Genomic DNA, 288,358 nt, shown 5'->3' with positions numbered 1-288,358 from the left:
TTTTGGTGTCAGTTACACTGAGCTCAGGTTTTGGAGAGAAAAGGGGATGAAAAAATTCGTTTACCATATTCACTTCGTCTTCAGTGTTCTTCGATTTTTTGCTGTCATAGAACAGTAGTTTGGTTAAACTTTGAGACTTTTTTAAGGTTTTCAGCTCTTTGAAGATTACATCCGTGTTTCTTGAGCCCAGCAGTTTTTCTTATTGTTGTAGACGGTCTTTATTGAGGAATCTCTTACCAGAGTTTGTAGTTAGGCTGCAATTTTTTCCGGTAACTGGTGTGCCTGTCAGTCAGCTTTTTCTTTGCAAATTTTAGTGAGACTATAAAGCTTAACATAAAGTTAGGCTGCAATTTTTTCCGGTAACTGGTGTGCCTGTCAGTCAGCTTTTTCTTCGCAAATTTTAGTGCGACTATAAAGCTTAATATTGAGCTCTTGATCCAAAATGGAGGACAATGGCGATGCCAGGTTCGTTGTGGGACATAGACGTTGATCATATTTTCAATGTACTAGTAAAATTCGTCTACCTTATTGCTGATATCAGCGAAACAAGTTGTTTCAAAAAAGTTTATTTATCAGGCATTCATTCATGCCACCGAAATCGGCACCCCCATAGCCTCTGGAATTTTCTATTAGTATCTTGCGTTCTCGGGTTTGGCAGTCAAGCGTTAGAAGGCTTTCCTCATGATCAGAACAACTGTACATCTCGGACAAGATTTTTCTTTTAAAATTCTATCGCCTCTCCGAAAATTTTTCTTCTAAATTTCTATCGCCTCTCCGAAAGTTTCGTCTGAAACTCGTTGGTGTCTTCTAGCTCGTCTCGAGAAAATTAGGGTCGGTAGATTAAAGTCGGTAGATTTTTGGGGAATTTTTTAGGAGCAGGTTGAAGTTGAGTATGTTGTTACGGTATGAGTTGCTCTTTGGGGGTTTTTAGTTTGGACAATAATTTCCCAGTTATCAAGTTTTATTTTACAAGCAACACTAGAGTCAGACAGTGGAGAAGTCAATTATTCAGAAAAAAAGTGTTTTCGACAGCTATTAGGCTGTCACCGTCTCTTCTTGGTTTTTGTCATTAACAGTATCTCTAACGCGATGAATTCCAACGTTATGATAATTTGATTTCGTCAGATGTCCCAGAGATAAATTATTGAGTAGCTAGACAATAGGACCGCATTTGCAAACCTCAGTCTTCTCTCTACAATAACAAGGCTTCTCTGGCTCTTTTAAAGATGTTTAGGAATCTTTCTCCCTGACCCTGGTCAGTGAGATAGGACATCTCCATCTTTCCGTCTTTGAAGAATTCCAAGTTCCTAAACTTTGGTTTTTCTGCCGGCACTCCTTGATTTAGCAGCTCTCATCTCCTCTTTAGAATGGTAAATTTTTGCTCTGCATCTTTTTTTGAGAGAGATCTGGAAGTATGTAAACGTTTCTATCTTTGAGTTCAATTCTCCATTGATGACTCTTCGCAATGGTCAGTCTTTTTTCCTTTTATACCTTACAGTAGTGTTCTATGTTTCCTCTGCTCAGGGTTGAATTTTCCAAGTCTTTTGGATTCGTTGATTTCTGTTCTTGCTCCTATCTGGTGAATTATTCCATTCAGCTCTTCGTGGGTTGGGAAAAGGTTTTCGGCTTTGCTTTTGTTTGAATCCTTCTTGATCCCTTGTACTCGAAAAAAATTTCTCGATGTTGTAATTTTTTTTCTCTTTGCTTGACTTTTGGTCATGTTGATGGTTGTCGAAAAGTTATCCATGGAGACGACAGAAGCATATGTTTGTTCAATTTTTTCAAATATCAATTTCTGAGCTTTTTCCTTTTTTTTCTGCTCCACTAATTTGGTTATTCGTTCTTCAGTTATAATTAACTTTTTGTTGATATCAAGTTTCTCTATCTTTTCAATCGAGTTATCCAATCTACAACATCGGATGGAAATGTCTCGTTCGTTGTCTCCAAACTCCTTTATTTCATTTACAGCTACTCTTGACAAGGCCGTACAGTCCGGCGTGAGGTGCACGCTGGTGTGCTGGTGTTGTAGGACTAACAAAAGTTAGATCTCAGGCTCGGAAGAATGGTTTTCTTACAGGTTTTTTCTTTTTGTCCATGGCGTTGGATTTCTTTTCGGCTTGAGGATGTTCAAAATTTGACATACTTTTAGTCAGTTACCAAGAAAAATAATCTCTATGTACTTCAAAAAACTACTGTTCTTGATTCGTTGATTTCCTGCTACCGTTTTTGCCTTTCAGGTTCAATTTCAAATCGTGTCATTATTTGAGGTTACCACCGTCATTCTGCACAGTAGACAGTGTACTGATTTCCAGGAAAGAATCAAAGTGCAACTTTCTGTACTAATTCAGGATCTCTGGGTCTTTTCTGTTTCCTCCTTTTCTGTAGTTGTTTACCGATGTAAAGTTCTGGGACGCCTATCCCTTTCAGCTCTATAAAGACGTCGGGTGCACCGCTTCTGACACAGTAAAGAATTCCAACTACCTTCTCCTCCTCGATGAGTTCACAAACTTAGAAAACAGTTGCGCTGCAGTAACCGTAGTTCGGGGGTCACGTTTTGGGGTTGGTTAAGTAGTTATTTATGACGTCTTGCCAGAGACTGATTTTTTGACGCGGGATTTTTTGCGATTGTAGGTTTTGGCGTTGGGGTGAAGGTTGAAACCAGATTTTGTAATCACTTGCAACGACAGGTGGAATCGTTTCCTAATGATCCTCACTTGTTCTTTGCAAGTGAGTGATGTAGTGAACTTGCACCAATAACAATTACCACTAGGAAAAGGCCGTTTTGGCTGTCCTGGATTTTATTTGCTAGTGGATTTCTTCTGGTTGTAGAGCTTTTGGTAGTGAAGAAGATTTTGATAATGCAGAAAAGAAATTTGTAGAAGGATCATTAAAACAGCAGAACTCGCTGTTAAAAAGGCTGGCCGTTTTTGCAAATGTTTTATAATATTCGTGCACTTTATGCAGATAGGGTTCTGTCTTGGGGGTTTCTAAAGCACTTTACCTCTCGGCTGTAAGCTGAAAAAAACAATCAAAGTCAAAGACTTTGCTTAAATGGTGCACATGGAATATTCGGCGGAAGTTACTGAGCTGAGTAAAATTAGATTTTGAAGAGTAAATTTATTAGATCAGTTGTTACAGAGGTGAATATGTGGTTTTTTTGCTTAAGAGAAAAACAGCGTATTTGACAACTTGAGGTCCTAAATGTGGTCGTTGGTTGTGGTCATATCAAAGGTTAATTCATCTTTGTTCATTTTTAACATTTTCTCTAATCGGTATTGTTATTTTCTCACCCTCATGGGTCCTTGTTAGTCAAACTAACAGATAACAGGTTAACCTGCTTGACGAATACGCTCAAGAACCAACATTCCTTAACGTATTCGGTCATGGTAAAAATTCATGTTGATTCCTATCATGATTTATGAGGCTATTCTTTGTGTTCTGTTAAAATCCGGTTTAATATTGATTACAGTCTGTTTCTCCTGCTATCAATAATTGTAATTTTTTGAAAGGAGTCTGTTATTTGTTTTTTACAGGCATGTTGTACGTTCTCTTCTCAGGGGTTACTACATTGCCTCCCTCTGAAAATGGGAGCTCCACTCACTCAGAACAGTTTTATGGGTTCATATTTAAGTTCAAAAAGTCTTCTTTTTTTCTATTCCGGATTTATAATAAACACTCGGGGCTTTCCCGTCCGCAATATTTTTATTCGCCTGCGGAACTTTCTTGCAACTTTCGTCCCGACCACGCTTGTCCGGATGACACAGAAAAATTAATGTTTTTGAAGAATTTCTGAATTTTGGTGGTTGGGCCCCCTGAGGTAAGAGCAGGAGCTCATATAGATTTGGCAGACGACTGTGAGGGCTCTGTGCATTTATTGCTCCAGCCTCCTCTGGTAGACCTTTTTCTCTGGCTTGCGAGGATAACACTCTCGCTCATCTACCAGAGTAACATTTTCCCTTGTTTCAATTTCTGCTTGGTTTTTAGCCTCTTCCTACTCCCTGTCTACTTTTCAACCTGCCTCCTGCACAACTCTCGCTGATTTCAAGCGTTTAAAAGTAACATTTTTTGTTTCGAGAAGTTGCTCATAAAACTTTTGACCTTCTATCTATTACCGCCGATAGCTACTCTTGGAGCAGAGCCCCAGCAGTTGCCGCATTTCATGGTTGTATATTTTTCTCCGCTGCTCTTCATTTTTCCCAATGAGCGCAATCAGTTTCATCACATTGATTGGAGCTCTGTTCATGATATTAGGGGGCTGGAGCTATAAGGCTGGATAAACCTAGTGCCTGACGATTGACTTCACTTCGTAGAGCTCCAGTAAATAATAGCAGTAGTCGGTACTGCCATTTTTACGTATCACAAAAAAAATTATTGCAGTGCATCAATTTCAAGTTCGGTTTTTTCGGGAACACATTGAGGTTTTTTTTACTTTTACAACAGTTTCGTTTGTGTCATCATCACACATTTCATCTGTGGTATTTTTCTTGTGAAATTTTGTTCCTTAGAACGTTGCTTGAAATGATGAACATACCCTAACTCTCCCATTGTAAAAATGGGTTACAGTACAGCTACAGAATTGGCGCCACTGCGTAAGATATGGAATGACAAGAACACAGGCATGCCACAAATAACAATTTTTAAGGCAATAAAAATGATCAGCAAACTTATGATAACTTCCTGTCCACATGCAAGATTTGTTTCACTTTACTACCAAAGCAATTAAAAAGTAGGAGTTCATGCCACTGGTGCCGTATCTGAGGTCCATGTTGAAATATTTTAGGGACCCATGTTCATAAAAATCCCCTTGTCCCAGCAAACCTCTCTTCCTGTTTTTATAATTCTCGTTTGCCTTAAGCTATGGGCTGCCTTGCTACGTTTGAGGTCATCCTCATTGAGAAGCCACTCCATTGGTGCAGTACCGGACCAATTGACGCTACCTCTGTGATGGGCCATGTCAAAAGGCTTATCAATTAGTTCTAGTTGTCCGCCATATGTAATCCATGACCCATTCTGCAACTCAAGTTCGTTCGGGTACAAGGGGTTGCAATTCGTTTTGGAAAAATTTTGATCGCTTTAGAAATAACGTCCAGTTGAACTGTTGTCAGAAGACAACATAAGTGGTACATCCTCTGTACAAAACGAATTTTCTATGACACGGACGACAACTTATGCGCACTTATGGACATAAAGAACTCCTCCCGCTCCTTTAGCGTGCAATCTCAGAGCGTTTTGTTGTTTTAAGAAAATCTGGTGTGAGTGTCCATTTCCTTGTGTAGTTAGAGTCTTAGCGCTCTGCAATTTTTCTATGTGACAATTTAATAGTTCTCTGTTTCAAATGTTCAAACATGCCTCTAGAATCCAATACAAAGAGTTGAACTAGCTTTGTATCCCTGAGATCTGTCTCAGATATATCTGTTTGTAAAAAATTACGTTCCTTGATCCTCAAGGTTTCATTTGTATAACAAATGTTACTGTGGCTCGTTTTAAAAAGTTGAAAATCGTCTACCTGTTTGGTCTTGTTTCTAACCTGAACTACAGAAATTCTTTTTCCGTCTACTTTTCTGGTCAAATACCTATTGTTTCCAGCGTTGACTATCTTTGCTTTTGTCGAGTTCGAAAAATTAACTATCGTAAACATATTCGGTTTTGTATCTTGGTCAAATATATATTTTACTAATTCTATTTCAAAAGTATCCCCCTGACATAAAAAAATTTTGCTCTTGTTTCATAGGTTCTTCAAAAAACCAAATTCCTTCAGTAGTTTTTCTACATCGAATGAACAATGTTACAACCAATTTTTTCAGCATTTATCATGATGTTACATTTTTAGTTTTCACATTTTGGGTTGATCCAATCCACGCGGAAGACATATTTCACTCCTTTCTCATCTCCGCTACCGCTATTCATAAAGGTTTTTGATATTTTCTGAAAAATCTCTGAGTCGTTTCCGCCATCAACCATCCCATAAACAATTTCCTTAGGTGTTCTGAAATCTAAGTCATCGAGTCTGGGTTGCAACACTCTGGGTCCCTGCCGTGGTTTTTGGCAGATTGATTTTTTTAAAGTGTAAAACTTTTTAACTGTTTGTTTTCTTTTTGTAGTATGTTGCATTGTCATGCCGATCACTTTTTTTAGTGCAGTTACTGTATATGCGGCTCTGTAAATTAGTATTTATATTTATTAATGCTCGTCTCAGAGTAGATGAGTCCTCCTTTGTTTACCTTCTCCTCCTTGATATGTTACGTTTCGCATTTGGTCCCTTCAAGCGTGGCAAATTTTTGCGTCTGCGGAATTTTCTCAAAGTCACACCACAAAGAATTGTGAAAAACCTAATACGCTAACCAATTGAAGAGGTTTAGCTGGACGTTCCATTGCATTTTATCGTATCACCTTTTTAAAATAATACCTCATCGTCAATTTCTTCCTCTTAATTGTTACCTTAGAAAAAAAAGTAGTCTTCCAATTTCCGTGGTCTTGTTTTTCTCGACGCACTTCTTGTTTAGTCTCGTTCTTCGCTAACAATCTCCGAAGTAGGACCGTTTCTTCTATTTGGAAATTCTGCGTCTTCACTTCTTTCGGTTGATTTCATCAGACTAACCGTTTTTGCTGTGTGGCTACTTTGGGCGCAGGAATTTTTGTGCTTCTGCTCTTGTTATTTGTGTTAGTAGTAATTGACTCCCACCACTTGGTATTCCAAAAACTTCCTCTTTGACTGTCTCATTGCGAGTTTCAGTACTAGGGTTAATATGACTCTTAATTCCCTCAGTAGCAACTTCACTTTTTTCTATATAATTCAAGTTTGGAGTTACTACTTCAATTTCCACAAAGTCGTTGACCTCCGTAAAGTCAATTTGGGGTAGTCTTGGTTCAGTTGTTGCCTTGTTGTTTTTTTATCGATGGTAGTTTCATCTACTGTTAAAGTCGATTGTACTGGACTTATTGTTGTTTTTTTTTGTTTTCACATTTTTTATAACTTAGTTAAGATCGTTGACTATTTCACGTATTATTTGTGGTCATCTGTAAAATGATTTTTGTGTTTGGCCAGTTTTTATGGCGCAGTTGAACACCATTGCTAAATCACCTATTTCATATTGTGGTCCAAATGTGCTACGGTCATACTAAATCTTTTGTCTTTCTTGCTCCACGCCCATGTTTTCCCCTAGCAATCCATGGCACGTTTGTAGTTCGTCTTACAAGCAACCAACATAATCACTCAGGATCGGATAAAATATAGTTCCTTTTGGTAGATACTTGCAATCAATTGGCTGATCGCATGATTGTCCAAGAGGAAGTAAGAAAGACTGTATTAGGTCGCAGACTGAATTGATAATCTTTACGCCATCATTAGTAGCGGAAGGTAGTTGCTCCAGGTGTTGTGATGTATTTTGCTAGCCTCTCTTCAATTGTGCAATTAGTATGCTCTGTAATTGCGTTTTCTTGAGGATGATAAGTTGTTGCTGATGTCCTGTTAATTCCCAGCCCTTTATATACATGCTCTAGAAAACATTGGACATAAAGATACTGCCCTTGTCAATATGGAGATTTGCCGGACAACCATATCTTGAGACACATACGGTTAAAAAAACATTAGTTACTGTTGAAGCTCCTTGGTTGCTCATGGGAATTGTTTCATACCATTTTGTAAACTGATCTCAAATTAACAGAATGTGTTTGTTTCCACTTAACTTGGGTAAAGGTCCCAAAATGTCCAAAGAAGTTTTCCAAAAAAGGATGACTTGGTTCCCAAGTTGGAAGGTTGTGTGTGTGTGTGTTTCTGGTGTCTCAGTTCCTTTTGGCAGCATATTTTGCAAGAACTTACCTACTCGTGAACATATTCTCTCGACCCTGTCTAATAGAATTGTTTATTATTTAACAGAATGTGTTTGTTTCCACTTAACTTGGGTAAAGGTCCCAAAATGTCCAAAGAAATTTTCCAAAAAAGGATGACTTGGTTCCCAAGTTGGAAGGTTGTGTGCATGTGTGTGTGTGTGTGTGTGTGTGTGTTTGTGGTGTCGCAGTTTCTTTTGGCAGCATAATTTGCAAGAACTTACCTACTCGTGAACATATTCTCTCGACCCTGGCTATTAGAATTGCTCTCGAGCCCGATCAAATATCTTACTCATGCCAAAATGTCCGGAACGTTTGTAAAAAGTAGAATTTCATTTAAAAGTCATCTTTGAAAAACTATTCGTGTAAAGTTGTTAAATTGATCAATACGTTTGGTTCTCTGAAATAAACCATTGTCTTTTCCTAGGTTTCTGAAATTGGTCCAAAGTTTCCACAATGCCCTTGAGGCTTCTGCTATAATTTTCTTTTGAGGACGTTTCCTGCTCTTAATCCAGTTTCTCAGTATAATAGAATCTGTTTTATTTTCTGATGTTCAACTAATTGTTTCACAGGTTTCCTAGTCCCTTGACCAGACATTACCATCTTTCGTGTTTACTTGATTCCTTTGATCGCAATCTTTGTCTTCTTCTTCAGTCTGTAGGACTCCCGACAGACAGTCTGCGTGCGGAATCTTCTTTCCAGCTTCGTGTTTTATCTCAAGGTTAAACTGCCCAAGATTTGCTATTCCATCTGGCAAGGCAAAAATTCCTTCTAGATCCTTTAAAATATATAAAAACCTGAGGGCCCTATGGTTGGTAAAAAAAAAGCTTTCGTCCGAAGATAGTTTCTGAAGTGTTGAGTGAAACAAACAATCAAACAAAGTTCTCGTTTTGTCGCAGAGTATTCTTGTTGAATTTTGCTGTGCGTTTTGTTTGCATATGCAATAAATTTTTCACCCCATTGTTGTCTTCGGAAAAAAATTGAGCCAATGATATACAGAGAAACGTTAATGGTTAGAGAGAGTGCTGTGTCATTCGGTTAACCCAAATTTCGCGCTTTCTCTTGTGCTTCTTTTAGTTGTTTAACTACTGAGTCACACTGTTTGCTCCAAGAAAAACGTTCTTTCTTGTTTAATAGCTTATGAAGCGGCTCTGCTATTTTTCCAAAGTCTTTTCGGACTGTTCTGTAAAAACCCACTATTCCTAATGTAGCTCTCAATTCTTTTATTGTTCGTGGGTTTTTTTATTCTACCGCTGCCGCTGCCCTCTCTATATCCCACTCTACACTATTAATCGATACAATGTGTCCCAGAAAGTTATTTTTTTTCTGAAAAACTTATATTTTGATCCCTTTATTTTCACACCAGCGTCTTTAAGTCAACTAAGAACAAGATCTAGACGATTGAGATGCTCCTCAAAGTTCTACCAAAGATGATTATGTTGTCCAGGTATACTAAACTCACTTCATAGGAGAGTCGCGCCATGATCAGCTCTATTATATTTTAGAAATCTCCTAGCGCTGACGCCAAGCCCATGGGCTGTCTCTTCAACTTGTAGAGTCCCATTGATTTTACAAGAGCTGACACGTTGTACGACTCTTCATCCAGCGCCATTTGAAAACATCCCGGTGTCAAATCGATATTGGGAAATTAACAGTTTCCGTCTAGAGAGTCAACTAGTTTTCTCGATTTGTTTGTTTAAACCTCTGTAATCTAAAATTAGTCTGTAGATTCCGTCTTTTTTTTCACCAAGACTGATGGTGCTACTCAAATCGAATGGGGTGGTTCTATTGGGTTTGCATCCTTCAGATCTTCGACACTTTTTTCATGGCTTTTCTTTTATCAAAGCTTATACTGAACTAAATTCATCCGAACGGCTGTGCATTTTTGTTGAAAATATTTTTGTGTTCAAATTTGTCACAGTATCCTACGTTATTCGAGTTTCGAGAGAATACTTGTTGATATGTCATGAACAGTTTCTGTACTTTTTCTTTCAGCTGGTTATTTGGATTAGATCCCTCCAAATCTGCTGGTTTTCTCATTTGAAGTGTTTTTAATGTTTTTGCTTCATTTTGATTTTTGTTCACAATTCCGTTCACAACTTTTTATTTGATTTTGAGATATTTTCCCACTTTTGTGCTCCTATACACGGTCGCTGCGGTGTCCGTTAGATTTATGATTTTTATCAAGTTAAAATAATTCTTCATTGATATCATACAGGCTGCTAAAAGCAAGCTAAAATCATCAATTCAAATACTTAAGTTGCTTCCAATAGTCCTTCCACTCCCAAATTTTCCTTTCCGTTTTCATCAGCTAATTTTTTTTCATCGGACATTCGCCTTACTTTGTTTGTAAGTGTTTTTTCCCGCAGTTGCAAAAAACCAGAACACCTTACTTGCGTTTTCTTTGTAGGAAGCGCTATTGAAATTATAAACTGAATGTTATATGATATCTCTTTGAGTTCACTACCCTTTTATTGGTTTTCAGGAATTTAATTAACAGCAGACACTCTATACCTTAGTCTGTCGTCATCCTAAACTCTTTTTCAACCTCCAGTAGTCTTGGCTGTAACTGTACCAACAGCATTATTTTTCTATTGCTTCCACAGCTGCGTTAATGGCTAATAACACTCGTTTATTTTATGTTTGCACAATTCAAGGTTTTTCCAATTTTTCTTTATATAACTCGAAAACGATATACTACTTCCACTGTCTATTAATCCATTGTCATCGCATCTGTTCCCATGATGTCTGATATCTGCGTATAGACATTTAATCGAATTTGTTTACTTGATTCCTTTGATCGCAGTCTTTGTCTTCTTCTTCAGTCTGTAGGACTCCCGACAGACAGTCTGCGTGCGGAATCTTCTTTCCAGCTTCGTGTTTTATCTCAAAGTTAAACTGCCCAAGATTTGCTATTCCATCTGGCAAGGCCAAATTCCTTCTAGATCCTTTAAAATATATAAAAACCTGAGGGCCCTATGGTTGGTAACAAAAAAAAAGCTTTCGTCCGAAGATAGTTTCTGAAGTGTTGAGTGAAACAAACAATCAAACAAAGTTCTCGTTTTGTCGCAGAGTATTCTTGTTGAATTTTGCTGTGCGTTTTGCTAGCATATGCAATAAATTTTTCACCCCATTGTTGTCTTCGGAAAAAAATTGAGCCAATGATATACAGAGAAACGTTAATGGTTAGAGAGAGTGCTCTGTGTCATTCGGTTAACCCAAATTTTGCGCTTTCTCTTGTGCTTCTTTTAGTTGTTTAACTACTGAGTCACACTCTTTGCTCCAAGAAAAACGTTCTTTCTTGTTTAATAGCTTATGAAGCGGCTCTGCTATTTTTCCAAAGTCTTTTCGGACTGTTCTGTAAAAACCCACTATTCCTAATGTAGCTCTCAATTCTTTTATTGTTCGTGGGATTTTTATTCTACCGCTGCCGCTGCCCTCTCTAGATCCCACTCTACACTATTAATCGATACAATGTGTCCCAGAAAGTTAATTTCTTTCTGAAAAACTTATATATTTTGATCCTTTTATTTTCACACCAGCGTCTTTAAGTCGTCTAAGAACAAGATCTAGACAATTGAGATGCTCCTCAAAGATCTACCAAAGATGATTATGTTGTCCAGGTATACTAAACTCACTTCATAGGAGAGTCGCGCCATGATCAGCTCTATTATATTTTAGAAATCTCCTAGCGCTGACGCCAAGCCCATGGGCTGTCTCTTCAACTTGTAGAGTCCCATTGATTTTACAAGAGCTGAGACGTTGTACGATTCTTCATCCAGCGCCATTTGAAAACATCCCGGTGTCAAATCGTTATTGGGAAATTAACAGTTTCCGTCTAGAGAGTCAACTAGTTTTCTCGATTTGTTTGTTTAAACCTCTGTAATCTAAAATTAGTCTGTAGATTCCGTCTTTTTTTTCACCAAGACTGATGGTGCTACTCAAATCGAATGGGGTGGTTCTATTGGGTTTGCATCCTTCAGATCTTCGACACTTTTTTCATGGCTTTTCTTTTATCAAAGCTTATACTGAACTAAATTCATCCGAACGGCTGTGCATTTTTGTTGAAAATATTTTTGTGTTCAAATTTGTCACAGTATCCTACGTTATTCGAGTTTCGAGAGAATACTTGTTGATATGTCATGAACAGTTTCTGTACTTTTTCTTTCAGCTGGTTATTTGGATTAGATCCCTCCAAATCTGCTGGTTTTCTCATTTGAAGTGTTTTTAATGTTTTTGCTTCATTTTGATTTTTGTTCACAATTCCGTTCACAACTTTTTATTTGATTTTGAGATATTTTCCCACTTTTGTGCTCCTATACACGGTCGCTGCGGTGTCCGTTAGATTTATGATTTTTATCAAGTTAAAATAATTCTTCATTGATATCATACAGGCTGCTAAAAGCAAGCTAAAATCATCAATTCAAATACTTAAGTTGCTTCCAATAGTCCTTCCACTCCCAAATTTTCCTTTCCGTTTTCATCAGCTAATTTTTTTTTCATCGTACATTCGCCTTACTCTGTTTATAAGTGTTTTTTCCCGCAGTTGCAAAAAACCAGAACACCTTACTTGCGTTTTCTTTGTAGGAAGCGCTATTGAAATTATAAACTGAATGCTATATGATATCTCTTTGAGTTCACTACCCTTTTATTGGTTTTCAGGAATTTAATTAACAGCAGACACTCTATACCTTTGTCTGTCGTCATCCTAAACTCTTTTTCAACCTCCAGTAGTCTTGGCTGTAACTGTACCAACAGCATTATTTTTCTATTGCTTCCACAGCTGCGTTAATGGCTAATAACACTCGTTTATTTTATGTTTGCACAATTCAAGGTTTTTCCAATTTTTCTTTATATAACTCGAAAACGATATACTACTTCCACTGTCTATTAATCCATTGTCAACGCATCTGTTCCCATGATGTCTGATATCTGCGTATAGACATTTAATCGTATTTGTTGAACAAACTCTAATGACATTACCGTTTTCAGAGGTTTTCCTTTTGAAAAGGCAGTTTCATTTCAAGTATTGGGAACTTGGACATAGGAAACAATTTCAACCTTTCCTCGATAAGTGTCAATCTTGTCCACAGGCTCTGCACTTTAACCCCCTGTCTGTCGTTTCTCCTAGACGGTTCATATCTTCCGAAAGATCGGTCTCTGTCACTAGGTCTTGGCGTTGGTCAACGCCGCCTATCACTTAGCCCTGGATGTGGTTGTTGTCCTCTATCAACTTTGTTGTCTTTCTACAATCCCCGACAACTACTTTAATCCGTCAATTGATTCCGACGGTTGCTAAGCTGTTTTTGATCTACTGACAGTCGGCTCTTTAACTTGGTGACAACCTCCATTCAATCTTTTGTTTTATCCCGTCTAATAACCGCAATTTTTGGTGTTTGTTTTTGCTCTTCTCTTCTTGTAACAGCTTCCAGATGCAACGCTTGTTCCAAAATTGTTTTTGATTTTCATATCTTTGATGCCGATTCGCTTCCCGGTATCTAACCTCACCTGACTATGGCTAATTCTCTCTAAGAATCCCTTCAGAACCAGATGATCTCTGATATCTTGCGCGTCCGTGGTATAAGTCTTCAAAGCCCACTGCTTTGAATCTCCAAAAAAAATCTGTCAGTTTTTCTCCTGGCTGCTGTACGTTTTTCTCTGTCAGTGTTTCTGTCAGTTTTTCTCCTGGTTGCTGTACGCAACGAGCTAGACGCCCCCGGAAAACGACCAGTTTTTTGCGATGGTGGTCTCAAAAGGTTTTAACGCACTTATCATATATTTCTTTTTTGGCTTGCGGTAGAGTGCGATAGAACTCCAGGGCACATTTTTGTAGCTTAAGTGCAAACTAATGTGGCTGTTCATCAATTTTGTGGGTTGGATCTCCTTGTTTTCCACTTTTGTAATTTTGCTAGTAGCTCAGGGTGGGTCGCGTTGCCCTTCAAGTCATTTGAACTGGTTAACGCTTCTGGTAGTAGCATTCTTGAAGTCGAGTCAGTTGCCATTTTAACGTTCCCTGAATTGAACCTTACTCCCTTTACGACCTTTCTGTGTTATTTAAAAGTCTCTTTTCTCTATGATATTTAAGAATTGATAGACACAAAAATCTGTACTCTCCTTTTACTTTTTAAACTTTTACATTAACTGATTTTACTCACTGTTTCAAAAATTTAATAATTCATTTTTTTTTCAAGTTTCAGGGATTTTCGAATTACAGACTTATTATTGATAACCGTCCCAGCTAAATAGTTACAACTTTTGAACTACTTTCATTTAAACTCCAATTTCTCTTTCATTTAGAATTGTGTTTTATGTTTGTTGCTATAATTAGGTTCAGAACAAAACTAGTTGTATTAATTTTCTATTATTATCGCCCATCATTGACGTTTGACCGAGTTTTCGTTTACATCAAAATTATTCTGCGAAATTATGCTTTCTTGTTGTTTTCGTTTCGCCGTGTGTACTCAACAACTCAAAAAAACCACTACGATCGCAATAAAGTTTTAGGCCAAAACTAACAAAAGCACCGTAGTGGTGCGCACTATAAGTTATCAACAACAAATATATTGTGCTATTGTATACTGCAATTCTGCTTTCCACATAGGAGAAATACATAGCTCCCATAAGAGCAAATTCTTACAAGGGAAACTGATATTCGTAGAATTTGGTACTAGTAACGTATGCGAGAACAATGAAAAGCTGACTTGAATTCTATTCTTTTATCAAAAACCTTGTTTTTTTTTCAAAATGTTTTTTTCTAATCCCATTTATTTTTTTTTTCAGTTGAAATGTTTTTTGTTGTCTTCCTACCGAAAATTTGTCGGAAGTTTTGAAATATTTAGTTGATTTTAAATTTCTGTCGCCAGTATAATATCCGTGCACTTTATTATGACACGGTCTTTGTTTGGGGGTTTCTACAGCACTCTACTTTTCGGGTTTACGCTGAAGAAAATGGTCAAAGTCAGAATTTTTTGATATTGTGCACTAGGAATAATCAGCGAAATTTAATTAGTTATTTGAAAGTAAGTTAGAAGAAAAAAGTTATGAGATGTGAATATGAAAAAGTTTTATTGCTTAAGGGAATGCAGCTGAATTTATGAGTTAATGTTTTATTCATGGCCGTTGGTTGTGGTTATATCAATGATTATTTTGGAATTTCCAAGGTTATTCTTACCCGAATGGGTCCCTCTTAGTTGATCAAACCGATAACAGTTTAACCTGCTTGACGAATCCCATCAAGAAAAAAAATTTTGACGTATCCCGTCAAGATCAATGTCCGTGATGATTCCATCATAGTTAATGGTGTTTTTCCTATTGTTCTGTTAAAATCCTGTTTACTCTTGATTGCAATGTGTTTTTGATGCTATTATTAGTTGTGAAATTTTTGTATGGTATCTGTATTTTGTAATCTTTCAACATGCCAAACGTTGTTCTTAGGGGAGACTACATTTAGATTGTAACAACCAATTATGCTAAATATCCAATTGTAACAGCCCAACTGTGATATCAGCTAACTCCATATGTTGTTAAGGAACAGGAAATGAGAGGACTCGAACCTAGTGTCTTCAGAACCGCGGCCAGGCATGCTATCGTTGCATCAAAGCTCTGCTGAAGTAACCACATTGTTTAGCTTGATATACCACAAACTGTGTAATGACACTACTTCCTTCTCAAACGAGTTGGTACCACACAACTCAAACTACAACTCAATTAAGGGTGCACACAACACAAATTCAGAGCCTCTTATCTAAGCTCTACCAATTGTAACAACCCAAATGTGGTATTAGCTAATTCAATATACTGCTAAGGAATTCGAGCCCACAGAACTCGAACGTACTATCTCCAAAACCGCGGCCAGGTTTGCTACCGCAGCACCAAAGCTCTGCTGAAGTGGCAAATTTTTTGTTTTGACATAACACAATTTGGGTTATTACAGTTTAACCTCAAACTAAGTCCCCTCATAAAATGGTCACTTGAAATGTTCAATGTAAATTGGCCTTCCAAGCTCATACAACGCTTAATATTGAAAGTTTTCAAAAGAATGTTTGAACTCAATCAAATGTGAGCTATAAACCTATCCATCAAGAAGTTTTTTTCTTTCTATAGAAAAAGGACCGTGTACGCCATCCGGCAACGATGGCTGTTGGTTAGGTCGGAACATAACGGATGATGAGTAATGCTTCACTCCAAGGTATTCCCCTCCAGACAGTGTCAAGACGGTCCAGTCACAAAAACAACTAACAAGTGGAGAGGAAAGCGTATATATAAATATGACACACATGAAAATGGTAAGGAAGGATTAAAACAAAAATAGGATATCAAGGAATGAGCAAAGGAATAAAGTTAAGCAGCCAAACACTCAGTGCAGCCTTCCATCTTCCACGACGGCGCTAATCGAAGTCTCACTGAGATCACGAGGCTTGAAGGCGCGACATCCCCTCAAGCAGAGAACACAGCTCCTCAGAAGTGCGAAGCTGATTTCCGTTCGGATGTAACTTATAGTGTCGACGTACGGCTATCCGCGTTTTTCGCTGATATTGGTTGTAAATTCATTCATAACGCTTGATGCTGATGGCCCAGCACCGCCCGAGCTAGTCAAAACCAGTCCGTTGAAACTGCTGTGTATGTGTTCGGTTTCGCGGATTCGCTTTTCGTACTTATTTTGCTTGATGCCCTCATGATATTTGTATGCATCTTTTATGGTCTTAGGGCAGCTCTTCGCGTGAGTGTTGAAAATCTTCACATCGAAGAAACTGCGATTAAAGCGAGAGCCCCACAGACCGTTTGCCTTGATGTCCAGTCGAGCGTCATCATCAGTAGTAGTGGAATTACTGGAGAAAATTTCTCCATCAAGCGACTGAAGTTTTGGCTCTATCTGGACATCGTGGCAAACTTCATCCATCAGGTTTGCAAACACGGCTCTGATTTCGTTGTGTTGTAGGTGCGTATACCCGCCTTCGGCGCAATGAAGGGAAAGGGTGAGGCTAAATTCTTTCCCGCATGGTCATATAGCTGGCGTGTTCTTCGCTTCCCATGTGTAGCGAAGTGCTATTCCATCACGGAACTCAATCTTCGTGAGGACGAAACCATGTTTTGATAACTGAAGCGCGTTAAGCCAGCTAGATGCTCCTTTCTCCGAGGCCAGCTGGATGGTATTCTTCATTTCTGGTAGATTGTTTTTGTTTCTGGATTTTTTTGCGATGAGTTCAAGTTGCATGTCTGCTTTCTGTCTGAGAGTGATCTTGGTTTGTTCTAATTCACATTGTTGAATTTCGAATAAATCATTTTTTAATGACGCCAATGGAGTTGAGAGTTCAAATGATTTCTCAAGATTTTTTTGAAGATCTTGTGGGAGGGCGATGTTAAGCCCACCCATTCTGAGAGGGAGAGAAAAAATTCTCTTTCCTCTTGGATTATTTCTTGATGGTCTTATTGTTCGATCCATCGTGCGTGTTCTTTGTTCGATTGAGAGTTAAGTGCGGAATTATCATACAGAGGGTCAGAGATATATCGGATCTATCCGTGTTTACGGCAATCGGGGAGAGGACACTACGAAGGGCTTCGGCGAACTGTTCCCCTGTGTTGTTCTTACTGAGCGTGAAGAACAAGGGCTTCCATGTGCAGACCCCCTTGTATAATTCGCGCACTGTTCCCACTCTATTCCTGAAATTGCTGCTGTTTTTGTTACAATTGCATTGAAACTTGATGTTTTCTTTTTTGTCAGCATCTTTATGTTCAATTCATGTTTTTTGAAATATAAGTCGACGTTTTTCGGGAAGATCGTTTTGGCTTTGATAAACAGCAGCATAGAAGAGTATTCTAGGCAGGCTACCAGATATTTTATGATTTTGCTGGAGCCTTGTATAAAGTTTTCGTGGGTTACGAACTAATGAAAGCATCAAATTCTCGTGCTCCATATCTATTGGTTAAAATTTTTTCACTCAATTTGTGCAGTGTCGTGTCGGGAACGGTCAAATCAATGTGTGGTGCCGGCGTTGCGATTGCTGTTGCGGTGGCTGCGGTGACCTCAGCGCAGCTTTTGCAGCTGAAGTTTTCAGTTCACTCTTTCGCTGCAGCTTGGCCACTGCATTTCATTTGAAAATATTTTTAACACGCATGACACCAGACGCCTCCCCTACATAGCGGACCCTTGCATAGTGGACAATGGGTTTGATCAGCTGTCAGGCTACGGGCTAGGAGTCGGGAAGGCTGCGCTGAGGGGGACTAGGTTAAGTTAATTACAGGAGAGTAATAGCAGCAACGATATTTAAAGTATTGAATGATCTTAAACAGAATAATAGTGAAAACATGCCCGGTGCATCGTTTCCCGGAAATCCCAGTGGGATTCCTGGAAATCTTGCTTATACTTACTAATCCCACAATTCCCAGCGGGAAACTTGCCTATGCGTACGTTTCCCGCTTTTTCCCGCTGGGAAACTTGCGTTCACTTCTGATCCCGGTCATTCCCGGAAAATTAGCTAAGATCTCAGTGGGAAAAAAATCAAGAAAAACGGGAAAAATTCCGGGAAAAAAATGGGAAACGTGGGAAAATAAAAAAAACAAAACTTAGCAGTTTTTTTCATAGTAGTAGTAGTAGTAGTAGTAGTAGTAGTAGTAGTAGTAGTAGTAGTAGTAGTAGTAGTAGTATTAGCAGTAGTAGTAGTAGTAGTAGTAGTAGTAGTAGTAGTAGTAGTAGTAGTAGTAGTAGTAGTAGTAGTAGTAGTAGTAGTAGTAGTAGTAGTAGTAGTAGTAGTAGTAGTAGTAGTAGTAGTAGTAGTAGGTCTGCTGTCTTTAATTGGTGTCTAAATTGGCCTGCTCAGAAAAAAAATTAAAAACAATGATATATCAATTTTTTTCAGTACTGATGTAGTTTTTCTACCAAATATGGTTATTGTTACTTGCAAATTGTATTATTTAGGCTTTGTTTGGATCCTTGAAGATTTTCGAATCCTTAGTTTTTGGAAATTCCTTAAATTTTCTTTTTTACGAAGACATTTAATTCTCGTTCGAGTTACTTTTTTGTCAAAACACACACAAAACATCCTGGCATTTATGGCGAGGTCGGATTTTTTGGCACTTCGCAAAAGAGCTTTTGTGTATTCAGTAGCTAAAGGGTGGACCTGAATTGTGCTCAAAATGGTCTAAGTGGCGCCGCTTTTAGTCGTTTTGCGCGATTTTGCGAAAAATTGGGCTCTCACAATAGCCCAAAAATCGGGGTACGGTTCATGTCATCGAAGATTTCTCCATAATTACAGTACCAAAACACTCGGGAATTGCCGCCAATTTACTGACACTGAATTTTTATTGCTTGCAATGTTTTGTTGGTTTCTCAAATTGGCCTAATCAAAAACTTATTAATGTTTAGATTTGAAAAATTTTATGTAAAAATTATATTTTCGGGGGCAAGCTTATGGTTTCTGACAATTTTTGCAGAACTACTTAGCCAGTTCGGACGGTCATAGTCGCGTTTTTGCAACTGTGAGTTTTTTAAAGGTGTGGAGTCTTTTTTGTCGTCTAATTTGGCCGGTTAAGAATGTTTTTAAACTGTAATTTTAAAAGTTTAAAAAATAATGATGTTTTAAATGTTTTCCAGTACTGATGCAATTTTTCTTCTAATTTGGGTTATTGTAGCTTGGTTTAGGCTTGGTTTGGGTCCCTGAAGTTTTTATGATACTTTATTTTTGTCAATTCAACAATTTTTTTTAATTTTTGCGAAATCATGAAATTCTTGTTTGAGTTCTTTTTTTATCAAAACACACAAAACATCCTGGCCTCTAGCCTTCTTCCCACTTCGCATCCTTCTTCCCACTTCGCAGTAGAAATCTTGGGCGTTCCGTAACTACTGAGTGGACTTGAATTGCGTTCAGATTTGTCTACGTGGCACCGTTTTTAGCCGTTTTGCTAGTGTTTGCGAGAAATCGGGCTCCCAATAGCCCAACAATCGGAGTACGCTTCATGTCATCGATGATTTCTCCAAAACTACTGTACCAAATTAAACGGACATAGGCTCGTTTTGTTGCTTATGAACCCCTTGTGATTGATCTAATCAGTTGTTATTCCGAATCATTAACCAAAGAAAAAGTTTTTCATGTCCAAACTTTGAGAAAATTTGCTATTTTTTTTGGGTAACCAAAATTTGGGTACCACAAAACACCTGATTTAAGTAATAAGTAATAGTTCTTTAGCCTCTTCAGAATGGGGGAAATGCCCCCATATATATTTCGCATACCATTTTAGCAAGTGCAGATGCCGATTTTTGACTCTGCAGCTGGAGTACTTCGTGGTACGGTTTTTTTGGTCATTTGGTACGGTACATTTACTTTGCAATAACTCGTTGTAGAGTGAACCGATTTTGATAAAATTTTTTTGTTAAACCCAGCTTAAACTTAGCTTTGTTTTGATATAGGAGTCGCTGCGTTTCGATCAGCCGTTTTTGAGAAAATGACCAGGACAGGTGCCCCAATTTTCACCCTGTGAAGCAGGGTACCTGTACAAGGTACACCTTGAAGCTTTGAATTTTGGTACTTCGGGTGATAAAATTAGTGTTTTGAAATGCCCGTCTAATGTAGATTTCGAATATGTATACTTTATATAGCCTTTTCTGATGTTTTGGTGTTCAATGGACATTTTGCAATGCTTCTTTTTAAATTTTTGTCTTTTCAGATACCGAAATTCAGGTTACAGTTTATTGTTTTATCGATATCTCCTAAAGTAGTGAATCAAATTCAATAAACGAGGTGGCATTTTGTTTCTATTGATCTGTTCCTGCTAGCGTTTTGCAGTCTTTTTCTTGTATCAGCCTGTGCAAATAACAATTAGGGTGTGAACTTAAAAAAAAATATCATTTTAAGCGTTATTATGAATTTATGTGATTTTTATTGTAATGAGGGTTGTTGTTACTTGCAAATTGTGTTATTTACGCTAGTGTCGGGTCCATGAAGCTACTTGAATCAATAGTTTTTAGCAATTCGACAATTTTTCTGTTTTCACGATTTCATCAAATTTCTGTTGATGTTGTTTTATGACAAAACACACAAAACACCATAACCTTCATGGTGAGGTGGGAAATTTTTTCCCACCTCACCATGAAGGTTTGCCGTGACCTAGAACGTGGAAGTGGACCAGAATTACACCCACAATTACGCCGGGAACGCTGTTTCACGTTGTTTTACGTCGGTTCCGGAGATTTTGGGCTTCGATTTTAGCCCAAAAAATGGGGTACAGAACAGTACTTTGTTAATATCTTCTAAAGTACTGGACCAAATCAAACGGGAGTAGTCGCATTTTGTTGGCACTGAACCCTTCTTGCTTGCAGTGTTTGATTGGTTTCCCAAATCGGCCTAATCAAAAAGTTATTAATGTTCAAAGTTGAAATAGGTCGAAAATTTGGGCTATTCGGGATGACCCAAATTTCGGTACAAGAAAACAGCTGATTTGCGGAATAAATGTTAGTGTTTTAGAATCCTCAGTTAGTGGGGAGTATCCCCATATATATTTTCCATAGCATTTTACGGAATTGAGATGGTCAAATTTGGCTCTGAAGTCAGGTCACCTCGCTTTTTTGGTCATTTGGTACGGTACATTATAATTGCTATAACTCCTCGAAGAATGTACCGATTGTGCTCATTTTTTAATATGATGCGTATCTCAAGCAGTGCTACAAACTGTATTAAGGGGGTTTATTGTTGTTCCGCCGTTTCAGAGAAATTGGCCAGTAAATTTGCCCTTGATTTTACCCCTAGAAGCGGTTGACAGCATCCGGTCACTTCTTGAAGCTTTGAATTTTATCAGTTCGGGTATGAAAATTACTGTCTTAAATTGCCTGTCTAATGTAGTTTCCGAATACGTATACTTTATATAGCGTTTTCTGAAGTTTAGGTGTTCAATTTTAGCTCTGAAGGTGGTGTATCTCTCCTCTAGTTCGATTTGGTACGGTGCCTTATTTTTGCTATAACTCCTTGAAGAATGTACCGATTGTGCTCATTTTTTAATATGATGCGTATCTCAAGCAGTGCTACAAACTGTATTAAGGGCGTTTATTTTGGTTCAGCCGTTTTAGAGAAATTGGCCAGTAAACTTGCCCTCGATTTTAGCCCCAGAAGCGGTTGACACCAGCGGGTGACCCCTTTGACACCAGTGAAACCTTGAAGCTTTGAACTATATTATGAAAGTTGGGTGTTTTGAAATCCTCAGTTAGTGGGGAGTCTCCCCATATATATATTGTATGTAGTTTTACGTAGTCCAGGTGGTCAATTTTAGCGAAACCTGCGCCGTACTTGTCCTATTTAGTCATTTGGTACGGTACATTTATGTTGGAATATCTCCTCGTAGAGTGAACCGATTTTTGATCTATTTGTTGATTTGAACTCAGCGTGAGCCGTACTTGAATCTCTGTAAATGGCGTTTTGTTTCTTTCAGCCGTTTTTGAGAAATTGGCCAGGACACATACCTCCATTTCGACCTATTCGTGTCCGGGTACATTTCAGGTATGTACATGTTTGACCAACAAAAAAGACGAATTTAGCCCCGCGAATTGGTTCTTTGGACTCCACTGATGGTGAGGATTCTCCTCATATATGTTTTATAGGGCGTTTTCCGTAGTTCAGAAGGACAATTTTAGCTCTGAATGTGGCGTATCTCTCTTCTGGGGTCAGTTGGTACGGTACCTTATTTTTGCTATAACTCCTCGAAGAATGCACCGATTGGGTTCATTTTTTAATATGATGCGTATCTCAAGCAGTGCTACAAACTGTACTAAGCGGGTTTATTTTTGTTCAGCCGTTTTAGAGAAATTGGCCAGTAAACTTGCCCTCGTTTTAGCACCAGAAGAGGGGTACACCAGCGGGTGACACCGTTTGGGCCCCCACAGTACGTTATGCGCCCCCAGTTAAACTCGGTATGGAGTATCCCATGGAGTATACCCTGTATGAATAGAGTCTAAAACAAAAGGAATTTTCGCTATAGCTTGCCTAGGAAAAAAGTTCGTAATTCATACGGAAATTTGCGTATTTCTCGAATAACGAATTTTAAAAATAGGTCTTTTTCATCGGGTCAAGGAGTTGTTCAAATTGGACCAAACTCGGTATGGAGTATCTTATGTGTACCTAGATTGTAAAACAAAAAGAATTTTTGCTATAGCTTGACTAGGAAAAAAGTTAGGTTTGGATACGGAAATTGCCGATTATTTCGAATATGTAATTTTCAAATATAGTTTTTTTCATCGGGTCAAGGAGTTGTTCAAATCGAACCAAACTCGGTATGTATCATCCCCTGTATATATAGAGTCTAAAACAACAGGAATTTCTGCTATAGCTTGCCTAGGAAAAAAGTTTGTTTTCCATACGGAATTTTGCTATTATTTCAAATAAATAATTTTAAAAATAGGTCTTTTTGACCGGGTCAAGGAGTTGTTCAAATCGGACCAAACTAGGTATGGATTATCCCATGGGTACCCAGATTGTAAAACAAATAGAATTTTTGCTATAGCTTGTCTAGGAAAAAAGTTAGTTATTCATACGGAAATTTGCAAATATTTCAAATAAATTGCAATTATTGAATTTTAAAAATAGGTCTTTTTCATCGGGTCAAGAAGTTGTTCAAATCAGACCAAACTGGGTATGGAGTATCCCATGGGTACCTAGATTGTAAAACAAAAAGAATTTTTGCTATAGCTTTCCTAGGAAAAAAGTTAGTATTTCATACGGAAATATGCGTATTTCTCAAAAAAAGAATTTTAAAAATAGGTCTTTTTCATCGGGTCAAGGAGTTGTTCAAATCGGACCAAACTGGGTATGGATTATACCATGGGTACGTAGATTGTAAAACAAGAAGAATTTTTGGTCTAGCATGCCTAGGAAAAAAGTTAGTCTGCCATACGCAAATATGCGATCATTTCGAATAGTTCATTTTAAATAATTTTGAAAAATAGGTCTGTTTTATTAGGTCTTAAAGTTGTCCAAATTGAACCAAACTTGGCATGGAGTATTCCCTGTATAAATAGAGTCTAAAACAAAAGGAATTTTTGCTATAGCTTGCCTAGGAAAAAAGTTTGTATTTCATACGGAAATTTGCGTATTTCTCGAATAACGAATTTTAAAAATAGGTCTTTTTCATCGGGTCAAGGAGTTGTTCAAATCGGACCAAACTGGGTATGGATTATACCATGGGTACGTAGAGTGTAAAACAAAAAGAATTTTTTGTCTAGCTTACCTAGGAAAAAAGTTAGTCTGCCATACGCAAATTTGCAATTATTTCGAATAGTTCATTTTAATTAATTTTGAAAAATAGGTCTGTTTTATTAGATCTTAATGTTGTCCAAATTGAACCAAACTTGGCATGGAGTATACCCTGTATGAATAGAGTCTAAAACAAAAGGAATTTTTGCTATAGCTTGCCTAGGAAAAAAGTTCGTAATTCATACGGAAATTTGCGTATTTCTCGAATAACGAATTTTAAAAATAGGTCTTTTTCATCGGGTCAAGGAGTTGTTCAAATTGGACCAAACTCGGTATGGAGTATCTTATGTGTACCTAGAGCGTAAAACAAAAAGAATTTTTGCTATAGCTTGCCTAGGAAAAAAGTTAGTATTTCATACGGAAATTTCCGATTATTTCGAATAATTTTGAATAAGCTATATTTAAAAATAGGTCTTTTTCATCGGGTCAAGGAGTTGTTCAAATCGAACCAAACTCGGCATGGAGTATCCCCTGTGTAATTAGAGCATAAAACAAAAAGAATTTATGGTATAGCTTGCCTAGGAAAAAAGTTAGTGTTTCATACGGAAATTTGCGAATTTCGCAAATAACGAATTTTAAAAATAGGTCTATTTCGTCGGATCAAGGAGTTGTTCAAATCGAACCAAACTCGGTATGGAGTATCCCATGTGTACCTAGAGCGTAAAACAAAAAGAATTTTTGCTATAGCTTGCCTAGGAAAAAAGTTTGTATTTCATACGGAAATTTGCGTATTTCTCGAATAACGAATTTTAAAAATAGGTCTTTTTCATCGGGTCAAGGAGTTGTTCAAATCGGACCAAACTGGGTATGGATTATACCATGGGTACGTAGAGTGTAAAACGAAAAGAATTTTTTGTCTAGCTTACCTAGGAAAAAAGTTAGTCTGCCATACGCAAATTTGCAATTATTTCGAATAGTTCATTTTAATTAATTTTGAAAAATAGGTCTGTTTTATTAGGTCTTAATGTTGTCCAAATTGAACCAAACTTGGCATGGAGTATACCCTGTATGAATAGAGTCTAAAACAAAAGGAATTTTTGCTATAGCTTGCCTAGGAAAAAAGTTCGTAATTCATACGGAAATTTGCGTATTTCTCGAATAACGAATTTTAAAAATAGGTCTTTTTCATCGGGTCAAGGAGTTGTTCAAATTGGACCAAACTCGGTATGGAGTATCTTATGTGTACCTAGAGCGTAAAACAAAAAGAATTTTTGCTATAGCTTGCCTAGGAAAAAAGTTAGTATTTCATACGGAAATTTCCGATTATTTCGAATAATTTTGAATAAGCTATATTTAAAAATAGGTCTTTTTCATCGGGTCAAGGAGTTGTTCAAATCGAACCAAACTCGGCATGGAGTATCCCCTGTGTAATTAGAGCATAAAACAAAAAGAATTTATGGTATAGCTTGCCTAGGAAAAAAGTTAGTGTTTCATACGGAAATTTGCGAATTTCGCAAATAACGAATTTTAAAAATAGGTCTATTTCGTCGGATCAAGGAGTTGTTCAAATCGAACCAAACTCGGTATGGAGTATCCCATGTGTACCTAGAGCGTAAAACAAAAAGAATTTTTGCTATAGCTTGCCTAGGAAAAAAGTTATTATTTCATACGGAAATTTCCGATTATTTCGAATAATTTTGAATAAGCTATATTTAAAAATAGGTCTATTTCGTCGGATCAAGGAGTTGTTCAAATCGAACCAAACTCGGTATGGAGTATCCCATGTGTACCTAGAGCGTAAAACAAAAAGAATTTTTGCTATAGCTTGCCTAGGAAAAAAGTTTGTATTTCATACGGAAATTTGCGTATTTCTCGAATAACGAATTTTAAAAATAGGTCTTTTTCATCGGGTCAAGGAGTTGTTCAAATCGGACCAAACTGGGTATGGATTATACCATGGGTACGTAGAGTGTAAAACAAAAAGAATTTTTTGTCTAGCTTACCTAGGAAAAAAGTTAGTCTGCCATACGCAAATTTGCAATTATTTCGAATAGTTCATTTTAATTAATTTTGAAAAATAGGTCTGTTTTATTAGGTCTTAATGTTGTCCAAATTGAACCAAACTTGGCATGGAGTATACCCTGTATGAATAGAGTCTAAAACAAAAGGAATTTTTGCTATAGCTTGCCTAGGAAAAAAGTTCGTAATTCATACGGAAATTTGCGTATTTCTCGAATAACGAATTTTAAAAATAGGTCTTTTTCATCGGGTCAAGGAGTTGTTCAAATTGGACCAAACTCGGTATGGAGTATCTTATGTGTACCTAGAGCGTAAAACAAAAAGAATTTTTGCTATAGCTTGCCTAGGAAAAAAGTTAGTATTTCATACGGAAATTTCCGATTATTTCGAATAATTTTGAATAAGCTATATTTAAAAATAGGTCTTTTTCATCGGGTCAAGGAGTTGTTCAAATCGAACCAAACTCGGCATGGAGTATCCCCTGTGTAATTAGAGCATAAAACAAAAAGAATTTATGGTATAGCTTGCCTAGGAAAAAAGTTAGTGTTTCATACGGAAATTTGCGAATTTCGCAAATAACGAATTTTAAAAATAGGTCTATTTCGTCGGATCAAGGAGTTGTTCAAATCGAACCAAACTCGGTATGGAGTATCCCATGTGTACCTAGAGCGTATAACAAAAAGAATTTTTGCTATAGCTTGCCTAGGAAAAAAGTTAGTATTTCATACGGAAATTTCCGATTATTTCGAATAATTTTGAATAAGCTATATTTAAAAATAGGTCTATTTCGTCGGATCAAGGAGTTGTTCAAATCGAACCAAACTCGGCATGGAGTATCCCCTGTGTAATTAGAGCATAAAACAAAAAGAATTTATGGTATAGCTTGCCTAGGAAAAAAGTTAGTGTTTCATACGGAAATTGGCGAATTTCGCAAATAACGAATTTTAAAAATAGGTCTATTTCGTCGGATCAAGGAGTTGTTCAAATCGAACCAAACTCGGTATGGAGTATCCCATGTGTACCTAGAGCGTAAAACAAAAAGAATCTTTGCTATAGCTTGCCTAGGAAAAAAGTTATTATTTCATACGGAAATTTCCGATTATTTCGAATAATTTTGAATAAGCTATATTTAAAAATAGGTCTATTTCGTCGGATCAAGGAGTTGTTCAAATCGAACCAAACTCGGCATGGAGTATCCCCTGTGTAATTAGAGCATAAAACAAAAAGAATTTATGGTATAGCTTGCCTAGGAAAAAAGTTAGTGTTTCATACGGAAATTGGCGAATTTCGCAAATAACGAATTTTAAAAATAGGTCTATTTCGTCGGATCAAGGAGTTGTTCAAATGGAACCAAACTTGGTATGGAGTATCCCCAGTGTATGTAGAGTCTAAAACAAAAAGAATTTTTGCTATAGCTTGCCTAGGAAAAAAGTTAGTTTTCCATACGGAATTTTGCTATTATTTCAAATAAATAATTTTAAAAATAGGTCTTGTTGATCGGGTCAAGGAGTTGTTCAAATCGGACCATACTCGGTATCGAGTGTCCCATGGGTAACTGGATTGTAGAACAATAAGAATTTTTGGTATAGCTTGCCCAGGAAAAAAGTTAGTATGTCATACGGAAATTTGCGAATTTCGCAAATAACGAATTTTAAAAATAGGTCTTTTTCATCGGGTCAGGGAGTTGTTCAAAGCAAACCAAATTGATATCCCAGACTACCAGTAGTATGTAGGTTGTAGTGCAAAAAGATTTTTTGCTATAGCTTGCCTGAGAAAAAAGTTAGTATTTCATCCGGAAATTTGCTAATAATTCAAATAAGTAATTTAAAAAATTGGTCTTTTTGATTAGGTCAAGGAGTTGTCCAAATCGAACTAAACTCGGTATGGAGTATTACCAGTGTATCTAGATTGTAAAACAAAAAGTATTTTTTTAAAATCTTGCCTAGGAAAAAAGTCTATTTCTGTCTTACTATTATTTCAAGGTAAGGGCGTCGGGCCCGCATGAGGTGCACCCCCCCCCTGCCCCGTTGAGACGCCGGTTAGTCGGTTCCCCCCCCCGCTGGGATTTTGTGCACCTCTTGTTGGGGACGTAGTTGGCGTGCGGTCGATTTTTCGGGCTCTCGTAGGTCTGTTCAGGGTCTGTCCGGTCTGGCCCTAGGTCTGGACAACGGTCTGGCCATGGCTCTGTTCGGTCTGGCCAATGGTCTCGAGAAAGTCTGTTCAGTCTGGCCAATGATGGTCAAAGGCTGTTTGGTCTGGCCAAGGGTGGCCAATGTCCGTTCGGTCTGGCCAATATCTTTGGGTATGTAATAGGAAATACCCAAAAACGGAAATGTGAAACAAAAACGGAATTTCGCAATTAACGAATTTTAAAAATAGGTCTTTTTCATCGGATCAAGGAGTTGTTCAAAGTGAACCAAATTAATATCTCAGACTACTAGTACTTTTTAGGTTGTAATTCAAAAAGAACGGTCCGCCAAACTTTCCTAGTAAAAAAGTTTGTATTTCATACGAAAATTTGCGATTAATTCAAATAATTAATTTTGAAATATAGTATTTTTGATCGGATCAAGGAGTTGTTCAAATCAAACCAAACTCGGTATCGAGTATCACCATTGTAATTAGAGTGTAAAACAACAACATTTTTTGGTATAGCTTGCCTAGCAAAAAAGTTAGGTTTTCATTCGGAAATTTGCGAATTTCGCAGGTAACGAATTTTAAAAATAGGTCTTTTTCATCGGGTCAAGGAGTTGTTAAAATCAAACCAAACTCGGTATCGAGTATCACCAATATAATTAGAGGGTAAAACAACAAGATTTTTTGCTATAGCTTGACTAGGAAAAAAGTTGGGTTTTCATACGGAAATTTCCGATTAATTCAAATAATTAATTTTGATTAATTTTTAAAAATAGGTCTGTTTCATCGGGTCAAGGAGCTGTCCAAATCAAACCAAACTCGGTATCGAGTATCACCAATGTAATTAGAGGGTAAAACAACAAGATTTTTTGCTATAGCTTGACTAGAAAAAAAGTTAGGTTTTCATTCGGAAATTTGCGAATTTCGCAAGTAACGAATTTTAAAAATAGGTCTTTTTCATCTGGTCGAGGAGTTGTTAAAATCGAACCAAACTCTGTATCGACTATCACCATAATCAAAGAGCTCGTTATACATGCTTTCATTTGACCTATTGAAACCTGAAAAAATATTCCCCAGAAGTTGTTAATTTGTGTACGATCATGGGAAACGTCCCAATTTTCGATCGGACTCGGTCGGTTTTTGCTAATAACTCTGTGTAGAGAATGAGTATCCCCTATGTAGTTAGAGTGTATAATGAAAGGAGTTTTTGCTATAACTTGGCTAGAAAAAAGTTAGTATCGCATACGTAATTTTGAGAATTTTGAGAATAACAAATTTTCAAGAAAGGTCTTTTTCATCGGGTCAAAAAGTTGTTGAAATTGAAGAGGAAGTTGTTGAATTGGAGATAGAGAGCGGATAAAGGAAGCCTGTGTTTAATTGAAGAGTTTGTCAATCCCAGCTGCGCGGGTCGTCGCACGAAGCGGAGCGACGAGGTCCGAAACCCGATTTTAGTCAGTTAAATCTGACACCACCAAATTGACAGCTAATGCTATTTTGTGTTACTTTGTTTTTTAAAATGTTACAATTACTGCTTCAATTTTACAAAAATGTTCTGCTCAGAAACTGTTCACGGGGTGTATAATGACTAGCTTCTCTGTTGCTGCTCATCCTTTTTCAGTTTGAATGGATTTGTTTCAAGGACAAAACATCGCGATCTTTGGCGATAGCCACGTTTGCCGTTTACAATTCGATATTCCAGTGAACGTGATTGGTAAGCCTGGTGAAAAGGCCTACAACTGGAGACAATATCAGGAGCAACTAGTTGGATACGATATCTTAGTTTTGATGATCGGCGGCAATGATATCTGCTCCAAAGATTCCAGCGTACCAATAGAATCTGAGTTGTCTGACCTGATGAAAGATTTACGAGATCTGTTTGATTTCTGTAGAAACGGAAACAATCTTGTATTGATAGCGGATCTGGTACCACGATTGTCCAATTGGTCTGGAATATACAAAGCAAACAGCAGGTTGCTTAAACGGTTCAAAAAGAAGAACATTAAGTTTGGCAAAAGTATTACAAGCGATGACTTGTGCGATGGCGTGCACCTTAAAGACTACAAATGGCTGAGTGAGTTGCTAGTGAGAAACATGGCCGCCCAGTTGAATCCTTCAAATAGTTCTTAGCCTTCCGAGAAATCGGATTGAATTTTGCAGCTTTCATAATTTGCAGTTGTTTATGATCTGCAGCTTTCATATTTTGAAGCTTTCAGTTTTATCTTTATACAATTTTGATTTGCCTTTGGTTCATTGGCGATTAAATTTTAGTATTTGTTTTATCTAGTGATTTTCATTCGAATGTTGTTTCTCAGGTCTTCGAAAGATCTGATTGAATTTTGCTACTTTCTTAATTTGAGTGAATTTAACTAATCCTTCGAAATTTTGTTCTTGAAATAAGCAGCGTGAAAACTTAACCTGTTCACAGTAAGTTATAGGAACATTGGGAGCTTTTGAATATGACGCAGTACGTGTTGGTAGAGATTATTCAAGTGAGGTTTTAATCAAAGCCGACTGTGTGGCTTTGATCTAAGTGATTCTTTAGCCAATTGGGTGGCTGGAGGTTGAAGCTTAGTTAATTGATGCAGCCGATTGTGTGGCTGCCTAATTTACGATCAGATCCAAGAGCCGATTGTGTGGCTCTGAGATTGTTGATTTCTTGTGTTTCTAAGCAAAGCCTGATCAGAATTTTGTTCTCTAGCCGATTGGGTGGCTGGAGAACAATTGAACTGAGATGGCTCTAAATAAAATATTGTCTATCAAGTCCTACTTGTTGGCTGTCAATTTCGATTCATTGCATTCCGATTTTAGTCTGACAGTAATCAGAAATTGTTTGACTGCAGTTGAGTTTTGATCATCGATTCACATTGGTAGAGATTTTTCAAGTGAGGTTTTAATCAAAGCCGACTGTGTGGCTTTGATCTAAGCAATTCTCTAGCCGATTGAGTGGCTGGAAGATGAAGCTTAAAGTTAGTTGGGGCAGCCGATTGTGTGGCTGTCTAATCTACGATCAGATCCATGAGCCGATTGTGTGGCTCTGAGATTGTTGATTCCTTGTGTTCCTAAGCAAAGCCTTATCAGAATTTTGTTCTCTAGCCGATTGGGTGGCTGGAGAACAATTGAACTGAGATGGCTCTAAATAAAATTTTGTCTATCAAGTCCTACTTGTTGGCTGTCAATTTCGATTCATTGCATTCCGATTTTAGTCTGAGAGTAATCAGAAATTGTTTGACTGCAGTTGAGTTTTGATCATCGATTCACATTGGTAGAGATTATTCAAGTGAGGTTTTAATCAAAGCCGACTGTGTGGCTTTGATCTAAGTGATTCTTTAGCCGATTGGGTGGCTGGAGGATGAAGCTTAGTTTATTGATGCAGCCGATTGTGTGGCTGCCTAATTTACGATCAGATCCAAGAGCCGATTGTGTGGCTCTGAGATTGTTGATTCCTTGTGTTCCTAAGCAAAGCCTAATCAGAATTTTGTTCTCTAGCCGATTGGATGGCTGGAGAACAATTGATCTGAGATGGCTCAAAATAAAATATTGTCTATCAAGTCCTACTAGTTGGCTGTCAATTTCGATTCATTGCATTCCGATTGTAGTCTGACAGTAATCAAAATTTGTTTGACTGCAGTTGAGTTTTGATCATCGATTCACATTGGTAGAGATTATTCAAGTGAGGTTTTAATCAAAGCCGACTGTGTGGCTTTGATCTAAGTGATTCTCTAGCCGGTTGGGTGGCTGGAGGATGAAGCTTAGTTAATTGATGCAGCCGATTGTATGGCTGCCTAATTTACGATCAGATCCAAGAGCCGATTGTGTGGCTCTGAGATTGTTGATTCCTTGTTTTCCTAAGCAAAGCCTAATCAGAATTTTGTTCTCTAGCCGATTGGGTGGCTGGAGAACAATTGAACTGAGATGGCTCTAAATAAAAAATTGTCTATCAAGTCCTACTAGTTGGCTGTCAATTTCGATTCATTGCATTCCGATTGTAGTCTGACAGTAATCAGAATTTGTTTGACTGCAGTTGAGTTTTAATCATCGATTCACATTGGTAGAGATTATTCAAGTGAGGTTTTAATCAAAGCCGACTGTGTGGCTTTGATCTAAGTGATTCTCTAGCCGATTGGGTGGCTGGAGGATGAAGCTTAGTTAATTGATGCAGCCGATTGTATGGCTGCCTAATTTACGATCAGATCCAAGAGCCGATTGTGTGGCTCTGAGATTGTTGATTCCTTGTTTTCCTAAGCAAAGCCTAATCAGAATTTTGTTCTCTAGCCGATTGGGTGGCTGGAGAACAATTGAACTGAGATGGCTCTAAATAAAAAATTGTCTATCAAGTCCTACTTGTTGGCTGTCAATTTCGATTCATTGCATTCCGATTTTAGTCTGACAGTAATCAGAAATTGTTTGACTGCAGTTGAGTTTTGATCATCGATTCACACTGGTAGAGATAATTCAAGTGAGGTTTTAATCAAAGCCGACTGTGTGGCATTGATCTAAGTGATTCTCTAGCCGATTGGGTGGCTGGAGGATGAAGCTTAGTTAATTGATGCAGCCGATTGTATGGCTGTCTAATTTACGATCAGATCCAAGAGCTGATTGTGTGGCTCTGAGATTGTTGGTCCCTTGTGTTCCTAAGCAAAGCCTAATCAGAATTTTGTTCTCTAGCCGATTGGGTGGCTGGAGAACAATTGAACTGAGATGGCTCTAAATTAAATATTGTCTATCAAATCCTACTTGTTGGCTGTCAATTTTGATTCATTGCATTCCGTTCATAGTCTGACAGTAATCAGAAATTGTTTGACTGCAGTTCAGTTTTGATCATCAATTCACATTGGTAGAGGTTATTCAAGTGAGGTTTTAATCAAAGCCGTCTGTGTGGCTTCGATCTAAGTGATTCTCTAGCCGATTGGGTGGCTGGAGGATGAAGCTTATTTAATTCATGCAGCCGATTGTGTGGCTGCCTAATTTACGATCAGATCCAAGAGCCGATTGTGTGGCTCTGAGATTGTTGATCCCTTGTGTTCCTAAGCAAAGCCTAATCAGAATTTTGTTCTCTAGCCGATTGGGTGGCTGGAGAACAATTGAACTGAGATGGCTCTAAATTAAATATTGTCTATCAAGTCCTACTTGTTGGCTGTCAATTTCGATTCATTGCATTCCGTTTATAGTCTGACAGTAATCAGAAACTGTTTGACTGCAGTTCAGTTTTGATCATCAATTCACATTGGTAGAGGTTATTCAAGTGAGGTTTTAATCAAAGCCGACTGTGTGGCTTCGATCTAAGTGATTCTCTAGCCGATTGGTTGGCTGGAGGATGAAGCTTATTTAATTGATGCAGCCGATTGTGTGGCTGCCTAATTTACGATCAGATCCAAGAGCCGATTGTGTGGCTCTGAGATTGTTGATTCCTTGTGTTTCTAAGCAAAGCCTGATCAGAATTTTGTTCTCTAGCCGATTGGGTGGCTGGAGAACAATTGGACTGAGATGGCTCTAATTAAAATATTGTCTATCAAGTCCTGCTACTTGTTGGCTGTCAATTTCGATTCATTGCATTCTAAATTTTCTTCATCAGTAAATGACAATTGTTTTACACCGTTCTCAAATATTTATCATATGCTTCTCAGATAATGACCGGGATAAATGATTTCAGTTTACGATGACTAAGTCTGTAAAAAATCTAATAGAGAATATTGGAAAAGTTTGTCAGGAGCTGAAAAAGTCGAAAAGGAAATCAGAGTTGGAGTGCAGAAGACTTCAATTGTGCCTAAGTCGAGCAAAATTTAGGCAGGAAGTATCCAATAGCGTTATCCCGGTTGCTGAAAACGCTCAGCAATCAATCGAAACGCCCGATAATGCAAATCGATCTGAAACTGTAGATGACTCATTAAAGCTGAAGGGGGGAAGCACACCGGGGGCGTTTGCTTTAAACGTAGCAGCTGAATTATTTACACCGGACGAATTGAGGAGCGGAATAATAAGTCCGAAGAGGTCATCGAGCCGAGAGATTTTACCAGCGGACAAAGTTGAGCGTGTGAAGAAATTAGTTGATTGGAAGTTTTCTGGAAGATGGGAAGAGGGAAGGAGAGCCATTAACCAGAAAGGACGTGACCTGAAAAACAAACTCGAAAATGCATGGAGCGATCTGCTATGTGAAATAACATATATCTGACAAACTTCTTTCTCTTTGTTCAGGTTCTGCATGTATAACTGAGTTCCTACTTGTCAGAGTTAATCTCATTTTGTGGAAAATCATAGTTCTTTTCATGATGCATGGTTTTTAAAAAGAAGTTGACCATCTGTCCGTTTTTTAGTTTTCCTTTAATTGATTTCTGTTCTTTTTAAATTAAACTTAAAGGTTGACGCACTACCTGTTTTCAGTTGCAAAATGTTTACCAGTGTTGTCACTAAACTGCCTGAGTCGCAATCAACAAAATCGAAACGGTTAAATGAACAAAGACTACTATCTAGAAATCAAAATGCCAATTTTCATTTCTATTTCCCTGAGCATGCTGAGTTTCATGTTATCAAACTGAATGACCCCTGTTGGCCTGAAATGGAGTTGGACGAGAAACTCAAATTCGTGGACCCCGATAACTTCGGAAAACTTATTCCCCTCACTTTCAAAGGGAAGGATGCTACTGCTAGATATATTGCAGTTACTGGAGATCCCGACAAGTCTGTAAACGTGCAAAGCCAGATGGAACATAGAATTAATCAAGCTCCGCCGGACAAAAGGAGTGAGATAAGTTTTTCCGAGGTCTATAGCCAAGCGAATCAAGAAAGGAACACAAAAACTATTCCCCTCTCGACTTATTTTAAAGCAAATGTTGGACAGAAAGGACCTACAAAAGATTTTGCACATGGTTTGAAAAAGTGTCCGCGCAAGAAGGCTAGGATCGACGATGGGAGAGCTGGTAAAGAGAACGAGTTCTATGATCCCGAAATTGAAGTAGTACATTCCCAAGTTGTCCCATCTTCAACATCTGAACCACTGGTAAAGGGCCCTACCACCTCATCGCAACCAATTGTAGCTTGTGCTACTTCAAGCCAAATAGCGCCGTCTACCACTGAGCAAGTTGATGTTCATGATGAAAGTAACTCTGATGAGTCCGTCCTTTTATCTGGGGACGACGAAGATGTTCATGAGCTGTCCCCTGGAAACACTGAGCTTGTTTCGTTGCTAACGAATATACACAGTGTGCTAAAGGACTGCGTGGAAGTAATGAATATACAACGCAGGGAGTCACGAGCTATTCGAAAGTACCTTGAGCAGCCGCAGATGGCATCTAATGCTCACGTTGTTGATTCGACCCCGGTTAGTTGCGAGAAAGTTGTATTGAACGGAAAAGTGCTCAATGATCTGCCCGGGAGAACGCCAGGAAAATATGGACTTAATTTGTTCAAGGAGTTCTTCCAGCTAAGTGAGAGAGTGAAAGGTATTGCGCAACCTGTGGCGAGCAATAAAACGGAGCTGGACCCTATTAGAATGGAGAAAATTCAAAAATTGGTGGAAGCTCGTTTTCATGGGCAATGGATGGAGGCGAGAAAGTCTATTAACGAATGTGTTCGGGATTCCAAGAAGAAGTTGAATAGAATGCAAAGTGGTGAAGCTGATAGCAACAATGGAGCGATATCGTCAGCTGCTGTCACCGATAGCTCAACCTGAACTTTGTGCTGTCATTGCTTACAATTCGCTTACATTCGTTTGTTGAGTACATTGCTTGCATGTTTGTTGAGTACATATTGCTTACATTCGTTTGTTGAGTAATATCTTAGTTGATGTTTTGATAGTGATGTGTTTGACACTATGCTTACAATCTTATCTTTAATTGTCAAGTAAGAAACTGCTCTTTTTTGGAAGCGATAAATGAGTGAAACTGCTATTGGTTTTCTTGTTTTTTAGTCAAACATTTTTTAGTCAACCCTTTTTTAGTCAAACCTTTTTTAGTCAAACCTGCGACGTCACGCTAATTTCAAATCAGTTTTCGTTCATAGAATCCTTCACTTTTTGATAATGTTGTATAGTACCCGACCTGACCTTTCATGCTAACAACTGATAAACAAGGATAAGCTAACGTGGCGTTAGGTGTCTGTTCATTGCTCTTAGAGGTCTTTTGTGAAATATGGTTGGGTGTTCTTCCACCAACCCCTCTTCATTTCACCCGTCACCCCGCACACACCCTAAAACACCTTGAACCGCCCACTTTTCCGCTACCCCCTCCCCCTCGCTCCTCTGAACACAAACATCAGAGTCTACTTTTTAACTCATCCCTCTCTATTACAAATTGATCTAGTTTTAAACTGTATATATTAGTTTGAAGCTGCACGGGTTAACTTCATGATAACCGATTATCTTCAGGGTCAACATGAAATTTTTATCGTGGAGAGAGTTAGCACGAATTGATGCAGAACTGACAGCTTCACTGGTTGATACGCCTACAGCTGTATCTCACAAAATTCAGGTGTCAGGCTCGGAAATGGACAGTGAAATTGCCTCAACACTCCGACAAGAGATGAAGAGTTCATACGAGGAAACATTAAAATTTTTCGATAGACGCCCTCTCCCAGTAAATTTTTCTAAGGATGCAAATCATGTCAGCTTTGGTGTCTTTTCCAAGTTCAGTTTCTCAAAAAATGACATTCTACCGGGCTTAACGGGTTTTCTAGCATCAGTCAAGCCAGGTGAAATTGTCACCGGATACAACGATGTATCGGTTTTCGATCACCATACTGGCCCCAAGATAATGTTGGGAGCTGTGGCTTTTATAAACTCTTCATGCAGAGAAAATTGTGCGTACTTGAGCAATTCTAAACGTACCCGGGTACAAATTCGTGTAACAAGTAGTTCTGGTCTAAAAAGGGGAGACGAAGTAACCGTTCTGTATGGGGGTGAATTCTTCGGACCGAATCGCTTGAACTGTGAATGTCCTCACAAAGAAATGCACAGTGATGGCCAACATTTGCTTGCCTGGACTCGATCGGGTAGAGTGAGAGTCGTACCTGAATTGCAACCCCGTGTTCCAATTTCTACGAGTGATGTTGCAGTTCCGAAAGAAAGAGTCCGTAGACGCGATATTGGACCTACTTACCAGTCACGCATCAAGATGAAGGCACGATACAGAGTCAATTATGCAGAAAGCTCCTCGTCGAGCCGTATTTCTTCCTCCGACGAAGCACCACCAGAGGATGTGTGTCTGCCTTTACACTTTTCCCAAGACAAAGTATTTGAGATTTATCAAGCTGATCCGATCGAGATGGCACCGTTGCAGCTTGAGGCGAATCCCCTATTTTGTTCCTCCCCAAATAACTGCCTTTCAGATTTCGAAGAAACCGTGCCCCGCATTGACTCAGAATCAAGTATTCTTCCTCCCTCCGATAGCGAAAATGACGATAGAATATGCCGTGGGTCCCCATGCTCGGTCGAAAATTTTTCAATTCAACTATTGGATATTGCTGATGTCCATGCTTTCTCGGAAAGAGCTCTCAAGTCAGTTCTCGATCTTTTCAAGACCACTTTGCCGCCAGATAATAATCTTCCCACTTCTTATGCAATGAAATTAATGGAACAGCGCTGCTCCAGTGTGGTCAATTCGGAAGTGTCGGTTAGTGGAACTTTGATCAATCTTTGTGTAAAATCACAACTCAATCACTTGCTATTGATGAATAAAGACTTGATTGACCATCCCTATTGGCAAATGCAAGACGATGTCGCCTTGCCTCGATTAAAAGATCAGATAGTTCTCTATTTCGTGTTAAGTGTTGATGGCGTATCCCCCTTCAACTCTGCAAAGTTCTCTTTATATCCCGTTTGGCTTATGCTTCTTAATCTACCAGCTCGACGAAGGGTATGCTATCGAAATCTTCTGCTGGTAACATTATTTGGTGGACGGACAAAACCAGATTGTGGCGATCTTATGCACAATTTGATATCATTTTTTGAAAATTTCGACGGAAAAATGTCCATGGATGGCATCGATTTTTGTGTACAGCTGAAGCTGAAGTACGTTGTTGTCGATGCTGTTATGCGAGCTCCCTTGGTCAACCAAACGCAATTTAATGGTCGCTATGGCTGCACTCATTGTGTAATTGTTGGCGAACAGGCCAAAACAAAAGCAGTTTGGATTTACCCTTTCCAAAAACAAGGATGGCCTGTAAGAACTCTCGAAGGGCGGAAACATACTCTAGATCTGAAGCCGAGCCCGCTTCATCCAATTTTGGGTCTAAAAGGTTTGTATTTCCTGTGTTCAAATGCTGCGATAGCTTGGAATTTTTGGTCATGTGAATTTTTGGTCAAGCTGCGGTAGCTATGCATTTTTTGTCATAGATGTATTTCCCTATTCTCAAAAAAGTATCTTGCTCGCTTTTTTTAAAGTGTTAAGGCCAATTGACGAGATATCAAACTCTAATTGAGAACTTTCTGAGTGCAGCTAATAGGAACAAAACCAGTTATACATTACAAGTGAAATCTGATCAATTAAGGTTCTTTTTGCAGTTTTTGTCTTCATTTTTGCACATTCAATTTCTGCATGTCTATGGCAGCAATTCTTGGCAATTTGTTAGCTAGTTATAGTGGCGTTATGTTTTCTTTTTTTCGGCATCTAGGTCCGTCTCCAATTGAAAAGTTGGTGGAACTACCGAACGACATGCTGATCGACTATATGCATCAAGTGCTATTAGGGGTTGTTAAATCGACAGTACATAACATTATACAATCATCTAAGCTTTCACCCGAAGCAAGAACTCGTGTTTCTGATATGCTGGTAACTTGTAAGCTACCAAGTCAGGATTACAAAAGACAATTACGAGCGTTGGACACTCTAAAATCGTGGAAGGCCACCGAATTAAAGCTTTTTCTTTTGTATGGTTTTATGTGTTTTCTTAACACCCTGTCAGTTGAAATGTTTGCGCACTTCTGTCTTCTGAGTTCATCTATGAGAATGCTCATGAATCCGAAGTCTGATGAAGAGATATGCTTATCCGATGAACTCGTTATGGTCTTCCGTGAGTTGGCACCTTTCTTCTACGGTGAGACCTCACAGACGTTCAACATGCACACTTTGGTGCACCTTGCGGACCAAGTTAAATCTGCTGGACCTCTGTCGTCTCTTTCAACTATGGCGTTTGAGTCTGCTCACTATCAGCTGAAACGAGCTGTGGGACCTAACACGACAGCAAATTTAGCAACGTCTTTAGCTGTGAAAAGACATCAAAGGAGATTCTTCCGAAAACAATCTAAAAAACGGGAACAAACGGTTACTATTGGAAGTTTAAAACTTAGGCACCCTACAAACTGTTTCGTTGAGATCGGCGGCGTTGGAGAAGTTTTTTCAACTTGTCAATCTTTTCAGTACAATTCGCAAAGTTTTTATTGTCACAACAATTCTAAATGCCAGTGGCTGTCTAATGGGTCATGTACTGATATCGTTCAGTTCTCAGATGATAATCAACTACGAATTGGTCAGCTTTGCGCTATATTTGCTGACGTTCCTTCAAGATGTGCGTCTGTTGAAGTAAAAATCTTTGAAAAAACATTATCGCTGGAAGAAAACTCATCGAGAAGTTAGCTCATAAACAAACTGTGAATGCTGAGGTTGCGCAGATGCACCCAATATTGTCAGATACGCTAGAGCGAATGGTTGATAAGTCGGCGCACTTTTTCGTGGAGGAAATTAGCGATGAAACTACTGTTGTAGATTTAAGAAACTTAGTAGCACCGTGTATCTTCCGTAAGGTAGATGATTTTTATGTTGTAAGTGTGATTTCTACTACTTTCGAAAGAGATTAATTTAATGATTTTTGTTTGGTCCAAAGCAACCTTTATTCATGTATTCATAATTTAGACACTGAAAGTTTTGCTGGTGGTTCTTAATTTCAGAACTTTTCTAGATAGACTATGCCTCGAAGTTATCAAAAGAAGAAAGTTGAAACTTATAGCAAGAAAGATCTTGAGGAGGCAATCAAGCTGATCAGAGAAGAAGGCCATACGGTGGCAACTATCACGGAAAGATTTGGGATACCTGATCAGACAGTGAGGGACACACTGATTCGAACGAACAAGAGACCAAATCAAGTTTTCGGTGATGAGCTAGAGGCGAAACTGAAGCGACTGCTTGAGAAGCTTGTAGAGGCAGGCCATCTCCGATCCTGGGGAGAAGTCCTCTCAAAAGTTGTAGAATTTGGACGAGTTGTAGAACCCACTGTTGAAATGCCGTCAAAATGGAAAGTTTTCAGCAAGGCTTCATGGGACTGGCTTTATCTGTTTCGAAAGAGGCAAAAATTCAATCCACAGTTCTGCAAAAAAAGTGTCGTAGACGATATTGCAATGTGTCCAGCTATGTTGTGCGGTTGTGGTACCCTGCTTACTGATGAAGAGCTCCTTCTATGCAGCAACTGCTTCATCTGGACCTGTAGCACTTGTTTTGAGGGTGTCCATTGCATATGCTGCTCCGCAAAAGCAGAATAGTTTGATGTTGTTGACTCTTTCTCAGAACCTATTTTACTGCCTTCGTACTTGGCTTAATCTCATGTTTTATTCTTACGAATACAGTTTTGTATTGATAGAAATGACTGTTACAAGTTGAGTTAAAAAACAACTGGTTCTTGAATTGAACTTTCTTTAAAGCTTTTTTTGCTAAGTGTTTGATGCAGATGTGTGAATATGTTGTGCCCAGGCATTGCGTGTTTAGATGACAAACTATGTAGTATTAACCAGGCATGTACAGAATTTTTTTGGTACTTTTATTAGAAAAAGAATTAGGTTATCTGTCAAAACGAAAGTTCCTAACAGATTACTCTTGGTTCTGGGAGTAATATCTCACAGAACCAAGAGCCCTTTTGTTTTGTTTTTGTCTTTTCTGTTTTTTACTCCTCAGGTGCGTCATTTTAGCTGTTTTCACGTTTCAAAGTTTCCTCTGGGAGGGATTTTTCTTTGTTTTTGGGGGAATTTCGGGATAATTTTCTTTTTTATAAAATTCTTTTGCTAAGTGCTTGATGCAGAAGTGTGAATGTGTTGTACCTGAGAAATGCATGTTTCAGTGACATACTATGCAGGAATAGCCAGCCGTTTTCAGAAGGTTTTTTTTTGCAGTTTTACTTGAAAAAAAAGTTTGAATATCTGTTAGAAACGAAAGTTTCTAACGGATTACTCTTGGTTCTGGGAGTAATATCTCCCAGAGCCAAGAGGCCTTTATTTTTTTGACATTTGGTTTTTACTCCTCACGTGCGTCATTTTAAGCAAGTTTTCGGGTTTCGAAGTTTCCCGGGGGAGGATTTTTTGTTTGATTTTGGGGGAATTTCGGGATAATTTTCTTTTTTTTAAATTCTTTTGCTAAGTGTTTGATGCAGAAGTGTGAATGTGTTGTACCTGAGCAATGCATGTTTCAGTGACATACTATGTGATAATAACCAGGCATGTGGGCAAGTGTAGAAGTTTTTTTTAACACTTTTATTTCAAAAAAAAATTTTAATATCTGTTAGAAACGAAAGTTTCTAACAGATTACTCTTGGTTCTGAGAGTAATATCTCCCAGAGCCAAGAGCCCTTTTATTTTTTTGACATTTCTGTTTTTTACTCCTCACGTGCGTCATTTTAAGCATGTTTTCGGGTTTCGAAGTTTGCAGGAGAGGATTTTTTGTTTGTTTTTGGGGGAATTTCGGGATAATTTGCTTTTTTAAAGCTTTCTTGGCTAAGTGTTTGATGCAGAAGTGTGAATGTGTTGTACCTGAACAATGCATGTTTACATGACATACTATGTGGTAATAACCAGACATGTGGGCAAGTGTAGAGATTTTTTAACACTTTTATTTCACAAAAAAAATTTAATATCTGTTAGAAACGAAAGTTTCTAACAGATTACTCTTGGTTCTGGGAGTAATATCTCCCGGAACCAAGAGTCCTTTTTTGAACTTTGTTTTTTACTCCTCACGTGCGTCATTTTAAGCATGTTTTCAGGTTTCGAAGTTTCCAGGGGAGGTTTTTTTGTTTGTTTTTGGGGGAATTTCGGGATAATTTTCTTTTTTTAAATTCTTTTGCTAAGTGTTTGATGCAGAAGTGTGAATATGTTGTACCTGAGCAATGCATGTTTCATTGACATACTATTCAGGAATAACCAGCCGTGTTCAGAAGGTTTTTTTTGCAGTCTTACTTGAAAAAAAATTGAATATCTGTTAGAAACGAAAGTTTCTAACAGATTACTCTTGGTTCTGGGAGTAATATCTCCCAGAGCCAAGAGCCCTTTTATTTTATTTGACATTTCTGTTTTCTTACTCCTCACGTGGGTCATTTTAAGCATGTTTTCAGGTTTCAAAGTTTCCAGGGGAGGTTTTTTTGTTTGTTTTTGGGGGAATTTCGGGATAATTTTCTTTTTTTTTAATTCTTTTTTATAAGTGTTTGAGGCAGAAGTGTGAATACGTTGTGCCTGAGCAATGCATGTTTCAGTGACATACTATGCAGGAATAGCCAGCCGTGTTCAAAAGTTTTTTTGCAGTTTTACTTGAAAAAAAAATTGAATATCTGTTAGAAACGAAAGTTTCTAACAGATTACTCTTGGTTCTGGGAGTAATATCTCCCAGAGCCAAGAGCCCTTTTATTTTTTTTTGACATTTTTGTTTTTTACTCCTCACGTGCGTCATTTTAGGCATGTTTTCAGGTTTCAAAGTTTCCAGGGGAGGTTTTTTTGTTTGTTTTTGGGGGAATTTCGGGATAATTTTCTTTTTTTTTAATCCTTTTTTATAAGTGTTTGAGGCAGAAGTGTGAATACGTTGTGCCTGAGCAATGCATGTTTACATGTCATACTATGTGGTAATAACCAGACATGTGGGCAAGTGTAGAAGTTTTTTTTAACACTTTTATTTCAAAAAAAAATTTTAATATCTGTTAGAAACGAAAGTTTCTAACAGATTACTCTTGGTTCTGGGAGCAATATCTCCCAGAGACAAGAGCCCTTTTATTTTTTTTTGACATTTCTGTTTTCTACTCCTCACGTGCGTCATTTTAAGCATGTTTTGGGGTTTCGAAGTTTCCAGGGGAGGATTTTTCGTTTGTTTTTGGGGGAATTTCGGGATAATTTTCTTTTTTTTTTAATTCTTTTTTATAAGTGTTTGAGGCAGAAGTGTGAATACGTTGTGCCTGAGCAATGCATGTTTACATGTCATACTATGTGGTAATAACCAGACATGTGGGCAAGTGTAGAAGTTTTTTTTAACACTTTTATTTCAAAAAAAAATTTTAATATCTGTTAGAAACGAAAGTTTCTAACAGATTACTCTTGGTTCTGGGAGTAATATCTCCCAGAGCCAAGAGCCCTTTTATTTTTTTTGACATTTTTGTTTTTTACTCTTCACGTGCGTCAATTTAAGCATGTTTTCAGGTTTCGAAGTTTCCAGGGGAGGTTTTTTTGTTTGTTTTTGGGGGAATTTCGGGATAATTTTCTTTTTTTTAATTCTTTTTTATAGATGTTTGATGCAGAAGTGTAAATGTGTTGTACCTGAGCAATGCATGTTTCAGTGACATACTATGCAGGAATAGCCAGCCGTGTTCAAAAGGTTTTTTTGCAGTTTTACTTGAAAAAAAATTTGAATGTCTGTTAGAAACGAAAGTTTCTAACAGACTACTCTTGGTTCTGGGAGTAATATCTCCCAGAGCCAAGAGCCCTTTTATTTTTTTGACATTTCTGTTTTTTAACTCCTCACGTGCGTCAATTTAAGCATGTTTACAGGTTTCGAAGTTTCCAGGGGAGGTTTTTTGTTTGTTTTTGGGGAAATTTCGGGATAATTTGCTTTTTTTTAATTCTTTTTTATAAGTGTTTGATGCAGAAGTGTAAATGTGTTGTACCTGAGCAATGCATGTTTCAGTGACATACTATGCAGGAATAGCCAGCCGTGTTCAAAAGGTTTTTTTGCAGTTTTACTTGAAAAAAAAATTAAATATCTGTTAGAAACGAAAGTTTCTAACAGATTACTCTTGGTTCTGGGAGTAATATCTCCCAGAGCCAAGAGCCCTTTTATTTTTTTTTGACATTTTTGTTTTTTACTCCTCACGTGCGTCAATTTAAGCATGTTTTCAGGTTTCAAAGTTTCCAGGGGAGGTTTTTTTGTTTGTTTTTAGGGGAATTTCGGGATAATTTTCTTTTTTTTTAATTCTTTTTTATAAGTGTTTGAGGCAGAAGTGTGAATACGTTGTGCCTGAGCAATGCATGTTTCAGTGACATACTATGCAGGAATAGCCAGCCGTGTTCAAAAGGTTTTTTTGCAGTTTTACTTGAAAAAAAATTGAATATCTGTTAGAAACGAAAGGTTCTAACAGATTACTCTTGGTTCTGGGAGTAATATCTCCCAGAGCCAAGAGCCCTTTTATTTTTTTTTTTGACATTTTTGTTTTATACTCCTCACGTGCGTCAATTTAAGCATGTTTTCAGGTTTCAAAGTTTCCAGGGGAGGTTTTTTTGTTTGTTTTTGGGGGAATTTCGGGATAATTTTCTTTTTTTTTAATTCTATTTTATAAGTGTTTGAGGCAGAAGTGTGAATACGTTGTGCCTGAGCAATGCATGTTTACATGTCATACTATGTGGTAATAACCAGACATGTGGGCAAGTGTAGAAGTTTTTTTTAACACTTTTATTTCAAAAAAATTTTTAATATCTGTTAGAAACGAAAGTTTCTAACAGATTACTCTTGGTTCTGGGAGTAATATCTCCCAGAGCCAAGAGCCCTTTTATTTTTTTTTTGACATTTTTGTTTTTTACTCCTCACGTGCGTCAATTTAAGCATGTTTTCAGGTTTCAAAGTTTCCAGGGGAGGTTTTTTTGTTTGTTTTTGGGGGAATTTCGGGATAATTTTTTTTTAATTCTTTTTTATAAGTGTTTGAGGCAGAAGTGTGAATACGTTGTACCTGAGCAATGCATGTTTCAGTGACATACTATGCAGGAATAGCCAGCCGTGTTCAAAAGGTTTTTTTGGCAGTTTTACTTGAAAAAAAAATTAATTATCTGTTAGAAACGAAAGTTTCTAACAGATTACTCTTGGTTCTGGGAGTAATATCTCCCAGAGCCAAGAGCCCTTTTATTTTTTTTTGACATTTTTGTTTTTTACTCCTCACGTGCGTCAATTTAAGCATGTTTTCAGGTTTCAAAGTTTCCAGGGGAGGTTTTTTTGTTTGTTTTTGGGGGAATTTCGGGATAATTTTCTTTTTTTTTTAATTCTTTTTTATAAGTGTTTGAGGCAGAAGTGTGAATACGTTGTGCCTGAGCAATGCATGTTTCAGTGACATACTATGCAGGAATAGCCAGCCGTGTTCAAAAGGTTTTTTGCAGTTTTACTTGAAAAAAATTGAATATCTGTTAGAAACGAAAGTTTCTAACAGATTACTCTTGGTTCTGGGAGTAATATCTCCCAGAGCCAAGAGCCCTTTTATTTTTTTTGACATTTTTGTTTTATACTCCTCACGTGCGTCAATTTAAGCATGTTTTCAGGTTTCAAAGTTTCCAGGGGAGGTTTTTTTGTTTGTTTTTGGGGGAATTTCGGGATAATTTTCTTTTTTTTTAATTCTTTTTTATAAGTGTTTGAGGCAGAAGTGTGAATACGTTGTGCCTGAGCAATGCATGTTTCAGTGACATACTATGCAGGAATAGCCAGCCGTGTTCAAAAGGTTTTTTTGCAGTTTTACTTGAAAAAAATTGAATATCTGTTAGAAACGAAAGTTTCTAACAGATTACTCTTGGTTCTGGGAGTAATATCTCCCAGAGCCAAGAGCCCTTTTATTTTTTTTTGACATTTTTGTTTTATACTCCTCACGTGCGTCAATTTAAGCATGTTTTCAGGTTTCAAAGTTTCCAGGGGAGGTTTTTTTGTTTGTTTTTGGGGGAATTTCGGGATAATTTTCTTTTTTTTTTAATTCTTTGTTATAAGTGTTTGAGGCAGAAGTGTGAATACGTTGTACCTGAGCAATGCATGTTTCAGTGACATACTATGCAGGAATAGCCAGCCGTGTTCAAAAGGTTTTTTTGGCAGTTTTACTTGAAAAAAAAATTAATTATCTGTTAGAAACGAAAGTTTCTAACAGATTACTCTTGGTTCTGGGAGTAATATCTCCCAGAGCCAAGAGCCCTTTTATTTTTTTTTGACATTTTTGTTTTTTACTCCTCACGTGCGTCAATTTAAGCATGTTTTCAGGTTTCAAAGTTTCCAGGGGAGGTTTTTTTGTTTGTTTTTGGGGGAATTTCGGGATAATTTTCTTTTTTTTTAATTCTTTTTTATAAGTGTTTGAGGCAGAAGTGTGAATACGTTGTGCCTGAGCAATGCATGTTTCAGTGACATACTATGCAAGAATAGCCAGCCGTGTTCAAAAGGTTTTTTTGCAGTTTTACTTGAAAAAAATTGAATATCTGTTAGAAACGAAAGTTTCTAACAGATTACTCTTGGTTCTGGGAGTAATATCTCCCAGAGCCAAGAGCCCTTTTATTTTTTTTGACATTTTTGTTTTATACTCCTCACGTGCGTCAATTTAAGCATGTTTTCAGGTTTCAAAGTTTCCAGGGGAGGTTTTTTTGTTTGTTTTTGGGGGAATTTCGGGATAATTTTCTTTTTTTTTAATTCTATTTTATAAGTGTTTGAGGCAGAAGTGTGAATACGTTGTGCCTGAGCAATGCATGTTTACATGTCATACTATGTGGTAATAACCAGACATGTGGGCAAGTGTAGAAGTTTTTTTTAACACTTTTATTTCAAAAAAATTTTTAATATCTGTTAGAAACGAAAGTTTCTAACAGATTACTCTTGGTTCTGGGAGTAATATCTCCCAGAGCCAAGAGCCCTTTTATTTTTTTTGACATTTTTGTTTTTTACTCCTCACGTGCGTCAATTTAAGCATGTTTTCAGGTTTCAAAGTTTCCAGGGGAGGTTTTTTTGTTTGTTTTTGGGGGAATTTCGGGATAATTTTCTTTTTTTTTAATTCTTTTTTATAAGTGTTTGAGGCAGAAGTGTGAATACGTTGTACCTGAGCAATGCATGTTTCAGTGACATACTATGCAGGAATAGCCAGCCGTGTTCAAAAGGTTTTTTTGCAGTTTTACTTGAAAAAAAAATTAAATATCTGTTAGAAACGAAAGTTTCTAACAGATTACTCTTGGTTCTGGGAGTAATATCTCCCAGAGCCAAGAGCCCTTTTATTTTTTTTTGACATTTTTGTTTTTTACTCCTCACGTGCGTCAATTTAAGCATGTTTTCAGGTTTCAAAGTTTCCAGGGGAGGTTTTTTTGTTTGTTTTTGGGGGAATTTCGGGATAATTTTCTTTTTTTTTTAATTCTTTTTTATAAGTGTTTGAGGCAGAAGTGTGAATACGTTGTGCCTGAGCAATGCATGTTTACATGTCATACTATGTGGTAATAACCAGACATGTGGGCAAGTGTAGAAGTTTTTTTTAACACTTTTATTTCAAAAAAATTTTTAATATCTGTTAGAAACGAAAGTTTCTAACAGATTACTCTTGGTTCTGGGTGTAATATCTCCCAGAGCCAAGAGCCCTTTTATTTTTTTTGACATTTTTGTTTTTTACTCCTCACGTGCGTCAATTTAAGCATGTTTTCAGGTTTCAAAGTTTCCAGGGGAGGTTTTTTTGTTTGTTTTTGGGGGAATTTCCGGATAATTTTCATTTTTTTAATTTTTTTTTATAAGTGTTTGAGGCAGAAGTGTGAATACGTTGTGCCTGAGCAATGCATGTTTACATGTCATACTATGTGGTAATAACCAGACATGTGGGCAAGTGTAGAAGTTTTTTTTAACACTTTTATTTCAAAAAAAAAATTTTAATATCTGTTAGAAACGAAAGTTTCTAACAGATTACTCTTGGTTCTGGGAGCAATATCTCCCAGAGCCAAGAGCCCTTTTATTTTTTTTTGACATTTTTGTTTTTTACTCCTCACGTGCGTCAATTTAAGCATGTTTTCAGGTTTCAAAGTTTCCAGGGGAGGTTTTTTTGTTTGTTTTTGGGGGAATTTCGGGATAATTTTCTTTTTTTTTTTAATTCTTTGTTATAAGTGTTTGAGGCAGAAGTGTGAATATGTTGTGCCTGAGCAATGCATGGTTCAGTGACATACTATGCAGGAATAGCCAGCCGTGTTCAAAAGGTTTTTTTGCAGTTTTACTTGAAAAAAAAATTGAATATCTGTTAGAAACGAAAGTTTCTAACAGATTACTCTTGGTTCTGGGAGTAATATCTCCCAGAGCCAAGAGCCCTTTTATTTTTTTTTTGACATTTTTGTTTTATACTCCTCACGTGCGTCAATTTAAGCATGTTTTCAGGTTTCAAAGTTTCCAGGGGAGGTTTTTTTGTTTGTTTTTGGGGGAATTTCGGGATAATTTTTTTTTTAATTCTTTTTTATAAGTGTTTGAGGCAGAAGTGTGAATACGTTGTACCTGAGCAATGCATGTTTCAGTGACATACTATGCAGGAATAGCCAGCCGTCTTCAAAAGGTTTTTTTGGCAGTTTTACTTGAAAAAAAAATTAATTATCTGTTAGAAACGAAAGTTTCTAACAGATTACTCTTGGTTCTGGGAGTAATATCTCCCAGAGCCAAGAGCCCTTTTATTTTTTTTTGACATTTTTGTTTTTTACTCCTCACGTGCGTCAATTTAAGCATGTTTTCAGGTTTCAAAGTTTCCAGGGGAGGTTTTTTTGTTTGTTTTTGTGGGAATTTCGGGATAATTTTCTTTTTTTTAATTCTTTTTTATAAGTGTTTGAGGCAGAAGTGTGAATACGTTGTGCCTGAGCAATGCATGTTTACATGTCATACTATGTGGTAATAACCAGACATGTGGGCAAGTGTAGAAGTTTTTTTAACACTTTTATTTCAAAAAAATTTTTAATATCTGTTAGAAACGAAAGTTTCTAACAGATTACTTTTGGTTCTGGGAGTAATATCTCCCAGAGCCAAGAGCCCTTTTATTTTTTTTTTGACATTTTTGTTTTTTACTCCTCACGTGCGTCAATTTAAGCATGTTTTCAGGTTTCAAAGTTTCCAGGGGAGGTTTTTTTGTTTGTTTTTGTGGGAATTTCGGGATAATTTTCTTTTTTTTTTAAATTTTTTTAATAAGTGTTTGAGGCAGAAGTGTGAATACGTTGTGCCTGAGCAATGCATGTTTACATGTCATACTATGTGGTAATAACCAGACATGTGGGCAAGTGTAGAAGTTTTTTTTAACACTTTTATTTCAAAAAAAAATTTTAATATCTGTTAGAAACGAAAGTTTCTAACAGATTACTCTTGGTTCTGGGAGCAATATCTCCCAGAGCCAAGAGCCCTTTTATTTTTTTTGACATTTTTGTTTTTTACTCCTCACGTGCGTCAATTTAAGCATGTTTTCAGGTTTCAAAGTTTCCAGGGGAGGTTTTTTTGTTTGTTTTTGGGGGAATTTCGGGATAATTTTCTTTTTTTTAACTCTTTTTTATAAGTGTTTGATGCAGAAGTGTAAATGTGTTGTACCTGAGCAATGCATGTTTCAGTGACATACTATGCAGGAATAGCCAGCCGTGTTCAAAAAGTTTTTTTGCAGTTTTACTTGAAAAAAAAATTGAATATCTGTTAGAAACGAAAGTTTCTAACAGATTACTCTTGGTTCTGGGAGTAATATCTCCCAGAGCCAAGAGCCCTTTTATTTTTTTTTGACATTTTTGTTTTTTACTCCTCACGTGCGTCAATTTAAGCATGTTTTCAGGTTTCAAAGTTTCCAGGGGAGGTTTTTTTGTTTGTTTTTGGGGGAATTTCGGGATAATTTTCTTTTTTTTTTTAATTCTTTTTTATAAGTGTTTGAGGCAGAAGTGTGAATACGTTGTGCCTGAGCAATGCATGTTTACATGTCATACTATGTGGTAATAACCAGACATGTGGGCAAGTGTAGAAGTTTTTTTTAACATTTTTATTTCAAAAAAATTTTTAATATCTGTTAGAAACGAAAGTTTCTAACAGATTACTCTTGGTTCTGGGTGTAATATCTCCCAGAGCCAAGAGCCCTTTTATTTTTTTGACATTTTTGTTTTTTACTCCTCACGTGCGTCAATTTAAGCATGTTTTCAGGTTTCAAAGTTTCCAGGGGAGGTTTTTTTGTTTGTTTTTGGGGGAATTTCCGGATAATTTTCATTTTTTTTAATTTTTTTTTATAAGTGTTTGAGGCAGAAGTGTGAATACGTTGTGCCTGAGCAATGCATGTTTACATGTCATACTATGTGGTAATAACCAGACATGTGGGCAAGTGTAGAAGTTTTTTTTAACACTTTTATTTCAAAAAAAAAATTTTAATATCTGTTAGAAACGAAAGTTTCTAACAGATTACTCTTGGTTCTGGGAGCAATATCTCCCAGAGCCAAGAGCCCTTTTATTTTTTTTTTTGACATTTCTGTTTTTTACTCCTCACGTGCGTCAATTTAAGCATGTTTTCAGGTTTCAAAGTTTCCAGGGGAGGTTTTTTTGTTTGTTTTTGGGGGAATTTCGGGATAATTTTCTTTTTTTTTAATTCTTTTTTATAAGTGTTTGAGGCAGAAGTGTGAATACGTTGTGCCTGAGCAATGCATGGTTCAGTGACATACTATGCAGGAATAGCCAGCCGTGTTCAAAAGGTTTTTTTGCAGTTTTACTTGAAAAAAAAATTGAATATCTGTTAGAAACGAAAGTTTCTAACAGATTACTCTTGGTTCTGGGAGTAATATCTCCCAGAGCCAAGAGCCCTTTTATTTTTTTTGACATTTTTGTTTTATACTCCTCACGTGCGTCAATTTAAGCATGTTTTCAGGTTTCAAAGTTTCCAGGGGAGGTTTTTTTGTTTGTTTTTGGGGGAATTTCGGGATAATTTTCTTTTTTTTTAATTCTTTTTTATAAGTGTTTGAGGCAGAAGTGTGAATACGTTGTGCCTGAGCAATGCATGTTTACATGTCATACTATGTGGTAATAACCAGACATGTGGGCAAGTGTAGAAGTTTTTTTAACACTTTTATTTCAAAAAAATTTTTAATATCTGTTAGAAACGAAAGTTTCTAACAGATTACTTTTGGTTCTGGGAGTAATATCTCCCAGAGCCAAGAGCCCTTTTATTTTTTTTTGACATTTTTGTTTTTTACTCCTCACGTGCGTCAATTTAAGCATGTTTTCAGGTTTCAAAGTTTCCAGGGGAGGTTTTTTTGTTTGTTTTTGGGGGAATTTCGGGATAATTTTCTTTTTTTTAAATTTTTTTAATAAGTGTTTGAGGCAGAAGTGTGAATACGTTGTGCCTGAGCAATGCATGTTTACATGTCATACTATGTGGTAATAACCAGACATGTGGGCAAGTGTAGAAGTTTTTTTTAACACTTTTATTTCAAAAAAAAATTTTAATATCTGTTAGAAACGGAAGTTTCTAACAGATTACTCTTGGTTTTGGGAGCAATATCTCCCAGAGCCAAGAGCCCTTTTATTTTTTTTTGACATTTTTGTTTTTTACTCCTCACGTGCGTCAATTTAAGCATGTTTTCAGGTTTCAAAGTTTCCAGGGGAGGTTTTTTTGTTTGTTTTTGGGGGAATTTCGGGTTAATTTTCTTTTTTTTAACTCTTTTTTATAAGTGTTTGATGCAGAAGTGTAAATGTGTTGTACCTGAGCAATGCATGTTTCAGTGACATACTATGCAGGAATAGCCAGCCGTGTTCAAAAGGTTTTTTTGCAGTTTTACTTGAAAAAAAAATTGAATATCTGTTAGAAACGAAAGTTTCTAACAGATTACTCTTGGTTCTGGGAGCAATATCTCCCAGAGCCAAGAGCCCTTTTATTTTTTTTTGACATTTCTGTTTTCTACTCCTCACGTGCGTCATTTTAAGCATGTTTTCGGGTTTCGAAGTTTCCAGGGGAGGATTTTTCGTTTGTTTTTGGGGGAATTTCGGGATAATTTTCTTTTTTTTTAATTCTTTTTTATAAGTGTTTGAGGCAGAAGTGTGAATACGTTGTGCCTGAGCAATGCATGTTTACATGTCATACTATGTGGTAATAACCAGACATGTGGGCAAGTGTAGAAGTTTTTTTTAACACTTTTATTTCAAAAAAAAATTTTAATATCTGTTAGAAACGAAAGTTTCTAACAGATTACTCTTGGTTCTGGGAGTAATATCTCCCAGAGCCAAGAGCCCTTTTTTTTTTTTTTACATTTTTGTTTTTTACTCCTCACGTGCGTCAATTTAAGCATGTTTTCAGGTTTCAAAGTTTCCAGGGGAGGTTTTTTTGTTTGTTTTTGGGGGAATTTCGGGATAATTTTCTTTTTTTTAACTCTTTTTTATAAGTGTTTGATGCAGAATTGTAAATGTGTTGTACCTGAGCAATGCATGTTTCAGTGACATACTATGCAGGAATAGCCAGCCGTGTTCAAAAGGTTTTTTTGCAGTTTTACTTGAAAAAAAAATTGAATATCTGTTAGAAACGAAAGTTTCTAACAGATTACTCTTGGTTCTGGGAGCATTATCTCCCAGAGCCAAGAGCCCTTTTATTTTTTTTTGACATTTCTGTTTTCTACTCCTCACGTGCGTCATTTTAAGCATGTTTTCGGGTTTCGAAGTTTCCAGGGGAGGATTTTTCGTTTGTTTTTGGGGGAAATTCGGGATAATTTTCTTTTTTTTTTAATTCTTTTTTATAAGTGTTTGAGGCAGAAGTGTGAATACGTTGTGCCTGAGCAATGCATGTTTACATGTCATACTATGTGGTAATAACCAGACATGTGGGCAAGTGTAGAAGTTTTTTTTAACACTTTTACTTCAAAAAAAAATTTAATATCTGTTAGAAACGAAAGTTTCTAACAGATTACTCTTGGTTCTGGGAGTAATATCTCCCAGAGCCAAGAGCCCTTTTATTTTTTTTTGACATTTTTGTTTTTTACTCCTCACGTGCGTCAATTTAAGCATGTTTTCAGGTTTCAAAGTTTCCAGGGGAGGTTTTTTTGTTTGTTTTTGGGGGAATTTCGGGATAATTTTCTTTTTTTTAATTCTTTTTTATAAGTGTTTGAGGCAGAAGTGTGAATACGTTGTGCCTGAGCAATGCATGTTTACATGTCATACTATGTGGTAATAACCAGACATGTGGGCAAGTGTAGAAGTTTTTTTTAACACTTTTATTTCAAAAAAAATTTTAGTATCTGTTAGAAACGAAAGTTTCTAACAGATTACTCTTGGTTCTGGGAGCAATATCTCCCAGAGCCAAGAGCCCTTTTATTTTTTTTTGACATTTTTGTTTTTTACTCCTCACGTGCGTCAATTTAAGCATGTTTTCGGGTTTCGAAGTTTCCAGGGGAGGATTTTTCGTTTGTTTTTGGGGGAATTTCGGGATAATTTTCTTTTTTTTTTTAATTCTTTTTATAAGTGTTTGAGGCAGAAGTGTGAATACGTTGTGCCTGAGCAATGCATGTTTACATGTCAAACTATGTGGTAATAACCAGACATGTGGGCAAGTGTAGAAGTTTTTTTTTAACACTTTTATTTCAAAAAAAATTTTAATATCTGTTAGAAACGAAAGTTTCTAACAGATTACTCTTGGTTCTGGGAGTAATATCTCCCAGAGCCAAGAGCCCTTTTATTTTTTTTGACATTTTTGTTTTTTACTCCTCACGTGCGTCAATTTAAGCTTGTTTTCAGGTTTCAAAGTTTCCAGGGGAGGTTTTTTTGTTTGTTTTTGGGGGAATTTCGGGATAATTTTCTTTTTTTTAATTCTTTTTTATAAGTGTTTGAGGCAGAAGTGTGAATACGTTGTGCCTGAGCAATGCATGTTTACATTTCATACTATGTGGTAATAACCAGACATGTGGGCAAGTGTAGAAGTTTTTTTTAACACTTTTATTTCAAAAAAAATTTTAATATCTGTTAGAAACGAAAGTTTCTAACAGATTGCTCTTGGTTCTGGGAGTAATATCTCCCAGAGCCAAGAGCCCTTTTATTTTTTTTGACATTTTTGTTTTTTACTCCTCACGTGCGTCAATTTAAGCATGTTTTCAGGTTTCAAAGTTTCCAGGGGAGGTTTTTTTGTTTGTTTTTGGGGGAATTTCGGGATAATTTTCTTTTTTTTTAATTCTTTTTTATAAGTGTTTGAGGCAGAAGTGTGAATACGTTGTGCCTGAGCAATGCATGTTTACATGTCATACTATGTGGTAATAACCAGACATGTGGGCAAGTGTAGAAGTTTTTTTTAACACTTTTATTTCAAAAAAAAATTTTTAATATCTGTTAGAAACGAAAGTTTCTAACAGATTACTCTTGGTTCTGGGAGCAATATCTCCCAGAGCCAAGAGCCCTTTTATTTTTTTTGACACTTTTGTTTTTTACTCCTCACGTGCGTCAATTTAAGCATGTTTTCGGGTTTCGAAGTTTCCAGTGGAGGATTTTTCGTTTGTTTTTGGGGGAATTTCGGGATAATTTTCTTTTTTTTTAATTCTTTTTTATAAGTGTTTGAGGCAGAAGTGTGAATACGTTGTGCCTGAGCAATGCATGTTTACATGTCATACTATGTGGTAATAACCAGACATGTGGGCAAGTGTAGAAGTTTTTTTTAACACTTTTATTTCAAAAAAAATTTTAATATCTGTTAGAAACGAAAGTTTCTAACAGATTACTCTTGGTTCTGGGAGTAATATCTCCCAGAGCCAAGAGCCCTTTTATTTTTTTTTTGACATTTTTGTTTTTTACTCCTCACGTGCGTCAATTTAAGCATGTTTTCAGGTTTCAAAGTTTCCAGGGGAGGTTTTTTGTTTGTTTTTGGGGGAATTTCGGGATAATTTTCTTTTTTTTAATTCTTTTTTATAAGTGTTTGAGGCAGAAGTGTGAATACGTTGTGCCTGAGCAATGCATGTTTACATGTCATACTATGTGGTAATAACCAGACATGTGGGCAAGTGTAGAAGTTTTTTTTAACACTTTTATTTCAAAAAAAAATTTTAATATCTGTTAGAAACGAAAGTTTCTAACAGATTACTCTTGGTTCTGGGAGCAATATCTCCCAGAGCCAAGAGCCCTTTTATTTTTTTTTGACATTTTTGTTTTTTTACTCCTCACGTGCGTCAATTTAAGCATGTTTTCAGGTTTCAAAGTTTCCAGGGGAGGTTTTTTTGTTTGTTTTTGGGGGAATTTCGGGATAATTTTCTTTTTTTAAATTCTTTTTTATAAGTGTTTGGTGCAGAAGTGTAAATGTGTTGTACCTGAGCAATGCATGTTTCAGTGACATACTATGCAGGAATAGCCAGCCGTGTTCAAAAGGTTTTTTTGCAGTTTTACTTGAAAAAAAATTGAATATCTGTTAGAAACGAAAGTTTCTAACAGATTACTCTTGGTTCTGGGAGTAATATCTCCCAGAGCCAAGAGCCCTTTTATGTTTTTTTTTGACATTTTTGTTTTTTACTCCTCGCGTGCGTCAATTTAAGCATGTTTTCAGGTTTCAAAGTTTCCAGGGGAGGTTTTTTTGTTTTTTTTGGGGGGAATTTCGGGATAATTTTCTTTTTTTTTATACTTTTTTATAAGTGTTTGAGGCAGAAGTGTGAATACGTTGTGCCTGAGCAATGCATGTTTACATGTCATACTATGAGGTAATAACCAGACATGTGGGCAAGTGTAGAAGTTTTTTTAACACTTTTATTTCAAAAAAAAAATTTTAATATCTGTTAGAAACGAAAGTTTCTAACAGATTACTCTTGGTTCTGGGAGTAATATCTCCCAGAGCCAAGAGCCCTTTTATTTTTTTTTGACATTTTTGTTTTTTACTCCTCACGTGCGTCAATTTAAGCATGTTTTCAGGTTTCAAAGTTTCCAGGGGAGGTTTTTTTGTTTGTTTTTGGGGGAATTTCGCGATAATTTTCTTTTTTTTTTTAATTCTTTTTTATAAGTGTTTGAGGCAGAAGTGTGAATACGTTGTGCCTGAGCAATGCAAGTTTACATGTCATACTATGTGGTAATAACCAGACATGTGGGCAAGTGTAGAAGTTTTTTTTAACACTTTTATTTCAAAGAAAAATTTTAATATCTGTTAGAAACGAAAGTTTCTAACAGATTACTCTTGGTTCTGGGAGTAATATCTCCCAGAGCCAAGAGCCCTTTTATTTTTTTTTGACATTTTTGTTTTATACTCCTCACGTGCGTCAATTTAAGCATGTTTTCAGGTTTCAAAGTTTCCAGGGGAGGTTTTTTTGTTTGTTTTTGTGGGAATTTCGGGATAAATTTCTTTTTTTTTTATACTTTTTTATAAGTGTTTGAGGCAGAAGTGTGAATACGTTGTGCCTGAGCAATGCATGTTTACATGTCATACTATGAGGTAATAACCAGACATGTGGGCAAGTGTAGAAGTTTTTTTAACACTTTTATTTCAAAAAAAAATTTTAATATCTGTTAGAAACGAAAGTTTCTAACAGATTACTCTTGGTTCTGGGAGTAATATCTCCCAGAGCCAAGAGCCCTTTTATTTTTTTTTGACATTTTTGTTTTTTACTCCTCACGTGCGTCAGTTTAAGCATGTTTTCAGGTTTCAAAGTTTCCAGGGGAGGTTTTTTTGTTTGTTTTTGGGGGAATTTCGGGATAATTTTCTTTTTTTTTTAATTCTTTTTTATAAGTGTTTGATGCAGAAGTGTAAATGTGTTGTACCTGAGCAATGAATGTTTCAGTGACATACTATGCAGGAATAGCCAGCCGTGTTCAAAAGGTTTTTTTTGCAGTTTTACTTGAAAAAAAATTGAATATCTGTTAGAAACGAAAGTTTCTAACAGATTACTCTTGGTTCTGGGAGTAATATCTCCCAGAGCCAAGAGCCCTTTTATTTTTTTTGACATTTTTGTTTTTTACTCCTCACGTGCGTCAGTTTAAGCATGTTTTCAGGTTTCAAAGTTTCCAGGGGAGGTTTTTTTGTTTGTTTTTGGGGGAATTTCGGGATAATTTTCTTTTTTTTTAATTCTTTTTTATAAGTGTTTGATGCAGAAGTGTAAATGTGTTGTACCTGAGCAATGAATGTTTCAGTGACATACTATGCAGGAATAGCCAGCCGTGTTCAAAAGGTTTTTTTTGCAGTTTTACTTGAAAAAAAATTGAATATCTGTTAGAAACGAAAGTTTCTAACAGATTACTCTTGGTTCTGGGAGTAATATCTTCCAGAGCCAAGAGCCCTTTTATTTTTTTTGACATTTCTGTTTTCTACTCCTCACGTGCGTCATTTTAAGCATGTTTTCGGGTTTCGAAGTTTCCAGGGGAGGATTTTTCGTTTGTTTTTGGGGGAATTTCGGGATAATTTGCTTGTTTTTAAGCTTTTTTGGCTAAGTGTTTGAGGCAGAAGTGTGAATACGTTCGGCCTGAGCAATGCATGTTTACATGACATACTATGTGGTAATAACCAGACATGTGGGCAAGTGTAGAAGTTTTTTGTAACACTTTTATTTCAAAACAAAAATTTTAATATCTGTTAGAAACGAAAGTTTCTAACAGATTACTCTTGGTTCTGGGAGTAATATCTCCCAGAGCCAAGAGCCCTTTTATTTTTTTTTAACATTTTTGTTTTTTACTCCTCACGTGCGTCAATTTAAGCATGTTTTTATGTTTCGAAGTTTTCAGGGGAGGTTTTTTTGTTTGTTTTTGGGGGAATTTCGGGATAATTTTCTCTTTTTTAATTCTTTTTTATAAGTGTTTGATGCAGAAGTGTAAATGTGTTGTACCTGAGCAATGCATGTTTCAGTGACATACTATGCAGGAATAGCCAGCCGTGTTCAAAAGGTTTTTTTTGCAGTTTTACTTGAAAAAAAATTGAATATCTGTTAGAAACGAAAGTTTCTAACAGATTACTCTTGGTTCTGGGAGTAATATCTTCCAGAGCCAAGAGCCCTTTTATTTTTTTCGACATTTCTGTTTTCTACTCCTCACGTGCGTCATTTTAAGCATGTTTTCGGGTTTCGAAGTTTCCAGGGGAGGATTTTTCGTTTGTTTTTGGGGGAATTTCGGGATAATTTGCTTGTTTTTAAGCTTTTTTGGCTAAGTGTTTGAGGCAGAAGTGTGAATACGTTCGGCCTGAGCAATGCATGTTTACATGACATACTATGTGGTAATAACCAGACATGTGGGCAAGTGTAGAAGTTTTTTGTAACACTTTTATTTCAAAAAAAAAAATTTTAATATCTGTTAGAAACGAAAGTTTCTAACAGATTACTCTTGGTTCTGGGAGTAATATCTCCCAGAGCCAAGAGCCCTTTTATTTTTTTTAACATTTTTGTTTTTTACTCCTCACGTGCGTCAATTTAAGCATGTTTTTATGTTTCAATCTTTTCAGGGGAGGTTTTTTTGTTTGTTTTTGGGGGAATTTCGGGATAATTTTCTCTTTTTTAATTCTTTTTTATAAGTGTTTGATGCAGAAGTGTAAATGTGTTGTACCTGAGCAATGCATGTTTCAGTGACATACTATGCAGGAATAGCCAGCCGTGTTCAAAAGGTTTTTTTGCAGTTTTACTTGAAAAAAAATTGAATATCTGTTACAGGTTTCGAAGTTTCCAGGGGAGGTTTTTTGTTTGTTTTTGGGGAAATTTCGGGATAATTTGCTTTTTTTAAAGCTTTTTTTGCTAAGTGTTTGATGCAGAAGTGTGAATGTGTTGTACCTGAGCAATGCATGTTTCAGTGACATACTATGCAGGAACAACCAGCCGTGTTCAAAAAGTTTTTTTGCAGTTTTACTTGAAAAAAAAAATGAATGTCTGTTAGAAACGAAAGTTTCTTACTTGGATCCCTGTAAATGGCGTTTTGTTTTTTTCAGCCGTTTTCGAGAAATTGGCCAGGACACATACCCCCATTTTGACCAATTCGTGTCCGGTACATTTCGTGTATGTCCATGTTAGACCAACAAAAAAGACGAATTTAGCCCCAAGTTTTAGTTCTTTAGACTCCACTGATAATGAGGATTCTCCCCATATATGTTTTCTAGGGCGTTTTCCGTAGTTTAGATGGTCAATTTTTGGTCTGCAAGTCACCTCTCCTCGTTTCTGACGAGATTGGTACGGTACCTCAATTTTGCAATATCTCCTCGTAGAATGGACCGATTTGGTTGATTTTTTGACATAACGCGTATCTTAAGGAGTACTGTTGTTGGTCCCAGTTTGTTTGTTTTTAGTTCGGCCAGTTTTGAAATATTGACTATTAAAGATACCACCATTTTGACCTGTTGAAACAGGAGAACTGACCCTGTGACTTTACGGGGATTACAGTAAGACAGACCTTTGGCCTCCCTCAATCCCGCCAGTACGTTCTCCTCCTTCCAGTTACAGAGTTCGTGTCACAAAATGGTAAATCATTATGTGAAATTGTTTTTTTTTATATTTATATAATACTATTATTCTAAGGTGAGGGCCTCGGGCCCGCATGAGGTGCACCACCCCCCCCTGCCCCGTTGAGACGCCGGTTAGTCGGTTCCCCCCCGCTGGGATTTTGTGCACCTCATGTTGGGGACGTAGTTTACGTGCGGTCGGTTTTTTGGGCTCTCTTAAGAGGTCTGTTTGGTCTGGCCCACGGTCTGAACAACGGTCTGGCCGTTGGTCTGGACAACGGCCTGGCCATGGTTCTGTTCGGTCTGGCCAATGGTCTGGAGAAAGTCTGCTCAGTGCGGCCAATGGAGTATCACATGTGTATCTAGAGTGTAAAACAGAAAGAATTTTTGCTATAGCTTGCCTAGGAAAAAAGTTAGTTTTTCATACGGAAATTTGCAATTATTTCAAATAAATAATTTTAAAAATATGGCTTTTTGATCGGGTCAAGGAGTTGTCCAAACGGAACCAAACTCGGTATGGAGTATCTCCAGTGTATGTAGAGTCTAAAACAAAAAGAATTTTTGCTATAGCTTGCCTGAGAAAAAAGTTAGTTTTTCATACGGAAATTTGCAATTATTTCAAATAAATAATTTTCAAAATATGGCTTTTTGATCGGGTCAAGGAGTTGTACAAATGGAACCAAACTCGGTATGGAGTATCTCCAGTGTATTTAGACTCTAAAACAAAAAGAATTTTTGCTATAGATTGCCTAGGAAAATAGTTAGTTTTTCATACGGAAATTTGCTATTATTTCGAATAATTTTGCGATTATAATTTTAAAAATAGGTCTTTTTGATCGGGTCAAGGAGTTGTTCAAATCAAACCAAACTCGGCATGGAGTATCCCATGTGTACCTAGAGTGTAAAACAAAAAGAATTTATGCTATAGCTTGCCTAGGAAAAAAGTTAGTTTTTCATACGGAAATTTGCAATTATTTCAAATAAATAATTTTAAAAATATGGCTTTTTTATCGGGTCAAGGAGTTGTCCAAATGGAACCAAACTCGATATGGAGTATCTCCAGTGTATGTAGAGTCTAAAACAAAAAGAATTTTTGCTATAGATTGCCTGGGAAAAAGTTAGTTTTTCATACGGAAATTTGCTATTATTTCGAATAATTTTGCGATTATAATTTTAAAAATAGGTCTTTTTGATCGGTTCAAGGAGTTGTTCAAATCAAACCGAACTCGGCATGGAGTATCCCATGTGTACCTAGAAGGTAAAACAAAAAGAATTTATGCTATTGCTTGCCTAGAAAAAAAGTTAGCTTTTCATACGGAAATTTGCAATTATTTCAAATAAATAATTTTAAAAATATGGCTTTTTGATCGGGTCAAGGAGTTGTCCAAATGGAACCAAACTCGATATGGAGTATCTCCAGTGTATGTAGAGTCTAAAACAAAAAGAATTTTTGCTATAGCTATGCATGTTTCAGTGACATACTATGCAGGAATAGCCAGCCGTGTTCAAAAGGTTTTTTTGCAGTTTTACTTGAAAAAAAATTGAATATCTGTTACAGGTTTCGAAGTTTCCAGGGGAGGTTTTTTGTTTGTTTTTGGGGAAATTTCGGGATAATTTGCTTTTTTTAAAGCTTTTTTTTGCTAAGTGTTTGATGCAGAAGTGTGAATGTGTTGTACCTGAGCAATGCATGTTTCAGTGACATACTATGCAGGAACAACCAGCCGTGTTCAAAAAGTTTTTTTGCAGTTTTACTTGAAAAAAAATTTGAATGTCTGTTAGAAACGAAAGTTTCTAACAGACTACTCTTGGTTCTGGGAGTAATATCTCCCAGAGCCAAGAGCCCTTTTATTTTTTTGACATTTCTGTTTTTTAACTCCTCACGTGCGTCAATTTAAGCATGTTTACAGGTTTCGAAGTTTCCAGGGGAGGTTTTTTGTTTGTTTTTGGGGAAATTTCGGGATAATTTGCTTTTTTTAAAGCTTTTTTTGCTAAGTGTTTGATGCAGAAGTGTGAATGTGTTGTACCTGAGCAATGCATGTTTCAGTGACATACTATGCAGGAACAACCAGCCGTGTTCAAAAAGTTTTTTTGCAGTTTTACTTGAAAAAAAATTTGAATGTCTGTTAGAAACGAAAGTTTCTAACAGACTACTCTTGGTTCTGGGAGTAATATCTCCCAGAGCCAAGAGCCCTTTTATTTTTTTGACAATTCTGTTTTTTAACTCCTCACGTGCGTCAATTTAAGCATGTTTACAGGTTTCGAGGTTTCCAGGGGAGGTTTTCTGTTTGTTTTTGGGGGAATTTCGGGATAATTTGCTTTTTTTAAAGCTTTTTTGGCTAAGTGTTTGAGGCAGAAGTGTGAATACGTTGTGCCTGAGCAATCCTTGTTTACATGACATACTTTGCGGTAACAACCAGACATGTGGGCAAGTGTAGAAGTTTTTTTTAACACTTTTATTTCAAAAAAAAAATTTAATATCTGTTAGAAACGAAAGTTTCTAACAGATTACTCTTGTTCTGGGATCAATATCTCCCAGAACCAAGAGCCCTTTTATTTATTTTTCACATTTTTGATTTTTACTCCTCACGTGCGTCATTTTAAGCATGTTTTCAGGTATCGAAGTTTCCTCGGGAGTAATTGTTCTTTGTTTTTGGGGGAATTTTGGGATAATTTACGCTTTTTTGAGCTTTTTTGCTAAGTTCCAATGCATGTTTAAGTGACATACTATGCAGGAATAACCAGCCGTATTCAGAAAATTTTTTTGCGCTTTTTAGCCAAACCCCTGTAAATCCCGGTAGGAAACTTACTAAATCCCGAAAATCCTAGTGGGAAATTGCCTAAGTCCCGGCGATCCCGGTGAGATACTTGCAAATTCCCCGATTTTCCCAGTGGGGAATTTTAATTTTCCCGGAAATCCCAATGGGAAAATTGTGTTCCCCACTTTTCCCATTGGGAAAAACCGAGAACTTGCCTATACTTACTTAATCTTGCATATCCCAAAAATTTCCCACTTGAATTTCCCGGTGGGAAATGTTAGAAAAAAAGCGGGAAGAAAATGGGAACTTGCCAAAATTTTCGAGAAACGGTGCAACGGGTGGTTTCCATGGAAGAAGAAGTGCACGGTGTCTTTACAGAACAGGATAGGTTCAAGAACATTCCTAAATGAGGTGAAACAATAAACAGCTTTAAGGCACAAGAATCAATATAATTATACAAAGCGCAGTTAAGGGCACTGATTGTATGACTTTATCCAATTCTAATGTTTGCGAAACGTTGCTGTTTTTGCAGAGAAGTAATTGTCAATTAAAACTTATATTGATTAACTAAAACGAACGTTTTCGAACATTGCGTTCATCGTCAGGTTTAAAAATTAAATGAAATCATTTACAAAGTATATAAACTTGTCTTTGACTATAATTCTAAAAAATGAGTTAAAATAACATCGAATTTTTGAAATTATTTACAGTTAAAATCACATTTACAACATTTTATTTAAACTTATTACACTAAAATCAATTCATTTTATATTCCGAATTTTATGAAAATTCCGGGTATAGTGCTTTCTATTCCTGAAATGGCTGCTGTTTTTGTTACAATTGCATTGAAACTTGATGTTTTCTGTTTTGTCAGCATCTTTATGTTCAATTCATGTTTTTTGAAATATAAGTTGACGTTTTTCGGGAAGATCGTTTTGGCTTTGATAAACAGCAGCATAGAAGAGTATTCTAGGCAGGCTTCCGGATATTTTATGATTTTGCTGGAGCCTTGTATAATGTTTTTGTGGGTTACGAACTAATGAAAGCATCAAATTCTCGTGCTCAATATCTATTGGTTAAATTTTTTTCACTCAATTTGTTGCTGGTGGACTATACCTAATTCGTTTTAACATGTAAGTGGCTTAAATGAGAAATAAAATCAAATGGTTTGATTACATATAGTGTAATCAAAGCATTTGAAGCAGCATGGAGTTTTTTTTATTGTTTACTCCTTTTGCGATTAGATTCGGTCAGTAATAGTAAAGTATCTTTGGTTGAAAACTTTGAATTTACAAAAAAGTATCGGTTAACCAATATAGGTCCAATGAAAGTTGATGAGAATCCACCGCTGGATCGGAGGAAAACTCGGTTTTAGGCTCTCGGTGTTTAAAAAAGTTTGGATCACTGCCCTTGATAGAGCGTCCTTTTAAGAAAATTTATTATGCATCTTACTTTCAAACATATTTCATCGTCAAGCAAAAACGAGAATGCTTGAGCATTGTAATGAGTTAGGTTAATACCTTCACTCAGGGAAACTAAGATATTTCACTCCCTCGTGATCAGTTATTTTTCAGATTATCGATCAAAATGATCAACGAAACAGTTTTGGCTGGAGAATGTGTCAGCTACGATGAGGGAGATGTTGCTGGACCCGGGTTTGCTTTCGTAAACGGCGAAATGAGGTGTCATAATAGTGGAATTTGCAAAAAGACGAAAAATGTGCTTTGGGTTGACTACGCGCAGAGAAAGGCAGGTATTTGGCCTTTTTTCTGTTTATCAGCAGTGAACAATAATTTTGTGTCATAATAAGTCTTTCTAGGGTGGGCAGATTTACTCATGTCTCAAAATTTAATTTTTTTTATTGTTGCTCCACTGATCGACTTTCTAACGAAAGATGTCTCTGCTTCACTTATAAACCTTCCTGTAAAAGATTCCAATAGAAACGACAATTATCATGTTGTAAACCTTATTTTACTTTTTGAACTGTTGCCTGATTTAACTTTATTTTTTATTCATAAAATACTCCGTTAATATAACGTTTACTGAATTTGCACCGAATTTTGTGATCTTGCAAAATACATGTTGATGGCGGCATTCGTTTGTATGATTAGGGGAAATAGGTACCGTTATCAAGAATAATGGATTTACCAAGTTTGAATGGTTTTTTAGTATGCTGCACAGAAGGGAGATGAAATAGTCGGTATCGTTCTCGGCAAAATGGTAGATGCGTTCAAAATTGACATCGGATGCGGGGAATCTGCAATGCTGAACGTTTTGAGCTTCGAAGGTGCTACAAAAAGGAGTTATCCAGATTTGAAGGTAAGATTCGATGCTAATGCTCAGTTTACCGCCTTTTTTGTAAGTGATTTTTTTCCAAACAATTGAGTTGAACGTGCTAACCGATGTAACTCTGAAATATAAGTGATGTCATCGAGTATAAAAGAATTAAACAAGAGTAATTATGGGAATTGAAACTTTGAAGGTAACCTTCCCCAGCCGGAGCTGAGCGTTATCATACTCTGTAGCTGTATGTTGCTAAAAAGGGCTCAGTATAGTGCGTTCGCACGTTATGATTAAAGTCAAAATAATAGAGGGTAGATGAAAAAATAAGGGGCTTTAAAATTGATGTATTCTCGAATTAAGACAGACATAAACCTTAGAACTCCGACGCTTAATTTATCCATAAAATCACCTGTTGAAATTATTTATTACCAACATCAATAATTTTGCGGAAAAGCAGAAAACGGACATTTTAAGAAACTCAAAAACTTAGTTGAAAATTAGTGGCGTCAATGTTAAAAATAACACACGCTCGTATTATAACGAAAATCAATATTTCAACAACAAACAATTTCAAAGTAAAAAAAGGCAAGAACTATTGACCTCAGACAATACAAAATTCAACCAAAATCATAGATTATTGACTGAAAACAATATATGCCTTAATTTTTTTAAATAATGCTGCATTAAAAAGCCCAATGATAGCTGTCAGTGATGAGGCTGAATGAGAAGTATCCAAATAGAGGCAAAACCCAAAAATTCACGAGGTGAACGAAAGGTATCAGAGCCATAAAAACCAGAAAAGAAAATTGAGATAAAGGTGCACTGATGCCTCCTTTGGAGACCAATAGTCCTATTATTAGTTACCTTAGTTAATGATCAAAGGGAAGAATACAGGTAAAACTCTAAAATTTCGTCAAAATGTTTACCGGACCTTTGGGTCAAAATCATTAACTAATATGCTGTTCTGTTACATGACACTTTACCCAATGCCATTATACCCAATTCACATTGATATTTTCGTTCCATAATCCGAGTACTAATTAGCAGAAAATAGCTGTTACACGTATGATTTAACAATCGTGTATGTTAATCCCATGTTCGGTTGTGATAATTCCATATCAAGTCTCACGGGCCTGTGAGGCATGGCCATGGCCATTAATTATGTTAAAACATACGGGTAATAACGACTGCTAATTTGTTTTCGGATTATTGAACGAAAATATCAAAGTACATTGGGTATAATGGCATTGGGTTTATTGGCATTGGGTATAATTGCATTGGCCATTATGGCAATGAGTAATTTGTCCTGACACCTGCTGTTCAAAGAAAAAGTTATTTAGGTTCATTCATTTTTTAAATCGTCAGTGGGACTTCTTTAATGACAGAAAAACAAAATCACGCAACAAACGAGTGTAACCGAAAAATCAATTTGTTTCATTGAAACATAGTCAAAACCACAAAATTTGTTTGCTCTCCCTTGATCGATTTGCACAATATCCTCTATTCACCATTAGATTGCATGTATCAGCTTTCAAAGTATTTGAACAAAATCAAGAGAAAAAAGAAAACAGCAGTCAAATTGCCGTACGTGAAAAATTCTCTGAAAACCGAAAATGAATCGTATAGACAGTTAATCAGTGTAAAGTGATTACAATTAATCTATTACTGTAAAATGCCGAATCTTAACTAAAATTTTTACAAGAATTTACATTTCTAAGCTCGATGAGTTTTCTAATGTATGTTGCTAAAAGGGGCTCAGTATAGTGCGTTCGCACGTAATGATTAAAAAAGTCAAAATAATAGGGGGTAGATGAAAAAATAAGGGGCTTAAAAATTGATGTATTCTTGAAGTAAGACAGACATATAAACCTTTGAGGTTAATATCAATCTTGTTGTTTTTCGCTTGAATGAACATATATAGAATTGATTTGCACATTCCACTATTAGCTGAAAAAAATCAATATTAGTGCAATTTCTTGATCAAGTAAAACAACGATTTGGTCAAGTAAACGCCTAAACTTGTCAAACAGAAAAAAATAAAATTCTGAGTTTATCTTAATTAAATGTTGAAACCAAACGTCAAACATCGAGATCCTTCAAGAAATAAAACTTTATGATAATCACCTCGGTGCAGCCTTATTTCAGTTGTTTAGATTTTGCATTCTGAATTATGATGCTCCGAAAAATTTATCGAGTGGCCAAAAAATGCATGCGCAGTAAGAAGAGAAATTGAGAAGCAGGGTGTTAGAACTCAGACGCTTAATTTATCCATAGGATCACCTGTTGAAATTATTTAAACTATTCATCACCAACATCAATAATTTTGCGGAAAAGCAGAAAACGGACATTAAGATATTCAAAAACTTCGTTGAAAATTAGTGGCGTCAAATTTAAAATTAACACACGCTCATATTATAACGAAAATCAATATTTCAAGAACAAACATTTTCAAAGTAAAAAAGGCAAGAACTATTGACCTCAGACAATACAAAATTCAACCAAAATCATAAATTATTGACTGAAAACAATATATGCCTTAATTTTTTTAAAATAATGCTGCATTAAGAAGCGGAATGATAGCTGTCAGTGATGAGGCTGAATGAGAAGTATCCAAATAGAGGCAAAACCCAAAAATTCACGAGGTGCACGAAAGGTATCAGGGCCATAAAAACCAGAAAAGATGAAAATTGCGATAAATGCGCACTGATGCCTCCTTTGAGAGACCAATAGTCCTCTCATTAGTTAACTTAGTTAATGATCAGAACTCAAAGGGAAGAATACAGGTAAAACTCTTTTAAACAATTTTTAACGGACCTTTGGGTCAAAATCATTAACTAATATGGTGTTTGATTACATGACAATTTACCCAATGCCATTATACCCAATGCCAAATTACCCAATGCCATTATACGCATTTCACATTGATATTTTCTTTCCATAATCCGAGTACTTATTAGCAGAAAATAGCTGTTACACGTATGATTTAACAATCGTGTAATTTAATCACATGTTCGGTTGTGATAATTCCATATCAAGTCTCACGGGCCGGTGAGGCATGGTCATGGCCATTAATTATGTTAAAATATACGAGTAATAACGACTGCTAATTTGTTTTCGGATTATTGAACGAAAATATCAAAGTACATTTGGTATAATGGCATTGGGTTTATTGGCATTGGGTATAATGGCATTGGGCATTATAGCATTGGGTAATTTGTCCTGACACCTGCTGTTCAAAGAAAAAGTTATTTAGGTTCATTCATTTTTTAAATCGTCAGTGGGACTTCTTTAATGACAGAAAAACGAAATCACGCAACAAACGAGTGTAACCGAAAAATCAATTTGTTTCATTGAAACATATAGTCAAAACCACAAAATTTGTTTGCTCTCCCTTGATCGATTTGCACAATATCCTCTATTCACCATTAGATTGCATGTATCAGCTTTCAAAGTGTTTGAACAAAATCAAGAGAAAAAAGAAAACAGCAGTCAAATTGCCGTACGTGAAAAATTCTCTGAAAACCGAAAATGAATCGTATAGACAGTTAATCAGTGTAAAATGATTAATATCACTCTATTATTGTAAAATGCCGAATCTTAACTAAAATTTTTACAAGAATTTACATTTCTAAGCTCGATTAGTTTTCTAATGTATGTTGCTAAAAGGGGCTCAGTATAGTGCGTTCGCACGTAATGATTAAAAAAGTCAAAATAATAGGGGGTAGATGAAAAAATAAGGGGCTTAAAAATTGATGTATTCTTGAAGTAAGACAGACATATAAACCTTTGAGGTTAATATCAATCTTGTTGTTTTTCGCTAGAATGAACATATATAGAATTGATTTGCACATTCCACTTTTAGCTGAAAAAAATCAATATTAGTGCAATTTCTTGATCAAATAAAACAACGATTTGGTCAAGTAAACGCCTAAACTTGTCAAACAGAAAAAAATAAAATTCTGAGTTTATCTTAATTAAATGTTGAAACCAAACGTCAAACATCGAGATCCTTCAAGAAATAAAGCCTTATGATAATCACCTTGGTGCAGCCTTATTTCAGTTGTTTAGATTTTGCATTCTGAATTATGATGCTCCGAAAAATTTATCAATCGAGTGGCCAAAAAATGCATGCGCAGTAAGAAGAGAAATTGAGAAGCAGGGTGTTAGAACTCAGACGCTTAATTTATCCATAGGATCACCTGTTGAAATTATTTAAACTATTCATCACCAACATCAATAATTTTGCGGAAAAGCAGAAAACGGACATTAAGATATTCAAAAACTTCGTTGAAAATTAGTGGCGTCAAATTTAAAATTAACACACGCTCATATTATAACGAAAATCAATATTTCAAGAACAAACATTTTCAAAGTAAAAAAGGCAAGAACTATTGACCTCAGACAATACAAAATTCAACCAAAATCATAAATTATTGACTGAAAACAATTTATGCCTTAATTTTTTTAAAATAATGCTGCATTAAAAAGCCCAATGATAGCTGTCAGTGATGAGGCTGAATGAGAAGTATCCAAATAGAGGCAAAACCCAAAAATTCACGAGGTGCACGAAAGGTATCAGGGCCATAAAAACCAGAAAAGATGAAAATTGCGATAAATGTGCACTGATGCCTCCTTTGAGAGACCAATAGTCATCTCATTAGTTAACTTAGTTAATGATCAGAACTCAAAGGGAAGAATACAGGTAAAACACTTTTAAAAAATTTTTAACGGACCTTTGGGTCAAAATCATTAACTAATATGGTGTTTGATTACATGACAATTTACCCAATGCCATTATACCCAATGCCAAATTACCCAATGCCATTATACGCATTTCACATTGATATTTTCTTTCCATAATCCGAGTACTTATTAGCAGAAAATAGCTGTTACACGTATGATTTAACAATCGTGTAATTTAATCACATGTTCGGTTGTGATAATTCCATATCAAGTCTCACGGGCCGGTGAGGCATGGTCATGGCCATTAATTATGTTAAAATATACGGGTAATAACGACTGCTAATTTGTTTTCGGATTATTGAATGAAAATATCAAAGTACGATGGGTATAATGGCATTGGGTTTATTGGCATTGGGTATAATGGCATTGGGCATTATAGCATTGGGTAATTTGTCCTGACACCTGCTGTTCAAAGAAAAAGTTATTTAGGTTCGTTCATTTTTTAAATCAACAGTGGGACTTCTTAAATGAAACTTTAATGACAGAAAAACAAAATTACGCAACAAACGAGAGTAACTGAAAAATCAATTTGTTTCATTGAAATATATAGTCAAAACCACAAAATTTGTTTGCTCTCCCTTGATCGATTTGCACAATATCCTCTATTCACCATTAGATTGCATGTATCAGCTTTCAAGGCATTTGAAGAAAATCAAGAGAAAAAAGGAAACAGCAGTCAAATTGCCGTACGTGAAAAATTCTCTGAAAACCGAAAATGAATTGTATAGACATTTAATCAGTGTAAAATGATTACAATTAATCGATTATTGTAAAATGCCGAATCTTACAAAAATTTTTACAAGAATTTACAATTCTAAGTTCGATGAATTTTCTAATGATATCACTCGTGTCTTTCTATATCAAATAAATCGATCAGCTAAAATTGACTGATTAGAAAAAAACATTTGAGCATGTAGCTCCCCATTCCCCCATCCACTAAGTGGGGTTGGAACGATAATATAAGTCGGCTGAAACTAGAGAATCATGCTACTATGGCAAATTCTAAACAAACAGCAAGTAAAATACCTGAAAACAAACCAACACAGGTTAGATATACCGAGATCAGGGAATACAAATAAGCAGAGGTTTATAAGGGAGACAAATTATGACAATAAGCAGTGGTTTGAATTGTGGTTTTTCCTCTGATCTCTGTTTCAGATAGGGGACGTCGTTTTTTGCCGATTAATTTCATCCGACGCTTCATACGAGTACGAAGTTGTGTGCATAGATGGTAAAGGGAAAGCTAATGGTCTTGGTCCTTTGTCTTCCACGCAGCCATCCACTGTCATTCACACGTCTTGCAATTTTTGTAGAAGGTATAACAATGGTTAAGCTGCTCCATTGGAAAAATAATTGAATACTTAAGTCATTGCCATAAAGGGAATCAAATCCCCAGAAGCGGCAACTTCGAAAGTCTCAATACTACGACTGCAAACAATTTTTGCAAACACACTGATTAATTTTTATCACATTGGCGTTATTAAAAAAGAACAGAAGTATGTTCCCCTTCCAAAAAGTGTTGATGCGCTAGATATTCTGAAAGTGTTTATTTTAAAGCCATGAGCTGTTTCAGAATGCTGTCGGATACGTTTCCATTACTGAATGGTTTGTCTGAAATGTACAAATTTGAAATCTGTGTTGGTATCAACGGTCGCATATATATTGCCGCCTCATCCCACGGAACTCTGATGCTTGTCGCCAACACAATTTTGACTGCTGAGAATATGGATGATGCGAAAATCACAAAAATGCTTCGAAAGTTGGGAACGAAACATTTAGTTGATATTTAAAAACTATTTGGTTAAAAATTTTTTTTTCCACTGATTGGAAGTTTTGTTCAATATACGTTATAATTGAACTCTTGGATGCTCTGAGTCCTTTAGTAATATTTTTTTCACCTGGTTTTTGCTCATGCTCATAAATGCCATTGTAACTGATCGAGATTATCTTTCGCAGTTCTGATGTTTATTTCAGATCAAATTTATGAAGCGTTTTTCGTATCTGTAAACCTAAATTTATCACTTCTATTAAATTGAATATGTCGGAATCAATACTCCGGGTCAGCTATGGAACGGACACTGATTCAATGAATATGGATAGTGAAGATCACAATGGAAAATGGTGTTTCTGCAAACAACCTCAGAACTCAAAATTGATGTTGTGTTGTGATTTCTGTGATACCTGGTATCATTCAGACTGTGTAGGAATTAGCAAAGTCAGGATTCAGAAAATGATGGAAGACCGTGAAAAGTACAAATGCTTGTTTTGTAAGGATAAAGAGAACCAAGTTAAGGAACAGGAAAAACAACAAAAATTGCGCGAATACATGGGTGATAACGAGATGCAAAATTCAGAAGCAGGTTCCAGCATCAAAGATGAAACTTCAGAAACAACGACCAAATCAGAAAGCAGTGTACCAACTCCTAAGCCAAATAAATCAGCATTAACACCGGTATTTGATAGTACAACAACACCTTCAAGCAGCAACCTCTCATCCGCAATAAAAACAGAAAAGAAACCGTTTAGTTCTGCCCTGGCGCCCAAGTTTGACCAAATTCCAGCTGTGTTTTCAAATTCCAGTGACCTCGCATCAGTTGGAAAAAGTGAAACTTCAAAAGTTTCTCCCAAAAAGACCTCAGTTTTAATGCCGGTTTTTGACGCTGATGTTGCGATTAATACGCCTCAAACTAATACATCATCATCATTTGACGAGAGTTCAGGCGAGGAATGTTCGGAACCGGAAGTCACAACTACAGAGCCCATGGACGCGGATGTCGGAAACGACTCGACCGCGACTGCAATAGCGGTAGATGATAAAATGTCTTCTGATACAAAATCTGAAGTTAAAATGGAGGAAAACGAAGTTTCCAAAAAGGAACCAGAGGGTGCTTGTGAATTAGTTTGGTCAACAAATGGTAGTCAAGAAGTTAAATCGGATGTTTCTCAGGATGAGTCAGTAATTGAAGCCAAAAGTTCCAACAATGTTCGTGAAAGAGCTGAGGATTCAATGCTTGTTGATGAAGATGAAAAAGAATCTAATAAAAGAGAGGCTGACAAGGACGCTAAAGTAGAACCAGCTAATAGTGAAAGTGAAAAATTGTCAGACGGAAAAGAAAGTTCAGCAGATGAAAAGTTGGACATAAAAAAAGAAAACATTGATGCAAAAGTAGATTATGGTAAATCCACCGATGATGATCAGAATTCAACAGTAAAACGAGAGGAATCCAAAATGTCAAAAGCTAATGACAGCGGTGCTGAATCCTCAGAAGATGAAGCACTCGGGACGGTGAAAGCCAAACCAATGCTTGTTCCTCCAAGTCCAAAACGAAAGGCACATGACAATTCAAGTTCAGATGACTCAAGTTCTGATTCAAGTAGCGACTCTTCAAGTTCTGGTTCTTCCAGTGGATCTTCATCTGGAAGTGACTCAAGTGGTAGGAAAAAGGTACTGACCAAGAAGTCAACCATGACCAAACAACAGAAAGCAAAATTGAACACGCTTTATAAGAACCATCATAAATTGAGCATGAATTTGATCATTTTTTGTCCTCGTTTGCCGCCTGATGTTGTTGAAAGGTGCAAGAAAGGCGCTAAATTGGGTTCTCTAGAGCTGAAAAAGATTAAAGAACAGTCATTGAAAGTTAGTCGTACGGCTGCGGAGAAGCACAAAACTAAAAGTCCTTCAAAGCCGCCATCTTTACTCATCAGTTCTAAACCTAAGAAACCACAATATTCTGACTCTTCAGATGACGAAAAAGAAACAGCACCTAAGATTAAGAGCAAAAAAGATTTTCTAAAGCCTCCTGAAAAACTACTATCTAAGTCGCCATGGGAAACAGAAAAGAAGTCAATTTTTGAAGGAAAGTCATTCAAACTTCCTCTGACTTCAGAGAAAACTTCAAAACAGGAACCAGATATAAAGGTAGAAAAACCCGCGGTGTCAGCCGAGTCCAAGCCTGTAAAAATTGAGAGCTCAGTCAAGAAAGAGGAGGATAGCCAGCAGAGTGGATCTAATGAGGTTAGTCCATTAGAGAACAAACCTGAAGTTTCAATGGAGGCATTGGCAGGTTTAGAAGTGTCAACTGCACCCCCACCGGTTAAATTTTTGGACCCTCCAGAACCTCAAGAGTCTGTAGAAGCTTATGAAGAGGAGGAGGAGGAAGAACCGGCCAAGCCCGTGAAACCTCCGAAAGAACGGAAAGTTAGCTCTTCTGAGAATGAGTACGTTGAACCAAGTTCTCCGCCTCCGAAGACGAAAAAGAAAAAGCTCAAGAAAAAAGAGCGGTCTCCCTCTCCGCCACCTGTCAGCAAGCTGAAGAAAAAGGCTCGACCTGTTAGTTCTTCAGATGATGAAAAACCACCACCTGCTGCGCAGAAATCTTCAAGTGACACAAAGTCAGCGTCTAAAGATTCGAAACCTAGTGACAAGTCTAGTTCTAAGCCTTCTGCTATAACTCCAACTGAAACTGAAGATGATGCAAAACTTCGATTGCTAGATGAAGATCTGTTCAAAAAACCCAAGAAAAAGAAGAAGAAAGAGGAAAAACCGGCTTTATCACCGTCCAAGCCTCAATCACGAGTTGTTCAGGCGGATGAGGAAACGGACAACCAGCAGTCTCCAATTCATAAGCAAAGCAAGTCTAAGAGCAGTAAACAGTCGAGCAGTGGGAAACCGAGTTCTGGCGGAAGACGCTGCATTGTGCTTGCGTGTGGAAAACCAGTCACAGTCGGTGGTGGTAAGTGTTGTGTAATAAGTTAAATTTCCATTGCTCTCACGGGGGGATCTCTCAGAGAGATCAAATTTTAACACTGCGGAAACGGCGTTCATTGCAAAAGTTTTGTGCTTTTTAAAGCTTGTAGCATATGAACTTTTACTTGTCCGCAAGTAAGGGTTGTTGCATTTGATTTGGCCATATTGAAGTTTTATGCCCTTTTACGACTCGAAATATTATGGTGTTTAATTGCTCTCAAACGAAGTTTGTAGCAATTATATTAGTTTGTCGGTCTTTTTTAATGCGATTTTTCGCTTGACCGATTTTTTGTCTGACCTATCTGACTTTTCGTCCTCGAAAATGGGATAAACAGGTAGCGCCCAGCGGGCATTAAGTGCTCTTAGAGCCTTTCAGCTCACTAGTCTCCAAGTATGCGGTTCACAGAAACTCTTTTGGCGACTTATACTTATGACGTGGAGAGGTTGACACTGGGATAAACTGATAAAGCCCAAGGGCATGAACTTGCGGCGAAGTTCCGTTAGAAATTTACTGGTCTATAAGACTACAGCCAAAAGGTTAACTAAGTTCTAAAGCGGAGGCATGGGTGGTAGGCGTGGACCCCCTCACATTTCGCCCCCTTGCCTCAAGATAGCCAGACCAACGTAAGTTTTTGGAAAGCGATAAGTCGATTGAAATCAATTCGCTTGACGGTAATTGATAATTTATAAAATTTTAAAAGTTACTTCCATGGTTACTTTGCATTTGCTTTCTGTGGCATTTGGCGTTTAATTGCTCTCGAACGAAGAAGGCAATTACTGTAAACGTGCAAGTCTTTTTAATGCAAAATTTTTAATAGCCGCCCTCATCTTCTCAGCCGGCTATTATAGCGCTCCTACTTTTTTTTTTACTTCGTCGAACTTTTTTTCGCTTTACCATTTTGCCGCTTTCTCAGCATTTTGCGTGAAATCTTTTTGACTTCTCTAGGCTAGTTTCTCTCTTCTCTCATTCTGCTAAAAGTGAATTTGAACATCAGTTGCTCAGCAAAGCAATTCAAAATGAACAGAGTCAGAATAAAAAATTGAAAGTCAGGAATAGAAACGGGATAAACCCATATAGCCCAATTTTAGATGCCCGCTATTTGAACGTCGTTCCTTTAAGTCTTAGTTAACATCTCTAATGCTTATTGGTTACGATAGCAGCCCCTGTAGCATCTCTCTAAGAAACAGAAGTATGTTCAACTACGAAATGCCATCAAAATAAATCGGACTTAAAAAATGTTTTTGTACAAAACTCTTTTTTTTTCAATATCTTCTATTCTTTCAATCCCAATCATGCTTATTGGAATCAACGGCGGCTATTTTCCGGCAATCTGCTGCGTATGTTTTGCTTGGCCGTTTTTGCGCTAATGTTTAAAAAAATTTCCCTCAAGTGACTTTACCACCCTTGACCTCAGATTTTTTGTGATATCAGTTGTTTTTATTCCGAAGAACGTTTGTCGCTGATGTAAAGCCGGATTTATCGTCAAACATGCAAAGGCGATGTGGCTTAATAGTTAAGATGCCATACTGTTATCCTTGACTGTTTTGGATTTGTACCCTTCTGGGGACCGCATTTTTGTAACCATGAAAATCTGCATAGCAACACCTACTCTAAATTAATTTGCCCCGCCTGTCGTCCGAGAGCGATTCGTGCTTGATCGTGCTAAAGTTCTTGTTCATGAACTGCGTTGTGGAACCAATTTCTTTTACTTTGAAAAGTGTTTTTGTGAAAATAGTGCATGTAATTGACCGTCTTTTTGTCCAATAGGCTCGTTTTTTACTTGTTGATGAAATATTGTATTGCTCCACGCTGCATTAATATGCAACTCTCTGAAATTGTCACCACAGTTTTTTTTGAGAGTTAATAATGCTGCAAGTTGGGCAGGGCTTTCTTAGTCTTTTATTGATTTCTATTATTTTCTTTTTAATTGCTCTCAAACGAAGTGTGTAGCAATTATATTAGTCCTGTCGGTCTTTTTTAAGCGATTTTTCGCTTGACCAATTTTTCGTCTGACGCTTTTGACTTTTCGTCCTCAAAAACGGGATAAACAGGTAGCGCCCAGCGGGCATTAAGTGCTCTTAGAGCCTTTCAGGTCTGTTTCAGCTCACTGTTTTGGAGACTGATACTTATACTTATGGTGTGAAGGGCGGTTCTTAGAGGTTGAGATACCCCCCCCTTGTTGACCCCCCCGCCCCACCGCGCTGTTGCCCCCCCCCCCCAACCCAGTGCTGCCCCCCATCAGCCCCCGGTGCACCCCCCCCCCCCCCACCGTGGCTAGCTACTGACCAAGCCAACCGCTCGCCGGTCGTTTGAGTGCAATTCGCCCGACGTTGTCGGTTATGTTAATATTTCTGTATCTTTGAGCACTTTTTTGTAATCAAAGTATATAAGCTGCATTTTTGTTGCTTTTTTACTATGTGTGCATGACCTTCACATACTAGTACTTGCCATCCCTTTGTTTCTCGCAAATACCTTTGCCGAGTTTTTGTTATTAACCTCACTTTTCTTTGTTCTGCCTGAATGAGTTCTTTAAAATATTTAAAGATTTTATAGTTTTCCTTCATTTTCCTTGGTTTTGGAAAACAATACATACAATCTGTTGCAGCTCTAAGATTTTTGGAATTTCTATTGTTTTTGACTGGTATTTATGACTGATATTTGAGTTATGTGGATTTTCTTGGGACTAGATTTTGTTTAATCGATTTTTTGCCTTCGAGATTTACTCTATCTATTTACTTGATAATGTTGTTTTTATTTCTGATAAGGTTAATTTTTGCAAAAGAATTTAATTTGAAAATTATCTCCAATAGTGAAGTTTTTGTTTTGAAGTGCTGTGACGCCTCAACGAAAAGTTCTCTGTTTTCTCATAGCCTAAAATTCGTCAAGTCAATTCAGTTTCCAAAAATGCTATTTGCCTTATGCTGTCCCAATGCTTAGAAGATTACTTATGACGATTTCTTAATTTTTGAGACCATTCATTCCCACTGCTCAGAAGATTCCTAATAAAGATTTCTTAATTTTTTTATCGTTGGTTGTCAGCCCTGTCAGTTTTGTGATCTTATTAGGTTTTGTCCATCCTACTTGAAATGCTAAGAATGGCGAAACTGCTGGAAACTTCTAATTCAAACTGGAAAGTTCTTAGTAATTTTTGAGCCCTAAATGGTCAAATTTTCCACGTTTTTTTAAATCATTTTTGTTTGATTCGTATTTTATTGTTGATGAAGTTTGTTTGCAAGCCTTAATTAATTTTTTAATGTCTGTTTTTGGGCTTTGTGTTTTGTTTGTGTGAACTTAAACAACCAAAATGATTTTGATTTTTCCATTCAATAAAAGTTTATTGAAGATTTTGTCGTTTTTTTGAGTTTTTCGAATTTTCGGTTTTAATGAAACTTTTAAGGGCTTTACCATGGATTACAGGATAGTTTCAGGAGATAATAAATCGTTTTCAAGATATTGATATCACGAAATTTACATCAACCCTCTAAGAAAAATGTGCAATTTTTTTAAGATGTTTTCAAAATGTGTCATTTTTGTTGAGTTTAGCGCTCCTTGATGGCCCGTGATATTTTTAATGGCTTGATGATGGGTCACCGGACAGATTAAAGAGACAAAGGATTGATCTTGAACATATTTATATCACGAATTTTGACAATTTTCATCAAATTGTTTTTTTCTATAATTGTGAAAATTTCTTGCCTTTTTTCGAGTTTTTCGATCTTTAGGGGCAAAAAAAAGACTTGTCAAAGCTTTTGTTCTTGTTAATGGGTATATGCAAATGGATAGATTTTGTTCTTCAGGTTATTGTATTTCACTTATTGAGCCTTTTTTGCGCTTGATAGCTTCACTTTGCGTGATTTAAATTATTATCTTAATTGCGCTCTCAAATTGGTACCAATTTACTAAAGAGATTTTCGATCGGTTTTTGATTTTACTGCTGCTGGTTAATTCAATTCATAAATCAGAAGTACGCCAAGGTTTTCAGAATTTAATTGTTAACCATGGAGCCCATGAAGAAAAAAATTAAAATATATAGTAAGAAATGCAGAATTGTGAACGGAAATAGTTCTGGTACTTAGCGAATTATATAGCATTTTTGGGTCTTTCCTGTAAGACGTTTTAGCCAGCTGTTTCGAACGTTAAAACTGATTTTACAGTTTTGCCTTTCCTTTCCTTTCTTGCACTAGGCTAAAAGACTGTTCATTTCAGGTGAAAGCAACTTTTGTTCAAAGCCTTGTATCAAGAGACACGTTAAAAAATTCTACGATGCTGTCGGCTACAAGCCTCCGAATGCTGAGAACGGAGAGGGTAGCGCAAACCAAAGCAACTCAGAAAATTGGAGCAAAATTGTCATTACTTTGGTCGACAAACGGGCCAATATCTCGGTGGAAGGACGACGTGCGCCAAATATTGGAGAACTATTCAAATGGTTGAGACAAAACCCTACTTACGAAATTAAAATGCCAGAGAAAAATGCCGCTGAAGTTCTGAATGATGCAAGGAGTAAACACAAGAGACAAATGAATCGGAAACTGATGGAGATGAACTCAAATGTTAATATGACCTCTGGCAAACCACTTAGTGGTACCCAATTGAACAGAATTACAAACGATTTTGAGCTAAATTTGTTCCACTATAACGGCAAGGATATCACGGGCAAGTATACAGACTGTTTCAATCGAGTTGTTCAATACCTGGATGCTAACAAAACCCTTTTTGAATGGATATCTAGTGGACGTCTGACAACCAGACATCTGGTTTTGATGTCAGAAGATGACTTCAAAAAGGTGGGAACAAGCCAGTTTATTGATTTTATACCAGAAAGCGACCTTTTCCCTGATATTCCCACGGCGATTCCATCTCAGAGGTACAAACAATCCAGTGATATTTTGTCCAGTCTGGCTGCGGATACGACGGCGGAACATGGAAAGGGTCATCAATATAGTGGCAATTGTAGGATTTGCAGAAGTCGCCGAAATGAAAGCTCAATTTTGGATGCTCAGGAAAGAGAACAACTTAGAATCAAAGCACAAGAGAAAACCCTTTACTATAATCACAAGCTTAAAAGGTGCGCTCCCTCTGTATGCTATTTCTGTTTGAACCCAGTGACGGATGCGCAACGTGTAGCTCATAGAGAGCACCAGTTTAGTGGAAAGCAGTACGACGAGACATGTTATCAGTGCAAACTTGACGATTACGAAGATGATGTTAGCAAGCAATTACGCAGTAGACGTGACGAGTATGAAAGATCGCGACACGAAATAGCACGAAATCGAGTGCAAGTTTTGCATGAATTGAATGAAGAGGTTGTTGAAGACGATCGTTTATTTGGAACTGGAAAGGTCAGTGGAGGTGCTGGACTTCTGAATGAAGTTGACGATTCACAACCTGCCTCCGAACCTTTGATATCTGAACCTTCCGCACCATTAGGTCTGAACGCTTCCCCACCTCGTGACTCTATCCTGAACTCAGAGCCCAGTAGCTCTGGTCTTTTGGGCTCATCGCCTGGTGATGCTCCGCCACCTTTAAAGCGTGTATCACAAGCTCCATCACCGCCCCCACCAGCGTTGGTACCTGTTATATCTCAACCTCCAATGGAACCAGCTGGGGTGATCTGGGAAGGAAACCTGGTGGTTGCCGACGATAGGCAATGTCGCGTATCTATGCTGCCGATTCAAGGGTCAGTAAGAAACCTGAGAGCAGACATGAACACTCAAATCATTACCAAGGGTAAACTTGAAAGGACACAGGCTTTTGATTATTTGAAGAAAATTCACGCGAGAAGGAAGTTGGGAATGGCTGTCGTGGAAATCGAAGTTCCCGGTGATAGTCGCGGAAAAAAGTTTTATGTCGAGTATTTTGATACCCTCAAAACTAAACGTATGTTGGGGGCTACCGCTCAAAATCCAGCAAGCATTAAAGAAATTTACATAATGTCCCTGTCGGCCAGTGAAGATTTTCCTTCTGATTTTGGATTCAATGTTACTTTATCTGGTCCTAGACATGACATGTTGGTTGCAATCATTATTCGGAACCGACCTCCAGACTCGGAGGGTGCTAATGGTTCCAGTGCAGCACCTGCAATAATCAATAGACGACCAGCGTCGCCACCCAGGCAAACTCAGGAAAAAGCGTTCAGGAGGGAGAACGGGCACTATAATGCATCTTCGGGCTCTCAGAGGCCCGCAGATAGAGGGTTGTATAATGAAGCTCAGAACTCAAGTTTTCCTTACTTCCGAGAAGAGACAAATGACAGGAACCGAAATGGATCTGCGCCCGCTGACAGGTAAGGCTATTTCAAGACACTTTCTGATGAGACACATAAGGAATGTGAAAATGGTCGCGAGATCAGATTTCGAAGTGATTGGTTGAATAACAAAAAAATGAGTTTTTGCAAAGAAATTGGGGACCAAGTATGTTGTTGTATCGTTGTATCTTATTTGCGATAGTATTTCAGGTATCCCGACCACAGTAGACGACAGTCACATGAGAGCTCCTCCAGTTGGAACCGAGGAACTGGCGCGAGCCACAATTCTGCACTATCTCGATTCAAAACCCAACAGGGCTCCCCTGGTCCACGACGCAATGATGACTACATGCAGCAACTTTACAAACCTCTTGATTCTGCTTACGATTCGGGAGTTGCAAGGCCACCTCCGATACTACCTGTAGATACCCGACCCCCTTTACCACCCAGCGGGGGAAGTGGTAATGAGATCCTGTCGGAAACGGACCGAATGCGTCTGGAATACGGAGGTGATTCACGTGCGGCAAAACGCAGTGCCGTTGAATTGATGGACGAAGATTCGGATCACCCGTCAAAGAGAGTGATGGCGCGTGATTGGGCGAATGAGTCGGTTGGTCGGTACGGAGGTTTCAGTTCCAACGATAATCGCAGATCCTTTGACTCCAGAAGTAGACAATTTCCTTATAGATGAAACTTATGCTAAACTGTATCTGTTTCCTTCTAGAAAACTTAACTATTTTTGTAGACGCTTATCTCGCACTGATAAGTTATCAGCTATCTTCTAGGGCAGGACTCATTAGGTTTGGTTCATCCGTTTTAACAAGGTAAATACATCTCATATTTTCGCGTTGATCACCTGACATTAATTGCTTTCATTTCAATCATACTAGTTGGAAGGAAACAGATTAATCGTTGAAGAGTAAAACAGAGCACTCGTATTATATTTTGAAATTACTCCTTGTTTCTTGTCTAAGTTGGCTCAAATTTTATGCCCGATTTACTGTTGAACTTTTCAAATTGAAGTTTTTGATCAAAGTATTGCTACCTACGGCTCATGAAGAACCACTTTTCAGGAAAGAAAGTTGGGAGCAAGAAAAGAGAATAAAAGAGGAAAAAAATAATTTATCAATTTTAAGCCCTGTTGTTACATCTCTGTGTTACTCTGGAGAGGAAATCAAACTAAAGCCTTTATTTCGAACAACCCTGATTTGTTGTGCAAATTTACGCAAGTGGTTGCTGATATGCAGGTTTCATGATTAGGGGCCGATTTTGTGTGCTATTTAAACGAGCTGGCATTGCGTTTGTATTAAACAGCTTCAATTTTCCGAAGATACTGCTTAATCGAATTTTCTTGTTATCTCAATAGTTTCAGCTGTATTTTTAATAGCCCCAACATCTCAGCAGGCTCTTATTGCGCTCCTATTTTATTTTAAAAAAATTTTTGAACAAAAATTTGTTTCGCTTTACCTCATTTTGCCTCATTTTTTCAATAAGTTTGCGTGAAATCATTTTGACTTCTCTAAGACTTGTTTCATTCTTCGCTCATCCTGGTCAAAATGCTTTTAAATTGTAGTCGCTCAGCCAAGGAACCTAAAATGAACTGAATTTTTATCGAAAAACGAAATCCAAAATAGAAACGGGTTAAAACCATAAAGCCCAATTTAGATGCCCTCTACATAAAGTTTTTTTTATATAAATCTGAGTTACCATGTCTAATGCTCATTGGTATTGATTCTATCCCTGTGTGTTTTGATTAACTAACAGGGATATGAACAAAATGAAATTATAATAGTTTGCACTTGTAAACAGTTTTAAATCAATCAGCTTTTTCGTTTCGGTTACGTTCCTTCAATCGCAATCGAATTTATGGGTATCAATGACGGCAATTTTTTCTAAGACTCTTTTTCTACTAGAATTGATGCTTTGGCCCTGAATTCCTCATTGTTTTGAACGACTGGCTGTTTTAACGAAAAAATCAAAATCTCCCATTGGTTTCCTAATCATTTACTATAAATTGAATTTAGTTTTGTTCTATTCGTGGGTTCTCTCTGAAGCTAATGCTTTGATTTAAAAAAATTAGCTCATCAATTATATCGCATTGAACTTTTTCTTGAAGTGGTTGTATCCCCTAGTAGTCTTTCAAAATAAGAAAACAAGGACTCTTGCTTTCAGTTCAATTATGCTGAGTGAAAAATTGTTTTATTAGTTACTTCAACTAGCCTATCCACTTGTTATTCTTAGTCCTTTAAGTTACCGTCTGTTTCTTGTCTCTTTGTCTGGTACTTATTTTTTTCTACCGTGATTTCAATTTTGAACTTAAAGTGTTCTTCATATAATGTGTACTTTAGATGGAAACATCGTATATCGCAGATATAGTGCAGATAGTCATCTGTTTGCAGTGAAATGTTGTTATAGTCATATACTTCAGTAAATTTTTCCTGTACATAGTATTATGCCGTATTCTTTAAACCATAAAATTCTTGCAGATTGAAATTAAAATGGCATGATTTGATTAGTCTACTCTGATGACGCAACTTGTTACGGAAAATAATTTCACTGAAAATTCCTCAAACATCATTTCTGGTTCTTAAAAATTTTGCTCTATCACGACGAAATATATTTCGGAAAGCCATCTGCGTTTGAGTTGAAACATTGATTAAGTTATACCCGAGTCTGTTTTACTGGGATTTTGTCTTGGACGAAAAAAAAAATCAAAATCTCCCATGGGTTTCTCTTAATCTTCTACCATAAATTGTATCAAATTTTGTTCTATTTGTTGGATCCTTCTGAAGCTAATAAATGTAGTTCATTCTTTGATGCAAAACAATTAGCTCATCAACTATATCATTGAAATCCGTTTCTTGGAATTGGTTGTATACCCAAGTAGTCCTTCAATATAAGAAATCAACGAATGTTATTTTCAGTGCAATTCTGCTGAGAGTGAAAAATTGTTTTCGCAATGTTGTGCAGGTTTAATAGCTACTTGATCGAGCCTACCCAATTGTTTCTCTTAGTTCTTTAAATTATCATCGTTTTTTGTCACTTTCTCTGTGTTTTCTACCCTGATTTTTATTTCGAGTTTAATATGTGCTTTTTATAATGTTAACTTTATATTGAAACATCATATATTGATGATAGTCATCGGTGTTTGCTTTCAATTGTTTTGTTAAAAGCTATACTTCAATTAATTTTTCTTCTACATAGTTTTATACCGTAATTTTTAAACCATGACTTTCCTGTAGATTGAAATTAAAATGGCATGATTTGATTAGTCTACTCTAATGACGCATCTTGTTACGGAAAGTAGTTTTTACTGAAAATTCTTCAATCATTGTTTCTGCTTCTTAAAATTTTTGCTCACGATGAATTATTTCGGAAAGCCGTCTGCGTTTGATTTGAATGTTTTTGCCTCATTTTTTCGACAATTTGCGTGAAATCAGTTGACTTCTCTAGACTTGTTTCATTCTTCGCTTATCCAGGTCAAAATGCTTTCAAATTGTAGTCGCTCAGCCAAGGAACCTAAAATGAACTGATTTTTTATCGAAAAACGAAATCCAAAACAGAAACGGGTTAAAACCTTAAAGCCCAATTTTAGATGCCCTCTACTTAAAGTTTGTTTTTATGAATCTGAGTTACCATATCTAATGCTCATTGGTATTGATTATATCCCTGTGTGTTTTGATTAACTAACAGGGATATGTTTAACAAAATGCAATTATAATAGTTTGCACTTGTAAACAGTTTTAAATCAATCAGCTTTTTCGTTTCGGTTACGTTCCTTCAGTCGCAATTGGATTTATGGGTATCAATGACAGCTATTTTCCGGCAGTTTTTTCTAAGACTCTTTTTCTACTAGAATTGATGCTTAGGCCCTGAATTCCTCATTGTTTTGAACGACTGGCTGTTTTAACGAAAAAATCAAAATCTCTCATTGGTTTCCTAATCATTTACTATAAATTGAATTTAATTTTGTTCTATTCGTGGGTTCTCTCTGAAGCTAATGCTGTGATTTAAAAAAATTAGCTCATCAACTATCTCCCATTGAAATATTTCTTGAGATGGTTGAATCCCCAAGTAGTCGTTCAAAATAAGAAAACGAGGACTCTTGCTTTCAGTTCCATTATGCTAAGTGAAAAATTGTTGTCATGCTCATGTGCAGTTTTATTAGTTACTTCAACTAGCCTATCCAATTGTTATTCTTAGTCCTTTAAGTTACCATCTGTTTCTTGTCTCTTTGTCTGGTACTTATTTTTTCTACCGTGATTTCAATTTTGAACTTAGTGTTCATATAATGTGTACTTTAGATTGAAACATCGTATATTGCAGATATAGTGCAGATAGTCATCTGTGTTTGCATTGAAATTTTGTTTTAATCATTACTTCAGTAAATTTTTCCTGTACGTTGTATTTTTCCGTATTCTTTGAACCTTAACATTCTTGTAGATTGAAATTAAAATGGCATGATTTGATTAGTCTACTCTGATGACGCAACTTGTTACGGAAAATAATTTCACTGAAAATTCCTGAAACATCATTTCTGATTCTTAAAAATTTTGCTTTATCACGACCAAATATATTTCGGAAAGCCGTCTGCGTTTGAGTTGAAGCATTGATTAGGTTTTATACCCGAGTCTGTTTTACTGGGATTTTGTCTTGGATGAAAAAAGTCAAAATCTCCCATGGGTTTCTCCTAATCTTCTACTATAAATTGTATCAAATTTTGTTCTATTTGTTGGATCGTTCTGAAGCTAATAAATGTAGTTCATTCTTTGATGCAAAACAATTAGCTCATCACCTATATCATTGAAATCTGTTTCTTGGAAGTGGTTGTATACCCAAGTGGTCCTTCAATATAAGCAAACAAGGAATGTTATTTTCAGTGCAATTCTGCTGAGAGTGAAAAATTGTGCAGGTTTAATAGCTAATTTATCGAGCCTACCCAATTGTTACTCTTAGTTCTTTAAATTATCATCGTTTGTTGTCACTTTCTCTGTACTTGTTTTCTACCCTGATTTTAATTTCCAGTATAAACTGTGCTTTATATTTAAACATCATATATTGATGATAGTCATCTGTGTTTGCTTTGAAATGTTTTGTGAAAAGATGTACTTCAATTAATATTTGTTCTACATAGTTTTATACCGTAATTTTTAAACTATGACTTTCCTGTAGATTGAAATTAAAATTGGCATGATTTGATTAGTCTACTCTAATGACGCATCTTGTTACGGAAAGTAGTTTTTACTGAAAATTCCTCAAACATTGTTTCTGCTTCTTAAAATTTTTGGTCTTGACGAATTACGAAAAGCCATCTTCGTTTGATTTGAATGTTTTTGCCTCTTTTTTCAACAATTCGCGTGAAATCATTTGACTTCTCTAGACTTGTTTCATTCTTCGCGCATTCTGGTCAAATTGTAGTCTCTCAGACAAGGAACCTAAAATGAACTTAATTTTTATCGAAAAACGAAATCCAAAATAGAAACCGGTTAAAACCTTAAAGCCCAATTTTACATACCCTCTACTTAAAGTTTGTTTTTATAAATCTGAGTTACCATGTCCAATGCTCATGGGTATTGATTCTATCGCTGTGTGTTTTGATTAGCTAACAGGGATATGTTTATCAAAATGAAATCATAATAGTTTGCACTTATAAACAGTTTTAAATCAATCAGCTTATTCGTTTTGGTTACGTTCCTTTAGTCGCAATCGGATTTATGAGTATCAATCACGGCTCTTTTCCGGCAATTTTTTCTAAGACCCTTTTTCTTCTAGATTTGATGCTTTGGCACTGAAATCCTCATTGTTTTGAACGACTGGCTGTTTTAACGAAAAAATCATCTCCCATTGGTTTCCTAATCATTCACTATATATTGAATTTAATTTTGTTCTATTCATGGGTTCTCTCTGAATCTAATGCTTTGATTAAAAAAATTAGCTCATCAACTATTTCCCATTGAAATATTTCTTGAAGTGGTTGTATCCCCAAGTAGTTGTTCAAATTAAGAAAAAAAGGACTCCTGTTTTCAGTTCAATTATGCTAAACGTGAAAAATTGTTGTCAGGCTTATGTGCAGTTTTATTAGTTACTTCAACTAGCCTATCCACTTGTTATTCTTAGTCCATTAAGTTACCATCTGTTTCTTGTCTCTTTGTCTGGTTCTTATTTTTTTCTACGTGATTTTAAATTCGAACTTAGTTTGCTTCATATAACGTGTACTTTAGATTGAAACATCGTATATTGCAGATATAGTGCAAATAGTCATCTGTGTTTGCATTGAAATATTGTTATAAGTATATACTTCAGTAAATTTTTCCTGTACATAGTATTATGCCTTGTTCTTTAATCCGTAACATTCTTGTAGATTGAAATTAAAATGGCATGATTTGATTAGTCTACTCTGATGACGCAACTTGTTACGGAAAATAATTTCACTGAAAATTCCTGAAACATCATTTCTGCTTCTTAAAATTTTTGCTCTATCACGACATAATATATTTCGGAAAGCCACCTGCGTTTGAGTTGAAACATCGATTATGTTTTATACCCGAGTCTGTTTTACTGGAATTTTGTCTTGGACGAAAAATCAAAATCTCTCATGGGTTTATCTTAATCTTCTAATATAAATTGTATCAAATTTTGTTCTATTTATTGGATCCTTCTGAAGCTAATAAATGTAGTTCATTCTTTGATGCAAAACAATTAGCTCAACTATATCGTTGAAATCTGTGTCTTGGAAGTGGTTGTATACCCAAGTAGTCGTTCAAAATTAGAAAACAAGGAATGTTATTTTCAGTGCAATTTTGCTGAGAGTGAAAAATTGTTGTCGCAATGTTGTGCAGGTTTAATAGCTACTTTATCTAGCCTACCCAATTGTTACTCTTAGTCCTTTAAATTACCATCGTTTTTTGTCACTTTCTCTACTTGTTTTCTACCGTGATTTTAATTTCGAGTTTAAACTGCGTCTTATAATGATGACTTTATATTGAAACATCATATTTTGATGATAGTCATCTTTGTTTGCTTTGAAATCTTTTGTTAAATGATATACCTCAATTAATTTTTCTTCTAAATAATTTTATACCGTAATTTTTAAACCATGACTTTCTTGTAGATTGAATTTAAAATGGCATTATTTGATTAGTCTACTCTAATGACGCATCTTGTTACGGAAAGTAATTTTACTGAAAGTTCCGCAATTATTTTTTCTGCTTCTTAATGTTTTTGCTCTATCACGACAAAACATATTTCGGGAAGCCATCTGCGTTTGATTTGAAAGTTTTTGTCTTAAGTTTGTATGTTTTTGTCTGGTATATGGGCTTATGTTTTCAACCATATTTTTCCTGATTGGATGTTTCCGCTCTGATTGCAGATATTGTTGCTGAAAATATTTTTCCGGTAAATCCATTGTTCAATTAGGTTCAAATTTTATGCCCTATTTTGTGTCGAACATTTCAAATCGATGTTTTTGATAGAAGTTCTATTTCCTACGCCACTTAGAGAACCAGTTTTCTGGACAGTATGTTTGGAACAAGAAAACAAGAGATTACGAGAAAAATATTTATCAATTTAAGCCCTTTTATTACATCTCCGTGTTACTCTGCAGAAGACATCAAACCACAGCTTTTTTCCAAACATCTTTAATTTGGTCGGGTAATTTTACGCAAGTTTCTCAATGGTGGCAACTGGTTTTTTAAATAGGTGCCTATTCTGCCGTGTTCAACGAGTTTGTGTTGCGTTTGTTTTAAATGGCTTAATTTTCCAAAGATACTGCTCATCGAGTTGCTTATTGGTATACTTAAACCTCAAAGGTTTCCGTGGTTTATTGAATGGACGCCCTCATGTTATCACCGGGCTCTTATTGAGCTCCTATTTGAAAGTTTTTTTCGAATAAAAATTGTCTCGCTTTACCTCATTTTGCCGCTTTTTTGACCATTTCGCGTGAAATATTTTCGGCTTAGGTAGAATTGTTTCATTCTCCGCTCATATTGCTCAAAGTGCTTTTTAATTGCAGTTGCTCAGCCAAGGAATGTAAATTGAACAGAATTTTTATCAGAAAAAGAAATCCAAAATGGAAACTGGTTAAAACCATAAAGCCCAATTTTAGATACCCTCTACTTGAAGTTCGTTGTTATAAATTAGAGTTAACATATCTAATGTTCTTTGGTATTGATACTATCGCCTGTTTGATCTCGTTAACTAACAGGAATGACTGACAAAATGAAATCAAATTAGTTTGCACTATAAAAAGTGTGTAAATCAATCAGTTATCTCTTGTTGTTTCGGTCCCAATCGGGGTTTTGGTTATGGGTGTCAATGACGCTTATAATTTAAACCAATTTTTCTGATTGGTTATTTCCACTCTGACTGCAGTTTAAAAATGTTGCTGAAAATAATTTTGTGGAAAATCTTGTTCAAGTAGGCCCAAATTTTATGCGTGATTTACTGTGAAATTGAGGTTTTTGATCAAAGTATGGCTACCTACGGCTCTTGGAGAACCTGTTTTCAGGACCCAAAGTTTGGAGCAAGAAACAGAATAAAATACGAGAAAAATGAATTTATCATTTGTAAGCCCTGTTGTTACATCTCCGTGTTATTCTGCAACGGAAATCGAAGTAATGTTTTTATTTAAATCAACCCCGATTTGTTGTAGAAATTTACGCAAGTTCCTTGATGGTTGAAGTTGATATGCAGATTTTATTATTAGGGGCCGATTTTGTCGTGTGCTAATTAAAATGGTTTGGCATTGCGTTTGTATTAGACAGCTTCTATTTTTTAAAAACAATTCGTCGAATAAGTGTTTGTTTGGCTCTTCCTTATTTTGCCGTTTTTTCAACAATTCGGGTGGATTGTTTTTTTCTCTGGACTTGTTTCGTTCTCCGCTCATCCTGCTAGAAATGCTTTTAAATGGCAGTTCATTTTAGTTTCCTCAGCCAAGGAAACTAAATTGAAGTGAATTTCAATGGGAAAAAACATAAACTAGAAACTGGTTAAATCCATTTATCCCAATTTTAGATTACCTCTACTTGAAGTTTGTTTTTATCAATCATAGTTACCATATCTAATGTTCTTTGGTATTGATACTATCGCCTGTTTTATCTCATTAACTAACAGGAATGACAAAATGAAATCAAATTAGTTTGCACTATAAAAAATGTGTAAATCAATCAGTTATCTCTTGTTGTTTCGGTCCCAATCGGGGTTTTGGTTATGGGTGTCAATGACGCTTATAATTTAAACCAAATTTTCTGATTGGTTATTTCCACTCTGACTGCAGTTGAAAAATGTTGCTGAAAATAATTTTGCGGAAAATCTTGTTCAAGTAGGCCCAAATTTTATGCGTGATTTACTGTGAAATTGAGGTTTTTGATCAAAATATGGCTACCTACGGCTCTTGGAGAACCAGTTTTTAGGTCCCAAAGTTTGGAGCAAGAAACAGAATAAAATACGAGAAAAATGAATTTTGAGGAAATCAAGCCAAAGCCTTTTTCAAACAACTTGGCTTGGTTGTGGAAATTTGCGCAAGGTTCTCGATGGTGTTAACTGATATGCAGTTTTTTAAACAGGTGCCGACTCTGTCGTGTGCTAATAAAAACAAGTTTTTCGGTGCGTTTGTTTAATTAGCTTCAGTTTTCCGATGGTACTGTTTATTGGAGTTGCTTTTTCTAGTTATACCTAAACCTCAATTGTTTCTGCTGTTTTTTCTACTCTGACCAGAAACTTCTTTCGGAAATTCCTCTCTACAGCATTTTCGCTGTATATAATGTTCCACTATGAAGAGGGAATATTTCGAAAAGCAATCTGCGTTCGGGTTGAATTATTGGAAAAATTTTATAACAGAGTCTGTTTGTCTGAGATTTTGTTCTTCTTGTTTTCTGTATGTTTTTGTGTTGCCTATGCGCTTATAATTTTGACCATTGTGTTCGTGATTTGAATATTCTACTCTGATTGCACAGAATGTAGCTGAAAATAATTTTCCGCCAAATCTCTATTGAGCTTAGTAAATTTCGATCAATTACAGTTAGTAATGCTCCTTCTCAACTGCCTGGGACATTGAAGGATCTTTGTTCAAACTTCTGGAGTTTTATTTGCCCTATTTTTGCATTGAAGTGTAGAGTTTGGAAGAATTTTCGTCGATCTGCTTCTGAATTGTGAATTCGTTTTTCAGATCTGCGGGAGACGAGGTTATCACTTCTACTGGATTGGTGATGGTCGTTATACGTTATCGCCAGCACCAAAGCGGTCTCGCTGTCTTGTGTGCGTTTCTAAACTGAAGCGTAACTTCCATTGTTTTTCACCGGAAATTGGCGGCCAATTTCACGCTGTTTTCACGCGGACCACTGTTTTTAATCAATTGTGTTCAAAATGCTGGGTTTCCAGCATCCCAAATTTTCTTAATAAACATAGGTTTTAGAATACCGTTGCACTGATTGTTCAGCTCGACATTTGAGTTAAATGTGTTTTATGGTTTTACCAATTACCAGTTTATTGAGTTTTTCTATGGCGTGGAAATTGTTCTGCAATTCCTTTTCCGTTTTTGGAATGCATTTTAAATTTGACTGGACCTTGATTTTCTGTATTTTTTACACTGTCAATTGTATATAATTGGTCCTCCGTGTCGAGTTGCTGTGAAGGAAAGGAGTGAAGAAAGTGTAAACGTAAATGACATAACTTCTCCCAATTTACGTTGTTCTTTTCTTTAATTGGGCTGATTGGCTTATACGTTTGAAGACTTATTATGTAACGCTTGGGATGAAATTGTTGTCGATTTTACCTGAAAAGCTTATTTGGCGCTTTCTATGGCCATAAGTGTAGATTTAGAACACTCAATACATGATAGGATTGAATTTGCAGTTCGAACCATTGTCTCAGAGGTTTTAGATGAAGCGTACATGACTGGCATCTTAAGTTGGTGCAAAATACAGTTTCCTTACTCCTCCATTGTGTATATCTTCAGATTTAGCGCCGGTGCGTTTTTTCTGAATTGTCAAAAACGGAGAAATTTAGAAGCTGTTTTCAATTTTAAGCCCTTTTGTTAAGTCTTCGTCTTTCTGTAATATATTTGGCATAATGATTTTAACCAACGGCTTTTTTATTGTACTTGATGCGTTGTGTCAAGATTTGTGAGTTAAAATATTGGTAAAGCTTTATACTACAGTCGGTTTTTCGTTTATTTAGTTTGTCTTGTGCCTTTGATTTCAACAGTAAAATTGTTGATTTGATTTTTCTACTCTGACGAGACATGTTGCTGAAGTTAATTGCAAAGCAATTTCAATTTTTTGAATGTAATTTCAATTTTTTTTGGCAATTTGGTTTCGGTTTTTGCTGTTTTTAATTGGTTGTTCAGAGGTTTAAGTTGTTTTTACTGTTAAAGTCTTATGATTTTAGGTTTTTGATCAAGTGAAGTTATTCCTGGTTTTTGTTGTTTTAACAACTGCTGTCGAATTGTTAACAGGTGGTGAAACGGTCGGGCGGTCTCCTTCTACTTGTTCCTCGCCTCGGGGCGTCTTCTGAGTAGATGGCATCGCTTTCTTTTCACTCATTTCTTCGTTGTTGATGAGAAGCGTGGTCTCGTCCTGGCCCTGAACTGGGCTGGCGTGGACCTCGCAAGAAGGCGTCCACGCTAACAGTTCAGGACTACTCGTCGTTGGTTCTGGTTCGGTCATCCTCCTCTGTGTAGAACCAATTAAGGTGTGCTCACTTTCACTGAGTTTCAGGAAGTCGGCAGCTGCTATCTGGTTATCCCTGGTCTCAGAAAAGCTCGCGGGAAGCATCATAATTTTCCCACCGTTGTTTAAGTTTGTAGTTTTAGCGGTGATCCGTTTCTCAGTTTTCCTCGCAGAGTAAAAAAAATAATAAGCATTTACTATTTTAAGCGTTGTTTTTCTATAGAAGAAATCTTTTTTTTCAAGAATTGACGTACGTCTTCTTGATGCAAGTCCCTTTTTGATCGAGCTTGTTGGGTTGTAGAATTTTTTTACCACTAATAACTGATTTCTGCAAACCATACTTCTTCTGAATTTGTCAATTATTCTATCAAGTGAGGTGCTTTTTACGATTCCTCGAATAGCTGATTTACCCGGTTTTTTCCGGGAGGTCTTAGTGTTTTTTGTGTTTGTAAACTTAGTTTGACCTATTGTTTCACTGCAAATTTTATCAGGTTAAAATTTTTTGTACGATAGATTTCCACGGTCATGAAAGTAATAGTTGGATTAATAGTTGTTATGTTTATGTTAGTTTTTCTCTGACTAATAAATCAATTTTTCTGTTTTACATCAGAAATCAACCGCTGGATAATATATCTTGCGGAAAAGTCTGGTTTGTAAATTTATTTTATACCCCAGAGGCCATTCAAAAATAGGAAATTGAGGACTATAATTCCATGACCATAGGGTTTGATTTCTGCTGCGAATCATTTCTTGATAGGATGGGTTTTGCAGTCCCAACCATTGTCTCGAAGCTTTGAGATGAAGCTTACAATTGGGTAAATTTTTGGCTGAAGTTGTACGTATTTTCCATATTATTTCTTAGTTAATGAGATCCTCATTACCACGCAAAACGTACGCGAAGACCAGCAAATTTGCTTGATCTGTCGGGGTTTTCACGGCCCATTTTTTAATATAAGAGAGCGCGGAAAACAGTAACAGAAAGGTGAATTTAGTTCAAATTTGAGAACGTTTGGAAATCTCCGTAACATTTGTCCACGATTTGTTTATGGGCTAGCGTTGAACGAAAACTCTTAGCAAAATGCCAATTTAGCAGAAATCACAGAAAGCCTAAGTGGTCTTCATTTTACAAATTGCGGATTCAAAAGGCAAATGGCTGGTTTGAACGTACACATACTATGCTAATTAACAAAGTTTAATTTCTGAACTTTCTTATGAGGTTTTGTCAGTTTTGTCATTGATTGGGTCAAATCGGCCGAAAATTGACAAATGTACGTTTTACGGCGCAATGAAAACCCCCCAGACGCACGTACCATATTTTTACACACTGAATTACTGTGTAATGGAACGTGCACTGTAATTGGAGGTGCATAACATACTTCTCCGTTTTTCGCTCAATAGAGTTCGATTGACATTTTTCTCTAAGGATGGGCTATTTTTTCGAATTCAATATTTTTTTAACCAATCTTGCAATAATGCTCAAATTCTGGCAAGACGCTTTATATTAAAACATATATAATAGTGGTCATTATATTTTTTGGATCTTCTCCGTTTGTGCCCTGCAAATAATATGTGACTAATCTGGAGAGAACAAACGGAAAACATCTGTTTTTTTAGTGTTTGGTTCTGGTTTTTGTGCTATCAAATTATGTTGAATTGCTTTGTTTGCTTAAATAGCTTCGATAATCGAATGGTACTGCTTAATCGGATTGCTGTTTTATTATTTGTAATCTAAACCCCAAATCCATAGCGGCTTTCACTTCGTTTGTGTTTAATTGCTCTTGAACGCAGTTCATAGCAATTATTGTAAACGTGTGTCTTTTTTTATGCAAATTTTTCGCTTGACAGTTTTGCGCTTTTCTTCTAGAACATTCTTTGACTTCTCAAGTGACTTTTTCACGCTTTCGTTCTTCATTTTTGAGTGATCTCTATTGCTCTGAAGTAAAGCTAATATAAATTCGGTTGCAGTGGTTCGGGAGGGCAGTGGTTCGAATCCCGCGGGGAAAAATTTTTTTGCACCCATAATTTGATCTAGGCTACAGCCCCTGAATTAAATTGCCTCGCCTGTCGTTCAAGAGCAATTCTTCCGACATTTGTCGGTTTATGTTTTTAATTGTAGTCTTGACCTTCATTGCAAATTTTTTTGTAAATTTATTTTTCTGCTATGTGGCGAAATGATCTGGCAGTGCATTCGACTCTTTTTTTTTCTGCGCCGAACAAGTAATTTTTCGTAGTATTTGCTCTAACTTCAGTCTCTTCTAGACTAATTTAATTCAATCATATATTAAAACTTTTCGATTTTATATTTGGTTTAATATGGATTTCGAATTTTCTTTATGGTTCTGTTATTCATACAAGATAATTTAACCTCACTTTTATGTATCCCAGCCTTTTCACTATCACGGAGGAAAATGTGATGTTCTGAATGCCATTCTCCTGTCAAAGTTAAAGTTGGTTGTCTTATTGAAGCCCATGCTTTATCTACGTAGACTACAATGGCCGAATTTTTAATCAGACAGTTATGGTCAATAGTTACGGAACATATAATTACAATCGGTTTGTCTTGTATTTAGCTCTCGCGCCTGATGAGAATTTTTTAGGTGAGAACATTTTTAAAAATGGCTTCCTTTCTACTGATCAATTTGTAGCTGGAATGTTTGCTGATATATTCGTCTTCAATGGAATATTCATTTTTGTTCGGGTGGTTGCCAATTGAAATTTCTAATTTTTAAACGCTGTGACTGTTTATCCATTTATATCTTTTGCTGTCTTTTTGGTAGTCTCAGCAGGAGAATTGTGATTCCCGGTTCTAACTTACGCTGACTGTTTTTTTTTCAAAGCGATCTTAACTTTCCTGGACTAATTTGGGCGTCCTGTAAGGGAATAAGTGAATTGATCGTCACATTAAAGCCCTACTGCTTTCTATGTCTTTTTGGCCTGATTTTTACAGTCAGCAACCAGCTGTTTTAATGATTTTCAGATAGACCATGAAAGTAGTGTTTTTTCTGTAATTTTTTGTCTTGGGATAATATTTTCAGCAGTTAGTTCATAGAGTAATTAATTTTCTTCGTGATTTATTTTTTTCTGACTGACTTTTTCACTGACCTGATTCTAGTCTTGATCTATGTGATGCATTAGTCTGTGCAATTTGGGTATATGGAAATGAATTCAACTTGCTGTGGAGGTTTCTCGGATTTCTTCTGTTTCGCCCCAGTAATTTGTATATGGGCTTACGGGGCCAGGGTAGGGGATCTGCATATTACACAATATAACATTTTTTGCATACACAATATAACATTTTTTCAATAAATTCATAAATTTCTGAAAAAATATGCATCCCAATTTCTCAATATATGAAAAAATATGCATCCCCTCCCCTGGCCCTGTAAGCCCATATACACATTACTCGCCCCGAGTGTTTTGATGTCAAACAATTGCAATTTGTTTTGTTATATAGCAGGTCACTGGGGGCGCAAAAGATATAGCCAATAAGCTTGATGGTGTTGGGGGAGGGGGACAGAATAGATCCTGTTTCTTGCGTCAATTGTTGAGCAATTTAAATTTCTGCTGGAGTCAGTTTTTGAGTTATTCTGATTCCATCAATTGGGTGGCATCTTTTTTGCAGTCAGTTTGTTGCATTTATCAATTAACTGACTTGCAAATTTTGATTTTTTAAAATTGTAATTGCGTTTTATATAATTGCTCATAGCCAATAAACTTGAGGGATATTACGCTATGTTGAAGTACCAGTAATAAAGTGATAGTAACTGCATAATTGTTGGTTGCAGAGTGATCAGCTCGCTAATCACTGAAACTTAATCACTCGGAAGTTCATAATGGCTTTTTTGGAATTAAATTTTTAAAACTTTTGTCTCGTTTTGATGTCAAATGACTGTTAAGTTTTGTCGGGTTCAACTGTATTTGTTGATATTGGTAAGCCTGTGAGACGAAACTTGATAGCCCTGATAAGAAAGATACGTAATCGTGAATAATCTTGCCAAGATCGTGCGATCTTAGTGGCAGGATAATATTCAGATATATACGAAATTGCAAGTTTTTTTGCTTGGCTGAGACAAAACAAGATTTTGTCAAGATTTTCAGAAAGATCGCCCATGACATGGAAGACATCAAGTATTGAAAATTCAATGGCACCCAAAATTAAAGTATTGCACGAAATCAGAATATTAAGCTAGATTTTTCAAGGTTTACATAGAATTAGAAAGAATTATCAAGAATGTCGGAAATTACGGCTCCCGTTACTCTTTTAAGCAACATTTAAAATGAGCCGCTTTTTCAGTGTAATGAAATTTTTACGCGGATGCTAGCTTGGTATGTACATACCTCATACAGAACCGCCACCGTGAAGGGCCCACTATGGTCCCATGTAAGTCTAAAAAAACTGGTAACATGGCATAAAAAAGCTTCGAACAAAACGAAACAGCAGTCGGCAAATTCATTAATGACTAAGCAACTACTGTGTTTAAACATCTTGCCTCATGTACTTAAAAACCGTCACAAAAAATGTAAAAACGAGACTTGAATTTCTCAAAAACGGATTTTGAAGAAAAATCCCATTTTTTCTAGCAATTCATCAATTCACACAGAATTTTCCAATAAATTGCAATTCATACGAACTAAAAAAACGATTAGAAAAAAATTGAAACGGAGGATTTTTTTGTTTGTTTTTTTTTAAAATGTCGAAATGCATCGAAAAGAACCTCGAAATGATTTAAAAAAACTTGGGTACACATTTTTGAGTTATTGGAGATAGAAAATGGACCTACTTAAAAATATTTAATATAAGTGAACTGATGTACCTTTAATTCAGAAACATATTTAGTTTGAAGTTGAAACAAATTTTTTGACATACAGCCTCCTAACACTCTGCTATGTCTGCTACTGTATAGTGTCAAATAGCAGACCAGGGATCAAAGGGGTAACTATCATTAGAGATTTTTACAGTTGGTTGGCTGCTCAACCTTTCTATAATTTTCTTTCTGCTAGAGGGAAAAGAAGAAGACTGACTTGAAACAAAAGCCGAAGCAAAAATTGCAACAGTTTAAGACGTCCCTTGCCGTCTATTTTCGGGATAAATAGTTCATTATAAAAAATTAAATGGCTTTAAGGCTGAAGCACTTTCTTTGGAGATAATATCACTGCGGTACCGATAAAGGTTTTTAATGAAATAATTTTGGCTCCCTTAGTCGATCAAATTTTGCCTAAGAAAAATACCTGGCTGGTTCGTCACTCTCTAACAATGCTCGATGATTGTGATGTAATCACAAAGTTATGAATTACTGCGATTGGGTTTTAGTGGATTTTCAACTAATTGTGGGTTACACAAAGATGAAAAACAGTTCGGCAAGTTATGTTTGAAATTTTCAGATAACAAATGGTGGAAGACAAATGTGAGCCTGCATCAAAATTCAGCATTTTTGAATGAAAGTCTGTCGAAAGACTGTCTACAGCCAAAATGTGTTAGTAATAAGGTACTTAATTTAGAATAACTTGACAAAATTCAGTCAGTTTGGCTATGGATGAAAATGGAGGTACATAAAACAGAAATAAACCCGTAAAATACAAATTTTGGTATTATCTGAGATTAAATGGCCGAACCAAGATTAAGCAAGAGTTCAGCTGAATGGAACACGGTAGTTTGATGTCACAAAAGCGAAATCACCGAATAGTCTGATTTTAAATGCGCATGTTTCTTGAAAACTTAAGCGAGTTGTTTAATAAAAATTTTCTCTACAATTATTGGAAATTTAATATCTCGAAATCACACATTAATTGAATAAATCTATTGGGATCCGAATTTATAAAAAATACATTCTAAGGTAGATAGCAAAAGGTGAAAGCGCTGGCCTCTAGAGTTCCTGTTTAGTTCTTTAAAGATACCACTTTTATAAATCTTCGCAAAACATCGATCGCCAAAATTGTGTTAATAAAAAAGTTGGGCTTGTATATAGCTCCAGGCCGCCATTACGTGGAGGGTTGTAACAATAACACGTCTTAAAAAACTATTTTCAGAAGGTTTATTGGTTCAAGTCTTACTTGAACCAATAAACCTTCTGAAAATAGATTAAATTTGAATTTAGTTGTCCTTACGAAGCTACCTCACACATCTGGTGCAATCAACGCCATCTGCAGAAGGAGTTTATCAAAAGATGCAGTTGCATTGTGCAATGTTCTCTCTGGTCTTTCTCAACATATCTTAAAATATCCATCAAACTCTAATCGAACTCTAAACTTGACTTGCGGTTAAAAACATGTTAAGACACGAAACACTGCCTGAGTGTTGAATCATTGCTTCCGTAGAAGTCTTTAAAATTTAAGTACTGGATGTGAAAATGAAGTCGTTTTCCCGTAAGTCATCTGCTCACTACGTCCTCGATCGTTTGATCTCGTAACGCTCAATTTATCGAACCAATAAGGCAATCGCAGTTGGTCATATATGAGCGTTGACTAATCAAAACGTAATCCAACATTATAATAATGTAAAAATGACGATTAAATTTTAGAACCTATAAAGGAAAGAAAAAGTAACCAAAAACGACTTATAGCTTGGCAGAATTTGCTTGTTGCTATGAATAAGAAAGACCTATCATGTAAACGTCAGAAGAGAACAAACAGAGAGTAATCTCAGAACTGACAGGAAGAAATGAGAAACTGCGACAGAGATCAAGAAGCTCAGTCTCCAAGAAAGAGACAGTGAGTGCTGTCCTGGTGCCATTGTGCTCTATTGGGGGAGAGCCAGCTATGTTGTTCACGCGAAGAGCCACGAATTTGAAGTCACATAGAGGCGAAATTAGGTATGATATATATCATCGTTGAGATTACATTCCAGTACCAACAAATGCGATTGTTGAGCGAAGCTCTTATTATGTATTTTTTTTTTGAAAAAATAACCTCTATTTTAGCCTAATCATAATAACAGAAATCTGAAAATAATTTTTTGTCAGTAATGCATAGCCGTTTCTGAATTAACTTTTGTGAGTAAAGTCTTTATATTATCATTCATTAAAATGAATATCATTCACTAAGTTTTTCGTATGTTAGCAAATTTCTGCAACTTTCATTTCGAGAAACTAATTTAAAATTGATTATTTATTAATAGCCGCACAGCGATAGCTGGGGCTATTATTGGCCTTCTCTTGGTTTTTTTTACAATTCAAAGAATTTGAATTGTATTGGGGCGCTGTCTTTTTTTTTAAGATCTGTTCACACATTTTCATGATTTTTGAAGTCAAATTGGAGTAGTGATTTTGGTCACGCCGAAACAGGAAATGGAGCGAAAAAGCGAGTAGTTTTGTGGCGTGAAATTTTTTCGCTCTAATTTTAAAGTAGAGTGAGAAAACGGTGTTTGAACAAAAATTCGCTTTCTCGCTAGTGGTTTTTTTGTTCACATGCGGCAATTTTACTTTGATTTTTACTGTTTTTTCGATTTTTTGGATCGGATTTTTTTCTAAATGGTTTTCCCAATCCATTAATAGTCCGTTCTAGGTTTAGTTTTCTGTTAAGTCAATGAAAATTCTTTGAATTGTGCGTCAGGACTTGTCCTGCTGTTTTTTATTTCGTCGTCATGATTTTTGTTAGGACCATATGACGTCACAGCCACTTTTTGTTCATTCGTTCATGCAATTTCAACTGAATTGCATGTGTGACGTCATTTTTCGCTCTTAGTGGAGCGAGTTTTTTTGTTCATGCGCGTGATTAAATTTTTGGTTACACTTGACTCACCTCACTCTCAAAAATGACTTCCTCACTTTGAAATTGACTTTTATTTACTTTAATTCAAAGAGATAAGGTCAAATGGGTGCGTGTCACTCTAAATGAAGGTTATTTGAGATCAGCTAATAGAGGCAGCAATAACTTATGCAGATTTTAATCAAATTTTAACAGATCAGCCTTCAATCAAAAGACGAATTTTTTTTGGTCTGTCTTTTTTACTGTTTGTTTAGACGGCCGATCTACGAATCTATTGCGGCTATTTTCTGGCAATCTGCCAGCTATGTTTTAGATGCTTGGCGCCGCATTTTCTCTAACGCAATTCATTTTTCTACAAAATTGAAAAACAAATATGGCATTACTTCTTTTTTTTTCAGAGATGATATTGTGACGTTTTTCCTGAATGGTTTCCAACTGAGCTAACTGTTTCGGCGAATTATGTTTCCTTTTTTTCAGGTTCCCTTTTATTAGTTCCTTTTCAAGGAATCTTTCGTGAGCAGTTTCACAAACAATCTGAGAGCCTATGCTGTCAACTGCTCTGCTTTCAGAAAGGCCTTCAATAAAAATAGTGTTTTATTGTGACAAAATTTCAGTTTTCCTGGGGGTCTGATGGACATAAAGGATGGAGGTGACGTCACAAAGACAGCTGTAAGGGAGACCTGTGAGGAACTGGGAGTTAAAGAGTCCTTAATAGATGTATGGGGCGAGTTTGCACTTCCCAAAGAGCTCCCTGCAAGGTAGACTATTGACAACCGCTGTAAACATTGTATTGAAAATTTTTGATGCTTAATTTTTACAATGATTGTACAAAACTGCCGCAATTTCAGATCATTGAACGGAAAATGATGGCATAAAATCCAGCATAAAATCCATTTACTGATTTTTGTTGGCGTTTTATTGCAAAGTAAAATAGCTGGCTAAGCTTGAGGACTGCTGCTGAAGCTTTTCTAGTGAAGAAGCAATTTTAAACACTTGGAGAGGTGGAGGGCCCGGACAAGTTGGAGAATTGTCCGGGCAGGTAGAAGTGCATGTCCTATTGAGAACCGTAGTTGAATTTATTTGATATTGAACATTCTGCTTTTCGGGAGTACAGATAATATTTTTTGGCGACGTTATTTGGGGTTTGTCTCTGCATGAGTTATGCAGTTTTGTAATATTTTCAATAAGTAATGCCTTATTTTAGAGGGAGGATGCTGGCCACCCCTGTCATTGCCCACTTAGGCGAGTTTGAAAAGCTGAAGATGAATCCATCTCCGCAAGAGGTTGACAAGATACACATAGGTTAGTACAGTTGGATAGCCGAAATTGAATCACTTAAATTTTATCACTTCGAAATTAAAAACTTACTTAGCATATTGTTCGAGAGAAAAATAATTGTAGCTGAAGTAATTTTCGTGTGAGCGTTTAGTTCTTGCTTTGAATGAGAGATACCAGATGAGCTCAAAGCAAATTTTTATTTGTCTCGTTTTTCACTGGTGTCAGATTCTTGACCTTGATAGTAGACGTGATTTAATCTCAGACCTTATCTGCAAAATGGCTGATAGCATGATTAATTTGGGCGTGCACGCACCGGCTTAAAACACCCTTCCTCCTCGTACCTTGTAGTTTCCCTCAATCTTTAGTTGCTGATAACACTGGTAAGTAAGGCTTATTAAAATGTAATAAACACTTTCAGGGCCGAAGAAATAACTAATACACTGTTGATTTAAACCCTCTTCCTTATTTTTAGTGACCCTCGGCCACCTATGTGATGTATCGAACCACCGTTACACAGTTTTCAAAGCGTGGAGACCCAACCCAATGTTCGAGATGTACTACGGACCAGCATTCCACCACCCCGACTGTTACATCTATGGACTCACTGCTGTTATCCTGTGTGCAACACTACCTGTCATATATCCTCAATTTAAACACAGAACTCAGTTGATAAAACACAAAACTGCATTCTCTTTTTTCTAATTAGTTTACTAATGTTATGGTTTTGTAAGTAATTACAATGTATAAAATAAACTTTTCAATTAGATTACATCAGAGAGGACCGTCAAGGCACCGAATATGCGGAATATATGTACCTTGAGAATTCTAGCGACAGGCAAAATTGTCTTTTAATCAGCCTGTTTCAACCAACCCCGTTCTAATTCCTAAGGTGCAGTTACTCTTGTACCTGAATGATTAAACTAATAGTACTGAATTCATTTGGCACGTGGTTAATTAGGAGTGCATATGTACTTGATTTAAGTATACTTGCTTAGAAGAAGGATGTTTTTTAATATACAGTTTTTGACAGCTACAGGACTGGTAAGTACTCAGATGTTTATTAATTAAACTGTAAGCTGTTACAGGAAATTCGACTGCAGGCTATTGCGGTTCACGGTGCGCACCAAATAACAGCGGTTCAATATTCCTTGGATGAAAATTTTTCGTCAAGGACGACGCGAAAGCTTTGCGATCTATCAGCTATATTTACTAGAGAATTCACTTCTGCCGACCGACCCCCCCCCCCCCCCCCCCCACACACACACACACACACACACACACAGAGATTTCTTGTTCTCAGCAGTATAGTTTAACGTTCTATAGTGTTATAAAAGAGAAGATACCATTAAACCGGTCGAGTTGTGATGACTACAATGTGCCAGAGTTCTCGGCAAAAGTAAACGTCGAATCCAGTCGTTTACAAAGTAACTGCCGAAAGAAACGAAGTAATTAACATTTTTGTTCCGACCCTTCATGAGGGGGGAGGAACTATATACGCAAATGGGTTTTTTTGTTCAGACAATTTTGGCCGATCGATATATTCATCGTAGAGAGTTGAGACTGATATCATTAGAACGCTTGTCCGGCGTAGAATTTGGAATTAAAAATATTTTTTTTATTTTCGTTTTTTACAGGTTTAAACTTCTGAGAAAAGTAGAGTGAATTCCGTTGTTTTTATTAACATTTTCCGGAATTTTTGGCTAAATTTTCGTCAGTTTTGCTAAACTTCTAAAGAATAGTGTTGGTGTTGTAATTTTAAAGACAAAAACATTTTGCGGACTATTATTTAAACTTCAGTCAAAAATTCTGGCTAAATATTTCAAAATTTAGCCTTTTTCATTCAAAACAGCACGAAATAAGCTTCTTTAGTCCACTTTGATAAAATTTGCCGGAAGTACGCAACCCAACACCACTAACACAATCTCTGTAGACTCAGAAGAAGGGATATTACAGCAACTTCCGTTTAGAGTGCTCTGTAATTAAAACTTCACCGTTTTTTGCTAACTTTACTCGTTGATTAACAAAAAAGCAGCTTTTATTTTTGATTTATTAACTGCCAAATTATCTATACCTATAGCAATCGAAAACTTATGCGTTCCTAATGGTCGAATAGCATTAGCAGGGTTAGTTTTGAACCAATCTTTGACTTTTACAATCCGAAAAGAATTCGGATTGTACTCAGATTTTATAAAAATCAACCTTTTCTATATTAATTTAAGATCAGAACATTTCAAATCAAAGCTAAGTAGTATTAGATTCAACTGGCTTCCTAAACTGCTCCAAAATAATGCCTTTAGTTTCAATTCATAAAAAGTGTAAGCTTATGGTCGGTCGTTTGCACCATAAATATTAGATTTTTAAATAAACAATGGCTTATTGAACTTTGCCTTTGTATTTTTTCTTAATTGGGTCTTTTTGTAGCTTACTGTCAGCAAAGAAAGAATGCTTCTTCCTTCTGCTGATTTGAAATCTATAATCCTTTGCTGTTTTACGCCTTAAGTTATGGTTTTCTGACTTTGATACTACTAATTTAACTTTTTTTTTTATTTATGTATTTGCCCATTTTTCACGTTCTCTGGTTTTGTCACGGTATCAAATTATTGACAGTTCGCATATCACATTATTGGCGTTTAAAATAAGGCACAATTGAACATATTAATTTCTTTAAAGATATAGAATATGGTTTTAACGGTTTCGACACTACTTTCTTGAAGTATTTAACTGAATTTTTTAATGTTGTCTTTAACTGTTTTTTGTTTATTTTGGTCGCTTTACTCTGAAATTTCCTGCATAATGACAGGCTTCATTGGCTTTTCGTGAAGAAAAAGTGAGCCTATATTTTGATATTAGTAAATAGCTGCTGTATTTTATGACTTTGAACATATTGCTTTTTGAAAACAAAAAAACACTATTTAAGTTCGAAGTTTTGTCCTCTTTATTGCCTATTTGTTGCCTAGTATCGTTAACTACAGGTCAAAAAGGTTACTTTTGGTGTCAGAGGAAAGTGTCAGAATGCATTGGTGTCCCAAAATCTAATGTTTTTAAAGACTTCGTTATGACTTTACTGGCCTCGACACGGGTTTTTCACAGAAAAGTAATATAATTTTTGATTGCTGTCATATTTGACGATTTAATGTTCTGGTTAATAACAAGCCTAAAAAGTTTCCTTTGAACGAATGAACAAACTTATTCAATTGTTTTATTTTGTAATTATTGACTGTCATGACTTTGGAATTAATTTTGTTCCAAAAAAGGTCTTAATGAATTTTGCCTTTTTTCTTTTTTCTTCTTGTTACCTAGTTTCATTAAGGAGAGGTAAAATACCACATTATCGGTTATCAGAGAAGACGCAATTGAAAAAATTTTGAGTGCCAAATTATGGCTTGTCGACAGCGTTTTCTGGTAAGTTTTAATTTAATTCAGTTTTTGTTTATTTTGTTTTTTTTGGTTCTTTTTATTCGCTATTGGTTCTTTTTTTCTGGTAAGTTTTAATTTAATTCAGTTTTTGTTTATTTTGTTTTTTTTTGTGTCTTTTTATTCGCTAATTGTTGATAAGGCCTATTATGGACGTGTTGCTCATCTTTTCTGATGAAATACAAGTTAATTTTGTTGAGCTTCCTTTTTAACTGACGCTATGTTGACTTTGTTATTAAGTTTTTTTTAAACGGACCTTAAAATTTTGATGTAGTTAATGTTTGTTGTTGTTATTTGATTTTGGTGTTCAGCTTAACTCGCTTTGTTAATATTGGCCTATCTCATCAATCTAGTGCATCATTCTTTACTCCGCTGACTTATTTGCTTTGGAGGATACCTTTTCGTTCAAACACTATTTTTTTTGAAAAATACTTGAATTTTTGTGTTTTTCAATCTGTTCCTCCTTTGGTAGACAATTATGCCAAAATTGTGGATGAGCGGGGCCGGAACCTTATGTGCGCTCGCACATTACCGAGCCTCCCTGTTATAATAGGTGTGATCCCGATACCAAAACTTTAAACGCCTTATTCTTCCGCACTCGTGTGATGTGCGGAGAAGCGCCATGGTAGAGTTTCTCTTTTCAGCCTAATCTGCCCCGGGATATACCCGGAGAAAGAAATCGGTATTTGAACAAGGGATTTTTCTTAGAACTGGGAATGTGGAACTCATTAAGAAAAATTATTTTTCGAGGAAATTAGGCAGAGGTTTTGGATAAGTTGCCAAACGATTAATTGGTCCTGAACAAAATTAGAATTTATTTATTTACACAAAAACTTTTGCTGTTTTAGCAAAATTTTGAGTTTACTCAAAATTCATGCTAGACCGTTTTGACTTATCGACTAATATCACACTTATCTTCTTGATTTGTTTGTTGACTAACTTTTTTAATTCGCATCTTGGATCTTTTCTGTTTATGCTCCCCCAGTACGTTATGCACCCCCACGTTATGATTTGCTTCTTTATTCAATGAGGGTTCAATCACAAAAAATGAACCAGATGACTTTGAGAACATTTCAACAATTAGAGGGAGAATTTTGAACGTATTTCTCTTCTTTGTGCAAATTTTAAATTTATAGTTGCCTGAAGTTTAAATTGCCTGAAATTGCTTGAACATTGTAAACTGATTAAAATTTAAAATTTTTGAACATTTGATAAACCTGTTACAGAAATTGATAAAAAATCGTAAGCATAGAAAAAATCAACTTAATTCCAATACTGTTTTATTTTTGAATCAAAACATAGCTGCAGATTATCCGAAAAAAGTTACGATTTCTTCGAAGAACTGCAGTCTGATAGAATCACTGAAAAAATAAGACAAAATAAAATTATTGGATGACTGAATTTAAATTAAATCTAACTGTCTGTTCAGAAGTTGCCCTCGATTAGATTGTCAGCAGATAAATGCAATTGAAGTTATTTTAACAATGAATTTTTTTAAAAGTAGGCTCCATGTGTGACCTAGAGGATCGTCATAAAAACGAGCAAAGATCTCGCTGTGATAAATAATGTCAAATACGCAACTCAGTTGTCATGTGAGGATGCACAAAAGCTCATTGGAATTGCTTGACGTCAAGCGCCGTAACAAGCCTTGACGACGAAAAAGAATATAGCACATCAAATCATAAATTACAATTCAAAAACTAAGTTAAAAGCCTGAATATCAAAACATTCGCAAAACTAGCTTTTGTTTGTCAAAGGAGAACTTGACACAGCAAACAAAGAAGAAAACACCCGAAAAGGAAAAACAATTTCGAAAATGACATTTCCCATTTTATAACGTAAAGTCATTAGCCAAAAACTGTACAAAAACCAGTAGTCAAGTTGTTTTTTAATGTTAAGAAGCACAAATCTTTTGCATCTAATTACAAAAGGGACCCATCGACAAAACATTAACAAAAAGATGTTTCTCTAGAATAACACTGCAACTGTAAAATTTTTATTCCTCAACACTGTTAGGAAACGGAAGCAAAGTAGTCATCATTTAGGTTTGAAAAGATTGTCACAGCAAATTTAACGTCTTTTTAAAACTTTTTCTAGAATTTGGCAAAATGCTGATTTGGAAAAATTCTTCTTGAAAAATGTTAGGTTTTCAAAACTTTAGCCCAAAAATTTTATTTGACTTGGCGGGCAATTCAGCAAACACCTTCTATTTTTGACAGTAAAATCAGTAAGACTATTGTTCTATTGTTAGCAATTATAACAATTTTGCAACAATTTCGAATATTTGAAGGAAAGGGAACAAATCAATAAAAATCCTCCAAATTTTTCAAACCCCAGTAACTCATCGAAAAAATAGCAACTCCGGGAAGTTCTGTTTAATAGCTTTTTTAATTGGGGCCCATGATGCAGTTAAAAGACCCAGACCTAATTCAGAAAACTACTCAATGTGTCGTTCAAGGAATCCATTTTTTGTCAATATACTTTTTTAAAACTCTTTCATATATTTGAATTTAAAATAGGAGTGAGATTCAGAGAGGGTTACAAGTCACACGAGGGGTGCTAAGATTTAATTTGTGACTTTCAAAAACCGAAATTCTAAAACTTTTATCAATTTCACCCATAAATTTTATTCAAATTATTTTTTTTGACTTCCGGCAACAATCTACGCCAAACTATTGGAGTCTTTTGAGTTTCTATTTCAGCTTGTGACAATTTTTGGAGTTTCAAGAGGGGTGAGGGATTTCACAATTCAACCAGATGCGCATGGCTGTCAAGTGGCTTCTGCTGTCATTCAGAGGATAGACGCTAGTCAGATATTTGCAGAGTATGTATCAATGATTGTTCAGTTACATACTTGAAAATTGTTTGGTTTAATATCCAATTGTTTTCGACTGACTTAGGAAAGCGGTGCTATAAGTGTCTGTTCTTAGGAAACCGTATGTGCCATGTCTATAGGTATTAAACCAATTCTTGGCAAGTTTATTCTGTTAATTGGGTTCCATCTCAATAAAGTTTTATTATGCTATGTTCCGTGCAGGTACGCATATGTGAATCCGATGTGTGTTTTCAGCTGCAAAGATAGAAAGAATCTGTGACGTCAAGTTTTTTGGAGGGCGGAGGATGATGTCTTTGTATTCAACATTAATCGAATTTGAATCGAACACGTTTAAGCTCACTAACGTGTTCTTTGTTTTTCATCGCGTATTGAAAGCGGTGCTATAAGTGTCTGGACTTAACCATGTTGAGGTTATACAGGTTATTATCCTCTCTTACCCAACCACCTTGGGAATAATCAAGATTGCATAAGTGATCATTGCACTGGTCTACCCAGGACTAGACCTCGACTTATGAAAAGACTAGACCTCGACTTATGAAAAGACAATGGACTTTAAAGTCTTTAGCTGGAGTTTAAGACATTCTGGATTTTAGCTTGACTCAGATTTTTCACAAAAGACCTTAGCTGGACCCAAAATTTTGCAATTAATTGGCTGAAGCTGGCTATAATGTTGCAAATATTTACACCATCAAGCGGCTACTGAAACTATCATAATTATTATTTTTTATAAAAGTCAAAGCAACTATAGGGATGAGCCTAAATTTTTCCAGGCACAACTTCATGTTGAACCGACTGGCATTCACACTTGAGTTCGGAAAGGCTGAGCAGTTCAAGGGTGACGACAATGAGTTGGGAGGATTGTTCCTCATCACGAAAGAGATGTTCTATCAAGCACAGAACGCTGCAGGTTATCAAAGTCAGCTACAAACCTCATGAGCTAAAATTGCACCACTAAACTCAATATGCGCATACAAAATGAACATCAACGTGCCAATTAATTAAATCCAAACCGTCCTACAGAATTTTCTCAACTCAATTGGTTTACAGAATTTATACGCAAAAAAATCTTAGGCAAAAATTATGCACAGTATATGTTGTAGAGTTTGGAACGCGCATAGCATGACAGTTGTTCTGTTACTGCACGTTTATACGAAGAGACAAAGCACACATCTTTTAGAGTGCCATGCACGGATGACAATTAAGAGCAGTCTTCTCAGTTTAGAATTTAGTTTTTCTGTCTTTTTTAAAAAAGGAAACCTAGGTTTAAATAGGAAAAGTGGAAAGGTTAGTACAAATACCATGTGAAGTCAGCAACAAACGTGCACTTAAAACAACCCAATTTGGAATCACATAAAGGCACGTCTTGATGAACATGACAAACGGTGAACAGACAAAACAGTCCCAGACAAAATAGTCCCAACAGGCAGAGTCAAACACATGCACATCAATTAACAAATAAACCCCTTAAGTTATTCATATGATTGTATTTGTTTGATCAAAAACTAAGCTCATTACAACATAGTTTTTCCCAAATAATGCATTTTGAAACAAGTGTTTGGTTTAGTCCTAATTCATATTAATTAAAAACAATGCATTCAGAAGCTTAGCTCATAGATTATGTTTGCTAATTTTTTGTAGATTATACTAACAATTGTTTCAATATTTTATTTGGGAATATTTTGCCGGGGACTGTTTTGCCCTTTTTCTTAGGACTATTTTGTCTGGGATTGTTTTGTCTGGGAATATTTTGCTATTTGGGACTGTTTTGTCTGGGACTGTTTTGTCTGGGACTGTTTAGTCCGGACACGATGACAAACAAAAAGATCAGTTGAGAATCAGTTGAAATTATTAAAAAGAACTTGGTACAATTAGACAATCAAATTGTCAGAACAGGTTTTTTTGTTGAAAACTTACAGTCGGATGATTATCTGAATATGAAAGAAGTTTAATTATTAATTGAAAAATAAATAACTGGCATGACGATATATATTGTTTTGAAAGTTAAGTGTGAAGGCCGATCGTTAATAAATTCCTCAAACATTTATTTCATTAAAACAAATTTATGTCGACATATTTTGTTTCTAAATTTCTTACATTTGTAAACGTGTAAAAAGAGCCCAAACGTGCGAACAGGCTGACCGGGTTAACGTCTTAACAAAACGAGGTCACTTATACTACTGTATACCAAAATTGCGTTTTACACCTGGTAACAACGAAGTGTCAGTTTGATTTTTCTAAATAATCACAGCTGCTGCCACTTATACAGAACTGCAGCGAACGAACTAAGACTCGTAAAATTCCGCATAGATCTGATTCCACACACTTCAAAGCTTAATAAAAGTAGGTGTGTATGTGTCGCAGATTGCTGTGAAGAATCAGATAATTATGCCTGAGCTTTGTTGTAATAATGAAAACCGGGTTCAGTTTTGTGGAAAAACGGGAACTCTAGCTTGAGCAGAACACAAGATTTATTATTTCAAGTCAGGTTGGCTTTGAAAGAACTAAGAAATCTATTTTCAGAAGGAAATCCAGTTTGCCTAACAATCTCACTTGAGCAGTAAAATACTGTGTCTTGCTAACGTGAAACTTGTATTTTAGCTTATCCTCGATTTAGTCTGGAAACTTTGAGTAACTTGAGAGAAAGGAAATTAATGAATCTCTGACAGCTGAACATTAGGGTGACAAAAATTCCTCTTCTTTGACCAGACGAACGACTTTTAATCAGTTCGTTGAAAGTTAAAGGCGGTGAAAGATAGATTTTCAGTTCACAGACTTGAGTTTTCAGAACCAAAAACTTAGATTCTACGCCGTCTTTATGGCTTTGGCCCCAGTGACTAACGAAGGACCTCTGTTTTGACCAACGATTCAAGTCCGCTTACGGCAAAAGACGGGATCTCCTCTGTGAATTGTGTTCTATTCCGAAACCGAATGTACCCCCTTAGATTCGTTTATAAACATAAACAGTGAGAAACCTATAGGGACAGAAATTTTGGTTTGAATAGCACCAACTTGAATTATCGAGTTATTAACCGGAACTCAGAAAAATTGTTTGATTATTTAATTGGAACTTACTGAGTAGTTCCAGCAATTGAATTTATTATTCAGCAAAGCTGAACGATTAGTTATTTGGAGTAATAAAGCAACGTTTAATGAAACGGTAATTTAGACAATAGCATATATAAATAAAGTTACGATATAAAGTTACAAAAGCGAACTGCACAATTTAGTATCCCGACAGCTTGTAAACCGCTAATAACGAACTGGGCGGTATAAAACTTTCCTTGTAATTGATAGGAAAGCAGGCGTTACATTAAGAGAAGCCAACCTACGTTTTTTGTCCCTTCTATTGAGCTTTCCACAGAGAAGAAAAAGCAGCTACTGAATTTATAGAATTATTTTTTGTTTTTAAAAATTTTTTACAGCCTTAAGGTTTCAAATTTTTATTTGAAGGTGGTTCGATTACCATAGAAAAAAACACGAGTTAAGAATATTTTTTTCTAAATTAGCTGAATATCAGTGTACAGGAATGCTACTAACTTGAGAGCTGGAAACGTGGACCCTAATTTTGTCTTTGATAGTATGGTTGCTGTTGCAGCTAGAAATAATCTTGATTTTTATGTGTTCAAAAATGTTGAAGGATTTCAACAATTTAGTAAAGTTTTTGCCAAATATTTCTTATGTTCCAAATAGCAACGATTTTGGGGGTAAATATAGGAAAATAATCAAAGTTTTAACTATAATAAACGCAGAACAACAGATTTTGTTGGAATTGCTATTTTTACCGAGCAAACTTTTGGCCAAAAGTTATCGAATCATGGATGGGGACATCTTTTATTATCAAGCCAAAGCCGAGATATCCGTGCTTGTAGTTACAGCTAAAGCTGAGCCGTTTTTTGCAATATATTGGTCGCGGACGGTTTTTAATAAATTAGGTTTTAGACTGGGGACAGTTTTCAATCCTGTCGTGGTCTTGAGCACGTGTCAAAATAATTCAATAGGAAAAAATAGTACTGAGTTGGTAAATAAGTTGGCTGGTATTTATAGTACTTATGCAAAATATACAGAGAAAATTTAGATTAGCTAGAATTATTTTACTTGATTGGCATGTGAAATAGACTTTGTTTGATGCATATTCCCAGACCACATTTTTTTTTATTTTGTTGTTTTTATCCGATTGAGTTTATCAGTATGAGGTCATTGGGTGTTCAAATCGGATTTCTATGGGTAGGAGAATTTAGCTTCTTAAGGAGTGGATAAAATGTGCTATCCAGCTACTTTAAAAATTCGCTTTTCATTTTATTTTTCATTTAAAATCATTAATATTTAAAATCATGTAAAATCAATGATTTTCTTAAAGTGGCTGGATAGATAGGTCCTGATTGATCGGTCAATAAGATATTGATAGCGCCAAGACAAAATTACAATTAAAATCAAATTTAATATTTTGACCCGCCTTATTTATTAGCGCAACATCAGAGTTCGCCAGGAAAGTTTTTCTTTTGCTTCATGAAACTTTAACAACAAATTTTTAAGTTTCGTCATATTCAAAACCATCACATTTCCCTCAAGTTTCAGCGAAAAATTTGAAATTAACGAAATAGGAACTACAACAATATAACGCCTGCTACAAATTACGAAATTTTTATATATGTCTAAAACGTATAATATAATTTTAAAGTTATAATGTAGTTTCAATATTCAAATCGACTGGACAGCTTAAGTAGGTCTTCTCGCTTAGTATAAGACAGCAATTGAACAAAATGTACCATATATTTTTTAAACAGGTCTACCTGATCTACATTCATTCTGGTCAACTACTTTTTTCATTCTGGTCATGCCTTTTTTTATGGAACCATCCCAATGTGATTTCGGTCTCAGATCACCTCAACAAATCCTCCAAAAAAATCTGTTCTTCCAGACAGTTTACGTACTGGATCGGAAAATGACGCGTGATGCTTGAAAAGCCTCGATGTGTTTTTGTTATGCTGACAATGTTTTCAGTGGAATTGAATCTGTTGGAGAAGATCGAAGACAGTCTCTGTGTGAGCTTCGAGTACATCCAGAATATAAGAATGAAAGTGCCGATCAATTCCGCCATAGCCATTATGGTCCTCATTATGGTACGTGTACGAAATATGTATCACTTATGCATTCCGCCACGTGTTAAAATAACGTTATGCACCCCCCCGTTATAGAGCATGTGCCATTACGTAGAGTAAATCATCATGTACAAATAGCACTTTCGTCTGGGGTGCTACCGTTAATAGCTACGAGCGCTACCGAAATTTAACTGCTTCTTTTGAGCTTTCGAATTTTATGCTCGTAACGAAAAGTTAACACAGGTGTGGTTGGTAATTAAGGTCCACAACTGAAGGTACAGTTTAAAGATTAAGAATAAACAGTGTTCTTTTAAAGCAAATTTGCTCATATCAGGGTACTACTTCGATGCCAGATGTACCCGTGTCAATTTTTTACCCCCAAAAAATGTACGCGTGTCAATTTCTTACCCCCCCCCCCCCCCCCCCCAAAAAAAAAAAATTAGGGGTTACTCGGGGGGATTTTTTAGCAAACTCCCGTCAAAACTCTCACATCTTTTTTTAGGTGGGGGGGGGGGGTTGGGGGGATAATTCGATGCAAGACTAAGGGGGGTAATGGGGGTATTGGGGGGATAAAAAATGGTGCAAAAATTCGGGGTAATTTTGGTGGGTAAAACGATTCAAGAATTTAGCAGATGCGCAGAGAATTTTTTGGAGCAAATGCGCAGACGTTCTTATATTTTTTTCAGCAACATCACATTCCCTTTTGGTGCTTGCCCATGATGTTCCGACGCGAGCTCATCTACATTTTTTACTTAACTGTCAATCAAATGAAGCGATAATCAAAATTAGATCTTTGAATTTAAAAAAATCTTAGCACAATTTACTAGATGAATTACATAATATCATGCCTCATTAAAGTTCTCACGAGATCGGCCATTAAAAGAACTAAGGGAGAGAAAAACAAACAGCAAAATAATCAAAAACCAAAAAAAAACATTTTCTTACGGCAAAATTCAGAATCTAAACTTAAAAGCACCTAGTAACAATGTCGAAATACAATCAGCTAAAACGTTAACTACATAAAATTACTTTTTTGTTATTACAAAGCAGATAGCTTTTTATATTAATGAGACTAGGTAGTAAATCGACCAAAAAAAAAGAAATATTGAGGTGAAATTCAAAAACCAACCAATTTATTTTAGCAAATAGTTTCAAACATCTTAAAAACAATTAGTTTTTAACGCCAAAACTCTTGAAAAAGTCCTTACAAAACAAATAGGACCAATCTTTGGTTAGACTAAGCCACAGAAATGGACTAAAGATGAAGAAAATTTGAAAAAATTACAAACAATTTGTTAAAACTTAATTTATTGAAGCAATTAAAATCTTTCGCTGTTATCTGAACATTATGTTTTTTTTATTTCAATTGTTATTTCAACCTAATTAAGTCACAATTTACTGAAAGATTAAATATATTGAATTGGAACTTATTCGATTTTATTGCGATCTGTTATTACGCGAATGTGCTTAAAGAAAAGAAAATTTTGACCACTTACAAGACTTTTTCTTTATTAAACCGCATATTTTGCAAAAAACAAAGCCTCAGTTACTAAGATAAAAGCAAAAGCAACGCTAATTTTCATTTTCAAGGAAGTTGATGATGCCTCTCGACAATGAGAATTAGATACAAGTTGACAAATACAACAAAAAAATACTAAAAAAAATGTTTGTAAAGAAATAATATAAGAAAATTTAAGGCTATTGGCTATAAAATTACTGCTTGAAGTGACTCCATCCATTCAACCCTCAGTTAGAAGCTCTTGAGGCCTCTCAGCTGTTGAGAGAAAAGTGGCGAACGTTAAAAAATGAACTCTTCAGTAAAATATTTTTCATTTCTAAAAAATTATTTGAAAACAACGGATTTTGTTTGTTACAATTTCACTAAAAAACCAACAAAAATGAACAAATATACTGAAAACACGAAATTCAAGAAAACGTATTATCAAAGCCATTAGAATCAATAGCTTTCAAGGGAAATCAATACATAATAACGTATAAGAAGTTAGGCTTCGATGGAAGGAAATGGTTTGTGTCATTCCTAATTCATCAAAAAGTCATCTCGAAAAGTTGTATGACTATTAAAATGACAACAAATACAGGCGATAATCCAAAAAAAATGAGTTGAAAAAGTGCGAGAAAGCAGATTCGAAGCCATTAAAACCATATGTTTTTTCTGTGATCAGTTGAATTTCCTATCTAATTCAATGTGAACTGTCACTATTAGGATGAAGTGATAAGATTTCGAAAGTAACCAAAATTATGAAAAAAAACAACCAAAAAATAAAAAACAATAATGAAAAGATGAAAAGTCGTGACATCGAAACCATGAAGACAATAGTTAGAAGATAAACCGCAAATAAGGTTAATTTTGATTACAGCAGAAAGGAAGGGGTCGTTTCAATAGTGAGACTAACTTGCAATTCACAGAAACAAGCTTAAGATGGTTTATATTCAAAAATTTTTTTTTTGAAAAATTGTTTTTTAAGTCCTAAAAACCATTAGATGCCCAATCAAAATACCACATAGGTGCACCTACTGCTCTCTAGGAGGCTTTTTGCACTTTAAGTCAGCGATTGTATGCCATAGGACTACAGAATTTTATTAAAATATTAAAAAGGAAATAAATATTTCAAAAAAATTTATAAGATTGCCACAAAAAAAATTAGGGATTCCTTGAAAACGAATTATTTGTTCATTGGGCGTCATTCGATTGTAAATTAGGTTTTTCAATAACTGAATTTTGATTTGAAATGTGATTAGTCTCCAAAAGACATAAAAAAGAGAATAAATTATGAAATCGTTTTTAAAATAACAGCTCTCAAAAGACATTAATTTTTTTGATATAAACTTCCCTATGCGACAAAAACTAGCCTTTTTTTACGGCCTTTCGTCTCTTAGAAACATGATATTGCTTCATTTGTAGCTTGAAATGCAGTTTTTAATTAAAATTTTTATAGAAAAAAATCTCAATTTAAACAAAAATTACGCTAAAAGTTAACAAAATCATGCCGACATCACGTTCACACAATTTATTAAACCTTGATAACTCCTCGAAAACCACAAAATTCAAAAAATCGTTTTCATTCCGAGCTCTAAGTTGGACGAGCTTTTTAATGATACCACTCACATTTCTCTACGATGAGTATATCGATCGGCCAAAATTGACTAACAAAAAAACCCATTTGAGTATAACCCCCCCCCACAATCGGGACAATATAATAAGAATTTATCTACGATGAATATATCGATCGGCCAAAATTGACTTAACAAAAAAACCCATTTGAATATAAACCCCCCCCCCCCCCCCACAATCGGGACAATAATTTTGAGAAAACACACCCGAATTTTGTTTCATTATCTTTCATATAAATGGTTGCCGTCTGAGAATACTCTCTTCCTTATTTAAAAGCGTTAAAAAATGACACTATATAATCAAGCCTTCGGGGCTTCAGGGTTTTCTGACCTTCATAATTTTAATCATTTCTTCCGGACTAGCTCCAATATATGCTTAAAACCATTTTGTGTAACCAAGACTTGACACCGCTTGTGGGAATTCTGAATTATTTTTTGTCAAAGCTTGACATAATCTTAAAATCGTTTCGACAATTCAGAATTTTTCAGCGGAAAGGCAAAGTTCCTCACCGGTATCAAATTGAAGTAAGTTTCCTTTCACGTTATCAAACTTCTCTTCTGGTCTTTCTGACGCAATAGCATTGGAATAGGATCTTTATCGATGTCGTCTGTTTCTGGATTTGTTTTAGGAACAAGCGGAGTTCATCAGTGATATTTATGGATACGAAGTAGGGTAAGTATGTTTCCCATTTTAATGAATAAAGTTCTTATAAGACAAAGTTTTTGTTGTAAGCATCTTCTGGAAGCATAAGAGCGTCATGTATAAATTTCTGGGATAATATGGTTAGCTATATTTTTCAGGTCGCCATTTTACAAGTTGTACGTTAAGTATGCTCAAGAGTTTGACAAGCCAACTAATTTAGTCGGCAACAAATGCATGCAGTGCAAACCAAAAGGGACACTTATATAAATCATGGCTCTTTTTCTCATTTCTGAATACAAGAGAAAATAGCCAGGTTAATGACTTTTTGACTCCTGAACAGACATTTTTTTGAAAAGGAGAGACACTGTTTAGAATAGCTTCTGAGGCACTGATAATACTATTTTTTTTGTTTAGAATTACTTGTAGTTGCAATATGGATATTGTTAATCATGTTGTCATTAAAGCGTTGAGAAATTAAATGGATTCTGATATTTGATTCATTAACTTCTTGAGTTGATGACCACAATCATGATAACCCATTTAAATGTCAATTTAATTTAACAATTGAAAAAGTTATTGAAGTTATTATGTTAAGGAATTACAGTTTTTATTAAATTAATGTGGACGATGGTAACTCAATTTTATACAGACAGTAGATGAAATAGCCGAGAACTTTTTTGGTCCTCAGAAATTGAAGAGTTGCTCAATGATGATGAAAGAAGCTATGGTCGTTTTGATAGTTTTTATACAAACATCATTTTTTATTTCTTGCGCGGTTCAATGAAATTTTCGCGTCAGTGATTACCTTTGGTCGGTTTCTGGCTGTTTCGGATTTTAATTTGTTATATTATGATCTCTTTTGACTATTTCTGCAGTTCAGAAATTTGCTGCCTGTACAAAAACTTACAAATCTAGTCTGACTCATTTGACCAAATCCAAGGCTGAATGCTTGGTTGTTAATGTTTACTAGACCATAAAGAAAACCTGAATATCTCTCCGTCCAAATTTTGAAAGGTCACAACGTTTTCGGGCTTCCTTTCATTTTTTTTCAATGCGCACGCAAAAATGTACGAATCGATTCTTGGCTTTGAATTGCACGTCTATGGTTTACACGTTTGCTTTCTCGCCAATTTGATAAAACTTAAGCACACCTACTGACATTTCCGCTCTCTGAACAATTCCTGTTAATGCTTTTTCATTTTTTGGTATGAGATGTTGCAATTCTGGAGTCGCAAATGGAAGCTAAAAATGCAGTTCAATTTTTCTGATGTAAATGAGCGTTTGCTTGCCGCTAAACCTTGTCATAATTGTCGCAAGTTTTAGCAGTAATGAACCCACGTATGTTTTATTTATCAATATTAATCACGATTTTGACATGGTTGATAATACCCCATCACTGGCCTTACCTTTGGTTGAGGCTCCCCGAAGTTTTTCATAAATCAAGTTACTAGCAGCATTGAGACGCTGCTGCCTCTGATTAAGATATAATCAGCCTATCAATTTTGTTTTTCCATTATTAGGCGCTATTCTAAATTTTCAAAGAATTGGTTCGCGACACAAGATTGAAGTTTTGTTTTAGGTTTTCCCCCCGCTTTTTTCTGCTTTTTATTAATGTTGGTAGGCGTTACTAAAATATCTTGTTGTTGACGTCAAAATTTGGTATTTTTTTAATTGAAACATGTAAAGTTTGAGGTAATTCATGAAACCGAAAACATCAAATTTTTAGGTATCAAATAATTAATTTTTTTAACTAAAAAGTTGTCGGCAAAAACTGGCATTTGATTTACGAATATTGGCTAAAATTTTATAGAAGAAATGAGAGTTGCCAATTTTGTTTATATCTTGAAAATTTTGGTTAAATGTTCCCAAACACATATATATGGTTGAAAAAAAACGTAGAACAGAAGAAATAGTCAGAGACAAAGAAGTCCCGGACAAAACAGTCCCGTATAGCAAAATATTCCAAGACAAAACAGTCCCATACACAATAGTCCCAAGAAAGCAGGCAAAACAGTCCCAGTCAAAATTGAGTACAAAATATAGAGTACACCAATTATGCACACCAATTAACAACGAAACTACTTAGATTATTGATATAATTGTATGTCATTTAACAAATATTAAGCTGATTACACCATAGTTTTTACCAAATTATGTATTTTGAAACAAGTTTTTGAATTAATTCAAATTCATATCACTTAAAAACAATGAATTCAGAGGCTCAACTCATAGATTATGTTTGTTTATTGTTTGTTGATTAAATTTTACAAAAAATTACAATCGTTTCGATTTTTATTCCGGTCAATTTTGTCTGGGACTATTTTGTAGGCCTTTATTGGACTATTTTATCGGGGAATGTTTTGTCTGCAAATATTTTGCAATTTAGGACTGTTTTGTATGGGACTATTTTGTCTGGGATTGTTTTGTCCAGACACAAAAAAACTTGTGCCTTTGTTACGTTCTCACTGCTGCCAACAGTAGTTTTTAATAAAAACCATTTTAATTGTCTTTAAACAGTTTTTCGAACTTTTCAAACTGAACTTTATCCCCAGTAATTATTTTTTACAGCTTTCCTGAACGACAGCTTAAGCATCTCCCGCTACTGTTTTCTTTTATTTTGAACACATTGATTGTTTGAAAAATTCTGATGGTTTTGTATCTTGAAAAAACTTAACTTTGAAACAATTGAAGCTTTTAAAAGTGTTCGGTAATTGTTCAATTACTTTTGTTTACGCTTTGGACAAAATGTCTTTGCTTGAGACAAGCGCAACGAAATTTTTTTGAAAATTTATTTTGTTTGTATCCCAGGCTTTGCTATACATCCAATTGTGTTTGATATTTTTCCGTTTAGCTAATGAGAAAAAGATAAGCACGGTTTGAACGCCGCTGTTAGAGGTAAGTGGGAAGAATTGGGTGCAACCGTCAAACTTTACCAAAAATGAAAATTGTTTGAGCCTTTTTGATGATTCCGAAAAATGACAGCTTTTCTATTCCGCGTCATTTCATTTTGAATTTAATTAACTTTACTAAATAAACTCTAACAACAAATTTTCAACTTTTGAACTCTTTCTGAGTTTTTTCCCGGTAGCATGTTGGGAAAAAAATACATTTATATTTGGTGTGCTTTTCCAATGCAATGATATCATGCAGTGCTTGTTGCTTGATACAACGTGCTGTTTGTGATAATTTTCTGTCACATACAGAATCATTTGAGCCCTCTTGTTGTTTTAACATTGATTAAAATGAATCAGAATTTCGTAGAAACTATTCTGAGGATCTTGTATAAACTCATTTAATAAAGAAGAGCCATGAAAACAGGAACTGACCTACTCTTTGTAATTGACTCTTCAACTTCTTTATCTGAAGACCAGTGGAGAATGCAGATAGGCTTTGTACGCAACTTCATCGAAGCACAGAAGATTGGAGACCAAGATGACGAAATGAGAGTAGCTTTTGTGTTCTTCAGTAGTGAGCGACATATATACTCCTACGATTGGAAGTCACAGCTCATAAGAGGTGAGCTCATATCAGAAGTGTTTGGAGTGCCGCATACCCAAAGGTACTCTCAGACAATACAACCCAAGCTGAGGCTCAGAACAAAATAACTGGCGAGTACACCGACCCAAACTCCGCTTTTGCCATCATTATTTTCAGTGACTAATAGTACAAATTGAGTTTTGAGGATCGTCGTTATTATTTGCAGAGAATAATCTTTTTAATAATTGTTTTACGTGTAAATAATTGGCTGTTTTTTGTAGATGTAAGTTGTTGTTTTGCCCTTTTTTGTGAAAAATTGTAAACTGCCCTTTTGTGTACTTAATTCATTGTTTCGGCAACTTGAAATTCTGAAAACGTGAAGCAATATTTCAAAATTGATTGATCAAAATTTAAAACTTAGATGAGCACAATGGAGGTTAGTAAAATATAATTGCAGGTGCGAGGACGGGCAACTTCAAAGCACAGGTGATTGACACCCTCGAGAACCACCAAAGACACAGTGGACGCACATATACCCATAAAGCCATCCAAAAGGCAGCCGAGTTGTTCTTAAGCGACCAATCAGGATCAAGACTCAAGGACTCTTTTTGCACACTTTTTCCCTTTTTTGATGTCAGACGTAATTGGTAGAGCGAATATTTCGAATTTGATCATGTTTGAATACATCATATGGATCAGGTCACTTTTTTTTACGAAGGGGCGGTTTTTAAATGGTTTATGATAATAACAAGGAACTTTACAAAACAATTAGTTTAGCAGAAAAAAACTATATAAATGCTACATCAAATTTATCAGCAATTATCGTTATTTTTTTTTTAAAAAAATTGGTTGTATAACTTTGCTCAAAATTGTTAGCGACAATTAAAAGGGAACGATTGAAACGGGGTGAGTTAAAAGGACGCGACAGTGAACAAATTGATGATAGTGTTGACAGATGGGGCAGCTAGTCAGCCATTTGCTCTTGAAGTAGAGCGAAAGAAGTTTGGCAAAAAAGTAAGCATAGTTCTCGACTATTCTTTTCCTCAATGAGCTTTGTATCTTTTCAAGTTGTAGGAAAAAGAATTATTAAATCTATCCTCGACGTCTAAGCATTTGAGCAGAAGCAAGAAGTTTGGTTGTTGACAAAAAAATTGCGAACCGAATGACCTGACTTCTTGGTATTCCGATTATCAAACCGAACTTAGCTGAAAAATTGCTTGGCAATCTGGACACGAGTCAATCCAAAAACGTAAACAATAAAATCTGGGATCTATTTTGTCTTCTAAGTGTTTTTATAGACCCAGTTACAAATTATGTGTTGTTATACAGCACAACTACCCTAGTTGAGAAATCTTTGGTTAGAAAACGTAAAAAACCGTCGGTATCGTCGTTTTTTTAGCCAAAAACGACGAAAGCCCTTACAATTTTTTGTCGGTATCGTCGTTTTCGTTTGGTATTAAACATAATAAAGACTCGGTATCGTCATTTTTAGACGTAAGACAGATTCGGTATCGTCGTTTTTTTCATCGTAAGTGAGATTCGGTATCGTCGTTTATTAAATGTAAGAAAGCATCGGTATTGTCGGTTTTTAAATGTAATAAAGCATCGGTATCGTCAGTTTTTAAACGAAAGAAAGCATTGGTAGCAAACATACCGAATCTCGCAAAACCGAACATTTCGAAGCTTTCTTACGTTCTAGACCAAACATACCGACATTTTCTTACATTTGAAACCGAACATACCGAACAAACCGAACATGCCGGCCCTTTCTTACGTAGAAAACCAAACGTACCGAACATTTGCGTCGTTTTTTTGCTTCTCAACCAGGGTACGTATTGGCACGTGTGCCTGGGGGATGCTAAATTATACACCCATTAAGCTGGCGGGGCCGAAAAGAACAGATAATAGGGGGGGGGGGTAGAATAGATCTAAATGCTTTGCAAAACGTGGTGAAAGCAAAGCAAGCCGAAGTAAAAGTAAGCCGACATAAAAGAAAGCCAAAAGTTATGTAATATATAATTTATCAGAAATAATACGTTGTTAACCATTACAATCAACACTGCGCATCGCATTATAGTGCATAATTTATTCCAATGCACCAAAGAAACAAAAATATTTCAAATTTTAGATATCTAGTGGGTACGGGCCTCAGTGAACCGCTGTCCACGGCCATGCCTCTCATCCGCTGTGGGATTTAATCCGGAAACCGCGGGCCGGTTATCACGGCGAAACCGCAACGGCGCGAAGCGCGCACACCAGCCCGCCAGGGCAAACTGGCAAATTGGGGTATCCCAAAATGTTTTGGCTTAATTGACCTCATTTTCAAATTTCGGCATGCCTGTCTATCGGCTTGCTTGACCACAACTGAAAAACATCAATAATTCTGATTATTAATTTCCTCTACACTAAAATTTTGCTACGAAAACATAAAATTTTTATGACATTTTTCTAAAATGAAATTATGTATAGTACACTGTTATGAACTCAAAAATGTCTCGTCTTATAATACCTGTACTTTTTAGAATTTTTGCTTATTACTTAACTACTTCGAAGCACTATTTCAAAAAGGTTTTCGTTTGTGGCAGCTATATGTAATCAACTGATGCAATTCCCTAATAGGAAACAACAAGAAGCTATGCAACTGCGAATTTGAAAGGTGTCCCGCGTTTTCACCACTATTCATTTAATCCCGTATCATTTAACCCCGATTTATTTATCCCTGTATCATTTAACCGCTCCATCTTGTAACCCCTCTATCATTTCACGCCGATTTTCATCTTTCTATAAAATGAGAATTATTAAATTAGCAATATAATCATTTGGCCATGCATCAGTGGCCCGTGGGACTTGATATGAAACTATCACCACCGAACGTGGGATTAATTTATCCACTTAATATCCTCATAATAGAGGGGTGATTAAATCGGGGTTAAATGATAGGGGGTTAACTGAAAAGGTGTGAAAAGAAGTAGAACCATTTGAAGGACGAACTAATTGCCCTCAGGATTTAGAGTATAAAAAATCACCTCCAGCTCAACTAGAAAAAAGCTAAAGTCAAGAAACGCCACCCACACCATCAACTTTAAATAACGTGCATTAGTAACAATGGTTGATAAAGACACTGAATAGCGAAATGATACGATCAGTTCCATTGGAATACGATCAACCCAAATCATTACAATCAGTTCGCTGGACAATGCAGTTTCAATTTTACTTTTTGGATTCTCTGAGAGATATAGCTCTCAGATAGTTTCAATTCCCCGCCAGCTACGCCAATGGTTGGAAGTTTTTCGAAGAGTTTCTCGTGACAATTTTTTTTAAATGCCTTGTAAGTTTTGAGTTTTGCCTTGTGAGTTTTGTAAGTTGGGTGTATTTAGTTTCTCATTTATTTCACTGGAATACGACATTACTTCGCCAATTGTACAAATTCAGCGGAGTCCACATTTTGTCACCCATTCTCGTTTGGGATTAAAATATTTATATTGTGGACAACAATGACAAGAAATTGCGGACAGTCCTTATAAATTTCCGTCACTGATCCCGTAATAATCACGTTTTTCTGTCACAATTATCCACAATTTGTGAGCAAGGGTATCGTCATCAATGCATTTTAACCTTTTAATTTATATTCAAAACTTTGACGGATTAATATTATAATTACACCTCACTTCATTTTGATAAGAAATATTAATTATATCCCACTTTTTCTCCTTTAATCTGTTTCAGAAGCGTTGATGGATTAGACGAATAATTGCCCCTCATTTTAAGCTCAGCCCACTAATTTATGTTCAAAACGTAATTTATGTTCAACACTTTGACGGTTTAGAATTATAATTTCCCCTCACTGCGTTATGATAAGAAGAACCAATTACATCCCCTTTGTCTCCTTTAATCGGTTTTAGAGGCCTTGCGCGGAAAGTAGGTACCTTAGCGCGGATGTTAGTGACGCAAATTTCTGGACAGGAGTGAGAAAAATCTTTTCCCTTTCTCGCTTGTTATCAAAATTTGCAGTAACGGAAATCAGTGGCAAATATTTCCATTTTTGAGTGAACTTGCAATGTATTACCTCACTGTCACTGTTGTCTGCGAAAGCCTATAACGCCTTATCTTAAAAAACTTAGAACATAGAAGAGTGGACAATGCTGACATTAGCAGGCTAACTTGCTTGCTCAAAATGTAGGATTGGCGACGTAATACAAATCATCTGTTTCACTGTTGCATCGTTCTTTGCAAAAAGCGACGTGTTGTTCTGGGGTGATCTCAATCCCAACGATAGTATAGACTTTTTCGACTATTACTGTTTTCAACACTTTTGATATTGAGTTGTGATGCACTATCGATAGTTGGCTACCGATCGCTTGTCTCCATCTTTTAATAACGTTACAATGCTTTCAGAGTTCCAGACTTTAAGTAACAGTGTTTTCTGCTGTTTTTGTCTGAGAGTTTTTTGTAAGTTCCCCAAACCATCTGGGCCATTAGCCTTAGTAACAATCAGTCATTCATTTTTGTTTTGAATTCAATTTCAGAGAGGAAAATTACTTAAATGGCAGCTCTGTCGTCTATACTCCGTGTGCAGTCACGTTTAGTGAAAACAGTTTGAGAAAAGACAATGAAGCGCTCCGCCTTTTCCTCACCCGTTGTTGCCATTTTATCTGCTATATACATTTACGACAGAAAATGTGTTCCTTCCTTGATGACCTTCACAAACTGCTGCATTTTGAAAAATTTCCATTTCTGAAAATCAACAATTCGAAAACCACTTGGTCACTCTGAAGACTCCATATATCGCTGTTCGATTTTGTAGTCATAATTGTCTGAAGCTTGTTCCGTCGTTTAAACATGTTCGATGTTTCGTTTTGTACCCAAGGCAGTTGAGTTCGTCTATATCCAGTTTCAATAAGTATATATTTCTGGAAACATATATGAAATCAGTTGAACCATTGATCCACAACTACATCGACATTGCTGCAGCAAAATGGGGCAGACGGTTTATCTTCAATATATTTACAAAACTTATTCACGTCTCTTTTCTAATAAATAGGTGCCGAGATATAGTAAATACAGAGTGATAATGAAGCTGATACCAATTTTTACAGATCAGTTTGATCTGGAATGGAGATTGGTCTGATTTCCAATGTTTCCTCATTCTGTACTCTATGGTCGTGTTCACTTTGATTCAGGGTTATTAGCCAGCATTACGTCCAGTGACTTTGATTTTCTCAAAATCATGTTTTCAAATTTGCTGCCATAAAGACATTCGACATTTTTTGCGTCTTAGAAGTCGGAAGACTGTATTTGACGCCAATTTGTGTGTTGAATCTTAATATCTCTCCAGTATGAAGTATAAGTGCATATCCTTCATTTTTACTGTCGCCTTCTACGGGGGCAAGAAGTTGCATTAAGCGCTCAGAAGACAACCTATAAGAACTGTTTTTGGTGGCGGTGTAAAGACAAAGTAGAAGACAAATGAAGTCGGAGAAATTGACTTTTGTTGCAAATCAGTAATATCGACAGGCAAAGGTAACCGAGCATGCTTGGTGTTCTGCTTTGCAGCAGAGTAAATTGTAGTATCATCCGCAAACAGACCAATTTTGTTTGACTTACAAGATTTCGGGAGATCATTAATGTATAACTGGAAAAATAGTGGACCCAAGACTGACCCTTGTGGAACGCCATAGTTTATTTTCAGTTTTTGTGGGACAGAATTTTTGTATTCAACGTATTGGTGGCGATTCCGGTGAAAGTTCAAAAAATTCCCTCGGAAACCGTAGTTTTCGAGTTTTTCAATAATAGTTTTACGGCATATGGAATCAAATGTTCTTTAAGATCAATAAAACATGCTATCTCATTTGAACTTTGGTCTATGGAATTCCTTAAAATTTCAGAAAAAAAGGTCAAAGCGTTTTTTGCACAACTTTTCTGATTGAAATCCAAATTGATTTTCATTGATTATATTGAACTCATCATCTTAAATGAAATGCGTCATCCTATTAATTAAGATTTTTCAAACACTTTCGACAACGAGCTTAAGAAACGGATTGGTCGGTAGCAACACGGGTCAGTCTATGAACTATTTTTGAACAATGATTTTATTTTTTGCCAATTTCCATTCTGAAGAAAAGTAACCAAGGTTAATACATTGATTAAACAGTTTTGTTACAGGATATGAAATCACTGAGATGAAAAATTTAACAATTTTGTTGCTAATGCCATCATGATCAGACGATGCTTTGTTTTTCAGTTACCTAATAGAAGCTGAAACTTCTTTTTCAGTAATAAGTGACATAACCAAGCTATTGATAATTTCTCTGTCAAAACAAATATCAGTTTCATTGAAACTCGATGCAGAGTTTTTGCCTATGACAGCAAAAAAATCATTGAAAATCTCGGGATTGCTATTCAATTCGACGGATTTTTTGTCAGTGCAAAATTCAGGGAACGCAGAAGAAAGGCTTTTTATCGTTTTTTCTTTCTTCTTAGTAAGATAATCATAACAGCTCAGACGTGCATTTTTGATAGCTTTGGTTGGTTGAATGGTTGAGTTGTTGCCGATACTTTTTATGATTTTCTTCTGAAGGTTTTACCAGTATCGTTTTTTGAAACCATTGTTTTCATTTTTTTTCATGTTTTTTACCATTAACATTTGCGGTTGATTCTCAAGGGTCTTAAAGATGCAAATTTTATAATACAGTCAAGTAAAAATTCTGTTAGGTTTTTGATATATCCATCTACATTGTTTGGTTTCCATTGTTTTTTTATATCATGATTTTAGAGAAACAAATGGTTAAAAACTTTTTCACTCTCCGTCACTTTATTAAGTTTTTTGTTCAAAATTTTTGCGACACAATTCTTTTCAGTACTGTTGTTAGCTCTGATCGAAAGAGGATAATGGTCTGAAATATCAGTTCAATGGTGTTGCAAGTAAAAATTTTATCACTCAAAAAAAATCAATAAATTTTCACTGTATATGGATACGCGATTTGCAAAATGGCTCTGGAGATTTAAACTGGAAGATTTCAGCAGATTAAAATATCTGCTACTGTGTGGGCCCAAAAAGTCAATGTTGAAATCTCCGCAGACAATGTGATCTCCTTTGAGATGATGAACAGTAGTGAAATCATTTTCAAAGAGATCTAAGAAACTTGAGACAGCAAATGTTGGTGAGTGGTAAATGACAGTTATAGTTTGTAGCTAATGTTTTAAGTTAATTGCACTTGTTAAGCCTTCTATTTGATCACCCAGATGTTTTAAAGTAAAGTCAACATTTGCATTAACAAAAATGCGCATCCTCCACTTTTTTGGCCGCTTCTATTATGCGTTACTATTTTAGAAAAACCGTTGAATTTTTAAAGTGAGGTCGTTGCGTCGTTATTTGATAACCATGTCTCACAGAGTGCAATTACTAATGGTTTGGTTGGGAAATCTTCTATGAAAGCGTTCATTTGGTCATGATGGCATCGCAACGATCTTATTTTCAAAAAAAAAGTAAAAATAAAATTAAAAAAGCGCCCTTTATTTTTTCAAGCTCGTTCTCTTCTATATATACCCCGTTATACGCTTTCATCATCATTTTCAAAGCTACAACAAACAATTCTGGGGTCAAAAGGATTTGTTGTTAACAGTTTCAAACATCACTCGTCCCCCGTCATCAACATGAGTATCTGAAATCGTATAGAAAATCTTTTCGCGGAATTTTGTTGCTGTTGTCTTTCGATGCACTCAAAGGCCCTTGAACAAAATCCACTATTTTCTGATTGTCATCTGGTAACAAGTGAAGTTGTTGAACAAAATCATTATTTGATACGGGACCTATTTGTGTTCGTTTTCGTGCTGGTGTAGGCAGTGGTCTGTCCGTTGACTTATAGTTCCCAGAAAACCTAAATAACTTTTTTCGGGATAAAATTTTTACGCTCAATATTTGTTTTCTGAGTCCTGAGTATACATTTTCCTGCTTTCAAGTAATCATCAACAACTTGCTTACTATTTAGTTTAATTGGTCGTACTTTTCACCAACTTTTTTCAAAACTTGTGGTTTACTGTTATTTGTCTGCGTTCTGAGACCTTTTTTAAAAGCGTAATCTAATAAAACTTTATCAGCTTTCGTAAGCTTCTACTCCATCTACACATTTTTCCCGTTCAAAGGATTTACAAAGCCAGCGAGAAGTTTTTTCGTCCCCAAATTTGATTTTTTTGACCCAAATATAGAAACTTAGCTATGATAATAGCAGTGTTGGTTTAGTTGACTGTTTATCAATGCTTAACTTAATTTCTTTAAATGGCTTTTTTCAACTCTTAAAGGTCTGTTTGGAGTAATTCCATCCGTTGTTCGTTCATTGGACACTATGGTGTTTTCCACCCACTGTCTGTGGAAATTGATCTCCTTTCTTCTACGTCACACATTCATTGCAGAACATTTGTCCACAGTTCAAACTTAATTGTTGTTTTGTACATACATGCAAGATTATTTGTAATTCACAAATTTACTTCTTTGTTGAATTCACATATTACATTATAGGTGGTTATTGCTATTTGAGAAATTTTTTCATGTTTAAATAAAAAATGGGTTAAATTTTAATTTTTTTTTAAATATTTTTTTTACATTTCTTGTTTCATATTTAGATATAACTGCAATTTTGTGTGTAAATAATCACGGCATAATTGTGTGATTAATCATGGTGTGATTTTGCAATCAATCCTTGTGCCCCTTGTGCGATTATTTTACATATGATATTATAGTTATTTCCATGTTTAAACTTGTCTTTTATTTTATAAATTCAGAAAAACTTACTTTTGAAAAGTGAATTTAATCAGGGTTTCCACCAATCTCAGAGTGCGTTTTGTTAGCTTCAGACTGATGCATTGTTTACACTGATCTCAGTTTTGAGCATTTTTTGTTCACGCTCAGCTTAGATTTTTTTCAACAGATTAGTTTTTTGTCAACAATCAATTTAGTCTTTTTGGTAAATGCTAATAGGATATATATTAGAGGAGGTTGAGTGGTTGGTATTGTTCAAAAGTGTTCTATTCTGAACAATTAATGGCCAATATTTTCCGCGCTCAGATACTCCGCGCTCAAACTGGAGTTTTTTTTGGAAAACATCTTTGAAATTTTACTTGACTTGCAATTGTGGTGCAGATCCTCAATTAGATTGTTATTAGAAGATGAATTGCCGTATAGTAATTTAACACAAGTTGAGGTGTCAAAAGGGAAATTGATATGTCCATATCCAGATGAACGCACGACGGGAGTGTCGTGCGTTCAAATTTACATAGTCTGGAAACAATGAAAAACGCAGGTAACTGATATGTGGATCCTTTCAGCTTGATATCAATTTTAAAAGCTTTGAGTTAGTTAATTGAAAAGTTAGAGTTGCAAATCAGTTCAAAGAGAAAATTATATAGGCTGAGAACTGATATTAGGAACAGAACCAATGTCTGAACAACTGAATTCTTCCCTGATTGGTATAATCTTACAATGAGTGAACATTTTGGAATTATCACGACACCAGAAGTCAAGCGATCAGAAAATGATCTTTTTCGTTGCTGTTTATTTTGTACAATTAACTCTAGCTGGGTAGCACAAATTCAATAGAAGTTATTAGACTGGTAGTGAATTTTGTTGCTGTTGTCTTTCGATGCATTCAAAGGCCCTTTAAAGTAATCCACTACTTTCTGACTGTCATCTGACAAGAGGCGAAGTTGTTGAATAAAATCATTATTTGATACGGGAATTATTTTTGTTCGTTTTTGTGCTGGTGTAGGCGGTGGTCTGGCCATTGACTTATAGTTCCCAGGAAACCTAAATAGTTTTTTTCGGGATAAAATTTTTACGCTGAAAATTTGTTTTCTCAGTCCTGAGTATACATTTTCCTGCTTTCAAGTAATCATCAACATCTTGCTTACTATTTAGTTTAATTGGTCGTACTTTCTCACCAACTTTTTTCAAAACTTGTGGTTTACTGTTATTTGTCTGCGTTCTGAGACCTTTTTAAAAGCGTAATCTAATAAAACTTTATCAGCTTTCGTAAGCCTCTCCTCCATCTGCACATTTTTCCCTTTCAAAAGATTTACAAAGCCTGCAAGAAATTTTTTCCGTCCCCAAATTTGATTTTTTTGACCCAAATATAGAAACTTAGCTATGATAATAGCAGTGTTGGTGTAGTTGACTGTTTATCAATGCTTAACTTAATTTCTTTAAATGCCTTTTTTTAACTCTTAAAGGTCTGTTGGAGTGATTCCATCCGTTGTTCGTTCATTGGACACTATGCTGTTTTCCACCCACTGTCTGTGGAAATTGATCTGCTTTCATATACGTCACTCATTCATTGCAGAACATTTGTCCACAGTTCAAGCTTAATTGGTGTTTTTGTACGTACATGCGAGATTATTTGTAATTCACAAATTTATTTCTTTGTTGAATTCAAATTTTACATCATAGATGGGTATTGTTATTTGAGAAATTTTTTCCTGTTTAAATAAAAAATTGGGTTAAATTTTAACTTAATTTTTAAATTTATTTTTACATTTTTTGTTTCATATTTAGACATAACTGCAATTTTTGTGTGTAAATAATCACGGCATAATTGTGTGATTAATCATGGCGTGATTTTGCAATCAATCCTTGTGCCCCTTGTGCGATTGTTTTACATATGATATTATATTTATTTACATGTTTAAACTTGTCTTTTATTTTATGAATTCAGAAAAACTTACTTTTGAAAAGTGAAATTAATCAGGGTTTCCACCAATCTTAGAGTGCGTTGTTTTAGCTTCAGGCTGATGCATTGTTTGCACTGATCTCAGTTTTGAGCATTTTTTGTTCACGCTCAGCTTAGATTTTTTTCAACAGATTAGTTTTTTGTCAACAATCATTTTAGTCTTTTCGCCAAATGCTAATAGGAGATATTTTAGAGGAGGTTGAGCGGTTTGTATTGTTCAAAAGGGTTCTATTCTGAACAACGAATGGCCAATATTTTCTGCGCCCTGAGATACACCGAGCTCACACTGTGGTTTTTGCAAAAATTCTTTGAAATTTTACTTGACTTGCATTTGTGGTGCGGATCTTCAATTAGATTGTTATCATTAGAAGATGAATTGTCTTATAGTATTGTAACAGCTATGTGGATCCTGTTAGCTTGATCTCACTTTTTTTAAAGTTTGAGAGTTAGTTTATTGAAAAGTTTCAGTTTTTTAAGAGTTACTTTATTACTACTAACTTTTTTATTATTTATTATACTAACTTTATTATACTAACTTTTTCAAGAGTTAGTTTGTTGAAAAATTACAGTTGCAAATCAATTCAGAGAGAAAATTATATAGGATGAGAACTGATATTAGAAACACAACCAATGTGTGAACAACTGAGACACTGGAAGTCAAACAATCAGAGAGTGATCTTTTGCGATCCAGTTTATTTGATACAACTCTAGCTGGGTAGCACAAAGTCAATGGAAGTTATTAGATTGGTAGTGAATTTTGTTGCTGTTGTCTTTCGATGCATTCAAAGGCCCTTTAAAGTAATCCACTACTTTCTGACTGTCATCTGACAAGAGGCGAAGTTGTTGAATAAAATCATTATTTGATACGGGACTTATTTCTGTTCGTTTTCGTGCTGGTGTAGGCGGTGGTCTGGCCATTGACTTATAGTTCCCAGGAAACCTAAATAGCTTTTTTCGGGATAAAGTTTTTACGCTCAATTTTTTTTTGTCAGTCCTGAGTATACATTTTCCTGCTTTCAAGTAATCATCAACATCTTGCTTACTATTTAGTTTAATTGGTCGTACTTTCTCACCAACTTTTTTCAAAACTTGTGGTTTACTGTTATTTGTCTGCGTTCTGAGACCTTTTTTAAAAGCGTAATCCAATAAAACTCTATCAGCTTTTGTAAGCCTCTCCTCCATCTGCACATTTTTCCCTTTCAAAAGATTTACAAAGCCTGCAAGAAATTTTTTCCGTCCCCAAATTTGATTTTTTTGACCCAAATATAGAAACTTAGCTATGATAATAGCAGTGTTGGTTTAGTTGACTGTTTATCAATGCTTAACTTAATTTCTTTAAATGCCTTTTTTTAACTCTTAAAGGTCTGTTGGAGTGATTCCATCCGTTGTTCGTTCATTGGACACTATGCTGTTTTCCACCCACTGTCTGTGGAAATTGATCTGCTTTCATATACGTCACTCATTCATTGCAGAACATTTGTCCACAGTTCAAGCTTAATTGGTGTTTTTGTACGTACATGCGAGATTATTTGTAATTCACAAATTTATTTCTTTGTTGAATTCAAATTTTACATCATAGGTGGGTATTGTTATTTGAGAAATTTTTTCCTGTTTAAATAAAAAATGGGTTAAATTTCAACTTAATTTTTAAATTTATTTTTACATTTCTTGTTTCATATTTAGACATAACTGCAATTTTTGTGTGTAAATAATCACGGCATAATTGTGTGATTAATCATGGCGTGATTTTGCAATCAATCCTTGTGCCCCTTGTGCGATTATTTTACATATGATATTATATTTATTTACATGTTTAAACTTGTCTTTTATTTTATGAATTCAGAAAAACTTACTTTTGAAAAGTGAAATTAATCAGGGTTTCCACCAATCTTAGAGTGCGTTTTTTTTTAGCTTCAGGCTGATGCATTGTTTGCACTGATCTCAGTTTTGAGCATTTTTTGTTCATGCTCAGCTCAGATTTTTTTCAAGATTAGTTTTTTGTCAACAATCATTTTAGTCTTTTCGCTAAATGCTAATAGGAGATATTTTAGAGGAGGTTGAGCGGTTGGTATTGGTCAAAAAGATTCTGTTCTAAACAAGGAATGGCCATTGTTTTCTGCGCGCTGAGATACTCCGAGCTCACACTGGAGTTTTTGCAAAACATCTTTGAAATTTTACTTGTCTTGCAATTGTGGTGCGGTTCCTCAATTATTAGAAAATGAATGGTCGTATAGTATTGTAACTTCTATTTGGATCCTTTTAGCTGGACCTCACTTTTAAAAGCTTTGAGTTAGTTTATTGAAAAGTTACAGTTGCAAATCAATTCAGAGAGAAATTTATATAGGATGAGAACTGATATTAGAAACACAACCAATGTCTGAACAGATCCCTGATGAGTGTAATCTTACATTGAGTGATCATTTTGAAGTTATCACGACACTGGAAGTCAAGCGATCAGAAAGTGATCTTTTGAGATTCAGTTTATTTGGTACAACTAACTCTAGCTGGGTAGCACAAAGTCAATAGACGTTATTAGACTGGTAGTGCAAAGGGAATTAAAGTGCTAACAAAGAAGAAGACTTGGTTGGAATCTAGTTTCGTTGTACAACATTGGATATCTTATAGGATATTAGAAGATCCTTACCTAGGGTTCATATTGCACAGGATCATATGCAACTGGGCATATCTCATAAAATTTTACGAGTGAGGGCATACCTTGTAAGACCTGCAAAGTTTTTCAATGAATTGTCGCTCTAAAAACTTTGCCATGGAAATTATGTTGGATTTCTTTGCAACTGTTTTCTTAACAATTTGAATACAGAAAAATAATTAAAATATTTATATATTTTACACAGTTGCCCAATTTAGTAAAGAAATTATGTTTACCTGAAAATTCAAGTTGGTTTTAGAAGATCTGATTATGTTAGTTGAGCTACATAACTAAGCTGATTATTATCTTGTATGCTATCTCTAATTTTTAACAGATGCTACAAGATCAAGGTAAATCTTCTAAGATCAAGATAAATCTTCTAAGATCAAGGTAAATCTTCTAAGATCAAGTTAAATCTTCTAAGATCCTGCAAGACGAAAGTTTATGAACAAATCTTAAAAGATCTTTTAAGATTTCTAGCGTGCATTGACTGGGCTGTGCTATGGCCGGCAGACAGTTCACAAGAAGAATTTCCTAAAATTTCTGCATGAGATCATTTTTATGATCTTTGGTGCATTTTGTGAACAGATTCGCTCATCGCTAGGTTATGAATCGCTAAAAATTTTGTTCACCCGCATTCATCGTGAAAGATATTGGGGAAACTGTAACTGTATTGCTACAGAACTCTAAAACTTGTATTGCAGCACTTCTTGTATTGCGTCTTGAATTTTACTACACATAATTTTTTCGCTTCATTGTCGCTTTTTTAAAACTTAGAGTTAAAAGTTTCTGCATAAATGTGAAGAAACAATCTCACATAAAAATAATTTCTATTTATTTGGTTCATATTTCATTTTAAGTTCAGTTCTTAATTCCGTATTCGAAAACAGATTGTTCTAAGTTATCTTAATCGGGCTCTGATAATCCAGGTTCTTTTCAAACATCGCCAGGCGACTTGACAGGAGGATCAGGCCCGAATTTCGATAACGATTAGCGAATTCACTGCGCAAATAAGAATTATGAATTAATATACCCTAACCATCGAATTACTCGGAGGGATTTTGAAATTGATTGAATTTACTTTCGAACGGTGTTATACAGCTAGTAAGAGCTGTTCAGATTCAACAAGTTCACCATTTTGACCAAACAGTGGGCACTTTAGGAGCTTGATTTTATCACATTTATGTAGCTTACATTAGGAATTGAAAGAAGAAAAATTGTGGGTGCAATACTATCAGGTATTCATTTTAAGGTTTGGCAGCTCAAAATTTATTATTTCCAACCAATTTGACCACAATAACTGGACGCATATTACAATAGAATGCTATATATGATCTGCTTTGCAAAATGCTGGCCCACGTTGAGGTCACAGGCCAAATCGACAAAGCCCGAGATCATCTTAGGGCCCACTGGGTGTAAAATAACACAAGGAGGCTCGGTAATGTGCGTTTGCACACTAAATTCCGACCCCGCTCATCTACATTTTTCACTTAATTGTCTACCAAATGAGGAAGAGATAAAAAAATTAACATATCAACATATCGTTCAACAAACTACTAAAAAAACAATCTACTCTAGAGGGCCTATGAGACCTGTGGCTACCATAATATGACTACCAGAAAAGACGGCAATAAAAATCAAATAGTTACAAATATTAATTACGACCAAAACTCCTTGTCCATTTTTTGAAAAAAAAAACCACTAATAACCAAATCGAAATCGCATCAGATAAAATTTATACTCAGAAGATTAACCGGCACTTTATTGGAACAAAATATGGGACTTTTCTTCAATGTGACTTGGCAACAAGTCGACTAGAAATGAGCAAAAGGGGCAAAGTTTATTAAAACATTGCTTTTTTAAAAAGGAATTAAATTCGAACTGATTAGAAAGAAGACGCATCATATGAAATCATTGAGAGAGTCTTTTATACCTCAATAGAGAGCGGCAAAGGCCATTCACAATCAAGGATATGTCATATGACTACAAAAAGAACGACAAATACAGGCAAACGTTAAAAATTTGCACGAAAATTTATGCACGAAAACGATGTCCCCCCAATCAATTAAATATTAAGCTGATCACTAAAAACAATAAAATTCTTCGTTTGCATTTTTTGAAGATAACAACACTTGTAAATCAAATGGCGCCCATTATTGTGATACTGTGAAAAGAAAACAAAAACTTACAAGAAGGGGCAAATATGCAAAAATCACGAAAATTTGTTTTTATGAAAACTGGTTGTCCAAAGAAGAAAGACCATTTGAGGAAAATAAAACCGTTATATGCTGAAGAACAAATTGTATTTCAATAGATAAATTATGTGAATTGTATAAAGAGGTGCTTAGCTACAATTTAACAAAAATAGAAATGGCAGATCTCAAAAATCTTTCTCTTTTTTTAATTAAAAACAAATATTTTCAAAATTCATAGCCATCAAAAGCTTTCGACTAAAAGAGTAGACAGTTTGTCTTGCAACTACTCGAAAAACTATATGCGACTGTTATTAATGTAACTTAATCATAAGACTATAAAATAACATTATATACAAGCTGAACTAATAAGTTTCACAAACAACTTTTCGAAACCACAGTTTTGAATTCATTAAATTTATGAGATATTAACCGCGAGAATATAACATGTTCATTTGCGTCTCCCTTAAACATCAAAACGTCTTTTTTTTGAAACGACTGTCGCAAAATGACAACAAATAGAACAACAAAAACTGAAAAGTATCAAAGCTTCACAAATTTCTTCTAAAACAAATTGTCTAAGCACTGAAGGCATCATTTGAAACGTTTAAACAAAAGAAAACTTATTGTTTCATTCAACAAAACATTAAAAAGAGCTCTAAAAAATGAGGCTAAATTACAAAAATGATGCAACATTGTAAAATACGAAAAAAACGCAAACCAGAACAAAAGGGATAAGTTGAAGAATGATCTTACTCTTTTTTTTAGAAATTGCATTCGGAATTCAAAACAACCATTAGCTATTTACCGATATCAGTTATTAACTTCATTTGCTGTTCTATAGTTGGTCCCTGAGACCTTTGATTACACAATATTTGGCATATGACAACAAAAATTAACAACAAATAAAGGGCAAAAATAAAAAACTCTACCAGTTTCTGCAAGAGAACGGTGTTGCAGTCCTTCATTATGAAGTCAAAACAACCATTAGCTATTTACTGATATCAATTATTGAGTTCAGTCGTTCCTATATAGTTGGCTACTGAGATCTTTGTTTACAAAATATTTGGCATATGACAACAAAAATTAACAAGTAAAAGGCAAAAATAAAAAGATCTACCAGTTTCTGCAAGAGAACGGTGTCGCAGCCCTTCAAACCATATGTTATGAAAAAAAATATGTTCAGTTTCAAATTTTGCAAAATTTTTTCCATTTAGATTAGTAAATAAAGTTACAATTTTTAAAAGAAACAAAAACAACAGCAAAAATGGGACATTATGCACAAAAATCAGAAAATTTTGTATGAAAACTCGTAGTACCAAAAGCAAGAAAACCTTCTCTGAAAACAATCGGCCGCAGAATTAGTTTTTATTCTATACAGAGGAAAGGTTGACCTGTACCTACTGAGAATAAACAAAATCTTGACTAAAATTACATAAGAATTTGACAAGTTCAAAAAGTCACAGAAATTTGCATAAAACAAATACATTCAATAACATAAGAGAAAAAAGGTAACAACTGAATGAATAGAAAATGTTCACCTGCACCTCTTGAGGAAGAAATTTAGATCTTTGAATGGTTAAACTTAAAAATCAGACTGCCAAAAGAATAACAATTGAAGGCAAATGACACGAATTCTGTTAAATTTTACTAAAACTCTTCCTCAAAGCCATAAAGTCCTTTGGTTTTCTGAAACCAAACTAAATCTACATTGAGCCTCACATTTAAGTAAATTGGAGCTGTCGGAGCCGTGAATAAAAAATATTGTCAGTAATTAACATTAAAAAACAAAAGCAAAATATTTTGAAAAGAGGCAGCATCAAAATAGAAACAAAAAGTCTCTGATTCTAAGAATTCATGATATTGTCAAACCTCTCCCTGATTTGTTCCAAAGGTTTGCGAATTAGACCATTTGTTGCGTGGAATTCTTGAAATTTTAAAAAAAAGAACGATGCATTTTGTATAAATATCGAGTTAAATCTGCAAAAAACGGCAAATTTTTAATTCCAGAAAACTTTCTTACGGCGCCTAAATGCAACTAGCGCTCTTTTTGAGTATAGGGAGTCTGTTTTAAGGTTTTTAGGTCACTAAGTCTGGCACACTTAAACAAAGTGGTCCAAAAAATCATATTTTGTGACATTTTTGATGAAAAAGTTTGAATTTTGAAAATTTTATCAACAATTTTACAATTTTAGCCAAAAAACTTCAATCAAGCAAATCAGCAACGCTTTTCGTTCTCTACCGGTAACAACAACATCATACCGTTAAAAATTTTAACTTATTTTGAATTATATTAGCGAAATTGTGCCAAATTTTAGCAAAAATTACTGAAAATATGAACAAAAACAGTCGAATGTCCCCAAAACTTTAAACCTCGATAAATCCGTGTAAAAAACGAAAATCGAAAATTTTTAATTCTGTATTCTACGCTGGACGGGCTTTTCAATGATACCACTCACAATTCTCTACGATGAATATATCGATCGGCCAAAATTGACTGAACAAATTAAAACCCAGTGAGTATATAGTTCCTCCCTCCCCACTAAAGTGGGGGTCGGAACAAATATGAGGTTGAGGATAGTCGAAAACGCATGCTAGTCTAATCAAAGGTGGGTTCGAGCTCACCTGATCAGAGGTTGATTCAAATGCACGACATTATAATCAGATGCATTTTTGAATAAATTCCGCAAAATGGTCTTCGTTAAATCTCGGCTATGGTCTCACAACGGTGTGAAAAATGGGCTGTGATTTTATCCAATCGAAAATGATTTTTGATCTCGGATGGATTGATTTTTGATGAACGTGGGACACACATGTATAAGTTTTACCACCCAGGTTGAGGTGCCATCCGGAAGTGACCTCTGATCAGACCATCCCAGACCAAAGTAACCTCTGATCAGACTAATGTGCGCTCTAAACAACGTGTGCGCTCAAACTGCGCTTGAAACTCTCTGATCAGACCTTGCCAGACGGAAATGACCTCTCATCAGACCCAAATCAGACCATTGCTCAGACGATTGTGCGACCATAGCAATCAGCAGTGATTAATTAAACTACTGCTTTGTCCAATTTCTGTTCCAAGGTTGCTACTTAAAATGAGGGGAGTAACTTCCTACCTGCATCCCCGTTCTAAGGCAATTTTGGCCAATCAATATCTTTTGTGGAGAGATACCAAAAGTGATGCGAATAAAAGAGCCTAAAAAGTGAAAATATGTTGAAAGGCTTTTTTATTTCCTGAGGAAAAAATTGACGTTAATTTTTACATTTTTCTTAAAGATATTACAGATAAATGAAAATAATTCTGAGATATGTTAGATTAAAATTTTTCTAAAATAACTTGGTTGAAAAAGCAGGAAAAACAATAATTATAAAGCATTTTAGGTACAAGTTTTGTTTTAAGGTAACGAATCTCCATGGAAAAAGTTATCAGCAAAAATTATGTCGTTTCAAGCGTTGAAAACTTTCGTTTTCCTTCGATGCGTTTCTGGCCAACATATTTTCTTCAGTTGAAAATTGCTTCCAGCTGCTTTAGGCATCCGATATTCAAAATATGTACACATGATTTCTTGCAAGGAAATTTATGGAACATCTTTAGAAATTTTAAGATGTAGGTACTACTATATTTAAGCACTATTTTAACAAAAAATGTGAATTTTCAATTACCTTACTATTCTATATACTATATACTCAAATGGGTTTTTGATCAGGCAGTCAATTTTTGACCGATCGATATATTCATCGCAGGGAGCTGTGATTGGTATCATTAAAAGCCCGTCCGGTGTAGAATATTGAACTACACACCTTTCTCGAAGAATTTAATTGAATTTTTTATATTTGCCTTAAACTGTCGATTTTATTTTGTCTTCTTAGCCGTATGAAGATTCCTGGATAACGAAAAGTCTCATTGGTTTTTGTTGGAGGTATAAAAGGGCCTTTATTCCGATCTGATTAGATAGCTGATGAGTTTCATGACCTTGAAAACAATTGTTTAAAAAAAAACATTTTTAACTTCGCATTTTTGTTCTTTTTGTCTATTTGTTACCTAGTCACGCTAATTACAGGTCATATATGACAATATTTTTGTCGAGGGAAGGTGCAACTGTACAAAGTCTAACGTTTTCAAAGAATTCGTTATGAAGTTAATGGCTTCGCAAATATTAGTGAGGTTATGTATTATGGGTTTTTCGCAAAAATTGTAAATTAATTTTTGATTTTTGTCTCTATTGGACCTTCTTTTTAAAGACGTAAGAAATATTCTGAATAATTGCAAGTCTCAACCGCTTCCTTTGGACGAAAAAACGAAACCTTTTCAGTTACTTCTTTTTGTAGCTAAAGGCTTTCATGACTTTGAAAATAATTGTTGTCGAATAATACAAAAATATTAATTAATTTTAACATTTTTCTTTTTTTAATCGACTTGTTACATATTTTTGTAAAAGAGAGTTAGCAGACGACATTATTGGTGGTCGAAGAAGGCTCAATTAAACATATTGGATCAAAATAAGTCTTTACGGCTTCGACAACTTTTCCTAGCATGTTTTGTTTGAATTTTTGTTTGTTGTCTCTATTTGCTGCTCTTTTTGTAACCGCATTAAAGATTGAATAATGAAATTTCCTAATGTTTTTATGTAGAGGTGTATGTGACGATTAACATGTTGGATGTTATCTATTGCTATCTAATGGTTTTCATTACTTAGGAATTAATTGTTTTTAAAAACACTAGCCGATTTCTTAACTTTACTGTTTTTTGTTCTTTTTTCCCTAATTGTTACCGAGCCTCATTATTGAGTGGTTCTATATTTCTTCTAGTGAACTACAAGTTATTTTGTTTAGTTCCAGTTTTATTTAACTCGTTAATAATTTTTTTTAAAAAAAAACGGACTTAAAGTTGTGGATGTAATTAATGTCTGTTGTTGTTGTTTTATTTTGTTTTCCTCTTGACATGCTTTCCTAATAATGGCTAATGCGGCGTTTTTAACTCCACTGAGTTAATTGCGTTGGAGGCGATCTTTTTTGAAACACATTTTTTTTAAATAGTACTCGAATTTTTGGGGGTTTTCTATCTGTTCTTCATTTGGTAAACATTTATGCCAAAAATGCCGATTAGCGGGTTCGGAACTTTATGTGCGAATGCACATTACGGAGCTTCCTTGTTCAATTAAGAAAATTGTGAACTATATCGTGCTATTCTTAAAGAATTACAAATTTTCGATGCCAATTCCGATTTGATTTTTGAGGAATTTTGCATATAATATAATTCCAAACAATCTCAATTTTTACAAACAATGTAAACGATCAGAGCATAAAATCCCAAAACACCGTTCTAGAACTAGACCAAAAACAAATTGATCTTGTTTTTTAAGTTAATATGCGTTTTATGATTGCCCATTGTTTTCTAAAAACAGGACTTTTATAAACGTGACCGTTTTACCGGTGAAACAACAATAACGGATGCTACGATTTGCAAGTTGTTTCATTGTTCCACCATATTTTGGTTTTAAGCAAACTTGCCATTTATCTATAAAATATATACTCGTAACAGTATGAGTTTGGACATGAGTGAAGACGGTAAAACATACACGTTTTTTTCTCTTATTTGTTACAAAATTATTTCATTTGTAATTGACTGTTAAAAACGATCTTAGGTTGTTTAAATCAAACTTTATCAAACTTTTTGGTTTTTTAAATATACAAAATGAAGTCGATTAATGGGCTCGAACAATTTAAATTCAATATCAATGTTGTGTAATTTTCTCTATGAGTTGACAAATTTTTTTGTAACACAAGTAGAATATATAAAACGAGTACGACTAATTTTTTATATTCAAAAGCCATTGTAGACGAATTTTGATGCATTGAGTTTTATCACCTTATAAACAGTTAGTTGTTCAATTCAATTTTAGTTCATCAATTTTCAATTTTTACAAACCTTTACCTCAGTTTTTTTACATCAGCTATTTACAAAAAGTCCGTATTAGCTCTATTAGACTAATTTTGTTTCCAAATATTTCATTTATAGCATTTACACTTCATTGCAGATTTTCTGTGTTAAAAATTCCCAAGTTTAGAAATTAGTTCCTCGGAATTCTTATTTTCTTTCTATTCTTCTTGTTAATCCGTTTTATAACCAACGTTGTTTATTTATTCGTCTCATTACTGACAAATGGAGTTCATAAATAATCAAAAAATGTCGGTGGTGGTTTTGGGTGCAGGCCAAGCGGGCACTCAGGTAGCACTTCAACTGGCATCAGACGGACATCACGTGACCATATTCGAGAGGAACACAATGGGTTCTGGGTCCAGCAGTAAGAACCCAGGCAGGATGGGACACGGGTTCCACTATTCAGATAAAGACACGGCAAAGGTGCACTTGCGGAACACCATTGATGCTTACAGGATGTATCCAGACTTCTGCCGCTCCAGACACCGGCCTCTCGGACACCCGCTGCGATATGGAAGGTGATGCATTTTAGAATTGATTTTTGTCATTTTTGGCCCTGGCTTTTGATGGCTACATATTTGTATTTCATAAAATTTCCTCCTGCGGATGAAAATGTCTATTTAGCTTCTGGCACTGCAGACTTTTGGCACTTGAAAACTTGCATCTGTGTGTTTAAATATTTTCTTAGCTCATTTCTTAATTACCAGTAAAAACTCAGGTCAACAAAATAAAATGATTATTGACGTTTGACGTTCAGATGTCTTGAATTATTCAGAGTTCAGTTCTCGATATTTTCTCTCAAGTCATGTCTCAATAGATTGTTTTGTTCAGATACATGATTACGAAAAACAGCGATATATCAGTTGATGAAATGCTGTCAACTTACAGAGCAGTGCAACAAGAGTATGCCCGTTTGTGCGCCGAAGATCATGATAACGAGATCTTCGGACCTCCCGAGAAAATGTGGCGGATCATGGAGCAATCAGAGTACAAAAATGACTGCAATGCTGACCTAGTCGCACTAGGCGTCGAGACACACGAAGAGATGTTTGATATCCAACTTTTCTACTCAGAAGTGCGCAAATGGATCAACCAAAACCCAAATGTTGACATGTTTGAACAACACGAAGTTGTAAACATCGAACAAAACGGGACTGAAGTGAAGCATGAATTCATTATAACTATTTATGACAAAATGAGTGGGTCGAAAAAGTATGTTCAGACCAACATTATCATCAACTCTACCTGGTATAATATTGAGAAGATTAATTCATGGTTAGGAGTTCCTTACAAAAAAGGAACGAGAACAAACAGAGTAAAAGCTATTATATGCTTAGACCTCCCGGATGACCTCGAAAATCTTCCTTCCATGTTCTTTTGCATGGGAATGTTCTGCATGTTCACAAATCTTGACAATAAGCGGGGAATTGCAACATATGCCTTGCACACGAATCGCGAGGTCAATACTGACATAGAAGTGAACGAGAACTCAATCGCATTGTTAGAAAACGGAATTTCAATGGAAGAAAGAGAACAAATAGGAAAAAAGATTTTTAAAGGTCTCTGTCAATACATACCCAAATTATCGAAAGCAAAAGTGACGGATGTTCGTTTTGGCGTAGCGCGCACAGAAGGTGATACGAAAAGCCTTCAAGATTTATTTGATGCCCAGAACCCTTTCCATAAAAGGAACTACAATGGGATAAAGGAGCACAGAATTGGAAAGGGTCTACTAGTTTCAAATCCAGCAACTAAGCTGTTCTACTTTGTGCAAAATCGTCAAATTGTTTCTCAGATGGTTGAGAATTTTGATAAAGAACGGGAGGAAAAGCTAAAACCGGACTGGAATAAATTAGGAGCTTAGGCACAGCAGCCAAAGGAGTTTAAAATTCTCAAATCTCAATCAAAAATTCTATTTATGGTGATTTGCATTTATTTTTGTATTTTTAGTTTTTTATAAATTTTTAAATATTTATGCAGTCCCATGATCTCTATCATTGTTAGAAGCTCCAATTTCTTAGGCCACTACCTTAATGTAATTCGTACGAGTACACCAAAAAACTTTGTGAACAATTTCAATACACTGTCCAGCATGATCAAAATGAAAAGAAGGATAGGCAAGGTGCGTTCACACATCATGCTCCAACTGAAATTTTTTCATCATAACACTTTTTATCATAACACATTTTTTTTATCATAACACGTCAGTTTTTTTTATCATAACACTAAGACTGTAGCCGAAAACTAAAACAGTCTACCGATAAGGTTTCAATTCATCAAGATCTATAGTTCAATCAATATAGCAACGCATTATCGGCAACACGTATAAGCATTGGTAACGTAACATAGCAACAAGAGGTTTTTGGACGGCAATTTTGATGCTCATTTGGCCGGTATTTTGTCTGATAACGAATCAGTTCAATGCCAGTCACCATTTTGTACCGATGAATCCAAAAACCCGAAAAAATATTAAGCCGAAAAACCATCCTAATCTGTATATTGTGGTTATATTTACTTAAAATTAGGTTATACGAATTTTTTCTGCGTTGACGGTCGGCCAACAGACGTTTGGCCAATTCAGACTGCAGTTATTTATTCGATTTTGTTTGTTTTTCCACTTACTACAATAGCATGCCGACTTGAAAAATAATTGTCGTCCATTCAAGCTGCCAGTTAAGTGTTTTTCCATTCCCAGCTTTCTCAGTTTTGAAGGCACTATAGTCTGGACATGAACGCACAGATTATCAATTTTGGAGCGCACAAATTTTTGTTTTGAACGCACGAAAGTCGGGACAAGGCAATTTTGAACGCACGAAAGTCTGGGCATGGGGATTTTTGAACGCAGGTTGAACTCACAAAAATTTTTTGAACGCAGGAAAGTCTGGAAATAGACACTTTCCATCCGGGAGCGTCTGGACATAGACACTTGCCGTATGGGACGTTCTGGACATATCAACATTCGGTCTAGCACCTCAACATGGGTATAAGACGACGATGTATTGGCACGTGCGCCTGGGATGCAAAACTTTACACTCACTAAGCTGGTGGGGCCAAAAAGAACAGATTATATGGGGGTAGAATGAATATAAATACTTTGCAAAACATCAATCTTTTCGATTATTAATTTCCTTTACACTAATATTTTGCCACCAAAACCTAAAAAATATTGCATTTTTTAAAAAAGTTTTTGTTAATGATAGCAAAAACCGAAAGTTATACAGCAGGTTCTAAGAACTTACTTATTTATTTTGAAAACTAAGAGTCATACATGAAAGAAAAATTATTCAAACGTGGTCTAATTTAAACTTTGTTCTATTGCTCATCTTGGCACTTAAGAGCCTTAGTGCCAAAAAAGAAGCGTTTTATTGAATCAGATGCGGCTGAAAGAAAAACTACGTTTGTTTTGTTTAAATTAAACAGAAATATTTTAATGACCAACTTGTAGTAACCTCATACGAATATGTGTCTGAAATTCATAGTGAATGTACAAAAATTTTGACAAAATTTTACGTCATTTTTTTCATGATGGTTTTGATTGACAAAAATATAACAAAAACTAAAAATTTTACATGGTTGGAAGCTCCTGAAACATAAAAAATGGTAGTCAAACTTATAATAGCAAAGTTTGCAGCAAAAACTACCCTATTTTTTTCATTAGAAATTTTCTATGAAGTTAAATTGTCTTTCTTTGTTCTGGTCACATTACTTCAAATGATTGGTCAAATTTTTTGGCTATGGCCGTCAATTTTTTTTTCAAAAGATTATAAATGCTGGTCCGTTAAAAATTGTGCGGCTCATTAAAAATCCAGAAATTTTTTTTAATGCATAACGTCGGATATTTTTAACCAATCGGTCAAAATTTTTTGGCGTCATTTAAAACTCACAATTGAGAATCCAAAATGGAATTTTGTAAGTTCAACAGTTGAAACGTTGCAGAATATACAATTACCTGTTACATTAACATTTTTGCTTTTCGTACAAATATTTGTCTCATTAAAAATGTAATAAAGCTTATAAAAACTACAATATATGGGATAATAGCGTGTTATTTCTAGTTGTGTCGCATTGTTTGTATGGCTTTAAGTCTTACATTGTTTCGTTTTTTTTTTCGTGGGTACAAAAAAGCGTCTTTCTTCTCAGTAGAAAACAAAAATTATCAAATTGCAGTGATGAACAAGATACTTTAGTTTAAAAAACCTATTAATTGGGTTAATTCGTCATTTTTTACGTCTAATTTTTAATGCCAATAATTTTTCAGTGACAAAACAATTTTTTATAAAACTTGCAACCTTTTTTTTTACCAATTGCCACTTCCATTTATGCTTGTTTTGATTTATTAAGGTGACTATTTGAGCCAAATCAGCATTATGTGCACAATCGTACATTTTCTTTGTTTGCGGCTTTTCCAGCCTTCTGAAGACAACAGTGACAATACTTCGAACTATAATTTCAGTTTACGTCATTTTTATCTACACTGAAAGACTGATTAAGATAACCTGTGACAACGATGACAAAAACTCACGAATTTTCTCACTTCTATTTGATTTTAACGTAGTCCTTAATGGCAGTTTTGAGCATTTAAAGTACACAGTTAACCTAAAAAACATTGCTGGCATTTGTTTTTTAATTAACGGCGAACTAGTTCGGTCGCACCCATAAATTGTTCTTGTGAGCAGCCGTGATATGAGTAGATGCAAAAGTGCAAATTGTCTTCTTAATACTCAAGACATGGTAGTCTTAAGACTCAATCGTAGGACATGGTCGTGAAAAACAGACATGGTAGTGCGCGTAATGGAAAAAACTTACTAGATAAGTTGCACTAGTTTATTTTATACTAGTTTACTACTATTGTTTTCTAATTTGTACTATTGTGCTACTGATTGTACTAATTTATACTGACCAAAGTGGGAAGAATAAAAACAAATATTTTACATATGGAAAAATAAAGAAACGCTGATGTAATGAGATTCATAAACCGTTGATCTTTTGTATTGATAACCACCGTGATGTTAACCAAGTTAAATGTCAATCTATTGTGCCATATGTCTGTAACATTAATTTTTTTAGACAGCTAACCAAACCACCACTAAAATGATATAACTAAACTTAGATGAAGACAGGATGCTGGTTAATGTGCGTTCGCACATGATGTTCCGACCCGAGCTTATCTACATTTTTGCTTGATTGATAAACAAATGAACAGATAAACAAAAACAGACCTTTGAAATTAAAAAAAAACACGTTACACAACCAAACTACTAATTGAATTGCATAATGGCATGCCTCATCATGATCTGCCATTAAAAAGACTACGCGGAAAAAAACAACAAAATAAGCAAAAACAAAAATTTCACAGCAAAAATTTATTATCTAAAGCTAAAAGCACCTAGTAACAGCGTCAAAATGCAATCGGATAAAACACTAACTACACGAATTTTTTTCCTATGAACAATAATGAAGCAAAGTTCAAAATTTACGAAACCAATAGGACCTGTCTCCGGGAAAACTAAACCATAGAAACGGATTGAGGATGCAGAAAACACATAAAATACAAACAGTTTGCGAAAACACCAAGTAATGTAGCCGTTAAAAAACTTACAAAACTTAGCTATTATCTGAATTTTATTTATTTTTCTTCCAATTCTTTTTAAAACTATTTCAGCTAACAATATACTAAAAGACTTTTTAAATTGTCACAATTGAAAATCATTGGCTCTGTTATTACGCAAATGTGCTAAGAGACGAGAAAAAGAAACACAATTACTGACCACTCCCAAATTTTTTACGAAAACGCATAATGTCCAACAAACAAAAAAATCAGTTACGAATTAATATCAATAAACACGTCAATTTTTAAATTACGAAGAGTTGGATGGGATCGCTTTATGATGAGAATGAGTTACAAGTTGACGAAAAGAACAAAGAAACTGAAAAGTTTTTAAAATGTTTCGTAACGAATAACATCACAACCTTTGAGACTATTCGCTAAAAAACTGACTGCATTGAGAAAAAACGTTCAATCAATCCTCAATTAGAATCCTATGAGACCGGTCAGCATTTTTTGGCTACATGACGAATGAAAACAACAGCCAGAAACAGCAAAATCGATCAAAAATAGAACGGTCCAAGCAAACAAAGTAAAATTTTCTGAAAAACTTTTCAATTCTCATTAAGTTAGGCCTCAATGGGAAAAAGGATCTGTGATACTCATATTTCATCATGAAGACCTGAAAATAAGTCTTTTGACTATGAAAGAAACAAATACGGACAAAAACCAAAAAATTTGTAGAAAAGTGCGAGAAGAAAGTGTCGAAGCCATTTACACCGTAAGCTTTTCTCTGAAAACTTTTTCTGTGATCCATTGAACGTTTTTTCTCGGCCAATGCGAAATTATAATAATCTGATAAGATTTCAAAAGGAACCAAGGTTACGAAAACAATATCCATAAATTAAAAGAATATATGAGAACTCGTGGCATTGAAGTCATTGAAGTGGCAATTAAAAACAATATTTAGGAGTTAAAACCGCTACCCAGAATAATTTTGGTTTCCCATGTGTAGTTAAAAATGATGGGAAACCTGATTGTACATAGATTGACTTACTGTTTACGAAACTAAATTCAATGTCGGTTAATGTTCAAAAAAGTTTAAAAAAATGTTTGTAAAAAACTTAGCAGCTATTATATTCAATAGCTTTCAACGCAAGTCACTAAGTACGCTATTTTATGCATCAACGGGAAGCGAAAAATTGATCATTCATATGTCAAAAGTAAGACATTATGACAAGTCTGGTGACTATGAAAAAAAACAACAAAAACTTGCAAAAAACCAACAGTTCAGTAGAAAGTGCGAGATAGTGTCGAAGTTATTTAAACCATAGGCTTTCCTCTGAAAAATTTATCTACTATCCATTGAACGTATTCTCTAAGCCAATGGTAGCAATCAATAATAGGATAAAGTGACAGCAATTCAAAAGGAACCGAAATTAAGAAAAAAAATGTCAAAAAATTATAAAAATAAAAACTTATTGGAATCGAAGTCTTAAAACCGATAGTTAGAAGATTAAAACGTCAACCAGATTAAAATTAGTTGCAGTAGAATAAAAGGGGGTTGTGTCATTTGAAAAAATATTTTCAAAGCATTAAAAGCCATTAATTTCAATAGCTTTCAACGGAAGTCAACAAATACGCTAAGTTATGCCTCCATGGGAAGAAAAAAATTGTTTTCACCAATAAGTCAACAACAAACATCACAACAAGTCTGATAACTTTGATAACAACAACAAAAACAGGCAAAAAACCAAAAAAATAGTAGAAAAGTGGCTCAAAAAAGTGTCGAATTCATTTAAATCATGAACATTTCTCTGAATACTTTATCTGTGATCCATTGAAGGTTTCCTCTAAACCAATGTGAATTGTCAATATTAGGATAATGTGATAAGATTTCAAAGAAAACTTCGAAGAAATTACTAACAAAAACCATCCAAAAACATTTAAAAAATTATGAAAGCTCATATCATCGAAATCGAAGTCATAAAGCCATGAGTTCGAACATAAAACCACTAACCAGATTAATTTTGATTGCAGATGTGTAGCTCTAAAGGAGCGTGTCCTCTTCTCACCGAGAATGACTTAGTGTTCACAAAAATAAAATAAATAACGGTTAATATTAAAAAAATTCAAAAAATATATAAAGACAAAACAGCCATTAGCTGTCCACTAAAAGCACTAGATAGGTTCACTTCATTTTCATTAAGAAGTCTATTGCAATTTTAGTCAACGAGTCTATGCCAAAGGCTCCAAAAATTTAGTTAAATATCAAAAACTAACTCATTTCTTTTAAAAATACGAAAACTCAGAGTCAAAGCCAAAAAAAACCAGGAGCGATTGCTTGAAAACGAATTTTGTGATCTTTGGGCACTAGAGTGTAAATAAGGTTTTTCCTTAACGGAACCTCGATATGATATGCGACCAATCTCTAAGTGACTACGAAATTATGAAATGTTTTCTAAGAAGAACAGCTCTCAAAAAGAATTCGATGTGTTCTTATAGTAAACTTCTCTATGAGATCCGAACTTGCCTGTTTGTCGCCTTTAGTCTATTGGCAACACAAAATTGCTTCATTTTGTAGCGTGAAATGTAATATTGAATTAATTTTTTTAAATTAAAAAAGTCATTCGTACAAAATTTACGCTAAAAAGAACAAAATCATGCCAAATATCTCGTGTTCACACAAAACTTTAGCCCTCGATAACTCCTCGAAAAATACAAAATTAAAAAACTCTTTTCAATTTTGAATTCTACGCTGGACGAGTTTTTTTTAATGATACCACTCACATTTCTCTACGATGAAAATATCGATCAGCCAAAACTGACTGATCAAAAAAACCCATTTGAGTATATAGTTTCTCCTCCCCCACACACAATGGTGTTCGGAATAAATATTTGAGCGCAACAGCAACTTTGGAGTGTTTAATCTTTTAATAAAGTGTTGCACCTTCTATAAAGTTGCAAGTTCAAGATGTTTGATCGTTTTAACGTCTTGGTCCTGCAAGTTTATCAACACTTTTAAATTACCTGTAGAATCAAAGATTTGTAGCTACATTGTTGACTTTAAAAACTTGGAGCTCTACAAATTGGAAAAAAATGGTTGATATTATTTTATGGCAACAAATTGAAAAACGAGGAATGAGCTAACGAAAGAGAGTCAAACTTACAGGCAAACTAGGAAACTCATAATTCACTTTGACTGTATTAAGATACTGTCAAATTCTTCATCTTTTCCCTTTTTGTTATCGTCTTCTGCTTCCCGAGTTAAGCTTACTGTTTTTCACCAAAATCCAAATTTACAAGAATTAAATTAAAATGTACTCACAAATGTCAAAAACTGCAAACGAACAGTCATCTGGGTGGTTTACAGTGCTTCGAACACGCACTCAATATCGAAAAGAACTTCAAACGCACGCATAAATCTCCAGCAAAAATGATAATTATAAAGATAGTTAAACGTTTCACTCACACTTGTATATCAAAGTATTATCCATTTTGACCAAGATTTTCATTTCCGTTCTGACTTTAAAACTTTTCATTTCATGAGACTTTTATGGAAGGATTTTTTATTTTTTTTAGCTGCCACAAGTCACTGTTTTTGCCATCGGATCCAAAGCTGGCTCAAACTTGGCTGAACTAAATCTGATAGCAGGTAGTCCACAGAGAGCCAAAAAATACCAGAGGTTCAACGAGTTTGCTCAGGATTTTCAGGTTCGTAAAAACAAAACATTGAAACCCCGACAATTTTACTATTGAAGTAAGTATAGCAGTACAGTGACCTAATCCAGCAAGCATGAATTTTTTGTTGTTGATGCTGCGTTAACTGCTCTCGAAGGAAGTTTGAAGCAATTATTGTAAAAACCTGTGTGTCTTTTTTAAGCAGACATTTAACATAACAGTCTTTGTTGTAGAGTATCCGCTCTTTTTGCTCATAGCTATTTGACTTTGTGAGTGACTTTTTCAAGCTTGACTTGTTAGTTTTTAGGTAATCTACATTGTTCTCATTAAGAAATTAAGTCTGTTGCTAAAATAGCATCGCTTTTGTACAGCCCCAAAGTTTAGTGGTTAATGTATCAGGCTGGCACAGGTAAAGATTGGATTCGAACCGCTCTCTGGTCAGTCCTTTTGGGCCCATAACAAGTTCTATTGACTTAAACCCTCTGAATTAAACTCCTCGCCTGTTGATCGACAGCAATTCGTCGGATGTTAGTCCGTTTATCTTTTCTGTTGATGGTTTTGCGCATTAGCAGATCTTAGTTGCCGGGATATGAACCCTAGTGGTCGTTTAAATAAGATCCAAACAAACTCTGAGTACATTTTTCAAATACAGATAATTATTTCTGAAACTTTCCTATGGAAGTGATTGAATTCCTTTTCGGATTTTTTTTTGTGTTCTTGATCCACGATTTTTTTCAAGTTTGTAAAGAAGAATCGGCTTCTCTTCTCTGTTCATATTTTTGATGGTCGGAAAAGACTTTTTGCTCTTCTTTTTCCTAAACGTTTTGGATGACATGATAACTCTAATGTTGCAGTTCTCGTGTTCAGCGGCTAAGAAGATGGTGTCTTCTTTCAGAAACATCAGTAGGTGCCAAATTTTCGGATGTTGGGTTTTCTAGCTGTTTAGGAGTCCGTATAACAGGGCCGGTAGAATCAACTTTTTATAGAGTGCCAATTGTATAAATGTTTTGATTTTCGTTGCTGTGTTCTGATTTACAATTCAAGAAAAAAAATTTAGTTGTATTCAATCTCTGTTCAAAGTGCACTTTCTACTGGCGATTTTCTGCTATGTGAGTGCCGTGCCTTGGTGTTTGAGAGCTTCCGCTTTATCTTCGTTTTTCTCCAATGGCAATGAAATATTGTTTTTGCTTATAAAATATTTTGGCCTATTTTCTTTTCTCTAACTCTGTTTTTGTCCTCAATTTTGGCCGAGTCATCATGTTTTTCATAATACTTGTGTGTTGACTAGACCTTCAGATCATCGACCACAAAATTTGGACAGAGAGGGCCAACAATTGGTAAGTTAATTATGAATTCACAGAACTTAAACGGATCCAGCAATGACACCTAGAGATTCCCGCCGGATACATTGAAGACTTTTGACTAATTGTTGTCAAACATATAGCGCTGTTTTTCTTCTCCAGCTACAGTAAAAGAAGCTCCGACAGATAGCCTCTGACTCTAATGTTTGTTACTTGCTGCATAATTTCAAAGTGTGGCTTCTTGTAAAATGCTTCGAAAAGTCAGGTGATAATGTAGCACGTCATTAATGAGGTCGTTTACGAAACAATTGTATTTTTCTTGAGGAACATGTGCATTGCCGTGGATTGCCTTGAGAATTGATTTTGCCAGAAATTCTTGTTGGCGCGTTTAGCCAATGGTATGCTGAAGTACTTTTAGACACTTATGTTAATGCTGTCCGGGCTCCTCCTTAATCGTGTTGTGTTTCCTAACAGTTTATTTAAGAAAACGGTATTTTGTTAGCAGTCTTTTGAGAAGAATGCACGTGGGTGTCTATTTGTCGAGGCAAAACGTCCCAACAACGTGCATGTATGTCCAGATAAAACTTTATTAGTAGCAGTTCAAAACAACCCTTGGGTTATTTGTGGGTTAAAAAATGCTGCCCCTGTTTTTGTCTCGTCACGTGTTTATGTTATTGTATTGTCAGCGTTGTGTTGAGATGTTGATTACTTTGCATAAAAAACTATTTCTTATCCAATTTTGTAATTTACAATACTCCATATAATCTATATGGGATGATTATGGGATTGCAGCAGACGCCAGCAGTAGTCCTAACTCTCCCTTAAAGCTGTGAAAGGAGCCCAACTAAATCTACTTTTCAGTCTGTCTGTCTATTGAAAGTTTTTTTTTGAAGGAAAGAAAAAAACACTCGAATAAATTGAAATGTTATTCTAAATTGTTTCAAAAATTTTACTATGTGATGTGAAAACTTTGCTGATGTGCAAATATTTGAGTGTAATTTTGTAGCAAGTGTGTTTTAATGGTTTAGTCTAATTTACTCGTTTAAAAGATAACCACTCATCCTCTCATGTTTATAGTCTACTTAAATACCCACGGCGAGACTCGAACTCGCAATCTTCCGGTTAGGAGCCGGACGCCTTATCCATTAAGGCCACGCGGGCTGGAATCCTTTCCCTTTAGCTTTCTCAAACAGGTTAAATTTAAGAACTTTTGGGATCTATTCTGTCCCCCCCCCAAAGTTTAGTGAGCAGAAATCTTTTATGACCCCCCGAGGCACGAGCTATTTCCTTACATAGTAACGTGCTATATAACAACATAGAATTTGCAACTGGGGGTCATAAAAAACACTGGGGGGTGGGGGGGGGGGCAGAACAGATCCTAATTTTTCTTTAATTGGATTAATGTTGTGTTTTTCAGGACCTGGTCCAGATGACATGTAAAAGTGTAGCCTTTGTGCCTGCTGGAGGGAAAGGGGTGGGATCATCACGCTTCTACGAGTATCAATTCAAAATAAACCAGCCTAAGGTTGAGTGATATTTGGAATATTTTCCGTTTGTGCACAGCTTAGTGGGCGCATTATTATTTGCACGCCCCAGACGCGCGTGCAAAATTTTTACATAATGATTTACTATGTAATGACACGTGATCTGTATCTGGGGGTGCATAACGTACTGGGGGTGGGGGGCACAAACGGAAAAGATCCGATATTTGGATAGGATCCGTTTTGTTATTGCAAGGACCTGATTTGAAATTTGGGCCTGCTTTTCTCATTTTCTCATTTTTCTGATCTATATAATGTCGCGTTGCGGAAATAAGCATTGCGGAAAAATTAAATGAGGGCTTCCAAGATAAATCGCTTTGTTACTAAGTAAATAAACGTTATCAGCGAGAAAATATCTTTTCTTGAATTGCAATCGTACGACGATTGTTCAATATCCTTTTGTTTGACCTGCAATCATGCGACAAATGATTGAATATCTTCATCTCATTTGAAACCGTGCGACGATGGTACTGAGTAAATAAAAGAGCAGCGAGAAATCTATGCGCTATCCAGCGAGAAAGTTTATTACGTAATCTCTTAACCATATAAGCCTTATATCCGTTCCTTTATACGTAGAGAGCTCAGAAAAAGTTCGTTAAACATAATTTTCGTTGAGCCTACTAATATACTGAATCGATTGCGCTCTTTTTAGGCTTAATATTTTTATGTTTCGAAAACGTATCGGTGACCAATCTGAGTCGAAAATCGACTCAGACAAAATACCTGCTAAAAAAGATCGAGCTAGATTTGCCGGGCCATTGACATGGGCCATTGGCCTTAATACGTGGATGAATACAGTCGTTTTGTTTTGCCTTTAAACGTTGCCTTAATACGTTGTTACGATATAGTTTGAATACCTCAAATAAAGTTCCGATAGACTGAGTTTTTATCAGCTATATTTTTGGTGCCGCTTTACTCCTGGTACCGCGTTCCTTATCATCTATTCGCTTTAGTCTAACGTTTGTGATTGAACCAGAAATGGACCATTTCTCCTCGCTAAATATGTAGACAATTGTCTGCTCGTAACAACAATGATTTGACGAAGGCAAAATTGTGCCCCTTTTGACTCCTTTAAACTTTGCTTTGATTTACAGTATCTCTTACTAATTGAGCATACGCGATTGGCTAATGTCGCAATGGTCTGTTCTGTTCTGTTGCTTATCTGTTGCAAGATCCCGAGAGATTAAAAATCCCTGTAATAGCAATTCTTGTAAACCTCTACGCTTTAACTCCCATCGTCAGATGTCAGAGAGCCCAAGATAGCCAGAGGGAATACGAACAAGCAAAAAAGTGATGTAACGCAAACTATACGATGTTGTTGCGGACAGTGAAAAAATGTTGCTACATTCGAACACTAGAGTGATTACATACAACTCCCCCAATCAGAAGGCCTGTTGTTGATCACAAAACGACCAGAAGTGCAGACCAATCAGTCAATAATAGAGTGAGACATCCGCCAACCAATTCAAAAAAACTGTAAGAACTATCCAAACTAAAACGTTGCTACTTTTGATGTTGTAAATTTATTTCCTAACCGGCAAATCTAGCACCCCCCAAAAACCTACCTCTTACAATTTTTTTTTCTTGAAAAAACAAAAATTTTGACAAATTTTTTGTCAAAAGCCAGAAATAATCAAATTGCGGTGTTTTTTATAGTTCTTGACATAAAAGCGTAGCAAAAACTTAAAAATCTTGAAAAAATTTGACCAAATTTGAAAAAAAAAATTCCTTTGACCCTATCATTCTAAAGGAAAATTATTAAATGCGGATGTAACAATTGCATAAAGTTGTCGATTTAAAAGAAAAAAAAAGACAATTTGGTCAAGTTTTTCAAGTTTTTTTTCTCAACTAAGCGCTTATTCTTGGTAACTCGTGAAAACCGTGTATTTAACATCAAGGCTCGGAGTTTGAGCAAAGCTCAAATAATTTATGCTGTAAAAACATTATATGGTTTTCATATTAGCTGCTAGTTCACTTCATCACGCCATAAAAACTGCGCCTCAAGTAACACAAAATCGTTACAAACGTAACGTTTACGCATTACCGGGTTTAAGTTTCAACCCTAACGCTTTGAAAGTCCGAAAAACAGCGCAGTTCCAGTTGAGTCATTTCTTTCATGATAAGAAGCGCCTAGTTATATGACATGATGTAGTGAACAATTCGCTTTCACGTCATCGAAGCAACAACAATAAGCCTTTAACACCTTCACAGCTTATTGCAGTGCTTGAAAACTATCAGGAGCGCATAGAAGCTATAGTGTATTGCCCCAGAGAGGGAACTCCTGATATTTCTGATCAGCTCAAGCGTAGTACTCTAGTTACCATACACTTAGTGAAAGACCTTGTGTCTAGACGTAAACAGAAAGATCCTAGTTTACTTAAAGAGTACAGAGCATTACACCAAAGGCCTGCGCTTGAACTGAAAACACTGACCATAGTCTTAGCTCATAAGAACAACCTCCGGTCCTTGATAACACGCTCCCGACCGAAGAAACTTTCAAAGCGCCGTCGTAAAACGCTTCGCACCCGTCATGCGTTCGAGGAGGCGGAACTCACACAAGCCTTTGATAACCTGAATGTCACTTAGTCTTGCGCTGTTTTGGGAGTCTACCCGCTGACTGGCGGTGTGACTTAGTTAACTCACGAGTTACGGGTTAGTTTGTGGTTGGTTCTCTCCGATAGCGCTTTACTAAACGTTTCGCTCTCCCCATTCTTCGAGTTTTTCACTACCGTCCGTTTTCCGCAGGTTATCTGGTTTCATTTTCCGTTTCCGTCCTTTTGTTTCCTTGTCACTTTGTTTCCTTCTATCTCCCGTTTATCTGTTGTATGATGTAGTATGTTGAGTTTCTGCTGTAGTAAAACTTCTCTCTGCTAGTATGCTGGTTTGTTGTGTAGTCTCATTCCTTGCTAGGGTGTGACTTAAGTTCATTCTGGAGTTACGGCTGGTTTGTTTCGTGACTTTCACCACACTGGTTTGCTAGCAATTTGTTGTAGCTTTATTAGTTTTTGTAGTATGTACCTTTGTTGTCTGGGTAGGGTGGTTTGCTAGGGTGTGACTTAAGTTTGTTCTGGAGTTACGGCTAGTAAATTTCCTGACCTTTTCGACTTTTCGTTATACTACATCGTTGCCGTAAATTGTTTCATGTTTAATGTTTTGATGCCGTTGTTAAAGCCCCATAATGATTTGTGCTAGTGTACCTGGCAGTAGCTCGTCTCCTTCTTTCTAGGGTGTGACTTAAGTTTATTCTGGAGTTACGGCTAGCTTGTTTGGTTGAGTTGTTGCTGTGGTCTGTTAGCATCGATCTTCCCGCCTCCTCGCTTGTGGTTTCCGCCCCGCCCGTGCCGTTTTCCCGTTTCGTCGCGCGCCATCCGCCCGACGTTTCCACCCCGCCCGTGCCGTTTTCCCGTTTCGTCGCGCGCCATCCGCCCGACGTTTCCGCCCCGCCCGTGCCGTTTTCCCGTTTCGTCGCGCGCCACCAGCCCGACGTTTCCGCCCCGCCCGCGCCGTTTTCCCGCTTCGTCGCGCGCCATTCGCCCGACGCTCCCGTTTGTCCGTCCGGTTTCCCGTCGCGTCGTGCGTTATTCGTTCGGCGTCTCTTCCCGTCTCCCGTTCTGTCCCCTTTTGCGCTTCCTGCGCACCGTTCTTTCTTTCTTTCGCCGGGTACTATTGTACCCGACGAACATTTTGCTCTTTGGCGGTTTGCTAGCCAAACCGTCACACGGGTTCGGTATAACCCATTTGTGTTGTGCTGTTGCATGTCTGTGTACTTTATAATAGTACTAAATTAAACTTATGGTTCCTGTTTTTCTTAAGATCATGACAACTTTGCAGGACAAATTCAACAAACTTTATAGTGCAAGAGCAAAATTAGAGGCTGAACTTAATAACATCTATGGGGAAATTAACAATGCTGTTGATAAGCAAGACAGGAAAGTTAAGCTTGAACGTCTGCTTGTGAAGTGCAAAGACGCTTTTATTAGAGTAGTTGATAAAAATGAAGAGCTCTTTGATCTGGCACAAAAGACTGAAGATCCAGACGCTGCCTGTAAGAATCTTGAGAAATGGTTAGAGACTGTAACAAAGAAAACTGATGAGTTCATTGCTGCTGCTCGAGGGTATATCAATTCGGTCCATGACAAAGAGACGGCAGAGCTGTATACCTCTCACCAATCAAGATCAGGTTCACATATGACTTCCTCAAAAAGATCAAGTCAGCGTCATCGAGACTTAGAACTATCTAGACTCAAAAGGGAGGAACTTGAGAAACAACATGAGGCAAAACTCCGCATTGCTAGACAACGTCTTGAAATTGAAAAACAATCGAAATTGCGGGAATTAGAAATTGAACAGCTTGAGGAAGATCATCGCAAGGAAGTAGCTGCTGCAGCCCTTGAGGAAATTGAGTTGATGACAAAATCATCAGCGGACGGGTCTGGTACAGGCAAAATGAGTGGGCTCTTTACGGAAAGAAGTTCAGTGAAGAGCAAGAAACTTGTTCAAGATTGGGTTAATTCGTCACCAGCCGGGAACATGGCAGATGTTGCAAACGAACCGAGTTTGCACTTTTCTGGTCCCATCGCCCAATCCAACCAAGCAATTGTCCAACGACCTTCTTCAGCTCAACTTCCTAACTCACACTTCAATCTCAATACACAGGGTCAAGTTGAGGCCAACATCAACCTCCCTGTCCATGAACCAAGTAGTGGAACCAATGTAACCAATGATGCACATGTTGCAAACAACATCATGCAAGAGCAGCGACAGCCTCAATATACGCCTCCATCACCACCAATAAACTTTGGTATGCCAACTCAACTAAACGCCCCAAACACAGCCCGACAACTGTCTCAAGCAACAATGCCCTTCGATGGTTTACAGTTAGATCATCAATTCCCTCGCAGGTCGAGCACGCCGGGACAGTTGAATTTAGTCAGCCCTTCGCGTTCACTACCTTTAAACACACTTGTTAATGCTCCGCTAGCACTTAATCCGCAACAAGCACACATAAATGTACCAGCCCCTCCATCCCCCGTTCTAAACCCCGCACCACCACATTTTCCGTTAATCTCACCAGCATTCCGCTTTCCTCCTTCCCCGCCACAAGCACTCCCACTGCAAGCCACTAACCCCGTGGCGAATAATGTCAATCTGTTACCCCATTCTCCGCCTGCATCATTCATTTCCTCCGCAAACAATTTCGTACCTCAATTAAATCATCCAGCACCTCCACAAAAGAGTTTCCAGCCCCAAAATTTTGTACCCATAACCCACGCACCTCCTGCTCCTCCAGATCCAAATGTCTGGCGTTTTCCGGCAGCAGTCCCACCTAATGCAGTACCACTTGTACGTACATCTGCAAATTTATACACCGTACAACCGGCCCCGTTAATCAACCCTCATATATCTACATCGCACCGCTCCCCTCATGTACAAGCAGCAGCAGGCGCTCAAAATTACGTAACATCAGACTTCATGCAAGCGAATCCATTTAGTTCTTCCGCAGGTACCGCCCCCACCTTTGTCACTCCGATCATTCCGCCAACGTATGGAGCTACCGTTCCGAACCCGTTGTGTTGGGGTGGCCCGCCGCATCCCACACCTTCGGCTCCTTTTTTGGACTCTGCGGATTTGATAAAGCAGTTGGCGGACGCAATTACTTGTAAGAAGAACGATCCACTTCCCGAGTGGAAGTTGTCACAGTACAATGGTGATCCCCTGCAGTGGCACGAATGGTTCGGACAATTTAAAAGCGCCATAGACGCACAGTCCTTGACTGATGATGTCAAGTTAACATACCTAAAAACTCTTGTAACTGGAAAAGCTAAAACCGCCATCGCAGAGTTTGCAAACTGTGGTGTAATGTATAAGGATGCACTTAAGACACTCGAACGTAAATTTGGCCAACCACAGGCAGTAGTCAGTGCACACTTAGAAAAACTCAGCTCTTTTCCACCACTAAAGATGCACAATAGTGATAACATCATAAACTATTCTGCAACAATTTCAAGTCTTGTTGGGGTCTTTAAATCACTTTCATATGACGCAGACCTTAAGAGCGCCTCACTTCTCAACACGGCTGTGCAAAAATTGCCGCCCAATCTGAAAGAATCCTGGTCACTCTTCACAGTGAAGAAACATTGGGTTAAGCCAACACTCCTTGACTTCAACGATTGGTTGAAGGAGAAGGCCGAGGCACATGATTTAATGAAACAAACTTCATCGAAGGCAAGAACTGAGGATAACACCAACTCAGTAGTAAAGACCAAAGTTGCCTCAAGAACTTTTGCTGCTAATACACAAACTAAGGGCACTCAGAGACCAGCCTCAACATCGGCAACGCCTGCAACCCCTCGCTGCATTGTGTGTAAAGGTATCCACCGCATCTGGGAGTGTAGGGTATTTAAAGAAAAGTCTCCCACTCAGCGAGCAAAGGTAGTGGCTGAAGCAAAACTGTGTTTCTCATGTTTGAGAGAAAAGCATATGTTCAGGCAATGCCCAAACCCCAGGAAATGCAGGAAGGACGGTTGCAACAGCTCCCATAACACACTTCTTCATGGAGCTGAGAGGGTGTATCCACCAAAATCCCCTTCAAACAACAACAACATTAATTCTAATGCTGGCGCAAATCAAAGTAAACTTCCTAGTGTCCAATCATCGAGTAAGACCACTACTTTGTCATCTGTGAGTAATGTGAAAGGCCTCCTTCAGGTGACTGAATTACAGTTGAAGAGCTCCTCCGGTAAAGATACCACGGCTTTAGTTTTGTGCGATACCGCTTGCAGTAACTCTTGGGTGTCCAATGATCTTGCAAATAGACTTGGTTTGCACGGTACAGCATTGAAACTAACAGTCAAGGGTATAAATACCGAAGAGGTCGTAGACACTGAGTTAGTTGAACTGATTGTAACACCACGCGACAACCAAGCATTTGAACCATTTAAAGTCAGCCCTTACGTAAAGGAAAATTTGAATGTAGGCGCCGATGTCATTAACATTAAAGCACTTCAGGAAACATACCCGCACCTAGCAGTTCTAGACCCAGTTACATATTGCTATGGAAACATCGAGATGATACTTGGACAGGATGTGTATCATGCCATCCGCCCGTTAGAGTACTTCGCTGCCGACGAGAAGTCCTCGCCCTTCGCTGTTCGCTTGCCCATAGGTTGGGTTCTAAGCGGCCCTCTACCGTCGTCTTCAGGTTTAGTCTCGACTTGTTTCAAAGCTAATTTGGAGCAGGATTTTGAACTCGCTAGTCAGGTAAAATCTTGGTACGACATGGAGTCGTACGGCGCACTTAAGCAAGTAGACCCACGATCCGCATCGGATGCACGTGCGCATGAAATTCTTGAAAACACCACCGTGCATAATGGAAAAAGGTACGATGTCGGAATGCTATGGGCTGAAGATAACATCGAACTGCCCAACAATTATTTCTCAGCGCTTGTTCAATTAAAGTCTTTGGAAAAGCGGCTAACGAAAGATCAGACATTAAGGGAAAAGTACTCGAATACCATCAAAGAGGACTTAGACAAAGGCTACGTAGTAAGGGTCAAAGATGCTCATAAGGTGGAAAGTCGCTCGGAACGAGAGTGGTACCTACCACACCATCCGGTTGTTAACCCGAACAAGCCGGGCAAGGTTCGTAGGGTACTAAACGGAGCAGCAAAATTCCATGGCGCATCTCTCAATAAGTCATTACTCACCGGACCTGACCTACTGCAAAACCTAATCTATGTACTCCTACGGTTCAGACAACATCCATTTGCCGTATCCGCCGACATCGAGGGAATGTTCCTCCAAGTTGGAGTGTTACCATGTGATCAGCCATCATTGCGCTTTTTGTGGCGGGAGGACCCCACATCAAATGTTGTGGTACACCAGTATACGCGCCACATCTTTGGGGCAAAAGATTCGCCCACCTGCGCCAACTACGCACTTCAGCGCACGGCACGCGATAATGCTAAGGAGTACCCAGAAGCTGCGAAAGCCGTCCTTGAGAACTTCTACATGGACGATTACTTGGACTCTGTGGAATCCCCCGAGAGGGCCCTCATTAGGTCGAAGGAATTGGTACATCTTCTCCATCTAGGTGGGTTCAAGCTTACTAAATTTGTAAGCAATGTACCAGATCTGGCTGACCGAATTGATGGGTCTGCTCAATCCACTGAACCTAAGGTCATCGTTTCATCAAAGGAGGAATCAATGCACGTGCTTGGGCTTAAGTGGGATCACAACAACGATACTCTGGTTGTGAGTAGGGGTACTAACAGCACCATCACGAAAAGTTTAACACAGCGCTTGGTCTTAAGTCTTGTGTCAAAGGTCTACGACCCAATTGGTCTTGTCGCACCTTTCACTGTTGGTGCTCGGTTAATCTTGAAAGACATTTGGCGTGTCAATGGACAAAGTTGGGATGACGAGTTACCTAAGGACACAGTTGATAGATTCCTTGCCTGGTGTATTGAACTGCCGCGGTTAGCTGAGATCACTATACCGAGAAGTTACTTTTCAGGACCATTCCAACATCTTGAACTCCACATGTTTGGTGATAGCTCGCAAGACGTATTCAGTGCAGTAGGTTTTCTCAGGGCTCAAGTAACTTGCTCCTCCGGGGAGATTATAACAGAGCTGGCGTTTGTCTTGGGCAAGGCCCGTGTTGCACCTATGAAGGTAATGACAGTTCCTAAGTTGGAATTACAAGCCGCTCTCCTCGCTGCCCGTTTAAAAAGGGAAATCTGTCGTGCATTAACGGTTACTGTGGACAAAGTCTTTATGTGGACAGATAGTACTATCGTCTTGCAGTGGATAAACTCAACGAACAAACACCCCATCTTCATTGCAAATCGTGTTAGTGAAATCCTGGAGAATACCAGCGTTGACCAATGGAACCACGTCGCCACTTGTGATAATCCGGCAGATGCTGGCACGCGTGGCATGTCCGCTGAAGTTTTGCAATCAAGTAGCTGGGTGAGGGGCCCTGACTTCTTGAGAACTAAGCAATTCCCTTTTGTGCCAAATACTGACGTCGTTGATAACATCAAACTCGGCGTTGTAACCAAGGAACAAGATGATGATTCCATCTCATCTTTAGCCGCATCCGTAACCAAGCCCCCTAAGGAACAAAGTATCAATCTAATCCCGTTTGAAAAGTTCAGTTCTTATCAAAAATTACTGCGTGTTACCGCATATGTGCTCCGTCTTTTACCATCTCATGAAAGTTACCGTACCGTAGACGGCAGCATAGCCGATCCTGTTGAGCTTGACGAAGCCGAGCGTCATCTCCAGTACTTGGTTCAGGAAGAGTCCTTTAGTACTGAAAGAAAGGACCTTCTCGACAACAAATCCGTTAAGAAGAGCAGCCGCATTGCTCAGTTCACTCCGTTTATTGGGCCTCATGGTCTCATCCGTTCTTCTGGTCGACTCCGACGGCTAGTGGAAATTGACTTTGACACTAAGCATCCTATCGTGCTGGATGCGCGTCATACTTTTGTTAAACTGTTTCTGCGGCATGCTCATTTGAAGAACCATCATCAGGGCATCGATTACTTACGGTCAAAGGTACAGGAACGTTATGCCATCCTAAAACTACGCTCCACACTGCGTTCCATCAAATCAAACTGCGTCTTGTGTAGAAAATTCCGTGCAGCAACCATTCAACCTATCATGGCAGACCTCCAAAAGGAGAGACTGGCATACCAGTCTCCTCCCTTTACCAACACCGGGGTTGACTACTTCGGCCCATTCTACGTCACTGTTCGTCGGACTACCGAGAAGAGGTGGGGATTTCTCTTCACTTGTCTCACTACTCGTGCTGTCCATGTTGAAATTGTCCCGTCCATGGACACTAGTTCCTGTGTAATGGGAGTTGAGCGGTTCGTCTCCCGACGGGGTACTCCTGCTATGGTTTGGTCGGATAACGGTACGAACTTCATTGGAGCGGAGAAAGAGCTCCGTGAATGTGTGGAAAAATGGAATACGCTTAACATCGCTGCCGAACTTGCCAATAAGGGTATTAAGTGGAGGTTCAATCCACCCAGTGCGCCACACCAAGGTGGCATCTGGGAGAGGTTAGTTCGTAGTTTTAAAAGAGTACTGTACACTATCCTCGGTACGCGTCGCCTCACAGATGAGGTGTTGAACACTACTTTTTGTCTGGTCGAATACGCACTAAACTCACGTCCTTTAACGCCCGTAAGCGCCGACCCGCCCGACCTAGGCGCAATAACACCTAATCATTTTCTACTCGGTAACCAAGCAACCAGAATTCCGTCCATCGTTGGAGTCGACGAGTTCGATCATCGTAAGCGGTACGCCCGTGCACAGTCAGACGCCAATGCAATCTGGGCACGTTGGCTTAAGGAGTATGTACCTGCGCTGAACCGCAGAGCTAAGTGGCAGACGCCTGCGGAGCATCACCTCAAGGCTGGTGATTTAGTGTGGATCGTTGAAGAAAGCAACCCTAGGGGTTACTATCCAACTGCTCGGATCGAAGAACTCCGTTACGGATCCGACAGCGTCGCCCGCTCCGCCGTCGTACGCACGTCTTCCGGATCGCTCGTTCGCCCACTCGTTAAGCTGGTACCGATTCTCCCAACATCTTCTTCTGGGCCGGAGGATGTTACTAAGTAAATAAACGTTATCAGCGAGAAAATATCTTTTCTTGAATTGCAATCGTACGACGATTGTTCAATATCCTTTTGTTTGACCTGCAATCATGCGACAAATGATTGAATATCTTCATCTCATTTGAAACCGTGCGACGATGGTACTGAGTAAATAAAAGAGCAGCGAGAAATCTATGCGCTATCCAGCGAGAAAGTTTATTACGTAATCTCTTAACCATATAAGCCTTATATCCGTTCCTTTATACGTAGAGAGCTCAGAAAAAGTTCGTTAAACATAATTTTCGTTGAGCCTACTAATATACTGAATCGATTGCGCTCTTTTTAGGCTTAATATTTTTATGTTTCGAAAACGTATCGGTGACCAATCTGAGTCGAAAATCGACTCAGACAAAATACCTGCTAAAAAAGATCGAGCTAGATTTGCCGGGCCATTGACATGGGCCATTGGCCTTAATACGTGGATGAATACAGTCGTTTTGTTTTGCCTTTAAACGTTGCCTTAATAACTTGTTACGATATAGTTTGAATACCTCAAATAAAGTTCCGATAGACTGAGTTTTTATCAGCTATACGCTTTTAGATCTGATGGTCCTTTTTGTCTTACTTTTATTGAACATATACGCGCCGATTTTTTTCTCTAAATTTTCATAGGCCTGGGTGCTAAAAATAATGACCGACAAGGGGTTCAGCTGACAACGAAAAATTGGGTATTTAGCTGACACCTCAATTCTGATTGTGAGCAAATCTAATTGTTCGACAAATCTGATTGATTAAAACATCACAAACATCACTGGTCCGTCAAACAATTCTAAATTCTAAATATTCGGTAGATGGTTAGATCCGATGTCGGCCAATTTTACGAGTGCCCACTTTACGCGACCGCAACTGTTGCTACGAATCATTAGATGAAAAACATTTAGAACGCTTTTTATTTTGGAGTCGGGACCGGTTTCAGATCTAGTATGATCAATACTGTGATATCTCTAACAGACATAATTATGAGAGACATAATTGAACCATCAGATGAAACCACGTGTCATGAAATGTCGTTGCGATCGACGAATTGGCTGACAAACGACAGCACGTCAAATTTGATGGTCGTACGAACTAGTGATATTTTGACGAATCCAATTTGTCGACCAATAAAAATTAAGTTGTTGGCTATATTTTTCATTTTCTCCTTGTCGTTTATACCCCCTGTCCTTGTTGAAATTTTGTCAAAAAACGTAAGAAATTATTGCTTTTGATCGGTATTTTTAGGGAAATTCGGTCAAAGCCCTTATGTTTTTTTTGACGGGTGTGAGCGTTTTTGATCGTTTTTTCGACATAAGAAGTAATAGTTTTTTAGCATTTTCATTTTGTAGGGAGATGGCCAATATTTCTAGCACTGGGTGTTTTAGATAAACCAGTGGCAATTTTTCTCAATGCCCTACAACAGAGGAAGCATCATCAGTTTCAAATTGAACCTCAAACCCAAAGTAGTGAACAATGTGGATGTGAATCTGAAAGTGTACATTTCATTCAGCAATGTTGTTCCCACTGCACAGTTTAACGACTTCTCTTTCTCCATTGTGCCTGGGAAGAATTCTACGATAATGCTGCGACCTCCTAGTAAGTGTATTGTATTTTAATTGATTTATTCAGTAGATAGTCAGTCTCCAGTTCTAGATAAAAAGTTAGTTTTGTAATACACAAACTTCAATTTTAATGGCGCCACTATTTCAGTAAGAAAAACTGAAGTATATTCATTGTGCAAAATTCATTCTCAGTTCTTAGACAATCGAAAACTTAGTGTCACACTCAAACCAGAGACAATTGAGATTATAGGTATCTGGAAACGTGGCATTTCTGACTTCAGATTTTTTCCAGTCATAAGTGTACTTTTGTAGATTTTTAACCACAGCCACCTGATGTGGTAGAATAATAGGGTTTCGGACCTCAACAATCACCCTCTCTAAAATTTTATCGGAAAAAATTATACCAAAGATTATTACGAGAATTAATGGATAATTTAATAAGTTTGAACACGATTTTCAAACAGATTCATTACAATTACAAACATGTGTAACTTTTTCGCAAATACTTTCGTTAGTTTGTAAACTTTTTATAATTTAATGCATTAAATTATAAACAGGTTGCCAATTCCAAAGTTTCTAATAGTATTAGTAGTCTCTAATCAGTATGGAGTATCTTTTTGTTCTTTCTATTACTTTGCTAAATAAAATTAAAGCAATGTATTTAAACTCCTAACCATCAGAAACAACGAAACTCGAACATTAAATTAAACGAAAGTAAACGAAGATGGCAACTTCGGTTCAAAAAATTTGGACAAAAAAACGCAGCACAATTGCTATATGTCATTTTGATCAATTATTTTTATCTAATTTGAGGAACAGCGAGAACTTTCCATCTAAAAATGAAATTGAAACATTGAAAGTTCTGTTGCTAAGTTTAATGAAAATTTTTTTAACGTACAACTGTAAAATGAGAAATGCATATACGAGTACTAAAGTAATAACTTTCCGGCAAAAACTTGTTTCTCAGAACATAGAATTGGCTTAACTTTCTAAAAACTGAAAAACTATAGGGTTTTAAAGTAAGTTTCAAAGTTTTTGCAATCCTCGCTTGTGGTTTTCTATGGAGCTCTTTTTACGACTCGATGATGAATATCAATTTGGTTCTTAATTTTTTTTAATGAATTTGAAGCAGGAATTGAAATGGGCGCAACAAAATGTAGCAGTTTGACTGCTGAAAAATTTAAAGGACGCAGCACAATAGAGTGTTTTTGTTCAAACCGTTGTTTTTGAAACTCCAGAAATTTAATTAAAAGCTAATTTTGCTCACTTGCAGCTTTTTCAAATAATGTTTTTTTGGTTTAACCATTTTTTTCAGTTAAATAAAATTGAATAGTCAATGGTGATAGCTTTACACTTGTCTACTAAGTTTTTTGATGTTTTTATGCAGTTAATACGAGTAATAAGATAAATTTGATGTTTCTTTTTCAATTGTTTTGCTTACTTTTATGAATTTTTTTGCTCTTTGTAATTTTGAACACTTTTTGGGAATTAGAAAGTCGTCTGATGCTTAAAGTAAAATTTAATTACCAATTTATTAAAGTATTGCTGGCATAGAACAGCTTTTTGGTGGGAAAACAAAAAAGTTTGTAACTTTTTATGTCAACTTCTTGCAGATTGTCTATTGTTTTTCTCAAATTCCAGACAAGTTGTAAATTCATTATGACGTTTATATCCTTGAGTGGGAGTTTCATGGGTTTCAATGATTTTAAAGCAGTGTATTTATTTTATAGGCTCTTCTATTACGCAAGTAAGCAATTAAATCTTTTACGCTTTTAGTGCGGTTAGTTTTTTGGGCTGAATATATCAATAATTTACTTTAAACTGACCTTTCTCTTGATCAGTTTCAATAGGTACTTTTTTCCGGAAATAGTGATCCATTGGCAAGGAGATTTTCTGGGTCTTTCTTGCCTTTTTTTGCCTTTGTTTTTTCTAGTTTCTTCTTTTGATCTGAACTTTTTAACAAAAAACTCCTCTCAGTCGTGTTATTTCACGTGTTTCATCATTGGTGTTGTATCTCAACGCAAAATTGTGATGCTAAAATTTAAATTCGATATAAAAATCTCCCTACAAAAGTTAAAAGACTTTGTTCAAAATACAATATTCAATTCAAACATATGAAAAATAAAATTAATAAATCCTTTCTTTAAAATAAATCATTTTTTTTACCATATATCCATTTCAACAGATAATGTTGCAACATTGAGGATACCCGCCTTGCCTTTCCAGTAACGGAGGTGGCGATTACGGAGGAGAGAATAGATTTTATTTTAAAAATGTTTCGTAAAACCCCACACATTCGAGAATGGTTACCTTGTCAGAGTCGTACTAACTCTTAAACAGTCCTTCGCGATTATGTGTGCATAGTATAAAAATAGATTTTTGTTTCAAATTGAAGCCAGATCCACCTTTTAGAGATTGATACTGATCTTCACTTCTATGTCACTCAATTGAAACCAGAAACCATTTTCAGCGCGGGAAAAAGGCAACATGGTCGATGATCGTTTCATTATAATTTATAATAATAATAATTGAATTTAACTGATTGGTTACAGATTAATTTGGCAAAACATTTACAGTATATAACCATCAGTAGAGTTTTTCCATGAGCAAAAGCTCTTCTTGGGAAAAACCGCACAACAGTGAAATTTAGTGTAAACATTTCCTGAAATAGATAAAATGTGGTTAATTTTGTGTCACTTCGAGGACATGCAGAGTCAATTTTTAGTTGGACTGGCAGTTTTTTTGAGAAAAGCATTGGAAATAATGTGACTGAAACTCTGCTTACAACTGAAAAATATAAAGTCCTACTAAGTCTTAGTAACTATTACATAACTCGTTGACATACCAAATGCTACTAACGCTTACGTAACTGTACGGTAGTTTTTCGCCTGATAGTTTTTCGGCCTTTCTAGATTTTCATATATCAGATTTATTAAATTTTCCTAAGTTTAGCAAGGATTCCAAAGTTTAGCAGAGTTGGTACAGGAATACCAAAGGTTACAAGTTCTTGTAAATTAACTACCTAGTACGACAGAATAGTTATCTGGTTGAAATCTTGCCTAAAAGTACTAAAATATGCCAACTTAGGAAGAGTTAGTATGTTTTTCTCAAGATTGCTATTCTCTAATGTCTGGGGTAGAGATGTTAAGGTCAAGTCCCTACTATATTCAGTCGAGTTTCGAGTGATGATGCCCACTGGCATTGTTTCAGGTGACTTTCTGGTTGACGTCTGTGATCCGAACAGTTAGTAGCATGGCAGTTCATTTATAGCTCAAACAAAACGGTAGTCTCTTAAAATGACAATGGCTCAATAAAGGATGCCTTTATTGATAGAAAAGAATTCTGTGAAGGCCTGCATAAGATCGAATGCAAAAATTGACAAATTGCAAGGAGCTCAACAGGAGCAAATCCAATTGTATTTGATTAAAACATTATAAGCAGAAGCAAAAATCAGCTAAATAGTTTCTGAAATAATTCTAGCTTTTTTCCAGACAATGGTCTGACTTCATCTACTAAAAAGGACGAAGGCAAGAAAAGTAAAGGAATAGCAAACAAGAATACAGAAAGTGACAAGGAAGCAAAAGACGGGAAAAGTGGAAAAAACGGAAAAGACGATAAAGGCGGAATTGCAAAAGACGAAATTGGAAAAGGTGAAAAAGGAGGAAAGGGTAAAAGTAGACCTCCTAGTCTTCCGTCGGTGGACAATAAAGACGTGATCAACATTGCTATCATTCCTATCATAATAGTCAATCATCTCAATGGTAAGAAATTTCACATAAATTTTAGAGCTAAAAATTCCCGTAGTTTTGAACTCCTCGTGCTGTTTAGCTACTGAGTCCTTAATGCAATGGTTCAATTGAGTTTCATGAGACAAGACTTGCGGCCGTGAGACGTAGTGAATGAATGTTTTCCTATGTATAGTATTTCTATTCTATGTTTTCTTTGTATACTATATATGTATTTTTATATATAGTAAAACCCTTCATTTTTTTCAATTTGAAGTGTTTTGCCTGTGCCCTTTTTGCGAGTTGGAATTCACGAGCTGCATTACGGCAAACATGTACAAAACCCTAGTTGCGAACTTGACTTTGTTGTGGTAATTGAAGCTAGACGCTAACTTATTACAGATATCAACCGATATTGAGTATGAGGAGACTTTGAGTTCAAGTTATATGTGGTCTCGACCAGGTTACGACAGAAAATTACACCCTCTTTGATTTTGCGTTTCAGAAAAAAGAACCCTAAACCCCCCCCCCCCCCCCCCCGCAATTGCAATACACCCCCACATGACTGTTAAAAAACTGTGCATGTAGCGCATTTGGTCATGCCTGAGCGGCCCGTGGGAATTGATATGAAGACACTAACATTAACCGATCAAATTACTATGACCGAAGCTTAATGATAACATGGGGGTTTAGTTATTTCCGTGGGGTTTTATTTCCATGGAAGTTTATTTCCGTGGATTTTTTTTCAGTGGAGATTTAGGAGAATCATTGCATATTAGAATCAAACTGGGATTTATTTTCCGTAGGGGTCTATTTCCTAGACACTCTACTATATCAGTCTAGACACTTCTACTATATCATATAGTCGACCTCTCAACCTGCGAATCAAAATTGTAATAAGGTAGAGAGTTATATGTGGATTCAGTGGAGTTTGTATTTTTTAATCACATTTATACTTCCACGGCTTTCAGACAGTGGTGACGGAAATTCAGATTACGACTACTTCGAAATCAATCCTCCGGAATTGAACGATTCTATACCTGAATCGGCCTCTGTTTCTTCTGGTGCTACAAACGTCAAGCAGAAGGGAAACTCGACAGCGACACCAAATAAACAAGGAAACTGTTTCATGATTTGACCTTTATCTTTGAAAAGTATTTCTTTAATCGTTTTACTTCTGACTGTTGTAGACTCTCAGTCTGATTGTAACCTTCTGATTTAACCTTCACGCGGTTCTCGATGAACGCCAGAAGTTTTCATTACTGCAAGCAGTCACGTAACCAATTTTTAAAACCCGAATTTTTTAAACTTATTTTTAAAACCCGAAAATATCTGTGAAATCATATTTAAATGGACTAATGTTTATGTAAGTCAACTTGTGCCTATGTTTTGGAAATTTCTGGGATTGCGGCAATGCAGACCTTCGTCATTTCAAAACGTACACGTGAGTGTTTTAAGTTATGGTTTCGTGACTCTGCTTGAAGTCACTGAGAACTTCTGACGTTTATCGAGAACCACGCAGCGGTTCGAGGTATTAAGTCAGAATTTCGAAGTGAATTCTGCAGAGTCACATAACCATGCTTAAAACACGAAACGCGCACGTTTTAAAAGAACGAAAGTCAACGAAAGTCAACTTCTGGCTAAATAGCAACTTCTGGCATTTTGACTTCTGGCACTGCAAACTTTCGGCATTTTAAAATGTACACGTAAGTGTTTTGAAGCCACAGAGCAAATTCAAAATCCACTTTCAGAAGAATCAATTTATAACAGAAGGAACTTTTTCTGCATCAGACGATTTAGACCAACTGAGTTGAATACTTCAATTAGGTTTTTGGTTAATCTTTGATTCTTATTCGCACGCACTTATTCGCACGCAGCTTTATCTGTTAAATCATATTTTCATTTACAAATTGTAATTCTAAGCTAACATTTCAAAGCAAAACAAATTATGAAACAATTTTCTCGTTTTGTGTAAGATGAAGGCAGCAGCATTGAAGATCCAACAACTGCCAAGTCAAGTGAATTGATCAGTGTACGTATCTATAGAGACTGGGAAAGTTTTCCTTTGCTTTTGAAAAAAAAACAAAAATTAGAATTCTAACTTTCATAATATTTGGTCCTTCCTTTTTCAATGGATGGGATTCATTCGTTCTCTTCCAATTTGTTTATAGGGTTCCAGTGTTGGTCCTAACATCCCTGGACTGGATGACCCTGGAGTTGGAGATGTTGACAAGAGTGGAGAGGGAACTAGCTCCCTCGTGGACTGTGACAAGGCATGTCAGGTCAACAACACTGTTCCAGAAATTGAAGCCAACACCATCTCAAAGCCGGTAGTTTAACATTTTAGTCCATAGGAGCCACGCAAAAATACTTCGTATTTTCTTGCTTGCCGTTAGAAGGTTGAGAGACAACAACCTAATGTAAATTGTGCATAAGATAAGCTTGACATAGCTTGACAAGAAGCTCTAGTTGTTCAATGTATACTTGGCTAGAGAAATGAAGCCTTGAGGAACAAGAAAGAACGTGAAAACGGGTTATAAGAGATGCCCAAGTTCGAGAGCTTAAAACCAGTTGGTGTAATTGGGTAGCACACTAGGCTTGCAAGGAAAAGATGCTGGTTTAAATACAACACTGGTTCATTTTCCCAGTAGTTGCACCTGCATAGACACCCTAACACTTGCAATTTTTGTTACGGTTGACGTTAATGTATTAAAGAGCAGGCGGCTACTTTTCGGCGTCGTGTTTTTTTTGTTTTTCACTTTTACTCAAGAAATCTTTCAGAAAATTTAATGTTTTGCCTCAACTTAGGAGGGAGGGAGGTATTACATGCTCTGCTATTTTATTTCTTTGTCCTGTCAGAATAAATCGATCAATATACTTATTGCAGAAACTCTTTTCAGCGTTGTTTAAAAATTTTTAGTTACTCTGGCGCTGTCATCAATTTCGAAACCATGTTTCCATATTTTTGGTGCAGTTTAGTGCAAACGATTCTGAAGATAAAATTTTTCTATTTTTTATTGGTTTAAAACCTATAAAAAGGTCCAAACTTGTTGGAGCTTTTTAGTTATTGCAGCCGAAATTCAGCCGCTGTAGTGTGAATTTTTCATTTGTCAATGAGTAACAGAAAGGAAGATGAGTGGATGTGCAGCTTTCACTCCTCTGCAGGTTTTTATTTCGGCAAAATCAATGTAATTTTGAATCAATTTCAATTTAATTCAATTTGCCTTTGGATGATTCGCCCTAATTTTGAATAATTTCAACTTTTTTAAAACAATTTTTGCTAAAATTTCCAACTCGGTAGTCTTCAAAAAATTTCCTGAGGTCTAAAGGTTTTCACAATATTGTTAAAGTGATATATCGAATTTAAAACAAATCGAAAAGATGATAATTTTTCTAGGACTGTACAGCAGTAGTAGTGAAAATGCCTGGTTTGTAACGGGGGGGACCTGTCCCCCCGTTACAATACAGGCATGGCCTTTTTTAGGTATCATTTTCGAAAACTTGTAAAATTTCTCGAATTTTTTGTTTCTCGAGGTTGGCAAAGACTTGAAATTTTTTTGAGAGTTTGGTGTTGTGAGAGTGGTGGAACTTGTAAAATTTTTGGAAAAAAATTTGGTGGGGTGAATGAGTGAAACTTGTAAAATTTTTCGAAAACATTTCGAAAAGTTTGCGAAAATTTTGTTTTTCGTGGTTGACAAAGATTTGTATTTTTTTGTAAAATTAGTGTTTTGAGAGTGTTGGGATTTGTAAAATTTTTGGAAAAAACTGGCGTGGTGAATGAGTGAAACTTGTAAAAGTTTTCGAAAATTTTGAATTTTTTTTTTAAATTCTGAATCTTTTTTCTAGTCTAATGAGACTAATGAGGGACTGAAAAGCGAAAGTGACTAACCTGATGGAAAACTGAGGTGAGAGAAGAAAAAAGATAGTTTAAAATTGATAAGTTTCTGTTCCAATGTAAGAAATTTAATAGTTTTGCGGGTCTGAGACCGCACAAGTGGTATTATTTTAAGGGTTTTATTGCCCATATGTTTGAATTAACAAGCAAGTGCGAAGTATTGAAATTGGAAGTTTGTTGAATTTCAAGCCTGGAGAGAAGTTTCAAGTACAGTTTCGAACTGAAAATAGGGCATGAGAATGAATGGGGGACAAAATATCGTGAAAACTGGCTGAAAAACTGAAGAAATTGGGGTTTAAAATTTGTCTGAAAATTGGTTAAAAAAGTGATTTTATCGCTTTATTACTGTGTCGGGAAATGCTTGATATGGGGGGTCAATTGAATTTGGTGAAATAACGGGTTGAAAATAGTTTGACTGTTTAAAGAAATGATGTTTCTTGGCCGATGAATGTAGAATAAAGTAATGTTTCTTAGTTGAAATGCAATTTACAATAAAATTTTGTCATTTTAACAACTTGGCGAAACAAATAATAGTGATTAACTGGGTGCTGATTATTTGTTTTTTTTGTTATTTTTTATGTTTTTATTTAAAACAATCACTATTTTGCGAACCAAATATTCTAAAAGAACAGTAGGCTAAAATAGCTGACGTCCAATTGTACAGTATTCAGTGTACAAGGTCATTTCAAATAGTTGTGTCGAAATTGTGGATTAAAAGTGTGAGAGATTAAGAACAAAAAAGACATGATTTGGACAATTTTGCGGGCGATTAGCACATTTATGTATCTATGAAGACTTCTTTGAAATGTTCATGTATGACTTCACTACATGTTAGACAAAAATTGGGTGTGGCAACTAGGCTGAGTTTGAGTTTGAGTTCTATTTTTAGCATTTCTGTGCAATCGACCATGAAAAGCCAAAATGAGGAAAATTGGTCTTAAATAGTTTTATTGGTATTGCATTTTCTTTGCGATTCAATACAAAGCAAGCCGCATTTTTTAAATTCCTCTAACAGCGTGTTGATACCATTAAGAGTGTATCTGTTGTCCACAACGGAAATAAAGTTATGACTGAAAAATTTTCCTTTCTCGATGATAGTGACTTTTACCACGAAATTTTGTGCTCTAGCAAACGAATTGTTGTTGCTTCAGTGAAAACATACGAAACAACGGGAACATATATTGCTCTACGACTCTTCAAAAAAGATTCCGCGGAATTTCGTTTTAACCAAAGAAAAACTCTCTCAGCTGCTGAATTTGATCTTCTCGCCCAGAAATTAAAAACGATTCAAGATCTATCGTCTCGAGGAACTGCAGAGAAAAATAAACGAAGGCAAAGATCTGTTTGTGAAAGTGATCTCGAAGAAAGACCTCAGTGCGAAGGTGGAAGAGCAAAAAAAGCACGACAAAATAAAGCAAGTGAAAGTGACGAGAAAAATAATTAGCAAAATGGTGGAGGCAATGGTTGAGCGCACACCGGAATACTTTCGCCAGTTTTCCAAACAATATCGTTACTTTATATGTCGAAGGGAGCCTATATTTGACCATACAGTAACAAAGAACTTTGCCTACAGCTTGCATATGAATGACGATTTTTGTTAAGTACCTGGATCTCATTATCATGTTATTGCCTCCAATGATCAGCTTTCTAATTCTTTCAAGTCTACAGCATCCAAACCATTCATTATACCTTGTCTCTTTACCTGTTTCAATTTACTTATTAAAACTAACTCAACAAACACAGTTTTCCGTGGAGAAATAATGAACAAAATTGACGAAGCGGTGAACTACAACGAGCAACACCAATTGAACTTTGCAAACTCTAAAAGAAAATTACCTAACGTTGATTGTGTTTTTACTAATAGTGTTCATACTCAAACTGACTTTTTGCTTGCTTGTACGATTGATAGATTCTATAGTATTTATAATGGTGGTCTGTACGGTGAGCTTTCAAAAATACTTGATATATTAAATAGTGGCTATGGTTGTTTGAATGTTGACAATAGTTTGATTTAGATAAATTTTAATATGGAATCGAAATCTTCGAATTAAGAATTGTGTTCTTTGTTGTTTTTGAAGAAAGATTTGAGCAAAAAAAAATTAATTAAAAATGTTAGAGCATATGATTAGCAAAGCGTATTAAGTCATTATCGTTCATATTCAACAATAAAGGATATTCGTAACCAAACATCACATGCGCAATATAAATACAAAAATGTCCACATATCTTTGAGTTTTAATTATGAACTGGCTTAAGTTTGAGTACTTGAGTTACTTCATTGTAAAACTGTATCAGACGGGAATACAATTTTTGGTAGTTTTGTATCGGGATTCCAAGCGGGTCAGCCATATAGACTTTGTTTTCGTGAAACAAAATAACCATCCAATGACTTCCTTCATATTGCGCTGGTGAAGCTTTAACAATAATAAAACCTTTTCTTGTTAGCTTTAGGAAATTGTCCGCTGCAAAAAACTCCGTAAAAACAATATTTCAAATCAATACATTTTCCCAACAAATAGCGTATCTCATCACTATCCATCGGTGGGGTAGGTGATAATTGATTTTTTTGTCACCTTTCGTTCCGAATTAACACAAAACGTTGAGCTTCTTTCGCCCAGAAATAAAATTTCTACGTTGCCGCCAATGCTCCGTCAAATGTAAGTTGAACCGAAATTGAGCAATTTGTAAGTTCTGGTTGAATGAAATCATGAGAAGCGTCTTGCGTTGAAGTTAAATCAAAAGCTAGAATAAAGTGATTGGGATAATTTTCCAGAGTTATGCCATGCCCACCTTTGTCAAGAAAATCCAGGGCTTCCAGAGTATTGAAGTAAATGCGGTGGTTAAAACTTGTTGAGACCGGAGTTCCAACAATAAGTTGACCATTTCTATAAACAACAATTTGTCTCAAATTGAATTTCTGGTAGTGAAAAGGATCAGTGCGATTAGTTCCGAGGTATGCTTGATTTGTTGCCATCGCAATTATCATACGTCGTACAGGTTCTTTCGAGAAAATATCCTCATGGCTCCAACTTTTTATTCCAGTTGTAGCTTAAAATGTTCGTGGTAATAATTTTGTATAGCGATACACGGCAGGTGTTTTTAGTAGAGTTTTCTCAATTGCCGTCAAAACATGATCCGCTATTGTCATTTTTCTAACGTAGAGATTAGCTTCAACTATTCCAACTTTATAATGTTTGTTTGACTCTGAAATTACAGCAAAAATCATTTGTAGATCTTTTAAATGAAATTCGCAGGGTAACACCACCAAGTAAGTGTTTATCACATGTTAAAATATCACTCGCCGGCTTTCCAATAAAGTAGTTTTCCTGGGAATCAGCAACAAGAGCTTTTCTGGTCGCCACGTCGTCCGCGCGGCCGTCAGTGCCATCAATTTTAGCTGGCTCATCCTCGTAATAATATCCCTGACAAACTAGCCATGTGTTTTTTGCAGTTTTTCCTGAAGAAAATTCCGATTCAATGAATGCTTTGTACGCATAGTTTCCGTTTGTGTTGGAAATTTTAACACCGTTAGCAGATGCAGTGTATTCTGAAAATAAAGAATGTAATGCGTTGTTGCTAAAGTATGGCGCGTCGGTATTTGTAGCATCAGTTCCTGTCCTTAAATCGCCGTCGTTGTTCCGGTAGATTTTGCATTTAATTTCAAGGAGAAGTTTTTGTAAATCTATGAAATTGTTCCTATCGCCCAAATATTCAAATTCAAGCATTGAACCGTCCGGGGAATATGACGGTTCAACTTTTTGAGTAAAAGCATTGTCAAAAGTAATAAGTAGAGGATGTTTTTCAAACAAATCATCTGTGGTGTGTGTTGCCTCTGCGGGCAGTAAATTAGTAATCTTTTTGAACTTTAGAAAAGAAATTTGACCGACTTCTCGTCAAACACTTCTTCTTACGAATGCCTTGCTTTGGTTTTTCACCGTTAGATTTTAGTTTATGCATTCTTCCTGTTTTTGATCCGCCCACTTGTTTTCTTACAGTTTTTTGCACAATCGATTTTTTTGCTTGTTTTGGAAACTTCTTATTTGTAACAACCTCTACCAGCTCAGGAGCTGCTTGAACAACTAATTCACGTCCAATCTTTTTGGCTACAGGCCAAAGAAACTTTCTTGCAATCGGTAATGCGGCTCTGCCAATACCTGATGCTAAATCCCAAAAACCACTTCCTCGTTGGCGATATTGTCCTGAAAAGTATGGTGATACCGATTGCTGTTGATAGTAGGCCTCCATTTACTCGATTTTTTTAAAAAATTTAAAGTTAAAACAACTTTTCCTGTTCCAGCGATTGGAACTAATTGTCCGGTTTCTGTCCGCAATTGAATTTCGATTGACTGAAAATTTTTTGGTAGTAACTTTTTGTATTCCAAGTTGCCGCAACATTTTTGTGTGTTGGCTCAATTTCGCAGGGGCTACCGTTTTTCAAGCGTTGTTTTGAATCAATGACTCGATTAAGAGGCGCCTTAGTATCACCTACGTATTGATACTCAATTATGTTAACATAAATAAAAATTAGTTGCTTCCCTGCAGACAAATCAAAAGGATAATCACCAACAAAAGTTTTTTCTTCATCATCTGCCATGGCCAGATTTTCAAAAGTTTCCAACATCTTGTATCCAATATGATAACCAGACCCATCATGAATACCGTTGAAACCTAGGATACTTAAAATTTCGTTTTCCGGAAAAGTAATTTCTTCGTTTTTACGGAAAAAGAGGAACAAAACCCTATTGATTTTGTTAAACTGATAGTCAAAATGAGGCAATCCGCTAGCTGTTTTTAAGAATCTCAAAATATGGTCACGGTTTTCATAGGAACCAATTTTAATGATAGCTCGTTCTCCTCCGTATGGTTTGGAGACTGCATCAAATGGAATACTTTTCTCATGAAACTTAAGGCTTTCAGAAGAAAATATCTTCAGATCACTTCCGTTCACTTGATTTATTTTTGCCGGGAAGATAATTTCACTTAAAGCAACTCGCCAATCCCCCTCCAAATTAATTTCTTCATTGAAATAATTTTTGAATGAGGACAAGGTGTTGTGAGGGAAAATATTTATAGAGGCTGACGAAACTAAGTGAACCTTGAATTCATTCATGTTTTGTTATTTCACTACTATTGTCTCTAACTTTGACCAACTCTAACTCGTAAAATTTTCCTTTGACTGGCTCTTGGGTTGCGTCAATGAGACTATAAGTAGGGGGATTTGTTGTAGGTATATCGTAAATCTCAAAGCCATCGTTGGTAAATGTTTGCTTGTATCCATTTCTAAAAGGAAGATTCGCTTTTGATATTCGGACAAAGTCTCCAACGTAAAACTTTGGTCGACGAACTACTTTTGCTGATGTAGTAAAAATTAATGATATCAAGTAAGGAACGTCTTTCTTTGTAACTTTATTGGGCGCCTTTTTCGTTACCCTGTTGACTCTAGAGTTAATGGTTTGTACAAAACTCTGCAATTGATTAATATACGAGTATGTCCATTTGTCCTCTAAATACTTGTATATCAGATTCTTCAGCGATCGTTTATTTCTTTCCGCAAAGGCTGATTTTTTCTAGCTGAAAGTTTTATAAACTTCAATTTCATTTTTCTGACAAAGAGTGCTGAAGGAGCCCTTAAATTCTGTACCAGCATCTACCCACACTTTTTTAGGTCGCTTGCTCTTTATCATTTTCTTAAACGCATCTGCTGTTGTTGTGGCGTGTTTTGATTTAAAGGGTTCAACACGTAGATAACGTGAGAGACAGTCTACCGTAACTAATAAATATTTTACATCTTTGTTCTCTTTTGCTAATTTATCCACATAGGCCAAGTCTAGCGACCAAATCTCATTTATGTCGTAAGCAATAACTTTCAGTGTTGGAAATGTTTTTCTATATTTCTTATGCTTTGTGTGGGCCTTTTTACCCTCTAGAAACAATTTCACTTCACTTGGTTTCAATTTTGTGCTTTTTTGTAGATTTTTTATGCTTCCGTATGCTGCGGAACCTTTCGTATATTTTAACTCAATTTTGCTCAAGAAAGCAATTTTTTCTCATTCGTCGAAAGACCCCCAGTCCTTCTCTTGTTGAGTTCTGTCTTCCTTTGAGATTTCGAAACCGCTTCCGGCAACTGAGGATTCCTCTGTAAGTAATTGGCTGGTTTCTTTGAGCTTGATTCGTTTTGGCGCAAAAGTTTTCTTTTTGTTTTCTTTGTTTGGTATCTCTTTGAGTTCTTTTCCGGATCGCAATTTTAGCATTACTGTTGATCACCGAGTCTTCTTTTATGATTAAAGCCTCTAGAATCTTGAAATAATCTGGATTATTTATTTTTTTAGTTGGTTGCTGCAAATCATAGAGAAAAATGGGAACTTTTATTCCTGTCCCTGTTGCGTCAACAATGAAATTCTCTTTTTTGTCTATAACAACGTTTTTTGACTCTTTAATTAGATTAACTATTTTTTTCGTCCTGGTAAATTTTGGTTGCGCTAGCATGCTGAGATTTTGAAGAATTTTGTCTGCATGTACTTTTGACAACTCAGTAGGATCAGTCGTTTCCCTTGTATCCAAAATTTCTTGGTTTTCTTTGTCATTGCTTTCATTTGGTCGCATACGGTTCAAAAACGAAAATTGACCACCTCTATGCTGAACTCTGGGATCATTTAGAATTTGTGAGGAATAAGGTTGCTCCTTCATAAACTAATTTTTGGGAATCAAAATAAACTCTTCAGCAGTTGTCATTGCTTAACTCAAATCGATGAAACAAAATTTAATAATGAGTTGAATCAGTTCGAAAACCGGTTTTAATGACTAAAAGTGCTCGCCGTTTATCCATTGATGACTTTTTTTTTGAGAACGCCTTCAAATTTGTGTCTGTAATTTTCTAAGTCTCTCACTTTCACTCTAACATGGCCCTGTAAAACATTGTGAAGACATTCACAAAAAACAAGTATAGCATCACTATCACAACTACGCAAATATTTCCTTAACTCTTTTGGCTGCAAATGCACCATTTGCTTCAGTATAGATAATTTTTTCCCTTTCATTGTTTAGAGGAGTTGTTTCTGCTTTATCAGATGGAAGATAGAAAACTGAAGGACCTGGCTCAGTAATATTTGAACAGTATCGTAAACAATCAGAAATCTTTGGATCAAGATCGATAAGCAGATGCCCAAAGGGTTCTTTTGTTGCCAATTGATAGCAATGTTTTAAAAATTTAACAAGGTTCAACTGTTTCCCTAAATATTCGACTTGTTGAATATCACGGGCTGATTTGAACAAAATGATGTGTGTCGTGTTCAAGTCTATTGTACAAGACCACTTGCTTTGTTGATAAAGGTTGTGCTTTATATAAATAACATTAATGTTTTTGTGACGCCCTGCAGTGGCCAATTTAACAAATTCCTTGTCATTGTAAATTTCTTCGATATATTTCTTCGTCTATTATCAGAAGACAGTTTGCAAGGCTATTCAAAAATTCTATATTGGCATACTTTTTAAACGTAACACCAAGTGTTTTCTCCATTTTGATGTATATTTGTTGCATTTCTCTGTAGTTAAAAATGAGGTTGTTAAATTTTGGGTAAAATGTATTTGCAGTCAAAATTTTAATAGTTAACTCTGTTTTGCCACAACCTGAAGGCCCTACAACTGCCATAAAGACTCTATCTTGCGTAGATATAATCTTATTTATAGTCTTGGATTTGGTAAAATGTATCCAACTAAACTAGACAGTATTGATATCCAAACTGAAGTTTCTTCACAATTTGGTTTTAAAATGGTTAATTTAACAATACAAAGTGATATCAGCAGTAAAATAACAAACATTTGAACAAAAAATACAACTTCTGACCGCGGCAACGTTGTTTGATTACAAAATTTCTATGAAGATTTGCTGCTACTTTCTCTTTCAAAAAGATTTTCTTCTACAACAGCGTCAACTTGATCAACTGTTTCTCCCTCCATTTCGAGGCAAAATAAATTTTTTAAAAAATGTATTGAGAAAAAAGCCACTCTATATAAAACAGTTCATAGCAATTGAACTCAGTTAGAAAGTCTTCCATATGAACCATAAACACTCCGGAAGTCGCTCAGTTTTTTCATAATGAACAATTTTGTGTACTCTTTCTTCCTTCACCAAGTGCTGAATCTCCTTTGGCAGTGAAGGATCGTTCTTGTCAATTTCTTCACCAACCGGGTGTTTCGACATCAGTAAGAGTCTCGGAGGACAGACTCTGGGTTGAGTTTTTGACATTCTGCTTTCTCCACTGAAGAAAAGGTTCAATATAGTATACTAAATGAGTAAATGAGCGAATTTCGTCCTCATTCAGCAACAATTTAACTTTTCTCTGTAAAAATTGGTTTCCGGTTTTTATTGTTTCGTCTTTGGAAATTGAAAGACTCAGATTCCCATCCCCCGTAATCAAGGCGCAAATTGTTGAACTCGGTGACAAGGGTGCTTCCACCTTCGTCATATCCTCTCTCATTTGTTAACAAGTTGAAATAGAATATGGCCTTTTCTTTTGCACAATGTTTGTTGAAATTGTTTTTGCCCTTTGAATGAATTTGACAGTTTTGTGTAAAATAGTTCACAGATATCGAAGGAAACGCAAGTGAATTCAGATCAATGAGAGCACTCAAGGAAATATGACAAAAATTTTTTTTTTCCTCTCCCTTAGCGTAAAATATTGCACTCGGATTCCTTAAGCGAACGCTTTGAATTATTTGTGTAAGATAAATATAAGGATAGTTTCCTGTGTCCCACTCATTATCGTGCAAATTTCTAGTCAACCAACCGAAAGATTGCTTTTGTTGAGTTGTTAACTCACTATAACTTGTTGGAGGTAAAGATGACACGCAGTCAAGATAGTCGTTGGTGAAAACACCAAGTTCTTTAACAAAAAATTTTTCTTTTCTGTGACGAAACCCTTCAACGTCTAACACAACTGTTTTGCTACTCAGCATTCCAATAAAAGAAAAATTGACGGATGCAAAAACCTTTATATATAAGCAAAACAATATTCCTGACAAATGTCCGCTAAAACAGTTGCTGCTTCTCCACGGAAGCATATGAGAGTAGCCAGGTCCTTGGTTATATATTTCGTATATGAAACCAACAGGGCCTCAATTTTAGCGCTATATCAAAATCAAACCCTTCAATTTCACTAAAATATGCACTTGTAGCCAGAAAATAATTTAACCTTACACTGTTGTTTGGGTATAGTGTTGAAACCGATAAACTATTTTCGTGGATCTTGTTCAAACAGTTTCTGCATACAATTGGTTTTTCAAGACGCATACCTTCTTTTCGCTAGCCTGCCAACAAAATGAATGCGAATATAAGAAAATGGATTATTGAACATTGAGTCGCGAAAACAATTTATTAACAACAGACAAAATGGGATTTGATTTATTAAGCACATACTTAACCTTGATCATATAAAAGCAAATTCCTTTGAAACTGTTTCAAGATAAGAAAGCAGTAAAAGAATTTTCCTAGCATATGCTGGTCTTAGTGTGTATGTATCCTCATAAATAATTTACACAATACGCTAGTAACCACACAAACACACAAAAACACGCAAAATGCATACAAAAATGTTAACGTTATAATTTTGATTACCATTGATAATAAAGTATTAAATAAGTTTGAGTGCTATGCAGACACGAAAGGCAGCGTAAAAGCAGTGAGGTCAAGTTTGGTTCCAAAACTTAATAAACCCGCGATTGTAACAAAACACTATTGCGAGAACACATGTTAAGACCCAGACATTAACAAACCTTAAAGCTTTTTATATCTTTTGATCTACATGGCATTCCTCAGATCAACGCTGTTTGGTATTTGAACAACATACTGCTTTCATTAATTGCTCTAGATAAGAAAGTAATAAAATTGGGTGTGTACAGCTAGCACGAAAAGATTGGAAACGATAAAAGGAATAGTATACTAAGGTTCACTTAAAATACAAGGATTTGAGTGTAATGGACTTATGTGTAATAGCTACTTGAGTGACCTTTTACAACAAAAACGGAATTAACTGATTGAACACGCCTTAGTTTAGAATTATAACTGAACTCTTCATTTCCTAATTTTTGCTTCAACTTTCATTTGCTCAATTCCAAGTTTTATTTAGCAGAACAGTTCCTGGATTTTGACAACAGATTCCTATTGTTCTATTCGATTACCAAAATTCTGCTATAATCAAAGAAATAATTCTAATGTCTCCTCTAGCCATCATTCTAAAGGCGGAATCGATTCCTGACAGCCGAACAATTGCTTAAGAGACTTACAGAAAACAGACTGTTATCACTGTACAGCAGGACTATCAGTTAGATGAGTGGGTTACAGTAAATCACATGGCTGTGCTTATTGTGATTTTTGATCTTATTCAGTCATTTCGATTTGAGAAAGGCCTTATGAAAGGAGCTCAGTACTTGCTGAATTTTGTAACTTCTTATGCCAGAGAGTTTGTATTCGACCCAGACACCTTGGACGAGGGAGTACGAAAATTTTTTTACGATTATGACTTGAAAGAAATCCCGTTGTATGAAAATCAAGACGGCTACTGGAGAGATCTTGAACTGGTTGAAAGCATTTGGAAAATGAAACCAGATATTGAGAGCCCAGAAAGTTTTAGAGAACCACCAACACCTGCCATGGTTCATGATACAATTGTCTGTACACCTGAAAACAAAACTGAAAACAAACCAGATGATGTTTCGAGCAGTGGAAGCCTTGCGACTCCACCTGTGAGCAAGTGTTTTGCACCAAAGAAACGAAGAATCGACCTCAATTATGATAACTAAATCAAACTTATTCCTTTGTTGATATTGTTTGTTGAGTGTGTGACATTCTTTTGTGAAGCTGACTTTATAAATTTTGGCTATTTTTTAATTGAATTCTCAGATCATTCAGTTTTTTTCAAGTATCAATTTTTAGCAAAAAAACACTTCATATTATTCGTGGAAAAAGTCACTATTTTCGTGAAAGGAAAATTTTTCAGTCATAACTTTGTTTCCGTTGTGGACAAGAAATACACTCCTAATGGTATCAACCCGCTGTTAGAGGAATTTAAAAACTGCGGCTTGCTTTGAATTGAATCGCAAACAAAATGCAATACCAATAAAATTATTTAAGACCAATTTTCCTCACTTTGGTTTTACATGGTCGATTGCACAGATATTGTAAAAAATAGAACTCAAACTCAAACTCAGCCTAGTTGCCACACCCAAGTTTTGTCTAACATGTAGTGAAGTCATACATGAACACTTCAAAGAAGTCTTCATAGATACATAAATGTGTTAATCGCCGGCAAAATTGTCCAAATCATGCCCTTTTTTTTCTTAATCTCTCACACTTTTTTATCCACAATTTCGACACAAATATTTGAAATGACCTTGTACACTGAATACTGTACAATTGGACATCAGTTATTTTAGCCTACTGTTCTTTTAGAATATTTGGTTCGCAAAACAGTGATTGTTTTAAATAAAAACATAAAAGTTAACAAAAAAAAAGAAATAATCAGCACCCAGTTAACCAACATTATTTGTTTCGCCAAGTTGTTAAAATGACAAAATTTTATTGTAAATTGCATTTCAACTAAGAAACATTACTTTATTCTACATTCTTCGGCCAAGAAACATCAATTTTTTCACTTTTTTGTCAAAAAGTGCCGAAAAACAACAAAATTTTAATAAAAAGTAACATGCAAACAACACCCAATAACTCATTATTAACTGTTCGAGCAAACGTTCGAGCAAAAAAACAGCAATTTTTGCACTTTTTTTTCAAAATTTTGTCTGTTTTTGACGCAAAATGGCTTCTAAAATACACCTTAAGCGCTCCATTCAAACTATTTTCAACCCGTTATTTCATCAAAATTCAATTGATGCCCATATCAAGCATTTCCCAACACAGTAATAAAGCGATAAAGTCACTTTTTTAACCAATTTTCAGACAAATTTTAAACCCCAATTTCTTCAGTTTTTCAGTCAATTTTCACGATATTTTGTCCCCCATTCATTCTCATGCGCTATTTTCAGTTCGAAACTGTACTTGAAACTTCTCTCCAGGCTTGACATTCAACAAACTTCCAATTTCAATACTTCGCACTTGCTTGTTAATTCAAACATATGGGCAATAAAACCCGTAAAAATAATACCACTTGTGCGGTCTCAGACTCGCAAAACTATTAAATTTATTACATTGGAACAGAAACTTATCAATTTTCAACTATCTTTTTTCTTCTCTCACCTCAGTTTTCCATCAGGTTAGTCACTTTCGCTTTGCAGTCCTTCATTAGTCTCATTAGACTAGAAAAAGGATTCAGTATTTAAAAAAAAATTCGAAAACTTTTACAAATTTCACTCATTCACCACACCAGTTTTTCCAAAAATTTTACAAGTTCCAACACTCTCACAACACTAATTTTACAAAAAATTTACAAATCTTTGTCAACCACGAAAAACAAAATTTTCGCAAAATTTTCGAAAAGTTTTCGAAAAACTTTACAAGTTTCACTCATTCACCCCACCAAATTTTTTTTCCAAAAATTTTACAGGTTCCACCACTCTCACAACACCAAACTCTCAAAAAAATTTCAAGTCTTTGCCAACCTCGAGAAACAAAAATTTCGAGAAATTTTACAAGTTTTCGAAAATGATACCTAAAAAAGGCCATGCCTGTATTGTAACGGGGAGGGGGGGGGGCAGGTCTTCCCCCGTTACAAACCAGGCATTTTTACTACTACTTACAGCATTTGTTATTTTAGATTAATTCTTTCATTCATTTGCGTTCTGATGTGATAGCCAGTTCTCCAATAATTTTCGATGCTTTCCAAATTTGGGATACGCATTAATCTCTCATTGATCGTTGTTGAAGGAATTTTTCTTCAAGTCAATCATGAAGCTCATCACCTACTTAAATTTCGTTTTCCTAATATTAGTAGACATTTAACGTTCAGAATGACAATAATTTATCAAAATATATCCTCTATTCATAAAAAAGATCAAAAGCAAGTAAGAGAAAAGAACATCAGTTAATGTTCATAGGTAAAAATATTTGTTTCATGCATTGTTTTCAAAAATTTAACGGATGGGACACCTAATGATTTTAACAGGCTACTTATTTAAATATGGTTAACAGCAACGGCAATGCGACAATCTTCAAATTTTGATATTCTTTTTCATCCTCTGTCTTGATCATATTACGCTGATTTTTAGCTACTTCTGAGACGGACAAGCCTCACATAACCTTGTTCAGAAATTGAAACTGGAAAGAGCAATAAACCGTTGGAAGTGCGAACAATTGATTTAAGACCGTCAACTTTGAAGCTTGATATATGTTTAGATGGAAAACTTTAATTTATCAAGATAACCCAGCCCAGTTACTTGAAAAGTTTTCATATGGTTGGAATGAACCTAATCTAAGTTTAGCTGATAAAAAGAGTAGCTTACAGTTTGAACGTGTAATAGTAGCACCTGTAGGTCATGTATTGTAAAACACCTTCAATTTAAATGTTTTTTTTTATGGTTAAAGTGCGGCTGGTCATGCAATATTATTTGCGAGATTTCAAAAGCAGGCAATTTTTGTTGACCTTTAATGGCCGTGAAAGAAAATCATAGGGCTACGATAAAAATATGTATTTGTGAATTTTTCAGTGACATGAATTGTATACAGGATGTCGAGCATTTTATTGTTTGTCAATTCCAAATCAACATCTTGATCTATTAAACACATCTCTCTCCTGTAAAAATTTTAATCGGATTTTCAATATCTTTTCCTTATCCCCCACTCTTAATGAAATTGTTTTCAAATGTCTAATTTTGTGAAAAAACTTTCATTAAGCTCGGGACATTAGAAAGCCAAGAGAAAGAAGTAATATATTAAAAAATTTATATTAAAAAATATTTTTAAATGAAGGTTTTTGCATAATAAAATATCGCCTAATTCATACAAAATTGTAATGATAGTGGGTTGATTTTTGTGACAAACGCTTGTGACTAGATATCTTTTGAGTTTTGTTGTAATTGCAGGTTTATTTCTGGCCACTAAAACAATAGTTAATGACAGGGAGAGCAAAACGCTCGAATTTCAACAAATTTTTCAAGCTAATTCACGTGGTATAGAGTTGCTTTATAGTAAACTAAAGTTGAATTTATAGCGCAATTCTCCAATAATTTTCGATGCTTTCCAAATTTGGGATACGCATTAATCTCTCATTGATCGTTGTTGAAGGAGTTTTTCTTCAAGTCAATCATGAAGCTCATCACCTACCTAAATTTCGTTTTCTTAATTTTAGTAGACATTTAACGTTCAGAATGACAATAATTTATCAAAATATATCCTCTATTCATAAAAAAGATCAAAAGCAAGTAAGAGAAAAGAACATCAGTTAAAAATAGGTAAAAATATTTGTTTCATGCATTGTTTTCAAAAATTTAACGGATGGGACACCTAATGATTTTAACAGGCTACTTATTTAAATATGGTTAACAGCAACGGCAATGCGAGAATCTTCAAATTTTAATTTTCTTTTTTCATCCTCTGTCTTGATCATATTACGCTGATTTCTTGCTACTTCTGAGAGGGACAAGCCTCACATAACCTTGTTCAGAAATTGAAACTGGAAAGAGCAATAAACCGTTGGAAGTGCGAACAATTGATTTAAGACCGTCAACTTTGAAGCTTGATATATGTTTAGATGGAAAACTTTAATTTATCAAGATAACCCAGCCCAGTTACTTAAAAAGTTATCATATGTTTGGAATGAACCTAATCTAAGTATAGCTGATAAAAAGAGTAGCTTACAGTTTGAACGTGTAATAGTAGCACCTGTAGGTCATGTATTGTAAAACACCTTCAATTTAAATGTTTTTTTATGGTTAAAGTGCGGCTGGTCATGCAATAATTTTTGTGAGATTTCAAAAGCAGGCAATATTTGTTGACATTTAATGGCCGTGAATGAAAATCATAGGGCTACGATAAAAATATGTGTTTGTGAATTTTTCAATGACATGAATTGTATACAGGATGTTAAGCATTTTATTGTTTGTCAATTCCAAATCAACATCTTGATCTATTAAACACATCTCTCTCCTGTAAAATTTTTAATCGGATTTTCAATATCTTTTCCTTATCCCCCACTCTTAATGAAATTGTTTTCAAATGTCTAATTTTGTGAAAAAACTTTCATTAAGCTCGGGACATTAGAAAGCCAAGAGAAAGAAGTAATAAATAAAACAATTTATATTAAAAAATATTTTTAAATGAAGGTTTTTGCATAATAAAATATCTCCTAATTCATACAAAATTGTAATGATAGTAGGTTGAGTTTTGCGACAAACGCTTGTGACTAGATATCTTTTGAGTTTTGTTGTAATTGCAGGTTTATTTCTGGCAACTAAAACAATAGTTATTGACAGGGAGAGCAAAACGCTCGATTTTCAACAAATTTTTCAAGCTAATTCACGTGGTTGACAGTTGCTTTATAGTAAACTAAAGTTGAATTTATAACGTAATTCTTAACTCATATCAGGGATGAAATCACAGACAAAAAATTCAAATTGACATATAGAAATTATGATAATGTGAATAAAAGTAGTATCCAGATTTTAAAAAAATTTTTGTTGTTGGAGCATTGGAACTGAAACGGGCTAACCAAGGCCTAATTTGTTTTACAATGAAATTTGATTCTGATTCACATTTGACACGTTTATTTAGTTTTTTATTTTATATTAATATTTGAGCAAAATTGATGTTTTCAAATGGTTTGAATAAAAAAATTGATCAAAATTATTTTTTTGTTCAGTGGTTAAAGTACGGGAACCTTTATGGGCTTCTTTATCATATGGACGTTTTGTTTGGAATTGTTCTCACAGGTCCAGGATACACAGATCTTGACAGTAGCGTCTCTGGATCTTTTCAACAATTGTCCCCCTCTGGTACCTATTAGAGAATCGCCCACCCCCTTCTGTGCTATACTTCACCACAGTATTAGTTGGCCTACCGTTTAGGTATCCGATTATCAGTTTAAGCGCAATTGCGGAACGTTGTTCGGGGTCATGGCCCTCACTTGCTGTGGGATGTAATCCGGAAATCGAGGTTCGGTTAACGAGGCGCGACCGCTGACCCGCCGTGCCAATCGGAAAATCTTTCCGTTTTGTATTCCAATCTGGATAAGTTATATACCATGGCATATTTTAATCTATTCAGTTTAACATAGTTTGCGCAGACGTTGAAAGTTATTAGTTGTCTCCGATTGATTAATAAATAAATTGCTCGTTGAAATTCTATTCAAGAATAGCCCCACTTTTGCAGGGGGGCAATTGTTGAAATTAGTACCATTTCCTATAAAGCTCTTTATCGTAATTAGATATCACATTTTGATTTGTCTGTTCTTCTCAATTCAAACACTTCTAAAATGCTAGTTTGGCTTACTGAGCATTTTTTTAATGGGGTGAAGTCATCATATTTTTGGCCCTTTTTAAAAACTTTTGGAAAGAAACGGTTCTTTGACCTCGGTTGAAATATTTCTCAAACCAATTTACTGGGCGAATCCAAAAGATGATGATATGCGTCCTCGTTTTTTAGGCAAAAAAGGACTCGTTTCCAGACTGCCAGGAGCAACTCGTATTAGAAGGCCATCTTGATAACCCTGTACAGCCCGCCAGAACATACAGGTTACTTCAACCAGTTTAATTCTGATCAAACAGCGCTGTCAGAGTTGGGAACTCTTTCTTTTCAACATTAACAAATTTTTTTGTCCTCATTAGTGTGTGAACGTAAAACTAACGAGTGTTTCGCCATAATAATGGCCCTTGAAGCATAACGAGAGGTTAGGCGCCGCATTGGCGTGAGTACGTGCAACCGACAATCAATAAATGAGAAAATTAGTTGACGATTTACGTAAAATGAGGAATTATAATAATTTTGGAGCTGTGATTGCCAATTTACAACGGTATAACGCCAGTGGCGTTATATTCGACACGTGTTTATGAACTAGCGTAAAAAAGGTCTATCCGCGGTTGCAGAGATGAAACTTTAACGTATATAACCATAAATTTCTCAATTTTTCAGTTATAGATAGTCATATTTCAGTGAATAGTTAATACCGACATTAACCAGTAGAAAAACAACATAATTTTGACACAAAAAGTGCAGACTTATTTATTTTGATGTGCTCGTCTGGGATATTGCTCTTCAAGTGCAAATTATACTCGAAATTGGAGGTTTCGCTTTTTGTCTCTGATATAGAAATACTCTCAAGAAGAGAAATCAATGCAATAAATCATAATTTAATTTTCGTGTGAGGAAACGTGAGAAAATGTTTTTTTATCGATATGTTGAGACAATAAACATTTTGGGTATTTTTAGCCAATGCCTGATGGCCATAATTTTTCTCGATTTGACACGTTTATTTAGTTTTTTATTTTATATTAATATTTGAGCAAAATTGATGTTTTCAAATGGTTTGAATAAAAAAATTGATCAAAATTATTTTTTTTGTTCAGTGGTTAAAGTACGGGAACCTTTATGGGCTTCTTTATCATATGGACGTTTTGTTTGGAATTGTTCTCACAGATCCAGGATACACAGATCTTGACAGTAGCGTCTCTGTATCTTTTCAACAATTGTCCCCCTCTGGTACCTATTGGAGAATCGCCCACCCCGTTCTGTGCTATACTTTACCACAGTATTAGTTGGCCTACCGTTTAGGTATCCGATTATCAGTTTAAGCGCAATTGCGGAACGTTGTTCGGGGTCATGGCCCTCACTTGCTGTGGGATGTAATCCGGAAATCGAGGTTCGGTTAACGAGGCGCGACCGCTGACCCGCCGTGCCAATCGGAAAATCTTTCCGTTTTGTATTCCAATCTGGATAAGTTATATACCATGGCATATTTTAATCTATTCAGTTTAACATAGTTTGCGCAGACGTTGAAAGTTATTAGTTGTCTCCGATTGATTAATAAATAAATTGCTCGTTGAAATTCTATTCAAGAATAGCCCCACTTTTGCAGGGGGGCAATTGTTGAAATTAGTACCATTTCCTATAAAGCTCTTTATCGTAATTAGATATCACATTTTGATTTGTCTGTTCTTCTCAATTCAAACACTTCTAAAATGCTAGTTTGGCTTACTGAGCATTTTTTTAATGGGGTGAAGTCATCATATTTTTGGCCCTTTTTAAAAACTTTTGGAAAGAAACGGTTCTTTGACCTCGGTTGAAATATTTCTCAAACCAATTTACTGGGCGAATCCAAAAGATGATGATATGCGTCCTCGTTTTTTAGGCAAAAAAGGACTCGTTTCCAGACTGCCAGGAGCAACTCGTATTAGAAGACCATCTTGATAACCCTGTACAGCCCGCCAGAACATACAGGTTACTTCAACCAGCTCTTCTAATTCTGATCAAACCGCGCTGTCAAAGTTTGGAACTCTTTCTTTTCACCATTAACAAATTCTTTTGTCCTCATTAGTGTGTGAACGTAAAACTAATGAGTGTTTGCACCATAATAATGGCCCTTGAAGCCAAACAAGAGGATGGCCGCCGCATTGACCGTCAGTACGTACAACCGACAACCAATAAATGAGAAAATTACTTGACGATTTACGTAAAATGAGGAGTTATAATAATTCTGGAGCTGTGATTGCCAATTTACAACGGTATAACGCCAGTCGAGTTATATTCGACACGTAGTGTTTATGAACTAGCGCAAAGAACGGCTCTCCGTGGTTGCAGAGATGAAACTTTAACGTATATAATCATTAATTTTTCAATTTTTTAGTTATAGATAGTCATATTTCAGTGAAGAAAAGGAAACAGACATTAATACCGACATTAACCAGTAAAAAAACAACAGAATATGACACAAAAAGTGAAGGCTTATTTATTTCGGTGCGCTCGTCTGGGACATTGCTCTTCAAGTGCAAATTATTCACGAAATTGGAGGTTTCGACTTTTTTCTCTGATATAGAAATACTCTCAAGAAGAGAAATCAATGAAATAATTCATAATTTAATTTTTGTGTGAGAAAACGTGAGCAAATGTTTTTTTTTCGATATGTTGAGACAATAAACATTTTGGGTCTTTTAGCCACTGTCTGATGGCCGTATTTTTTCTTGATTTGATTGTATTTTGAGTTTTTATTGGAAAGAGTAATGTGTATATGGGTACCTCCGCAGCATAGAGCCAGCGAGACGGTACCCATATACACATTACTCTAATTTCCTTTATATATCCACTACTCTATATTCACTTCGTTTATATTTTAAATCTATCATTTCTTTTCTCACTTAGTGCAATCCACTAGTACAGAGTTAAGCTGGTAATTGTCCATTATCAGACGGATAGTTCGGGTTCTATCCTCACTGACTCCAGTGAACGTATCCCAGATACTAGTATAAAACTAGAGAGACCGTGTAAAAAGCACGTAAAACCAACTTACGAAAACTTTTGTAACCACTTTGTGGACAACTTGAATAAAGAAACCAGCTTAACTCTTTTATAAATTTTAACTTTTGCTATTATTTTGCGAATCACTCTTTGAGAGCGATTCACTCTTTTTGGGGTGATTCCTGAGTAGGGATATTGCTCTTTTTCACTCTTTAAGAGCGAATCACTCTTTCTTGATGTTTTTTTTATTTTTTATACTTTTATTTCAAATTATCTATACCCTTCAAAAAATTTATATTTTCTTATACTTTTTCTATATTTAAACCATTATTAATAAGAAATGATACAAAATTATAATATTTACACGAAGGACCTTCGGTCTTGTTACACCAACAACTTTCCTCAGTTTGGACAATAAGTAAAGGACTTACAGCTCTAGGACTTTGTCTTTTACCTAATAAGCTTCTACTAAATCCTTTAGGTATATCTACATCTGGATGTTGTTTCTTTACATGAGCCCGTATCGCATCGTATCTCACAACAGAAGCACAATATGGACAATTAACTTTAGCCGAAGTACAACTTCTACATGTATACTTCATCAAAATCAGTTAGTGGTTTTACATAATTACATTTATTACAACTTCTAATTAAGACTTCTGGGTTAAGGTTAGGGTTAGGATCTGAGTTAAAGTCATAGATAGAACTAGAACCAGAACCAGAACTAGAACTAGAGCTAGAGCTGGAACTAGAACTAGAATTAGAACTAGATTCATTTTTTAAAGAACAATCCCATGGAGAAAAATTATTAGCACAAATACCACTCTACATACATTTATCAGTTTTGTCTTTAGGACATGATTCATAATGATATTTTAAAACAGCAATGTTTCCATATTTATAGTTACAATCTAAACATTTTAAAAGCATTTATAATAGGGAAAACTTTAATATTTACCTAATCATTTCGCGGGGTAATATTTAACCATGATTTCAATTAAATCTTCAGTATTTTCTTTAGATGTGATACACTCTGCTAAATATTTATTTCCTAACGTATTGAGTGTATTAGTTTTAGATCTCTTATCCAAAATCAATTCAAGGTCCTATTCTTTTTTATCTCTAACAAAATTTATAATCTTTTCTCTAAATTCTTCATTATTTCCATATAGTCTGGTTAAAAAATTTACTCCCTTTCTATTTAAAGTCCCATCCTCGTTGTTTATATATTCCTCTTGTATTGCATTTCGTAGATTGGGCTTTGCCCATGTTTCACTACCAGCAAAACTACTCAACGGAGTTGTTTTGCAAATTCGCAGATCATTATCCAACTCTTCTCCATATCCAACTTTAACCAATGTATTTACTCAACTCAACATTGTGATTGCTCCCATTGCTACACTCCCAGCATTTCTTGATATTATATCAGGATAAATATAACTAAATATATATAAACCTGAGCTAATAATTCCACCAATAGTTGATAAACCTTTTATACCTTTTCCCATAATCATTTCTTTAGTTAAAACATCATTCTGTATTTTAATATTATTTAATTTAAGAAGTTTATTAAAATAGAATATATAGTTATCGTGATTAATAACATTTCTATCTGTTGCATTTATCATGAGTATTTTCATATATGCTATAAGTTTATTTATATCTTCTCTTCCTAATTCATCTTTTAAACTAAGAGCTTTTAAATCAAGGAAACCGACTCTTGAATCATATATCATTGTTCTATTACTATTAATAATAAAAAAGTGTTTTCCTTCTTATTATATTTAATTATACCAAAACGAAGTTCATCTGACATTCCGTCTGTACGATTATAATGGTTACTATTTAACTCACTAATTATTTTACTTAAGTCAAGTTCACATTTATATTTCTCATTAAATTTTTTAAATAGATCAGGTCCATTATAAGTTGTTAAATAAATAGTATCACAACTCATTCTTGCTGTATTAATTATTTGAGCTGGTTTATGACACATTACAATCATTTGAATTTTATAATGTCTACCTTCAGTAAAATAATAAGCTATATCCTTATTTAACCTATCACACATATCATCAAGTACTATTACACAATTTTGAAATTTATGCATATTATTTCTTGTGATCATATTTATATCACATTTATTAAACCCAGTATAGAATTTATTAGACTCGGGATCTATCCAGTCTCTGTCATCATTACACACTATAACTATAATTTTAGCTAGGTCTTGGTTTTGGTTTTGGTTTTGGTTTTGGTTTTGATCAGTGAACGAACTTTGTTCGTGTTTTACCAAACTGCTTCGCTTGCCACGGACTTCGTCCGTTCGCAGATCTTGATTTTCGACTGAGTATAGTTTTAAATATTGTCTAATAAAATATGTTTTACCTGTTCCAGTTCCATCATAAACAATCGTATGTAATGGTGACTTTTCATATTCAAATCTAACTAGACTCCTATTCATAAATCCACCAAATTTTCTTCTAGTTTTGTATATTTACTTGGTATTGAAACATATATTATATAACAAATTCCAATTATAATAATAAGAAAAAAAGTATACCGCCTTTATCCATTTTTATATATAAAATTTATTATATAAAATTGGTTATCCTAACTTTTGAGGAATTCAATAACAAATTTAATATTGATAATAATGCTATGAGTGATATTAGAATAAAAGATATAGGAAAAGATATAAGTCTAACACCAATTGAAATAGTAATGAGAGATGAGACTCCAGATAATATGTGCGAAGCAGGTTCCCTGATTAATGAAGCTAACTTCAACATTATTGTTAATTTACATCCAACTGAAGGTACACATTGGGTTTTAGTTATAAAAAGAGAAGGGGCTCCTGTGTATTACTTTGATAGTTTTAGTGTAGAAACCCCATCATTATCATTAGAAGAATATGTTGATCTAGGCTCTAATGAGAGAATACAACAATATGATGAATCATATTTTGGGGTTTATTGTTTATATATGATCTCTCTTTTTGATAGAGGATTTAGAATTAAAAGTGCTTTGAATATTCTAGTTAATCAAAGTAAATATCCGGGAATATATAATGAGTGTTTTTGTTTAGGTTGTTATGTTAATGTTAATGTTTATGATAATGATAATGAAATTGATAATGTTAATGTTAATGATAAAGATAATGTCATTGATAATGATAATGATAATGATAATGCTAATAATAATGTTAATGATAATGATAATGTTAATGATAATGATAATGTTAATGATAATGTTAATGTTAATGATAACGTTAATGTTAATGATAATGTTAATGATAATGATAATGTTAAGGATAAAGATAATGTTAATGATAATGTTAAGAATGAAGATAATATTAAAGATAATGTTAATGATAATGATAATGATAACGATAATGATAATGATAATGTTAATGATAATGATAATGATAAAGATAATGATAATGATGATAATTTTATATATCAGGGAACCTGCTTGGCAGTTCTATTTGATGGAAAACATGGTGAAACATGGCAAGCCAAGCCCCATCAAAAGGGTAAACCTAATAACAATAGTCCTACTAACAATATCTCTGTAAATATAAATGAAGATCTACAATCATGGCTAAATGATGATGATATAATTACTGAAGCCACATTCCCAGATAACTTTAGATATATAATATATGGTCCTAAGGAATGTGGTAAGTTTATATCTACACCAGATCAACGAAGTTGCTGTGTTAACACAGATGGACATTTGGTCAGCTGACTACGTCAGATCAACGAAGTTGTTGCTGGATACACCAGATGTAAAGTAAAACTTAATACATCACCATTAAACTCTATAGGTCTTCCATGCTCATCTTTAATATGAAACTCTATATATTCTATTCTATCTTTAGTTATATTTTGATAGAAGATATTATATGGTATAATTTTTATTAGATAGCCTGGTGGTTCTGTTAGAGTAAAAGTATAGAGTATGTCTGTGTTATTCCCATTATCTTTAACACCAGATGTCACATTACAATGAATGTTAATAGTACTGAAACCCAGTTTTCTGAGATGTATATTTACCTTTTTTATTAACTATTTTTCTAAATCCTAGTAATGGGGCTGTTGAGATTTCTATGTCAAAGTTAATTGCACCTTGTTTTACTTCCATTAAACTTTTCATTGTATTCTTATCAGATTCTATTATAACATGACCATTAGTTTCTTCTTTTATTAATTCTGCTATTTCGAATAATTCATATGCTCCTGGTATAATAGCTAAAACACGGGTATCTGACCATGTTTCACCTTGGGTATCATTTAAGAAGTGATTGTTCCTTCTATTCACATTAAACACCGAATTATAAACAGATAATCTGATTAAACCTGATTTTGACGAGTTAAGTATAGGTTCACTAAAATTAAACTTTTCTGTTGGCTTTATCATTCTAAAGTTAAGTGTATGCTCTTCGTTAATTTTAGTTAAAGCTTCATGTATATTTTGTAGTTCCCTTGTATATTTTTTATATTTTGTATATTTTGTATATCTATCATATTTTTTTATCTTATAAAAATGGACTTTAATTTGGATACAACTTATGGTTATAATAATGATATACACAAAAGTAAGATTATAAAATATAAACCAAATAATCTGGCAACAATGAATACAATCAATACTAACATTAATATCATTCTCATTAGAGAAGAGAATCATTTAAATTTGCGTGGTTCCTATCTAGAGATAGATTTTGTTGTATCAGATGATGCTAGTGGTGTATTTGCTAATGATGCTAATATCAGATTAGTTAATTATGGTATGATGGCGTTGTTTAGTTCAATTAAGCTTGAAACTAGTGGTGGTAGGACTATTGAATATATAGATCACTGTCATCCTAATCTATTGATGTATAAGTTATTAACTAGTACTGATGATGAATATGAGAGTGGTTTTGTTAGAAATCAGGGCAATAGAGATAGTCAACTTAAAGGTGACCATATTGCTGCACAACAAGGTCATATGTAGTTGGTAATGATGGTAATATAGATATTAGAGATATATCATGGTGTGTACCCAGTATTGATTCTAGTAATGGCAATAGAATTATTGTGCAAAAGGGTTTAAGTAAAAAGAATAATGTAGACTTTAGTTATTATGAAAGAAAGACATTTTATAAGAGTGTTCCCAATGCTACTAACTTCTTGTTTGATCTGGGTATGGAAAGTGGGATGGAAAAACCACAATATATATTAGTTGGTTTTGAGAATAATAATGTTAATGAACAAACTCATGATGCAAGTACTTTTGATATAATGAATGTTACTGAATTTTATTGTAAGATTGGTAGCGAGTTTTGATTATGTTACCAATAACTATAATGAAGCTTTTAAAAAGATTGTTAGCTTTAATAAAGATTATAATGGGCTACCACGTAATAAAAAACCATATATAAATCCTACAACATTCAAAAGTAACTATAGAATATATGTATTCGATACCAGATATCAAAGTGATCATATAGGTCCACAACCAAAACAACTTAATTTTAAATTTAGTGCTGCACTTGCCGTTGTTATATGTTATGCATTAGTATTAACTAGAAAGGTTATTAGTGTGAATAGTGATGGTAATAAGATGGTTGATATTATATCATAAATATAATTATCTGCGTAGCAGTTCCTGATAACTATTTCTTACTTGTCTTAGCAAAACCCCTGGCATAAATAATGTCTAGTTTCTTTTTATTCTATAGAGATAACCTCCAGCTTCAAGCTTAATATTAGCCTTGGGCCTAATTTTCGAGCTTCGCTCGCGGGTGGAACCCGTAGGCTTCGGCTTAGGCTTAATAACAGCAAAAGGATTATACTTTTTAACTTCCATTATTTTTTATATATAGAAATGAGTCTTTTACAAAAATTTAAAACTAATTCATATTGTATTGGAGGTAGACATTATAGTGGTACTAATAACATAAGAGGTTTTATTACTTCAAAATGTACTAAAATGTTAAAGGTTAATTTTGTTAAGTGTAAGAGAAATAAGTCAATGACTGTTAGTGATGCAACAATAGAAGCAGAGGGATTGAAAAATTTCTATAAAATTGTTGGTAGGGCTACAGTTAACTTTGGAAAGAAGGTTGCCAATAATCCAGTAAGAGCATTAGAAATAGCAAGTAAAATAGGAAGTGCAGCTGCATCTAGAAACCCTAGAACTGCTTTATCAGCCACACCTGATTTAATTAAATTTGCAGCTACTGGTGAAGGTATAAAGGTAGTACAAAAAGGAAGAGGGTTATACTTAGGTACTGAGAAGAGATAATTATTTGATTATGATTATGATTATACTATATTTATATTTATGTTTATGATTATGATTATATTATATTTATGATTATGATTATGATTTTGATTACATTTATATTATGTTTATGATTATCGATCTGCGAAGCAGGTTCCCTGATCGGTGAAACCGCTTCGCGGAAAAATATCAGTACTAAAATTTTTTTACTATACATACTTTTAATACTAAACACCAATAACTTTAGTTTAAAAAAATACTCAGTTTGATTTTCTTGTTCTTCTTATAATCCTCATATACCTTAACTAATTCATTATACTCATCATTATCTATTTTTTTTATCATTCATTGATTTAGTATACAGTCTATTAAACATATCACTAAACTGTTTACTTAAAATATACATTTGTGAATACTTTATAATTTTATTTCTAATTTTAGTATTAATTGTTTTTGATAATGAACCACAAACAGTTGCTGTAGCAAAAGCTGTTGGTATAGAATAAAGTAATCTTATACCTGTCAATGCAACTGATGTTGATGTTGCAGTTGTTGCTATAGATGATAATACTATTTCTGTTATCTCTGCTACGTTAATATAATACTTATATCTACTTAACTTCTTATTATAGTTATTAGTTTCAGTTTCATAATAATTTCTAATATCTTTTATAATGTTAATATTGTTGTTAATTTTATTATTAGCTTGGATTTTTTCATTTATGTATTGTTCATTAGCGGTTGACAAGTTGGGATATAGTAATTTTTCACTCGCTGCTGTTGGGTTAGTCATAGTTTCGGTTATTTTAATTAGTAAAAATTCTTTCTATTTCTTTCGTTATATCTTCTTGTTAAAAACCAGAATGCATCTCAAGTCTTGCTTGTTCTTTATTATCAACTAACGTACTTCGTAAAAGTATAGCAATTATATATTGTACTATTGTCCTTTTATTCTTTAAAAGGGCTTCATCTATAAAAGAATTAGTCTTTTTATTAACTTCTTTAAATTCTTTTAGCCCAGTGGTAAACATTTCATCTAGTTGTATGTTGGTGATATTCTAATTAAACTTATTATTATCATTCTCTAGTTTTAATTGATTATATTTGGAGATAGTATCAGCAGCAACTTTATTACAAAACTTAACAGTACTTCTGACTTCATTTGCTGATTCAATAAACTCATTAATTAGTTCATCATTAACTCGTGTTTCATTTAGTTGTAATGTTTAAGTTGTAACGTTATCAAAGTCACCCGTTCTTAGTTCAGCTATGTTTCTACTTAAAATGTCTATTTTATTAGAAGAGGATAATAAGTTTTTATCACAATACTCTTTATTAACAACATCTTTTTCATCTATCGGAGGATGTACATTTGTAATTTTATAGGTATCCTTCATATCAATATTATCATTATCTTCTAGGAATAACCCACGAGCCCTACTTAGTGTTAAGATGTTTGTTGATGTTGATGTTGATCCGAGAAGCGGGTTCCCCGATTGATGTTTAGCTTGATTGAATCTTTTTCTTGTCATCTTTGTATTTGTTTACAGAAATTACAGAATTATACATAATGATTCCAATATCTTATTATTAGATTCAAAGTCAAACTCGGATTTTAATAGTTCCTGTTCATATTATTTACCTTCTATTACCTCTCCATTAATATCTTCTATTTTATATGTTGGTGTTTGTGTTTATAGAACTTCATTAACTTTAAGCAACTCTAGTTTAATATTCCTAAAAATGAATGAGCATTTAACGTTATCAGGGTTACTGGAAGCATCAACCGGTGTCATATTAATTGTTGAATGAATGTTATTGTTATATGTTACAACAGCATCATTTATTATATTTACCCAATTACCATCACCATTTATGAACATAGGTTTATTTATTATATGTAATAATGTTCTATTGAATCTCTCTATAAACACAGCCTTTAAATCACTATAAGTAGAATATAGTTTTGTTTCATATTCTTTAAGTAAAGATTTAAATGTTTTATTGTAAAGCTCACTACCTCTATCTACCCATAACTTTTCTGGTTTTCTTCTTTCACTTAGTACTATTTTAAAACCATTAGTTATAGATAAACAAGATTTATTCTCCAATGGAATAGCCCATGCATATTTTGTGAATATATCTATAACAGTTAATATGAACCTATAATTTTTATTGTATTTACTTAGAGATGACTTATCAATTAAATCAGCTGACCATGTTTCATCTTTATATAATGGTATTATTCTTTCTCTTCTAAACTTTGTTGTTTGAGGGCTAAATACTTCTTTAGCTAGTTGTTGTCGTTGTTGTTATTCCATCATTAACTCTTTACCATATTTTAAAAACAAAATTATCTAATTGTTCTTGATTAATATTATTCATAGATAATTGTTGCTTAGATATATCTAGATTTTCATCATATAATCCATCATGACCAGTTTTTGTTTCTAGTATTAGTAATTCTAGTATCTCTACTAAATTATTTGGGTCCACATAGTGGTGGTAACTTGGGGAACCAAGAGCAGAGCCCCTTTGTTGGTTGGCTTTGCCAAGACCACTAGCTTCTATTTGTTTATCAGTCTCATAATCGGTGTAACCGCTTCGCGGATCAGTCTCATAAGCAGTTTCTTCTTCTACTATTCCTTGTTCACAATCACTAGTATCACGACGATATATTTCATCTTCGCTGGAAGTTGGTATTGATATAACACGAGAAGTGGGTTCACCGATACTAGAAAACATTCTTCTTATAAGTTTTGATCTATTACTTTTAGTATCTCCTCTTTGTTTATAGCCAATATCCCTTAGAAATTGTTTTATTTTAATATTTCATCACCTTTTATATCTCTTTCGGTTCCATCTTTATTAGTAGTAAATATAGAAAACCCTTAGAAAAATCATAGACTTTACCTTTTATTTTTATACCATCGGGGACTAGAGATACATCTACATCAATTGTTTTAAAATTGTTTGCATATGGATCAGCTGATATTAATTGGAATTGTTTATTTGTTTGTTTACCCGTTAGTAATAAAATATCAATCATATCATTGTCTACGGCAAAAGTTTGCCCTCTATCGTCTTTTAATATTGTGTGTGGATCGGGTGTGGGTGTTAAGAGGGCGGCCCGTTCATCAAGAAAGCTGTTTTGTTGATGGTGTCCTAGTCTCTTTAAAATATTAGTGTTACTGTCTAACGCAGCCAAAATTTTGTTTTGAAGAGCTTGCATTGTTTCAACGTTTGTATTTAAAGTTTTAGTTAGAGGATCAAATAACTCTTCTATTTCATCATAATATTCTTGTTGTTTTAAGTTATCTTCTAATCTATTCTTTTTGTTTTGTTTTTCTAGATTGTTTAATTTTATGAGTATTTCTAGTTTAGTCATTTTATAACAATAATTATCATAGTTCATTATATAATCTAATAGCGGCTTCAATAAATTTTCTATCATCATTAATTGTTAATTCTTTAATAAACTTATTATAATTTGTTATAGCTTTACTTCAATATTATATTTCTTTGCATATTCTAAGAATCTTCCTTTTGTATGATGAATCCTATATCTATGGAGATATGTGCATAACCTACAACAGAAATGTTTTAATCTATACTGAGAGATGTGTTTATTTACTTTACATATTCTGCATACTAAATATTCATTGGGATTATTAAAGTGCACTTGCAAATGATTATGTCTGTCTCTATATGTTATAATCTTATTACATACAAAACAATGGAATGGTTTACTTTGACACTCATCGCAACTCCAACATCAAACTTTATTTTTACATTTATCACATTTGGTACTAATCATTTTTATAGTACTGAAAAGGTATATAAATAATATTGTTTCAAAATTTGGCATATAAAAATGAGTCAACAAGATTTTACCGGTTACATTCATTCCACGAGTGAACAAGCTCAATCTCATGGACAGTCCAATTAGGAAGTGAGCGAGCTCAATTTGGAAGTGGACAAGTTCAATCTGGAAGTGAGAAAGCTCAATCTAGTTCTACTAGCATGGCGGTCCAAATGTTAAAAAATAAAAACAAATCAAGGGAAGAAATCAAACCAGTAGATAAGGAAAGACAAAAGATAGAATTAGAAAAATCTTTAGAATAAATCAGAAGGTTTAATTGTGTAAATGAAGAAACAAAGGAGTCGTATGATAAACAGGATGCAAAATTAAAACAAAGAGAAGAAGATATGCGTGAGTCATTGCGAAAGGCTGAAGCAAAATACTTTCCAGATTTAGATCAATCTAAAGACTTAGATCAATCTAATGACTTAGATCAATCTAAAGATTCAGATTTAGACTCAGATTCATCTGATGATTTTGTCTATGTCCAAAAGCCTAAAACAAATAAGATTAGATGTGAAGAATGTGACGAAGAGATAACTCGAAAGAATTATAGCAGACACATTCAATCACTTAAACATAAAAAGAATGAGCGATTATATAATAGAAATAAAATTATTGAGAGTGCTAATGAGGATGGAATAAAAGTTACTAATGAAGATATAGAACAAAAGTTGGATGAGCAGTATCCTGAACTAGATGGAATAAAGTTTTGTGATAGTTGTGATATGGATCTTGATAATACTACTGCTTATGATAATCATGTGACAACATTAAAACATAGGACTAATGTAAGATTGGTTAATGGGAAAATAGTAAAAAACGGGAGTAAGTTGGATTGTGCGACATGTAAGACAAGTCTGAGTCAATATAGTGTGGATCAACATTTAAAAACAAAGATTCATATGAATAATGTTAATCTACGAAGCGGTTTCACCGATGGTAAAGATCTGCGAAGCAGTTTAACTGATAAGGATATAGATAAGGATATAACTAAGGATAATATGGTCGATGGATATTGCAATATATGTAATAATAGATGTAACAATAAAAATGAACACAATGAATCAGATGAACATAAGGAAAATGTTAATCAGAAAAAAATTGTTGATGGGAAGTGGCGAGATAAAGTTAATGAGTTAGGATTAGATCATAACATGAAGCATTATCAAATAATAATAACTAGTAGTAATTATGAAGACCCTAAATTTTTAAATATACTGGAGTCATTGCATAACATATATCCCCATGTTAAATTTAACACCTTTGATGTAGTTAAGTATACAAAACCTACAGATGATAAGTTAGAAGAAAACGATTTCACCTTTAGGTTAATGACTAGGCAATATAATGGTGCACATGACTTGTATTTATTGAATGGCGAACTTGAGTCGAGAATGCCGGAGCAAGAGATGAATCAATCTGGATGGAGCATGCAACGATTTGTTAAAAGGACAATGTATATTCACAGGTTTTATCCAAGTGGTGGATGTGATACTGAGTTACCATTCACGTCTAGATATAAACTTAATATACATAATACCGATAATAATTGTTTGCTATGGTGTCTTATTGCCTATCTACCTCCTGCATCATGTGATCCAAATATAGTTAGTAAATATAATAAACCTGAATATAATAATGAGATAAAATTACCAAATGGGGTTATACCTCCATATGATTATTATCACTTAAAGAAAATACAAGAACTAAATAAAGATAAAATATTATTTAATGTGTTTAATCTAAATAAAAATAAACCTTAGCTTGGAGAACTTGGATGAAGACATGGTTTGAGATCATGATCATTTAAATGGTAAATTCAGAGGATATGCTCACAATAAATGTAATCTCCAAGCTAAGAATAATTTTGTACCAATGTATGCTTTTAATTCTTCTAATTATGATAATCACCTATTTATAACTAGACTAGCAAAGAAGATTAGACTTAAAGTATTAACTAAAACTGATGAGAATTATATTAGTATTGATATGGGTTATGCCAAATCTTTAGATATGTTTAGGTTCTTCCATCCACTTAGCTTAGATGCTATAAGTAAGACATTGAGTATTGAAGAATGTATAACATTAAAAAAAATTGGCTTAGAAAGACGTAAAGTTATATTCCCATATGAATGGTTTGATAGTATAGATAAACTACATGAAACAACATTACCACCTAAGGAAGCATTCTTTTCTAAGTTGAAAGAAAGTGGTATTACAGATAAAGAATATAAGCAAGCAGTTTATTTTTGGAAAGATACTAAATGTGAGACAAAACTAAATGTGAGACTAAAAGGATTATGTGATGTTATATCTTAAAACAGATGTATTGTTATCAGCTGATGTATTTGAGAAATTTAGAGCTATGTGTTTAGAAATTTATGAAATAGATCCATGCTACACGTATTCTACTCCTGGGTTAACCTGGTTGAGTAGGTTAAAAAATACTAATGTTAGACTTAAGTTTTATAAAGAAATTACAGTTAGTATTTATGATACAATACAACATGGTATTAGAGGTGGTTTAGCTTCAGTATTAGGTGATTGTCATGTAAAATGTAACAATAAGGAAATAGATCCTGAGTATACAGGGAAAGAGAATTATCTAAAATGTTTAGACTTCAACTCATTATATGCTTCTGCTATGGTTCAAGCTTTACCTAATGGTGAGATCAAAGTATGTGAAGAATTGGGCTACACTAGATCTAGCTCTAACACAGGTTATATCTAAACCATTGATATTAAGTATAGTGATGAGTTGAAACAGAAAACAAATAAGTATCCATTCTTCCCTGAGAAAACAAAAGCATGTGTAGATCAGTTGACAGATTATCAAAATGTAAATAAAAAGAAAGGATATAAACCTAATGAGAAGTTAATGCTAAAATTAGCAGATAAGGTAGATTATATAATAGACGGAGAGATGTTAGATCGGTATTTAGATATGGTTTGAAATTAGAAGATATTACAATTAAGCAAAAGTTAGAATATAGTAAGAGAGAATGGTAAAAGCCCTATATTGAGTTTAATATTCGGAAATGAAAAGAAGCTAAAGCTAAAGATGATAAATTTGGAGATGTATTCTTTAAACTGATGAATAATGCCTTCTATGGAAAAACAATAGAGAATGTATATAATAGACAAGATATAGAGTTAGTTAATGATGTAGATAGGTATATAAAATTAGTAGAAAATATTAGTTTTAAATATGCTCTGGAATTCGATAATGAATTAGTAGCTGTACATAAAACTCGAGGTAATGTAAAATTAGATAAGTTTGATTATATAGGTTTTGTTTTATTAGAAAAAGCTAAGCTATATTTGATTACTTTGAAAAAGAATTAGATTGTAGTTATCATTCAACAGATACAGATAGTATATTTAAAAACATAAATGTTCCTTTAGATAGTAATATAGAAACTGAAATGATTAAGATAAAAGATTTTTGACATAATAATGAGTTAGGTAAGATGAAGGATGAATTAGCTAATGATACTATTATAGAAGCATGTTTCCTTAACGCGAAAGCATATTGTTACAATACTGTTAAAAGAGAAGAAGAGAAAAAGTTAAAAGGTGTAACTAAATCCACTATAAAAAAAATAGATTACAATTGAAGATTTACCAATGCTATATATGAAGGTAAAACTAAGTATGTAACTAATTATACTATTGATAGTAATAAACATCATTTAGAAACTAAAGAACAATATAAAATAGCTATTGATCCATTTGATGATAAAGGTATTAGAGATAGTAATGGTGAATTTAGGTTTTACAATTAATTTTTATAAAATAATAGCAAAAGTTAAAACTTATAAAAGAGTTAAGCTGGTTTTTTATTCAAGCTATCCACAAAGTGGTTACAACAATTTTCGCAAGTTGGTTTTACGTGCTTTTTACACGGTCTCTCTAGTTTTATACAAGTATCAGGGATACGTTCACTGGAGTCAGTGAGGATAGAACCCGAAATATCCGTCTGATAATGGACATTAACCAGCTTAACTCTGTACTAGTGGATTGCACCAAGGGAGACAAAAAATGATAGATTTAAAATATAAAAGAAGTGAATATAGAGTAGTGGATATATAAATGGAATTAGAGTAATGTGTATATGGGTACCGTCTCGCTGGCCCTATGCTGCGGAGGTACCCAAATACACATTACTGGAAAGTAGAAGAACTAAAACAACTGAAAAAAAGAACAATTTTAAGACATAATGCTGAGATTAATTTTTTTTACAACTGTTTGGTTTTTGCCTCTCAGTTTTAATATCTAAAATTTCTAGAAGAACAAATTATGCTCATCAAAAACGAGTTTCATAATTGTCGTTTTGATAGCTTTGCGTAGCTTTTGACCATATGTTTTCCCGAAAAATATTAGCTTTTCTGTTCTCAACGAGAAGGATTGGTTGGAAAGCATTGTGGCAAATAAGAAGTTTAATTTGAACACAATTTCAAATACAATAGCAAATCATCAATTCATTTTCTAAAAAACTCCAATAAATTCCTATGTTTCGAATAAATGAATAAAACAGCGTTGTCAATAATTAACCTTGTATGTTTTTATTGGCTTCAGCGCAGTAAAAAAAGCAGAATATCACATTTTGTTGCAAAAGTCACATTTTGTAAAAAAAATATATCTGTTATTTCATTCTAACAGAACAAAAAGTAAATCAGTCGGTCTTAGAAAGAGATCAAATGGATGAAATACAGATGAAATAAAGATTGTGGAAATAGAAATCGAGTAAAAAGCATTAAAATTGTTAAAATTTGTGGTTGCTACATTTCTAACATCTGTAAAAGTTTCTTTCCCAACGCTAATTCATAGGCTCCTTCACTTGATCTTATTTTCTATTTCCACAATCTTTATTTTATTTGTATTTCATCCATTTGATCTCTTTCTAAGACCGACTGATTTACTTTTTGAATTTTTGCTCTGTTAAAACGAAATACCAGATACATATTTTTATACAAAATGGGACTCTTTCAACAAAATGTGATATTCTGCTTTTTTTACTGCGCTGAAGCCAATAAAAACATACAAGGTTAATTATTGACAACGCTGTTTTATTCATTTATTTGAAACATAGGAATTTATTGGAGTTTTTTAGAAAATGAATTGATGATTTGCTATTGTTTTTGAAACTGTGTTCAAATTAAACTTTTTATTTGCTTCAATGCTTTCCAACCAATTCTTCTCGTTGAGAACAGAAGAGCTAATATTTTTAGGAAAACATATGGTCAAAAGTACTGAAAGTGCCCAGCTCTTTTTTTTAAAAAATTGAGACTCAATTTCTTTCATCATTGTGTTACTCTGCGTTTAAGCACTGACGTTGAATTGTGCGAGTTGCTCGAAAATCAAAGTCTAAAATTACTGAGACACCGCGTTAAAACGTTAAAATTTAGATATTTACAATCAGTTTTGTACTGGTTTTTTAAAATCGAATGGCTAATAATTTAATTTAAGGTATTTTTAAGCACACAAGTCTGTTTCACAAAAATAATGACCTCTAATTGTTCAATAATTAAGTTTATTTTTTCATTATTTATAATCTCTAAAAAATTTCTTACCTACTTAGCACACAAACATCTGCCCCATTTTTTTAATACTCTCGGATTGACTTGATTAGGCCAAACAAGTGTGGTGATGTTCTTTCACAATTTTTTTTTTAAATTGAAGATAAGAGTCTTGTTTGAAATCTCTCGAAGGGTCAATGAATTTTTTTGTGGGTGGCCCTGCGATGAGTTCTTGAATAGCTTTAAAGACATTAAAATGGTTTTGATAATTTTAATATAAGAAAATTAGCAACATTGATTTATAATTTGCCATTTGTTTTGTAAGTGCAAGTTTTTGTGAAAAGTATTGTATTTTCTTAGGTTTTTTGTTTTTATTTTTAAGAGCCAATGAATTTTTTTTTCGATGAAATGGGTAACTTGATAGTCTGTACAGACATCTATTTGGTTGCGAAGATATTAGCAGCTCAAATTTCAGAAAATTTATTATAAATTGCAGTTTTTTCGTTTTGTTAGAAAATCTCTGTCATATCATGAAAGTTGTAACCCCCTATGGGCAAACAAAACTTTTTTGGGGCATAAGAGCATAAAAAATGGTAACTGAATTGTCTTTATAAGTTGCCGTTTTTCCATAAATTACCGTAATAAAAATTGTCGTTTTTCCATTTTTTTTTCAAAAAAAATGTCAATATATTTTGTTTCGTACCATAGGGACCAATAAAATTTATTGAGACATAGAAATGCTTAAATTAGTAGTTTCAGGAGAAAACGATTTGGCTCTGCAGTTATTAGTGTGACGAATTTCAGCCAAAGTTCAAAAGGAAATTTTTGTCAAAATTTTTTGGGTTTTTTGAGTTTATGGATTCTTGAAGGCCAATCAAACTTTTATTGGCTTGAGGATAAATTTTTGGGTAGACTGTTGAACATGTGAAGTGGCTTTGAAAATATTTAGATTGAAAAGTTGAGCAACTGTGAAGAAACTTGCAGTTTTCTTTCAAGTTTTATTGATTTTTTTTTGAGTTTTAGATCTATAGAGGAAATTGAAACCTTTCTAGGGCTCGCAGATGAGTTATACGATAGTTTCTGGATTTAAAAAATGTTTTGAAGATATCATTGTTAGGAATTGTAGCTAATTTTGAATATTTTTTCAGGGTTTTTAATATTTATAATCATTTTCAAGTTTTTGAATTTTTTAGGAAAAACTTTTAGAGACAAAAAACGTGCGCTCGGGTTAATGGATATAAATAAATGGATATTTATAGGTTTTCAGGATTTTAGCATGAAGATTTTCAGCAATATCAATATTTTTCTGTTAATCTAATTTTGTGAGACTGTTTGGCTGGTATTATTCAGTTGGTCTGCCGTTCTGGTTTACAATTGTTAGTTTTTCAATCAACTCTTTGGTTCAGGTATTTCGCTATAGTTCTTCAATTGTTTTGTTGTGCTGCAATAAATTGTTGCTCCCAAAAGAAAATTTGGAGCCCAACGAAATGGATCAATTGATCTTTTTTATGAGATTCTGAAATCAGGAGTGCACAGGAACGTCATAGTGGGAGAAACAAGTTCCGGAGGTTGGTGGCAGAGCAAATCAGCGCTGAATCACTCTGGAGACGTTCTGTTTTTTAGGCTGCCCAGTACTCTGGTCATGTCACAATTTACCATGGCCAGTCTTGATTTGGAGTAAAATTTAGTTCATGAAAAATAAATTGTTCAGCTTCACTACTGCCAACAACGTTTGCTTTATATGCGAGTCGAACTTCCGCGTGGGTACTTATGACACTTAATTTTTGTAGCATGTCGTAACTACTAAGCTAAATGGGCTTTGTTGTAATTGCCTACAGACGAGCTTAGATAAAAAGAGTGTGTATACTACTATAGTAGATACCAGTTATAAGCTACAAAATTTTGACATTATTCTGCTCAGATTTAATTTTGGGGTATATGAGCAAATTTTAGACTATACAGGATAGATTCAACCTGGGTTAACTGTATGACCTCAATATAATAATAATGAAGAAATACTGCACATAAAGATATTTAAAGTTTTCTGGAGATGCAATGTTTCAGAACTGAATTAAGATTTTACTCTCGGAATGTACTGGTTCAGCGCTGAAATGCTCTGAGACTCAATCCCGGGTTAGACAGAAAGAAGCAAATTTGGTAAATATGTTTATTTTTTTTTCGTTTTTTGTTTTGTTTTACATCAGTTGAAGTATTTAAATCACAGGTTTTATCATATCTGCTCTCGTTTTTATTATGATGGAAAACAAAAAAGTTACAAGTTCGGAAAGTTAATAACTGTTATTGATGCAGTAAAATGGGTTAAAGCTAGTGATTTTTTGTTCAATTTAATGGCAAAAATTTTGGGTTCGAATTGAAGTAATATCAATTTTAATGTAACCGAACATTTTGTGTTCTGCTTCACGAAATCCTTTATGACTTATTCAACCCACCACAGACATCCGCCAACTACCTTGTTTCCAATTGATGTTTTCTTTGTTGTAAAAAGTGTTCGAACTCGATTTTTTTTCTTGATGCGGGGCGTTTTGATGAATAAATGAGGTATTAAGAAGTTTTGCTTGCGAAAAAAATTGCCGATGAAAGGAGCACCTTATGCATTCTGGCGTGAAATACATGAAAATTTCAACAACTTACTGCATTTCAAACGTTTCGCCTGCTTTGTTTTGCAGTTTATATGGTTTTATTTCAGCATTGTCTTCGCGTTGACAGAAGGCTTCATGGAATCATTGGAGTTTGCAATTTGAAAAAAATTTTCGAATTTTCAAAATTGAAAAACTAATGCATTTTCCTCAAAAACTAGTGAAAAACTCATTCGTTTCTACTAGCTTTTTGTGCTGAGCGCTACTGCGTGCCTACAAAAATGAAATTCACTTTTTTTGTTTTTTGAGAGATTAAAATTGTTTGTTTTTATAGGGAATAAGGAAATAATTAAGTCCTGAAAATTGTATCCAGAAAACCTTTCCTCCAAAAATGTGGTTCACCTTCTATCTAATTGATGGAATCACTTGTTCAAATTGCTTAGAATATCTTTGATATCACAAAACTTTTTCCATTTTGATTCGATATTTATCACTTCTGAAAATTAAGGGACAACAATAACTTTTTTTAAAAAAATCCATTTAACGTTTCGTCGTGGTCTATTTTTTGCCTTCAATGCGCTGAAAATTTCAAGCTTGTTTTTTTTTATTATTTCCTTATTTTACACGTTGTCGTTTGTTTTAGTTTCGGGATTGATAGCCCTATCGTGTCCTCCAATGTTAATGCTGGAACATTCTGTTTGCCGTTTTTTTACATTATTGTTCAAATTGGCAAGCAACGGTTTTCATTAAAGTTGCAATTGATGCTCGTCTGATTAGAAAAGTATCATCTTCAGGCTGTTGAGTGTTAATCTCCTGTGTTATTGAAACAAAATCTGGGCAAATGAGATCTAGAGTTTTTACATTTCCGGATGAATCAAAATTGACGTATTTGTAAAGTAAATGAAAATACCTTTCTTCGGAGTATCAACTTGAAATGTTTCAGACAAGAGTCCAGATTCGGCGACAACATGAGCGTGTCCTTGGCCATTTCTTATTTCACAGTAGCCGTTGTCAAAGCCTTAACGCAGTGTTTAAGTCACAGAGCGCGCACGTGAACAACAAACAAGCACGAAATACGTACCCGGGTCGAGGAATTATTTCAAAAACACGTTAGCTAAGTTGACATGAAAACTTCGCCGTGTATTTTTCTCGGAAGAAATTTTAGATAGATTTGATGTGAAAGTGGTTAAAGCAAGCGCAGAGAATTAATTTATCATCACACAGCTAGATCATGCGCATGATTTTCGCTTTCCAGCGCATTCCTCTTGTTTTTTTTTTCAAAGAAATATTTAGTTGATTGCAATCACCACGTTTTTACATTAATTTGCGATGGAAACCACTAAGATCGACCCGAGTAGCAGCTAAAAGCTGTATTCAGAAAAACAATCACAATATTGTTCCAAGATCGTCAACAAACTCAGTGAATTGAAACTTGATACATCTTGATAAGAAGCATGCTAAATCATGGTAAATCATGCCAAAATCTCAACTTGGTATTTACTATGAAAGATATCAAGATTCGAGAGTGGGCTTTGAGTTCACAGGAGAATTTTGTTTTGTTTTCTTGGAACGAGATAAATCGAACAGCAATTGGATCCGAAATGATGAAAAGTGCTATCAAGATTTTGTCAAGACCTGTCACGAAATTTACTTGGTTTATCTTGACAAGATCTTACCAAGATCTTATCAAGATTTGCCATGAAATGTTGACATTTCAAGTTCTCGGCAAGATGTTTCAAGATGTTGCAAGAGATATTCAAGATCATGTATGTCTTATCAAGGTGTATCAAGTTTCGATTCACTGGGAAATGGCGTCATCGCCGATGTCGATACAGAAAGCACGAAGCAACATCAAATACAGCACCGAAAAGTAAAGCAGCAGAAAGCAGCAAAACATTCAACTCAAACAAGCAGCCAGAAGGTACCAGATAGAAAAGATATCCCTATTTAAGTATTTGAGATTGTAAAAATTTAAAATAATTATAACATATTTAAGTGAATTCCGATAACCTTTCGTGTTAGATTTTTATTTAATAAATAGATTATGTTATTGAAAATAGATTAATGTATTATAATCTTATAATTTACGTGTGAAAAAAAAGTATCATTGCATGAAGTATTTATATTGTTCATTATAAATAATATGTAATTTAAAGTTTAAATGAGCCTTTCACATTATTTATATCTTTTTAGTGCTAATTTTTGATGAAGAGTTCGCCGCCTATAAGAGCGGTGTGATAATTTTGCTTGAAGAAATTGTGTGAAGCGGCTGATCTTTGACCACTGTCAACTGCTTGCCTCCGTAGAACATGGTCATTTGTAATGTAATAGACCCTTAAAATGCTACCCACATATGTACCTGAAATATCTAACTGCAAATTTTACTACGCTCTAAAACTTGCTCGTATCAGATCACATAAAAAATCGTGTGTTGGCACACAAATTTTTGAGAAAAAATGTCATATTGCGTGATTTTTCATGTAAAATTTCATTAATTTCTTGGGTTGGGCATCAGGAATTGTCGTACGTTTTTCATGAAATTTCATGTGATTTTTTATTTTTATAAAAAAACCGTAATTATCCGCATGTTCTTTTTCTCTCAAAAAATCGTGTCGTTATTCATCGCACGAGAAATAAGAATTAGTGTGTAACGTATAAAAACATTTCTGCCACAAAATTCAAATCGTTCGCGTAGTAAAAGGTCAAACAACTCTAACTTATCCATCCTAGAAACATGCTGCTCGGTTTGACCACTGTCAAAAACTGAAACAAAAAGTACCATAAGATTACAATTAGGGTTTCCATGTAAAATAATTGTCTTGTTTTTGTTGAAAAGATAACAACAGAGGTTAGCACGTCGAAAACTGATCAATAAAGCTTTAAAAAACATTTAATTGAAAAACTTTGCTGTAATAGATGCTTAAAATAACAACCCTGTTGGGACGAAAACTTGGGACAAAATCCTGTTGGGACAAAAAATGCCCAAGCACATATTCTAGAAAAACTTTAATAGGATGTGTTCACACATAATGTTTCAACTTTTCTCAGCTGATAGTCAGTAATCTTCAGCCATTTTTTCACAATTTCAGCTCACTAGAAAAGTTTCTGGGGCAAAACAGTGATGTTTCGCTGTAGATTTTCAATTAAATCCATAAATCAAGAAACACTTTCATTCTTTTCGAACTTCAGTCAAAAGTACCGGAGACAGCAATACTTTCTCAAAGGCGAACAAAACATTAAGATAAAACGTTCCTGTTCAAGTAGAGAAGTTCGTACTCATCAAATAATATAAGAATAATGAAAAAGGTCAAAATGGGAAAACAAAGAAATAACGTTTCGGCTTTTAATGCATCTTGATATTAAAGTGATATTCTCTTTTGAAATTTTTGGCAGATTAAATTGATTTTCAACAACCTAATAAGCCGTTGCCCAAATGCGTCTAATTGAAAATAAAGCAAAGTTTTCAGTCTAACTTTGAATCCCACTAACAATTTGCTATAAAACCAATGTTGGTCATCAAATTCAAAAAATTCTCTCAGTCGCAGCATTGATGAATTTGGTTTCCGATCATCTTTTATTATTAACTTCATTGCTGAATCTGACTGCCGATCTTCTCTTGCGTTGACTAAATAATGAAAAAAAAAACGGTGAAAGACGTTCAACACATAGCTCTGTCGCGTTCAGAATGAAAGCAAATTGATTCGGTTTTCTGTCGCTCTTTTCCAAATTAGTTAAAAATCATTCATTATGTCTCCCTTTTTTAATTTAACCAAATAAAGCTGTTCCTTATTTTAAAAATAATTCTTTTTTAAAAATTTCATACAATGTATGGTATCTTGTTTGGCGAATCTCGCCTGGCAGATTACTACGCTAAAACAATAGCGTACGCAATCGCGCCGTCAGAAACTCACAAACGCACTCCGCTTGCTGTAGAGCCTTTTCGAGAGAAGCTCACATCAGACCCTCCACAAAAAAGAAAAATCAAGAAATTTGAAATTGAATTGGAAATTTCCACTTTTACCGAAAAAAAACAATCTTTCTCGTCAACCAGCTTGGACCACAGCCCAAGCAACTTCATCTTGCTGTGGAGCCCGAAAAATGCGAAGAAACAATTTTACGAGGATCTAATCAGTCTGAATTTGAAAGAAATGCCCGCAATGTACATTTTGCATAATATTGGCAAAATAGATGCCAGTGACTAATTGAAGTTGGAATAATATGTGGTGGCAAACCATGGAACAAGACAAACAGTCTCTTACAAATATCTTAGTATTGAAACACAAAAAAGACGAGTTTTCAGCAGTGGACACTTGTACGACCAAAAAACTTCCTACAAAACGTAAAATGTTCTGCTGGACGCAAAACAACCAACTTCATCAAAGTCTCCATTCGCGCCCGGAACATAATAATCGATGGCAACTTTTTTCTCGTTGCCACATAAATGAAGAGCGAATCAATGAACAAATGGGACCCAAAACTGGACAAAAGGTCTCCTAAAACGTCAAAAAAGATACATTTTTTCAAGATGCCTATCGCTAATATGCAGGACAGTCAAATGCCGAAAGAGCTAATAAAAGAGATAGTTGATCTGCAGCTGTCACAAGCTGTCCAGTATTCACGTACTTACCTACGTAGGCTAGCAGAGTAGTACGAACCTTAACAGACAAATTGTGGACACTCTATTATCTCGAATTTCTTGCCCACCATAAAAATATCGGCGGTAAAAAAATGTCTGGATTGAGCACTGAGAAAACTTCGTGATTGTGCAGAAAATTATCAGATCGTGGAATCAGTAGAATTACAAAAAGGCGTGTTAATGAAATGGGGACAGATTCAACATTCCTAAACAGTTAAATTCTAGCAAGACAAAATCTACGGTTCAATTTTTCTCCAATTATAGCGTTTCTGACATCAATATGGTTTTGGTGGTAAATTAGCACCCAAAAGCTGAAATATAAAATATGGCTCCAAAATTAAAAGAATTGTTGATTTAGCCTTTCTAATCATTTTGAGAGCCGCATTTTATTTTTAATCAATCGAAATGTCCTAAGTTTTCTGAATTATGTCCTAGTTCCAAAAACTGTGACGTTAACAGATCTCTAAAGAATCAACGAAAAAAATCAAGTAATATTCAATTCTTGTTTTCTCAGATATTTGAGGATCCCACAAAAGTCGTTGTACTTGATAGCCAAGAGTTATTCAATAACCGTTGCCATGCTGTTACTTAAACCCTACCTTTTCATCATCATCATTATCGGGGCTTTTCAGTCCGGGTTGACCATTACCGCCACAACTGTCACAAATAAGAGCTCTCCATTGCGGCCGGTGCAAATCAGTTTCTTTGTCAGTGATCAACCACTCTTCATTCCACTTTTTGCGAGAAATCCTTGAGGGCTTGAGGTGTTGATTCAGTTTTTCACGCACGATGCTTCTCCAGGTGGTTTTTACACCACCGGGAGGCCGCTTCCAAAGAGGACCACTTGAAAAACTTAAGAGTGACTGTCCTTAGGCATCCTAAGAACGCGACTGAGCCACCTTAAGTGTCTACGTTTGATGGAGATGGCGAGGTTGCTGGTAACTGGGGGGTCTCCAAGAGTTCTTCGCCGTTACCTCTTGTCGAATCTCATCAGACTTTTCAGCTCTGAGGCGCGGAGCGGCTAGGTTTCGCAGGAGTAGAGAAGCACACCGGTTATACAAGCGTTGTAGACATTGAGCTTCAAGGAGCACTAAATGTCTTTCATGTACCAGAACTTATCGAGGCTCTTGTAACTCTGTGCGGCTGGGCCAATGCGGGACTTCACTTCACGGGCTATATCGCCGTTTAGTTGCATCGAGCTCATCAGATATGTGAAATTTTCCACCAGATTGAGTTGGGCGCCGTTGCATGAGAGGGCGGCATCTTCTTGGTTGCTACAGATTTCAGAGTTCTTTTCGTTAATTTTAAGGCCACAGTACTCGACTTCACTGTTCAGGGTATCAAGAAGTCTTTGGATGACATAAATGTTGTCATCGACTAATGAGATATCATCAGCGTAGCCGAGATCTGCCAGGGCAGTGTCGTCCAGGCTGACATTAAACTAACCAGTTCAAAGCGCGGAGATCATGATATGGTTGATGACTAAATTGAACAGAATAAGGGGCTAAAAGAGAGCCTTGGTGAACTCTGGATTTGATGTCAAAGAATCGCGATGTCACGTTGTACACTCTAACCTGGCTCCTGCTCTCCGTGTACATCGCGCGTTGCACACTTATCACTTTGTTGGGAAGGCCAAGGCTTGCAGCAACCTTCAATATGCTGTCGCCGTTAACGCTGTCGAAGGCTGCTTTAAAATCGACGAACGCCAAATAAGTGAGGCGGTGCAACTGGTTTCTGTGCTCAAGAACTTATCTAAGGGAGAAAGTTTGCCCCCTGCAACCAACACCGCCTTTGAGGCTGGCCTGATTCTTGCGCGCAAAGGGGAATAGGGAGGCTCAATTCTTTTGCGCATCACTATTTCAAGTGCCTTAAACACTCTGTTCAGGAGAGAGATGCCCAGATAGTTGGAGCAAAGGGCCTTGTCTCCCTTCTTGTGCACAGGGATGATAACGGCGTCTTTCCAAGCGCTGAGGATGTCTGTACTTGTCCATATCTTCCCAAACAAAGACAAAAGAGGTGATGCGAGATCGTCGGCTGCAAACTTAGAAAGCTCGGAGGGCAGCTGGTGGGTTCCATCAGCGTTGCCTGTTTTCAGGGAATTGAGCGCCAGGGTAACTTCTGCACTACTGGGGGCGGAATTGTTGACTCTGGCAAGGTCACCAGAGACTCGCGGGTTGATATCTGCTGAGCCGTTGACAGGATTGTTCAGGAGTGACCCAAAAAATGCCCTTGTTTCATTTTTTCTTTGCTGTCAGTGAAGGGCTCGCAGTTGGAATTCTTTAACACTTACAGAGATTGCTCTGATAGTCTTGTTGACATGGCAGGTGTTGCCGAATCCATCAGCTGCCTGGACTTCATCGGCTAGTCCACTGAAGTACGCGACTTTGTCGGCGCGGACACTCCTCTTGAATGCTTTTCTGGTATTTTTCATCATCATCCTCGAGCGACATTTGGCCCCCTTGGCTATGAGGGCTAGAGACGTGGGCGATAGCCATCACTTAAGGGTTGCTCCCTTTTTTGGTAGGGGTCTCGTTGCAGCTACTGACATCGCATTGCGAATTAAGGACCACGCCGTCTCGAGGTTGAGGTCATCCAGCGATGTTGGGAGAAGCCAGCGGAGAGAGTACCTGTAGCCGTCAAGAACAGCTGGGACTTGAAAGGTGGCCATGTCGAGATTGTTCTGGCGGACTTTTTGCTATAAGTTTTCAGCTTGAAACAGATCTTGTGCAAGAGCATCTTATGATCTGAGTCGAGGACAGTGTTGTGCCGCTTAGAGGCAACATCAAAGACTGAGGAACGCAACCGTTGTTTGATCATTTTGTAGTCAATCTGAATTTTTGTTCGGTAGTCGTTGGACATCCAGGTGACCAGGAAACGGGGGTTTTCTTGAAGGTTTTTTTGGTGACAAGAAACCCTCTAGCCAGGGCCACCTGGGCTAGGCGGTCACCGCTATCATTTCTGCCAACCAGAATGAAACTTCCGATGGTTGCAATTTCGGTCGGGAGTGGGGAACCGAGCTTGGTGTTCCAGTCACCAGTTAACTGCAGGAAGTTTTTTGGGATCAAGTCCACGAGATCGTTCACATGAATGTCGAAGGTCTCCTTGACGCATGCGTCAAGGTCTTCCGTGTGATTGTAGGTGGAAATAAGAGAAATGGGGAATGGTTTTGCAGTGAGCCTCAAATGGCATAAGCCGGCACTAAAGGGGCGCCAGGACATCACACAATTGGCTATTTCTATTACAATGCCGGATACATGAAGGCCACATTTTTCTTCACCTGAAGTTTTTGTAGAAGGGCACACTGTTTGAGTTCTGGATAACGCGTGCATCGTCTCCTGGTATACGGGTCCTGTTGACCCGGGGTTGCACAGGTTGTCGGCGAGCATTGGTTTGATTTCAAGCGGCAAAAAAACGCGTGCATTCCAAATTCCAATTAAGATTGTCTTTTTTGCCGTTGAGGGCGTGAAGGGTAGAAACAATTTTACGAGGATCTAATCAGTCTGAATTTGAAAGAATTGCCCGCAATGTACATTTTGCATAATATTGGCAAAATAGATGCCAGTGACTAATTGAAGTTGGAATAATATGTGTTGGCAAACCATGGAACAAGACAAACAGTCTCTTACAAATGTCTTAGTATTGAAACACAAAAAAGACGAGGTTTCAGCAGTGGACACTTGCACGACCAAAAAACTTCCTAGAAAACGTAAAATGTTCTGCTGGACGCAAAACAACCAACTTCATCAAAGTCTCCATTCGCGCCCGGAACATAATAATCGATCGCAATTTTTTTTCTCGTTGCCACATAAATGAAGAGCGAATCAATGAACAAATGGGACCCAAAACTGGACAAAAGGTCTCCTAAAACGTCAAAAAAGATCCATTTTTTCAAGATGCCTATCGCTAATATGCAGGACAGTCAAATGCCGAAAGAGCTAATAAAAGAGATAGTTGATCTGCAGCTGTCACAAGCTGTCCAGTATTCACGTACTTACCTACGTAGGCTAGCAGAGTAGTACGAACCTTAACAGACAAATTGTGGACACTCTATTATCTCGAATTTCTTGCCCACCATAAAAATATCGGCGGTAAAAAAATGTCTGGATTGAGCACTGAGAAAACTTCGTGATTGTGCAGAAAATTATCAGATCGTGGAATCACTAGAATTACAAAAAGGCGTGTTAATGAAATGGGGACAGATTCAACATTCCTTAACAGTTAAATTCTAGCAAGACAAAATCTACGGTTCAATTTTTCTCCAATTATAGCGTTTCTGACATCAATATGGTTTTGGTGGTAAATTAGCACCCAAAAGCTGAAATATAATATATGGCTCCAAAATTAAAAGAATTGTTGATTTAGCCTTTCTAATCATTTTGAGAGCCGCATTTTATTTTTAATCAATCGAAATGTCCTAATCAATCGAAATGATCCCACAAAAGTCGTTGTACTTGATAGCCAAGAGTTATTCAATAACCGTTGCCATGCTGTTACTTAAACCCTACCTATTCATCATCATCATTATCGGGGCTTTTCAGTCCGGGTTGACCATTACCGCCACAACTGTCACAAATAAGAGCTCTCCATTGCGGCCGGTGCAAATCAGTTTCTTTGTCAGTGATCAACCACTCTTCATTCCACTTTTTGCGAGAAATCCTTGAGGGCTTGAGGTGTTGATTCAGTTTTTCACGCACGATGCTTCTCCAGGTGGTTTTTACACCACCGGGAGGCCGCTTCCAAAGAGGACCACTTGAAAAACTTAAGAGTGACTGTCCTTAGGCATCCTAAGAACGTGACTGAGCCACCTTAAGTGTCTACGTTTGATGGAGATGGCAAGGTTGCTGGTAACTGGGGGGTCTCCAAGAGTTCTTCGCCGTTACCTCTTGTCGAATCTCATCAGACTTTTCAGCTCTGAGGCGCGAAGCGGCTAGGTTTCGCAGGAGTAGAGAAGCACACCGGTTATACAAGCGTTGTAGACATTGAGCTTCAAGGAGCACTAAATGTCTTTTATGTACCAGAACTTATCGAGGCTCTTGTAACTCTGTGCGGCTGGGCCAATGCGGGACTTCACTTCACGGGCTATATCGCCGTTTAGTTGCATCGAGCTCCCCAGATATGTGAAATTTTCCACCAGATTGAGTTGGGCGCCGTTGCAAGAGAGGGCGGCATCTTCTTGGTTGCTACAGATTTCAGCGTTCTTTACGTTAATTTTAAGGCCACAGTACTCGACTTCACTGTTCAGGGTATCAAGAAGTCTTTGGATGACATAAATGTTGTCATCGACTAATGAGATATCATCAGCGTAGCCGAGATCTGCCAGGGCAGTGTCGTCCAGGCTGACATTAAACTAACCAGTTCGAAGCGCGGAGATCATGATATGGTTGATGACTAAATTGAACAGAATAAGGGGCTAAAAGAGAGCCTTGGTGAACTCTGGATTTGATGTCAAAGAATCGCGATGTCACGTTGTACACTCTAACCTGGCTCCTGCTCTCCGTGTACATCGCGCGTTGCACACTTATCACTTTGTTGGAAAGGCCAAGGCTTGCAGCAACCTTCAATATGCTGTCGCCGTTAACGCTGTCGAAGGCTGCTTTAAAATCGACGAACGCCAAAAAAGTGAGGCGGTGCAACTGGTTTCTGTGCTCAAGAACTTATCTAAGGGAGAAAGTTTGCCCCCTGCAACCAACACCGCGTTTGACGCTTGCCTGATTCTTGCGCGCAAGGGGGAATAGGGAGGCTCAATTCTTTTGCGCATCACTATTTCAAGTGCCTTAAACACTCTGTTCAGGAGAGAGATGCCCAGATAGTTGGAGCAAAGGGCCTTGTCTCCCTTCTTGTGCACAGGGATGATAATGGCGTCTTTCCAATCGTTGAGGATGTCTGTACCTGTCCATATCTTCCCAAACAAAGACAAAAGAGGTGATGCGAGATCGTCGGCTGCAAACTTAAAAAGCTCGGAGGGCAGCTGGTCGGTTCCATCAGCGTTCGTTCCCTGTTTTCAGGGAATTGAGCGCCAGGGTAACTTCTGCACTACTGGGGGCGGAATTGTTGACTCGGGCAAAGTCACCAGAGACTCGCGGGTTGATATCTGCTGAGTCGTTGACAGGATTGTTCAGGAGTGACCCAAAAAAGGCTGCCCTTGTTTCATTTTTTTCTTTGTTGTCAGTGAAGGGCTCGCAGTTGGAATTCTTTAACACTTACAGAGATTGCTCTGATAGTCTTGTTGACATGGCTGGTGTTGCCGAATCCATCAGCTGCCTGGACTTCATCGGCTAGTCCACTGAAGTACGCAACTTTGTCGGCGCGGACACTCCTCTTGAATGCTTTTCTGGTAATTTTCATCATCATCCTCGAGCGACATTTGGCCGCCTTGGCTATGATGGCTAGAGACTTGGGCGATAGCCATCACTTAAGGGTTGCTCCCTTTTTTGGTAGGGGTCTCGTTGCAGCTACTGACATCGCATTGCGAATTAAGGACCACGCCGTCTCGAGGTTGAGGTCATCCAGCGATGTTGGGAGAAGCCAGCGGAGAGAGTACCTGTAGCCGTCAAGAACAGCTGGGACTTGAAAGGTGGCCATGTCGAGATTGTTCTGGCGGACTTTTTTGCTATAAGTTTTCAGCTTGAAACAGATCTTGTGCAAGAGCATCTTATGATCTGAGTCGAGGACAGTGTTGTGCCGCTTAGAGGCAACATCAAAGACTGAGGAACGCAACCGTTGTTTGATCATTTTGTAGTCAATCTGAATTTTTGTTCGGTAGTCGTTGGACATCCAGGTGACCATGAAACGGGGGTTTTCTGGAAGGTTTTTTTGGTGACAAGGAACCCTCTAGCCAGGGCCACCTGGGCTAGGCGGTCACCGCTATCATTTCTGCCAACCAGAATGAAACTTCCGATGGTTGCAATTTCGGTCGGGAGTGGGGAACCGAGCTTGGTGTTCCAGTCACCAGTTAACTGCAGGAAGTTTTTTTGGGATCAAGTCCACGAGATCGTTCACATGAATGTCGAAGGTCTCCTTGACGCATGCGTCAAGGTCTTCCGTGTGATTGTAGGTGGAAATAAGAGAAATGGGGAATGGTTTTGCAGTGAGCCTCAAATGGCATAAGCCGGCACTAAAGGGGCGCCAGGACATCACACAATTGGCTATTTGTATTACAATGCCGGATACATGAAGGCCACATTTTTCTTCACCTGAAATTTTTGTAGAAGGGCAAACTGTTTGAGTTCTTGATAACGCATGCATCGTCTCCTGGTATACGGGTCCTGTCGCCCCGGGGTTGCAGAGGTTGTCGGCGAGCATTGGTTTGATTTCAAGAGGCAAAAGAATGCGTGCATTCCAAATTCCAATTAAGATTGTCTTTTTTGCCGTTGAGGGCGTGAAGGGTAGAAACAATTTTACGAGGATCTAATCAGTCTGAATTTGAAAAAAATGCCCGCAATGTACATTTTGCATAACATTGGCAAAATAGATGCCAGTGACTAATTGAAGTTGGAATAATGTGTGGTGGCAAACCATGGAACAAGACAAACAGTCTCTTGCAAATATCTTAGTATTGAAACACAAAAAAGACGAGTTTTCAGCAGTGGACACTTGCACGACCAAAAAACTTCCTACAAAACGTAAAATGTTCTGCTGGACGCAAAACAACCAACTTCATCAAAGTCTCCATTCGCGCCCGGAACATAATAATCGATCGCAACTTTTTTTCTCGTTGCCACATAAATGAAGAGTGAATCAATGAACAAATTGGACCCAAAACTGGACAAAAGGTCTCCTAAAACGTCAAAAAAGATACATTTTTTCAAGATGCCTATCGCTAATATGTAGGAAAATCAAATGCCGAAAGAGCTAATAAAAGAGATAGTTGATCTGCAGCTGTCACAAGCTGTCCAGTATTCACGTACTTACCTACGTAGGCTAGCAGAGTAGTACGAACCTTAACAGACAAATTGTGGCCACTCTATTATCTCGATTTTCTTGCCCACCATAAAAATATCGGCGGAAAAAAATGTCTGGATTGAGCACTGAGAAAACTTCGTGATTGTGCAGAAAATTATCAGATCGTGGAATCACTAGAATTACAAAAAGGCGTGTTAATGAAATGGGGACAGATTCAACATTCCTTAACAGTTAAATTCTAGCAAGACAAAATATACGGTTCCATTTTTCTCCAAATAAAGCGTTTCTGACATTAATATGGTTTTGGTGGTAAATTAGCACCCAAAAGCTGAAATATAAAATATGGCACCAAAATTAAATGAATTGTTGATTTAGCCTTTTTAATCATTTTGAGAGCCGCATTTTATTTTTAATCAATCGAAATGTCCTAAGTTTTCTGAATTATGTCCTAGTTCCAAAAACTGTGACGTTAACAGATCTCTAAAGAATCAACAAAAAAAATCAAGTAACATTCAATTCTTGTTTTCTCAGATATTTGAGGATCCCACAAAAGTCGTTGTACTTGATAGCCAAGATTTATTCAATAACCGTTGCCATGCTGTTATTTAAACCCTACCTATTCATCATCATCATTATCGGGGCTTTTCAGTCGGGGTTGACCATTACCGCCACAACTGTCAAAAATAAGAGCTCTCCATTGCGGCCGGTGCATATCAGTTTCTTTGACAGTGATCAACCACTCTTCATTCCACTTTTTGCGAGAAATCTTTGAGGTCTTAAGGTGTTGATTCAGTTTTTCACGCACGATGCTTCTCCAAGTGGTTTTTACACCACCGGGAGGCCGCTTGCAAAGAGGGCCACTTGAAAAACTTAAGAATTGTCCTTAGGCATCCTAAGAACGTGACTGAGCCACCTTAAGTGTCTACTTTTGATGGAGATGTCGAGGTTGCTGGTAACTGTGGGGTCTCCAAGAGTTCTTCGCCAGTACCTCTTGTCGAATCTCATCAGACTTTTCAGCTCTGAGGCACGGAGCGGCTAGGTTTCGCAGGAGAAGAGAAGCACACCGGTTATACAAGCGTTGTAGACATTGAGCTTCAAGGAGCACTGAATGTCTTTCATGTACCAGAACTTTTCGAGGCTCTTGTAACTCTGTGCGGCTGGGCCAATGCGGGACTTCACTTCACGGGCTATATCGCCGTTTAGTTGCATCGAGCTCCGCAGATATGTGAAATTTTCCACCAGATTGAGTTGGGCGCCGTTGCAAGAGAGGGCGGCATCTTCTTGGTTGCTACAGATTTCAGAGTTCTTTACGTTAATTTTAAGGCCACAGTACTCGACTTCACTGTTCAGGGTATCAAGAAGTCTTTGGATGACATAAATGTTGTCATCGACTAATGAGATATCATCAGCGTAGCCGAGATCTGCCAGAGCAGTGTCGTCCAGGCTGACATTAAACTAACCAGTTCGAAGCGCGGAGATCATGATATGGTTGATGACTAAATTGAACAGAATAAGGGGCTAAAAAAGAGCCTTGGTGAACTCCGGATTTGATGACAAAGAATCGCGATGTCACGTTGTACACTCTAACCTGGCTCCGGCTCTCCGTGTACATCGCGCGTTGCACACTTATCACTTTCTTGGGAAGGCCAAGGCTTGCAGCAACCTTCAATATGCTGTCGCCGTTAACGCTGTCGAAGGCTGCTTTAAAATCGACGAACGCCAAAAAAGTGAGGCGGTGCAACTGGTTTCTGTGCTCAAGAACTTATCTAAGGTAGAAAGTTTGCCCCCTGCAACCAACACCGCGTTTGAGGCTTGCCTGATTCTTGCGCGCAAGGGGGAATAGGCAGGCTCAATTCTTTTGCGCATCACTATTTCAAGTGCCTTAAACACACTGTTTGTGAGAGAGATGCCCAGATAGTTGGAGCAAAGGGCCTTGTCTCCCTTCTTGTGCACAGGGATGATAATGGCGTCTTTCCAATCGCTGAGGATGTATGTACTTGTCCATATCTTCCCAAACAAAGACAAAAGAGGTGATGCGAGATCGTCGGCTGCAAACTTAAAAAGCTCGGAGGGCAGCTGGTCGGTTCCATCAGCGTTGCCTGTTTTCAGGGAATTGAGCGCCAGGGTAATTTCTGCACTACTGGGGGCGGAATTGTTGACTCTGGCAAGGTCACCAGAGACTCGCGGGTTGATATCTGCTGAGTCGTTGACAGGATTGTTCAGGAGTGACCCAAAAAAGGCTTCCCTTGTTTCATTTTTTTCTTTGCTGTCAGTGAAGGGCTCGCAGTTGGAATTTTTTAACACTTACAGGGGTTGTTCTGATAGTCTTGTTGACATGGCAGGTGTTGCCGAATCCATCAGCTGCCTGGACTTCATCGGCTAGTCCACTGAAGTACGCGACTTTGTCGGCGCGGACACTCCTCTTGAATGCTTTTCTGGTATTTTTCATCATCATCCTCGAGCGACATTTGACCCCCTTGGCTATGAGGGCTAGAGACGTGGGCGATAGCCATCACTTAAGGGTTGCTCCCTTTTTTGGTAGGGGTCTCGTTGCAGCTACTGACATCGCATTGCGAATTAAGGACCACGCCGTCTCGAGGTTGAGGTCATCCAGCGATGTTGGGAGAAGCCAGCGGAGAGAGTACCTGTAGCCGTCAAGAACAGCTGGGACTTGAAAGGTGGCCATGTCGAGATTGTTCTGGCGGACTTTTTGCTATAAGTTTTCAGCTTGAAACAGATCTTGTGCAAGAGCATCTTATGATCTGAGTCGAGGACAGTGTTGTGCCGCTTAGAGGCAACATCAAAGACTGAGGAACGCAACCGTTGTTTGATCATTTTGTAGTCAATCTGAATTTTTGTTCGGTAGTCGTTGGACATCCAGGTGACCAGGAAACGGGGGTTTTCTTGAAGGTTTTTTTGGTGACAAGAAACCCTCTAGCCAGGGCCACCTGGGCTAGGCGGTCACCGCTATCATTTCTGCCAACCAGAATGAAACTTCCGATGGTTGCAATTTCGGTCGGGAGTGGGGAACCGAGCTTGGTGTTCCAGTCACCAGTTAACTGCAGGAAGTTTTTTTGGGATCAAGTCCACGAGATCGTTAACATGAATGTCGAAGGTCTCCTTGACGCATGCGTCAAGGTCTTCCGTGTGATTGTAGGTGGAAATAAGAGAAATGGGGAATGGTTTTGCAGTGAGCCTCAAATGGCATAAGCCGGCACTAAAGGGGCGCCAGGACATCACACAATTGGCTATTTGTATTACAATGCCGGATACATGAAGGCCACATTTTTCTTCACCTGAAGTTTTTGTAGAAGGGCAAACTGTTTGAGTTCTTGATAACGCATGCATCGTCTCCTGGTATACGGGTCCTGTCGCCCCGGGGTTGCAGAGGTTGTCGGCGAGCATTGGTTTGATTTCAAGAGGCAAAAGAATGCGTGCATTCAAAATTCCGATTAAGATTGTCTTTTTTGCCGTTGAGGGCGTGAAGGGTGGGTTCGCTGTCATTAATTATCTGCCCACTGCAGCATGGGTTGGCGTCCCAGTTCCCGCTGTGCACGTACTTTTTTTAGGAGTAATCTTTATTTCGTGTGTGCATAGTGGTTTTTTGGATTCCTTGACAGGAGTCGCCACTTCCAAACTGATTTTTGGGCACGGGCTCAGGCACCGGCGAATGCATTTCTTCACCCAGCTGGCTCCAGGGCGTCCAGGGGCACCAAGAGGAGATATGCATCCATCCAACCCCGAAAATATATCTATTGAACAATGTAAACCATCAACTCTGCTTCACGTTTCAACCCAAATGTCAAAGGCCTGGCACTTTTCTATAAATTGACAAAATGGAATAAATAAGGAATTAACGAATCTGCTGAGACGAGAAATTGGCAATCTAACGACTGCGCATGTTGTTAATTTGTATCCACAATTTTGGTAAACGCAAAGTAAGCCAAATTAAAAAAAAGCCGACATAAAACTAAGTCGAAAGTTATGTAATAGTTATGTAATCTATCAGAAAAAAAAATTGATATCCGTTACAATCGACACTGCGCATAGTATTATAATGCATAATGTATTTCAATGCACCAAAGAAACAAAAGTACGTCACTTTCTGAAATATAGTAGGTACGGTCCTCAGCGGACCGCTGTCCATGGCCATATCTATCATCTGCGGTGGAAGGTAATCCGGTAATCGCAAGCCGGATATCTTGTCGAAACCACCGGCCCTTCAGGGGCAACTTGAAATTCGGGTTCCCAATTTTTTCCGGCTTACTTGACCTCATTTTCAAAATATGGCTGGCTTGCCTATTGGCTTTCTTGAACGCCACATACATTTGTCATAACTGTCAAAATAAACGGATGCATGAAGTTAGCACTTGATTCAAATATTCTCAAAACCAATAATTAAGAAAGAATTCCAAACGACAAAGTTTGCCGCACAGTGTGAATCTATTTCGCAAACATCAAAATGATCAATCTACTCAAATTTGACCCTGTATAATTACAATGGATTACTAATTTGAATGTCAAAAAAAGCAAAACGCATCCCCTACACCTAAAAACATTGCACTTTTTCCATTTGTAGTGGCAATTTGACATTCAGAGTTTGTTTCAAAACAACCATCAATGTGCAAGAAAAATGTACAACAGAAAAAAACGAAGTGAATTACTGTGCGAATGGAAAAAGCCATTAATAATTGAATAGAACCCTCCATTTTGCTAATGAACCAGTTACCGAAAGCTCTATTTGTTTCTGCTGAAACAGTTAAAGGTTAAAGGTTAAAGAACTTACGGAATATTCACAGGAACAATAAAATTGACTCTCGTCACATATATAACCTAAACACCTGCACAAGTTTACAGAACATTTTGACAAAACGAGAATACAGTGATAACACTAACAAACAAGTCACATTATTCCACTATTTTTTGCTTCGGCTCTTGCAAAAAAAGACAGATCTGTTTTTTGAGAATATGTGAAACTACCATAAACATAAAATGAGCGTCTTGAAAACAGAAGTAATCATTAATAGAATTCAATATCTAATTGAGTCACGATCTTCCACAGGAATATTCCAGATACTTACAAAAAACTCAAGAAGCAAAAAAGCAACATCGCTAAATTGTGCATAGACGGAAAACCTGCAGTAATAATTTAGCTTGAGAATGAGAAGGGCAATAAAAAAAGTTGAAAGAACAAAGATATCTCTATCTTCGAAATTGAGAATAAACTTTTGAAAATTGAGGGACAATGCATCTCAAAAGACCTCGAAACCCATTTTATTTTTTATCGTAAAAAGCACTAAAGTATATGCAAATATATGCGCTAAAGGCCGCTGATTCCATTGTATTTTGACGTTTTCACTGAGTAATATTTCTGAACGCCTTGACATTTCGTTTGATTTTAGACATTTACATTGACTTCAATGGTAATAATTTTGACTATCAAATATTAAGATCAAACAAACTGGAACTGTATATCGGAATTGAGTTAATTAAGTTTTCCGATCGCGTAAACTGCAGCAACCACAATTTGTACGCTTCAGATTTAATCGGTGTCAAAAGTAATGTCCGACAGTATTTGTTTTGGACACCCTAAGTTTTTATATCTTGATTTATGATCTACCCAAAGGCTGAGAACTTTTTTTTGGCCATTGACTGGAAAATATAATATGTCGAGGTGATTTGTCTGGGTAATTGGGGAAGGCGCACGAGAAATATTTCAATAAAAAAGTCCGGATCTTTTCCGTTTTTGACTTCAGCTTCTCTTTGGATTGCGAACACATGAAAACATAATTAGCCAAAAGTTTATACAGTTTTATGTTTTCCAAACAATTGATTCTATCAAATTAAACATAATATCTAAATGAAATAGCGTGTTTGAAGAAAATGTAATCCACCATTTAGGAGTTCACATTATAAGGAGAAAATAGGACGTTCAATGTCCTACCTGTCAATTGAGAAGTATCTGCTTATGCTGGCTTAGCATACATTCTGATAACGTTTGCTTTCAAGTTGAATTGTTTTTTGCTGCTCTGAGAATATATGGTAGATTGTTCCATTACTGTATAATGAATGTATGATAACAGTGATCTGTCGCCCTATTTGCTCAGTTTGGTTTTCTGTAGTTTTAATTGAATTTTCCTGTTTTGTGTTTAAGCGTTTTGATCATTTCAATAAGATCGCTGATGTACCCATTTGGCATAGATGTTTATCAAGTTTCATTAAACTGAGTTTTAAAAATAGTGTTTTAGCTTACGAATTTTTGAGCTGTCGATTGAATTTCGACACGGTTGCCTTTTTGTCGCATGCAGCATATTTTGATACCCATGTTAGTCTGGCGAAATTTCCGCTATAATTTTTTTCAGTCAGATTTTGAAATAAAAATTGGATGAAAGAGAAAATTTGTGGTACGATTGATATGAAAACTGTTATTTTAATTTCGAAGGATGATTATTTTGTTAATATAAGGAAATTTTTTTGTTAGTGGTGTCAAAGGTAGTTGTTTTATTAATCTAATTTTCAAAAATAATTGTTCCTCAACAAAAATAGCAAACTAATAGTGGCTGATGATAATGAATGATTATTTTTGCAAAAATTATTAAAATCTAAAAAGGAAAACAATGGTTTTAGATTTCTGTCATACGGGAGCACCATGATGAATTTCATTCAAAGTCTTGGAACCAAAGTTTTCCATTATACTTTTCAAAGAGAGAGCAGATATTGTTGAAAGCCAAAACGTTTTCTTTTTAAAAGTTCTCTTTCAATGACATAAATCATTAAATGCTCCATAAGCAGCCCCCAAAATAAATTTGCAACCGATGTTACCTCAGATTTTGGCCATTTGAATGGGCGGTATATGGGCAGACTTCAGAACAGTAGGGAAAACGTTATCTTTGGATAGATGCTGAAGTCGAAACGCAGTTGAGTTATTATTCCGTAATCAATTTTAAGAAGCCAAACCTTAGCATAACCTTAATGTGACAAAAAACATTAAAGTCAAGAAGATTGTGCTCAAATGTTTTGTTGTCTAAAGAAAATAATTTTCCTCTGAAAACCCTATTTAAATGAAGACATTGTTGATTGCTCTAATCACTTTATCATTCTTATGAATCCCCAATACGTTGCTTTAAAATCTTATTATTTTCAAGAACAAAGTTACTGAGGGTTTCATCGATTCTGTTAGTTGGAAGTTGGTGTTTTTTGACTAATCAAATGCACAAAAATTTTGGCGAGGAAATGTTTTCTCATTGGGAAGATGCTCGTTTGATCCCATTTGCTCCGTGCTCCTTGATTATACTCAACATGATCGTAAACAAGCTGAGACTATCTTTTTTCAACTATCTAGTTTCAACGCAATTCAGCAAATTCTCAATCTCTGTTTAATTATTGTGCTAAAAATTGTTCTGCTTTTCCATTATTACAAACGCTTCATAAGATTGCATTTTTATTTTATTTGCTGTATGAAATGTTGTCAAATTTTGATTATTTCCAAATTGATTTGCCAATTTTCTTCCCAGTTATCTGAATTTTTTGTAATCAAACAGGGATCAAAGCTTATGAATAGTTTGACAGATTCGAGTGGGAGTTTCTACATTAAACTTGATGAGAAATTGACGAGTAGCACCTTTCATAGACTAAAAACTGGCTCAAAATTCTAATCCCCAAATTAAAATCCTGTTTTGTGAGGGAATCTGCGCTAGAAGCTTCTGTGCTATATTCATTCGAGAGAAATTCGCTTGATTTCTGCCTATCTTTTAAAAACTGTTTTTAAAACACCTTTCTTGGCAACTGCTCCAATTTTGACCCACAATGATTAACAAAAAGATTTGTTGGCTTTATCGGAGACCCTCTTGTGCAACACTCCAAACTATTTTGAAACCTAAATGGTGGGCGTTACCACGTTGGGGTGTCCGGTGATTTAGACAGCGTTCTGTAAAACCAAGTGTGTTTACTACATAGATTTACTGCACAATTCTGTTCAACAAAAATGTTTAAAACAAATTTTAAAAATCTGGTCTTATGTTGAGAAACTATACGCATCGAATAGTACACGACGTTTTTGTACTTCTCTGCTTCTTGTAGTTTTCTTTTTATCCTGTTAGTGAGCCAATCGAAAGCGCTCCGAACAATTATTCAATTTAGAATCAGTATACACCAGATATGGATCATTTTGCAACTTGAAAAACCGAAATTAAACATGGCCTAAGTTATCTAATCATGTCTACGAAGAATTTGTTTTAGCCCATGATTTTAAAAAACATATAAACGTTTAAAAAGAAATAAAATTTCATTAAACCAAATATTCAACTCAAACAAAGTTAGTAAAATGTTTATAATCGCCAAGGTTTGAATTGTTTGGTGACATTGGCAGATTTTTCAGCATATTTTGATGAGGATATTTTCATCCCTTTCTCATCCCTTTCAAGTTAGTTTGAACTCCAGCGAACGTGATGACAAAATTTGTGGCAAACATTCAGTTTTGGATCAATAGTATAGAGGACTTTAGGACATGCTGGACTTTAGCTTGACTCAGATTTCTTATAAAAGACATTAGCTGGACCCAGAATTTTCAATAGAAAATAGCTCGACCCAAAATGAGGGATGGACTTTAACTCGACCAAATTTTTGCAACAACGAATATAGTCAAGTTAAGGTCTTTTCACGGATCCAGGGTGAGGTTATCATAACCAATAGGAGACGAGCAATAAGAGTCTTGTCATGGGTCCACAACTAGTCTTTTCATGACCAGTTAATATCACGTAAGTTCTTTTCATGGGTTCACCACTAGTCTTTTTACACCCAACAAAGTCAAGTCGAGGTCTTTTCATGAGTCCACCACTACTCTTTAATCAGTTGTCCATCAATAGTCTCTTTACACGCAACAAATTCGAGATAAGGTTTTTCCATGGGTCCGCTATTAGTTTTTTTTAATAATTAACAAACTTGATTTGAGATCTTTTCATGAGTGCATCAGTAGAAATTTTAAACGCAAAGAAATTGAGTTAAGGTCTTTTCTTGGGTCCATCATTAGTTTTTCATAAGTCTGTTCTCCGCCTTGAAAGTTTTACGTGCACCTTGTTTGCTCGCTATTTCGCATAATGTAGTCAACATGTACGCCTTGTCATCTTTTATAATTTTGAAGATCCTCAAATCCCTCCAAAATCCGCATTGTTTTAAAAAAAAAGATAGATCATAGTTTTGGTAGGGAAAATAAATTGAAAACGCCATATTTTCGTCATGGGTAAGGGAAAAGGACCATCCCACTTAGGCTACCTGTGACCGTTCAATCAACTAGTATGGTGATATACTTCAGCAGCCATAACAGCTTTATCATAAGAGTTGACAAAATTCCGTGCTCGTTTTTGCAGTTTTTCAAGTTTTTTTAAAGTTGAACTGCTCTTGTGCAAAGTTGTTTAGTCTTGCTCCCGTGCTATTTCGGTTTGTAAAGAAGCCAAAACAAAAAATTGAAAAATTCCGTATTCTCTAAAAAGCGGACGTATAAAACTACGAAGAGTGGACCCATGAAAAAGCCATAACTTGACATTTTTGTTTATTAAAAGACTTATAATAGATCCAGTGAAAGACCTTGCTCGACTCTAGTTGGTTATGAAAGACCTTAGCTGGAACCATGGATAGACCGTAGCTGGATCTCAACTAGTTGCTGGTCCGTGTAATTAAAGTAAAGCAACATTGTCTCCTACTACTAGACGTTTAGTCTCTTTCATGAGTCAGCACCTAGGCCTGGGTATGCTTCCTAAAACGATTGATTGGGCAGTCCAATAATGTGTGAAGACAAAGAACAATACTACGGATCAAATAACAACAGAAAGTAAGAATTTCGCTTCTTTCGAATAGATGTTTCGACAACAGTTTGTTGTTATGTGAGAGAGAAAAATAGCGTCTTTTTCCGCCTTTCTGATGAACTTCAAAACCTAGAGCTGACTTTTGACTTTGCTTTGGTTAGTGGGTACATATTATAAAAGTCAACGAGCAACGCGTGCCATACTTAATTTATAAAATAATTTACTAATAAACGGATGTTTTATCAGGGATTCATAACGTACTGGGGGCTAGCGTACATGAGAAAAATCACACTTTTTTTTACCATTTTTGAGGAAAAAAATGTTTATATAGATTGTTTGCTAGAAAAGCTATCAATTTGAATAACTGCAGCAGCGATCGCTATCGAATATGACTATTCAAACACCCTGCCTATCCCTCTTCAACTGTTCAAACAAATGAAATTTCTAACATCAACCCGGAACAAAATAAACAGAGATAGGATTTGAATCGAAAACATACTCGACCAAGAGATCACCCATACAAAGAAAATGGATTAGAACCCGCGTTGAGATTTTTGTTGGAGTCAAACATAAGAATTGTCTGTTTTCGTCGGTTTTACTTCGCCGAAACCGATCAAAGCCCTTACGTTTTTTTCGTCGTTTTGATCGGGCTTTGTCGGTATTTAAACGTAAGAGTAGTCAGTTTCTTCGAATCTAAAAATCTTACAAAATGACACTCTCTGTAAGGAGTTGAACCTTCGACCCCTATATTACTATCCTCCGTCTCCTCCACTGCACCGCCAATCACTTAATTTTATTCTACTTCTTTTAGTAGTTTAAACGAACTGAGACTGACAATACCGACAAAAAACGGCGATAATCGACCCTTCTTACATCAAAAACCGACAAAACTGAGAAAACTACTCCAATCAACATTTCTTAAACCAAATACCAACAATACCGACAAAAACGACGGTTATCGACATTTCCTATATAAAAAAACCGACGAAGTCGACAAAATTCGACAAAAAAACAACGCTAATTGCGTCGAATTCGACGCATTTTCTCAACCCAGGAATTTGTCTCTGGGACATACCAATTTTTCAGCAAAGACATTAGATCTCGTTATAAACATAAACGAAAAGATAGGACTCAATTCCCGAATCCTAGATTTCATATGGAAATGGCTGAACGAAGTTTCAAGGAAAATTACATAAGCACTTGGCGGGTCGCGTGTCATCGCCGCGTGTACTGAGACAGACGGACATCTGCCTAGAATGATGACTGGGTTAAACCCCCTTAGCATCAGCTGTAAATCCAAAATAAATTGTTCCTAGCAAAGATATTTGATCTAATTATAAACCTCAACGAAAAGGTAGAACTCAATTCTCGAATCCTAGATTCCATTTGCGAATTTGTGGCAAGAAGAATCAACGAAAATTACGTAAGCACTAAGCAGTTTGCGTGCCATTGCCACGTGTGCAGAGACAGACCGACTGCTGCCCAGATTGTGACTGGGATAAACCCCGTTAGCACCTGCTGTAAGACCTCAACAGACGTTATTCCTCAGAAACGGAAGATATACTCTTATCTTATTCGGCTAGTAAGGAATAACAAAGCTTACTTCAAAATTTGCAAACAATGAAGACCACACCGTCTTTCTTATAATGGTTTTGAGAATTTCAGTCCTAGAAAACGGTAAAAAAGGTAGCAGTGTAGAAAACCAATTCAATTGTTGTTGTCGTGGTTTTGTTAAACGCAGAGGATCTTACTGGTAATCAAATTTCAACTATTAATCAATAATTTCCGCTCACTGAACAATGTACAATCGCAACTCATTTGTCAAGAACAAATTTCGTTTCCTTAGAACTTTTATCGCAAAATTTTCGCATCAATTTTAATCTTCGTTTTAATTACGTACATTAGCAACAATCAAAATATTTGTCTCTTTTGATCGCAATTCTCCAAGTTTTGATAACAAATACAGCACGAAGGTTTTCTGTTTTTGTTTTCTGTGTTTGAAAACTTTATGTGCCCTTTTTTCTCTATTCTTTGTTACTGGCAGCTCAATCAATTTATTTTTCTTCAGTTTTCATCAATTTTTAAACAAAGAGAAGACCATATAGCCGGATAAACAAAAACGCCTTGATCTTTGACAACTTTCAATGAATCCAGTTTCTGTCCTCACAATCTGCTGTTCTTTTGAGCCCCGTGAATATCAATTTTGCACACTTGTCAATTGCTAGTTCAGTTTGTTTTCACACACCCAACTTTCACTACAATCCAGATCTTCTTTAATTTCCCGGAAGTTGTTGTTATTAGCTAGAGTTTTGGATCATTGGCAAATATTAACGACTCAGCAGCAGCGATAATATCAAGGAAATCAAATATTAAGATGCGATACACATTTGGTCAAAGCAGTGAGCTATCGGTACCCCACATTTTTCACATCGTACATAAATTTCTTATGTATTTTTCTTTGGATGTTTAATAGTGACACTGGTCTGTAATTTTCGAAGTTTTGTTTATTTAAATTTTATCTATAGGTGTTGTCCGGGACAATTTCCGAGCCCTTGCTGTTAATCTCATCCTTCTGACAATTGTAACAGCTAATACAATATGTTGGTAATTTTCATGGATGTTTTTGAGAAAATTGAATGTAATCCACCCTGCCCTCTCAACTCTAAAATGAAGATACTGTTTGACAGCGTTCTCTTTGACATTTTGATTGCCACATGTTTAGAGACAGTCGGACAGCTGCCTAGATTGATGACTGGGATAGAACTCCTTAGCACCTGCTTTAAAACCTTAACACAAATTTTCCTCAAAAATTCAAGATATACTCTTCTTATATGGTTAGTAAGTAATACCAAAGTTTACTTCAAAATAAGCCAACAATGAAGACGACACTTTCTTGTTTCTAATTTTTTTTCCAAAACTTCAGTCATAGAGATCGTTGAAAGAGATAGCAGTGTAGAAAACCAATTGTGGTTGTTGTGGTTTTGTTAAACGCAGAAGATCATACTGGTAATCAGATTTCAACTATTATCCAATAATTTCTGCTCACTGTACAATCGCAACTGATTAGTCAAAAACAAATTTTGTTTCCTAAGAACTTTTTCTGCAAAATTTCCACTTCAATTTTACTCTTCGTTTTAATCACGTACATTAGTAACAATCAAATTTTTTGTCTCCTTTGATTGTAATTCTCCAATGTTTGATAACAAATCCAGCACGAAGGCTTCCTGTTTTCGTTTTATGTGTTTGAAAACTTCAAGTGTCCTTTTCTCTCTATTCTTTCTTACTGGCAGCTCAATCAATTCATTTTCCTCAGATTTCATCAATTTTTAAACAAAGAGAAGACCAAATAGATGGATAAACAAAAACACCTTGATCTTTCACAATTTTAAGTGATTCCAGTTTCTGTCCTCGCAATCTGCTGTTCTTTTGAGCCCCCGGGAATATCAGTTTTGCACACTTGTCAATTGCTAGTTTATTTTGTTTTCACATACTAAATTTTCACTAAAATCCAGGTCTTTAATTTCCCGGAAATTTTTGTTATAAATTTAAGTTTTAGATCATTGGCAAACATTAGTGACTCAGCAAAAGCAAGAACATCAGGGAAATCATTTAATAATTTGGAAAACACATTTGGATCCGGCAGTGAATGATGCGGTACACCACATTTTACACATCGGACCACTGAGGTAACATTAGCACAGCGAACAAGCAGTTTCCGATCATTTAATTGGTTTACTAGAATTTCAAGCATGCAGCCATCTACCCCGATGAATGCCAGCTTCTTCGCGTGTTCAAATTGTGCTAATTTGTCAAAATTGTTGGTTCAATTGGTGTAAAAACTTACTACAAATTTGTTATCTTTATTTCATAAATTCCACTTTGGAAGGAGAGCTTGTTTCTTCGGCCTGATCAACTTTAACAAAACAATGATGACAACTTGATAAAAGCTGCTGACGCTTTTTTAGAGAGAACATATTTTTCTTAAGTATTTTCCTTTGGATGCTTAATTGTGACAATGGTCTGTAATTCTCAAAGTTTTCTCGATTTAAATTTTTTCTATTGAAGTTGTCTGGGCCAATGTCCGACTCTTTGGTATATTATCTCATTTTACTGACAGTTGTAGCAGCCTATACAATATGGTGGCAATAGTTTTGGATGTTTTTCGGAACTTGGGTTGTAATCCACTCTGCTCTCTCAATTTTGTGACATCTAACGGGAAGACAGCGTTCTCTTTGACATGTCGATGTTTCTCAATGCTGGGTTTCCTGCGCTAAAATGTTCTCTTCTGAATCGCTATCTTGGATAGAATACTGACTTTATAAATGTTTAGCAGGTGAACTTTCTCAATGGTACTCGTGCTTTGTTCACCCCCAGCTTTTATCGCTTTTGAGCTGCAGTTTGAGTTTGTTATCAGTGGAGGCATCTGCACGCCATTGCTTGTTCTTTTTGGAAGAAATCGCTCAAACAGAATGTCGATATATCTCTACATATATTCGATGACTGTTTTGATGTTTGTGTAACAGTCTGGATTGAAAGAGTTTGAACGCAAGTGTTCAATAATACCTTACAAATCAGCACTGCCAAAACTCCTGAAATCCTCTATGGCAGGTATATTTTTTTTTAACGTACGGGACATTCACTGAACAACCGAATTGACCAAGGGGCTGATCATTCACAAGCGTTCATCATTCATAAACCAAAGTTTGTATCTTTACCAACAGTTAGATAATAATTTTCGTCAAAAGCAACATGCAGTATATTTTGTGCGAACGTTGGAGAAAAATAGCCTGTGAAAATCGTTCTTTTTCACGCGACCTTATAATTTTATCGTCTTTGCTGCTAGAGCTGATAAAAGCCTACCAGTTTATTGCTGGAAAATTCTTATTGCTACAGATCAAAAGTGACGAACTGTTTTTTTGAATGTGTTTTCGGGCGTTATCTGAAATTTTTGACAAAGTGCCTATATCGGATCGTTTTCGGAGGATGATGAAATGCGCAAACAAATCATTCAAAACAATGCAGTTTGAGTTTAATAGCTTCCTCCTCTATTTTCTCAGATATTATGCTCTCTTCGATGACACTGAGAGTGCCTCCATGAAATAATTCCCATGGTTTTTCTGCCAATTCAATGTCTTACAAAAAGAGTTTTGGGAGAAACTCCTGTGAGAGATTTCTAAGTGAGCCACGTTTGACAACAAATTACATTGAAATCAAAGTTACGAGTGACATTCGCACATTTCATTCTGTTTTCAATCGCCAGGGGACTTTATGAGTCCAGTGGTAATGTATTTATTTATTCTAGTCAATTGGAACGCGTATTTTGTTTTCCACTTTTTATTTGCACTCCGTATTTGAAAAATCCATGTTTTTGATTTGGAGTATTTCTCGTGGTACTCCTTCACTAGAGAATTATCGCTTCTTCTTCAGAATCAAGTTTTTTTTCTTTTTAGCGTCCTCCTTTAGAGGGCAGCCAAATGTAAAAATTTCTTGAAAGTAAAAGTCTCTGGGTTCATTATTTTTTGCAATTACTATTCTGGTCTCAGGTTCGCTGGACAATGTAACTAGTAGTGTTTCGGTTTTAAAAGTTTTTAGATCGCTCATGTACGTAAAATCTCGAAGTTTTGCATTTCAAAATTTGAAAACAGAATGTGAACAAGCACGTTTATTGCTTTTTAGATTGCAGAGAACGAAGAATTTAAAATTGAAAATAATTTGGTTTTAGAAACTGATTATTTTCAACACATTGAGTTCATCGTCAGCTCTAACTAAAAAGTTTCAAAATCGAAAAAAAATATATATACAAAGTAAATATACTTGTAATTGGCTACATCTTTCTAAATCTACAAAATGTGTTAAAGTAACAACAAATATGAACTGTTAAAATTAGAAGTTTTAATTTCATTTATTACTCCGAAATGAAAATAAAATCTTTATTCAGGAGTCTTTGAAATTCCTGGGTAAAATTTTTTCATTTCCTGAAAAAAAAGTTTTTACTGTAATTCGAATTTCTTTTTGTCCGTCAGATCTGGGGTCTAGCAAAATCTCAGATAAAAATGTAGCAGAACAATTTTTGAAACCCAAAAGTCAATTCTTTGCATTTGATTTAATTTTTCAATGTAAATTCCCGCTCCTGGTAATTGTCGCGCGTAATAAGTTGCAATTTTAAATTTTGACAAAGTGCCTATATGGGATCGTTTTCGGAGGATGATGAAATGCGCAAACAAATCATTCAAAACAATGCAGTTTGAGTTTAATAGCTTCCTCCTCTATTTTCTCAGATATTATGCTCTCTTCGATGACACTGAGAGTGCCTCCATGAAATAATTCCCATGGTTTTTCTGCCAATTCAATGTCTTACAAAAAGAGTTTTGGGAGAAACTCCTGTGAGAGATTTCTAAGTGAGCCACGTTTGACAACAAATTACATTGAAATCAAAGTTACGAGTGACATTCGCACATTTCATTCTGTTTTCAATCGCCAGGGGACTTTATGAGTCCAGTGGTAATGTATTTATTTATTCTAGTCAATTGGAACGCGTATTTTGTTTTCCACTTTTTATTTGCACTCCGTATTTGAAAAATCCATGTTTTTGATTTGGAGTATTTCTCGTGGTACTCCTTCACTAGAGAATTATCGCTTCTTCTTCAGAATCAAGTTTTTTTTCTTTTTAGCGTCCTCCTTTAGAGGGCAGCCAAATGTAAAAATTTCTTGAAAGTAAAAGTCTCTGGGTTCATTATTTTTTGCAATTACTATTCTGGTCTCAGGTTCGCTGGACAATGTAACTAGTAGTGTTTTGTTTTGAAAAGTTTTTAGATCGCTCATGTACGTAAAATCTCGCAGTTTTGCGTTTTCAAATTTGAAAACAGAATGTGAACAAGCAAGTTTATTGCTTTTTAGATTGCAGAGAATGAAGAATTTAAAATTGAAAATAATTTGGTTTTAGAAACTGATTATAACATTGAGTTCATCGTCAGCTCTAACTAAAAAGGTTCAAAATCGAAAAAAATCATATACAAAGTAAATATACTTGTAATTGGCTACATCTTTCAAAATCTACAAATTGAGTTAAAGTAACAACAAATATGAACTGTTAAAATTACAATTACAAAGTTTTAATTTCATTTATTACTCCGAAATGAAAATAAAATCTTTATTCAGGAGTCTTTGAAATTCCTGGTTAAAATGTTTTCATTTCCTGAAAAAATTCTTTACTGTAAATCGTATTTCTTCTTGTCCGTCAGATCTGGGGTCTAGCAAAATCTCAGATAAACATGTAGCAGAACAATTTTTGAAACCCAAAAGTCAATTCTTTGCATTTGATTTAATGTTTCAATGTAAATTCCCGCCCCTGGTAATTGTCGCGCGCAATAAGTTGCAATTTTAAACTTTGATGCAGATCGCTTCATAATTCATTAATTTTTCAACCGCTTGACATGCGTCGAGAATATCTCAATCAATATTATGCGCTTTTCCACGCAACGAGGTATTGTCCCACAGGGGAAATTTTTTTTTGACGTTTCGAAACTCAAAATATTTTCAGACTGGGCAAGCAATTTTTTTATTTTCTTGTGAAAGATTTCACACATTCACACACACTCAGTCTACTCGCAAAGAAAAAAAAGGATTTTTGGCAATAATTATAGTAAAATTTACATTTACAGCATTTTTTTTACATTTAATGCACCAAAAAATAAAATCGTAGATCTGGAGTTTTTGAATTCCGGCTATTTTGTTTTTTTTTCATGAAAAGGAGTTTTATTCTCATTCCTATCTGTCGTTATCTTTTAGATATGGAGGTTGACTATATCTCGAATTAACCTGTACAAGAAAAAAAATTTGCAAATCAAAAGACAAATGTGCTAGTGAACTAATACTCCAATGTGAATTAAAGGTATTTCGACAGTATTCAGGCCAGTTATTTGACACTTATTCAGGAGGTTTTGATAGTATGTGGCAGCCCTTTATTCAGAATGGCAAAAATGGTAGTATACCGAGATTGATTTTGAGATCTCAGGATGAGGCAAATTTTTGTCCATGGAAACAAACTTTGATCGCCCAATTCAATTGCTTTTATAATATTGTTACGGGATTTTGTTTGGTACAAGTAGAACAGACGAATGTTGAACATGACTGAGAACAAAAGCGTTCGAAATGATTTTTGTATGAAGTCGGAGTTTTGTTCGTAAGTGCATACTCGGAATTATATTCCTGAGTGAATATGTGCAACGAGGCTACCCAGGCATATGCCAAAAGGAACTTGATTAACATCTACTTCTGTAGAGTCACCGTTGAAAGTGAAACATATTCGACCCCTTGAAGTTAATAAATTGACCGGACCCGAAGATCTCGGTAACGTCATACATGTAGCACGTCACTCAGTAAAACTCTTTTGTTTATCTACATACCAGCCTAAACAAAGGCTTATATTCCACCGCATGGAAAAACTTCCAAGTAACCCCAAATTGTTTTAAAAAGGAAAATCAAAACTGAGCTCAATTTTTACAGACCCATTAGTCTAATGTGTTGCTGCTCTAAAGTATTCGAAAAACTCCTCTTCAACTGCACTCATGAACACGTAAAATCTTACCTGGACAAATGTCAATTTGCTTTTTAAAAGCGACAATGCGCTACTTTAAAGCTCTTGTTTTTCTTTGATGCCATTTCCAAACCAAATGACTTATCAAATACAAAGAACTCGCTGTATCTTACCTTGATTTAGCGAATGCATTTAATACCGTCCCGCACACCCAAACTCTCAAGAAAATATTTTTATTTCGAAAAAATGGAAAACTGCTCAAAATAATAAAATCGTATTTGAACGGTATACAGCTGGCCGTGAAAGTAAATAAAAACCTCTCCAGAGAAGAACCAGTTAACGGCTGTATTCCCAAATGATCAGTACTTCGCCCTCTCTATTTCGTTCTGTTCATAAACGACTTACCCACTACTCTCGAAAAAACCAACAGTATCAGATATGCCAATGATTCTGAAGCAATCTTCTCCAATCAGAACGAAATAGTTAAATCAACTCTGAACATAGGTAAATGGTTTTCAGTAAATTAAATAAAACTGAATGTCAAAAAGACTCGTTTAGTTAGATTCAAAGGCGAACTCAACGCAAAACTCTTTGACTCTGAAACTACTAACTGCACTTCGCATCGTGATATAGGTCTGATTTTAGCACAAAACCTAAACTGGATATCAAACTGCGAATTAGGAACAACCAAAGCCACGAGGGCTTTCCTTCAAATCAATCGCAACCTCTCAAACTTTTTTCTGGGTTAAAAAACTGGACGCGGACCTTGTTTACGTTGTTCCAACTATCATCTTCGCATCACAAGCATGGATGTCTTCCCGGACAAACACGTTACATCTTGAAAGAATTGAAAAACTGGCAGAAAAATGCATTCTCCGCTCAAATCAAAACTACAGTGATAGATTGACCAGTCCTAAACTTCTACCCCTCTGTCTTTATGGCAAACGGAACGGCCTTCTTTATCTCCTGGCAATTTTGTGGGGGAGAGTATGACACTACCTTAGATCTCCAAAAAAGTTTCTTGAAGCCAACTGACAAGATGCAAGAGGCCAATTCAAAATTCCGAAAAGCCATTTACCTTTTACAAAAAACCGACGACGACTTTTTCTGAAGAACGAAGTCTCTCTACAACCTAGTTATTAGAGTATACAGAGACTACGGGTCTACGGGCAGTACCTGAACAAGCAAACGTTGCTCGGGATTCACTACAAAGTTTTTGAAAAATTGTTCACCGAAAACAATATTTGCACATCGAGAATGCTCTGCAGATTTGCAATCCCCTGAACAAAATTAAACTGAACTCTATAAACTGACTTTGAAACACAAGTGAAAACTCTTGAGCAAATGCTCTAAATCTTTTTTACCACTACTACTATCCCTCCTAAGAACAAAAGCAGGGCAGCAATATTCCGTAAATGCATTATTGCAAATAGTGCGGATTCGATTGAACTTTTGGAAACATTAGGAGTATTTTATTGATGCATAGAAGACGGAATTTTCAATAAAAAATTAAATTGATTTAAAAAAGTAAATTTTTTTGAACAATGCGTTCATTGTCAACTTTAACAATCATATAACATTATTTACAAAGTGAATAAACCTTTCTTTCACTCTAATTCTAAGAAATGAGTTAAAAAATGGAAACGAATTTTTGAAACTAATTACAGTCCAAATCACATTTAGTTTTTATTTACACTTATTACACTTAAATTAACTCAATCTTTTCTCCGGAATTTTTGTCAATCTCGGGTGCATTGTTTTCTATTCCTGGAAAGAATTTCCAAATTTCATTCTTATCTGCTGTTGTTTTAATTATGTAAAAGTATCTTACTGTGTAAAATTTATTGCGTGTTTTTTGAGTAATTTCACTTCAGTGCAAAGCAGTTTCTGATTTTTACAATTGTTTTCACAACATCATCTTATGCCAATTTCTGAATTCCGTGTTCGAGATCCTTGTTGTACGTCTTTATGATGTTCGGGGGATTCGATGGCTTCTTCATGGGTGGCGTGGTTACAAAAGACTTGAAGATACTTCATGTTGGAATTTGTCGTCTCAGTACGTGTCCTAGAAGGGTTTTTTGACTTCTTTTATTTCACTCTGGAATTGGTGTTTGTTTGTTTCTTTAAATTATAAAGGTTACAGTTCTTTTTTTTACCTTAAGATAGCGTATACCTAGACATTATACATTATAGATACTTATACATTATAGATAGTCATTTTGTCTTTCACGCTGATATATCGATTTTTCAAAAATTTACTGTATTTGAGCCGGCCATTGTTGCAACTTGTTTTGTTCTTTGGTATTCTGCACTTTCATCCAGTGTTGTGCCCAGCTTTTTTGTTTTTCTTAGATCTGAGTCTTTGTGATAGATAGTATGTTTTTTCTCGCATTGGTTGACTTGGAAATTGTATTTTCTTAGGATTTTGTCCAATTTGGACAGATTCCTATGCTTTTTCAAGACTGTCACAGATAAAATGAACGTCTTCTGCAGATTCCAAATGTCTGGGTATCGGCGCTTTGTTTCTTTTAGTTTATTTATGAACGTGTATCTGGGTTTTGGTGCTTCTGTTCCATGTTGACGGTCAAGCTCCCGAGAGCTTTGTTCAGATTTAGGGTAAAAATTCTGGGTGGTATTCCATCACCTTAAGGGACCCCTCTGTTGTTGTTGATTAGTTCTCCTATCGTTTTACTTTTTTTGCTCTCAGGGCTGTTGTCTGATTGAGTAGGCGCTTTATGATGGTGAAGTTTTTTTCCTCGCTATTTCTTTTCCGCAGTATGTCTAACAACATTTTTTCTGTCAACAGTATCAATTGCCCTGGACATCTTTATTCCTGCACAAACCTTCTGGATCCTCTTCGTTAATGATCCAGTGAGGAAATATTTGTGCGCTAACACAATGTCACCTGTTGATTTCCCAGTTTGGTAGGCTTTTTGAGAGGGTAGCATCGATGCTCCAATTTCCGGAATGATGCATTTTTGACTTACTAGTGAGATGAGCTTAAGGTAAGTGGATAGTAGATTCACTGGTCTGTAGCTAACCGGTTTGGTTCCGTCTTTGCCTTGTTTCAGAATTGGAACTATGTGAGTGAGTTTCTCGTCTGTTTCCTTTTGCATTTCCTTCAGTGTTTTTATGACAGCTTTCGGGTCGGACTTTGTCAGGGCTTCTGAGGTCACTCCGTCAGGTCCAGGGCTCTTGTTGTTCGAGAGCTTCTTTACTCCTTCTCTGACCTCTGAATCATTTACCAGTCTGACAAAGCTTGTCGGCTCATTTGCTGTCTCCGATCAGTGAAGTGGTTTTCGAAGTGTTTCGTGACTTTACCTAAATCTGTTTTCTCTTTCTTTGTTCGGATCTTTTCCGTTTGTGCCCCCCCCACCCAGTGCATTATGCACCCCCCCCCCCCGTTACAGCACGTGCCATTACATAGTAAATTGTTATGTAAAAATGTGGCCTGTGCGTCTGGTGGGCGCAAATATGCGCCCACTAAGCTGGGGGGCTCAAACTAAAAAGATGCCTTTGTTCTTTCGTTTCCTTTGATGATCTTTAGCGCTAAGGCTGCTTGTGCGTCGTTCTTTGCTTTTGTAAATTCTCCTGCCTCTGTTATCATTTCCTTTGTTAGGAATGCTTTTCGTTGTTTGATAGGGGCAATCAACATTTGTCCTATTTCTCTGTTGTTTCAGGCCTATTTTTTATCCTATTTCTCTGTTGTTTCAGGCCCGATAATTTGTCTAATTTCACTTGGCCCAGTTTTTCAAGGATTTTTCTTCTTTTGGTCTTTAGCTCTATGAGCACTGGATCTGTTGCTCTTTTGGTTTGCCTTGCCTTGCCTCTTCCTCAGTCTAGTTTGCTGTACATCTTAACTGCTACAAGTCTGTGATCCTTTTCGACCTTGTTGACTTGGTAACTCCTCGCATTTATGACAAAGAATTTGCGGCAGCTTTGGATTGCAACGTAGTCTATCTGGTTGTAGACTCTTTTGTGATTGATTATTCCTTCCAATGTAATGTGGCTGGCCTTGTGCGTGAAGATGGTGTTTGCCGCGATAAACTTGTGCCTGTCTAGAACTCCGTATAGCATTTCTCCGTTAGCGTTCCTCTTCCGAACGAACCCACGGGTCCCCCTCATACATCCTAGTTTGGCAATGAAGTCGCCTAGAATTATGATGTCTTTTCCTTTGAGTGATTTCAACAGTACACCTAGGTCTCGGTGGAATTTGTTTCCTCGGGATTTTTTTTGCTGTTATCCCCATGTGTGGTGCGTAACTGTTGATGACCACCATGCGGTTTTTCTTGATATCGGTTTTGAAGATGGTCTTTTGATTCTCCGCACCAGCTTTCACAGCCCATTTCTTTTCTCAATGGTGAGCATGCAAATCCTGTCGGTGACGGTTTTCGCTTCGACTGTTTTCAGGTTATTCTTGACTGCAAAGCCCTGTCCGTGATGTTGATTGTCAACTGAAAGTTAGAAGTCAACTGTATGGATAAACCATTTTTTGTCGTTTTATTCGCTTCTTTTTGAATACTGAGCAAGTCTTTTTTGACCTTTTTTTTCTCTGAAGCTGTTACATTACTGGATATTGTTTCAAATCTCACGGTTACTGGGTATCTTATCAAACGACGATCAAAAAAATCATTTGTTTTTTGAATTCATCTTGAACATTTTTCGTTTTTTTTAAGGCATCAAAAGAAGATATAAAATTCTTATTGGGTATTCTGCCTGCTTCATCACCGGTGAGATCACTACAATCTTATCTACTCACTTTATTCAAATTTCATTTTCAGGTCGAACGAAAAATAATGCTTTAGATTTTTTTTAAAGTCTCAATTAGAGCAAATACGCGTTATCACCATGTTTTCTAAAAAAGTTCTCGAGAAATGCAACAAAGAAGAACTAATTGCAAAGCTTTTGGAGACCTATGAAAAAATACAAGAAAAAGACAATATCATAACAAAACTTGAAAAAGATCTTGTTAACTATGAAATGCAAAAATTAACTGTCGGACATCAAAAAGAAACTATTGATCGCATGGAAAAAGATATCGATTTTTTCAAAACACAAACTTCTAAAGTTATTGATAATTTAATTGAGAGACAGGAGACGTCAAAAAGCAACAGTCGTGTTGATCCTCCACTGAAAATTTATCAGCCAAAAATGGTTCCCCGATTTGCCAAGCAATTAGTTATATCTGACAGTACTTTTCGGAAAGTAAATCAGCATGACATTTCGCAGCAGACTGCAATCCACTCATATTCATCTGCAACAATAGGAGATATTTCTAATGTAGTTGATTGCTATTCCCCTGGAGCCAAAACGGAAACATTAATTGTACACGTAGGTCATTATTCAATTGACAAAGGTGTTTCAGGACAGGAGGCAGCGACTCAACTCAAAGAAACAGTCAACAAATGTATGCAAAAATTCAAACCTCATCGTGTTGCTATAAGCAAAATTGGTCCGGTAAAAGATGGTTGCTATGGAAGGAAAACAAACAACGAGGAAATATCAAAATTCAATGACCATCTAGAAATGATAAGCCTGGAGCTTGATGGATCCTATCCGCGGTCACGGATTGAGGTTTTGGAAAATGCGCTATCAATTGATGATATATGTTTTGATGGAGTGCATCCCAATAATGGTGGTATAAAAAATCTGGTAGAAAATATACGTCATTATAATATAACACACAACCTACCGGCATCACAGAATACAGTTCAACCTCGGAAATTGCATAGAAATTTGAACTTTGCTTGAGTTGAGTAACTTTAATTTTTGACATGATACTTTTACCGTTTGTTTTAACTTTCTGGTTTTTTATGGGAAATATGAAAAACCAGGTATACATTAAGCAACGTTACTTAACTCAAATAAATAAGAAACATGATAATTTAGAAAATGTGCTGATTGATTTCCAGAGAATGCTGATTTTATTATTCATTGCGGCTGTTCGTAGTGTTTCACGTTTTCCTAACAGAAATTTTTTGCTTCTCTGTGGTGACATAGAAAAAAATCCTGGACCCTATGACTTAAAACTTTCTTCTTTGGATGATGCTATTTTTGGCGCTCAAACTGGCATAAAATTTCTACTTTTCAACGCTCGTAGCATACAGAATAAGTATCAAGATATATCAAACTTGCTCCAGCAGCTAGATTCGGAAACTTTTGTTATAGTAACTGAACTTGGATGAGCGAAGATCAAAGCTGGAATATAAACCTCAGCGCTGAGCACAATTTTTTGCATAAAAATCGGTCACATCAAACAGGAGCAGCTAAGGGTGGGGGTGTAGGAATATGGATTCCTAGGAAAATAAATTTTAAACGCAGAAGAGAATTTGAGTTCGCTGATCCGAAATTTTTTGAAACTTTGTGGCTGGAGCCAGGCAACCCTTTATCTGAAAAATGTCTCATTAACATCTCATATTGTCAACATCAAAGCCTGGGTGACTTCTTTTTAGACGAATTAAGTGCATAGGTTTCTAATGCGTTCTCAGCTACAGATACTATTCTCTTATTTGGTGATTATAATATTGATATGTTGAGCGTAAATGGGCAGAAAAGCCTTCAGAATTTTGCGGCGGGACTAGCATTACAGTTATCTAACATTGATATTCCTACACGCAAAAGCAACAATAAAAAAAGTTTGATAGATCACTGTTTCTCGTCTAATAAGCAAATCACTAGTTGGAAAGTCTGCTTACCTCCTTTCGATATTGATCATAATGTAATAATTTTTCAGAGCAAACTTTTGTTGTTAGAAGAAAAACAAAATTTCTTTTTAAACGAGATACAAAATTTTTGTCGAGGAAAAATTTAATAGAGATCTGGCTCTTGCAGATTGGAGAACAGTTTATCAACAAAGCAACCGCTATGAAATGTTTGCAGAGTTTAACAAAATTTTTCTGACAATACTCGAGAAAAATGCACCAACAGAGAAGAAATTAGTTTCTAATATAAAAAAGACTACTTCAGAAAAACCTTGGATGACAAAAGAAATTAAACATTTAGTTTCTGAGAAACATCGTTACTTCAATGAGTACAAACTGACACAAAGTGCTGAATCTTTTGCGTCATTTATAAAATATCGCAACCTTGTAAACCGAAAGTTAAAAGAAGCACAAAATCAATTTTCAGAGGATTTTTTTAAGAAAATTGAAACCACAAAAGAGAAATGGAAATTCATTAAGAAAAAAATTGGAAAGAAAAATAACAGTCCAAACATCACTGAAATTGATGAGAATGGTAAAAAAACGAAAGATAAAAAATCAATATGTAACGCTTTTAACAGAGTTTTCAGCGAAATGGGCATCTACAGAGGGCAGATTTTTCCATTGAACGTCGAAAAAATAGAGCGAACTGTTGAAGAGTTTAATTTTAGACCTTTTACTTTGAGTGAAATCTATAAAGTTATTGACAATCTAGACAACAACAAAGCACCAGGGCCGGGATACATCAATGCTTGGGCATTGAAATCCGGAAAATATGCTATTGGGACACATCTTCAGATTATATTTAACGATTGTATTCAAGAGAAATTTTTTCCAACAATTCTTAAGGATGCACACATCACACCAATTTTCAAAAAAGGAGATGTTTCTGTTTTAACGAATTATCGTCCAATTTCTGTAACACCAACTTTTGCAAAAGTTTTTGAAAGGCTTTTACTTAATCAGTTATTAGAATATCTTGAAAAATTTGAGCTCTTGAACAAAAAACAATTCGGTTTCCAATCTCGAAAGTCGTCTACTGATGCTGTTCTTTACTTTATTGAAAAAATAATAGGAAATATGCAAGATAACGACACAGGTGCTGTGTTCTTAGATCTTGCAAAAGCTTTCAATTCAATTTCACATGAAATCTTTCTCAAGAAAGCTGAAAATTTCAACCTCTCTCAATCAACAATTTTACTTCTCAAGTCTTTTCTCGAAAATCGAACACAATGCGTAAAACTGGGTATTGACTTATCAGATAAATTAATTATTAATCATGGTGTTCCACAAGGAACTGTGTTGGGACCTCCTATTTTTCTGTTATATGTCAACGATTTTTCTGAAAAGCTGGAAGGTGAAAATGATGTTGTTCAATTTGTTGATGACACTAGTATTATATGCAAATTCGAACGTAATGAAAATATTCCCCAAAAAATTGAAAAAATATTAGAACAAACAGACAAATACCTGACAGAGAATCAACTCACATTAAATGCTGATAAAACAGAGATGTTATTCTTTACAGATCATACTAATTCGGATCCAGAAATTTCTTTTAAAGGCGAGGTTATCAAACCAGCTCATGCATGTCGTTATCTGGGAGTACAAATTGATTCAAACTTAACCTTTGAAAATCACCTGAATTCAGTTTTAAGCAAAATGGCTAATGCAATTCGTTCTTTGTATCTTGTAAGATCAGTTGTACTCTCTCATCTTTCTTTCAGTGGAGTTTTCCTCCAAACTCTTACAGTGAAAAACATAAACCGCATAAACAGGCAAATTAACTGGGGAATAAAAGTTTGTTATTTTCGTCAAAAATTTGACCACTCCATTGATCTTCTCATTAAGGATCGTATCCTACCAGCCGAATTGTTTATCTCAAAAGTTAGGCTAATGAAGCTACAAACAGATATAAAACAATGGGAAACATCCGAAAATTTTAAAATGTTTACTAGTCGCCATAACGCCAGACAGAACAACAGAACAAATCAAATTATTATAAAAAAGAAAACGAAAACGAAGTGGAATAACAAATCTTTAATCTTGAAAAGCGTTCAAAAATGGAACAAATTGCCCTCTTCAATAAGAACTTTTAACAGTAAAACTTGTTTTAAAAATGTTTTAACCGAGTTTTTGCTCGATCAACACAGGAAAGTACCCGTTAATAGACAAATAGGAGCCTTCAAATCCTATTTTTACCTATAAAAACGAACAGCCACAATTTGAAGATTACTATATTAATAACAATGCTGATTAATTTATTTAACATTTTAGAGCATGTAGATATCTAACCTTAGGGTTATAGTCTGAGTAATTTACATGTTTCAAAAAAAAAGATTGCCCCTATCGAAGAAAATTGTATTGTGGTAGAGAGTTTTTTATTGTGTGACTGATCACGGAAGTTTGTGCATGTGCACTTTTCTGAGTCAAATGTCTGCACGGAGAAAGCTATGCGATTGTCAATTCTGCCGAGATAAGGGAACTACGTTTTAGACTCATGGCCTGGAGCCACTTGACATTTACAGCAACTACAATAAATAGTTTTAGGGAAAACGTTGGAATTTTGGGGAACGTGGTGAAATCAATCGGTTGTATTCAATCTGAAAGATGTAAAATAAAATAACGCGTGGATAATTTTACATGCTGACCATTATTGAAATCATGTATTTTTTCGGTCTATTAAAACTGGTGCTTGTCCATGCATTTGTTAATTTTTAAGTTTAAATTTTCTTTTCAGAAATAATGCCGCGTCGTGGAGCTTTTAGAGGTAGTATCAATTAGAAATTCTACCGTTGGAATTCAACGTCTCATGCGATTTAAATGGTTTTGTAGGCAACTTCGATGACAGAAAAGGCAGAGGTTTCAATAATTCAGGGGATCGTTTTCGTGGTCAAAGTGACGAGTATGGAGGATATCGTCCAAATTTTAACAGAGAAGGGCATGGAATTTCTAAAAGAGGCTCTTTTGGGTTAGTGAGATATTATTGTCAAGCAATATTATAAGCACTTAATGATTTGTTGAAACTATTACCTGCACCCGGAGATTGCTTTGAGTATGCAGTTTTTTTAATTTTTGTAACTCAAACCCATCTTTTATCTCTTACGATAAAATTCGCGATGATCTTGTTCCGATCTCTTAAATAGTTTGAATTAAGTTTGGGTTTGGATCCTTCGCCTTTACCATGATAGCTCCTCCAATGAATTTGTAACCGCAGGGGGGATTTGGAAAAATTATTTTAAAAAAATGTAAATTAAGAAATAATGAAGCATCACAAGATTTAAGAAATCAATTATTTGCTCATAGCATTGTCAAACAGAAGGCTAGCGTAATGGATTTATAGCGAAGATCATTGACCTAAGCTGAATCAAATAGGTGCTTTTAGCATTGTCCAGTACAATTAGTGAAACAAATCGGAGGTAGTCAAGTATAAAACAAAGAATAGGCGAGTCAATTATGAACCGTGAAGCCTTCCTTCTTCAACAATCAACCACAGAAAAATCGGCGGGTGTGTATGACTTTTTGAGGGCTCTACATCCTCTGAGACATGAGAGACAGCTTCACAGGAGTGCGAAACTTACCTTTGTTGGGACTAAAAAAATGGTGTCTGAGTATCGTTCGTTTTTCTTGTCGGCTATTTTTCGGCTTACTTTTCCATCACTTTGGTGGCGTAGGGGCCAGCACCACCAGTGCATGCAAAAACTAGAGGATTGAAAAAACTAATTTTAACTGCGATGAAGCGGATCTCGTAATTTGGTTTTCGGCTTATTAAATATTGAATTGATTGAAAGTCCGGACAACTGGAATTGGGTAGCCTCTTATCAGAGAGGATTTCAGTAGCCGGCATTGTATGTTTATGAAACGGTTTATATCATTGGTGCAAGTTCACTGAGAAATACGATTCAAGGACTCCCATATCAACAGAAGAGGCCACTATTCGGAAGCTTCTATCATCTTGGTGGTTTGAGCTTCAATACAAGAAACCCAATCAAACACCAAGTTTTGCAATCCTACCTAGACGCAGGAGGTGCCCTTAAAAGAACAAAAAAGTAGTGATTTGGCACGGCGTTATCAATAATACGCTAACACCTCACAAGAAAACAGAAGCCTGTCCCATATCAGAATTATTATCAATTCTCCAAAAGTACAAAACCCGTATCGAAGCCATTGTTTATATTCAACGTTTTGGAGCTCCTCAGGCTCTCAGACAGTTGAGGTCAACTGGAATCGTAGTTATCGAAGCATTCAAGCAGCTCATCACACCGAAATAGAAAGAACGCCACGTTAATTAACGATTTAAGTCAGCTCCATCCGTCAGTCAAATCCGAAGCATGTCTACTGTTTGTGGTTTGGAAGAAAAGAGCTGAACTAGACAATTTTGGTCCCATGCATTTCAAAAAGCGTAGGCAGGTACCCAAAAAGAACAAGCCCTCAAAGAAACGACAGAAAAAGAAACAACAGGCATCTTAAGTAAGTACTCTGTGTTCATACTGAGCCTTCTAGATCCTTTTTTGGTGGGGGAGGCGAGGTTTGAGGATTTGTACTTGCGACAATGCCTGAAGGCACACGCTCTAGAAATCAATCTACCAAGTATCCGTGCGGAGAATTTAAAAGCGAATGTAAGGACTCATGTCTTTCGTGTTTTGCCTGTGGCACATGGTATCATTCAGGAATGTGTTCTGGTATAGCTGCCAGTATTTTAAGTTCGCTAACAAAGCAAAGTGGTTTAATTTGTTTATGCAAAAATTGTCAAGAAAGTGCAGAAAGCAAATTGAAAGGAACTGATCAAAACTTTGAGATTCATTCAAAAGTAACACAAATTGAGAAAAAAATGATGGAGAATAGTGCTACAATACAGGGTCTGCCGAAAACAATTGAAAGAGATTGAGATCAAAATAAAACTTCTGCAGAATAACTTCGAGGCAAAATTGGATAAGCTAATTGAGAACCAAGAGAAGCCAGCATTGCCTAAAGCAACTTACCACACTCCAAATTTTCGAAGTATAATGCGAGAAACTAGAGCAGCATGAGAAAAAATTGAGATTGAAAAACGGGAACAAAACATCGGACTTTTTAGAGTACCGGAAAGCACAAATGATAGCCCGGAGAATAGACAAAAAGACGACATCGAGTTTTTCTCCGATTTTTGTATAAACGGTCTAAGCTGCAATCTGCCTGAAATACAGAAAGCTATAAGGTTTGGCGAACCTCCCTCGCCAACAGATCAAATCAGAAGAAATAGACCTCTGAAAATTGTCCTGAGAGACAGCACTGAGAAAGAAGAAATCTTCAAATCCCTTAAAAACTTGAAAACTGCAGATCCTTCCTACAGAGGAATTGGCGTCTCCCATGACTACTCTAAAGAAACGAGAGAGCTCATAAAGTTGAAGCTATCTGAGGCACGCGAAAAGGACGGCCAAAATGCAAAGCGCTACGTGTATTCCATTAGGGGACCTGCCTCAAGACTTGAAGTCCAGCGTAGGAAAAGAAAATACATACCTCAGCCTGAATCTGAAAATGACGGCTTCTGACTAAGAGGCTCGCTCAAGCTGCTCCTAAATGTTAGGAGCTTACTTAATCTACAAAAGCGACTAGTTGATTTTGTCTTGAAACACTCATTTGATTTGTTACTACTAACCGAAACATGGCTTACAAGCGACATCAAGGGCTCAGAACTGCTCATATCTCAATATAATGTAGTTAGGTCTGATAGAAAGTCAAAGAACGAAATATCTAAGCACGGAGGATGTCTGATAGCAGTATCAAACAACGTCAGCTTTACTGAAGTAGATTTTCGCCACCTTTCAGAGACAATTCAAGAATCCCTGGTAGTTAATAAACTAAACCAACCTGACCCAACCGTAATAGCTTTTTTTGTAACCCACCAAAAGGAAGCCCCTATTGATCTCAACAAAGCGATATTGATGCTATTTTTTGCCTTCTATCAGTTTTCGCTAATCAAAAAATTCTCTTTGCTGGTGATTTTAACTTACCCGGGATAGATTGGGACATATACCAATCAAATGATGCTTATGAAGACTGTTTTGTAAACAAAAATATCGACGCTAATTTCAAGCAATGTATTAGTTTCAACAGCAAGTTATCCCGTTTAGACTTAGTCCTAGCCAATGATGAAGGTTTGATAACTTCAATCAATAGATTAGACGATTTAAAAGACTACTCTGACCATTTTCCGACACAAATCGAAATAACTGGTACATCAAGAGAGCCTCAAAAGAAACAAGAAGTATACTATAGCTATTGCAATTGTGATTTTGATTACCTAATTGAGCTCATTGCAAACAATCCCTTTGACCCCTACTGTTACAGCAGCATAGATAAAAACACAGATTTGTGATACGAATGGATCTTTCATCTGATAGAAAAAACTACGCCTAGAAGAACTTGACGGAGACAAGAACTTCCGCCGTGGGTATCATCTGAAACATCGCACAAATTAAACAAATTCAGGACACTAAGACGTAAATCGGAACGTTGCGTGAATTTCTCTCCTTACCTAGCCACCCAATTACTAGAACTAGAAGAGCATTGTACTAAACTGCAAGAAAGAGACCGACAAGAATAGGACGAAGAACTAATTTCAAGCAGAAACAGATCTAGAATATTCAAATATTTGAAAAGTTTCCAAAAGGAGAAATTCCCACCAAAAATTGTACATCTCGACTGGAATTCCGTTGCACAAAACAGGAAAGAAAAAGCAGAATTATTCAACACGTATTTCTCAACAGTAGTTACTGATGAAAGTCATGAACAGATTGATGCTCCACCTTTTCTCGAAGCTGGTGGACAGAAAATAAATTTTACCGAGAAGGAGATCACCAAAGAACTGGAAATGCTGGTTGTCACAAAAAGTAGAGGCGCAGATGGCATTCCCCCAATTCTGCTTAAGAAAACTGCAAAAACTGTTTCCAAATCGATTAAAAGTCTGTTCAACAATATTGGAAGGTTACACAGTGTTCCCGGTTCATGGAAGCATGGTTTGGTCTCACCAATCTTCAAAGATGGTAATAAAAGTGAAGTGAAAAATTATAGACCTGTTACACTGCTCACCGTCATATCCAAAGTTTTTGAGAAGTTATTCTTGAAGTTTTTCTCAGAACATTTGTTGAACAGCATTACATCCTGTCAATTTGGTTTTGTACCGCGGAGGTCTGTAATCCTGCAGCTTATCTTGAGTCTGTCCAATATCTTTGAAAATCTTAGTGCATCAGAAGAGTTCTGTTTCCTACTGCTGTTTGATTCCTCTAAGGCCTTTGACAAAATAAAGCATTCAGTTTTGATGAAGTTAGCAAGGATGAATATACCACGAAGTCTCTTTTTACTTATTAAAGATTATCTGACTGGCAAAACACAAAGCGTAAATGTTGACGGCTACCTATCTGAGAAACGTCTAGTGTCTTGCGGAGTTCCTCAAGGCTCTGTACTGGGACCTATCCTTTTTCTGATCTACATTCGCGACCTGCCAAATGTAGTCCTTTTGTCTCTGGCACTCTTGTTTGCAGATGATTTAAACTAATCCATTGTTCCAAAAATGACAGTCTAGACAAGCTGCAAGTTGATCTAAACAATCTCCACAACTGGAGTGTCCAAAACAGCCTCCTTTTCAATTTTAAAAAGTGCTCTTTCACACAATTTGCTTTCGGGAGTCGTGTCGAGGAGGTTGTACTCTCTCTAGAAAAAAAATTGATCCAAGAGGAGAGGGCCGTTAGAGATCTTGGGCTAACTATAGTCGACACCCTAAATTGGATAGAAAATGTGCGGAATCGAATAGCGACAGCAATGAAGGCGTTTTATCTCATTCGAAGGAACACCAGCTGCAGAATTTACATGAAAAAGAAGGTTCACTTATATAGAGCTATTATAAGCCCGACAATAATGTTTGCATCTGAATGCTGGGAGCTATCGAAACGAGTATCAAATTTTAGAGCGGTTTAATAAAAAGGTCATGAAATAGATGACAAACAGAAATTGACACAAAGAAGCTGTTGTTCAAAGCAATATACTGCCACCACACTACTCTAAAGTCCTAAAAGATCTACTTTTTAGCAGCTTAGTGTCAGGAAGGTACGATGTTGACTTGCGCAACTTTTATGTTATTCAATGGGCCGGAAGAATATCTAGGGTTATACTGCCACAGATTCAATACGAAGCGCAGAGACTCAATTTTTGGTATAGAACTGGATTTCGGCTGAACATCATCCAAAGGAAAATTAACTTCTTCGACAACAATAATTTGAAAGGAAGACTTCTAGAATTAATGTGGAAATTTTTCAATGAAAACTGGGCTGAGTATAATTTCTGTAGTTGGATCTTTTTGTGCCTGTGCCAGAACTTTCGTGCAAATTCTATGTTATAAATTCGGGACTTATACTCCCCGTGAAATTGTCACAAAGCCTTAATAATAATAAATAGTTTTTTAAGCTGTTTGTGATATAAGCAGGCATCCTTGATGGTTTTTGGGCAAAGATGCGAGGGGGTTGAAAACTGCTTGTGGTTTTGTGTGGAAAGGATTATCGGATCTATCCTGTTCCGGCCCCCCAGTTTTTTACGCCCTCCCCCCAGTTACAAATTATATGTTGTTGTATAGCACGTTACTGTCTACGAAAATAGCACGTGTTCCTGGGGGACGTAAAAAATATAAGCCCACTAAGCTGGGGGGGGGGGGGGGGAAACAGAATAATTCCGGATTATCCTTGAAGCTGTGGCTCTGTTTTGACATCATAACAGACCTCGTTCATCAAGCTCGCGAACGTGTCTCGGATTTGGTTTTGGCGAGAGTGAGTGCACCCGCCTTTTGCATAGCGGAGGACTTGCGTGATTTTCGCCACATGTTCATGTACTTGGCCTGTTCGTTAACTCGCGGCCATATTGTAAGTGTAGTCCGACTCAAAACTTCAACTTGGTTAGGCCGAAATTGTACTTTTTAAGTGGCAGAGCATTTCGCCAGCTAGAGGTGCTCTTTTATGAAGCGAATTCTAAGGAGTATGTTATCTGTTGATTCCTTGCTTGTTTTAGACTCTAGCGTTGTTCTCTCTTCCTTAACTCGGGCCATTTTTGTCCTGTTGCAAAGAATTTTGTACAAGCTTAGCCTGGATAGGGCCATTGTGGTTTGGGGGTTGAAGAGGTCAATCGAGTGGACGTAATCACTTGTACTTGCAGTCGTGTTAGCTATGTTTAAACCCACCAGGGCGCAAGGGTAGGGCGTTAGTACTTCGAAGGGTTCCATCCGGGGGTTCGAGACCGGTCGTGGCTGGTATGTTTCTCATTCAGAGTTGTTTCCAATTTATCAGGGCGTCGGTTAAGGCGGGCGTTATTCGGTTGAGGTAGGAAAGTGTTTTGGTTGTCTTTGGTTAAGCACCTGTACGCATTCTGTGGCGATGTTTGCGCGAATGATGGGTTTCTCAAGCATATACGTATATTTATGCGAGGAAGCAAGAGCAAAATCAGCGCACGATTAGCTATCATTAATCACATCGCCTAAAACTCGTGTGCCTTTGGTGATTTCGACATCTATTACTGCAATCAATAATCGGAAATTAATTGGTTGCAGTAATTGATTGGTGAATCTAATTGAATGGCAATAATAGACTGGAACTACACAGTTCTGATAATTGGAAAAAAAAAGATTGCCGATATCAATGCCGCAGGCTCCCTCTCATTGTGTCGTGCTTTAATAAAGCTAAATTCATAAGCTAAATAAGCATAATTCTCATTTGGATACCTTAAACGCTCCGAAATGCAAGCTAAGAAACCACATCTAAAGAAAAGAGCGCTTGAACTGTTTCAGGACACTTAGGTTGAAATCACAGGTGGTATACGTGTTTTGCGTTCGGTTTTTTTGTTGATATGAAGCATTCTCAGTTTATATCGACCAATTTTAAACGAATTATCTGCAAATACGCAAAAGCTGACAAAGTAATCTGCAAAAAATGTGGCAGAAATATTTGACAGAATGCACATTCATGATTCACCCAGGGAATTCAAAACAAATTCTCGTTACTATGTCGAACCGCACCAAAACCTCGCCTCCTCTTCGTAAAGTTAAATCTCACATATACGAAAAACTTTTGCCATCAATTACTGAATAACGATCACCGAAGAGAACTTCTTATGCGGGTTCGACGTAGAGCATAGCACGACTCAACAGCTAGTGGTTACACGCACTGACAGCGCAGGAACTACAGCAACAAAATTTGCAAACAGATCGGGCTAATATCAGAAAAAGCGCTGGCGCCATCTCCGTCCTTCGGCAAAGATTAGTTTGGGTCTGCCGTAGCTGTTGCCTCTGCCTCATATGGTGTCGGTTGCTGCGAAAAACAAACCAACCGAAAATTCATTATTTACCATTGTTCACGATTGACTATTGTTCACTCCTTTTAATATGTTTCTTCATATGTTTTGCAGTTACCAGATATATTAAATGTTTGTTTTATCCATTACAAGGACTTTATTTTTTTTTAGAATATTGTAATTTATTTGTAATTCTTTTTCTTTTATAATTTAGCTGTCTGGTATTGTAATTCTTTATTTTCGACTGGTGATAAATTTATCAAATAATGGCAACAAGATATTTTCGAATTTGGAAAATTGACACTTGAATCTTCGAACACTTGCATTTATTTTAGCGCAACTTATCAAATTTCTGTAGAATGTGATGCCAATTCCTTTTAGTTCTAAAAGCAGGGGTGGCAGAAGTTCGTGGCCTCCTGGGCCACATAGAGGAGGGGGGTCATTCACAACAAACAATCGACAGTCGTTGAAGCCGTTGGGGTTCTCAATAAAAGTAAGTCAAGTTGTTTTACTTAAAAAATTCTGTTAATTTATAGTAGTGATCCTCGATGTTTCTAAACTGCTATTGTCTCGAATGAGCCCAATTTAATTGCAAATTTCTGAGCTCATGCACTTTGAGGAACCTATCCTAAAAATTGAACGTCAATGATAATGCATTAAATGTAGAAGTGCCTTTTGTGAAAGAAAGTACCCTATTAGGCGTACGATGTTTTTAACACATCATTAAAATTTTATGATAAGGACCGATTTGATAATTTGAAGAACATTTGATGATTTTAAAAACATCTCTTCTTTTTTAACTCAAAGAAAGTTGATTTCAAGATGCTTCGTTTTAAATAAAAATTTCATAGATATTTGTTGCTGCAATCTGTGAACTTAGTTTTTTTAACACTTTAAATGTTTCAAATCTGCCCTGCAGCGAATTGAATGGTCGCTGTATTCCTGGTCATTGAAGGCACCATTAACGAAAATTAATAGGGGGCATTATATAAAGCTGTTTGGAAAAAGACAGGAAATCAAATTTCCTTATCCGAGCTGGCATATTGAATTCAATTTTCCCGTTCGTTGATTGTTTCTGGTTGAAGTGCTATTTCTCGAACATCATTTAACGTTTTGCGCTATGTCCGTTTGGGATTATTTCTAGGCGTTTGTTTGAAGTGATTACTAGATTTGACAACACTTCTTATGTTTTGGATCTATTGACAGTTTGAAATGAAACTGGTGGTTTCAAGCGCCGCCAAATTTCTGAAATGATGTTTCAAATATTTCACAACCCAAGCAGCTGCCAACTGATTGACGAATGGGTCATTATAGTTGTATAGTTTTTCAAAATTTTGATTCCCTTTGATTTTAAAAGAATTGTGTGATTTAATCAGTTGTTTTAGCAGAATTTTCAGGCAAAAGTAATTGGCCTATATCTTCGGTTTTTTTGTTACGACCACTCTTGAGGGGGGGAGGAGATATATACTCAACTGATTTTTTTGTGCATGTTGATTTGAAGACTTTGAAGACAATTGTTTTCAAAAATAAAAAAGACGCCTTTTTACTTCGCATTCTTGTTCTTTTTTGTCTATTTATTGCCTAGTCCCGTTAATTACAGGTCGCATATGAAATTTTTTGTTTCGAGGGAAGGTGCAAGTGTGCAAAGTCTTATGTTTTTTTTGAAGAATGCGTTATGAATTTACTGGCTTTGACTCGAGTTTTTCGCAAAAAATAAACTTAATTTTTGTCTTTTTTCGACGTTCTTTTTGTAGACGTAGGACAAATTCGACAAAATAATTACAGGTCTTTGGCGCTTCCTTTGGACAAATAGACGAACCTATTTAATTATTTCATTTTGTAGCTAATGGCGTTTATGAATTTGGAAATAATTGTTTTCGAAAAATACAAACTTATCACTTAATTTAGCCCTTTTCTCCTTTTCTGTCTATGGTTCCCAATTCTCATTAATTAGATGTCCTATATCACATTATTGGCGTTCGAGGAACGCTCAATTGAACATATTTTGAGTGGCAAATTATGACTTTGCGGCTTGACAGCGTTTTCTCGCAAGGTTTAATTGAATTTTTGTTTTTTTTTTGTCTTTGTTCTTTTTGAAACCGAATAAAGAATTGAAAAATGACAGGTCTTAATTCCCTCCTATAGAGGCATATGTGATCATAAACGTGTTGGATGTTTTCAATTGCTATCTAATGGTTTTCAGTACTTTAGAATTAATTGTTTTTAAGAATGTAAGCCATTTTTTTACTACCTTTACAACGCTATTTTGACCTTGTTAATAAGTTTTTCTTTTTAAATGGACGTAAAGTTTTGGATGTAAATAATGTTTGTTTTTATTGTTGCTTTGTTTTCTTTTTCGTCTTGACTTGCTTTCCTAATTATGACTGATCCTATCAATCTAATGCGGCATTTTTTACTCCATTGAGTTTTTTTTACGTTGGAGGCGATGTTTTTTCATACACATTTTTTTTTGAAAATTACTTGAATTTTTGGGGGTTTTCTATCTATTCCTCATTTGGTAGACAATTATGCCAAAAATGTGGATGAGTGTGGTCGGAACCTTATTGGGCAAACGCACATTACCGAGCCTCCTTGTTGTGTGCTAAGATCTGTAGTGCTATTTTTATTCTTCGATTAAGTTGGTAAAGGTTTTCCGTTTAGACATTTGATAGATTGATATGAAAGCGTCATTATGAGGCATAATTGAGCTCGAGATAGCTAGCTCGAGCTCATTATTAATTTTGTTCGTTATTAATTTTGTGAGCTGTCTGTTTTGCCAAAAAGATCCTTTGGTCAAAGTCTTAGATGGTTGTTCCATTCTGTCAAAAGACGTCAATTGATCATTGGAAAAAGAGTTCCTTCTGTTCAGGTCATGAACGCGCAAAAAGAGGACCAAATGGAGCTGATGCAGTCGCTTGAACAAAAAGTGGGATCCACACTCAACGCAGACAATGTTAGATATATTGATTTACCAGAGACTTACATGTCATTGTTTTTTTTAAATTAATTGAGCAACTAGTTTTATTCTTTTGAATTGCGTAATATGACTAATGTAAGTATGGATTCTTTTCAGAGCTTAACTTTTATCCGATGTGTGAGTTTTGATAATTTGAAGTGATGGAATACTGATTTTTATAGGATTTTTATTGCATACAAATCTGTGCTTCAGTATATATCCTAAGTTAATTTCCTGAGACAAAACGTGGACCATTTTTAAGGTGAACGTGAACGACAACCACGTTGAATTTGTGGTCACTTCAGAGTCTATCGCTTACAAACTGGAAAAGTTATCTGGCAGCCTCAAAAACTCAGAAGGGAGGAAGGTTTGTATCTTGGGTGTTTTATTGGTTAATATCATCTGAGACATATGAAAAACGGTTGGCATTCTTTTCAGATGGCAATATTGAAAAAGCCATGGTTTGGAGACCGGAGTCTACCAGCTGCAGATGAAGAAAAACTTAAAGTAAGTCAGCAGATTGTTACAAGGAAACATTGAATAAAGCCTGAATTAAATATAACAGGCAGATGCTAAGATGCACAAGGATACCTGCAAAGTTATCGAAATAATTTCTTTTCCGAATGAATTCCCATACCGATCAAATTGAACGTATACATTTACTTACGATTTTTTTTTAATTCGGATTCGTATGAAACTGTTGCTACCCACCAACCATTTTGAAATCTGACTCAAATGATGTGCATACTATAATTGGATGTTTGACAAGATACTGTAAAGCATGTTTATCGATGTTATTTGCAAAGTTATGTCATGTCTAACTTGTATGGCTGCTTCAGGAACTGTTGAATAAACATTACAACCATGATATGAAATTCCTGGATCTCTCCAACTTTTTGGAAAAGCAGGAAGCTCCCGGCGTTGGGTTAAAGAAGTTCTTCATTGCGCAAAAGTTTATCGCTACCTCTGTTTGCAAAATCATTGGAGCTTATATACCACAGGTACGGGTATGTTGTGTAAATTAGGGCTGCTCCTTTGTTCTATATAGACGAATTACATTTCCATTTTTGGAGCCTATAAAGATGCTAAAACTGAAAACTAATAATATGATTCACTAGTTTAACAGAATTTTGAAGTAACTATTTCAAGTGAAAGCTAGCAACTAGTGAGAAAAATTTTGAGTGTTGCTTTTGTTTGGTTCAATCCAATTTTGATCAACCGGATTGTTTTCAAGGTTCGCTTCAAGTTGCTTTAATTATGTTAAATAGCCGCGCTCATCTTCTCAGCCTATTACAATAGCACTCCTAATTTTTTTGCTTGTTTCAGCTGGAGATTTTAGACCTCAGTGGAAATGGATTATTTAATATGTTCCCCTACAGTGACTTGCCTGTTAAGGCGCCAAATCTCACAAAATTAAACCTATCTAATAACCGGGTTAGTCTGTAACTTCATGAATTTCATGTGGTCGAGTGTGTTAGTATTTGACATGTATTTGCTAGATGAGTGACATATCCAATTTGGAGCCCGTGAGGAAATTGAAGCTGACAGAGATCATTTTGGAGGGCAACCCTCTCTGTAGACACTACAAAGATCAATCAACTTACGTCAAGTAAAACCTTTTCGATTTATTGTTCACTAAGATCTTAAGATATAATTGAAGCCGGTCTAAGAATCTGAGGACTGCAACCTGGGGTCAGACATCGTGGATTCAGCCGGGATTCCAACGTTGTACGGAAACGGAGTGTGCTTGTCAGCTCTATCTTGGCCTTAAGGGTTCCTTGACCAGGATCAATAGATGATGTGGTCTTGGCTCCAAGGAACTACAACCTTGAATTGTGTCTGGATACCGTTTATAATCAGATAAAAAAATAAGGTTTTAGCACATTTCGGCAGAACACTCTTGAGTTGCTCGGAACATTTGGTTTGTAAAATGTAAATTTTGTCTAAGAATTGGGTCAATGTGTATTTTCGATTTTCAGAGACGTTCACAAAAGGTTTCCCAATGTGCAAATGCTGGTTCGTATTGGTCTTATATTTTTTGATTTATAAATTATTTGTTATAACTGGAAGGAACGTTTAGGACATGCATGCTGTGAAAGCGACCATTGGTTTTGATCTTGATGCAGCGGTCGTTAAAACACTACCTAAATTTTTGGTTAGTATTTTTAATAGCCGCCCTCATCTTCTCAGCCGGCTATTATAGCGCTCCTATTTTTTTTATAGCTGCGAAGCTGTAAGCTGAGCGTAGCTATATTGCGGTGCTCTTGGTTTTTTTTGTTTCGTCGTCTGACGCTTCATTTTCGTTTTACATTTTTTCTAGAACATTCTGTCTCGTCACTGCTTAAATGGCTTTTTCGCGCTTGATTTCACGCTTTCTGCGTGACCTAAATTGCGGTTATTCAGAAACAGAATCTGTTCCTAAAACAAAGTTGATTGTACGAAAACAAAGTGTATGGACCGACAGCCGAGTGGTTAAGGCGACTGGCTGTTAATCCGGAGATCGCCGGTTCGAGAAGCGACAGGGAAATTTTTTTGCACCCAAAAACAACCTCCTTTGAAATAAACTTGTAAGTTTTATAGGCGGCGGCGATAACTATTATCAACTCAGTTCTGTATCTTTTTCCATCTGTATTTTACGGCACGCAAGTCTATTTCGCAGCTATTCCGGCAATCTGCCGGCTATGTTTTACAATTCAAAGAATTTGAATTGTATTGGGGCGCTGTCTTTTTCTTTTTTTTTAAGATCTGTTCACACATTTTCATGATTTTTGAAGTCAAATTGGAGTAGTGATTTTGGTCACGCCGAAACAGGAAGTGGAGCGAAAAAGCGAGTGGTTTTGCGGCGTGAAATTTTTTTGCTCTAAATTTAAATTGGAGTGAGAAAACGGTGTTTGAACAAAATTTCGCTTTCTCGCTAGTGGTTTTTATTTCACATGCGGCAATTTCACTTTGATTTTTACTGTTTTTTCAGTTTTTTGGATAGGATTTTTTTCTAAATGGTTTTCCAATCCATTCATAGTCCGTTTTAGGTCTAGTTTCCTGTTTAGTTAATGAAAATTCTTTGAATTGTACGTCAGGACTTGTCCTGCTATGTTTTTTTACTTCGTCGAATAAAAAAATGTTTCGCTTTACCTCATTTTGCCGCTTTTTCAACATTTTGCGTGATATCTTTTTGACTTCTCTGGGCTAGTTTTTCTCTTCTCTCATTCTGCTAAAAGTGATTTTGAACATCAGTTGCTCAGCAAAGCAATTCAAAATGAACAGAGTCAGAATAAAAAATTGAAGTCAGAAATAGAAACGGGATAAACCCATAAAGCCCAATTTTTGAGATGCCCGCTGTTTGAACGTCGTTCCTATAAGCCTTAGTTACCATCTCTTATACTTATTCGTATTGATAGTAGCCCCTGTAGCCTCTCTCTGAGAAACAGAAGTATGTTCAACTACGAAATGCCATCAAAATAAATCGGACTTAAAAAATGTTTTTGTATAAAAATCTTTTTTTTTCAATATCTTCTATTCTTTCAATCCCAATCATGCTTATTGGAATTAACGGCGGCTATTTTCCGGCAATCTGCCGGGTATGTTTTTTCTGGTGAACGCAAAGTAAGCCGACACAAAAGCAAAGTCGAATGTTATGTAATAGTTGTAACCGGTTTGTTTTACCAGTACCAATTTTGTTAACAAATTTTCTTCAACTCTACTGAAATATTTTGGTTAAACTGAGAACACGTTTAGAAATGCGAGAAGCATTAAATCAAATTTCAAACTAGAATGTTGTTCCATTTTGTCATCTGACCGTTTGATGTCAAGTTAGCTTCAGAGCTAATTACGCAATGAAGTAAACTAAATTTGACCTCGTACAAGATTTGAAGACCTTCATTTTGAATGTAGCGCATGACTGGTTAATGAGCGTAGTAATGTTGTGTTTGCAGGGCAATGTAGTGCACGATGCTGGTGTGAAAAGTGTAGTGTACAGATTTCTTGAACAGTACTTTGGAGTTTTCGACAAAGATGACAGGGGAAACTTCCTAATGGATGCATACGACACAAATGTTAGCGATGGCCGTCAACTTTTTAAATTATCGCATACCATTGGTCGTGGTACTTTCTCCATTTGATTGACTAAAAATTGTCCACGGGGTTTTAAATTTTCGGTCACTTATTGGAAGTAGCATTTTTCCTGGTCCAAAGTCTGGCTTTACATGTGAATAGACAATATTTATCGCCGCTTTAGTTTACGCAACATGAAGCGTTTCCGAAGACGGAAACTGCAATTCAAAAGAAACGCACTAAGTTCATTAAAAAAACAGTTTATCAACACGACGGAGAATTAACCAATGTTTATAAGAGTGTAGGCTATTTGGTTTTTATAAGTAATCTTACGTTGAAATTTGGATTTTGTAGTTTTGTTTTAACTTTCTGTGCCAAAAAAGTTCTGTTACCGATTCCTTGAAGTTTTTATTTTTGAATAAAATTAGGTGCAGCAAAACAATTGCACGAAATTCTACTTGGCAGATTTTGTATAGTTTGTGTATATTGAGATACTTTTGCACATTTGTCGATGTCAGACCTGCTATTTACCCGGGTTGAGGTGTCTTTGATTTCATACATGTTCACATATGATTTCATACTGTCGATAATTGATTTCTTAGTTCGATCCTAGTGTGAAACCAAAGAAACCATACATGATCCATGTATGATTGCCACATCATATATGATCCTAGTTTGATAACCAAGAATCATTCATCTTTTCTTTTCCGTGACCTTACGTTTTTATTTTTTCGGCGATGTATCACTTGTATGAATCCCCGGCATCACGTTGTGATCCGCCAAAAGACCCTGTAAAGTAATACTTATTGCAAAGATGGAAGCGAAATGAAAGCATAAATCTTTCTATGTGATACCTACCAATGCTCATTTATTAGAAACTTGAAGAAAAAGTATGTTTCTAACTTAAATCATTAACTAAATACGTATGACATCAAAAGTAATTGTTTTACTGTACTCAAAGAGTAAAATGGGGACTGCACATACGAAATATTAGGTTTAACTTCCCTTTGTCTACATTATATTCTTTGGAATCTGTCAATGTTTTATGCTCCATATATGACCTTGTATTATTTCCTTTATGACCTTGAAAAAAAATTTAACGAAAATTGTAGTTTTTTAGCTTTCAGTTTTTTGTATGATTTCTATATGATTTTTTTTCATATATGACCGTTGTATGTCTACTAGGAAATCATACAAATAATATATGACCTATTATGATTACCAGGAGTCATATATGTAGTAATATATGGAGTCATCTAGTATGAATATTAAAAATCATATATGGCCCAGTGTGAACTCAAAGAAAGATGTATGAGCGGTGACTCGGGTAGTTTGTAATTGGTCACGAAATTTGAAGCAATTCTTGTAAAGGTGTCTTTTTATGCAAAATTATTGCTTGGCCGTTTTTGTGCGTTTTTCCAGAACATTCTTGATTTTACTTCTCGAACGACTTCTCACGCTTGACTTTTTAATTTTTGCGTGATCTAAATTGCTTTTATTAAGAAATGAAGTCTATTGCTAGAACAAAAGAGATTCTACGATAGCAAATCTCAAGAGACTGAAAGCCGAAATTTAGAGGTCGGGGGTGCGGATCCCTCCCTTGTCGAAGTTTTTTAATACCCATAAATACTTACCTAGGTCTGTTAATAGAGCGGTATTTTGTGTCCATTCGCTTGGTTAAGGTTTTGGTCGCACGCGATTTTCAAAACCAACTTTCCTCACGTTCAAATGACTTTCCTTTACTTTAATTCAAGGAGATCATGTCAACTGAGTTATTGTCACCCTAGTTGAACGGTAAAAATGTTCACTGTTGTCACGCTGTCTTTAAAAACTTGAGAAATACAGCAAAAAATTCGGTTGATCTGTTCTACCCAATTGTCCACTGCCAAGTAACGGGTGTTTTCTACCGATTTTTTTAAGTTTGATGATAAGAGACGGGATAAACGGATAAAGCCCTTTCATTAAGTCACTGAGAGTTAGGTTATCAATGTTCATTAGAGTGTTTGCTAGCTGACATTGGTATTAAGCTTATCAGCTTTTAGTTTAGAAGCTGAATTAAGTATTGTTTTAGAATCCAACCGAAACTGCACGCCAAATTAGAACACTTTTTGACACTGAAAGAAATAGAAAAAAAATTGGTCAATTTATCTCTCCTTTTTCTGTTTCAATCCCGATGTGCATCAAGCGCGTCAACGGCGGCTTTTTTCCGGCAATCTGCCGGCTGTGCTCAAAGTTGCTTTGCAATTGTATTTGCGATTGTTGTGGTGTGATATTGGGGTGGTAGTAGCAAGTAAATTTATGAAATTTTACTGCAAAGGTAATTTTAAATTGCTCTTGAACGAAGTTCATAGCAATTATTGTAAGCGTGTATGTCTTTTTTATGCAAATTTTTCGCTTGACGGTTTCAACTTTTAGAGTGACTTTTACGCCCTTGAATTTTTGCGTTTAGCGTGATCTAAATTTATCTCGAGCACAATTTCAAGCAGCTGAATTCAACTGGCGGCAATTTATTGCTAAAAGTCAAATGAAAAGTGCGCCGAAACTAGTGCCATTTTTCACTTTAAATCTTTATAGTGGTATATGTTAACCTCTAATGTAGTTAGCTGAAGCCCACTATTGAACTTTTTAGTCCCATTTAGGTTCCCTCGCTCCCCCCAACTGAAGCAGGTTGCAATTGATTAGAGCTCCCACTAGTCCTTCGAGAGCAATTCTTCTGACGTTTAGTCGGTTATGTTTAATTTTCTATTTTTATTCAATGAATCTGAACGTGCAAGCTTGATAACTCTCACAGATGCTAAACTAGCAATGGACGAGCCTGTACATTTTTCCTGAGTTAATTTAGTTTAACGGTGTAATAACTAGTTTAACAAACAATAACGTTGTTTATAGCTGCGAAGCTGTAAGCTGAGCGAAGCTATATTGCGGTGCTCTTGGTTTTATTGTTTCGTCGTCTGACGCTCTTTTTTCGTTTTACATTTGTTCACACAGCACAGCTGAAAAAGTCAAATTTTCTGAATGACTTCTTCCTTTCACTTACGGCATTTGCGCGCGTGACGTCATTTCTCACTCGCTTCAGCAAAAGTTTTTAGGTTATTTGCGTGATTAGATTTTGATCATACGTGACTTACCTCACTCAATAAATTGACTTTTGCACTTTAAAACTTAAGTTTAATTTGAATTTGTTTAAGGTCAAAGGAACTCATTTGTGCAGTAAAGGTCCCCAATAAGAGGCTTCTGCGGAATGAATTTTAACAAGCATAATTAATTTATCGCTGAATTTTTTTACCTAGTTTTTTTTGAGCGGCGTCAATTTTTTTTTTCAATTTAGATCTTTATCTGTTTCTTTCTCTATATTATATGGCACGCAGGTCTATTCTTTCGCAGCTATTCCGGCAATCTGTCGGCTATGTTTTTGTGATCAATAGCCGTCGTCAGCCTCTCAAACGGCTATTATATAGGCACTCTTTTTTTCGAATTTGCTATACCTTTGAACACGTTTCTCGTTTTACATAAGTTACGATTTTCACGTTTGACTGCTGACTTACCTCACTCACTCCTTCAAATGAAGGGATTCTAAATTCTTTCACGAATTGAATTAAGCAATGTAGTGAACACTGTTAATGTCAACAGAGCAAAATCAAAGGAAACGGGATAAACCGATAAAGCCCGGTCATTAAGTCATAGTGCATTAGGTTATCAAAATTCATTAGAGCGAATGCTAGCTGATATTAGTATTAAGCTTAATACCATTCAGTTTAGTAGCTGAATTAAGTGTAGGTTTAGAATCTAACTGAAACTGCACATTGAATTTGAACAATTGTTGAAACTAATGAAAACTTAAGGTAAATTATGTCATTTTCAATTTCTTTTTCTGTTTCAATCCCGATTTGCGTCTAGCGCGTCAACGGCGCCTGTTTTCTGGCAATCTGCCGGCTATGTTTTTGGTTAGTTGTACTGATCAGATAACTCTATCATATTTGGCCTTTTCGGTAATCCAGTGACGACCGTTTGTTTATTTAGGCAACAATGTGCATGAGCATGTTTTTTGGAGACCAGTCGAGCAGAGAGAAGTTCGCGATTAATAAAATGTTCAAACACACCCGCAATCTCACCAAGTGCATGGAAGAACGTAAGTATTAATGTTATAATTTTTATGAGGTGTTATGCTAGTTGGTTACACAAAAACTGAATTTCAAGTTGAAAGCTGAATTTTAATTATTGAAAGTTGTATCCATTTGATCAACGCGTCATTGCATTTTAACGAACCAAATATTGAACAGAAAAATCTAATCAGCCGTCGATGTTTTCAAGGTTAGAAGTTTTGAGGTTTGTGATATTTTAGGTACAAGAGAACAGTGTTTGTTCAAAGGCAAGTTTAAAATCCTCAGCTGTCTATCCGATATGCCTCACACAGAACACGACCTCACTTCGTTCAGGATAGACATGATGCTAGAAACAGTTAGTATTATTGACTGATACGATCTTCCTATCATAGATATACTCCAGATAGTCATAGTTTAAAGAGCAATCTTGGACCCCCTCTTTTATCCTAGCTCTCTGAGGATAGCCGACTTGTACTTAAGCTAGCTACAACCAAAACCAACTGCTCGCCTGTCGTTTGAGAGCAATTAGTGGGACAAAGGTCAGTTTGTTTTTGCCAAATAACAAACAATTAGTTCGCTAAGTTATGCCCCTGACTTCAGTTTTAAGTTGCTTATTTTTACACATGGTTCTCAAGCTGCCAGAGGGACTTAATGCCTTGAGAAGAGTACGCTCGTGCCCTAGTTATACGTTCAAGGCCCCGAAGAGGCTATGATTTATGCTCTAACTTGTATGCAGAACCCTTTGTCCTCTTCGGGTGCTATACAAGTGGTGTCTATGTTGATGACACTGCAGTCCCAATCTACATAATCCTCATGTTACCACAAATTTGGAGGTAATCCACTTATATCCATTAAATTCTGATAATTGCTGTGCAGCTGTAAGCTGAGCAAAACTATATTGCAGTGCTCTTGATTTTTCTGCATTATTGTTTTTTGGATTGTTCAGAATTGGGTTGTTTTTAATAGCCGCACAGCGATAGCTGGGGCTATTATTGGCCTTCTCTTGGTTTTTTACAATTCAAAGAATTTGAATTGTATTGGTGCGCTGTGTTTTTTTTAAGATGTGTTCACACATTTTTCAATGACTTTGATCTTTAAAAACGGGATAAACAGGTAAAGCCCAGCGGGCATTAAATTTCATTAGAGGCCCTAAGTGGGCTTTAGTAGTCCTTCAAGTGCTTATAGTGGAGCAGCTGCTGGGATGGCCTTAATTTAAGGTTAAAAGGTCATTTTTAGGAGTTTTTGGGCTCAAAATGGTGCAATTTTTCATGTTTTTTTGAGTTTTTTGTTTGATTAGTCTAAGGTTGAAGTTTTTAAAAGTTGATGCAGGCCTTTTGTGAAACAAAATTGCTTGTTATGACCGTTTTATGATCTATATATTTTAGTACTACAAACACAAACACAAAATGATAATAATTTTTGCAATTTTTTTCAGGTTTTTTGGAAATTTTTGTCATTTTTTGAGTTTTTTAGCCCTAAGTGTCAAGAAACCTCCTCCAGGGTTTGATGATAGATTACTGAATAGTTTCTAGTGATAAGGGAATGGTTTTCAACTTTCTGCCATCATGAAGATTAACATTTTTTGACAAAACTTGCAATTTCTTTCATATTTTTTGACACTTATTGTCATTATTCAAGTTGTTTGAGTCCCAGGGGCCAGAAAACCTCATTTGAGGTTGGATAATAAGTTACTGAAAAATTTTTAGTTGCCATGGAATAGGTTTCAAATTTGAATATCACAAATTTTAGCAATTTTTTTTGCAAAATTCGTTTTTTTTTCGTTTTTGAAGATTTTCATTTTTTTCGGTTTTTCCAGCTTCAGGGAGCAGAAAATCTCCTTCGAAGTTTGTTAATAGGACATGGCATAGTTTCTAGTAACAATGGAATGGTTTCTAACGTTTTAATGTCTCGAATCTGCAATTTTTGATGGTTTCCCAAAGTTTTTGTCAGTTTTTGATATTCGTCCATTCTCAAGTGCAAGAAAACCTCTTCCACGTTCTGATAAAAAAGTTACTGCATGGTTTTTAGTTCCAATGGATTTGTTTTCAACAATTTAACCTTTCGACTTTGAGAAGTTTTGTGACAGAATTTGCATTTTTTTTCATGTTTTAAACATTAATTTTATTTATTTTTTCTTGCCTCAGTAGCTGGGTAACCTCATCCAGGGTTTGATAGTATGTTAATAAATAGTTGCTAGGGGCTATTGAATGGCTTTCAACATTTTAAAAGATCCAATTTCTATTTTTTGAAGTTTGAAATTTCTGAAAAATTTTTCCTATCAATCTATGAGCCAATGAGTTTTTAAAGCTTGGAATTGGGTTACTGGATAGCGTCTAGAGACACAGAAATGATTCTGAAGATATTTATTAATAGCCGCACAGCGATAGCTGAGGCTATTATTGGCGTTCTCTTGGTTTTTTTTATTTCGTCGTCATGATTTTTGTTACGACCATATGACGTCACAGCCATTTTTTGTTCATTCGTTCATGCAATTTCAACTGAATTGCATGTGTGACGTCATTTTTCGCTCTTAGTGAGTTTTTTTGTTCATGCGCGTGATTAAATTTTTGGTCACACTTGACTTACCTCACTCTCAAAAATGACTTCCTCACTTTGAAATTGACTTTTATTTACTTTAATTCAAAGAGATAAGGTCAAATGGGTGTGTATCACTCTAAATGAAGGTTATTTGAGATCAGCTAATAGAGGCAGCAATAACTTATACAGATTTTTAATCAAAATATAACAGATCAGCCTTCAATGAAAAGACGAATTTTTTTGGTCTGTCTTTTTTAATGTTTTTTTTAGACTGCCGATCTACGAATCTATTGCGGCTATTTTCTGGCAATTTGCCAGCTATGTTATCACGATTTTCAGCAACATTTCCTTATAATTTGCAGTTGATTTCTTTTTTTAAATTTTTTGGTCAATTTCGAGTTAATCGATCTTCACGGGCCAATGAATATTTTTGAGGTCTTGCAGATGTAATACTGGACCAATTTCAGAAACAAAATTTGGTTTTTAACATATTTTCGAAATATGTATTTTTAAAGGGAAAATATTTTGCCTTAGGTTTAAAATCTTCAATAGTTTTAGCAATGAGTATGTTTTTTTCAGTTTTGATTCTTTGTTTCTCAATTTTTTGAGATGATTTTTGTGTTCTGGCTGTCATTGTTCAATTGATCGGCTGGTCAGGTAGAGTACGTCTGATTTTTCCATTCAATTCTTTGAATTGTATTTCAGCATTTTTTATTTCGTCGTCCTGATTTTTGTTAAAACCGTATGACGTCACAGCCACTTTTTGATCATTCGTTCATGCAATTTCAACTGAATTGCATGTGTGACGTCATTTTTCGCTCTTAGTGGAGCGAGTTTTTTTGTTATTCGCGTTATTAAATTTGGTCACACTTGACTTACCTCACTCTCAAAAATGACTTCCTCACTTTGAAATTGACTTTTATTTACTTTAATTCAAAGAGATAATGTCAAATGGGTGTGTGTCACTCTAAATGAAGGTTATTTGAGATCAGCTAATAGAGGCAGCAATAACTTTTACAGATTTTTAATCAAAATATATTAGATCAGCCTTCAATGAAAAGAGAATTTTTTTTCTACGAATCTTTTGCGGCTATTTTCTGGCAATCTGTCAGCTATGTTAATTAGAATTTTGATTGTATTGGCGCCCTGTTTATTTGATAGCCGATGTCAGCCTCTTAAAAGGCTATTATTTAGGAGCTCTTCTTTTCAGATTTGTTTTTACCTTTGTATCACATTTTTTTGTTTCACGTAAGTCACGTTTGATTTCTGATTTAATCTCGCTGTTTCAACTGAATGGAAGTTAGAGTTGTGTTTATTGATTTAATCAAAGGGCAGTTAATGGTTTTTATGACTCACGCTATGGTTTTTAATCGTTTTAGAAATTTGAGTTTTGCACCTTCTGGGGTTCTCTTGTCATCTTGTTTCTTAGTCACATTCATGACCAATATATCTTTTTTATAGCTGCGAAGCTGTGTGCTCTTGGTTTTTTTTACTCGAAGAGGAGTATTGGTTTTCTTAAGGTTTTTTTACCGGAAGTACTATTCGTTCAGACGCTGTTTTGACCTAAAAGCGAAAGTGAGTAAAATTGCCATGTGAACTAATTTTTTTCTGTGCGAGAGAAGTTTTTCGATCATGCGCTGCGTTTAGTGAATGCCTTTTTGACTTTGAAAAGTAGTTGTTGACTGAAAAGCACATATAAATGACCGTGTTTAGCCGTTTTTTCGTCTAAGTGGCCCAGTTTTTTTGCTTGTAATTTGTTTTTTTGTAGAAATAGTTTTTATTCGATGCTATATTGAAATGTCAACCTTGGAAATTGATTCCACGGTGTTTTGCAGAGCCTGAAAATGCGGTCCATGTTCAAAATTGGCACATGTTTCTTGATTTTTAGTTAATTTTTGGCTTGTTTTCTGTTAATTTCTTCATTTTTGGATCTTTCAACTGTTTTTTTTGTAAAAAAATAATTTCATATGGAAACTTTTTGATATTTCATATAGTCAACGCCTCTTTCTACCTGGATGTATTTTTGTTTTATAAAATTGTACATATGCTAATCCGATTTTGGTAGTTTTTTTCCAATTTTCGTCAGTTTTTTTGTTTGTATTTTGGTTGTAATTGCTAGAAATAGTCTTTTTGTGCAACATGATGGACTTTATTTTCGTTTCAATAAGAATTCCGTTATTTTTTGGCGATAAGTTTTTGAAAAACAGTTGAAAACTTTTTCATTAATGGAGTCTTGAAAGTTTTTTGACCATTTATTTTGCAAAATGTTTCAACGTTTCGTATTTATGATTTCTTCTTTTTTCCTATTTTTTTGTTCTCTCCAGGAGGATAGATCTTTGTATCGGATGACAAGTTATCTTTTCTATGTCTTGAGTGCTGAACAATGAAATGTTCGTTTTTATTAAATTTTTTAAATTGATTTAACTTTCAAAAATCAAAATTGTCTTTTTTGTTACGGTGTTCCTTACATTGTGCTCATATTCTGCACATCCTAGTTAGTATCGTTCTACCTTGGTCCTGGCACCTACATTTGTTTTTGGTATATTAATTTTTTCAGTTGTTAAAATGGATTTCAGCTTTTTCTTAGATTTTCGTCATTTCTTTGGTTTGCAGTTGATTTCATCAATATAAGGTATTACTGAGATTTTGATGGCAAGTCTTTTCCAAAATTTGCACTCATGACTATTTACTGCAACTTTTTTCCGGCCTTGGTATTATTTTAAACAATTTTTTGCCTTTGAATATTCTGCTGCATGTCTTTTCTATGATCAATTTAATTTTTGAATTAGTATGAAATGATGTTGTCTAGCATATGTACAACAAGGTACAAGTGTGTGGTTTTTTTGTCTTAATTGCAGTGATTAGAAGTGTAATTATAGGTGTTTTCTGATTCTAAATTTTGAGCTTTCTTTTTTGAAAAGATTTAACTTAGTTTCTAAGATTACTATCAGCAGCTTGCTTTCGCGATCTTTTTCAGATTGGAATCATGAATTATTTGAGGGCAATTGATAACATTGTCAGCTTTTTCAGACTATAAGTTTTTTACCACCTTAATTATTTCGGATTTTTTAGCGTTACCAAACGTTCTCAATATTATAAAATTTTGCTGCATTTTTCTCTTGTTGACAGTGGTTTAAGTTTCACAAATTTTTAGAGCAGACCTGGGGAGGTAGTGAGTTAATGGCTTAATACAAAAGGTAGTGGCTTCCGTTGCAATTACGGTTTTGTTAGTGAATTTCTGACGCTTCGAGTCGCTTCCGGAATTCTTCCGGCTATGTTTTTTTTTGTTTCGTCGTCTGACGCTCTTTTTTCGTTTTACATTTGTTCACACAGCAAAGCTGAAAAAGTCAAATTTTCTGAATGACTTCTTCCCCTCACTAACGGTATTTGCGCGCGTGACGTCATTTCTCACTCGCTTTAGAGAAAGTTTTTTAGGTTATTTGCGTGATTTTGATCATATGTGACTTACCTCACTCAATAAAATGACTTTTGCACTTTAAAACTTATGTTTAATTTGAATTAGTTTAAGGTCAAAGGACTTCATATGTGCAGTAAAGGTCCCTAATAAGAGGCTTCTGAGGAATGAATTCTAACAAGCTTTATTAATTATTCGCTGAATGTTTTTTACCTAGTTTTTTGAGCGGCGTAGATTTTTTTTTCAATTTAGATCTGTATCTGTTTCTATCTCTATTATATGGCACGCAGGTCTATTCTTTCGCAGCTATTCCGGCAATCTGCCGGCTATGTTATTCTAATTATTACAGGTTTTAAAGTTCTTTTCTTTTTGTAGTCTTGTAACTCATTGTCATCAATCGTCTGTCTCATTGGCTCTCTAATGAGGCATAATTGAAGCTTTTAATGTCACTATTTGTACTTCTCAAAAATATGACTTTGCTGTCCTGTTTCTTAGTCTTGATGATTGGTCTCATTGGCTCTCTAATTAGGTGTATTGAAAGCTCTTTAATAAATTCAATTGATATCTGAACGTTTTACCAACTTTATTCATAACTTGTTTTGGAAAATAAGATCTTTTACTTTTTGTCTCTTCATTGTAGTGCATTTTGTTGTCCTCTCACTTAGTCTCGCTAATGATAGGTCTGCTTGGCTCTCTACTGAGGTATCAGTAAGCTTTTTAATGGTTTTATTTGATATCTTAGTCACTACTATTCTGGATTAACTCCAGTGATAGTTTAGTTCTAAACCCCGCCCCTGCAAACCAACCCTCCATTCTAACAATGATAACTTCTCGTCGGTTGTTTGAAAGCAATTGGCCAATTTCTATCTTGTACCGGCCATGATAAATCGAATCGATCATTAAAGTTACCATTTTTGTTCAGCTGTGCACTTTAAATCTTAATAGTGGTATATTTTAACCTCTAATGTGGCTATTTGTAGCCCAATATCGAACTTTTTAGTCCCATTTAGCCCCCGACTGAAGCAGGATGCAATTGATTAGCGCTCCCACTAGTCGTTCGAGAGCAATTCTTCCGACGTTTAGTCGGTTATGTTTTGCTTGGCTGATTTGAAAAACTTAAAATAATCGAATAAACATCCAGTTCAAAATATCCGATAGTTGATTTTGTATGAGGACTTTGAGAACTTTCGGAGGTGCGAAACACTTTGACTTTCCCCGAGTTTTTAAGAATTTAGACAGCTGTTCTTTGTATAAGAGAGTTGTGTATGATCTTTTATTTTCAGGAATTAATAAATTTTGAATCCCTTACGTTTTTGATGGTGGTTATGCTCTGAAGTTTTTGACAATTATTTGGCTGAAATATGCGTTGGATCTTATGAAAGAACCCACCAAATTAGAGCAATTTGACACTTTCAAAATTAGTCAATTTCTAATTACTCTCAAACGAAGTTTGTCGCAATTATATTAGTCCTGTTGGTCCTTTTTATGCAATTTTTCGGCTGGCCGATTTTTCGTCTGACCCATTTCACCTTTCGTCCTCAAAAACGGGATAAACAGTTAGCGCCCAGTGGTCATTAAGTTCTCTTAGAGCCTTTCAGCTCACTAGTTTCCAAGTATGCGATTCACAGAAACTGTTTTGGAGACTTACACTTATGGTGTGAAGGGCGGTTCTTAGAGGTTCACCCCCCCCAACAACGACCCCCCTCACTTCTCTTTTCACCCTCCCTCCCAATCCCCACCCCTGCACTTCTGCCAACCCCCTCTCCCCACTGTTGCCCCCCCCCCCCCCCCCCCCAGCTGCATTCACCTCACGCCCCTTCAATTAAGCTAAAGCTAGCCTCACTAAACCGTGGCTGGCTACTGACGAAGCCAACCGCTCGCCGGTCGTTTGAGAGCAATTCGCCGGACGTTAGTCGGTTCAGTTCAACTATTCGTTTTTCTACCTGGTTTAATTCCAACATTGGTCAGTGGTGACAACGGCGGCTATTTGCGGACAATCAGTCCGCTTTGCTTTAGTTCTGATTTTCCTTTTTTGGTCTATATGTCGGTCTTTGTTGCTTCTGCTCATTTTGAGTAGATGTGCGAGCTAGATAGTGCAAAATTGAACGAGTACCGAAAGTCAAATCATAAGTCCGGCAATCGTAGTTTAACCCCTCATTTTGAATGACATAGCTTATATTTATCTCTTATTCCGTCATTTAAGCCCCATATTGAAGTCCAGATTAAGAGAGCTATAATATGTGTAATCTTATGTTTTTGGAGAGCCATTACTCCGGCAGTAGTCCGTTATTTTTTATGATCCACCACCTCAAAGCTTCCCTACAACTCGCTAAAACTTGCTGCTGTTGATGGGCTTTTTGTGTTGGACATCAGTTGAGTTCGAATGTACTAGATGTGATTCCGAATAGTCGAAAATTCCTTTGTTTGTTTTCAGTTTTCAACTTTAGGAACAAGAGAATTATATATTCGCGTCCTTTAATTTGTCGGTGATCCCAGCAACAGTAATGCTTCCGGTTTTTGAATAAATACCTATATATAATTCTTCGTTTTGTTTAGCAAAAGTTGGTGATATTTATGGTGAATGGAGTGTTGCGTGAGAAAGGGAACTCTGATGTGTACTCATTCAGTCGCACCTTTGCCTGCAAGCCACACAAGGAAGGGTAAGTTACAAATGCCAATATTGGTTTAAAAATTACGGATTGAGGTTTCTCGATTCCGTACTCAATCAGTATACTTTCAAATGATGAAAATATGAATTACTTGTATATAGGGCCGCTCTGCGAGCCAAGAATAGCAGAAATTCTTCCATCTTAAATCAGTTTGTTAAGATGGCACTTTTTGATAGCCTTTCCTTAAACGTATCTATATATTAATTCAGTGTCGACATAAAAGGCACAATGTTTAAGCTCCTAATCTTTACATGTTTTAACAGCCCCTAAACATGCTTTTCGGCAAAAAGCGACTGGCAACAGTCGGATTCGAACCGGGGTCTGTGAGTTAAGAGGCAAAACCGCAATGAGTTGAGCTAAGAAACAGATGAGCCGCGTATTTATCGGGATTTTTGTCCATTAACGTCGCATCCGTTTCTACTTTCTCCAATTCCCTCCTTTTTTCACAATTTTTGTGCTCCATGCCTTTCTGTCACTATCTATCTTGTATCAATCTACATATTAAAAATAATTCGAATACCTATACCACCATATTTAAGCTCCTAATCTTCACATGTTTCAAGGCCTCTTAAATATACATCAAAGCGTTTTGATTCGCATGTATTTTGAAAAAGGTCAATGACCGAAAACTTGACCTTGCCAAAAAGTAGATGACCGAAAAGTTACCTATGCCGTAAAGGTCAATGACTGAATACTGAATGTAAAAATGGTCCATTGTTCGAAAAGCTGCCTATGACCGAAAAGCTGTCATCTATATCTTCTATATCTATATATTAATTCAGTGTCGACATAAAAGGCACCATGTTTAAGCTCCTAATCTTTACATGTTTTAACAGCCCCTAAACATGCTTTTCGGCAAAAAGCGACTGGCAACAGTCGGATTCGAACCGGGGTCTGTGAGTTAAGGGGCAAAAGCGCAATGGGTTGAGCTATGAAACAGATGAGCCGCGTATTTATCGGGATTTTTGTCCATTAACGTCGCATCCGTTTCCACTTTCTCCATTTCCCTACTTTTTTCACAATTTTTTGTTCTCCTTGCCTTTCTGTCGCTATCTATCTTGTATCAGTCTACGTATTAAAAATAATTCGAATACCTATACCACCATTTTTAAGCTCCTAATCTTCACATGTCACATGTTTTAAGGCCTCTTAAATATACATCAAAGTGTTTTGATTCGCATGTATTTTGAAAAAGGTCAATGACCGAAAACTTGACCTTGCCAAAAAGTGAATAACCGAAGAGTTACCTATGCCGTAAAGGTCAATGACTGAATACTGAATGCAAAAATGGTTCATTGTTCGAAAAGCTGCCTATGACTGAAAAGCTGTCATCTATATCTATATATTAATTCGGTGTCGACATAAAAGGCACCATGTTTAAGCTCCTAATCTTTACATGTTTTAACAGCCCCTAAACATGCTTTTCGGCCAAAAGTGACTGGCAACAGTCGGGTTCGAACCGCGGTCTGTGAGTTAAGAGGCAAAAGCGCAATGAGTTCAGCTAAGAAACAGATGAGCCGCGTATTTATCGGGATTTTTGTCCATTAACTTCGCATCCGTTTCCACTTTCTCCAATTCCCTCCTTTTTTCACAGTTTTTTGTGCTCCATGCCTTTCTACTGTCAATATCTATCTATCAATCTACATATTAAAAATAATTCGAATACCTATACCACCATGTTTAAGCTCCTAATCTTCACATGTTTTAAGGCCTCTTAAATATACATCAAAGCGTTTTGATTCGCATGTATTTTGAAAAAGGTCAATGACTGAAAACTTGACCTTGCCAAAAAGTAAATGACCGAAAAGTTACCTATGCCGTAAAGGTCAATGACTGAATACTGAATGTAAAAATGGTTCATTTTTGGAAAAGCTGCCCAGGAACAAAAACCTGTCATTGTCAAAAAGTCAGAAGACCGAAAAGTAATTTATGCAATAAAGGTCAATGACTGGATAGCCGCGGATGTTTTTAATCGGAACTTTTTACGCTGAATGTTTGCGTGACCAGTTTTTTAAACAATCTTTTGCTTCTTTTGTTTTCAGTTTTGCTTGATCTCAGTCTCATAAAAGTTTTGAACAACTGAAGTTTAATTAACTGAATCTTTTGTTGCCAGTTTTTTTTCAAAAGTTAGGCTGTGAAGAATTTGGTCTATTTTTCCTTTTTACTTTCGAAGGAATATCTTTTCTGTGCCGGTTCTTTCTTTCTTTGCTCCTTCTTTTTCTTTTTATTTTCTCCTTCATTAGTTTTGTTTTTGGTTATATTTCTTTTTCTCTGTCTCTTCTGCTTTTTATCTTTCGTTTCACTTTCTTTTCTCCTTCTTTTTTCCTTTCTTTATCTCTCCTTTTCTTTTGCTTTGCTCTCTCTCTTTTCTGTCGTTCTGCTTTTTTTCTGTATTTTTCTGTACTTGTCTGCGTTTTTCTCTTTTTTATTCTTTCTTTTCTCATTTTAGTTTCTTAATCGTTTTTCTCTTTTTCGTTCCTCTCTTTAGCTTGTCGTTCTTTCCTCTTTCCTTTCTATTTCTTTTCTGTCTTACTGTACTCTTTCTTTGCTTTTCTTTTCTCTTTGTTTTCTCTTTTCTGTTGTTTTCTGCCTTTTTTCTCATCCTTTCTCTCTTTTGTTCCTGTTTAGCTTCTCTCTTTATTGTCTCGCTCACTTTTCTGTCTTTCTTTTCTCTCTTGATTTCTTTTTCTTTTATCTTGCGTTTCTCTTTCCTGTCTTTCAATTCTGTCTTTTTTCTCTCTTTCTTTTAACTCTTTCCTTTCTGTTCTTTCCTTTCTTTTCTCATTTGTTTCTTTCTGCTCCCTCTTTCTCTTCTTTCTCTCCTTTCGCCTTTTCTCTCCCTCTCTCCTGTTTTTCTCTCTTACTTCTCTCTTGCTTTTTTCTTTTCTTGCTTTTCTGTCTTTTGTCTCTTTTCTGTCTTTCGTTTCTCGATTTATTTTCTCTCTTTTGTTTGTCTTTCTTTTCTCTTTCTTTTCTGTCCTTTTTTCTTTTCCCTCCTTTCTCTCTTGCTCTTTTTTTCGTTTGTTTTTCTTTCTCTTTCCTTTGTCTTTTTTGACTTTTTTCTCTTTCGTCCACCCATTTTTTCTCTCTATTTTGTCTTTTTTTCGGTCATTTTTTCTCTCGTTTTATCTTGCTTTTCTCTCTTTCTCTTCCTTTCTTTTGTCTTTTTTCTCTTTCTTTTGTCTTTTCTGTCTTTCTTTTCTCTCTTTTTCTGTTCTGTTTTGCTGCCCTTTTTCTTTTTTCTGTCTTTCCTTCGTCTTCTGTCTCGTTTTGCCCTTTCGTTTCTTTCTTTTCTCATTCCTTTCTGTCTTTCTTTTCTTTTTTCTGTTTTCTCTCCCTCCATATCTTGTTTCTTCTCTTTTTTACGCTGCTTAAAAATGCAGCCTAACGTATTACATGCGTTACGCTACGACACTATGTAGAATTTCGTTGTCTGTACAAGTCTCAGCGCTCCCTAATTATAAGGGTCAGCAAAGCCAAAAAAAGTTGAACACAAAATTGCTGTGACTTGGAGGTATTATACTAAACCAAACACATCGGTAACATAACGTAATACCTATGGCTGTTGAACAAGGGGCATGTGTTCCAGCCCGAGGTCGTAGAAAAAAAATGAATTTTAAAACTTCTATTTTTCAAATGATCTTGTTATACTTTTGCGGGCCTGCTAGTTATTATTGATATTATTGACGTAATATAAACGAATATTATTTAGGCTGCAAATTACGAACGAAACGATTCATTTTCGACCCTGCCTCGAGTGGGAGAGGCGGAGAGCCTTTGCTAATCCAGGTCCCACTCCATCCAACAGTCCAGTGGTCACAACTACAGTTCCAGCTCAACCAGAGGCAGCTGGTACAAGTTCCAGCTCAGGTCCAGTCCCTCAGGTAGTTCAAAGTTTTATCTTTTGCGAAAAATGTCTCGAAAATGATCAAAAAATGTGAGCGGCATTAGTTTTAATGTCATCGGGTGAAAGCATGAAGAAAATATTTTTGACGTGGGTACAAGGTTATAAAGAACATACTTTACCATACGACTGACCGTAGCAATGGGTGTACAAAGTATCTCTAAACGAATCCTTGAACTATTTCAGTGACCGCATAAATTTGTTGCTATGTGCGAGCCTTATCCTTGTGCAGAAATCTTTTGTTGGGTCCAAAATTGATTTTTAATCCTTTATAAGGATGCAATGATGTGTTTCAGCAATTGTCCGAGAGTGAGAAAGAAGCGCTGGTGCGCAAGTTCAGCAGTGAAAGTGGCTTGAATTTGAAGTGGACTCTCGAATGTCTCAACGCCAACAACTGGGACTACCAAACATCCGCCATCGATTTCCAGAGAGCTAAGGTAAATACTCTTTCGGTATATTCCAATTTTGCAACCCCTATGTGGCGACGAGTGGCCAATAATGCTAATTTCAGGTATTGAATTTGTATAGATTCTGGACAAACTGGCAGTTTTTATTTTGTCATACGAAATTCCTAGAGACTTGAAAAGTTTGAAATGGCCGTAGATTATATAATCCAGTGCGTCTTTAATACAACTATGTGTAACAATATCAAATTTAAGATATTTTGTTTTGGTTGAATGCAAGCCTTTTTGATTAAATTGTTTTTTAACGCGCTTAAGAAAGTTTTTATATTGTGTTTAAGAATGCAGGAGATATACCAGCAGAGGCATATGTGTCAACATAGCAACTAAATCCAGCCAAAAACCATGCATTGACGATAGATGGAACTCCAGGAACTCGACTTCTTTCCTATGATATCCTTCATCAATGACATACACGTTGTGTATGCAACAATGGAGCAACAGAAAGAAAAGCGCCACAGTTCACCAGAAGTCTAAGATGTAGAGATCCAAACTAATATTTTACGTATATAAATGGCCAAAAAACAATGATATTTTGATGCTTTGAGAGAGTAATAGACAACAACTACACCTTATTTTATCAATAAACTTGACTTGGTTTATAATGTCCACGTGTTGTAATTTGCCAAAATATGGATAATCACTATTTTTATTGCGAAATGTTGCAGCTTTTATGTTCGTTATAGTTCATAGATGATCTTGTTATTTCTGACGCTGTTTTATTGGCGCTTTCATCAAGGTTGCTATGTTAGATCGGCAATAACTTGATTTAAATACCGAGTTAGGAAATTTTGGCAGGAGGGGTATTTTCGGGAAAACAGTTTTATTCATTTCGATCTGTCCTCAAAAGCGAAAAATAAAGCAGAAACAAAAAACCACGGCCTTTTGGCATAAAAATGGTACATTGATCAGTAGATAATTGAACCTTTTAAAGTGCAATGTTCGAGTTATTATTCAAAAATTTCCTTAGTCCGTCGTGATTTTTTGGCTGAAACTTTTGAGCGTAATTTTTGAAACCTATTTCCCGGGACGTAAAACTATCTTTCCTAAATTTTGTTAATGCGTATATAAATTTCATCCAATAACTAGTCGCACCCCAATAACTGTTTTAATAACAGATTACTGCACTCTGTAATTTCTAGCCATTTTCCTCCAGAAAGCTTCTTGTGAAGCTGAACAAACTGGACCGGTACTCTGAGAAACGGCGACTTCGGTTGCTGCTGGCTGAAATGTTCTTTCTGAAAGAACTGAAGGTCGTTCAGAGTTAAAACTGGTCGCGAGTTTCAACCTCAACTGCTCTAGAGTCTGGCTTCTGTAAGTTGGACTGAGGTTGACTTGGGGTCTTTGACCTGCTGGGCTTCAGGGCTTGGCTAGTCTTTTGAACTCCTTTTTGTGATAGGGCGCTTTGGGTTGCGACAGCATGTGTTTTCAATATTTGACCTCGTATAAAACAACACTTTGAAACATGATTTGTGAATCGGTCGAATACACCGTATACTAATCGAAGTTGTTAACTATGTAATTTTGCTATTTCAAGTTTTGGATTCAGTCTAATAGTAAAAAAAAGTTTCAGTCAAAATAACATGACAATTTTTTGTTGACAATGTAAATGTGTCCCTAAACGTAATTTTTTTGTGTCAATGGTAGTTTTTGCTGTCCAATGACGAAACGTTTTGGATTTTATTTTCAAAAGATTTTAATGACGAATATGTGGTTTCATGTTCCTGCTTTACCCGAAAATGATTCGAAGTGAAATTAATTTTAATATCAACTTTGAATGCCGATCTAACTCTGTGCAGTTTGTAGGAAAATTGTTCTCGGGGGAAATGGAGCTAAATGATGTTGAGTTTTCTTTCAGTTGTCAAAAGGTCTTCTATTTTCGTTTAATTATTATGTCACTACCTTGCATAATAAAATCTTTATTCTCCTCTTTCTCGGCAATAAAAGAGCCAGAATTTGTATTCTGCCTTCTGAGTTTTGAGCAATCGGAGATTAATGACGCTTTCGCATTATTTATTAGCTCTCAATTCTGGATAGAAAAAAAGTAACTACGATGAGCTCAGTAGGTCTTTTGAGCATCAACAATTTGACTGTTGTATGCAAAGAGAAATTTCAGCGGTGTTTCTCTTCTGACAAGTATTTTGATATAATCTTAATTTGGAGTAATTTCACGGGCACAATTTTTGATAATAATTGCTCTCAAACGAAATTAGTAGCAGCCATACAAGTGTTGTGGTCTTTCTTATGCGTTTTTTGTACTACTGATTTTTCTTCTGAATGTTTTCGTCTTTCTATTTGCCCTTTCTGCCTCAAAAACGGGATAAAAAGGTGTCGACGTTAGGTAGTTATTTTTATAACCAGCTATTGTTTTTAGCACATAAGCACTTAGGTCGCTTAGGCTGTTGTTCATTAATGAATTTATGAACAAACAGTCAAATGGATTTGGAGCTCTTTTCGAACCGTTGGTGAGAATTGTTTAGTCTAGAAGCAAAGATGAGTCACAATTGATCCTCATCTGTGTATTTGAGTTTCAGCCACTGAATTATTCTGTTAACGAGCGGAACGCATTGTGGGACGAGTCCATGTCTCGGTGATGTATTTCAATGAATGATTGTAATTTATCCATATGATGTATATGACAATATAGTCTTACAGTATAGACTTACAGTGAGGGGACTCTGTCGCCCAGAAAATCGATCAATTAAAATAAACCAAAGGTTTTGAATTGGTGGAGCAAGCGTTACTTTGTTACTCTGCATTTTCTCCTCTTCCACTCTTGTATGCTGTTGCAAATTAGATTGCCTTGAAATAAGTTATTTCACAAAGGGGCTCGTAATATCAATTCTAGTTATACGATAACAAAGTATGAATATTACTTGCACATAAATGGAAAGAACAAACTTAAGACAATTTATAATAGTAATTGAAATATTTTTAACCATATCCGTGGTTCAATTCCCAATTAATTTACAAACGCTCACAGTATCCCAACTGGTATTGCAAAAACAAACATCCAAAGTTCAGTCTCCCCTCTGCTTTTTACCACTAGCTTCTAAAGTTAAGTCCCACTAAACCAACTACTTTCTCTCGCTTGTGTGGAAATCTTTCCTGTGTCCAGCTTCCGCTGTGTCTAAACAAATCTCTCCGACCCTCTCTGATCTCTCTGCGTGTTACTTTAATTTATATTCAACCAATACGCTCTCATCTTAAGCAAACAAACCTTAATCTCTCAATTAAACATTGCAATTTACACTTGAATTCTGTCACATTCTGTAGAAAGGCTTTGTTTGCTATGCAAACAAACCAATATTAATTTATGATCTGTCATTAATCTGCTGCCAACCATTGTTCAACTCTCTCCTTATCTTAAGTACACGACCTTTGGACTCTTATGTAAGCAAATCCACTGCGCTGTTTCTCATATATGCAGTTGAGATGTCAATCAATGTTTGCTTAGTAAACATTTAACGTTGCGCTGAAAAGTTCTTATTCCTCTATTTACGCTATCAAATAACTAGCTGCAATCAATCCCTGTCGAAAATCATGTGATGAAAAAAGAACTAATATCAACAACAAAGCCAAGAGCAATTTTTTTTCTGAGTTACAACATTTCATGCAATTCCCCAGTTAAAAACTGCCGAAAAGTCTAATATTCCTTAAAGCCCACAATTTGACCCCAAGGGGTCATCCAAAGGTCACCCGTACAAAATGAGAGGTCAAGTTGATGAAAAAACAATTGTCACGGAAAGTTTTTTCACAGTTGCACCTTCTCACCACATTTCATGGCCTAACTCCCACTAGAACACAAGCAATGATCGCGCACACTTTTCAACGACCTCAGAGTGACCCCAAAATTCAAAACTTAAGAACTGGCGAAGTAGTTTTCGAAACGTCCTCGGGTAAAAAGTTTGTAGTAAATATAGGGTGCCACCAACTTGCCTGCCAAGTTTCTTGACCTACGGATTAGCCGTTGCGATTTGTTTGCAATTTGAATATTTTTAACGAGTCGTTTCGACCTAAACCCGAAAAATCCGAATTTGGAAAATGAACGGGATGGATATATTTGTCACTAATTGTCGCAGGTTATCACATTATTACCATATGAAACTCATTTGGCCGCTCAAATTGGCCAATTTCCAGTTTTCGGCACTAGGGTTATCCCGAAGCACCGACTTCCGGTCGCACCCGGAAATTAGAAATAGCAACAATAGAAAGCCCTTGAAATTACACTTACACTCGAAAAATCATAAGGCTGCTACCAATACTCCACAAGCAATTCAAATTTTAAGTTCCGCAACAAGGGCGTGCAATTGTTCCGTGCAAATGTGTGTAGGGTCAAGTCTGACATTAAAATTGGATTCCTCGAACCCAAATTAGTCTATCCCTCCATTTTTAGGTCAATCCGACTTCAACTTTTTGAGAAATTAGTATTTCTGTTTCATTGTTAACAATTTTTAGTGAAAACTGTATTCTTTTTTCAAAATGCTAATAAATGTCTCCCACAAATTCTTAAACCCTTTCCATGATGAAGCAATATATTACTGCACGAGTATATTCTATTACGACTGGTTCCTACCTTAATTTCATTCAAAAATTATCAAAATTTAAATTAAAATATCAAAAACTTTCGAATTACATCACGTCCGGCGCTAATGACTCGGTGTCGGGTTGTTGGGATAAATTCAAACGCCGCCCATTTTAACGGAGGATTGGAAGATCAACACCACGAAGTTTTATTGAAAATCTGTTAAAAACTTACAATTGGGGGCTGTTTTGTTTTGCTTGGTGGTATTTTGAAAAACTGATAAATTGCTTTTTTATGTACTCTAAATCAACCAAATTTTACTTAATTAAATCAGATCGAAAACGTGTAACCGGCCGCGCAAGATTAGGAATAGCCGCCGCAACGTATTAAGATTAGGAATAGCCGCCGCAACGTATTAAGATTAGGAATAGCCGCCGCATTGTATTAAGATTATGAATAGCCGCCGCAATGTATTGAGAATAGGTATAGCCGCCGCAATGTATTAAGATTAGGTATAGCCGCCGCAATGTATTAAGATTAAGTATAGCCAGCGCAATGTATTGAGAATAGTTATAGCCGCCAGAATGTATTAAGATTACGTATAGTCGCTGCAATGTATTAAAATTACGTATAGCTGCCGCAATGTATTAAGATAAGGTATAGCCGCCGCAATGTATTCAGATTAGGTATAGCCGCCGCAATTTATTAAGATTAGGTATAGCCGCCGCAATGTATTAAGATTAGATATAGCCAGCGCAATGTATTGAGAATAGGTATAGCAGCCGCAATGTATTAAGATTAGGTATAGCCGCCGCAATTTATTAAGATTAAGTATAGCCGCCGCAGTGTATTAAGATTAGGTAAAGCCGCCGCAATGTAATAAGATTAGGTATAGCCGCCGCATTGTATTAAGATTAGGTATAGCCGCCGCAACGTATTAAGATTAGGTATAGCCGCCACAATGTATTAAGATTAGGTATAGCCGCTGCAATGCATTAAGATTAGGTAGAGCCGCCGCAATGTATTAAGATTAGTATAGCCGCCGCAACGTAATAAGATTAGTTATAGCCATCGAAATGCAATGAGATTAGGTAAAGCCGCCGCAATGTATTCAGACTAGGTACAGCCGCCGCAATTTATTAAGACTAGGAATATGATCTAGGGGCGAATCAGGGTATTTTTGGAGTGTCTGCAGAATATTTGCAGTTTTTGCAGAATTTTGTGCAAAATTTTTCAGTTTTTGGTTTCATTGATGCTCGGGAAATTGATGCTCGGGTTCAATAATTTGGTTAGTAATGATCCTCGCCTACTGGATTAGCTAATCAGGATCCGTGCCATCAGGGATTTCAAGGGTATTTTTGCAGAAT

At 35.9% G+C, this 288,358-nt stretch overlaps 8 protein-coding genes and 1 non-coding gene across 18 annotated transcripts; 6 read left to right on the top strand and 3 right to left on the bottom strand.

The window, feature by feature from the left end:
• Positions 1 to 63,720: 63,720 nt before the first annotated feature.
• Positions 63,721 to 71,104, top strand: LOC142346300 (exosome complex component RRP40-like). Of its 2 annotated transcripts, none has more exons than XM_075398823.1 (4): positions 63,721 to 63,925; positions 64,346 to 64,495; positions 70,361 to 70,518; positions 70,776 to 71,104. In XM_075398823.1, the coding sequence occupies exons 1-4, from the start codon at positions 63,764 to 63,766 to the stop codon at positions 70,990 to 70,992; spliced, it is 687 nt and encodes a 228-aa protein (XP_075254938.1). In that variant the 5' UTR covers positions 63,721 to 63,763; the 3' UTR covers positions 70,993 to 71,104. The 2 variants fall into 2 exon arrangements, with proteins under 2 accessions (XP_075254938.1, XP_075254939.1); XM_075398824.1 differs by having other exon boundaries at positions 63,755 to 63,929.
• A 57-nt stretch (positions 71,105 to 71,161) lies between these two features.
• LOC142345656 (uncharacterized) lies at positions 71,162 to 80,966 on the top strand. Its single transcript, XM_075397852.1, has 3 exons — positions 71,162 to 73,938; positions 78,160 to 80,236; positions 80,408 to 80,966. The coding sequence occupies exons 1-3, from the start codon at positions 71,241 to 71,243 to the stop codon at positions 80,886 to 80,888; spliced, it is 5,256 nt and encodes a 1,751-aa protein (XP_075253967.1). The 5' UTR covers positions 71,162 to 71,240; the 3' UTR covers positions 80,889 to 80,966.
• Positions 80,967 to 97,147: 16,181 nt separating this feature from the next.
• Positions 97,148 to 101,598, top strand: LOC142346299 (mitochondrial coenzyme A diphosphatase NUDT8-like). Of its 2 annotated transcripts, none has more exons than XM_075398822.1 (6): positions 97,148 to 97,337; positions 97,959 to 98,057; positions 98,483 to 98,672; positions 100,182 to 100,325; positions 100,772 to 100,869; positions 101,318 to 101,598. In XM_075398822.1, exons 1-6 carry the CDS (start codon positions 97,334 to 97,336, stop codon positions 101,545 to 101,547), a joined length of 765 nt encoding a protein of 254 aa, XP_075254937.1. In that variant the 5' UTR covers positions 97,148 to 97,333; the 3' UTR covers positions 101,548 to 101,598. The 2 variants fall into 2 exon arrangements, with proteins under 2 accessions (XP_075254937.1, XP_075254936.1); XM_075398821.1 differs by having other exon boundaries at positions 97,153 to 97,337; positions 98,480 to 98,672.
• A 179-nt stretch (positions 101,599 to 101,777) lies between these two features.
• LOC142346298 (uncharacterized) lies at positions 101,778 to 212,641 on the top strand. 5 transcript variants are annotated; one of them, XM_075398820.1, is made up of 22 exons: positions 101,778 to 101,886; positions 106,962 to 107,083; positions 107,866 to 108,002; positions 112,097 to 112,215; positions 115,816 to 115,851; positions 115,956 to 115,999; positions 116,128 to 116,223; positions 119,289 to 119,485; positions 119,904 to 120,049; positions 120,368 to 120,460; positions 150,075 to 150,206; positions 152,892 to 152,999; positions 165,044 to 165,254; positions 168,431 to 168,463; positions 168,712 to 168,981; positions 169,917 to 170,063; positions 170,922 to 170,977; positions 171,117 to 171,275; positions 191,128 to 191,216; positions 211,428 to 211,561; positions 211,863 to 211,905; positions 212,297 to 212,641. In XM_075398820.1, the coding sequence occupies exons 1-20, from the start codon at positions 101,848 to 101,850 to the stop codon at positions 211,537 to 211,539; spliced, it is 2,346 nt and encodes a 781-aa protein (XP_075254935.1). In that variant the 5' UTR covers positions 101,778 to 101,847; the 3' UTR covers positions 211,540 to 211,561; positions 211,863 to 211,905; positions 212,297 to 212,641. The 5 variants fall into 5 exon arrangements, with proteins under 5 accessions (XP_075254935.1, XP_075254934.1, XP_075254931.1 ...); XM_075398819.1 differs by having other exon boundaries at positions 211,428 to 211,569; positions 211,863 to 211,904; positions 212,320 to 212,641; XM_075398816.1 differs by having other exon boundaries at positions 211,428 to 211,569; positions 211,863 to 211,904; positions 212,276 to 212,641.
• LOC142346297 (uncharacterized) lies at positions 133,833 to 142,935 on the top strand. Of its 4 annotated transcripts, none has more exons than XM_075398813.1 (3): positions 133,833 to 133,963; positions 140,847 to 141,465; positions 141,779 to 142,935. In XM_075398813.1, exons 2-3 carry the CDS (start codon positions 141,170 to 141,172, stop codon positions 142,809 to 142,811), a joined length of 1,329 nt encoding a protein of 442 aa, XP_075254928.1. In that variant the 5' UTR covers positions 133,833 to 133,963; positions 140,847 to 141,169; the 3' UTR covers positions 142,812 to 142,935. The 4 variants fall into 4 exon arrangements, with proteins under 4 accessions (XP_075254928.1, XP_075254929.1, XP_075254927.1 ...); XM_075398814.1 differs by having other exon boundaries at positions 133,862 to 134,052; positions 140,910 to 141,465; XM_075398812.1 differs by having other exon boundaries at positions 133,862 to 134,066; positions 140,838 to 141,465.
• Trnar-ccu (transfer RNA arginine (anticodon CCU)) lies at positions 152,562 to 152,635 on the bottom strand. The gene has a single exon. It is a non-coding gene; the product is annotated as a tRNA-Arg (tRNA).
• Positions 212,642 to 220,116: 7,475 nt separating the features above from the next.
• On the bottom strand, positions 220,117 to 221,471 carry LOC142346147 (uncharacterized). The gene is made up of 3 exons (XM_075398656.1): positions 221,325 to 221,471; positions 220,829 to 221,115; positions 220,117 to 220,456 (listed from the first exon to the last, which is right to left on the bottom strand). The coding sequence occupies exons 1-3, from the start codon at positions 221,469 to 221,471 to the stop codon at positions 220,117 to 220,119; spliced, it is 774 nt and encodes a 257-aa protein (XP_075254771.1).
• Positions 221,472 to 224,057: 2,586 nt separating this feature from the next.
• LOC142346146 (uncharacterized) lies at positions 224,058 to 225,708 on the bottom strand. Its single transcript, XM_075398655.1, has 3 exons — positions 225,587 to 225,708; positions 224,839 to 225,288; positions 224,058 to 224,466 (listed from the first exon to the last, which is right to left on the bottom strand). Exons 1-3 carry the CDS (start codon positions 225,706 to 225,708, stop codon positions 224,058 to 224,060), a joined length of 981 nt encoding a protein of 326 aa, XP_075254770.1.
• Positions 225,709 to 250,674: 24,966 nt separating this feature from the next.
• Positions 250,675 to 283,220, top strand: LOC142345655 (nuclear RNA export factor 1-like). The gene is made up of 18 exons (XM_075397851.1): positions 250,675 to 250,829; positions 250,895 to 251,030; positions 258,752 to 258,863; positions 261,240 to 261,323; positions 261,589 to 261,693; positions 261,765 to 261,833; positions 262,166 to 262,327; positions 262,653 to 262,760; positions 262,826 to 262,935; positions 263,306 to 263,342; positions 263,407 to 263,481; positions 265,259 to 265,378; positions 269,397 to 269,505; positions 269,719 to 269,834; positions 277,989 to 278,092; positions 281,814 to 281,985; positions 282,302 to 282,442; positions 282,748 to 283,220. The coding sequence occupies exons 1-18, from the start codon at positions 250,805 to 250,807 to the stop codon at positions 282,787 to 282,789; spliced, it is 1,827 nt and encodes a 608-aa protein (XP_075253966.1). The 5' UTR covers positions 250,675 to 250,804; the 3' UTR covers positions 282,790 to 283,220.
• Positions 283,221 to 288,358: the final 5,138 nt, after the last annotated feature.

The sequence above is a fragment of the Convolutriloba macropyga genome, chromosome 9 (genome assembly GCF_964194025.1).
Source record: "Convolutriloba macropyga chromosome 9, txConMacr16.3, whole genome shotgun sequence".
Taxonomy (NCBI): Eukaryota; Metazoa; Xenacoelomorpha; order Acoela; family Convolutidae; genus Convolutriloba; species Convolutriloba macropyga.
Note: the sequence above shows the minus strand (reverse complement) of the source record. Positions and strands in the feature narration are given on the sequence as shown.

Bases quoted from the DNA above. Each gene is read 5' to 3' on its own strand.
- LOC142346300 (XM_075398823.1), top strand. From the start codon at position 63,764: ATGATCAACGAAACAGTTTTGGCTGGAGAATGTGTCAGCTACGATGAG. The intron at 63,926-64,345 runs GCAGGTATTTGG...ATGGTTTTTTAG, and splicing joins TTGACTACGCGCAGAGAAAG to TATGCTGCACAGAAGGGAGA. The intron at 70,519-70,775 runs GTATAACAATGG...GAGCTGTTTCAG, and splicing joins TCTTGCAATTTTTGTAGAAG to AATGCTGTCGGATACGTTTC.
- LOC142345656 (XM_075397852.1), top strand. From the start codon at position 71,241: ATGTCGGAATCAATACTCCGGGTCAGCTATGGAACGGACACTGATTCA. The intron at 73,939-78,159 runs GTAAGTGTTGTG...TGTTCATTTCAG, and splicing joins ACCAGTCACAGTCGGTGGTG to GTGAAAGCAACTTTTGTTCA. The intron at 80,237-80,407 runs GTAAGGCTATTT...ATAGTATTTCAG, and splicing joins GGATCTGCGCCCGCTGACAG to GTATCCCGACCACAGTAGAC.
- LOC142346299 (XM_075398821.1), top strand. The intron at 98,673-100,181 runs GTATGATATATA...ACAAAATTTCAG, and splicing joins TCACATAGAGGCGAAATTAG to TTTTCCTGGGGGTCTGATGG. The intron at 100,870-101,317 runs GTTAGTACAGTT...CCTTATTTTTAG, and splicing joins GGTTGACAAGATACACATAG to TGACCCTCGGCCACCTATGT.
- LOC142346298 (XM_075398820.1), top strand. From the start codon at position 101,848: ATGTTTTTTAATATACAGTTTTTGACAGCTACAGGACTG. The intron at 107,084-107,865 runs GTATGTATCAAT...AAATTTTTCCAG, and splicing joins GCTAGTCAGATATTTGCAGA to GCACAACTTCATGTTGAACC. The intron at 108,003-112,096 runs GTTATCAAAGTC...CAATGTTTTCAG, and splicing joins TCAAGCACAGAACGCTGCAG to TGGAATTGAATCTGTTGGAG.
- LOC142346297 (XM_075398813.1), top strand. From the start codon at position 141,170: ATGGAGTTCATAAATAATCAAAAAATGTCGGTGGTGGTTTTGGGTGCA. The intron at 141,466-141,778 runs GTGATGCATTTT...TGTTTTGTTCAG, and splicing joins CACCCGCTGCGATATGGAAG to ATACATGATTACGAAAAACA.
- LOC142346147 (XM_075398656.1), bottom strand. From the start codon at position 221,471: ATGATGATGAAAATTACCAGAAAAGCATTCAAGAGGAGTGTCCGCGCC. The intron at 221,116-221,324 runs GTAAGTGTTAAA...CCCTGAAAACAG, and splicing joins AGACTATCAGAGCAATCTCT to GGAACGAACGCTGATGGAAC. The intron at 220,457-220,828 runs GCAAGCGTCAAA...GTTTAATGTCAG, and splicing joins CCCTTGCGCGCAAGAATCAG to CCTGGACGACACTGCCCTGG.
- LOC142346146 (XM_075398655.1), bottom strand. From the start codon at position 225,708: ATGGCCACCTTTCAAGTCCCAGCTGTTCTTGACGGCTACAGGTACTCT. The intron at 225,289-225,586 runs GTCAGTAGCTGC...CTTCACTGACAG, and splicing joins TCCTTAATTCGCAATGCGAT to CAAAGAAAAAAATGAAACAA. The intron at 224,467-224,838 runs GCAAGCCTCAAA...GTTTAATGTCAG, and splicing joins CCCTTGCGCGCAAGAATCAG to CCTGGACGACACTGCTCTGG.
- LOC142345655 (XM_075397851.1), top strand. From the start codon at position 250,805: ATGCCGCGTCGTGGAGCTTTTAGAG. The intron at 262,328-262,652 runs GTACGGGTATGT...TGCTTGTTTCAG, and splicing joins TTGGAGCTTATATACCACAG to CTGGAGATTTTAGACCTCAG. The intron at 281,986-282,301 runs GTAGTTCAAAGT...GATGTGTTTCAG, and splicing joins GCTCAGGTCCAGTCCCTCAG to CAATTGTCCGAGAGTGAGAA.